At 38.9% G+C, this 207,018-nt stretch overlaps 2 protein-coding genes across 3 annotated transcripts; one reads left to right on the top strand and one right to left on the bottom strand.

Moving 5' to 3' along the window:
- Window positions 1–3,775: 3,775 nt before the first annotated feature.
- LOC5564914 (transcription factor SPT20 homolog) lies at window positions 3,776–171,063 on the bottom strand. The gene is made up of 3 exons (XM_021839202.1): window positions 170,605–171,063; window positions 82,236–82,250; window positions 3,776–6,397 (listed from the first exon to the last, which is right to left on the bottom strand). Exons 1-3 carry the CDS (start codon window positions 170,611–170,613, stop codon window positions 4,424–4,426), a joined length of 1,998 nt encoding a protein of 665 aa, XP_021694894.1. The 5' UTR covers window positions 170,614–171,063; the 3' UTR covers window positions 3,776–4,423.
- LOC5564917 (caspase-7) lies at window positions 34,993–45,129 on the top strand. Of its 2 annotated transcripts, XR_002499221.1 has the most exons (5): window positions 34,993–35,486; window positions 35,560–35,892; window positions 35,956–36,257; window positions 42,673–42,675; window positions 45,120–45,129. XR_002499221.1 is itself a non-coding variant. In XM_021839203.1 (3 exons), exons 1-3 carry the CDS (start codon window positions 35,099–35,101, stop codon window positions 36,186–36,188), a joined length of 954 nt encoding a protein of 317 aa, XP_021694895.1. In that variant the 5' UTR covers window positions 34,993–35,098; the 3' UTR covers window positions 36,189–38,536. The 2 variants fall into 2 exon arrangements, 1 of the variants encoding a protein (XP_021694895.1); XM_021839203.1 differs by lacking the exons at window positions 42,673–42,675; window positions 45,120–45,129 and having other exon boundaries at window positions 35,956–38,536.
- Window positions 171,064–207,018: the final 35,955 nt, after the last annotated feature.

The raw sequence follows: 207,018 nt of genomic DNA, 5'->3' as shown, positions 1-207,018 counted from the left end.
CGCTTTTTCAACCAGCGTGCGGTTCATTCGCTCTGCTGCCCCGTTCTGCTCAGGCGTATAAGGACACGTTGTTTGATGCTTTATACCGTCTTGCTCCAACACCTTTCGGAAATCTGCATTCACGTACTCTTTTCCATTGTCTGTACGCAGGATTTTCAGCTTCTTACTCGTTTGCCTCTCCGCTTTTGCCTTGAACGACTTGAACGCTTCAAGGGCTTGACTCTTGTTCTTCAAGAAATACACCGTTACACGCTTGCTCGCATCGTCCAAAAACGTCATAAAATAGCGACTTCCACCTAGCGACGAAACCTCCACTGGTCCGCAGAGGTCGGAATGTACCAATTCCAACAGTTCTTCTGATCTGGACGCACTACTTGTGAACGGGTGCCTTGCTTGTTTGCCTTCGAGACAGGCAACACAACCAGCCAACGATCCATCTTGAAAATCGACTCCGTTTGCGATCCGCTTCAGCTTCTTCAGACCACCTTCGTGTAGATGACCAAGACGTCGATGCCAGAGCTCAATTCCGCCCGCCAAGAACGATTTCTCCGGACGGTTGACTCTGTACAAACCTCCTTCCTCGACTCCGCTGACGACCAGATCACAATTATGGTCCAGAACCTCACATTTATCTTTGGTGAAAATAACGGTTTTCCCTTTCTTACAGATAGCACTCACCGACAGCAAATTTGTGGCGAGATCCGGGATCTTCAGAACTCCGCTGACATCGATTCGACCATTGCTGCTATTCATTGCGACGGAACCCTTGGCAACGGCTTGCATGCTGGTATTGTTCGCCGTCCCAACGTTGTGACACACCTTCGCTTCATTGGTGAATTCTTGATCCGACCGTGCCATGTGACAAGTGGCACCCGAATCGAAATACCATTCACCAGCGTTCACGTCTCCCATGGCAAAAATGGAACAAAGACCGTTATGCTTGCTCATTTTCGACTGCTGTTGCTTCTCCGGGCACTTGGCAGCAAAATGACCAGGCTTCCTACAGTTGAAACAGGTTTTCTCGTCGCTCTTCGATTTTGCCGGCGTGGCCTTGCCTCTTCTGGAACCCTGCTTGCTATATAGAGCTCCTTCACTGCTGCAGCTGGTCGGCCCTCGCTCGATCTTGACATCTTGCAAAATCTTCGACTTGACTGCATCCGCCGTCAGCGCGATACCAGACGCCTCGAGGCCCATTATCATAGGCTCGTAATGCTCCGGTAATCCCATTAGTAACATGGCAGCCAACCAGGAATCGTCCACTTTGAAACCTACCGAGGCCAACTTGTGACAGGTACTCATCAGCTCATCCACGTAGGCTTCGACACTTGGACTGTTGACGAGACGTATCGAAGTAAACTTCCTTAGCAACCCAATTTTTCGATTCAGGCCGCTGTCTTGAAACGCAGATTCGAGCTTCCTCCAGGCCGCTCGCGCATCGGTCGCATCCAGAACCAAACTGTAATTATAGTTCTCCAGGCTCAAACAGATGGTTGCCAACGCCCTCTGCTTCTGATCCTCCGGCACTAACGCTTGAGCTTCGGCCGTTTCGGCACTCACGGCTTCCCAGCATCCTTCTCGGATGAGAATCATCCGCATCGTAAACGCCCACGTCGTGTAGTTCTCCCTACCGCGCAGCCTCTCGATGGCCGGTAACGCCACGGAACCTCCACCAACTCGAACGCTTCTTGCTTCGGCTACGGTCCTTCCGTTTTCTCCTCTTCCGTTATTGAGGTGATTCAGCGACATTTTGAATCCAAATTAAACTGCTTGAGGTTTCTTGAATTTAAATATCTTCCAGACTTCTTCCGGTTATGGTCCTCTTGCTGGGCCGATAACCTATTGCAGAGCAATCAAATAAAACGTCTAGCTTGACTGATTACTAGCAGTGGAATGAAAATTTTATTCTACCTTAGCAACTAATAACAAACACATAGCGACGCGTATTACTGTGCTACTACGATCGCAAAAATTTGGTATCATTTTTGTTTCATTTCCGTATTCAGCTGTATGTGTGTGTGTTCCCACTATCAAATTAAATAACCGTTCTCCTACACATATCAGTAACTCCAACCATAAGCAGTGCAGCCAGTACAGTGAAATCAAGTTCTAGTCACGTTTAACGACCCTGAAGATCCCAAAACCCTCATCCCTGAGCGAGCAGGTTATAATTGAGAGGTAACAACGGAAATAACAATAAAAGGGCACACTTTATTTTTATTGGAAATTGTCTTTCAATAAGTGGAAACAAGTATACGAGAAATACTGTAGAAACACAAATTAACTTTATTAACGAAATAACACGAGAAAGAATTCTGAACGATGTTATCATCTCAAAGGCTAAAGAGTCTAAATTATAAAGAGACGAAATCTGATCATATTCAAAATGAATCAGCTAGCAACTATACCATATCTATTACGCAGCACTGCCAATGTTGAATCCCACGCTAAAAGTGAGTCACAGGTTTTATGTGTTGAATTTTCACCGGTTTGGGAAACGAATGAAAAATTGACTGAATGTGTGGAAAACCAATGTAATGAGTAGAGCATTCCTTATGCAAAGCATAAAAATTGCAACCGACACTCATGTATTCAGAATAAATGCTACTCAGAAGAAGCAAAATTTTCGTGGGCGGTAACATTTTTGTGTGAGCCGTTTTCAGCTTGTGTGAAAAAGTGTTTGACAAGTCTCCTGCTCGATTGGAATTACATTGACAGTAAACTTGGAATTCCAATTGGAACATTTCGCTTCTTTGCTTATAGTTTCTTTTTTTTTATAAGGCACTCTGTGCTCGTGGCCACTACTGTGCCGGAATCAGTTGATCTGTATCTTTTTTACCGATACAGATCTATTTTTAACTTATCTATATTTACATCTTCTTTCACTCTCTCCTACTCTTTTACTCTCACACCGAGCAGGTAGGAGAGAGCTCCTGCTGTTAGTGAGGCTAGCGCCTGCGAAGAGGGTCAGTTTGTCTCAGTCACCATCTGATACTGACGAAGGATGGATGTGCTCCCCAAAGCACAGTCCTCCGTGAAGCGTCTTCTGGTGACTGGACGGATTTTTTTGTGGAGGGGCAGGGAATCGAATCCATGACCTTCCGCTTATGAAGCGAAAGCGTAACCTCAAGGCTACAGACCCCCCTTATAGTTTCTTTATCAAAGGCGCTTTCACTTTTGAAAGGAAACGGTGATGAATGGCGCGCTGGACACGTTCAAGAAGCTTTTCATCATCAGTAGGTAATCCTTTTGCGTGTTGCCTGATGTGCGTCACTTTAACCCGAAGGTCATTCGTTCCTTTTGATGTGCGTCACAGTTGACAGCACAGCCTTGTCGGTAAGAACATCTTGATCGTTGCTCCTTTCAATAATTTTCAGTTCAGTTGGTCAGCGCCCCTGTGGTAAAGCAATACTTACGTTCAACAATGCCAAGAGGAAGTTCTGCACCCAGTGACCTTCAGCATGCCTTTGACTGGCCACAGGGCTAAGGAAGATTGAAGTGTCCGTTGTTTCTCCTAAGTTGAACGTGTTTGTGGGTAGTTCTCAAGCTGGCTGCGTCGGATGTCGGAAAAGAAGTCCGTCTGGCAAATCCTGCAGAAATGTCGTTCATGGAAAAATCTACGGAAGAACATGGACGAAATCCTACCGTAAACTACAACAAGTTTATGTACCTTCAGGTCTGATGTTCAACATTACGAAAATGTAATGCAAAGACAAACTTGACGGCATCTCTGCACCATCCCCATTCCAGAACATTCGGATCATTCAAAACTCGCACCTTTACTAAAAAATGTGTCATTTATTTTCGATAAATTATTAGTAATCCTTACTTGTGGAAATTGTGCGTGACGCACTGCAGCCAATCCAAACGTGGCGTGTTACAACTCTTATCAATCAGCCTATCCGTAGTGGTTGTAGGTATGTGAGTTTGTGTTTGTGTTAGATTATCTGGATTACATTCGTGGCAATGGAGGGTTGAACTTATACTATCAGAAAATAGAACGCTGTGTCGTTTGCTTTGATGAACTTTTCGCCTCCGGTCGCGCTTCGTTAAACTTACTTATCCTGGCTCTAGAAAATAACTTACTTGGTGAACGAATATATGAGGGATAGTACACGTATAGAACAAATGAGCAATAATGGTTAGGAGGTACATTAAGGAAGATGAGGGGAATTGGAAAGCGACGACAGAAATGAAGGTGTGAGGTTGTGTGCTAAGAAACGCGCTCTCCACTCACTCACACAATAAATATGGCAGACTAGGTCACTGGCGACTCTCGCATTCACTCGTGTGCGCATTTCGCTCTCACTCACGGCGGTCACTCACATCGATCGGAACTCATTCTCATGCGTGTTGCAGGGGTGGCAGGGGTTAGAGGTTGTGGGAAACGGTTGAAGAAGAGAGTCAAAAGATGGGATGGTATGGCCTACTTTTTTCGGAACAGAAGCTGCTGCTGCTGTTCGGGACTGAGCTTGGCGAACATTTGCTGGGAGGAGGATTGGGGGATTCCGTGGTTCAGGGCCAGCACCTTGGTGATGATGTTGAAATCTTCGGCTGAGCGGGACGTGATGCCGGACTGGACCAGGAGGTTCTGGAGTTGGTTATCGTTGCGCAGGGGTTGGAATCCGCCGGTCTGCTGCACGAGCGGGATCGGTTGGGAAGGTCGGAACGGGATGTTGGCAGGTTGGTTGAAGCCGAAGTTGCCGGTTCCGGATTCATGGCGGAAAACGCGGGTGCGCTGGAGTAGAGGGAGCTGCTGATCGATCGGTAGCGGTGGTTGGATGTTGAGCGGAGCTGGTGCGGGGTTCACGTTGAAAGACTGGAACGGTTTGAGGGGGAGCAGTTGCTGTTTGGAGAGTTGCGGCGGCGATGGCGGGATGATGGGGAACTGCTGGAGGGGTTGGCTGAGGGATTTGATTTGTTCGATGTCGGGGTTTCGGGGAAGGATCGACTGGAAGTTGACGGCTTCCTTGAACGGAAGCTGTTGTTCCACGGAGATCGGGATGGGTTTGCTGGGTAGAGACACGCTGGGGATGAACTGGACGGCCGGGGTGTTGCGTGGGAGCTCTTGGAAGAATTGCTGCTGTTGAGGTTGCGGGAGAATGACGGGTTTGGGTTGCTGTTGTTGCTGTGGTTGCTGCTGTTGCTGAGGTTGTTGCAGCAGTTGCTGGAACTGTGGTGGTGGGAGGTTGTTGGGAAGTTGTTGGTTGGGGAAGGGTTTGAAAAGTTGTTGTTGCTGCTGTTGGAACTTGAGCTGTTGTTGTTGCTGCTGGAGTTGTTGCTGTTGCTGACGGAAGAGGCGTTGTTCCTCTTCGAACTTTTGCAGACGTTGGCGCGTTTCTTCCTCAAGGCGAGCACGTTGATGTTGGAGCTGCTGCTGTTGTTGGAGGATGATCTGCTGCTCTTGGAGGATCTTTGATCGGAGGAGCTGCTCTTGGATGCGCTGCTGGGTCTGGAGGGTTATGAGCTGTTGTTCCAGAAGACGAGTTTTTTCTTCGAGTGCCTTGGTGTTCAGAGGGATCGGAGCAACGGTGGCAGAGGGTTGTGTGGGGTTCGGTGCTACGGGGACTTGAGTAGGTGTAGGGGTGGTCGCGGCAGCTGGGGTTGATGGTCGGAAATCAACGGGAATGTTCTTGGGAAGGCTCTGTAGCAGAGGAATCACATTGTGGGGGATGCCCCGTTGGTCTTGCTGTACGGTGAAAGCGGCCACTAGTGGAGCCTGGTAGATCTTGACGTCTCCGCTTTTGACTCGTTCGATGTTTTCTCCATCGGCGTTGTGAGTCGGAAGCTTGACTGTCGTTGTCGGAGCAGCGGTCGTGGTGGTCGTGGCAGGTGGCGTCGCCTGAGAAGTCGTACTGCTGCTGGGAATGGCCGTCACGATAGAGACCTTCTCATCTTCCTGGAGTTGGTTACTCGATCCGGACGAAACGCTGCGAACCACTTGGTTTGTGTTAAGGTCGTTGTCCAGGTCCTTGATAGGATCCGGAATGGTCAGAGGATCTTCCTTAGGCGGCGACAGAGTCGTCTTGGGCTTGGTTATGATGATCGTTTTGATGATTTCGTTTTCACCATTGGAACTGTTGTCCGGATCGGCCGTAAAAGTGTGATACTTGATGTTGCGATCGCGAGTTGTGCTCTCCTCGAGCAGCTCGTCCAGAATGGTGGTTGCGAAGTTTTCTTCAGTAGTGTTGGAGTCGTACTGTTGTTCACTCTCGCTCTCGCTTTCACTCTCCTCCTGGCGTTCCTTGAGGTGTCGCAGGGCACGTAGTAGTGCCTTCCGCAAGGCCGGATCTATCCGTATTCGTTTGACATCCGCTTCGACGTCTTTGGATTCGTCGCTAACAGGGGAGCTAGCCGAAACCAGCGCCAATAAAAGCGCAAAAATGCAAACGAGTTTCATCTGGGGAAAGAGAAAGAGAAATGGCGCTCGTTAGTGAGTCCGTTTGTCTGTGGTTTGTGCTGGTTCTGGGCATGCTTTCTTGTGGGAAGTGTGTCTTCAATTAGCATATGGATTTTCGCACGATAAACGAACCTGTGGTTCAGCTCTGCTAAAGTGCCGGTGTAATTAATGTTTTGTTTATTTAAATTCAGACAAAGTTTGATCGTAGTTTCCGAGAAGGGCGCCCCAGAGCATGAGCGATTTTGATTGCACTCGCCGAGTGGTAGCCATGAGGAAACGAGATCGCGACGAACCAGAAAGCGCACAGTAGGCGTGGTTCCGTGGAGAAAATGACTTATGAAGCTAATGTAGGCATAACTAACATCTAGCAGGCCTGTGTAAAGATGTCTATGCCTGAATTGACTCGTTTGACCTGCTAATGATCAATCTCTCGAATGGACCATCGACGGCACCTTTGTATGAGAAGTCCGCAGCAGCAGCAGCAGCTTGCTGCGATTGCAGATCGTTCCAGGCGCTCTTATGCAATGCATACTGAGTAAACTGAACATTTCTTCTGCCATTTGAATACAATCGAAGTTGGCTGGGGAGCGCCTTCTCGTGGTGGCACGAGATATGGCATGTCAATAATGATGCTCCTCCAGCAGAAACCATGACGACGTCGGCGGCGGTGAAAACAATGGCCACAGGGCAGCTGCCAAACAGAGTTGGGCGCTTCATCGGCTTACTGAGGGAGCAGCCCCTGGATGGGATTTTCACTAGCGCGGTGATGAATATGTAGGGATGCTTTGAAGAGTGGTTTATTGGGGTCTACTTGACGCTATGCTTCGCGCCCGTGGATTGATGGATGGTTGGATGGTCAACCTGTTGATCTCGGAGGAGAGAAGATGCGACCAGCGTGAGATTAACGTACGGCCATTTCGGACTGGTTTACTAATTTGAAGTGAGTTATGATTAAACACACATAAACCAGTTTTTGGTGCAGCGTTTGGCATATAATACTGCGTATGCGTAGCTGTTGGAAATTTCATTGTGTAACTGATTACTCAACTCAAATGAGATCAATTTGATTCTTCTCGAATCACAACTAATATCTCAACTCTAATATCAACATGATTCGGAACTCATATCAACTTCAATATAGGAAAATCTCATATTCAATCGATACGAATCTCAACACATGTCGCAGCGAATTTCGACGTCAACTGTAACTAATGTCAGCTCGAATCCGAACATTATTCTCAAATCGAATCTAAACTCAAGTCTTTACTCGAATCTGAATTACCAACTAGAATCTTAAATCACACTACGAATATCGAGTAGAGTCTCGAACCGAAACTCATTTTCAATCAAACAAGCTCCACTCGAACGCATCTCCAATCGAAAGGAATTTGAACTCAAATCTGCATTTGGTCCTGAACTTGAAACTTTACTCGACATCATCTTCAATATCAAATCAAATCTGTACACGAATCTTAGTATTGGGGGACTATTTTGTGAATCGAGCAGATTCATCTGATTCGTCTGTAGTCGCTGACGACGGAGGGGGCATGTATATTTCAGGTGTCACGTAATCACAGAGAGTGACAACTGTTGAAAAATTCGACTTGAATCGAACAGGGTGACCAGCGAACCGGGAATTCGGGAAAACCGAGAAATATTCGAGAATCTCATATCACAGGAAGAGAACCGTGAAATATATGATAATTTCAATTAATACCGGGAAACTACCTCATTTTGGGTGCTAGCAGCAGCATTGGTCTTTAGATTCGAACTGAATATGGCTTTTTTAAATCAGTCAGGTACGATGGATTATTTCATACACTATTTTTGTGCCATTTAGCAGGATTTTTGCAAAAGCCAGTTTTTCAATAACAGGGCTGGTAGCAAAAGTGGTATCGAAAAAAGTTATTTTAGTGACCAGATTTGAGAAATAAGTGACCAAAAAGTGACTTTCGATTCTCAAAAAAGTGACTAAAAGTGACTTGAAAATCTAACCGTAATCAATTTTATTTAAATTATATTATATTACACTGTTTTACGATCAATATCCAATATGATCTACAGCATGTATTAAGTCAAGTTGAGTACCATATTTGGAAATTTGTATTGTACTTCAACATTATTTTTTTTATCAGAAAAATGAATTATAATTAACAAATATAAAAATTAATCACAATTTTTTCAATCAGAAATATTAACATTTACTTAAATGTTTTTTTAGCAGTTATTCAGTCTTTTCAAAATTGTGTGTCTTTTATATCAACCAAGTATTTTATTTTTGAAATTTTAATGAGAATTTGGAACATTTGTGAAATTAAAACTAGATCAAGATTACGGAAAATGTAATACTTAGACATTAATCAATATTTCATATTAAAAATGATGTTAGAAGATCGAATATCATGAAATACTGCTCAAAACCATTGTATCATAGACGCGTCCTTCAAACGACGACTTATAGAGAACAGATAGTTGACAGATGGGTGACATTGAAATTTTCCATCAGTTAGGTTACTGGAAGGTACGTTTGGCCGAATAGATATTTAGTATAAAGACAATAGTTTAATAGGCTGTTCTTCTGAGTTATGACGTTAGAGTAGCACTAAGCCTCTAATATTTCAATAAAAATTACTTGGACATTTTCATTATTCACTTGACATTGGAGGTTATAGTCGGCAGAACTGTAATAAACTATGCAATAAAAATACTTTAATACCGCGTTTAGTGTTAAATACCTTTATCATAGATTTTGAAAAAAAATAAAGCGCTAATGTGCTTTATACTAGGATGGTTTGTATAATGAAGTGAATTTCGAAGAAAAGTGAATAATTATAATGCATATTTTAAAACGTAGTGTTCGACAATAGAAGATAAACATCTAATTATCCACCACAAGGTATAAAAAAATATTGAAAGAGAATGCACAAGATATTTAAAAAGATAATAAACATTTAAACCTTTAGTTTTATAACAATGGACTTACACCATACTAATAATAACTTAGATCAGTGGTTCTCAACCTTTTTGAAGCTACGGCCCTTTCAGAAGTTTACCTAACATTCTGCAACCCCTAAAAACAAATAATTTCATAACGAAAATATATACAAAATTTCCAAATATATCGTAAACAAACAAGTAATATCCTTGACAGACACACCAAAAAGTTTCGTCTATTATCCATCAAAGAATTATTTTAAAACCATCTGAAGTTCACCAAGTCCACTAAGAATCTTATCAGATGTCTATCAAACAGCTTTTCAAAAGTTCGTAAGGTAACTTTAAACTGGCCAAAATCAAATAGTTGAGAAGGATACATAAAAAACTGCCGTTATAAGTATATCAAAAATATGTCAATGAAGATTTATTCGAGAACCATTCTTATATTGTTGTTTATTTGGTCTACATCTTCAGTTAAGAACTGTACAGACTGATACTTATTATTCTAAAAGATTTTCACGAGATTTGAAAGATATCATAAGATAAACTCAAGAGTTTCACCAGAATTTGCGAAGCTTAAAGATCTCTAGTAACACTTGTAGCTGAATAATAGCATATTCAGCTGCTTAATGCTCTATCCAGCTGAAAAACGAGTTGTTCAACCCTTATTCTGAATACATGTTCGTTGTGATACCAAGCGTCACCTCTGCAAACTTTTTAATGGGCTTTTGAGAAGCCAGTTAACGGTCGTTGGAAGAATTCATAACAAAAATTGCCAGGAACTCTTCAAAAGTATTAAAAGATATCCGTCAAGAGGTTCTGATATTGCAAAAAAAAATCATAGATGGCTGTCAAAACTCTCATCAAAAATCCTGCTGATTGATTCGAAAAGATTTACAAAATGAACAACAGTGAAGAATTACAAATTTTTCTAATCCCGTCCAGCCGTGGAAGTTCATAAAAAAATCGTGGAAGCTGGCAAAAACTTCTAAGGATTATGCCTAAAATATCATAATAATTCCCCTTTGTAACCGCAACAAACAATAATTATTTTGTTTTCAAATTTGGGAAGATAAAATTAGGCTTGTGATATCCAATTGGCAGAATAGCATTACAAGTATTTTATTAGTAATTGTGTCAAAGTCATTCGATTATATATTTGGAATATCTAACATCTGTATCCCATTAACAATGATCCCTTGCAAAACAAACGAGGTGAAGGCAGTGGCGTAGCTACGGTTTTTGTGGCCCGGTGCGGAGATCGATTTAGGGGCCCTCAAAATTTAGGTGAACGCCGTTTGAATGGAAGGCGCTAATGTGAAAGCGATGGAACTATGGTTGATATGTTGTTGAAATAGTTTGACGGCATAAATGTCAATTAATGAGCCTAAAATTCTTATTTCCTAAATTCTTGTTCAGAAATACATTAGTTTACTGAAAATCAGTGAGAGGGCTTCCAGTGAATTACCATGGAAGTAGAAATGTACCGTTTTGATTCATATTACGGACACTTAAGGCCTCAGTGAAGTATAACCCAGCTTGGACCATACAAAATTAATCATTTTGTATGATTTTTTAACGTTATCGAGCGTCGGAAGCCCTTCACTTTTGGATGGTGGGTAAAGAATACGCGTCCGCAACTTGAATAATTTTAAATAAATCAAAACGTGTGGCCTTTTCATGATTCTTATTCCGGACGCTCCCTCACTTTTGCCTCATATTCCGGACGCTTTGATTCGAATTACGGACAGCTCATGATAATCATTGATGTAACAGTCAAATCATCAATTGAAATCGTTTAACCACTTAAGAGACGTCTAAGGTAGTTGGGCATTATAAATTTGCAGAGATATTTATGGAAAAAACCTGATAAAACGAGCCTCGAAAATGAGAACTTTTGGACGGCGAAAATTGAAACATTTCGTGTGAAATGTTTCCCATACAAACGAGAGTGTCCGGAATTTGAAGCTGTCCGTAATATGAATCAAAACGGTACATTGGCGCAGTAGCTCTGGAAATCAATGATTCGTGTACAGCTTTAAATGAATAGGTATTCTAGGAAAATTTGGACATTTCCTAAGCTTTGTGTTTTTGAGTCGGGATTGACTTTGAAATTCTTGACGAAAGAAATGCCTTAAAATGAATTAATTTGCCCAAAGTTTGCTTGAAATAATTTTCAAACAAAATGAGCTCCAAAGAATTTTTTAGAAGTAATTTTCACGAACTTCCTAAGGACTCTGTTCGAAAATTAAACGTAGAATTTTTCTGAGGATAGCCATAGACGTTACCTCATGAATTCTCCATCATGAATTCTTTCAAAGATTGTTTCAGATTTTTTTCTAGAAAATCATAAGTACTCCAAGATTGTACTCAATGATTTATTTTTTTTAATATTTGTATCAAGGTCTCGTATACAGTATCTTCAAGATTTCAACAAGTATTTTCTCCATGGCTTTTCTAGAACTTCCTTCAATATTCCTTCAGGAATTACTCCAGAGATTGTTCCTATAATTCCTTCAGGAATTATTCTTGAAATTCTTAGAGAAATTTTCCAAAGATGGCTTTAAGGAATTTCCCCAATCTCCACAAAAATATCAAGGATTCTTCTCAAGAATTAATGGTGAAATTATTCAAAAAATCAGAAGATTTTTCAATATTCAATTCTAAAGTAACTGTTGGGGCAGTTTCGCGATTTCCGAATTGGAATTGGAACGGTGGAGAAAAACGGCCACTTGCTGTAAAGTAGCCACTATGCTCGGCGGGAAACGGCACTACCGGCAAAAGCACTACAAAAGCTCACTGAGGTGCTGCTAACAGCCACTAGGCTTCTTCTTTCTCTTCACTTATCAAATTTCCAACACTTTTAACTAAATTTTATTGGGAAAATAAATTTTGAATAACATTTTTTCTGGACTTCTTACTTCTTTTTAAGCTCGATTTGGAATAAATTTATTTCTTGAAACTTATTCTCACGAAACTTAGCTAGCAACCACAACTAATAAATTAAATTATATGCTACTAATTTTATAACACTACTACCATCGCCTAGCACTCAAATGCAGTACTAGAGCAGATGGGTTCGGCGTGAATCTGTAGATAATATTTAGGAACTTGTTGAGAACAAACAATAACATTTGATGAAATTTAAATAACCCTTGACGAGCTCCCACAAAGTTCTCTGAAGGAACTCTAGGGCTCTTGAGGAAGTCTTGAAGGATTTCGAAGATAAATTGTTTAGATGATAGGAATTACTAGATTATTTACTGTAGTATTGGCTGGCGTGCAACCTGAGATGAATTTTTAAAGAAACCATGAAGATTTTACTTGAAACACGAGAAATTGTTTGAAAGAACTGCTAAGGTAATTTGGCATGAAATGTTAGAGAAAGCTTTAGAAAAATTTCAGAAGAAGCATCATGAAGAATCCCAGATCAAATTTAAAAAGGATTTCCTGAAATAGTACCAAACATATTTTTTGAATAATCCCTGTAGGAATTTTAGGAGCACTTTTTAGGGTAAATGTGAATAAATCCTTGAAGGAATCCAAATAAAATACCTGAAAGGATAACTGGAGAAACTGGCATAGAAATTCTCGTAGATCTTCCTGTAAAAATCCCCGAATGAATTTCTTTAAGAACTGCAGAATGATTTTTTTCTCAAAAGAACTCCTGTAAGAATCTTTGGAGAACTACTAAAGTTACGACTAGGGAAGTCAAAATAGCCAAAAAAGCGTTGTACTGTTCATGAATTTCCTGGATGAAATTACGAAAAAAATCCTTCAACCATCCCTTGAAGCAACGCTGGAAGATTTTTTGGGAAGCCTGGTGGTGGAATCAATATAGATATTTCTGAACAAGATCCCAGAAGTATACCTGAAGAGATCTTTGTAGCAATCACTAGAAGAATTCTTGAAGTTTTTTCTCGAGGAATCTGAAAATAAATTCCTGAAGAACCTGTGAAATAGTCTTTGAAGGTCTCCATTGGACCTCTTGAACCACGATCCACTTCAAACAAAATAAAGAAAAAAGTGACTTAAGAGACCATTTTGGTTAAAATAGACTTTTAAGATCTTAAAAATATTAAAAATATAAACTTGCATTAAAATATAACCCAAGCCTCTAAAAAGAGATCTGCTATCAGCCTTGAATGTGTACAAATCTTCGGTACAGATGGTAACTGGTTTATTGTTTCAATTATAATGGATCATTTAAGGTCACTCATTTGGCACTCACCGCATCAAACCAGCGGCACCACCGTATATGAAATTTAACATTGTGACAACATTGCTGTTCTGTCAAACACACAAGTCCACGGTGGCGCTATCTATGCATTTCATAGCGACAATTTTGGTTATTGAAATGGTCCATTGAAATGAAAATCGCCTTGTTTAAGAATATAGTCTGCAACATTTGGAGGTATGTTCCATATACGATTATGGGCTTCGCATATTAACGGAGATCCGCCTGAATTATAAAATTAAACCAATTTATCGAGAATGAATTTTGAATAAGTATTTAGGCTACTCTAATCACTATATCATTGATCATGGGGCCCCTACACATTGCCGATCAAGGTCACCTTCAAACTGATTTTTTATGTACTTATTAACGTGTTAGTTTTCTAGAAATCAAATTCATAACATTAAATTAAATTCTTTTCGCCATTTGGGGGCCCCTATGAACTCGGGGCCCGGTGCGGACCGCACCTACCGCACCCCCCTAGCTACGCTACTTGGTGAAGGATTCTTCACACTTATTCATCGCTTTTTTACAATTGCTTCGCGGACCCTCTTAGAAGTCGTCACGGCCCCGATGAGTCCACGGACCACCGGTTGGGAAACCATGCCTTAGATACTATTACAAATTACGTGGAACTCTATGAAAGATCAACATTTTTCCAATCTTTTTTCACAAAAAAACCATGAACCAATATTTTAGACTTGCATGAGGTTGTTTTGGTGATGATTCAACTTAAAATTAAGCCTAAATTAAAAAAAAAAAATCCGTCATTCGTCAAATGACTTTTTGACGAAATAAGTGACTTAAGTTGAAATGGCTTTAAAAAAGAGACTTTAAAGTGACTGGCTTAAAAAAGTGACCAAGTCACCAAAAAGTGACTCGCTACCAGCCTTGCAATAAGTATCACTCTTAAAATTAATAGGAGGATTATCGAATTAAATTGTATTCGCTTTCGCTACCACAACTAATACGGAATCAATACAATGTTTGATAAATGTTATTTAAAAAAAATCTTCTCTCATATCAAAATCCATTTATTTTCAATTTATTTACCAGGATTTGCATTGTAGATGTAAAAATAAAACATTTGAAAGATTACGACTTTGTACTTCTACTATTTTTAAGCCTATTGTCATCAAAGTTGGCCAAGAAGTTTTTTAGACGTATAGGCCTTTTCACGAGACGTTTCAAATTAACTTATCTCGAAGCACATTGACAGTTCTTCTGTGAAAATGACAGATCCGTGTTAGCACCGGTCCTCCACTGATGTAAATAAATGCATAAAAGGAACTGTCAAATGAAAAGGCTCATGGTCCGATGCACGATCTCACTAGTTTGAATTTGAGCGGTGCCAAATTCACTAGTTGTCATGGTCGCGTAAATAACACGGCACTGCTCAAACATCAAAGAATGAACTCGTGCATTGGTCCATAAAGTCGTAATTATCGAAATAAATGATTGTTCCTTTTTGAAACTGGTTTGCTACTGACAAGAAAGGGAATCGCCTATCTCTATGCGTGGAAAATTTCTTCCCAGAAATGGTCCAGAAAATCACATTTCTCTGATCGCAGCACGCAGTACCCATTCAGTGAATAAATTTCTTCACTTTTCTTGAGCGAAAAAGCTTTACAATGCAATTCCTAGAGATACATGCGAAAAGTACAGGCAGTAGATCCAATAGCATTTGCCAACTGCAGCATCACAAAAACTTCTTATTCCGTAGGTCAATATTGAGCGGTTCCATGCGAAATCGTCCATAAAATGCTGAAATCTGACATGTACCATTCCGATTTGGATGAAACTGCGCAGATGTATTAAGTATATGAGACGAAAATTATCTCATATAATTGGGGATCGTTTAGAATCGAGAGTAACTTCTGATAAGGGCGTATGTATTTTTGGCACCATCATTTTAAAAAAAATTGTACCTCGGAAAGCGTTTGTTATAGAGAAATAGTGTCTGAGGAGGGATGGTAGTCAATCAAATAGGCTTTGTAAAAAAAATATACACTGAAAAAAAAATCCTTTTATTTTCATGAAAAAATTGAAATTAAACCTTAAAACACAAATTGCAAAAAATAGGTATCTTCGATTTTTTTCAATTTTTTTCTGTAAAATTTCAATGTAAAACCAGATGTTTTAAGCACAGTTTCAACATGGTGCATTCTAAAATAAAAAAGTTTTTCTAAGAGCAACTTTTGGTGCATTTCTGAAAATTCAATTTCTGGCCGTAGAAAAGACGTTTTGCTGCTGTAATATGATTCTTCATCCAAAAACAATTCAAAATGCTCATAACAATAATCTTCCTAAAACTAGCCGTTTTCTAGATATTTGAGATTCAATTATATTAATATCATAAAACTTAAGAAAATACGCCCGTTTCATAAGTTACTCCAGATGCTCCACCATCAATGTTACGTTTATCTCTTTCCACATTAATATCCCATGTTTTAAGGGCAGTTTCAACATGGTGCAATTTAAAATAATTTTTTTTCTAAGGGCAACTTTTGGTGTATTTCTGAAAATTCAATTTCTGATTATAGAAAAGGCGTTTTGATGCTGCAATATGATTTTTTATCCAAAAACAATTTAAAATTCTAAGGGTTCATTCAAATATTACGTAACGCAAAATTTGCCATTTTCAGACCCCCTCCCTCCCCCACGTAACAGCTTGTGTATGGAAAGTTTCAAATTTTTGTATGGACCGTAACACTATGTAAGACCCCCTCCCTCCCCCTGTTGCGTTACGTAATATTTGAACAATCCCTAATATCAATGATCTTCCTATAAGTTACCGCTTCAAGATATTTGGGATTGAATTATATTAATATCATGAAACTTAAGAAAATACGCCCGTTTCTTACATTATTCCAGATGCTCCATCAACAATGTTACGTTAATCTCTTCCCACATTAATATCCCATCTACTTTTTCTTTGACATTTAGACGGTTGGATGAACTGTTCGAAAGATACAGGATGATTGTTGGAATATTGTTGAGAATTAATATAAGTATTACCACAGACAAACAGACGTAAAACTGGATAAATTTCCATCGTCCACAAATTTAACAACAAATTTTTCTTTAAAAGGACACATACAATTTAATGCTTCCAGTGGGCATTTTGCCCTTTGAAGGAAGCACCACACTAGACAACGCACTAGCATGCAACGCCCAGTGGCACAGTCGGAAAACATTCCTCACGAAAAGTTTTTCGGCCTGAAGCGGGAATCGAACCCACACTCCCTAGCACGATGCGGCTAAATGCCTGGTGACACTAACCGCACGGCTACGAAGCCCAGTTTAAAATACAACAGTTACAAATGAACTTCAACACTTCACTTTTTGCAAAAAAAAAAAAAATACTAAAATCACTAAGGTGAGTGCTCGACACTGAAGAAGTCTGTAAGTCGCAGACGAAATAGGCCTATCTGTCAAGATAAGCAACACATATTAGAGTTTAAAGGTATTTGCTCACCTTAGTGATTTTAGTATTTTATTTTTTTTTTTGCAAAAAGTGAAGTGTTAAAGTTCATTTGTAGTTTTTAAACATACTCTAATAATCCCTCCCAAAGTTTAATATAAAAAAGTGTAATACAACAGTTGTCAAGTTCACAACCAGAGGCGCGCGCGTCGCTTTCCTTCGTGTTTGACATTTCACTTTTTTTTCATTTTTTTATGAAAACTGACGGCGCAGTCCAGTGGTGAACGAAATACCCAATAATGTGGGAAGAGATTAATGTAACATTGTTGATGGAGCATTTGGAATAATGTAAGAAACGGGCGTATTTTCTTAAGTTTTATGATATTAATATAATTGAATCCTAAATATCTTAAAAACGGCTAGTTTTAGGAAGATCATTGTTATGAGCATTTTGAATTGTTTTTGGGTGAAGAATCATATTACAGCATCAAAACGCCTTTTCTACGGCCAGACAATGAATTTTCAGAAATGCACCAAAAGTTGCTCTTAGAAATTTTTTTTTAATTTTAGAATGCACCATGTTGAAACTGTGCTTAAAACATCTGGTTTTACATTGAAATTTTACAGAAAAAATTTGAAAAAAATCGAAGATACCTATTTTTTGCAATTTGTGATTTAAGGTTTAATTTCGATTTTTTCATGAAAATAAAAGGAATTTTTTTTTCAGTGTGTATATTTTTACAAAGCCTATTTGATTGTCTACCATCCCTCCTCAGACACTTTTTCTCTATAACAAACGGTTTCCGAGGTACATTTTTTTTTAAATGGTGATGCTAAAATACTTACGCCCTTATCAGAAGTTACTCTTGATTTTATATGGTCTCTCCACCAGTGAAAAAAACTTATTCTATTACATCGAAACTATGTGCAAAATTCCATTTGAATCCAAGGTAGTCGAGTTTCATCGTTTACCGATTTGGCGTGGAACCGCTCTATTAGGCCCACAGCACAATGTGAACGGCAACGCGGTACAACGGCAAAACGGCATGACCATTTTGATCTACACAATACTTATCAATCCCATGTTGACTAAATCCTTTTCAACATTGACTAAGTAGAGTGTAGGTCAAGATGGGCTTGCCGTTTTGCCGTTGTACCGCGCTGCCGCTCACATTGTGCTTGGGGCTTTACTAAAAATCGCTTATCCAGATTTTTACGCTGGGATGCCATACAATTTGAATCACCCCCTTTTGACATTTCTCGCCCACACTATAGTTTTGCTATGGCAGGATCAAAGTAAGCTCCGTGATATTCAGTACTTGTAATGCTGACATCACATTTGGATTGGTTGTCAGGATGAGTTGTTATGCATCATCATACAGTGGGTTTGAATGTAGCATGCTTCACCAACAGTTCGGCAGGCAATAGTGGTGCTCCTCGCGGGTAGAATAGATCAAATTTTCTAATTACTTAAGTAATCCAGGCTACTATGTTCCACAGCAAAAAAAAACAATGTTGCTCTGACAGTAACTAAATTATCACCTCAGCGTTATTTAGACTTAGTTATGAATAATAACAAATTACTCTTAGGTCCCATCAAAATGTGCTCTTCGGCAAAGTTGTAGCTGGACAGATTTCACATGAGAAGAGTTTTTTTTCACTTTTCCATAGATGATTATAACGAGCAGTTAGAGGACTGATCACAACGGATCTCCCTTTTCCATAGTATTTTCCATACAAACTTCAAATGGCGTGTGCACTACCATATTTCTTCCAAATCACTTCAAGTTTTGAGGGAAATATTTTCATATTAATTGACACCGTTTAAGCATGCATCTATCTAATGTGAATTTCCATTTGAATTTAAACAATTCGAATTTGACGGGAAGGAACTGAAATTACTTGCGACAACATTGGTGTAGGAATTTCCTTGGGTTTTTCCATTCGACCCTTAATCCGACGGAAGAAAAATTGCTTGCGAATAAAATATAAAAAGGTTATAAGTTTTATCTATTCTTTTTGTCAATAATTGAATTAAATATTCAAAAAATTCAAAATTTTATTTTCAAGACATTTTTCATGTTTTGTTGGAAACGTGTTTACTTTAGAGATAATATATAAGGGTAATACATTTTTTCCCTTATCTCATTTTTACTTATCATTGTTTATTTCGTGTGCTATAGCCGGAATCAATTTCTAGGTAATCCATATCAATATCATCGTATTGAATTTCCTTGGAATCATTATCAAGAGGTGGGACCATGCTGAGAATGTTTTGGTAGACAAAAATAGCTCGTCTCGCATAAGTATCGGAATGAAGTCCTCCATCGTCACGTTGGTGTTACAGTATGACGTTACTGCACCGACGTTACAGTAGTAAACAATTTGCAAAACTGCGTGCATTAGCTTCTGTTGACCACCTTTGTTCCCATGTTCTGAATTCGACGCAAGCAAGCCTTTTTTTCTCGACCAATGAATGACTCAGAAATTTCGATTCACCGATAAGTGTCGCTGGATCTGACTTTGAGCAGTTTTTTAGGTGTATTTAATCCGTGAGGACTTAGAATATAGAGGTTTTCAAATCATTTCCAGAGATTTTCAAAGGATTCTCAAAGGTTCCAAAGGAACCCACCACATAAGCCATGCTGAAGGTGTCTGGGTTCGATTCCTGGTCGGTCCAGGATCGGAAATTTTCCTGACTTCTCTGGGCATAGAGTATAATCATACCTGCCACACGATATACGAATGCGAAAAATGGCAACTTTGGCAAAGAAAGCTCTCAGTTAATAACTGTGGAAGCGCTCCTAGAACACTACGCTGAGTAGCCGGCTCTGCCCCAGTGGGGACGTTAATGCCAAGAAGAAGAATAAGAAGCAGAAGAAGAAGAAGGAGGAGTTTCTAAAGGTTCCTAAAGAGTTTGCTAGAGATTTCCAACCCAGATAAAAACATTCAGAGAATAGGATAAACCATTAATGGACAGCATAACGTGTTGGATTCAATACGTGTGATTGATTGTCGAAGCAACATTTTCATTGTGTTTAGATACAATATGTAACAGATTACTGTATTGTTTTTATAGCTTGAAATTATGGTCATTTTTTATAGTGTAAAACAACTGTTGATTTTTTTCTGTGTAGATTGACTGACAGAAGTAAACAAAAAAAGTTCAGAATGCATACAAAACATGGTGAATAATATTTAAAAAGTAGAAAACGTTATTTTGTAAAAATAAATGATTTAAGCTGTGATTTTTCAAAGGATGAATGCAACAATGTTAAAGATTTTTACTTCTAAAGGAGTTAAAACTCTTTTGCGACTGTTAAGAGCGAACCTACAGTGATAGATTTCTTTTCATGGTTTTCCTCTTTAGCTTATTACTTGTTCAAGTGAATGTTTTCGACTGTTGTTTTTGATTTAGTAGAAAGTATTCATCGTGTTTTGTCATCCTACATCGTGAAATGTTCCGAACATCGATTGAATCTCGTGCACTAATCCAAATAGAGAATCGATGAAGAGAAATCGATCACTGCAGATACGCCTGTATGATACTAAACGCGAGTAATATCCGATAAGTTACGGGACAATCCATACAAATTACAAGGGATTGTAAAGGGATTCCAAGGGAATATTGAAGCAGAGCCCAGTGCACTGGGGTATTCGAGGGATTCTCAAAGTTCGAAATGGGTTATATGGGCGATTCAGAAGGTTTCAGGGACAAAATATCGAATCTCAAATCGTCGTTCAAACTGAATTCAAGCTTTTCTCATGAGGCTCCAAGGTCTGCAGTTTCAGAGGCTTTCCAAGAGTTTACAAGTAGTTTTAGATACGATGAGAATTTATGGTAAACCACTAGAATCCACTGGAAACCTTTGGGAGCTTATTGAAACCTCCTATGGAATCCCTTGGAAGCCTCCAGAAACAATTTGGAATCCCCTGAAAGGTCCCTGAGAACTTCTAAAACATTTGGGAATTCCTGAAAATCTCTTGAATCCAATCTGAAACTTCTGAACCCCCATTGGGTATCCTTCAAAAACTTTTTGAAACCCCTTATGGTTTTGAAAAGGTTCCTTATGAGTTTACAAATTATGCTCAACATTTGCAATACGCTGTAAATCTCTTGGAAACGCAAGAAAAGCTCTGAGAAACCACCTGGGACTTACTGAGAAACTCTTCCGAATTCTTGGAAATCCTTTGGAATGAGCCTCTGAAAACCTTTTTCATGAGAATAATTTACAACAAACTCAAAGTATGCTAATCGTTCTCAAAAAGCCTACCAGATGTTCCTCAGAAGTTTTCAGTGATAGCCAGGATTAAGAGATGTGCCCAGAGTTTCCTAGAAATTTCCAGTGGTTTCTACGGAGTTTCCATGGGTTAATGACAGACTTTCTCGGAGGTTATCGAAGTGTTTCCAATAATTTTCAAGGGCCTTTGAGGAGATTCCTCGGAGTTATCAAGGGTTTTTCAGAGGTTCCCAAGGGGTTTCTAGAGTCTTTCAAAGGGTTTTCAAGGGTGTCCCAGGAGGGGGGGGGGCTGCAAAATGATTTCAGAGCTTCTCAAACAGCTACTAGTAGATCTCAAGACGTTACCAGGGATTTCCAGTAGTTTTGAAGTTCTTAAAGAATTTTAAGGTTTTCAGAGATTTTTGTGGTTGCCTATAATTTTCGTTTGGGTTATGAGGGTATTCCACGCTGTTTCTAGAGGTTTCTAAAGGTTTTCCAGGTATCCGGATATTAATTCGAAGCTTTCTATGTCATTTTACCATTTTTGATATCGAATGGCTAGCATGAAGATACTCTACGCTCCGTAAGTGAACTACTGGTGGTTGTTTGAGAACCTCTGAAATCATTTGGCCTGTATATTTGTTCAGCAAGTTGAATATTACTCCAGGTATTACATAGAAGATCCTATGGTGATTCCTGTGGAAATTTTTTCTGACAATTGTTAAGGATTCAAACAGAGATTATTTTATAAATTTGATCTTGGAACTCTCTCTGGAGATCAACCTGTGTATGAATAAAATATGATAACACATGCTTTCGTTCTGACAACAGTAAAATGTAGCGTTTATGTAATTGTTCATCAAACTTTGAATGGTTCTACACTCCAATTCCTTCCCCATAGTCCCACCTGAATGCAAGGAAGTGGCCGGTACCGTTATTGACCCTGTGTAAATGAATGGCACTGAATTATGCCCACTGAAGACGACCATGACCATTCTCAGCCGAACTTCTTGATGATTTTTATGGAATATGAGGCCTTGAATTCTTAAATAATCGATTTTTGCATGTTACAAAAATGTTCATCATAAATTAGTAACAAGATCGTTGGAAATAACTAAGTTTGGAAACACTGACAACTCTCCCTTAAGCTAAGTATGCTGTTTCGCTCAAGAAAAGTAAAGAAATTCCTTGACTGAAAGGGTCAAGAAATTTCCTACAGAGAGCCCCCTTTGAAGTGACATTTCTTCTCAACTGCGTACTGCGATCAGAAAAAAGTGATGTTCTTGACCATTTCTTGGGAGAAATTTTCCACGCATCGAGATAGGCGATTCCTTTTCTTGTCAGTAGCAAACCGGCCTTTACTCGTTTTTTTTGTATCTCGATATCGAGTAAATGTTGGTTTTCTTGGCTACCTCGATGGTCCGTTGGATCAGATTTGCGCTGGTTTTGTGTTCTATAGTGTGGGATATAGAATCCACTGTATTGAGAAGTTATAATTGGATTAATCACAGCAAGCTGTCTAGACGTTCAAATGTGATGCATACTGTCATGTTGTCAATGTTTGCATCCCTGAATAAGGCAATCTGACGTTCAATCACCTTTCTCTGTTGGTCCGGATGTCATTTTATGTAAACATTGCCCGCATTTAGAGCAGAAAAGAAAAAGAAAGTTGATGATAAAAGAAGACCGTGGATAAGTCCATATGGATTGGTCATCGTGAGAATGTAGCGCCACACTTAAAAACTGATTTCAAAAAGCGGCGATGTCGCGAACATACAGCCTGTTTGCCGTGGAGGAAGAAAAGCTCCGACAATTTCCGCTTCTGAAAAGATTGAATTGTTGATCCTGTTGTTTTTTATGCAAATGTCAGATCAGAAGCTAGAAACGTGTTGTTTGTAGTGGGGTAGAGGAATCCCGTCAATGTCCGCTGAAAAAATAAATGAGTTCGTCGTTCTCGTTGTTGTGAAAATACAGGTCCAGAAGCGTTTGTTTGCCATGGAAAGAGAACTGGCAATATTTGCTGACGAAAAGTGAACTTTGGCTATTCCACCCGCATGGAAAAATACAGTTTGCCTTGTTTTCCAAACAATAAGATTCTTCTAACTGGTAAGGTTAATATATCGGAAACAGTTGCTTCTTTGTTAAACAATATCAGTGGTAGAGCATTAAACCATTTCAAATTATTTGTGTAACGAACAACAAACAGTGACAATATTGGAAAGTGTCCAAAAATTGTAAAACTATACGGGAATGAAAAATTGTGGGAAACAGTAAAAATATAAAATTACCGTTTGTCGAACGGTTCGTGCTTCTACTTGCACAACACACTAATACATATGAGCATTTCACCATATGTTACCTCAGCCTAACAGTTCGGCAAACAGTTAAAACATTATATACACTCCTGAAAATTTCTTTCAACAGCTTTGCAAATCTTTGCAGCGATCAATTTTATATATTATTTTTTTATTTTTATTTTTTTCTGGTTACGCAACTTGACATAAAAAATAATATATATTTGAACGATTTGTGTGAAAACAGGGATCCAAAACATAAAATTATTTTTATATTTATGTGGACCCGAAAAAGTGGCTGTATGTTTTTTAAGCGTGTTTGTTTTTGCAATGTCCATCGAAAAAAAAAACAAAAGAATAAATTTCTTTGCTTGTTTTTCTTCAGTTTGAACAGAAAATCGTAAAAAATATCGAGTACTGTTGGTGAATTCCAGCGAGCAATTTCTACGAAGAGAAAAAATTTTCTTCCATTACTCACCAGCTAGAAAAATTTCTTTGTTTCGAAGAAAATACGTGCCGGAATTCGCCTACTGGTAAGTAATTAATCCAATCTAAGTATTACAAATGGATTAATTTATTTCATTTTCTTTAAAGATATAGGACAAGATGTAGATACCATCGATGTTGGACAGTGGATCCATTTCAACGGTCGTAGTTACGAGTATGGCCAGACGCGACAGCCGGCTCCTTGAATTTTCAGCTGCGCAACCGATCAATTATCAGCTATATAACCGGGACTAAGTTGACTAACAAAACCAGAACAGCCAAACCAGCAGGATTATTACCGGTGAGAACATTTTCGGAAGCTGATACTTCCGGAAGTTGCCGAACGTTACAACCTGGGAAAACATTCAATCAACGCCCACAGTGTTTAAGAAAAAATGTTAAATAGTTGGTAAGGAAAAGCAGTGAATAATAAAACTGAAAATTGAACCTTTTTTATGATGAGAAATAATGAGTCAAAATATGTGCAGTCTTAATTTACTTCAAATTCAAGTAATAACGACTTCTGTTTTATAAGTACAATTTTTTCGACTCGGCAAAGTGCTTGGAAATGTATCAATTGAAGTAAATTGTGTACTATTGTTTACTTGTTTCATTATTTCTTATTGGATGTCTTCATCATTTCCTAGTTTATTTTTTTTCTTTTACGGTATAATCACAAAAGAACAGTACAATATAGGGTGAAAATAAATATAAAACACCAAAAACTAACAATAACCCATACATTGTTCGTTTTTTCTCAAATTTATGGTTTTAATGTTTCTTAACTGTTTCACTTATAATGGATTTGGCAAAAAATGGATAGTGTATGTACCTTTTGGCAAATTGGCCACGAAAAATTTTGTTCAAGAAAATCTTCGTTTTGAAATGGTTACATAACTTAACCGCCTATTACCCACATTGTTATTTGTCCATTCACCGTTCCCCAAACTGTCAATATCGTTCGCCGTAAGGTTGGTTTATTGTTATTTTGCATATTACGACAAATTATTCAGATGCGGTTGCAAATGGTTGCAGACACTACGGGAAACAGTACTCGTACGGTTCTAATTTATGCGGGCATTGTTTTGCTTTATTCTAAATTCAGATGGGAACATTACAGCGCATTTTTTTTATTGTGTGGTAAGTGACCCCACACGATTCTTTTAGAGAAAAGGGAAATAGGAATATTTTTGTGCGAAACGTCGTACATACATTTTGAGCGTGTTGTTGCCATGGACTTATTTGCGGTCTTCTTCTATTGTCGACTTTCTTTTTATTTTCCACTCTAAATGCGGGCCGTGTTTACATAAAATGACATCCGGTCCGGACCAACATCCAGTGAAGGAAAGTTCACCAGGATGAACATTGAATGGATGAATGTGTAACAAAAATCGTTCATTTTTTGTAAACACGGTTCGCAAAAAAGGTTTTCTTCCCGCTGGGCAGCGTGACGTCATCGTCATTAAGTAGATGAAAACCCCGAATTTAGTACTAGACTATTTAAGGTGAAACATCTTGGAATCCAAAGATGGCCGTCACAATGGCCGACTTGTGCCCCTACTCACGTTTTCAAAGGCACAAAACTGGAGAAATATTTGTCAAACATTTCTGATCTTCCTATTTTAAACTTTCTGCTAGTGCATAAAGCCAAAATAAAAAGTTCACTGTTGTTGGATACTTTCTTCGCGAGATTTGTGCCTTTGAAGTTTCCGTGCAATCTTATAAGTCGATTCCAAACTGTTTCACCTTAATTCCACTAGAGTTTGTATCCTTTGACAGATACGTGTATTTTGACCTCAACTGTAAGGCCGTCTTCAGTGTCGTGTACTAGACTCGACTTCTAGTACACGACACTGAAGACGGCCTTGCAGTTGAGGTCGAAATACGCGTATCTGTCAAAGGATACAAACTCTAGTGGAAATAAATGGTATAGTACTAAATTCGGGGTTTTCATCTACTTAATTTGGATCTTGAGAGCAATCAATTCTACTAAAAAAATGTTATTCTACAAACTGTTTCATCAAATTAGATAATTTTGCAGAAAAGCGAATTACTCTACATTAGGGCGATTCAAATTTTAAAAATGTTTGAAATTCCAATATCTCATATGCTCCTTACCATCCTTACTATAAAAATAGTGTTTTGTGAAATTTTCAGCTTTCTAGGTGGCGATTTAAAGGTGGCCCAAAGACAATGTAGGTTTATATGGAAATTACTATGGAGAAATTTTGAGAAATGTTTCAAACACGCTAGTACTGTAATGTAAGTAGAAACTTATTATCCTGTATTGAAAACTCATTCTTCAAACCTTAATGAAGAATGTTGCTGAAGAAACAAATCCCATTTGAGCTAATTTTGTTTGGGATTTTTGTTGATGTTTGCAGGGCTATAATCCCATATTAAGCTAAATAATAGCAGACAAACTCATGAATAACTCTTCTGCTATCCGTCGGATTGAGTTCTCTCTTCAGCAAAATTCTTCATTATGGTATGCAGAATGAATTTTACTATGGGATAATAAGTTTGTACTTACATAACAGTATTATTTAGCGTGTTTGGAAAATATCTCAAAATTTCTCCATAGTAAATTCCATATAAACCTACATTGCCTTTGGGCCACCTTTAAATCACAACCTAGAAAGCTGAAAATTTCACAGAACACTATTTTTATGGTAAGAATGGTAAGGAACATATGAGAGATTGGATTCTCAAACATTTTTAAATTTTGAACCGCCCTACTCTACATATTTCCATTAAAAAAAACTAATTTAGATTGTCATCTTTTATTTTTAATTTGTGATTTGCCTTTACTTGAAAGTTTTTTTTTTATGAAAAAATGCGAATTTACAAATATGAAATATTACAACTGTGCCTCAATGTTTTACACATATACCATAAATCGTTGCGTAAATGACGTAATTTAACTTAAATATGTGAATCTCACATACAAGTAATAGGAAAACATATTTCAAAATTCCAAACAACATAGGTATCATAAATATGATTTTTGTAAGGAAAAATGTGCAAACCCAGTGTGGCTTGAAATTCATACAAATTGACAACGTTCAATGTAATTTTTAAAACCTTATATCATATTCAAGCCTGTATGATCATAAAATGCAATGAAATTTCACACTTCCATTACATATCTACAGCTTTACGTTAATTTTAAACGAATTTTGTAAAATCCCGGGATTTTAAAAATTAAAATCCCGAATCCCGGAATTTTTTAAAGTCCGGGAAACAAGACCCTCTACACTGGGGGTTGTTCCTATCTGACATTTCGGGAGGGATACGGAAAACAAAATACACCTAAAATTTGAGTTTAAGGTGAAACATCTCGGAATCCAAAGATGGCCGGCACAATGGCCGACTTCTCCCCCTACTCACGTTTTCAAAGGCACAAAACTGGAGATATAGTTGGCAAACGATCCTGATCTTCTTATTTTAAGCTTTCTGCTAGTGCACAAAGCCAAAATAAAAAGTGCACTGTTGTGGGATGCTTTCTTCGCAAGATTTGTGCCTTCGAAGTTTTAGTGCAATCTTAGAAGTTGATTCCAAACTGTTTCACCTTAAACCAAGGGGTGTGCTGAGAGAAAAGTTTTTCTCCTTCAATTTGGTTCATGACAATGGATCATTAAAATAACCAAAACGGCCGCTATGGAGAGCATAGATAGCGCCACTGTAGCCTTGTGATTTTTACAGAACAGCAATGCTTTCACAATGTTAAATCCCATATACAGTGGCGCCTTTGTTTTGATGCGGTGAGCACTGACAAAAACTACCTTCAATGATCCATTGTCAAAGAAAACATCAGCATTTGTTTTCAAAAAAGGCATGTAAAGTCCACTGACGGGACAACTTGTATTATTCGAGAATTCTGTTCGAAATTTCAGTAATGAATTCTGACTGCTTGACGCGCAACGCCTACTGGTGCATTAACGGTAACTCTGAAAATGTTGCTCATGTAGTTTTGCAAATTGAAAGAGCTGATATTATAAAAATGTAAATTTTGCCGCCACCAAATATTTCATCAGCGATTTGGCCCGTGGATGAAAAAGGCCTGCACTAGAATATATACTGCTTCGCGTTAAAAAATGGGTTAACCAAGGTGCGAAGTTTGATTTTTGACCAACTTTGCCGCGTCGCAACTCGATTCTCAATAGAGCGCATGATGCACACGGTGGAGGACATAGATGCGCACCAGGTCCGTCGCACTCGGGCTCAGATTTGGTACCACTTCTAGTACTACATTTGGTCCCTCGGTAGTGCAAAATGTACCCAAGTTTGACATATCATAGTACACTTTTCACGACATTCTAGATTACCTTATGAGCCATAAAATTTTGGGCAACTGCAACGGACATGGAAGTCTTTAATTTGTCTTTGTGCGCACTATAGCGAAGTGACTCAAAAATCTAACTTCGCAAGTTGGTCCATCCATTTTTAGTCGCGAAGCAGTATATGTAGTTCTTCAGATCTACAAGAGTGATCGAACGTCCTTTGAAGCACTAGGCATTTCGTACATACTTAGGGGGAGATCCCCCAGTACCGGACACTTAAGCCACTAAATTCATAATTCGAAAAATATTGATTTCATGGGCTCGTGTTACCCATTTATGATACATATTATCATTTTTATAGTGTACAAAAATAAATTTGAAAATATAAATATGAATTTTGACATTGAGTTTTGATAATGTATTTTAGTACCAAATTGATCGATCTTGAAAGGTGGCACCCAATACCGGACACGGTCTGGAAATTCCTCGAATTCCGTAAATTTGAACATCATTGAATGTGTACACTATAGAAATAGTTTAAAATTACCAATTCAATGCAATTGCAACATTTACAAAAATAATTTGAGTTTTTCTTAGTTTGCAAGATGCCTATCAAAAACCTCTTTCATATATGATGAAAAATAGCACATTTTACGATGCTGTTATGAATGTTCATTCTTCTTAATTTTATTGCATGTTTGATACCATGGTCGACGGAACCCATGAAAAATGAAAGTATTTTGAGACACTGATGCAATAACTACAAAGATATCATATAACAAATCAAGCTGTCCGAAACTGAGGGACAGGAGGTACTTAACCAAAATTGTAAGTTGTCCATATTTACTTCAATTGTGGTACAAAATACATTCATACTATCAAATAAGGATTGTGTTCGATCATGCTTGCGGGATCCAAAGTATTTTTTCGTGTTCAAAATAATTACTAAATAGGCTCAAAATTAAGAAGATACGTCAATTTTTTAAAGATTTTCAAACTTTTCTACTTTTTTAAAAAGGGATGCATATTACAAGGATGTGTTATTCTACGCAAACATTAGTCTACATAACAGCTTTCTTTTCTACTAATACACCATCTTGATTGGACCATGATTTCTCAATGTTTCGACTTTGTCCGGTATTGGGTGCTGTCCGGCACTGGGGGATCTCCCCCTATACTGGCAATCGGTAATGAACCTTCCCCATTAAACATTTGACAGTTCAACAGCCGACTAAATTGATTGAAAAATCGGTCGATTGTTGCACCGACGCTTATGGAAGTTTAACACAGCGATCAACTGACTAATCGCCATATTAAATCGGGTTGTCGACGAAATCTGGTGTTTAGTAGGTCAACTTGCTTGGATTTTACTTAAAATACCGATTTATCCACCTATTTAGTAGGATTACGTCGGCCCACCCTATTAAATCGGGTGATATTCGGTTGATCCCTGTGTTAACCTTCCATAAGCGTCGGTGCAACAATCGACAGATTTTTCAACAAATTTAGTCGGCTGTTGAACTGTCAAATGTTTAATGGAGATTATGAACAAATTATGTCATGCTCCAAGGGAGAAGGGAGCCAGGCATAGCGTGACAATTCTTACTAGGAAAGGGACGGTGACTGAAGAAGTCCCAATGGATTATTGAAGGTAGTTTTTGTCAGTGCTCGCCGCATCAAAACAAAGGCGCCACTGTAGGGGTGATCGAGGCAATATGGGCCGCTTAAGGAAAACGTCATAAAATGCATAGCAAAACAGCAAAATCTATCGTTTAAATGCAAGTGACTTGTACTACAACATGTGTTCTTCCATGTTACGTCGATAATTAATGTTAAAATTGACTAGAAATTTTTTTTAGGAACGTTTTTAGAAACCTTGTTCACCAACCATATGGGGCAATATGAACCACCCAACGGGGCAGTATGAGCTACCTCATTCAATTGTATGATTTTCATTTAAAACAATATAGAGAACAACTGATCCTAAACTGTATTAGAAATAAAATTTTATTAAATTTGCTTGAAATTATTAAATCTAGCGTCTTTCTTTTGATAGATACATAACACATAGTAGACAGACCATGTAATTCTAGTAATAAATTGTGACACTTAGTTCAACTTATTTTCTAACGAATTGCCTATTTGTAATGGTGCACCAAGATGACTATGCAGTAAAAAAAATATCTAGTAAATTTTGGCAATGTATGTTTAAGTTTAAAACACCGTTATTATGGCTTAAATCTGGATGGCTTATTTTGCCCCGCTCCTTCACTTTTTAAATAATATTCAGTTTTATACAAGTTTTGTTAAATAGAAAATCTAATAGAATACAATAGAAATCTAATTTCGCGTACAAATTATTCAGTATTATCAGAAGTTTCAATGGATTGGTAAAATTTACCAGAATAATAGATATAATTGTCTTAAAGCCTTAATAAAAAACTGCCAAAATTATAAATTATTCTTTGTACATTTTTGTGAATAATTCGAGTGTTGAAACGAATATTCTTACGGTTTTTATTGTGGTGACTATTTGATGCATCCTGTAGCAAATCATAATGACACTAGATATTAAAACATTGTTTTCGAGATCAAACTCAGGGTGGCTCATATTGCCCTGTATATTCATTAGAGTGGTTCAAAAAATCGTTTTTGCTCCACACCACTCATTCGATTCTAGATCAAATTCTGAATGTCCTCCCAAAATTTGAGCTAATTTGGATGAAAACTGAAACTGCACAAGCCCTTTAAAGTGTATATGGGAATTACTATGAGAAAAGCAACCAATTCATTCAATCGGTCATAGTGTTTGCCCATGTACTCTTGTGGATTAGAGCTACGTTGATGCTGTGAGATACATTCATCAGCTACAAATTTGCCGAAGACCGTTTTCAAATCGGACACCTCAGTAATTAGTTATTGATTTATATCCAGTCACAAATTCTTCAGCAGTGCTCATTTAACTTCTGAACAGGCAACATTGCTGCACCTGGCGCGAAAGATAGCACGCACAAATCATGGCTACTATGTTTTACTGCATATATCCAGTGATGCCTGCAGAACAGTCTAATAATTATAGCCAAAGTTTTACAACTCATTCAAAAATCAATAACTAATTACTGAGGCATCCGATTTGAAAACGGTCTTCGGCAAAGTTGTAGCTGATGAATGTATCTCACAGTATCAACGTAGCTCTAATCCCCAAGAGCACATCGGCAAACGCTATGACCGATTGAATGATTTGCTTGATTTTTCCATAGTAATTCTCATATAAACTTTGAAAAGTTTGTGCAGTCTCAATTTTCATCCAAATGAGCTCAAATTTTGGGAGGACACTCAGAATTTGATCTAGAATCGAATGAGCGGTGTGTTAGCGTTAGCGTAGTTACGGTATACTTCGTAGATTGGATACCAACAATATTCATGTTCGTTTTTAATTATCTCATCCAGACTGCTTTCAGAAACAAGGTTGGGGAGTAAACCTTGATTCAATCTTAAACAAGACAACTAAAAGCATGAATATCGCTATTCCCGGCCACGCCCATCTTTACCGTAACTTGGAATTGGGGGAGGAAATGTTGATGTAGCACTTACTTAGCGAGAGGCCACCGACTCAGCGACACCCTCATAAGTGCTACGGAGGTGGAGGTAGGGAGGGGTAAAAGGTCATAGGATTCGCCTGAAAAGCTAGCGATCGACACAAGGCATTGTTGTTTAAGGTTTTGAAATTTAATCTTCTGAATGCCGGCAATCAAAAGATGGAATATTTTTTATTTATTTTTATGTTTAAAATTGTTTTGCAAAACTTTCAATTACAACCCAATCACCGATAAAATGATTTATGCAAGATCATCCGCTCATTATCAAACAAAGAGCGAAACCGATCCCTCCAGGGTCATCGGATCAAAAAAAAAAAAAAAATGTATAAAAAACGAGGAATAAAAAAAATGTTTTAAACACGACCGAGGTAAAGGTTTTGTATGTTTCTTATTTTCAAAGCAAAAACTATCTTTTTTTTCATCATTGCATAAATTAAAAAAAAAAAAATTCGTTCTAACTACGAGCAAAGAGATATCCTAAACAAAATTGAAAAACAAAAATTAATCTTTTTCGTGCTAATGCTACTACCGTATATTGTCGCGTGGAACGAACGCGCCGATTGAAAAAGGGTGCAAAAAAACACCAAAAAATACTTTATCCAAAAGTGAACAATCGGAACAAACTCACCAAATCTTCCAATCCGATTTCGGGCACTGTCTGCTTCCAGCACGCTTTTTGTGAGACGTGAGACCATTCCAGATACAGAACGGTTTTAAAATCTCCAAGAACACTTTCCAACTTGCACTCCAAAGAAATTACATACTTTGATGTCGAAACTTCACCATAAACTTAAAAGATTTCATCAAAATCACAATAAAACACCGAAATTTTAAAATAACTAGCACCGCACTTTTTTCTTAACACCCGGTGGCAACCGTCTGAGTACCCTCTCGGTACATAAGTGAATCCTAGAATCGAATGAGCGGTGTGGAGCAAAAACAATTTTTTGAACCACTCTAATATTCATATTGCCCCCATTGCCCCTATATGGGATTTAACATTGTGAATCTACGGTGGCGCTATCTATGCTTTCCATAGCGACCGTTTTGGTTATTTTATTGATCCATTCAGGGTGACAGAATTTGTTTATCGTCCCAAGAATGCTTTTCGTAGAAATTCAAAAAAGAGAAATGCTGATGAGCAGCTTGATAATCTGTTAAAATTTATCTCAGCATTCTGTGACAATCTCACACTCCTGCAGGTTTCTGAGTGAGTTACGCTTTGTCAGAATATAAATCATTAAATCTTTGAGAAATCCTTGCTGTGAGAACCTTGCTCAAATTTCTGTCTGACCTCTGCAAAGGGTTGTGTCAGAATCTTATCAAGTATAACATGAAATTTTTCCAGGATTACCGTAAAATGGGGTGAAGTTGATCACTTCGAGCGATTCTGTTCTGTAACCCTATTAGAATGCATGTATAATTATCCATATATTTTTGAAACATGTACTGGTTGGATATCTATCGAATTATAGAAAATGTATTTCGACGAAATGTTTATTTAACAACAAAAATTTATTTTTTAAATCAAAAAGTGGAGTTTTTGATTCCGGGTGAAGTTGATCAATTATTGCGATAAGTTTCCTAAAATAAAGAGATATGCTATCCACTAAATTTGGAGTAACAGAATCTGAATCAATTCTCAAAAATCTTACAACTTAATGATAAATCGGTCAATTTTATATTTGAATGTTGTAAATTTATTAATTTATTATAGAACACACCACATTAAAAGCCTAGAGGTATGCAATTTTCTTTGAAATTAGCAACACGCGCACAAAAAATACATTTTTTACTCAGAAAATGAATGTTTATCCACAGTGCAAACTCAAAACTGGATTCACAGAACATATCTGGAATGTATGAAACAGTTTATTTAAGTGGTGTCTTTATATAGCCTTGTCAATAGTCGATTGTTTGGAGAAGAACCCGTCAACAGTTCACATAAATTTTGCTAATCGAAATCGAATCATAGCTCGTGACAGTTTATACATGTGGGTACGTGAATGATCAACTACACCCCGAATTGCGGTACGTGAGATTACTGCTCAAAAATAGTTAATATTCCTCTCCAACATAAGGTTATGTCTTTTGAAAAATTCTATAAGATTTGAGCTTAGGATTCCACTGAAAATATCTTAAGAGTTATCCGTGATAATTGTGAGATCTTTATCCAGAATTCGAATGAATCTTTCCTAAAATTCTGTTGGAAATTCGGATTGTGTGTGTTGCTGTGAATTCTCCAGTAATAACTCGTTTCCAACATTCGTGAAAATTTTGTTCAAGATTCTTTGAGAATGCTTCCTACTTATTTTTCGAGTTGATCATAGTTTCGCCCTCGAAATTGTGTAAATTTTATGCAGAGGATTATTTGAAATTTTGATGATTCAAAGAGATTGTGTTTTATCAAATCGACCTTTTCTCTTCAAGCTTGGTAAAATTTCAGATTAGTCATCCACAGAAAGTAAAAAAAAAGGAAAGTTAAAGAAGAAAGTATTTTTACTCTGAAATATTGTCTGTAAACATTGACGAAATAAAGTAAATTAGAAATAATCGAATAGTACCTAATGAAATTCATCATTTAGATGAAATATAAATTTGAAATTGAATCAAAAGTTGAAATAATATAAGCTGTGATATATTCCAACTCCATTTAGTAGAAGAGCCAACGGCCCTAATGTAAGAAACATCTTCGAGCTCTTCGTGGGCAGCCCAAAATGAGACGTACGTTGGGCAGCCCTCTTCTAGGGTGTTGTGGAGTTCAGTTAAGGTCTGCCAGACAGTTTCCTGTATTCTTTGATTTAAGAACTTCGTTGAAAGTTAAATAAATTGAGATTACGTCTACACAGATAACGTTATTCGAGGTACTATTGTATGAAGTGATGTAGGAGTTGCGACCTTTCGTCTTCTGTTGAGTTCCGAAAGTTCTTGCGTCTCTCGTTGGACATACTATTGTGTAAAACATAAAGTCAAACCCAGTATCGAAGGCCCTCCTCATTCCTGCGCACACGAAAGGTACCCACAACTTGCGTTCTTTGTTATCGCTTATCGGTTCGCGAACCGAAGATAGCGAATCCGATTGATAACTGGCCGTCGAACTGCCACCGCACTCGGAAGTTCAATGTTACACAGTCGATATCAGTCAAAAGGTGTTCTTCGAAGCTACCGGAGCGATCGGCGCAATCTGAACTCCAATCCAAGAGCGCTGATTATCAGACACCATGGACGTGGCCGGTAGCGTGGGATCTGGTAAGAAGTTCGATCGAGTGGACGCCAAAGGGACCTCGAATCAGTCCGACAGCGAGTCGGAGGATGCCAAACCCGTCAAGAAGACTACCGATGGAATCCCGAAGCGGAAGGGATCCATCTATCTGGACACTCCGAACGGTCCGAACACCAAAGTCTACTCGATGAACGGGGTGAAACGCGGGAAAGTGCTCATCTTCAACCAAGTCACCTTCGAAGATACAAGCTATGACAAACGTTCTGGAACGCACAAAGACGTTGAACGTTTGTTTCATGTTTTGCCCCGGCTGGGGTTCCTGAAGGAAGATATTCATGTGTATGAAGACTACAGCTACGGTGAGATCCAACGAGCCGCCATGAAGTGTGAGTAATCATCCGTTCGAAGCTGTTATTTCGCAATCGACGTGAAAATTTCGAATGATGGTTTATTTTTTAGTGGAGTTGGACGAGGAATTGCACCAAGCGGATTGCCTGATGGTGTTTATACTGACACACGGCGAAGCGAATGACAAGTTGATGGCCCAGAACGATTCGTACAATTTGTACGAATTTCTGGAGCACTTCACCCCAACAGCGTTGAAATCGATGGCCGGGAAGCCGAAGTTGTTCATAGTCCAAGCATGCCGCGGCCGGAAACTGGACCGAGGGGTACAGTTGCGTGCTAAGCTCATCCAAGCAGACTGCGCCAAAGATGTTGTCGATTCACAGTCGGTAGTTTACACCTACCCGGAGTTTGCCGATTTGCTGTTGGTGATGAGTTCCCACCACGGTAACGATCTGTAACGTTTGCAGTGGATTACTCATCGATTAGTGATTTAATTTAAAATTTCAGGCCACTACTCGTTCCGCAACGAGACCGGCAGCTGGTTGATTCAGGAGTTTTGCAATGTGATCGAAGAGTGCGACGAGCTGGCAACAACCTCCATCTATGATCTCCTGACGGAAACTAACAGGGCCGTATCGATGCGGATCAGCAGCGCCGATGGGGATAAGGATAAGAAGAAACAGATTCCCAGCTTCTACTCGACGCTGACCAAGAAACTGTACTTCAGTCCCAGGAAATGATGTGATGCGCTTTCGAGTTCCGCTTGCGCTCTCGGCGCAGTATACGCAAAGACGAAATAAAGACTTTCGGTAGTCCAACATTGTTTGGCACATGAGTTGATAGAGCAAAATCTAGAATGCTGTAGAAAGTGTATTGCGATCTATAAAACTTGGGCACTGATCGTAGTATACCAAGGAAGGTACCAGTTTTTATTTCGTCTTTGGTATAGGTTCGAACTCTATGGGGCTCTGCACTGTTTTGATATTGTATGGCAGTGGTCACCAAACTGCGGCCCGCGGGCCGCATGCGGCCCTTGAGAAGGTTTTGTGCGGCCCGCGAAAGGATTTTGATTATTAATGTGATGCGGCCCGCATGTAATAATTTTTATTCATGCTGATGTTTAATCCTTTGCTCTTGCAACTTTCCTCCTGGAAAGTCTGTCATTGAAATTATGTAAAATGTGTCTGCGTTCATCAATCTTCGTGGCATGGAGTAATGAATGAGAATTTGCTTTGACTCATTCAAAGGTTCAAAGTTTCTGAAAACCCTGATTTTTTAAAATGTTAATAAGAAGGCTAAGGGCCTGAAAAAATATTCAAATCTCTAAAAATCTTTCTGCTGAACATATTTCAGTTTAAAAAATTTAACCAGTATCTTCGTCTTGCAGAGGTGTCCCCAGAACGCTGATATTTTTCCAAAGATTTTTTTTTATTTTGACTTCAAAAAGGTCTCCTATTTCTGTAAAACTTTGAAGATTATGTTATTTGAAATATTTGAATATGGATTGCTTTTTGAATGGTTGAGGAGCCCAAATGCAAAGAGATGTACAATATTGGACAATACATTTGCAAATTTTTCGACCTTCCATAAAAAATGATCAACTTTTGTGGGATAAATCTCAGTTATTTATAGTCCGATATGAATAACATTTACACAGCATTTCGGAAATTGCTTAGGTGTGAACATTTTCAAAATATCAAAAATCAAGAGATTAAAAATAATATTAATCCGATTGAAGTGAATTCACGAAAATAATTTAAACGATTTATCTCAAAATATAAGAGACCTATGCAAGTATCTTCAACATAATTATTAATTTCAATTAAATGTACAACTTTGATTGATACAAATTTGATTGAATATACTATCAATATATTCCAATTTTTTTGGTTTGTGTAAATTTTGAAATTTGTCGAAAAATTTAACTCGTAAAAGTAAAAAATGTAACAAATACATAATAAAATTCAAGTTATGTTAAAATTTAATAAAAATCGATCCTTTAAAAATATTAGACTGTTTTGCATTATTAATCGAAAAAGTTGAAAATACATTGTCCACAATAGTGTAAGTGAAATTTTGATCGAATTTTAGTAAAGTGTACTAATAAAGCTATGTTCCTAGCTTTTACAAAGTATTTCAAGGAGAGATTTTTCGTCATGAATTATTTTATATTAGCTATCATAATTCATCGAAAACTTGGCATTGTTTCTCGATAACTTATACCTTTGCTTTCAAACCCCTACTGCTTCGATCATAAAGTTCCCAGAAATGTATTATCCGTTTGTATAGACATAGGGATTGCAATCCCATTGAAAGCTGCTAAAATTAATCCTCATAAATCTTACGGCCCGCGACTTATTTTGAAAGCGTTGAGATGGCCCGTGTTATCGGTTAGGCTGAGGACCACTGTTGTATGGGATTTTGACGTTTACTGGCCTTGTTGTTCACTAATTTCATGGAAGAGTGAAAGAGAGGGATTGATTTTTGTGCAGAGCCCCACTGTTTAGGACAAACCACTATGAATATTATAACAGATTAGTAGGCTGTGGATAGGTAAGGGTCATCGACATCAGCAAAATGATTGCCAAGAATCCAACAGAAGAGAAAAACATCATTCATATTGAATTTTGGTATATATTTACCCCAACAAGGGAACATACTCTGCATGTTTCCAAAATTTCTATTCCTATTCTTACCCTTCTGAATATCGGTAGTTTCTACCGAAGTTTAAGTAAAATATATACTGAAATTACGAAAAAAAAATCATTAACTTTTGGCTGTGGACACTGGAAGTGGATTCAATAACTAATATTCAGCACAAAAGATTGGCGTTAAGTTGAATAGTGACATTTTATGTATTTAAGTATGCGAATTAAGGTAATTTAAGGAGATTGAGCATTTTATATGCGCGACAAAAGAACGATCTGGTCTCTATATCTACACAACAATCATACATCAGCTCAATACTGCATGCTATTATTCCCCAAATGTTATTCCACAAATATATGATTATTCCCCAGATATATGACATTTGGGGCGCTCCCGAACTTTTAGTTGAACTTTAAATAAATGCATATTAATTCTTCAATTCTTGCGTCGTTTTCTTGCTAAAAAAGAAACCAATTTGCGTCATTTTGATCCCTTAGAGGTTTACGAAAAAAAAATGAACATCTTGCTAGCGCCCAACAACTTTTGTAGCGAAAAATGCATGTAACCTACCATAGAAAACTAATTAGCATTAGAAATTGTACAATGAGCGCCGCCATTAAGCAGTAGCATTGATCACCGTACAATTCGTAGTTGCTACTCCGTTATTGGGTTGAATAATCGAAGTTGCACAAGGAACCAAGAGATGTTGCTTGGGAGTAGCTTTCCATCTTCAATATACACTTTCGAGATCTCTAAATATTATTCCAAGCCAATAACGGCGCCGGCCACGTCCTTGCGCTCATCGGGGACGAGAAGGAATTTCAGTGTGACGTCAATAGAGGTAATAAACTATAGAGGAAGAATGTCGCTGGCGTCGCTGCAGGAACATCTAATCGCTAGGCGGCACTAGTGAGCATGAAACTTTTGTTTGCAGATATCTCAGGAACCTGACCACTTAGAAAGATAGTGTCTTCGGCAAAGTAGTTCAGTGGCTCAAGGGCTATCATTTTTTGAACCAAAAAATAGGATATTTTGCCACCAGGCGGCGCTAGTGAGCATGAAGTTTTTGTTTTACGGATACTGCAGGATCTTGACTTTTTAGACAGGCACCTTCGGCAAAGTTGTTCAGAAGCTCAAGGATTATCATTATTTTACAAAATCTCGAACTTTAAGGGTTAAACAAAGAAAGAATTTGAGCTACTGAACAACTCTGCCGAAGACGCCATCTTTCTAAGTGATCAGGCTCCTGAGATATATGCGAAACAAATAGTTAATGCTCACTAGCGCTGCCTGGTGGCGAAGGACCCTGGCAGCACTGGCTGAGGGAAGGTTGTGCATTTTTAACGTGGTACTCAAATAGTGAAAAAATGTGGAAATATCAAAGTAAAATCGACGAAAAATACATATCCGATCGTAGAAAAGAGCAATGTCGCGAGTGCAAGTTAAATTTCAGTTGGAAAATGGATTAAAAGTTAATAATTTAGAATTTAAAAAAGTGGTATTGATGTGAAAAATAAAATGATTGGCGACAGCATGCGCGGGAGAAGCGATTAGTGTATGAGTGAACGCGGTCTCAGTAGTAGTGGTAGTGAAAGGTATGACGGGTGGATGTGGTGTGGTGAGAGAGGTGAACGTGTGGAGAATTTTTGCTTGCGAGTCTTACCCACACCAACTGATTAAAGTGATCTTTCGGAAGCGGGAAAGAGAAGCGGGTATGAGCAAGATGACGGTACGATTAGAAATCTGGGCATGTACAGTGGTGTTCAATTGGAGTGTTGCAAATTTAATACAGTTGCCAAAAACTCTACCGTTCGATCTTCAGAAGCCCAGCAAGCGGGTACAGTTTTCGCATTGCAGAAGTGTTTTATTTTGGCTTTCGGTTCGTCGGAATGGAAGTTTTTTTTTCGGTTTTCGGGCAGTGCAGTTTGAGAAGCCCAACAAGTGGATTTGATTTTCGTATCGCTTTATCGGAGGAGTGGAAGTTTTGCATAAATGATACTTTATAGCTAACGGTGAAATAGTTCGATGACATCGTTGCGACGACCAGCTTCAAAATACTACAAGGATAAAAAAACCGGTGAGATCTTTTCATGATTACTTGTGTTATTTGATTATATTTCCAATGTTATATGCATTTTGGGTTGGGTGGGACCATCAGGGCACCCGATTGAAGCGAGATGGATAGGAAGAGTGAAACTGTCAACTTCCTATCGCTAACATTTCGTGGAAAAAGGGCGGGCTCTTCTTCCCATCTATTGGGTCTTTCTGACAAGCAAGGGCTTGATTGTACGACTGTTCGTGTGAACTTACTTTTGGAAGGAGATTCTTTTTCCTTGCGGGTTTCGCGTAAGTGTTTCTGCTTACGGGTCCGCCATTCGTTTTTGGCCCTTCAGACAGGAGTATGATTGAATACGAATAGTCATACAATCTTGAACAAATTGTTTTGTTAGAATAGGCCATTGCTACCGGTGGATACCTTGCTACAATAGATGGCAGCCTATATCATCATCATCATAATCACTAGCGCTGCCTGGTGGCGAAATTTTGAATCAATTAGCTCAAACAATGATAGTCCTTGAGTTACCGAACAACTTTGCCGAAGACGCCATCTTTCTAAGTGGTCAGGATCCTGAGATCTGCGAAACAAAAGTTTCATGCTCACTAGCGCCGCCTAGCGGCAAAATCCCGAATTTCATGGCTCAAATAATGATAGCCCTTGAGCTACTGAACAATTTTGCCGAAGACGTCATCTTTCTAAGTGTTCATACTCCTGGGATATTCGCAAAACCAAGGGTGTTGTACAAGGTACAACGCGCGACTACTCGCGTTACAAAAATTCGCGCGACGACCGAAAGGTTAAAAAAATCACACCCTCAGTTTATTCCGAACGAGTGAAATCAAACGGGGACAATCTTACCAACAGTTTCATTTAGAGGGAAAATGTAAAATCATTAGAAATGACGTAGCTAAAATCATTAGTGCACACTCCATTGCTGTTCGGACTTTTGTCCTTGGGATGGAACATAGGTTTTTCTTCCGTATCCAGTTTTTTACGATCGCTAATGGCTGCCACAAATATTCTAGCTTTCTGGTAGGGATTAAATGATTTGACGTTTAGCTGGGGTCCGTTCAATAGAAAACGATCCAAGCCAAACGTCAAATCGACATGTCCCTACTAGAAAGCGAGCCTGTTTGCGGCAGCCATTAGCGCTTTTGAAAACCTGGATATCCTGGCTGTAAAGCCTTTGAAATTGAATAAATAAATTGAAAAAAAAAATACAATGTTGAACGGAAAAGAATAAATTGAATCTAATAAATAATCCGGTGATTTGAAGCAAAATTTTTAGAAAAAAAGGTAGAAGCATTTCTGATGTATTTTAGAAATATATCTGAAGGACTTTTAAAGAGCTTCGCGAAAAGATTTGCATTTTTTTTGGAGAACTATTTGAAGGACTTCACAGAGGAATTTGTAATGGAACTTTCAACGAAATATCTCAGCATAAGATTAGACAGAATCAGTGATTTTTTTTGTTGAGAAATTGCGAGGAAAAGCTTTGAACTTTTGAAGATTAGGGGGGAACCTTTTCCGGAATTAAAAGTAGACTTAGAAAAAATGGTTGTCCTCCATGAAGAATTCACTTTGAGGTTTCCAAAATTTGGTTGCAAATCTGTTGCGATATTAACCAAATAATTTTTGAAATTTCTCAAGAACTTCAAACATAATAAGTTTTGATTTGAAAAATGTAGTATAGAATTTAGGCAATGAGTTTATTAAAGTTACTTTACAAATTGAAGCAAACTCGAAGAATTGCTGGAATAAAAAACTATGGTCGATTGTTGTACAAAATAACAGCATATAACTATTGAAGTGTTTTTTTTTTTGTCAATTTGTCAATAGTCAAGTGAAATGATTCAGAAGATTTTTCTTCATCACGGCATACAAAATTAACAAGGGAGGCTCTATAATAGTGTAAACATCGACTTTGATTTAAACTTGTGATGTGATTCCTATCGTAGCATATACCATCCGGACCACTAGATCATTTTTTCACAAATTTGTTCGAGGTGGATAGGATTGACGTCGTTTAAAAACTGTCAATTTTCGGAATATATCACCTTCTCAATATTGTATATCGTGTTTCTACACGTTGGAATTATATGAATTGGTTTTTTATTTTTATATTTACTATCATCCAAAATTCTGAAAGGGCCTGGGTGATTCTGGAGGAGCCTGGCCCCTTGCCCTTTCCCTGGTCTTACACCAATGTGGACCCGAATTGGAGTTAAAGCACAGACAAACAGACGTCACACTCACAACGTTGTCCATCGATCACCTTTTTAACGGTCGATTCAAATATATTGCACACACTTAATTCAGAATGCCGAATCTCATTTTAACCGAGAACCGCACAGCCGAGTATTCGGCAAACAAATTTTCTGGGATCTCAGCAAATAAAAGCCGAGTATCAGTAAATCGTGCTTCGTTGCTAAGCAATCGGACAATCTGTTAGCTGAGTCTCAGTTAAAATCGGGAAACCGAGATTCGCACAGCCGAGCTCGTGAAAAAAATCTAAGTGTGTAGGTGGTCAATCCACCACCGGCAGCGCTCGTATCGTGTTTGTGTTTGACGTTTACACACTACCGCCATCTGTTTGTCCACCGGCCAAATACACCGATTTTAGCATTGGGCGTACATGCTCTCTCGACTATGATTTTGATGCTATCTGTTTGTCTGTGGTTAAAGGTTAAACACAACTGTTCCCTTTAGGATAAAGTAACAAATCATTCTCTTCTTCTTCTTAGTACAACGTCCCAGTCTAGGGCAGAATCTGCTTATCCTTGGCCTCAGGCCCTTATCTCCCCAGAACCGCCTTACGGTATTCCTTCGGGGAGGGACCAGTGCATGTAGCACAACACGATTGCGCTACTTTTCCCCGAATGTCGGTTCCCCGAATGCCATTTCCCCGAATGATCCGTTTCCCGAAAAGTGGTGCAGTTTAAATAGATGCTCTAATACTCTTCAGTAACGGAATGGTGAACTAGAAAGAACGATAAGCAATCAGTCAGCAGCAATGGTCATTCTCGGCTATATACAAATTGCCAACAATTCTGACGACGGTAAAATTCGAAAGAACCGCCAATCAAATAAGGAAGGGTGCATATTACATGACAGGGTATGTTCACTTCCCTAAAATGTAATAAGTTATGACAATATTGTGTGTAAACTTTTCGGGGAAGTGGGCTATTCGGGGAACTGGCATTCGGGGAACTGGCGTTCAAGGGAAAGTAGCACAACCGCACAACACATGTAGCAAAAGTAGCCTAGGCAAACTGCTTCTCCTAGCCGACTTAAACAATGTTACAAGCAGGGTTGGGAAAAAATCTGAAATTCATTCTACAGTAGCCAAACAAAGCCAATCGCAGTCAGCGAAGCCAGTGAAACTCACGCCTATCGCTGCTGTAGGCAAAAAGCCTTGAAAATCGCAAATCAGCCGTTGCTAAGGGCAACCCAAAATGACTGTAGAAAAATGCTCTATTTCCCGCTGCATTTCCCGCATTTAGAGTCTTCAATGACACTAATGATTTGCGAAATTCATGCTCCCAACATAGGCTACTTGATGAGATTCACGTTTTTGAACTACTGTACTGGGAAAGCCACGTGATTTTCGTGAAATTCAAGCCTACTACTATTACCATTCCCAGCACTGGTTACAAGGGCATATCCTCTGCACCCAACTCTTGGTCGGCGCATTATACAATATGCCCTAGGATTTCAAGAACATTTCCATTACGGGAGAATCCTGTACCAAGTCTTGGATCGACTGGGAATTGAACTCATACACTATCAGCATGTCTTTGCGCTGTTGTCACAAACACTAACCACTAAGCCTCCTGTCCAGGAATGCTGTAACCGACAATACAATGAAATGCAACCGGTTGTCCATTCTTGTGCGACGAATTATAAAACTTATCCAGCTTTTTACGCTCGCCATGCTATAAAAAAATTGACAGAAGCTTACAACCGCCACTGAACTGAAACTCGAAAATAAATCCTTAGTAACCCATCACTCATTGAAATAATTTTTATTGCTTCTCTGTCACTCAAACTAAAATTTAATTTCGATTTTCATAAATACTGCTGTAATAATCATTCCCTTCCTTGTTTTAGGTTTTATTTCAAGCAAGTCCGCAATACCTGCAGCTTGGCCATATCATTGAAACAATATAGTGCTGTACAACACTTCCGTAAATCGAATGAAAATCATTCAAAGAAGTGATGGAATGGAACATGGAATGAAATTTACCTTGAAAATGGGGATCTCTGCTACTGTGCAATTTACACAATATTTTGTGAGAACATCTCCCAGGATTTTGTGATAATATTACCCAGAGTTAAAATCGTGCTAACTATTACGCCAGACTCTTGTTCTAAAAACACTTTTGTCATGAAATCTGTGAGGATGATGTCCAGGATTTTCATATTACAGTGACCCCACGCAGTTGAATCACCCACAATTTATGAATCAGCTGATTTCAAAAGACAAAATTATTATCAAACTTGTCACAAAACATCACAGAATTATTTTTACACATAGTTTCTTATTAGTAAAAATTCACCTGCGTGGGGTGACTGTATCCTCTTCAGTATTCTGTAAGAAATCTACAAAACATTGCGTGAGAATCTTACCTCATATTATTGCAATTGTAGAGATAACTTTCCGTTCTACGGTTGAACAGAAAGCTACCGCAGCTGTCACATTACTGATTTTCACAATGCATCATCGACCGGCAGCGATGATACCTTGGAAACCACGCAAATGACTATGGACCAATGCACGGATTCACTCGTTGACGTTTTAGCAGTGCCGTGTTATCTATGTTACTATAGCAACGAGTGAATATGGCACCGCTCAAACGTCAAATTCATGAACTCGTGCATTGGTCCATTGTTTTTACAACTTTAGATTCTACTAGCACACTTTGATTAGATGGTTTCGTTCAATGATTCAATGATTTTCAAGCCTGCGGTAGAACTTGGCGGCTACCGTAGAACGGAAAATTTTCAATGGAACCGTAATATAAGGATTTCGCCAAATACCTTGTTAAAATATAGTTCCGAACTTTGTAAAAATACTGTTAAGGATCTTTTTCAAAATTAAGTAACAATTAGGAAGCTTTACTGGTTAACTGAGAATCGTTTGCTGTAATAAACGTGCTAGGCGTTTCCTCAGAACCTTATTCAAATTTCCAAACTATAATCCTGTCATGATGCCTAATGATGTGTTTTAGGTTTTTATCACAATCCCACCCAGAAATATGTGAAAACCATGCCTTGAACTTTGTAAGAATTACGGCCCGACGACATGCTGCGTAAATTGTTTCCAGGATTATGTAAATCTGACAAACTTATAAAACGATTCTGTGAGACTTCATCGTATGATTTAGTTAGGATATATTTGATCTATTTGACTGTTTTTGGCAAATTTGTAAGCCTTGGTCTTGCGCAATTGAAAATGCTAAACCGGGTCTTTTAAATATTTCTCCTTCTGGTTGTTGTGAGGCATGGTCGACTAACTTGTTTAAGCCTAAAATAAAATAAATAGTTTTTCATTATTAAATGTAACCATTATGACTATTTCCGCAAATCAAAACAAAATTTTCATTTGATTGACAAAAAGAAAACAATAAAAAAAAAAATGACTGTTCGTCAAGGCATGCTGAGGACATACCGTTTTGACTCATATTCCGAACGCTTAAGGCCAACAGTAACTTCAAATACATCTGATTGGCATAAATTGGCTAATATTTGTGTAAATTTTAAATTCTTCGCAAAGTCTAACTGTTAGCTATTGGGTGTACCGATAATAATGTTGATTTAATTAGTTTTAGTATTGCTTTCACGTTAAAGTATGAAACAACATTTTGATTCAAATGCCGAACACTGTGTTCATTCTGTCTCATCTTCCGAACATCGTGATTCAAATTCCGAACAGCACGAATAAATAGTATTCAAATGAATAATTTAGCACACAAATTTATCTGAGCTTGCTCTACTGGTCTCAAACTAGAGAATTATCACTACTCCCGCGGTATAAATTATATTGGAGACGTTCAAATTGAATTGCAATTGACTACCATTTCCCTGTCATTTGGTGACATATTTCAGCGAAACATTTCAACCAAATCGCCATACAAAAACTGAGTGTTCGGAATATGAGTCTGTTCGGAATTTGAGACAAAACGGTAATTCGAAGTTTCTGTTCAGTGGTGATAGTCAGCTTCCGTCAAATATTTTATAGCATATTGTTTTTATGGCAAGCGTAAAAAGCTGGATACGAGCTCCAAAACTGAAAACTGCCAAATAAATGGGTGCCTAATAGCATCTTCATCATCATCCATCTGCTCCATTGTCATTTAACTGCGTCGAGGACGTTATTCCATTGCCGTTGGTGTAGGTCGTTGAAGCGTCATCGGAGATGCGCGATTGTGTAAGCATGTACGAGATTCAATTGCCGCCTCCACGGTTAGTAAAGCAGCGCTAACAAAGTGATGCTTCCGCTGCGGCTAAATCCGGGTAACGACATTTTCATTAGAGGCGGAATGGCCTACTAAGATGCTTGCTCGGCACTCCGAAATTCCGAATAGTATCCATACCATAATGTTCCGAACATTGATCAATCAAACGGTAGAGAATAATCGATTATCGTAATATCTTTTAAATTAGTCCAAATTATAGGGCCCGCTGCGTGAAAGGGCCACTTAGGAGAGGGCGTGTCGTAGTCCTCAGCGAATGGATTTCGGGGTTCAATCAATTTGCAGGTTCGTCAATTTCTATATCACAGCAAGCAAACGTCACGTTGTAAGATGTCTATACGTGAAAGGTCTGGTGGTGGTGTCAAGCAGATTCACGACTTTTCCGCAGGCTTTGAGGAATTTCCATGGGGGCGGGTTGCCACGCTCACGACGGCGGAACTCAAAATATACGCTACGCAACGATCGCAGAAAGAATATGTCAGTCAACTCGGAACGTTTGGAGACTTCATGACTTTAAATTGGCCCTTTTGGCGACCGTTCCTTTGCCGAAAAAGATTCCCAATCTGTATTGGAAGGCTGTGCCGAAAAGCGCCCATCCAGCACATCTAGTAGGCGGGCTTTCCCACATCAAAACAAGATTTATACAATTTAGCGATAACGAACACATTTCAAACGGAGGGGGTCGAGAACCTGTCACAATGCAGATTGCGTTACCGAGTGCGGCTTGTCTACTACTGTATTATGACGCGTGCGCTCGCGAGAAAGTTTGATCGATCCACAAATAGGGTAGAAGCATCGGTTTTGGACATCCGGATGGAATGACTAATGATATCATGAATCTTGTGTGTTTTTATCTCATGATAATACACCATGACTTGGAATCATGATAGAGTGAACTCTCCATAACTTGGTATTGAAGGGACTATTTTCACATACCTTCAACATCTTCTCTAAGGTTGGCCAAAACTGGTGCCTCTACCCTACGACGACGACTGGCGGCAATTCGCGTGTCTGCGCGCTTGATTGATGACATCATCATCATATGGCTTCTTCGCGTACCGAAACAAATTCAGTAAGCCGCCGTTAGTGGCGAATTAGGGCGACCTTGACTTGGCGTGATGGATGGATGGCTCGTCACGTGACGGGTGTGAAGGTGGGAAGTGGGGAAACTTGGGGAGCTTTGTTATTGAAATTGTAGTCCGCGATGCAAAGTTCAGCAAAATTACTGTTGAATATTCCAGTTTTATGATGGGAAAGAATAGGTTCGGAATAATATTAACAAAGTTATTCCACAACATCTCATTATTCACAAATGTTTAAAATATATTGGATATTTGTGGATGACTGAATCGTCCTGGTATCCTGGTCCTAATGATCAACTGTGACTACTATGGTCTATACTCAGGGCCGCATTTACAAATGTGGGGGCCTAGAAAAAAAAACATTTTGATACTTTAGAACTAACTAGATATGTTTAATATTATTTATAAGGTTTTTATTATCAGAATTCAAACTATTTTAAATCTTTTAAAAAATGTTTAAAATAGCATAAGCATAGATGATCGTACAATTCGTAGTTGCTACTCCGTGATTGACCAGAACAATCGAAGTTGCACAGGGAATTAATGAATGGGGCTTGGGATTAGCTTACCATTCTTCAATGTGCACAAATCGAGAGCTCAAATTTAAAAGTCAATAACGGCGCCGGCCACGTCCTTACGGTCATCGGGGAAGGGAAGGAATGTTAGTGAGACTACCGTTGTTACTAGAGACCGAGATCACCTCTGCATCTCCACGGTTGTCATGGAAAGGATATTGAGTTGGAGGGATAGGGTAGAGATCTGGGAGACACCAATGTTTGGTGATGCGATCCATGATATAATCACGCCTAACTGGATTTGCGAAATAATTCGATAAACGTATTGTACGCCGAACAAGTGCTCATCACTCGCCCCATCACGAGCAAACGACGCGATCAATAGATCAAACACTACTAACGATCCTCGGCGCTTTTTCATTTCTCTGAGCGAACGACGCGCGACAAATTTGATCCTACCCTCATCGCCCGCCCCCGCAGGAGCAAGCTTCAAGGTCGAAAGATCAAACACTACTCCTTTTAAAAAATGTTTAAAATACCTCATAAACGTAAACCAATTTTAGATTTATGTCAATGTTATTAATGTTTTCTTAAATATTATATATACACACTTGGAAAAAATCTACCGACTTAGGTAATTCATTTTTCGACATCTCAATAGCTGAACGGTCGGTAATAGTTCGGTAAACAAATAAATTATCGATCAACCAGTAATTTCGATCAGAAGAACCAACTGTCAAAATTGCTGATCCATCGGTAAATTTAACCGAAGCAAACAAGCCTGCAATGTAATTCGATTTACCGTAAATCTGTAATTTTTAAACCAATATTAATCCTTGGAATTACCGAAAAACTATATTTTTTTCTAGCCACCGTTAGTTTTGTGATCTTTAAGGCATATATTGGATAAAAAAAAAATAGTACTCTTTAGATAGTCGAATGTATATTTGGCATTTTAAGATACGTTTTAATGATTTCAATTTGCACTTTGCCATGGCACTGATTGTACTCGTTCAATGCAATCAAATCAAAAATTTTGCACCAGGGGATTTTTTTTATTACCGTACGGGTTTGGGCCGAAGGGTCTCAGATTTTCATGAAACATTTTTCACAGGCAGGGCTCATGGATATATGAATGAAAAAAAATTGAGAAAAATTCAGGGTCGCCTATTTTTCCGGAAAACTCAGGTGGAAATTTTTTGTTTTCCCTTGACACTACTTACTTTGAAAAATCATAACTCAAGAACGAAGCATCGTAGAAACAAAGTTTTTATATGAAAATTTAAGCAAATTTTCTCAAAAATCAAAAAAAAAAAATGAACTGGAAAAAGTTTCCCACAAAATTTTCCACCGTTGGGAAAATTTGTAAAGAAAAGCCGGAAAAACTATGCCCGAACTCGTGGAAAATTTAAAAAAAAATATTTTCGAGAAGGTATTTTTATAAGCTTTAATCACTGAAATTTTTGGAATGCACTTTTTTTTCGTTTTTGAGTTATGGCCTATTTTGTGAAAAATGTCCAGATGTGCCATATAAGACTTTTCTTTGAAAAATCATAACTCAAGAACGAAACATTGTAGAAACAAAGTTTTTATATGAAAATTGAAGCAAATTTTCTCAGAAATCCAAAAAAATATATGAACTGGAAAAAGTTTTCCTCAAAATTTTCCACCGTTGGGGAAATTCATAAAGAAAAGCTGGAAAATCTATGCCCGAACTCGCGGAAATTTTTGAATAAAATATTTTTAAGAAAGAAACTTTATAAACTTCAATTCTGGTAACTTTTAGGATGTACTTTTCTTTAGTTCCTGATCTATGGTCAATTTTGTAAAAAATGCAAAGATTTGCCATACATGCCTTTTCGTTTAAAAATCATGACTCAAGACTCATCATGACTTGTCGAACCGGATTAAAATAATCTCAAAAATATGAAATTTTTGAAATGGAATCAGTTTCCCAGGACATTTTTCACTGTTTATGAAAACAAATAATGAAAACCCGATTAGCTATTCCAGCTTTCAAACAAAGTATATTTGAAAAGAGCGATCAATAAGATCCAATCATACAATATTTTTCAATACGCTCATTTTTCGTTCCTAGAACATGATCAAATATTGCTAGGATGAGCTGTTTAAACCATATATTTACAAATTTATAAGTTCATAAACAAAATTTCTTAAGAACGAAACTACATAGAAACAAAGTTTTCTCCAATCAGAATGTAGGCAATTTTTCCTGTTAGGTAACTAAAAAATTGACAGTTAAATAAATGGGTAGACAATATGACAAATAGGTATTTACCAATTCAAGTTTAAATCGTTGAAATGGCTTGAGAATCATAAGTTTTCCAAAAACTAACAAAGAGCAGTGAGAAAGTGCAAGTGTTGTCTATCAGCTGTATATTCCTCGTTATCAATTTTTGGAAAGTGAAAAAAGTTTTCCCGAAGCTGTTGAAATGGACAAAGTTCAATATTACGAATACAATTCTTTATGCTGTAACCCCTTCGGACTGGACGGCCACAAATCAGTAAGGACAAATCTACGATCGATCAGCCAAGGCCTCATCAGTAGGCTTCATTCGAATGGAGTTCGGTGGATTACGGAAAAGATGAAAATTTGCGTGAAGTGCTCCATTACCGGTTCGACAAGTCATGATGAGTCTTGAGTCATGATTTTTAAACGAAAAGGCATGTATGGCAAATCTTTGTATTTTTTACAAAATTGACCATAATTCAGGAACAAAAAAAAGTACAACCTAAAAGTTACTAGAACTGAAGTTTATAAAGTTTCCTTCTCGAAAATATTTTTTTGAAAATTTTCCACGAGTTTGGGCATAGTTTTTCCGGATTTTCTTTACGAATTTTCCCAACGGTGGAAAATTTTGTGGAAAACTTTTTCCAGTTCATATATTTTTTTGGATTTTTGAGAAAATTTGCTTAAATTTTCACATAAAAACTTTGTTTCTACGATGCTTCGTTCTTGAGTTATAATTTTTCAAAGTAAGTAGTGTCAAGGGAAAACAAAAAATTTCCACCTGAGTTTTCCGGAAAAATAGGCGACCCTGAACTTTTCTCAATTTATTTTTATTTATATATCCATGAGCCCTGCCTATGGAAAAAGTTTCATGAAAATCTGAGACCCTTCGGCCCAATTTGTACGTGTGTAATAAAAAAATATCCCCACCAGTCGTTGTCAATGTGTTAGTGTTTGTTATAGCTCCACCGACATACAAAACGAAATTTTTGTCTGAGGGGTTTGGCGACACATTGAAAACGTGGAAGCACTGAACGAATATGCCAAATGCACTTTTTAAGTCGCCTCCGACAGGAATATCTACCGGATTCTAGCATACCACACATAAGGTACCGTGGGGTAAGTGGATACAGAAAAATCAATGGTCAACTTCATTGTTAAATACAGCTAACGTGAATAATGTAATTCAAACTTTTTTCTGTGGATAACAAATGAGGGACTAATATACTTCAAATCGTCATTTATTTCAATTTTTCTGATTGTTATGTATTGAGTATGAGGGACTTAAACATTTGCGCTAAATGATCCACTTGCCCAACTGTAGAGGTCAGGAATTACAACTGCTCTGTTTAAGGTGGTTTTACAGAATGATCAATTATTAACTTTACTGACTGTCATTGCCTACTCTAAGTCATTGTCTGTGCCTACCTTGATCAAATACATTAATATCATTCACTACACCCACCTTGGTGGGTTAAGTGGATCACCAATAAAAAAAAATCTGTTCTCAAAACAAATGTGGTGTAATTATGTATAGTAAGAATATTGCTCTCGTTCTTGTTATTAGTGCTAGTAATGTTACATTTTAATACTTTTAAATTAAAAAGTATCTCTATTTATACTAAATATAATTAAATATATGTATACATTAGTTCCCACTAATTCGAACATAGAAAGAAACATTGTTACTAGAATAATTTGGAGAAAATTCATTCATTTATACACAAAAGTTATACAAAAGTAATGTAGGATTATTCCAAACGATATTTTCGAAATACACATTCGTAGTTTAAAAATATAAGTTACATTTACTTTTGAATGACAAACTGAAATCCTTTTATTCTATTTATGAATATATTTGTATCATCTGTCTAGAACAATTTATATGGTCAAATAAGGTACGACTAAGTGCATTCAATTGGAAAATTAGTATATTTTGCTCATTGCAAACAGCTTAGATAAACTACGAAAAGTTTCGTGTGAATTTTGAAATTATTATTTTTTATATGTTTTTATATCTGAAAGGTTAAAAAAGCTTTAGGTGGATTAATTCAAATTTTTTATGGTCAATTTGGCTGGGAATGAATAGAGTTACAAGAAAACAGCATTTGCGGATATTTAAATTTATTAAAAATCTCGTAATCAGTCTGCCAATAAATAGTAATAATACTTGATCCACTTACCCCATCCCATTAAAAAGTAGGGGTAAGTGTACCATGCACAATATGTCTATATTTATTTATAAAAATCACATGTTTTACATTGTGGTTCATTCAATTAGAACTGAAATGCTCACCATGTGTCGAATAAACTAATAGTATTCGATTTTAGACAGAGATACAATGGATGTTTGAATGAAGAAAAACAATTTTCAAATTAATTAATTTTTGCAGCTAAAAAGTTTGCTTGTGTTAGTGTACGAGTAGTGCCAGCTTTGCAATAGTATCAGTGTGGGTGTAAAAATATAAACTAAAACGAAGTGATGGTGCGAAAACATTTAACATATTCATGTAATTATGCTTAATATTGGCGAATGATCCACTTACTTCACTGATACACTTGCCCCACTGTACCTTACATCGGGTCACATCCGGAAAATATACACGAACACACTATGGGCGATAAGGTGACCAATAATTAAAAAAAATGACTTGTTCTGATTCATTTTCCTTGTACGAACACTTTTATTAGGATATTTCTGGAATATCAGGGCAAGATCTTTAATAGTTTTATTGGTACAGTACCCCTCTAGATACCTTGGTTATACCTGTACCCATCTCACGAAGCCATCCAAGGGATTATTCAGAGCAGCATCTTCATTCCTGGACAGGGATTGAATCCTGAGAAAATTGAGAGAGTCTCTCACGTATCGCTTTCTGTAACTATCATAACATACTGCACATTATGAGAGACTGTTTATCGTATACTGCTACAACTTTGATCAGATTGGGGGGATAGTAGTGCATGATAAAATCCCTCTAAACATGCTCCAAGCTTGGGGGACACTATTGCTATTGGAGGTTCGTGGATTGTTTATCGTGCCAGCAAAGAAAAACCCCTATCCCCAACGGTAAACAAGCGAGAAAAATAGATTTTATCATCGCTCTCTCTTTGGGGCTCTCGCTCGCTGCTTCCATTTATCAGACTTGTTACACCTTGCGATACAATGACGATCGTGGACCGCAACAGATGGGATGTTTTTCTTTGCTTGCTTTGATCGTGCTTCATACTCAAATGAGAGCGAATTCTGCAATGCCTGTTCCTGGACCGTTTGAAACCACGCGAAGGATTTTTGAAACTAACAATGGCGATTTCCCCAGGACAGGATTCATAGCCTCGGATTTGACAGTTCGTGCTGCTACCAAGTTCGGTGATGCAGGGCTTTGTTTACCGAATAGACAGCTTTATATTTTACCGACATTGGTGGTTCGAATTATTTACCGATCTGTCAGTGAAAATATTTAGAGTAAGATGGGGCAAAAGTTCGACCATAGTGGTATCATCAAAGTTTCCAGACAAACAATAGCAGTTGGAACAAAATAAATACCATACAGTGAACCATCAACATATTGGCTATAATTTTGCCGAACAAACTTGTGTCAAACTATTTACCCACTTTTGGTTATAACAGTTTCAAAATTGATTGTTTTAAACGAACTTAGTGTGGGGCAAAATATTGATACTTTCATGACAGGTATACTTTTTACCAGCCGTAAACTTATGTTTGTCGAAAAATACACACTAAATTATCATCAAAAAATTGCACAAAACAGGGTTATTTGTAATAACTCAAAAATAGCAGTTTTTCGCAAAACTAAGTGAAAATGTAAAATTTTGGTGACATTTTTCGCACGATCAGGTAAATTTCGCTAAAGTTGAAGTGAATCTTAGACAATTTGAAAATTTTTCCGTGAGTTTATAAATGGGTCGAACTTTTGCCCCACTATGAACCAAAAATTGTTTCGAAGCATTTATGCAAAAACTAATACACAACAAAGCATCCTTATGATAGGCCTAGAAACGCCCTTACATACAATATAAAAAAACGAACCACCATAACATTTTTAAGTTTTGTTTTGAATTGAGTAAGAATTTTTTTTTAAATTATTAATTTTTTAATTATTTAATTAATTAATTTAATTATTTTTTTGGGGCCCAGATAGCCGTAGCGCTAAACACGCAGCTATTCAGCAAGACCAAGCTTAGGGTCGTGGGTTCGAATCCCACCGGTCGAGGATCTTTTCGGGTTGGAAATTTTCTCGACTTCCCAGGGCATAGAGTATCTTCGTACCTGCCACACGATATACACATGCAAATTGGCATTGGCATAGTAAGCTCTCAGTTAATAACTGTGGAAGTGCTCATAAGAACACTAAGCTGAGAAGCCGGCTCTGTCCCAGTAGGGACGTAACGCCAGAAAGAAGAAGAAGATGAGTAAGAAATTTCGAAAAGATACTCTTGCCTCACTCGAACTTTTACCCCACTTTACTCTACCGTTTTCGTTAAATCTTGATAGAACCACTGACTGTCAGCAATTTATCTTTACAGTTTTCGTTGAATATGCTGTTATTTACCGATACATCTGTATATTATTTCTTCATCAATTCAATTCATTTGAAAAAGTTACCGAACTCAGAAGGTCTGTTTTAGTGTGTATCTTTGTGGATCTTATATGATTGCAGTTAAAATTTATTGTTTTTGGGGCTTATTCGTCTACAACAATATTCATTTAATGATTCCTTTCTGATTGGTACTTTAATTCAAATTATGCTTATACTTTTAATGTTCAAATCGTTGAATATACAAATTTGTTGGTGTATGGTTGGTAGCAAGCCTTATTCTAGAAACTTCGCATCTATTTTAATGCGTCTCTAAAAAGTATGTATTTTCAATGGAATGTCTCTATTTCAATCAAAATAGTCTCTTTTTTCCTTACGCTGATTGCAGTGAATCCTGATTCAGAATCCTACAGCCACCGGAGACAAATTCAAAAACTTTAACGCGACCATTCAGCAAGTTCTTCGAGAACTTCATCGCACATGTCTCGAAAAAGAAATCTTCTACTGATTTGTCCAGAGATTTAATCTGGAATATTTTCGGGGACTCATACAAGGATCTCCATGGAAATTCTTCTTGTTATGCCCTCCACCAATTCTCACAGAAGTTCTTCCAGTGATTTTTCAAAGGATACTTAAAGGATTTTCTCCAGAATAATCCTCAAGGATTACCTCGATTTTTTTTCCAAAGACTAAACTAGGTGTTTCTCCAGGTACTTTTTCAGTAGTCCTTCAACCGAATTCTCCAGTTGTTACAAACATTTTTTTTGAAGATGTTCTTGACGTAAATCTAGGAAGATTTACTAAGAAAATCGATAGAAGAATCACCGGATAAAATCATGGAGGACTTAGGATTTCTTTGAAAAATATCTGAAAAAATCCGTGGAGAATTTTCTGATGGAATCTTTTAGGTAATTTCTATGGTTATCATTGGAAAAATCCAGGTTATGTTCTTGAGATATTTGATACAAAAAAAGTAATTTACGGGAAATAATCACTTGATGAACTCCTGAAGAAATCTATGAATCTTTGGAAAATTTCTAGAGAAAATCATCAATAATATGAGCAGTATCACAGTCGTAATGTCACGAGAAATTTAAAATAAAATGACTTGTTTGACTTGATTATATGATAAAGAAATAAACATTAATCTTCTGGTTCCTATCGGGTTGCGTTTTGTTTTTCTGTTTCCTGCTGGGTCCACTTTTCAAACAAGACGTCTTCAAAGTTCCTATGTTCAAGGTACTTGAACACTACCAGTCCTGCAGTGTGATCGGCAGAGTCATTTTCAAAACTAAAATTGAAATAATTAGGCCCTATTACTTGATCTGTTGATTATAGGTTTGTTGATATACAGTACTGGACAGAATAAATTACGCATTGGCCGTTTTTCCATACAAAATGATCAAGTTTGGAGTCTTATATCTCGGTTTCTAGTTGTCCGATTGACCTAAAATTTTCACCGCAGCTTGAAAGTAACTTCAAATTTTCTAGGCTAGAAATTCATAGTTTTCCATTAACGAACTTTTAAGTTATCGCAAATCTCAAATTTTGATAAAAATGACAAAATTTTAAAGTGAAAATAATTTTTAAATTAAAATATTTAGAGCAATATGTCATTCTGCAAAAATGTACAATTTGATAATACACACAAATTTGCAGAACATCATTTTTCGGTAAAACTGATTGTTTTCAAAATATTTTCAAAATTAAATTTTGCATTTTTTTGCAAATCGAGAGGTTTTCAATAATTTAAAAGATTGTGTTTCAAATGCAGTGATATTTTAATTGAGTAAAATCTATGTTATATCTAGGCTGTGTTGAAAATTTCAGATCAATCGGAACACTAAAAGCTGAGATTCAGATCTCCAAACTTGACCATTTTGTATGGGAAAACGGCCAATGCGTACTTTATTCTGTCCAGTACTGTATAATCCTAATCTAACCTAGTCTTAAACTTCGTTGAGAAAGCTTTCGTTCCAGTTGGAATAGTTAAAGTGGTTAGAGTCCGCGGTTACAAAGCAAAGCCATGCTGAAGGTGTCTGGGTTCGATTCACGGTCGGATCTTTTCGTAATGGAAATTTCCTAGATTTTCTTGGGCATAGAGTATCATCGTACCTGCGACACGATATACGAATGCGAAAATAGAAAGCTCTCACCTAATAACTGTGGAAGTGCTCGTAGAACGCTACGCTGAGTAGTCGGCTTTGTCCCAGTGTGGACGTTAATGCCAAGAAGAAGAAAATGGCACTCTACTTGCTTCTCCAAATCGTTTTCAAATCTCTTTTAATCTTCTGGTGTTTCATGAAGTCAACAAAATCCCAGTCTAAATGTTCTAATATTTAATTTGTATTCCTATATTTAATTTTTATTTGCATAAATTTCGCCCATCAAATCATATGATGCGATTTCAAAAAGTATGTACCTAATGCCTCTACATTGATTTTATTATTCGATAAAAAAAACTAACAATATATTTGACGAGATTTGTGGGGGCCCGGGAGCCATGGCCCCCTCTGCTCCCCTTAAATGCGGCCCTGTCTATACTAATTGAATTGATGTAAAATATTCTCATTCTAAGGTAGATAGAAACATGGGTTTAGCCAGGATTTTTGTCAGAGGAGGGCAAGCGATAATGAAAGTTCGTCCACGAATTTTGTGCAAAAGGATACAATATCTGCATCTGTTTCGGCTAGGACGTCTTCCCTACGTTGTGTCTTACTTTACTTCAAACGGACGACAAATGGAACGAACGACTCACTTGAACTGATTTATTGCGAGGCAGTGTGCCTACTCGGTGGGAAAAACGAAGCAAACTAAAATTCTTCTTCGCCTTATATAGCAAGCACGCTGCTCTAAATAGTTTGGCGCGCTGTAAGCAGGCTTCCCGAAATCTCACGACCGCACCGATGAGACCGTGAGCAATGCGATCGGCTGTCGCATTTCTCTTTGTATTATGGAGAGCGAAACAAACAGAGCATACACAACTAAACTGTTATGAGTGCGACAAATCGCATGCTCTCAATATTCCGATGTGTCGCACGAAGTAAAATCTCATCGCAACATTGTCGCAATGTGTACACGAGCTTGACTGCACATGTGCTGTTTCATGCGCTATCCGATATGTGACATGTCTCATGCGCTGTTCATGCGATAGGTACTGGTTTCAAAGCTCCAAAAACTTAGCGCGTTATTTTTGTTTAACAACGGTTTGAACTGCATGGGGCTCTGCACTGTTTTGATTTTGTATGGCATTTTGACTTTTACTGGCCTTGTTGTTTACTAATTTCATGAAGGAGCGAAGGAGAGCGAATAATTCTTGTGCAGAGCCCCATTGTACGAGACGTTCCACAGTGCGTTGAATGCAAGGAGATGCGAGACAAAAATCAAATCTGTAAAATCAAGCCATTTTAACACCTCGGTATGGAAGGGAAAGTTGTTCTTAACTAAAAGAGCTGTAATTTACATAAATGACATATTATATAAATATAATCGCAAAACTGTCTCAAGCACCAATTTAATTGTTTTCCATGAACAACCCTGTAAAATGTACTTAAATTGCTCATAAAGACGCAAGCAATTATTTGCAAACATGTCACTTTTACTTTTACGCCTTTATGCTAAAAAATCGTATATTTTCCGGTTTTCAATATAAAAATTGAATAAAATGTGTGTATATGTATATGTATATGTTGTATCATTTTTGATACAAATTTGCTCTGGTTTAGAGTCTGGTAGCCGATACAACATAGGATTAGAAGATTTTATGTTTTTTTGTATTGCATAAAACCCATGTTTATACTTGTGCTGGTTAAGGACTGTGCTGCAAATATTCAAAAATCTTTAAAAGTTGCAGTTAGTTGCAACTGTATCTTTCAGACCTCTTAAAGAACACACTTAGAAGCAAGTCCCGAACAAAGCTTGAGATCATTGTGAAAGCTTATTTTCATGTTGTAATGTCGCGGATTTTGATAACTTAGTTGGTTGTCATTTTGGTCGTTTTAACGGTTAAAATATCAAAACGGAGAGCAGAAATATGTTCCCATGAAATCAAATTGAAAACTATTTTTGCTATCAGTAACAGCAAATTGAAAACAGTTCTGCTATCATTGAGGACAAATTGAGAACTTACTGAGATATTAATATTTTTGTTTGATACCAAAACAAAAGAAGAATGCAGTATATTAAAGATGAAACAGTAATAATATATAATTATATTAAACTGTTACATAAAAAAATTAAAAGATAACAAAACGAAAACAAAATATGATACCGAATATAATAATGTTAAATTGATATCAAATTTTGACATCAACTCGATGCTGAAAACAGGATATGTTTTCGGCTTGCTTTCTTTTTGATGTTGGACTTTGTTCCGGGTCTGTGCATGATTTAGCGTGAATAATGTGAACAATTTTTTGAATCGATAATTCAATTACACGTTAGTTTTTCATAACAAAATCAACGTGTTGATTCTTCAGATTCAAATACAAATTATGGTGTTCTTGTCTCATATAATATATTTACTAACCTTCAGCCATGTTTACTTAAGATTTTAGTTGAATAGATTAGGACAACAACAATTGAAGTACGTTCCGTCTTTCACGATTGTTCCGTTTTTTGTTCTTCATTTGTCCCGTTTTTATCCGATTTGTTTATGATCAGCCTAGCCACAGTTTCTTTACTCGATAAGTTTGATGTTAGATGCTTTTCTCCATACAAAATAAAATTAATTTACTTTTGCTGATCAACTGTGGACATGAAAGAAAAATGCAATCCATTGATGAAATCTCATAAGACAAATTGCGGGCCAAATCGCAGAAACAATTATGTGTAGCGAGCTACTTTTTTAAGTGCACAAATGTTCGCATGAATTCTGATAAAAGTTAATAAATCAAATTCTTGAACAAAATCTATTTTTTTATTCAGCCATTCCATGAAAAACCGATCTAGTGGGTCACCGAACTCCGTGAAAATTTGATATTTTGTTCCTTATCCGAAATAAGGATACACGTGTTTTTGGATTTTTTTGATTAGGGTGACCTTTTCCGAAATAGGGTGACCAGGAAAATCGCGATTTTGCAAAATTTTTATTTTAAATAAAATTATAACTTTTGAACCGTTCGACCGATTTTCAAACTTTTGGGACGAAATGAAAGCTAAAGAACTTGACTTTTCATGAAAAATATAAGATTTCACAAAAAAAATGTTTTTTTACATGAAAAAAAATCAATAATTTCCGTTATTTCGTGTTTTGAAGGCCTCGGGACCAAAGGGGCTATTGCTGTTCTCATTTTTTCTTGAAAGTTCAGAAAATTTTACGTTTACTGTCAAATTTTCAACGATGTATGTTTCTTAGTTTTTGAAATATATTTTTTTTTTGAAAATAAAACAAAAACAGTCATTTTTCATCGGCACACACTGTAGGCCTCAGCGCATTAGATTTTTTATTTTTAAAAATATCATAACTTTTGAACAGCTCAATTGATTTCCAATCTTTTTTTATGAAATTAAAGCTTAAGATTTCAACTTTTTAGACAAAATTGAAAAATCTAAAAAAAAAAAAAAATATTATATTATATGAAAATATATAAAAATTCAATTTTTTTTCTAGAAATTTCCTTTTATTTTAATGTAAAAAAATATATATTTTAAGTTTTATATTTTATTCTGAAAAGTTGAAATCTAAGCTTTATTTCCATGAAAAAAGATTGGAAATCGGTTGAGCTGTTCGAAAGTTATATTTTTTTAAAAAATAAAAAATCTAATACTACACTTTTTTATATTAAATTTAGGGGAGGGATTATTAGAGTATGTTTAAAACTACAAATTGAACTTTAACACTTCACTTTTTGCAAAAAAATAAAATACTAAAATCACTGTAAGGCGAGCAACTACCTTTAAACTCTAATATGTGTTGCTTATTTTGACAGATAGGCCTATTTCGTCTGCGACTTAGACTTCTTCAGTGTCGAGTGCTCGACTTCTAATGCGCTGAGACCTACAGTGTGTGCCGTTGAAAAATGACTTTTTTTTATTTTCAAAATAATATATCTCTAAAACTAAAAAACATACATCGCTGAAAATTTGACAGTAAACGTAAAATTTTCTGATCTTTCAAGAAAAAAATAGAACAGCAATAGCCCCGTCCCGAGGCCTTCAAAACACAAAAAAAACGGAAATTATTGATTTTTTTATGTAAAAAAACAATTTTTGTAAAAAAAATATATTTTTCCTTAAAAGTCAAAATCTTCAGCTTTCATTTCATCCAAAAAGATTGAAAATCTGACAAACGGTTCGAAAGTTATAATTTTTTTAGAAATAAAAATTTTGCCAAATTGCAATTTTTTTGGTCACCCTAATTCGGAAATGATTACCTTAATAAAAAAATCCAAAAACACGTGTATCCTGATTTCGGATGAAGATGACCCACTAGATCGGTTTTTCATGGAATGGCTGTTTTATTAGGAAAAAAATTGCTGCTAAATATTCTGACGCTGGATATTTCAAAAGTCCCTTTCGAAATTATATAACAATCTCACCAAGAATATTTTGAAGGATCTATCGTAATTTTTTTGTGGACAGTGAGAATGATTCCTAAGATAAAAAAAACATATTCAAAATCCGACTTAGTATTATTCAAAATCCAGCTTAAGATGTTGTGAGAGCATGACTCAAAATTTATGAAAATTGTCATCAATCTTTTGCGAGTATCCTACTTTGAAAATATTAAAGAAGGCTTTTCAGTGTGTATTTTAAAATAAAACTGCTAAAAAATCTATCATTTAAGATTCTATCAAAATATTGAATAAGATTACAATCTTGCACAGGATTATAAAAAAAACCGTTCGAATCCCACCTAAACACGTGGATTTTTTTTCATGATTTCACTCATAATTTATCCATAAAAATCCACGCGTAATGAGCTTCTTCTTCTTCTTGGCATTAACGTCCTCACTGGGACAGAGCGTGCTTCTCAGTATAGTGTTCTTATGAGCACTTTCACAGTTATTAACTGCTTTCTTTGGAAAATTTATGCCATTTTTCGCATTCGTACATATATCGTGTGACAGGTACGATGATACTCTGTGCCCACCCCCCCCCCTCTTTACGAAAATATTCTGGACCGACCGGATGTTCCGGTAAACCCCCAAGTGGCCATAGCTGATCATAAAGCGTTCGAAATATTAGTTTCGTCTTTTAATGTAGAAAACTAGTGAAATTAAAAAACAACGAGAATTTCCAAGACATCTTCCATGATAAGGCCAGTTTCAAGGACGTTCCGGATCGTTCGGGGGACCATATAGTAGGCAACTAGAGTCACATGGTGGCCTAAATACCGATACTGTTTATGGCAAGTGAAAACAATGAATTTTCAAAAATTCCGGATCTTCCGGTGAGCACCCAATGGCCATATATGGTTTTATGCACTCAAAGCATTGGCTATGTCTATGTATGTTGAAAACTAATGAGATTGAAAAAACCGCGGCTTTCCAAGTTATTTTTAACGATTTGACCACTTTTACGGATGTTCCGGATCTTCCGGAAGGCATATTTCAGTTTTTAAAACAAGCTTCCCTGAAAGTGACTCCTTAAATAACTTGAATATCTTTCATGTTGCACGATTGCCTGTTCCTACAAAACATGAGTTGTTAAATGACAGTTTAGTATTATAAAACTGCTCGGGAAAGGAAGTTGATCAATTTTTTACCCGACTCGACCCAGGAGGACACCGGAATAACTCCGGCCACAGGCAAAATTTTGGACCACTTTCCCCAGCATAAGAAAAAAGAAGAGTTTGGATTTCATATAGTGAAAAAAGTATGCAAATTGAAAAAAAATAGCTTCACGAGAATTTTTTGATTTTTTTTTTCATAACCCGGTCGGATACGGGTTAAAATCATTAATATTTGATTCGAAAAAAAAGTGTAAAACTAAACTTAAAACTAAAACAGATTGGAAGAATAGTGAACGGGTCAAACATAAGAAATGTGTTCGAGACCTTCGCGGCCGCACGTAATTAAGTCGTGGGTTAGACGCGGCCCGCAAGCCGAACATTGGGCAGTAGCGTGGGACAAAATTCAGATTATCGCTTCAGTTCACTTTTTGGATTGCATTTGGGTCCCATAATAACTGTGCAAAATTTCAGCTCGACCAGTGAAACTATAATTTAACGCCGTTCAAAGTTTATATGGGATTTATTTTGGGAAAACTAACGTTTACTAAGAAAAATCGTCATCTATAAAAATTCTAGAAATAGCCCTCGATAGGTACTTTTACGATAAAAAACATTGCCAAAGACCGCGAAACAATCCGACACTTGTGAAAAAAGTTATTCCGAAAATGCTCCTAGAATACCGATCGGCAGTCGCTCTCCGTATACTACACTTTTACGCAGCTGCCTCGTACATATGGAAGCCTCATGAGCTAAGTCTCATGAGACGATACATGCGCTACGGTGACATGCGGTTCACAAATTGCTAAATGCGACAAACGATGCAGTCGCACAGCGCTCGGGTTTCCTATGTACGTGCGATGCGACAAACAGTAAAAGAGAGAGACGAGAGAAGTCTCATTTCAAGCGCACGTCAAAACGATGATCGTGTGCTTCTTTTCGGTGAGTCTCACAAACAAAGTCTCACGCACTTGAAGCCTGGCTGTAAGATTGGCGCCAACTAGACATACGCTGCACGCTAGATGAGAGTGGAATATTCCCCCCAGCGATGAATGGAACAATAGCAAATTGAGCGGAAACGAGTGATGACGCGTCTGTGATGAGTTTTGATTGAGTTCAAAATCCTTCTCGATTCATTTTTTTCTGAGTAGCCGGATTGGAAAATTCCATATTGTAAAAAGTTCAAAAATTTGATTAGTCGAGTTTTTCGTCGGTACGTCGCGCATGGAGGTTCCGGAAAAGTTCCGGAAGAGAAAAGTGGACATATTCGCGAAGAAGTACCTGTTGTGGCAGGTGATCTGCGAGTGCGGACGGTACAGCAAGCCTTTCGTTACAATCGGCACCATATACGGGCAGATTTATCGAAAGGAATGCTTGCAGAAGCGCTAGCTGCCCTTCCTTCGCTCTCACCGTGGTCCCACGCTGCCATTACGCCAAGTCTTTTTTTTTTTTTTTTTTTTTTTTTTTTTTTTTTTTTTTTTTTTTTTTTATTTCTTTATTAGTATCATTCCAAACATTACATTCATTATTTCTTATATCTAGGTGTTCTGTGTTATTAGACAACACTATCATCCTAATTTGGTAAAACAAATCTAAGATTTTATTAACATTTTGTTAACAACATATTACATTTCATTTGCCGTAGCAGTTCAGATTTTTTACAGGTGAGTTGATTTCACCTGCTTATAAGAGAAAAAAAAAGTTTTTAATATACTTAACCTAACTTAACCTAAACATATAACGCATTAATCGTGGCAATAGAAGATTGTAACGATTTTTGCCTGAAATTATTGATTATTTTATTTGACATTTGTTCCAATGTTTCAACATTGGATATCCTATGTAACTCATTGGTACTATACCAGGGAGGAAGCCTCAGAATCATTTTCAAAATTTTATTTTGAATTCTCTGCAGAGCTTTCTTCCTGGTATTACAACAGCTAGTCCATATTGGTACAGCATACAACATGGCTGGCCTGAAAATTTGTTTGAATATCAAAAGCTTGTTCTTACGACAAAGTTTTGATTTTCTATTAATAAGGGGATAGAGACATTTTACATATTTGTTACATTTGGCTTGAATGCCTTCAATGTGATTTTTGAAAGTTAAATTCTTATCTAGCATGAGTCCTAGATACTTAACTTCATCTGACCAATTTATTGGAACCCCTCTCATCGTGACAACATGTCTACTTGAAGGTTTCAAATAAAGAGCTTTTGGTTTATGTGGGAATATTATTAGTTGAGTTTTGGAAGCATTAGGAGAAATCTTCCATTTTTGCAAGTATGAAGAAAAAATATCCAAACTTTTTTGCAATCGACTACAGATGACACGCAGGCTTCGTCCTTTGGCGGAGAGGCCTGTGTCATCCGCAAACAAAGATTTTTGACATCCCTGAGGTAACTCAGGTAAGTCAGATGTGAAAATATTGTATAATATTGGTCCCAAAATGCTGCCTTGGGGAACACCAGCTCTTACAGGAAGTCTTTCAGATCTGGAGTTCTGATAATTAACCTGAAGTGTACGATTTGACAGATAACTTTGAATTATTCTAACAATGTATGTTGGAAAATTAAAATTTTTCAATTTTACAATCAAACCTTCATGCCAAACACTGTCGAATGCTTTTTCTATGTCTAGAATAGCAAGACCAGTAGAATAGCCTTCAGATTTGTTGGAACGGATCAAATTTGTTACACGTAAAAGTTGATGAGTGGTCGAATGTCCATGGCGGAATCCGAACTGTTCATTGGCAAAAATTGAATTTTCGTTGATGTGGGCCATCATTCTGTTCAAAATAACCTTTTCAAAAAGTTTACTGATGGAGGAAAGCAAACTGATTGGACGATAGCTAGAAACTTCTGCAGGATTTTTGTCTGGTTTTAAAATTGCAACAACCTTAGCATTTTTCCATTTGTCAGGAAAATATGCTAATTGAAAACATTTGTTAAATATATCAACTAGAAATGATAAGCTACTTTCTGGAAGTTTCTTGATGAGGATGTAGAAAATTCCATCATCGCCAGGAGCTTTCATATTTTTGAATTTTTTAATAATAGTTCTCACTTCTTCCAAATCAGTCTCCCAGGCATTTTCGAAAACGTTCTCTTGATTGAGAATATTTTCGAACTCCTGAGTAACTTCATTTTCAATTGGACTAGTAAGTCCTAAATTAAAATTGTGCGCACTTTCAAACTGCATAGCAAGTTTTTGAGCTTTTTCGCAATTAGTTAGTAATAATTTGTTTTCCTCTTTCAATGCCGGTATAGGCTTCTGAGGTTTTTTCAAGATTTTAGATAATTTCCAAAAGGGCTTAGAGCCGGGGTCCAATTGAGAAATTTTATTTTCAAAATTTTTGTTTCTTAAATCTGCAAAACGTTTCTTGATTTCTTTCTGCAAATCCTGCCATATAATTTTCATAGCAGGATCACGAGTGCGTTGAAATTGCCTTCTCCTCACGTTTTTAAGACGGATCAAGAGTTTAAGATCATCGTCTATAATCACGGATTCAAATTTTACTTCACATTTTGGAATTGCAATGTTCCTGGCTTCAACAATGGAATTTGTTAAAGTTTCAAGAGCATTGTCAATATCAATTTTAGTTTCTAAAGAAATGTTAACATCAAGATTAGAGTCAACATACGTTTCATATATATTCCAGTCGGCTCGTAAATAATTGAAAGTGGAGCTGGTAGGATTGAGAATCGCTTCATGCGATATTTGAAATGTAACAGGGACATGATCAGAGTCAAAATCAGCATGAGTAACTAATTGGCTACAAAGATGACTAGAGTCGGTTAAGACCAAGTCAATCGTAGATGGATTTCTAGAAGAGGAAAAACATGTAGGGCTATCAGGGTATTGAATTGAGAAATATCCTGAAGAGCACTCATCAAATAAAATTCTGCCGTTGGAATTACTTTGAGAATTATTCCATGACCGATGTTTGGCATTAAAGTCACCAATGACAAAAAATTTTGACTTATTGCGAGTCAATTTTCGCAAGTCAGTTTGAAGCCAATTAACTTGCTGTCCAGAGCATTGAAAAGGCAAATAGGCAGCTATGAAAGTATATTTACCAAACTGTGTTTCAACAGAAACACCTAAAGTTTCAAAAACTTTAGTTTCAAATGACGAAAACAGTTGATGTTTTATACGCCTATGAATGATGATTGCAACTCCCCCACATGCCCCATCAAGTCGATCATTACGATAAACAAAAAAGTTAGGATCTTTTTTAAGTTTGGATCCAGGTTTTAAATAAGTTTCGGTAATAACTGCTATATGCACGTTATTAGCTGTAAGAAAATTAAACAGCTCGTCCTCTTTACCATTCAGAGAACGAGCATTCCAATTTAAAATATTTAAATTATTATTTGGATCCATTAGAAAAACGTAATCCAATAACAATTTGATTTGTAAATTTTACACCTACTTGGACTGCTTCAGTCATAGTGGTGGCTTTGAACATTGCATCAATCATTAGATTCAATTGTTCAGTTAGAAAATTAAAATCAGAGGCAGACATATCATCTGATGATTTCCCATTGGAATTTTCGGTAGACGAAGAAGCGGGGTAGGAGTTACCTGTGGCGGTAGGGTTTTTTCCATTTGATTTGAAACAAGTAGAATGGGTACTCATGGAACGAACAGGGGAAGAGTTCAAATTACCTGCTACGATATCGGCAAAGGATTTACCGTGGGTAGATACATTCGAAATAGAAAGATTCGAACGGCTACCCGACGGATTAAAATTTGTTTGTGAATGAGCATGATTATGATCTTCCTGGTGGGTATGATTCCTAATCAAGCGATCGTTAACTGAAAAATGAGCATTGTTCGATACTCTACCAGGCAATTTCCGGAAACGACCGTTATCGTAACGGATATTATCCTTCATCTGCTTGGCACGAGCCTCAACGACTCTTTTGCGTGAAATGCATTCCCAAGAGTTAGCTTTGTGAGGGCCCTTGCAATTGGCGCATTGAAATTTTCTGGTATCTTCTTTCACAGGACAGTCGTCCTTAGCGTGAGAAGAACCTCCGCAAATCATGCATTTAGCATCCATGCGACAATTTTTTGTACCATGACCCCACTTTTGGCACCGACGGCACTGAGTGGGGTTCTGGTAATTTCCTCCAGGTTTCTGGAAATGTTCCCACGTCACACGGACATCGAACATAAGTTTAGCTTTTTCTAAAGCTTTAATATTATTTAGTTCTTTTTTGTTAAAGTGAACTAAATAATATTCTTGAGAAAGCCCTTTCTGAACAATGCCAGATTGGGTTCTCTTTTTCATAATGATTACTTGGACTGGGGAAAATCCAAGTAAATCATTTATTCCATTTTTGATCTCTTCAGGTGACTTATAGTCACTTGAGAGACCTTTCAAGACGACTTTGAACAAACGTTCAGTTTTGTCGTCATAAGTAAAAAATTTGTGCTTCTTCTCTTCAAGATATCTGAGAAGAAGTTCGCGATCTTTAAGAGTTTCCGGCAAAACGCGACAGTCTCCTTTCTTTGCGATTTGGAAGGAAACCTTGATTCCCCTAATGGAGTTCAAGATCTCCTGCCTAAATCCCGCAAATTCGGAACAACTGACCACGATAGGCGGCACTCTTTGCTTCCTCACTTGAATCAAAGAGCCTGGGCTAGAGGCTGCTTCGATTTGGTGTTCGGAAAATTTGTCTAGAGCATCGAACTGATTGCTCATTTCAATACAATTATTCATTTCATCCTTGGAAGAAAGTTCGCATTCCGGGGAAACGTCCTTTCTTCCATTCTTGCCACGTGTAGTGACAGTTTTAAAACCCACTTTTTTGGAAGGAAGTAGTGAATTCAGAGATTCACCCTTCCTTTTGTTTGTTGTTGATACCATGTTTAGTTAATAAACGAAAGAAGACGTGACCTTCGAGAGGTTTTTTCCCAAGACGGTGTCCAAGAAGGATTACCACCGCTAGCTTTCGCCAACGGGTCCAACGAAAAATCGAAGGCACGGGTCCAAACAAGGATCGTAAAGGGATCAATAGTAGAAAAAATAGTACTGAAAAGTACTGTTTAAGTAGCACTGAAAAGTACCGTTTTTAATTTTAGCACTGAAAAGTACTGTTTGTGTAGCACTGAAAAGTACTGTTTTATTGCTTTAGGTAGTTTTTAAGAAAACTTCCAAGAGCAGAGAGAATTCGTGTACGCACAGCACGAAGGTACGATGCGCACTGATTACGCCAAGTCTGATGGTACGAAGCGAAGGGCGTTTATGTGGTTCCGAAGGAGGCGAACCGCCAAACACACCGGAACTTCGTGCGATCGAAAAGTTTTGGGCGATAATGAATAAGAAGTTGAAGAAAAGCGAAATCCGATGAAGCTTTGAAGAAAACCTGGGAGTAAGAAAGATGGGCAAAGCCTCGCTTAAGATCTCATGGGCAGTTTGAAGAGAAATGTACGAGCATTCAGCTTGGGGAGGAAATTCAATTTATGGAATATTTGATTTTTCTATAGATTTTTGTTTGAAAAGATTGAGAGTGCGCCGAGATTGCCCGAGAAGTCGTCAGTTTTTTTTTTTGTCGGGTTGCGCTTTCTTTGGAGTGCATGGAGAAAGCCCGAGTAATTTTAGTTTGTTTTTCCTCGGGTCGCGCGCCCTTTTTTTTTGAGTGCTTCGTTTTTGCAAACGAGTGAAGCTGAAAGTGAATTGTGGCTGCTCAATCAAGGATGAAGGATCAATTGCTGAGCTCGTTTCATGCTTTTTTTTCACATTTAATCGTTACATGAATATGATTTTTCAACAAACTATGAATGGTTCGTCACTGTAAGTGTCGGCATAAACTCTTATTCATAACTTTTTTGTTTTATATTTTTATATAAAAACCCTTACCTATATTTTTATAAATAAAAAAAAGCTTTGAAAGGTTCGGTCTGTTTGTATGTGCTAGAAGTGTGGACTTGCAAAACTTTCATTTTATTCAAAAGACTTTGAATGGTTCGCCACTGTAAGTGTCGGCATAAGAATATTAAGTGATGGTCAAGCCAATAGATTTTTTTTTTCAATTTGAGTAAAATATCCTAAGAGCTGTAGGAATGTTGCTTTTAGCTATTTGTTCAACAAACTTTGAATGGTTCGTCACTTCAAGTAACGAAATTATTTCCTCATATATGAAAATTTTTCATGTCAATTGAAAATATTATATTCCTAAGTATGTTTATATCTCACGAAAAAACGTTTATCATGGTCTAATCCAGGGTTTCCCAACCGGTGGTCCGCGGACCCCTAGGGGGCCGTGAAGACTTCTCAGGGGGTCCTCGAAGTCGTTTTTTAATAAACGTTATTAGGCGGCATCCGCAAATTACGTAACGCTCTAGGGGGAGGGGGGGAGTAGGCTCAAGCGTTACGGCTCATACAAAAATTTGAAATTTTTCATACAAAAAGCGTTACGGAGGGGGGGAGGGGGTCGAAAATGTTCAATTTCAGCGTTACGTAATTAATGGACTCTGCCTTAGTGTATTGATAAATAAATTAGAGGAATATCTTACCTCGCTTGTTTTGCAAGAGTTCATAGTTAGTGGAGTTTTATTTTCAATATTAGAAAAACGACTTTTTCATTCACACAATTACTGGAGGAAATAAAGACAATGTAATTCTGTCCATCTGAGGTTGCAAGCCTAACTTTCAGTGCCAACCAGAAAAAAATTACATCTTTCCTAGCGATATACGTAGAAAAGGCATTCTTTAGGGCTAAACCTTGAATATTTCGCCGATTTCTTGGTGAGATCCTCGAAAAGATTCTGAGAATTTCCTTAGCGATCTATCCACGGGATTGTTTACGAAGCAATCTTTCAAATCTAGTATAAAAAAACTACGATGTTTCTCGGATAAATCTTCTTTCTAAGCAACCCTGACCTTTTATTCAATTCAGGAAGTAGTTTTTGTTGAAATTTTCTTAACTAACTGATTTTTTGAAAGATTTTGTAAGATTCATCAGCATTTTTTTACGGATTTTTGGAAAGTTGTTTGATAGACTCCTGGCAAGATTTTTAGTGGACCCTGAATTATCTTGGAAGAATTCTTTCATCATCTATGATGGATTATAGATAAAATTATCGGGTGTGTCTGTCATTCTTGATTCATGAATAATATTTGAAAACTATTCATGAACTATTGTTTAGAAATCATCAACTACTTTGGGGGTCCGCGGAAACTTTGTAAAAAAATTAAAGGGGGTTGCAGCTTCTAAAAGGTTGAGAATCACTGGTCTAATCGCTTATCAAAATGAATCCTGTCACCCAACGATCCTTTGTGGAGGTGCAGAGGAAAACACGGTCTCCAAATAGCAAAGGTTACACACTAACATTCCTCCCCTCAATCTCACCTGACTGCAAGGACGTGGCCGGCGCCGTTATTAACCATGTATAAATAGAGGCACTGAATTATGCACACTGAAGAAGATTATGGCCAATCCCAGCCGAACTTCTAGTTGATTCTTGTGTGTAGTCAGTCAAAGCTAAGCTAAGATTTTTGTTTGAAAAGATTGAAAAAAAACAAACACAAAAAATGGAGTATTTTTACCAAGCTTGCTTTGATTGTCGTTGAAAAACTGGAGTTAGGGTATTTTATGTATCTTGGACAGAGCCACGGTATACTATATTAAGAAGATGATATATTTCGAAAACTTACAGCTACTTGACGACGTCATTCTTATCCACCTCGTACAAATTTGCGAAAAAAAATGATCTTTTTGTCCGGAAGATATATGATACGATACTTGATATTTACATCAGTAAAGAGCCTGCCTTGTTAATTTTTATGCCGATCGCTCTTTCGACACTCACCGCATCAAAATAGTGACGCCACTATATGGGGCTCTGCACAAAAACAAGTCCCTCTCTTTCATTCTTGCATGAAATTAGTAAACATCAAGGCCAGTAAACGTCAAAATCTCATGCAAAATCAAAACATTGCAGAGCCCTATATGGGATCTAACAATGTGACATCATTGCTGTTCTGTCAAACGCACAAGTCTACGCTGGTGCTATCTATGCTCTTGATAGAGACCGTTTTGACTATTTTAATCATCTATTTTGCCGCTTACATTTGATTTTGCCTTGAATTGCCAAATTAAGACAAATTCGTAAGGCTATTATTGTTAGTTTTATTTATAATTTGCATTGGTTTGTCCAATTTGATAACATTTTCTTTCAATATTTACTCTTCCACTTTGTTCATACACACAAAGCTTGTTTGGTCAATCTATTGACTCGTGCCATCAAACATCCGTATCATCACAACTCGCAATTGCCAGTTCCGATTCGCAATGTTTGTTTTGGCACATTTCTCCACTTAAGTAATGCTCAACCATCCGCCAATCCTTCTAGTGGCTCTTTACTTAATTGGCCATCGTCACGACCGAAGAGACCATCATGACGCGACCGTTAATCCTCGTTCATAGTGAGCACTCTGCGCGTAGGTGAACGGAAGGCTACCCGAATAGGAATTTACAATTGGTTCTGAGCGAAAAATGCCATGAATTGTATTGCTTTGGTCTGAATTCAGTGTGTAAATGATTTAAAAACTCTATTGTAAAGATACATAACGACTCCAGTTTTCGATTCTAAAAATGCTATTCGCAAATAATTCAATGGTATACACTTTTTAAATAATAGATTGAAAGTGAATCGTAAAAACTACGTTTTGTTTTATGGTGAACCTGTTAAAAATTTAATATTGTAACTATAAGGGCTATATTGCATTTCAATCATATTTTTTACTAGGGTAACTAACCTGCAGCCAGCCAGCCGGTCAGTCAGCCAGTCAGAAGCGTTTAACCTCCGGCGACCACCCACCCGCACATCCTCCTTCATTATTGTTGGTTATTTTTCTTGGTTCGGATTTGCTGCGGTTATGTAAATACCTCAACCTCCCAAGCGTAGTAGGCTGCTTTTGCCTGTCTGATCATGGAAACGTCATTTCTGGTCTCATCCAAGTAAACCCCATCGGTAAACTCAAAACAACAAACACCGATCGTGCCAAATTGCGCGATAATAATAATATTTATTATTTGCAATGATGCGAATTGGAGAAATTTATACGCTTTCGCAGTGACATCAGTATGCAGGAGGTTTATTTGACTGGGGGATTAATCGTGGAAATAACATTTAACGTGTACGCAAGCCGAAAGGCAACCGCACCCTCTGTCATCATCTGTCAAAAAGACTGATTCAAACGAGGGGTCACTGGAAGGATTCCCCTTTTGGGCCGTATGACATCAACGCTTGCTGCGTAATGTATGGAAGAAAGTGCAAGCTTTACGGACAAAGTTTACGCAACGACAATTGAGATTTTTACGATCCCTGGCGGGAGGTCATAACTTTAAATCGTGACAGCAATTTTTTTTACGAAATAAAAAAGGTTATCTGATCGCTTTTGAAAGTCAAATTTTGCATCTGATCAAATTGCGGCTGGCCGTAAACGCTCCCCGTGAAAAAGTTCACATGTTCATTTATCATTGAGGCCGCGGTAACCGTTTGATTGATGCTAACAAAAACACCCAAAACGGCCGAAGGCAGCTTATTCGTTCGCAATCAGAAATTGGCCCTAGGCTTGTTGGTTCAGTGCAGTAGTGTTACATCGGACCGAAGCGTAACGCATTGATTTCACGCTCACCAAAGTGCGAAATCGCAAACCACTCAGAGCCATTACGGGCATTTGGCTTTTGTTCGTATTGCCCATCTTCAGAGGCTACTACGATGCACGGCATCGCACAGTAGGCAAAACTGAACACAAGTTGCATTGAATTCTATATTTCGTGTCAGTTAAAAATTAACAGCTTTAAACGTGATCAATTTCCAGGATTTGGTTGAAATCCTTCCCAGGATTTGGTTCAAATCAATCCCAGGATTTGCCTCAAATCCTTCTCAGGAATTGGCTCAAAACTTTCCCAGGATTTGATTCAAATCTTTCCCATGATTAAGCACAAATCCTTCCCTGAATTTGGCTAAATACTATCCCATGATTTGGTTCCAGAGATTGCCAGGATTTTGCTCAAATCCTTCCCAGGATTTGTCCGAAATCCATCACAGCATTTGACTCAAATCCCTTCCAGGATTTAGCTCAAATTCTTCCCAGAATTTGGCTCAAATCCTTCCAATGATTTAGCTCAAATACATTCAATGATTTGGGTCAAATCCTTCCAAAGATTTAGCTTAAATTCTTCCCAGGATAGGGTAACCAATATATTTTGGACCTCTATATATTTTGGACCTCCTGGGCCATTTTCCTGCAAATTTTCCAGTTTAAATCGAAAGACCAATACAATCCGCATGCCATTTGGAAAGATAGGACTATTCCGCACTTGCATCAAGCGTTTGTGCATGGAAAATGTGTTAATTTTATCTGAAATTAATTTAATTAAATCGGTTCATCCATGCAACCGTTATAACACGTTACAGACAGAAATTGAAGACGTCAGAAATTTTTCAAATGTAAACAAAAACTTTTTTCTAATTTCTGAACTAAAAGCGTAGAATTTCTTCGCTTTTCCATTGTCAATCGATTGATTAGACTATGGGCAAGCATATTATACAACCAGTGCCGTGGACTTTGTCGCCAAACGATAAAAATATGCCGGGGGTCCAAAATATATACTTTGAGGGTCCAAAATGTATTGGTGTGTCCAAAATAATGAAAAACAGTGCATCAAAATTCAATTTTTTTCGACGTCTTTTGGATCCTACATGACCGTATGGGCATTTTTAACTCGTAGAGGAAGTTTTTCTCTACATTTTGGTATGTTCTTTGACTTGGTTACGCTGTGCAATTAATTAATTGGGACAAAAATGTAAAATCACTTCCTTAGGGGGTCCAAAATACGACTGTTACCCTATGGCTCGAATTCATCAAGGATTTGGCTCAAATCTTTCCCAGGTTTTGGCTCTAATCCTTCTGTAGCAGAGCAGTAGGCTTTGCTAACCTTATGTCATTATGTTAAATTCTGTTCTTTGATTATTATCAGTTAGACCTCCAAAGAAGAAGCACACAAATATACTTTGTTCCTTACAAATACCTCGTCTTCCTTCAATTCGGAGTCTACAATATTTTGGCGACGAGAAGTACGAACCGAAGTCAACCTCAAGACTCTCGACGGAACATCTATCGAAGTACCGTAAGAAGAAATGTCCGACAACGATCTCAAGGACGCTATTCTACGTCTGACGGAGCTAATCGTGCAACAGCAGGACCGGATTACTGCACTGGAACGACCCGATCCAACCGACGGAAGTGAGAAAATTATAGAATCGCTCGCCTACGGGATTCAAGAGTTCCAGTTCGATCCTGACGACGGCCTTTTCTTTGATGCATGGTATTCTCGATACGAAGATGTTTTTAAAGAGGACGGAAAACGCCTGGACGATGCTGCCAAGGTGAGGTTGCTTCTCCGAAAACTCAGTACGACGGTTCATGAGCGATACGTGGACAGCATCCTTCCGAAGCACCCAAGGGAATTCAGCCTAGATGAAACCGTTGGCAAACTGAAGAAGCTGTTCGGACGTCGGAAGTCAATTTTCCATGCGAGGTACCAGTGTTTGCAGTACTTCAAGAGTGAAGCAGACGATTTTACCTCGTATGCGGTGAAGATTAACAAACACTGCGAAGCGTTCCAGTTGTCAAAGCTATCTAACGACCAGTTCAAGGCTCTCCAGTTCATTTGCGGCCTGCAATCACCACGCGATGCCGATATTCGTGCCAGGCTGATCTCCAAGCTAGAAGCTGAAGAATCAGCCCCGGCGCGGCCAGATGGTCCAAGTACTATCACTTTGGAAAATCTGGTGGAGGAGTGTCATGGTATTGTTAACCTGAAGCACGATACTCAAATGGTCGAGAACAAGGATAGCAAGACCATCAACGCCATCACTCGGAACTATAAAGATTCAAACCCGAAGAACGCCAAGACCCCCAAGTCGCCTTGCTGGAAATGCGGTGAAATGTACTACACTCGCTTTTGCCCGTTCTCCAGTCACACCTGCACCAAGTGCAAGCAGAAAGGCCACAAAGAAGGGTACTGCTCAAACGACAAAACCAAACCAAAGCCATTCCACTTCAAGTCAAAGGAAAATCTGAAGACAAAAGGAATTTTCTCAATCCGGAACGTGGAAAGCAAGCACAAATTCGTAACAGTGGAACTCAACGGAGTACCGGTCAAGCTTCAACATGATTCGGCATCGGACATCACAGTCATTTCGGAAGAAAACTGGATCAAAATAGGACAACCAGCGACTCGGAGACCTGCCGGAACAGCAATCACCGCCTCTGGAGATAATCTCAAGCTTCTAGCAGAATTTCACACCGACATCACCATCGGCAACGTGAGCAAGTCAGGGCGCCTTTTTAATTTCAAAAAATCCTGAATTGAACGTGCTGGGAATTGAAACCATGGACCTGTTCGATCTTTGGTCCATTCCAATCAACAGTCTTGTCAATGCAATCCAGCAGCGTCCTGAAGATTTTACAAAGCAGCTCAAGCAGAAGTTTCTAGAAGTGTTCAAGAGTACGCTGGGCCGATGCACGAAAGCGAAAATTAAGCTGTACCCGAAGCAAGACGCTCGTCCGGTGTACTGTCCAAAGCGACCGGTGGCCTACGCGGCACTTCCGAAGGTGGAAGCAGAACTCCAGCAGCTCCAGGACAAAGGTTTAATTTCTCCAGTGCAATTTTCAGATTGGGCGGCACCGATAGTCGTCGTACGGAAGGCAGATAATGTGTCTGTCCGTGTATGCGGTGACTATTCCACTGGCTTGAACGACGCTCTCGAATCTGACCGGCACCCTCTTCCGCATCCTGATGATCTGTTCGCTGAACTATCCGGAGCACGGGTTTTCACCCACCTGGACTTGTCAGATGCCTATCTACAAGTAGAAGTTGAGGAATCATCAAGAAAGCTGCTTACGGTTAACACACATCGAGGCTTGTTCCAGTATAACCGCCTGCCACCAGGAGTCAAATCAGCCCCAGGAGCTTTTCAACACATCATTGATAGCATGGTTGCCGGAATACCTGGAGTGAAACCTTATCTGGACGATATTCTCATCGCTGGCAAGACCAAGGAAGAACACGACCGTAGCCTGTATGCTGTCCTTGAGCGAATTCGAGAATATGGCTTTCACCTCAACATTGAAAAATGCAAGTTCGCCGTTTCCCAACTCAAGTTTCTCGGGCACATAGTCGACAAAGACGGTATTCGCCCAGATCCATCGAAGACGTTAGCGATTTCCCAGATGCCACCACCGAAGGACGTTCAACAGCTTCGTTCTTACCTGGGAGCTATCAACTATTATGGACGATTTGTGAAGCAGATGAAACAGTTAAGAGCATCTCTCGACAATCTGCTCAAGAAAGTCGCCCACTGGAATTGGACATCCGAGTGTCAACAATCATTCGACAAATTCAAGGTAATTCTTTGTTCGAATCTGCTCCTGACCCATTTTGATCCAGCCAAGGAAATCATTGTCGTGGCGGACGCATCCAAGTATGGACTTGGGGCCGTAATCATGCACCGTTTTCCAACCGGCGAAATCAAGGCTATCGCACATGCATCAAGATCTTTGACGTCAGCAGAAGCCAACTATGGACAGATAGAGAAAGAAGCACTCGCCCTAGTTTTTGGAGTTACTCGTTTTCATAAAATGCTGTACGGACGTAGATTCATCCTCCAGACGGATCATCAGCCGCCGATCAAGATTTTTGGATCCAAGAAGGGTATACTGGTGTATACTGCCAACAGACTGCAACGTTGGGCCCTCACTTTGCTCCTGTACGATTTTGAGATCCAGCACATTTCGACTGACAAGTTCGGTTGCGCAGATGTCCTGTCAAGACTGATGTCCACTCAAACCCGACCTGATGAAGATTACGTTCTCGCTGCAGTACACTTGGAAAATGAAGTCAAAGCTGTTGTCACAGACACGGTGAGCAAACTCCCCATGACATTCAAGATGATTGTTGCTGAAACCCAGAAAGATCAAGTTCTGCAGCATGTTATGCAATTCCTGAAAGAAGAAAAGTTTCGCAAGCAAGTACTTCATCAGCTCCACAAGGGACACCCTGGCATGGACCGAATGAAATCACTGGCAAGAAGCTACATTTACTGGCCAAACGTTGACGAGGACGATCCTGTGCTCAAGCAGCGAAGGCTCCGACGAAGACTACTCTGGAATCCTGGCCCGTGTGCACCCAACCATGGCAACGTGTACACATAGATTACGCAGGTTCAATCGGCGGATACTATTACTTGGTTATAGTGGACGCATATTCCAAGTGGCCAGAAATTTTTCGAACTCGTAACATAACCGCAACTGCAACGTTGGATATACTACGTGAAACCTTCGCGCGCTACGGGAATCCGGAAACCCTAGTCTCGGATAACGGAACCCAATTCACTAGCGAAAAATTCCAGCAGTTCGTCCAAGAGAACGGAATCAATCACATACGTACTGCTCCATACCATCCCCAATCGAATGGTCAAGCAGAGCGTTTTGTCGATTCTCTCAATCGCGGACTCAAGAAGTTAAGTGAAGGGGAATCTACGCCAACACTACAGCATCTTCAAACCTTCCTGTTTGTATACCGCAATACACCGAATAAGTGCAGTCCGCAGACGAAGACTCCAGCAGAACTGTTTCTTGGTAGACCAGCCCGGACGACTTTGGACCTCTTGAAGAAGCCCGTTCGAACACCTACGAGCAGTAATGATCAACAGAATCTGCAGTTCAACAGAAGACACGGTGCTATCAAACGTGAGTTTCAACCTGGAGATCTGGTGTACGCCGAGTACCATAGCAACAACAAGAAATCCTGGATTCCTGGACGAATTGTAGAGCGGAAAGTTTCAGTCAACTACAACGTGTTCCTGCACCTCGGATCCCGTGAGAAGCTTATACGGTCACACACTAATCAGCTACGTGAACGATATGAAGCTAAAGAACCATCCGTTGCTCAACCAGTTAATCTTCCATGGCAAATCCTCCTACAAGAACATCAAGATTACACCCATATCGAAACAGATGACCTAGAAGAAGAAACCTTCCCTCCTGGACCCGATGTCGTACCAGTTCCTCAAGTTTCAGCAACCTCTTCAGCAAATGATGACCGCTTACGATGTAATACACCTGAACTGGTCCACCCTAAAGCGATAGCTGTTGCCGAACCTGATGAGATCCAACCAGATGAAGCGACTGGACAAGAGCCATCCGTTGATACCGATGTTGAACCAGAGCAGTAGGCAGTAGGCTTTGCTAACCTTATGTCATTATGTTAAATTCTGTTCTTTGATTATTATCAGTTAGACCTCCAAAGAAGAAGCACACAAATATACTTTGTTCCTTACAAATACCTCGTCTTCCTTCAATTCGGAGTCTACAATACCTTCCATGGATTTGGCTCAAACTTTTCCAAGGATTTGGCTCAAATCCTTCCAAGAAATTGACTCAAATCCTTCCAAGGATTTGGCTCAAACCCTTTCAAAGATTTGGCTCAAATTCTTCCAAAGATTTGGCTCAAATCCTTCCCAGGATTTGGCTCAAATCCTTCCAAGGATTTGGTTCAAATCCTTTCAAGGATTTGGTTAAACTACTTCCAAAGATTTGGCTCAAATCCTTCCAATGATTTGGCTCAAATATTTTCAAGGATTTGGCTCAAATCTTTCAAATAATTTGACTCAAATCCATTCAAAGATTTTGCTCAAATCTTTCCAAGGATTTGGCTCAAATCCTTCCAAGGATTTGGTTCAAATCCTTTCAAGGATTTGGTTAAAATACTTTCAAAGATTTGGCTCAAATCCTTTTAATGATTTGGCTCAAATATTTTCAAGGATTTGGCTCAAATCTTTCAAATAATTTGACTCAAATCCATTCAAAGATTTTGCTCAAATCTTTCCAAGGATTTGGCTCAAATCCTTCCAAGGATTTAGCTTAAATCATCAGCAGGATTTGGCTCAAATCCTCCCCAGGATTTTGATCAAATTCTTCCAAGGATTTTGACTAAATTCTTCTAAGGATTTGGCTCAAATCTTTCCGAGGATTTTACTCAAATCCTTCCCCAGATTTGGCTCAAATTCTTCCCAGGATTTGGCTCAAATCTTTCCAAGGATTTGGCTCAAATCCTTCCAAGGTTTTGGCTCAAATCCTTCCAAGGATTTGGCTCAAATCCATCCCAGGATTTGGCTCAAATTCTTCCAAGGATTCGGCTCAAACCCTTCCAAGAATTTGGCTCAAATCCTTCCAATGATTTGGCTCAAATTCTTCTAAGGATTTGGCTCAAATATATCCAAGGATTTGGTCAAAATCCTTCCAAGGATTTGGCTCAAATCCTTCCAATAATTTGGCTCTAATCTTTATAAGGATTTGGCTCAATTTCTACCCAGGATTTGGCTCAAATCTTTTTAAAAATTTTGGTTCAAATCCTTCCAAGGATTTGGCTCAAATCCTATCATTGATATGGCTCAAATCCTTCCAAAGAATTGTGTCAAATGCTTCCAAGGATATGAGTCAAAACCTTCCAAGGATTAGGCTCAAATCCTTCCAAGGATTTGGCTCAAATCCCTCCCAGGATTTGGCTCAAATCCTCCTCAGGATTTGGCTCAAATCCTCCTCAGGATTTGGCCTAAATTCTTCCCAGGATTTGGCTCAAATTCATCCCAGGATTTGGCTCAAATCTTCCCAAGGATTTGGTCAAAATACTTCCAGTGATTTGGCTCAAATACTTCCAAAGATTTGGCTCAAATCCTTCCAGAGTTTGGATCAAATCCTTCCAAAAATTTGGATCAAATCCTTCCAAGGATTTGGCTCAAATCCTTCCAATGGCTTGGCTCAAACTCTTCCAAGGATTTGGCTCAAATATTTCCAAGGATTTGGTAAAAATCCTTCCAAGGATTTGGCTCAAATCCTTCCAAAAATTTGGCTCTAATCCTTACAAGGATTTGGCTCAATTTCTACCCAGGATTTGGCTCAAATCTTTCCAAAGATTTGGTTCAAATCCTTCCAAGGATTTGGCTCAAATCCTTCCCAGGATTTTGCTCAAATCTTTCCCAGGATTTGGTTCAAATCCTTCCAAGGTTTTGGTTCTAATCCTTCCAAGGTTTTGGCTCAAATCCTTCCAAGGATTTGGCTCAAATCCATTCCAGGATTTGGCTCAAATCCTTCCACGGATTCGGCTCAAACCCTTCCAAGAATTTGGCTCAAATCCTTCCAATGATTTGGCTCAAATTCTTCCAAGGATTTGGCTCAAATATATCCAAGGATTTGGTCAAAATCCTTCCAAGGATTTGGCTCAAATCCTTCCAAAAATTTGGCTCTATTCTTTATAAGGATTTGGCTCAATTTCTACCCAGGATTTGGCTCAAATCTTTTTAAAAATTTTGGTTCAAATCCTTCCAAGGATTTGGCTCAAATCCTTTCAATGATATGGCTCAAATCCTTCCAAAGAATTGTGTCAAATCCTTCCAAGGATATGAGTCATATCCTTCCAAGGATTAGGCTCAAATCCTTCCAAGGATTTGGCTCAAATCCCTCCCAGGATTTGGCTCAAATCCTTCCCAGGATATGGCTCAAATCCTTCCCAGGATTTGGCTCAAATCCTTCCCAAGATTTTGTTAAAATCCTTCCGAGGATATGGCTCAAATCCTTCCCAGGATTTTGCTCAAATCATTCTCAGGATTTGGCTCAAATCTTTCCCAGGATTTGGCTCAAATATTTCCTAGGATTTGGCTCAAATCCTTCCCAGGATTTGGCTCAAATCCTTCCCAGGGTTTTGCTTAAATTTTTTCCAGGATTTGGCTCAAATCCTTCGCAGGTTTTGGTTTAAATCCTTCCAAGGATTTTGCTCAAATCTTTTCCAGGATTTGGCTCAAATCCTTCTCAGGATTTGGCTAAAATCCCTCCCAGAATTTGGCTAAAATCCTTTCCAGGATTTGGCTCAAATTCTTCTAAGGATCTAGTTCCAATCCTTCACTTGATTTGGCTCAAAACCTTACTAGGATTTGGTTCCAAAGCTTCCCATGAATTGGCTCAAATCCTTCCCTGGATTTGCAATCGGGTTCTGCTCTTAGTTAGTTTTTTTCATACTGTGCACAGATGGTGACCTCTGCTTCTCGTTCATTGTCCGTCCTAACAGTGGACAGTGATCGGGGCGAGGGGTTTACCAAATTGGACTATTTAGCTCTCGGGCCCAAAATCACGACGACTGTTTTGATAATTCAATAACCGTGGTTGACCTGATCATGACAGACGCGAAACGAAAAAAAAAAAAACAAACCATTTACCATTGCAACAGTGTGGGAAAATATTTGTTGGACGAGTTTCGGTCGCAATTTGCGACGTATACCCCTGCACTGTTTGTCGTTTCTAATTTGCAATTAAAATCCCACGCCGCGGAGGTCTCGCGTTTCGGATCCCCAAATGGACCGCACTTACCCACAGCACACCAATTGAAGACATATCGCACAGATTGCCTGGACCAGACTGAACCTTCGAGACCAGTATTTACCTTTCCGTGAGCCATCTGCAAAGAGAGAATGATAAATGATCGTTTAGTTCAGTGTAGTTTAGTGGAAGACCACGTTTAGAGACCGTAAAACCATCATTCAAATCAAAACAAATTTAATTAACCCCGGGGTTCGATTTTGAACCTTTAGTGGTGCACGGCCTACTACTGCCGATGACCTCAAATCGAAGTTAGCCCGCGCCGCACACTGCGATCGATGGCGGCGGCGGGGCGAAGGAAAGATCGCGTGGGAATCGTTTGATTTATGTCCCCATACAAATCGAGTGTCGTACCCCTCGAAGTCCCACTGAGCTAGACCAAGATGCGTACAAGAAGGTGTATTGCAGTGTATTGTTGGTGTTGCGAATTCCATAAATGTAGTGGTTGGCAACATTGTTGGTACCGTTTTGTTGGTAGGAATGATTCCCACTGCAGTCGAAGATAACGAATTGACACAGAATGACATTCAGCGACAATTGAACAGCGCGTTGACTCCAAGTCACGATCAACAACCGAACACGGAAAAGCCATTCTCAGTTATTGTTATTGCTTATGAACGGATTATGCTGCATTGATAGTTTTCTGTTTAGGGCACTGTTTTGGAGAAGTAAAAGTTCGGATGAATTCGTGCATAATTTTTGCTAATTCATAAATTTTACTAATTTGAACCATGATGTTGATGCTGAAACTTATTTGAAACCTGGGTCCAAACTTATTTGTTTATCGTAATGATCGACTTGATGGAGAATGTGGTGGAGCTGCTATCATAATTCATAGGCGTATAAAACATCAACTTTTTCGTCATTTTAAACCAAAGTTTTTGAAACTGAGTGCTTCTGTTGAAACACAGCTTGGTATATATACTTTCATGTTTCCCTTTTTGCCTTTTCAATGCTCTGGGCAGCCAGTTAATTTGCTCCAAACTGACTTGCCAAAATTGACTCACAATAAGTCAAAATGTTTTGTTATTGGTGACTTTAATGCCAAACATCGGTCACGGAATAATCCGCAAAGTAATTCCAACGGCAGAATTTCTTTTGATAAGTGCTCTTAAGGAAATTTCTCAATTCAATACCCTGATGTTTGATATGATTGATGTTAAAATTTCTAAGCCTAAGCGACACGCATTATTGAGACGTAACCAAGGGGTGGATCACTTTTTCGGTGCACATCAAATGTACATCAATTTGCATCAGATGCATTTTTTGGACATCCATATCAACTTAGCCCTGACCTAAACCATCTATAGCAACGCTTTATTATTTGTTGTGGAAGTTTCAAAACTGTTTGCAGAAATAATTTTCATTTGATATTCTGCAAGTACCTAATCACAAAATTTATTTATTTCAGGTTATCAAGCTGTTATTAATTACTCGAAATATATTGCATTTGAATTAGAAACCTAACTGATGCCCACAATTTTAAGAGCATTTTTGATTTATTCATGGAAGGTCATATACGCAGTGGACATTACGGGAAGAGGAAATTTTCCAGAAAAAATCGTCCTACGTCCCCGTAGAAACAGTTTGATTTTGGATCAGGATTGACCAGAACCTTCTGCCCGAGAAACCCATGGTATATGCTCTACTGAAGAAGGATAAAAATCCGCATCGAAATTTCACATCCAAATGAAGGTGGAAATATTTGAACTTTAATTTCGGTTTAGAACAGAATCGATAAACATTTGAAGTATTTGTCCTGAGCTTTACACAACCTTTCTCTGAGAGAACGAAGCGCCGTATTTTTTCCACGCTCTATTCGATTCTTATGCGAGAAAAACATTACGGTATTTCCTCAAGTGCAACGCGTGGTTCCTTCAGAAGAAAAGCACGTGACATTTTGGAAAGCCCCGACCAACTGTTCTACCTCTTTCAATGAATAGTGATGATCTCAAGTATGGTTTAATAAAGTTCATCAGTAGAGTCTTCTACAATATTGAGTATAATTTATTTTATGTCATTACCATCTACCTTTTATGAACCACAAATCTGTTAAACCCCGTAATTCAGTTTTCCTATCGAATCTACTCCTATCTTAACAGACACAGGAGCACCACTTAAATATGCTGCCTAGGGATTAGCAATTTTGACAAACAACAAAACTTTTAAATATTGTGGACAGATTTACTTCTTCGTTGAGCTGTGTGACTGTTTTCAAGCTCCTCCGTTCATGTCGTTAGTCTTACTGTCCACGAAGAGATGAATTTGGAGATTTTTGAAATAGTGTCATTCCCTAATGCCGACATCCGAGACTTCGTACGTCCATGGTACCACACGTGCTGAAAGAAATGTTTTTAGTTCCTCTCAGAGCCATTTTTATGGGTAAGTGGAAAAAAGGCCGCTCTTCTTGAGTTAGTGGAATAACAAGTTTGACACTTCTAAAAGGACAACAATCGATCGTTGGAGCAAGCCATGGATTGAAAATTTTGCTGAGTATGCATTTAAATGCATTCGAATGCATAGAACTTCAACAGATGCATCAAGAGTGATCTACCCCTTGGACGTAACGGTTCCCATATGGGTGCATAAGACTTCTACACAGAACTTTTCGACCAGAATATTCGAACAAACCCAGCAATAATTAACATCAATTAGAATTCCTCAACAGATCAACCAGTTCGAAGAGTTCAACAAAAGAAACAAAGTTCAACGAACCGACCACTCATCGCCAGAACTTTTCCCAATCATTTCCGACCCGCTTTCCTAGCATACCGCAGCAGGCGGCGATTATCTGTCATAGTTTATGAAGTGTCTAAAGCAGATTAACTCTCCCGGAATGGTGATGCTTCCGTGAGGCGAGAAGAACGGCCAAAGTGAAAGCACCGCTTTAGCTGCTGTCGAAGTCACCGCCGCCTGTCAGGCAGCAAACGCCCTCCAATGGGAACCCGTCCTTCGAAAAGAACGGCCCATTATTGGTAGAGCAAGGTTGTCTAATCGAATCGCCGCCGCCGCCGCAAGCAGCGCAGGTGAAAATTCTCGTCCATCAATTTCGGCTTCTACTGCGCTCTGCTTGTTCGATCCTATTAATCTCCAAGGCATCTTTGACCGCGCCGCGCCGCTGCGCAGCCTTCCAACCGACGATTCATCTCGAAGGTCACTCGATTTTGTTTTGCTTTCCTCGTTCTCTGTTCTTCGTCATATCGCAGTGTGCCATGCCCAGACGATTCAAAGCCGAGGTCAACGTTCTTGGCGTCTTTCACTTTCGATGGCGATCGAATGGCATTATGGGAGCAAAGAGGAAAGTCACGCTTTCTGGCGATCGGACGACTATAGAGTCGTGTTTGTGTGATTTGACTAAAAGTGTATAATCTAGGTAAAAGCAAAATTGTTGATGAATAGCTAGCAATTATAAAGTTAGAATTTGATTGAAGTGTTTATTTTAGATCATGACTTGGGCATAATGAAAGAAAAGGTTCAGTGAACGAGTAAATTATGAAGGTTTCAGTGACATTTTGATGTTAGACGAAAAAGAAGTGATCGTTTTTAATTTTTAATCTGCGTGTTACAATTTACTTGTTTTGCTGTTGACTCTACGATGCTTGGAAACTTGACCAACGTTTTTCCAAGTTTCATTGAAGAGTGTGAAACGAAGAATATTTATAACTTTATTCAACAAGTGCCCGTCGGATAAAACATTTCAAGACGTTTCAATTCGGAACCTTGTCATGGTGGAAAGTATTCGAAGCAAAGACTTTGGGCTGCTAACATGGACGGAAGTGACAAGCTTCTTCTACTAGTCATTGCAAAAAGAAGGAAACCTCGATGCTTCAAGAATATTAAGTCTCTGCCTGTTCAATATAAAGCAATGGATGTTGAAGTTGGATCAGCGAATTAGCGTTGAGAATCGATAAATCCCTTGATAAAACCTGATATTTGTGGACAACAGTACGAAAATCCTCCAGGAAAAACTTAATTCAATCAAACTTGTATCAAACCTTTAAACGTAACTTCTGTTTTACAATCTCTGGATTTGAAAATCATCAAATCTTTAAAATTTTTTTACAGATATGACTTAGTTTTTCATAATGGATGATTGGCCTAGAAGGCGATAATGACATTCCATTAGCAGGACTTGTTTTCTGTTGATCCTGTGGTATCGTTTTCTGACTAAGGCCCGTTTTTATCCGTGTGTAACTTTTTTGTCCGTGAGTGAAAAATGATGAAAATCTGGGTATAGGGTAAATGTTCCAATAGTGGAGATACTACCCAAGTAACCAGTAAGCACGACAATGCGGCACGGTAACAGCATTATATGCGCATATAGGGTAATCATTTGATGCATGTCAGTTTTATATACGCATATAATGCTGTTATAATGCCAGAAAAGGCGAAATAGCGTGCCACTATAATTCCAAGATATAATCGTGCTTCTCTCCACCACTAATGCTGATATAAGACCACGTGAGAAACGTCAGTTGTTTTCGCCAGGTTTTTAGGGCGAATATTTTGTGCTTTCGCGTACGCAGCCAGAGAGCTTTCGCGTATGCGGTCAAGCAACTGGTACACGAGGTAAATAAATGAATGAATGAAAACGGAAACCTCTAATATTATGCAAAAAATGTAATAAAATGATACAAGATAGTACTTAGAAACTCTCCGGATCCGAGGAAAACAGCAGAAACCTGTCAGGGAGGTGTTGGCGGGCCTTGATTTAGAATATATGAATTTGATCTATCTGTTTTTGAAGCGTATCAATGTCCGAGTTTGATTGTCGTTCGTTCCCTGACTTCCTTTTTCCCCTTCAAATTGTCCTCTTCTCGTCGTGTCACCCATAAATCGTTTTTGTTTAGATTCGTTACAGATCTGGACATCCTGTCCTTCATGCTTCATCAGCAAAGTAGTCTAAGTAGCTGAAGATATCCCGAAAAATCCTTTCCTTTCCTGATGTACAAATGTATCCCCTAACCTTAAAACTTCCTCAAACTAACATAGTTTTTAAAATAAATACAAATTTCAAAATGTATATAATGTAAACAAAAAGAAAAGATTTCGGCTCTGTTCTGCCATACGGCGCCCGAGCCTACCAAATAAACGAGATAAAAAAAAGATAGTACTTCTCCGTATCAGACATATTGGTTTTGGTAGTTTTCATCCTTTTGAGGACTTGCAATTGCCACTTTTTGATCCTCGTTTTATGATGAAATTCCTCATTTTGCGTCTCAAACCTGCGACACCCGTATTGTTGTGTTGTTGTCCTGCTCCTTTGCTCCTACGGCCACATAAGATGAATAGTGTTGGAAAGAAAAGTGACCAATTTAAACCATCACTTTTCCCCGTCATAAAACCTGCAATTGTAGTAGTGAGAAGATTTATGTTCCTCTTTCCACTATATGCAAACGTAAAGCACGTGGTATATCTGTCAAAACACTGGATGGCATTTAAAGCTGCCCTGTATTCGAATATAAAGCCAATAAATCGCTTATTTAATGCCTGTATGCATCAGGCTTAGAAGCATTAATGATGCTGTAATAGGGTTTCTATGCAGCGGAAGTGCTGTTATAAGGTTTGTAAGCATTTGTGGTGCTATTATAATGCATGTACGCATCTGTGATGCTGATAAAGGGCTTATTATTATTGCTTATGGTTACTTGGGTAAGCCCGGTTCAACTTCATATAGCCCCTCAAAATTCAAGTAGAGCAATAAATGTACATATTATTGTTGTAATGGGAAGTAACGACCATTTACTTAATGAGAAAATTGATTTCATCGCAGTAACCATCGGCATGTCAGTGAAAAATAATACCTCCACTGAAAATTAATGTACCGATACATTGTTCCTTTAGTTGAGGTAAATTTTTAATTTGGACTAATGGACCACTTACCCTAACCAGATTGAAGTGTATTGTTTACATGTGCAAAATTTCATAACAATCGGTTCAGTGATTATTGAGATGGCATCGAAACAAGTCGGAGAAAGAAAATCGTTGGAGAATTTTGCGCGCCGTTATGGAAAATACGACTGCGAGCATGAGATGGATCGGAAGACAACTGGGAATCTCTACAACTGTCTCTCGGGTGATAAAATCTTTTAAGGAGTCCCAAACGACCGAGCGGCGGGCTGAAAGTGAAAGAAAATCGAAGACAACTGACCCTGTGAATGCCCGGAAGGTGTTGGATTATTTCAAGCGTAATCCGAGCCTTTCGATAGGCGACGCGGCTCTAAAGGCCAAGTGTTCCGCATGGTTCGTTTAGCAAACCATGAAACGAGTTGGGCTTCGTGTTTTCGAGGTCCGGAAGGCACCGAACCGGCGTGATCAACAAAACACGGCGGCCAAATCCCGCGCAAGGAAGCTATATCGAGAGTGATTAACGAAACCGGAATGTGTGGTTATGGATGACGAAACCTACATCAAGGCAGACGCAAGGCAGATACGGGGACTGGAGTTCTACGTTGCCAATTCACGGTTTGATGTACCGGAAGACATAAGGAAGAAAACATGAACAAACTCGCCAAAAAATACTTGCTCTGGCAGGCCATATGCCAATGTGGTAAACTGAGTAAACCGCGCATTACAACCTAGGACAGGACGTGACAGCTCAACAAGGACTGCCCCGTTGTTTTTCAATCGATAACCTTGACGATACAAAAGCCAGTGCTACCAGTATCCTTTTTAAGCAAATCAGTTGAACAAATTCAAGTATCAAGGCTCACAATTTGGTTGTTTCTTGCATGCTTCATTCATTTAGCTCAATAGTGAATGCTAGCTTCTTTTTTAAAGTAGGTTAGATTTAAAACCGGCGTTATTTTTAGAGAAAATTGATACAATTTCTATAATACTGCACTCAATTAAGTATTTTTGATTTATTTTAGTATTGTAGGAGCACATGCGGTAAACCAAACATCGTATATAGATTGATTTGTAGCAAAAAGATTTCATGGAACATTTTCAAACTTTCAATAAAAACTCTAACTAATGAACTAGCAACACGGCCGGGCTAGCAACAAAGTGCCCTGTTGCAATCCAACTCAACGATGTGAAAGTAGGCCTTTGCTAAAACGACCAATCAGAAGTGGTCTTTTTTGACAGGCAAATGGTTTCAAATTTGCACTAGTGCCTGACAAGTCCTGTCCTAGGTCTGTTGCCCTTCCTGCGGTCTCATGGAGGCGAGACATTATTTTGGCGCGATCGACGTTGGATTGGTAGAGACAATAACGTTGTTTTTGTACCAAAATCCGCCAACCCCCCAAACTCATCAGAAATTCGTCCGGAGGAAAGGTTTTTTGGCTATAATGAAGGCCAAAGTTCGACAATCGTCCAAGGTGTTTGAAAACGAGTTGGTATTGAAGAAAGCATGGATAAAAGTGACCAAAAAGGTTGCACAAAATGTTATGGGGGGTCTTAAGGGAAAGGTGCGGGCTTTCAGCGAAGGACATGACATTGAATAAAGTAATGGATCATTGAAGGTAGTTTTTGCCAGTGCTCACCGCATCAAAACAAAGGCGCCACTGTATATGGGATTTAACATTGTGACAGCATTGCTGTTCTGTCAAACACACAAGGCTACGGTGGCGCTATCTATGCTTTCCATAGCGGCCGTTTTGGTTATTTTTAATGATCCATTATGCTGAAACATAATCCATATGCATTAGTTCATTCCCTGAAAGTTTCAAGAAAATGGCAAACACTAATAAACTTTATGGTTTCGCGTTTTACACAGTGTACTCTGTGCTTTTCGCCTTTAGTGACTTGCAAGAGATACCGATCTGATTTTTGCGCTCCTGGTCTGTTTCTTGCTGGAATTGTGAAAAGCTTAATCCTGCCTAGTTTGGGTAGTGGCTACGGTTGGGATAGCTCAGATCCATCTCCAGCATAAAATAACAACAACGATCCATCTTTGCAGACTCATGGAAAATGGTACAGCCCAAGTGACGCTAGTTCAAGAATCTTACTTTCGTAAGGGAATTTTGTATCTAGGAAACCTTGTGGGCCCAGTTTTTGCTGCTTTCAGTAAAAATGAAATAGCGAACTTGCGTGCAATGCCTCGTGCATGCGTGCTGGTTAAAGCCTGATTCGCTGCTGACAAGTAATTTCTTAGCCTGTCTTGATGCATAGGAAATTCCTGCAAGGAAACGATCATGGAAGTGCTTTTTTCCGATCGCAGTACGCAGTTGAAAAGAAATGTCAGTTCAAACGGGAGCCGCTGTTGAAAATATCTGCAAGGAATCGGCGAGAAATTTCTCTAACGATTCCTCTTTAGCAGCAAATCAGGCTTAACAAAGCAATCGTTGCTACACGCATTTCTGAGCTAACACCCAGAGATGCATGTGCTGTCTCAATTGATGTTTCTGTTGATGACCTCAACAGAAAACAAGTCTATTGTTCGATGTATTTACTTGAGGGGTGCTGTCTCCAACATTTTGATCATTCAATTTGAACACAAATTTTTCTTCCAGCGCTAACTGTTGTTTGTCTGCTTATCTCACAGGAAACCATTCTCAAGCACACTTAAAATACATCACCCAAAGCTTCTACAGTTTGATGCAGGCAATAAGTTCAAAAATCAGCTAAATTAGATAGTTTCTGATCGTATGTTAGTTAAATATATATTTCACAAAAGTTCTGAAAAACGTATGCATCAATAAAACCAAGCAAACGTGTTTCAAAAGTTGATAGTATTTGTGTCACCTAAAATGTATAGCAGTATTTAGCGTGACGAACTTATGACCGCCCACTCTTAGGCATACTCGGATCATTTTGATTAAATTTTTTGCTGCTTGTTGATATCCAGTTCGCACCCCCCAGGTATTTACCACATGATGAACCATCCCAACGGCAGAGGTGCCAAGTCAATTTTCATAAATCTGGAAGATTTTGAAAATTGGTCTGGAACAGTCTTGATCTTTTATGTCTCATATGGAGAACCTTACAAATTGATTACAAACCCTTACAAATTCATTACTTATTTTATCTGGATCTTCCAGATTTTTGTAAAATGGGGCCTCAACAATCTGGAATATTCCAGGCAAATGTGGAAGATCGGCAACGCTGCCCAACGGATGATTTCAAACGAGTTGTCGTACACTGCCTAACGAAAGGCCTTCTGCTGTAATGGTATCGAGTAGTACATTTTTTGGATTACGTATTATAAGCAATCACCCAACCTTCATGGTACACGGAAAAAATCCGTAGCCGGATCCATGAACAAAAAGTCATGAAATCATAAATTTTTATGTTTCATGACCACAAGTCATGAAAGCATGAGTATTTTTCAAGAATTAGTGTTCTCTGGGCGTTACACAAATCTAACTGTCACATTTTTGCATCTTAGTCAAAACGTCTTTCGCGTTCGGTAGTGTTTTAAGTGAAATTGTCGGTTGTGTGTGAAAAAGGATTAACAGCTGACCCTTCTCTTCGAAACTTTGTCAATATTTCGATGGAATTCTTGACGGCATTAACAAGCGTTTTCAAATTGTTACACGAATCATTTAATCTACCGATACTGTTGGATGTTCCAAAATGTACATACAAGCTTTCATCGTTAAGCAAAAATTTAGCGAGCTCGTCGGCGATTTTAAATGTTCTTATGTGATATGTTCCCCCACATTTTACTATATTGGATCACATAAGCAGGATGTTCCACTTCCATTTTCTTCGTCCGCAGAGTGAAAAACTGTCTCATCACCGCCAAACAATCGATTAGCATATTGTGAGCCCAGGAACGATTTTCCATTTCAATGGATCATTAAAATAACCACAACGGCCGCTATGGAAAGCATAGATAGCGCCACCGTAGCCTTGTGTGTTTGACAGAACAGCAATGCTGTCACAATGTTAAATCCCATATACAGTGGCGCCTTTGTTTTGATGCGGTGAGCACTTGCAAAAACTACATTTAATGATCCATTGATGTTTAAAATACCATTTTGCGTACAAACCTTAGCACTGGATGTTCGTGCTCCTGCCAGAGATGTGGCATTTTTGGTGGCACTCGTTACGGTTGACATTTTTGGAATGGTTTTCACGTTTTATTCTTCTTCTTGTTTCTGTCGCGGTTGACAATCTGTCTGCCCTGGGGAAAGGGCTAATGACCCAAAGAATAATCCGACACGGTATATCCCGAACCTTCCGACACAAAATCCGGAATGATTACTATCTTCATGTTATCTTTTTACTTATTATAAAACTGGAATCTTCATTGACGTATAATGTTTGTTTTTGTGAAATGAGTTCATGATTTCATGATCCTGTTTCATGATTTCATGACTCAACTTGCCACTTTTCAGCAACAAAATCGGAATCATAATTGACAGGTATCTAAAATCATAAATAGTGCTTATGTTTTCATGAACTGTATTCATGATGCTAGATTCTGCTTCATGATTTCATAACCGAAATTGCCTGGTTTCATATCATAAATAAGAATTAGGTAACTTAATCCATGAATTGTGCTTATGTTTTCATGCATTTTATTCATGGTTCCAGCATACATACAGTTTTGGACAAAACATTTGCAACTTTTTCGATTTTCCATACAAAATGAACAACTTTGGTAAGCAAGATCTCAGTTATTTATGGACCGATTCGAATGAAACTTTCACAGATTATCAGATATTACTTGAATTTTCACATATATTTTTGAATATTTTTTCCAATCACGAGTTTATAAGCAAAAACGGTTTGACTAAAGAGTAATTTTCTACGAAAAATTCAAAACTTTTTATCTCAAAATCTGATAGCCCTACACAAAAACTGTTTTCAGCAAACTTATTCATCTCGTCAAAATCTACAACTTATTTCTCCAATATGTTTAGTTATGTAAATTATAAAAAATCGTCAAAAAAATCACTTTAGTCAAACCGTTACTGCTTTTCAACTTGTGATTGGAAAAATCAATCAAAAATATATGTTAAAATTCAAGTTATGTCTGATATTGTGTGAAAATTTCATTCAAATCGGTCCATAAATAACTGAGATATAGTTTATCAAAGTTGGTCATTTTGTATGGAAAATCGAAAAAGTTGCACATGTTTTGTCCAATAGTGTACTTCAAATTGATTTTTTTCGTGAAAAAAATTAAAACGTTACGTACAGCTGGCGTTACGGTGCAATGAGTCATGATATCATGACTTTAAGTCATGGTGTATTTTCATAACATAAAAATTCACGATCCTCCCGAAACCATTACTCTTTTTCCTTGTTTGAAGTGCCGCATTTTTACCCGTGTACCGTAATCAGGGGTAACATTGATCAGTTTTTTCAGATATTTGCTAAATATTTCGTTTGAAAACACAAATGTTGCAAATTTTGCATTTTCAAAACAGGTACTGCCACCAATAGCTCGTGACTATATACTGTATTTTGTTTATTGAAAGATTTGAGCATGTTTAAAAAAATGTTTTAGGTGATTTTTCTATTTAGCTGATATGGAGTAACATTGACCACCTATGTAAACAACGTTCGGTAAGATTGAAAATGTCGTTACTTACTTAAATGATGGCTACTGAAGCCAAATATGAAAGCAAAACGCTTACATGTCATTTACTGTTTCAATTATTTTAAAATTAGAACATCTCGAATCCGCCTAAATGTAGGCAATTTCAAATCAGCTGATCGGGATGCTCTTTGACAGTTCTTCTATGGAAATGACAGCCTCGTGTTAGCACCGGTCCTCCACCGATATAAACAGATGCATAGACGGACATGTCATATGAAAAGGCCTATATCGCGTGTAGAATTTGTGAGAGACATGAATCTTCGGTAGTGTCATCCTTAATAATTTAAATCGTTATTTCGAATATTTGACAAATTTACGCACGAAGTAAACGCAATTTCCGCAAAAATCCTTATTTTCATTAGCTCTTGAATATAATAAGGAGAAACGCAATTCATGCTTCGCAAATGTATCATCAATATATGATGATACGAACATCTTACGAGATGAGTGATTACGATCAATGTTACCCCGTTGATCAATGATACCCCGGATTACGGTATCTGCTATTTAGACATAACGTTCTGCTGGAACAGAATCAATCACTAGTTGACAAAATGGCATGTATCAGATTATGAATCATTATCTGACCATCGCTACATCTTTCTTGAACATTTAAAAGTAAATTCGCAAACTTTAAATTGTTTAAGCTCCGCAAACTGAGAATTAGTTGTGACCAAATATCATGGACCTCTCCGTCCATTGGAAATCCTAGTGATTTGAATGTTTCCACTTTTGGTGAATTGGGATATGTTATAAAACAATCTAGAATCTAGGGTGATTCGGCCAGATGGGCCTTGTCACCGGAGTACCCCTGACTTCTGGTCACGGCCACGGAAGTCGTCTGGGGCGGGTAACAACCACCTCTTTTCCCAGGGCCGGCTCTTCACTTTTTCACTGATCCGGGAACAAAGTAACACAATGACACCAAAGACAAATTAAAGACCTCCATGTCCCTTGCAGTTGCCCAAAATTTTATGGCTCATAAGGTAATCTAGAATGCCGTGAAAAGTGTACTGCGATCTGTCAAACTTGGGTACCTTTTGTACTACCGAGGGACGAAATGCAGTACTAGAAGTGGTACCCAATAGAGATGGTCGGGTTTCACATTTTTCAAACCCGAACCCGACCCGTACCCGACTTATTTTATTTCTTCAAACCCGGACCCGACCCGAACCCGAGACAATAATTGAAAAGCAAACCCGGACCCGACCCGAACCCGAAAAATTTTCGCTGTGTAAACCCGAACCCGACCCGAAACCCGAAAAAGAATTGTAAGAAAAGCCCGAATAAAACCCGAGTTTTAAAAGATGATAAATTTATCGTTTCTGATGCATAGGGAAGCTTTTAGGTTGTTATTCTGTTTACCATTCTCACCAAACCCGACCTAAACCCGAATCAAACCCGACTTTTAGTAAGCCCGAACCCGACCCGTACCCGATAATTTTGTAGCCTTCAAACCCGACCCGAACCCGAACCCGAAAAATTTCAAATTTTCAAACCCGAACCCGACCCGAACCCGTCGGGTTCGGGTTCGGGTCGGGTTTCGGGTTTGAAAACCCGAGACCCGACCATCTCTAGTACCCAATCTGAGCCCGAGTGTGACGGACCTGATGACACTGTTAACTTGTATACAGATTTATTACCTTCTTTTCGTGTGTCGTGTGAGAGGTGTAGTGTATGCTGGTCAGCTATGACAGGATCTTCGGGGCGATACGGATTGGCGGGCGGTTCAGCGTGGGATGATGCTGTCGCGTGGTCTCCAGACCAAGATGGCGTGTTGGGCGGCTATGCCTATTGTCTAACCGGCGGCTGTGCCGATCTACTTTGTGGCTTTGGGTTGTAGAACTTTAAGCCGGGAATTAATGGGTCCTAATGGGGCATGGAGGAGGAATATCTGAGGATTAGGTCTTTCTACTAAAGGTAGTTCGGAGGTCATACCTGACTCAACTTTTCTTAATGCACAAGATTCACTACTTCTCACTTGGCTTAGTGGCAGTTGACTTAAGGCTAAGTAGCCCGTCATTCGTTTTAGCAGCCATAATGACTTTGCTGCTTGCAACTTCAAAGTGATAAAGCTCAGTCTTGATAGTTTATATTGGCTTGAAAAAGAATCCCTGTACGCGCTAACATGCATTAAGTATGCTGATACTTATTCAGCTGTGTCAGTGCAAAACCAACTGATTTTCTTTGATTCGAAATCATGAGATGCATTAGCTACTATCATCAACGATGCATACAAATTTCAATGACGGCCTACTTCGCCTTAACTTGTTTCTTTACGATGTGATCACTTTGGAAGTTCAAGATGAAAAGACCGATCTTGTGCTCTGAACATATTAGCTGACCTCCACAGATCTTCATCCTCTTCTCCGAGCCCCCACTGTTCCACAAACCCTTTTCCCATATCCTTTTCTCAATTCCAACGCCCACCTAATCCTTATGTCATCCCGCTGTTAGTGTTGTCATGTAAAGTGTTGAATATATGGGGTGTACTAATAATAATTACCTAGTGTCTGATTTGGCGGTTGACTTACTGGGATATATTTCGATTTTATAACTGTTATACATATGTATCCTATATCTGATTCATTGCGAATTATAGTAAAGCAACACAAATATTTTCTCTCCTACTGTTTCTCTAGCTCAGGATTGATGTTATAGGGTAAACGTACCAGAATGGTAACAGATACAATTGTCCTTGCTGCCCCTGAGAGTACAAAAGCTCAATATTTATTTTCGAACCGACACCTTTTTGCATCGTAAAACTTTTATTTTAATCTACACATAACTCAGCAAACACGTTTTTAACGAAGTTATACAAAATTGAGTACCGTAATCCGGGGTATCATTTATCAGCGGGGTAACATTGATCGGAATGACTCTTGTAAAAAGTTCGTATCATCATTGGTGGAACATTTCCAAATCATGAATGGTGCCTCGCTTCCTCATATTGATAAGCTAATAAAAGTTAAGATTTTTACAAAAAATTGCGTTTACCAATTTGTCAACTTTTTGAAACAATGATTTTAACACTACTGATCCATGTCTCACGGCGCGGTAAATGGCTGGGCATGGCGTACCATTGGTACCTCGCGTACCTGCAGGAATAAAATAGACCCCTTTGTGCGGTCCTTAGCCTCTTGCCCAGCAACTCCTATCCCTACCTCCTCGTGGTACTGGCCGGGGTACGAGTAACCTTGGGGAAGATCGGGTAACCAACCCCCGGTGGGAACTTTGGTCGTATGCTGACAGGGAAGGGGGGGTTTGCTTTTGCAAACCTGGAGCGTCTGTACTCCACGTTAGGAGCGGCTCACAACAGCGTCTGTTCCCCATGTCAGGGGCGGCTGATCATCGTCCGAGTGCCAGAGAAGGACTCTAAGCTAAACTGCGCACTATGGCCCTCCGAACATTTATGGGGAATGGTCCTCCGGAAATCTAGGGGGTTGGTGTCAGGCCCTGCAAGCCAGCCGTAAAAACACATCAGCACAGGAACGTCAACGAGAGAATACGGACCGGAACAATCGGCAAAGACCACAGCGACGAAAATGGACTAGCGATTGGAAACTCGGTACGTGGAACTGCAAATCTCTCAACTTCATTGGAAGTACTCGCATACTCTCCGATGTACTGAAGACCCGCGGTTTCGACATCGTAGCGCTGCAGGAGGTGTGCTGGACAGGAGCATTGGTGCGAACGTTTAGAGGTAATCATACCATCTACCAGAGCTGCGGCAACACACGCGAGCTGGGAACAGCTTTTATAGTGATGGGTGATATGCAAAGGCGCGTGATCGGGTGGTGGCCGATCAATGAACGAATGTGCAAGTTAAGAATCAAAGGCCGATTCTTTAACTTCAGCATAATCAACGTGCATAGCCCACACTCCGGAAGCACTGATGATGACAAGGACGCATTTTACGCGCAGCTCGAACGCGAGTACGACCGCTGCCCAAGCCACGACGTCAAGATCATCATAGAAGATTTGAACGCTCAGGTTGGCCAGGAGGAGGAGTTCAGACCGACGATTGGAAAGTTCAGCGCCCACCGGCTGACGAACGAGAACGGCCTACGACTGATAGATTTTGCCGCCTCCAAGAACATGGCCATTCGTAGCACCTATTTCCAGCACAGCCTCCCGTATCGGTACACCTGGAGATCACCCCAGCAGACAGAATCGCAAATCGACCACGTTTTGATCGATGGACGGCACTTCTCCGACATAACCGACGTCAGAACCTATCGTGGCGCCAACATTGACTCCGACCACTACCTGGTGATGGTGAAACTGCGCCTAAAACTATCCGTCATCAACAATGTACGGAGCATCTTGACGGACGGACGCGAGGTGATCGAAAGGTGGAAGCAGCACTACGATGAACACCTGAATGGCGCAGAGAACACAGGCACAGAAGGTCAGGACAGCGAAGGCGATGGCTACGTCAGCACAGCGGACAGCGGAAATCAACCAGCTCCCACGATGGGGGAAGTTAAGGATGCCATTCAGCAGCTCAAGAACAACAAAGCCGCTGGCAAGGATGGTATCGGAGCCGAACTCATCAAGATGGGCCCGGACAGGTTGGCCGCTTGTCTGCATCGGCTGATAGTCAGAATCTGGGAAACGGAACAGCTACCGGAGGAGTGGAAGCAAGGCGTTATATGCCCTATCTACAAAAAGGGCGACCAACTGGAGTGTGAAAATTATCGTGCAATCACCATCCTAAACGCCGTCTATAAAGTGCTATCCCAGATTCTCTTCCGTCGTCTATCACCTATAGCAAACGAGTTCGTGGGAAGTTATCAAGCAGGTTTCATCAACGGCCGCTCGACAACGGACCAGATCTTTTCCGTGCGGCAAATCCTCCAGAAATGCCGTGAGTACTAGGTCCCTACGCACCATTTGTTCATCGATTTCAAGGCGGCATACGATAGTATCGACCGCGTAGAGCTATGGAAAATCATGGACGAGAACAGCTTTCCCGGGAAGCTCACAAGATTGATCAGAGCAACGATGGACGGTGTGCAAAACTGCGTGAAGATCTCGGGCGAACACTCCAGTTCGTTCGAGTCTCGGCGGGGACTACGACAGGGCGACGGACTTTCGTGCCTGTTATTCAATATTGCGCTTGAAGGTGTCATGCGGAGAGCCGGACTTAACAGTCGAGGCACGATTTTCACGAGATCCGGACAATTTGTTTGCTTCGCGGACGACATGGATATTATTGGGAGAAAATTTGAAACGGTGGCAGATTTGTTCACCCGCCTGAAACGCGAAGCAACAAGAGTCGGGCTAATGGTGAATGCGTCGAAAACAAAGTACATGCTGGTTGGCGGAACTGAGCGCGACAGGACCCGCCTAGGAAGCAGTGTTACGATAGACGGAGATACCTTCGAGGTGGTGGACGAGTTCGTCTACCTCGGATCCTTGTTGACGGCTGACAACAATGTTAGTCGGGAAATACGAAGGCGCATCATCAGCGGAAGTCGTGCCTACTATGGGCTCCAGAAGAAACTGCGGTCAAGAAAGATTCACCCCCGCACCAAATGCACGATGTACAAAACGCTCATGAGACCGGTAGTCCTCTATGAGCATGAGGCGTGGACTATGCTCGAGGAGGACTTGCAAGCTCTTGGGGTTTTCGAACGCCGAGTGCTAAGGACGATCTTCGGCGGCGTGCAGGAGAACGGCGTGTGGCGGCGAAGGATGAACCACGAGCTCGCTCAACTCTACGGCGAACCCAGTATCGTGAAGATTGCACATTTTTGGCAACACTGTTGTTGTTATTTAGCTGTAATTTTTGTCACTCCTAAATTACTGTTTTTATCCGTGTATCCGTGACAATTATTCGTTGTATTAATTGTTATCTGTGTATTGACACTCGTATTGCTCAGTGCAACTGAAATTCAATAACATTAGACTCTACAACTTGTTCAATTCGTGCATTTATTTCTTGTTGAGTTGTGATAAAATTTGTTTCGTCGCATCATCAACCGCATTTGCGTACAAGAACCAGTCCAGCACAACAATATCTTCCCTGCAAGTTTTGGACCTCGACGCTGCATACCTGCAGGCGCTTCATCTTTCCTGGATCACATCGTGTTGATACTTCGTCACAAGCAAAATGCCTATGGTCTGCACTAGTTGCTCCGATGAAATCAAAGCTGATCATATTAAGATCACTTGCCAAGGATTTTGTAAGGCAGCGTTCCATGGAAACTGTAGTGGTCTATCTGTACATGCTATTGATGAAGCTGCCAAACACAGCCAACTATTCTATCTCTGCAACCCTTGTACCAAATTGATGAGTGATTTGCATCTTCGTAGCACGATTCGCAGTGCGTACGAGGCCGGCCAAGAAAAGGTGTTAAGTGCGCATAATGAGATCGTCGAAAATTTGAAGCAGGAAATTATGACTGAACTCAAAAAGGAAATACGTACTAGTTTTGCGACTCTAGCTAATTCTTCATCTCGTACACCAATATCATCGAAAAGGATTGCCTCAAACGCAATTCCTAGTCGCCGTCTATTTAGCAAATCTCAAACGCATGTATTTCAGAAACAACCTATGGATTGCGGAACCGCTGAATCAATATCCCCTTCACTTGGAATAGGTGTTGTATCTATGCCCGCGAGTCAACCGAAATTCTGGCTTTACCTCTCACGTATCTCTCGTGAAGTAACGACTGAACAAGTGTGCGAAATGGCAAAAAAACGTCTTGGGTCTGAGGACATCACAACTATTCGGCTAGTTGCCACTGGTCGTGACATCAACACGCTATCATTCATCTCGTTCAAAATTGGTATCGACTGCAACTTGAAGGCCAAGGCTCTCTGCTCTTCAACATGGCCAAAAGGCATTCTTTTTCGTGAGTTCAAGGACAACAAATCAAACGCAAATTTTTGGAAACCCCAGCAAACACCGAACGTCTCACCTACGGCGACAACGTCCAGCTCAACATCCTCATCTGTGGAGGCGATGGCAGAATAGATGCAGTATCACCACGACGCACCGCACTAAGCAGTTTGGAGACCTCTTCACAATTTGACACAGTCCCGCCTTTTGCTGCCAGCGCTCATCTTAGTCGTCGTGGTCCTGATGTCAAATCTGTCGAAGAGGTTCTCCAGCCTGCCATTTCAGGCAAGTATTTTCATCAATTAGAACTCTCAGCTTCTGATATTACTCCCGCTTTCTGTCAGAAACCATCTGGATCTGTATGCCTCACCGATTTTGTTTCATCGAGTAGCAGAGACCAAACTTCGCCGAAGCTGGGATGCACGTTATATGGTACTATGGAAGCCCCTAAGCCCCCTAGTTCAGTCGAGCCCGTAGAAAAATTCAACCTCCATCAGCATTCCTGCCTTCAAAGTCATCCCGGTCCTGAATCTAGGGTCGGCAACGGGGTCTTCCAAACCGCTCTCATCGGCAAGTACCCGACGCTGAACAATTGTGCCTCTCCTCATGACATTTTCATTCGCAGCCCTATACCGACGATTTTGGAACCCGCTAATTCGGACGTATTGATGTATTATCAAAATGTCGGTGGCATGAATAGCACTCTGGTTGACTACAAACTAGCGTGTTCCGATCAATGCTACGACATTTACGCTTTTACGGAGACCTGGCTAAACGAAAATACGCCCTCCAACCTATTGTTCGACGACACTTATAGCGTGTACCGGCAAGATCGTTCTCCGTCCAACAGCAATAAACGATCCGGCGGCGGAGTTCTGCTAGCCATCCGTTCCTGCTTCAAGTCACGCCAGATGTTCATTCCGGAAATTAATGTCATCGAGCAGCTATGGGTCTCAGTGTCACTCTCCGAAGCAAAAACTTTCATTTGCGTCGTCTATTTTCCACCCGATCGTGTCAACGACGTTAACCTCATAGAAAAACATGTCGAATCGATTAATTGGATCATTGGTCAGATGTCCCCAAATGACAACATTATCATTGTCGGTGATTTCAATCTTCGTTTTGTTAACTGGAATTGGAATGCCCAAGGATTTTATTATCCCGATGTCGCCCATTCTAGTGGAACGGTTTCGTCTGGATGCCTGCTGGATGGCTACAGTACTGCTTGTCTCAGACAACTGAATGGTGTTAAAAACGACAACGGACGCACGTTGGATTTATGCTTCGTTAGCGATGAAATGTGCGCTCATTGCAATATCACACGAGCTCCATCTATGTTGGTTAAGGTGTGTAGGCATCACCCTCCTCTACAACTTTCGATAAAGACCAATACTAAATTTGCCTTCGAGGATGCGGAAGTTAGTACTTTATTCTATGATTTCGGTAGTGCCGATTTTGATAGTATGAACTCGTTTCTAATGAATGTTCATTGGGCTGAAGTACTTCGCGATTGTGATGCCGATCGGTCTGCTTCAATACTTAGCAATATTTTGCTCTACGCCATTGACCAGTATGTACCAAAAAAGCTTAACCGAGTAATATCTCACCCTGCCTGGTCGAACTCGCACCTTAAACGTCTTAAAAGGGAAAAACGGAAAGCTTTGAGAAAATTCAGCAAACATAAAACTCCATCATCCAGGGCACGGTATTTACGAGCAAATCAACATTATAAGCGATTGAATGGGAAACTATTTCTTGATCACCAAGAACGCTTACAGAGACGCTTGAAATCAAACCCTAAAAGTTTCTGGCGGTATGTTAGCGATCAACGCAAGGAGACTGGACTCCCCCGTTCAATGACCAACGGAATGTTGGAAGCCTCTTCCACTGAAGAAATTGCCGAACTCTTCCTTGTGCAATTCAGCAACGTTTTTTCCAATCCATCGACTAGTAGCCGAGACATAATGGATGCAGCTGCTAGCGTACCAGCTTATTCGGCTGTAGGACCTCTTCACTTGATAACTGATGAGATGGTTTTGTCTGCTGCGAAGCGCTTAAAAAAATCAACCGGCTGTGGCCCCGACGGTATTCCATCTGTCGTCCTCAAACAATGTATTAATGCAATATCTTCTCCTTTGACGTTGATTTTCAACTCATCGCTGGAAACTGGATTGTTCCCCAGCTGTTGGAAAGAATCATTCGTTTTTCCAGTTCATAAAAAAGGTTGTAAGCGCAATGTGTCAAACTATCGTGGAATTGCCTCCTTATGTGCTACTTCTAAACTATTCGAACTGATAGTCTTGGACTTCTTATCATCAAAATGCTCGCATTACATTTCATCAGATCAGCACGGGTTTGTGGCTAAACGCTCGACAAATACTAATCTTGTCACTTACACATCTTTCATCACACGGCAAATGGAAAACGGCTTACAAGTTGATGCAATTTACACGGATCTGTCAGCAGCTTTCGACAAAATGGACCACGAAATCGCCTTAGCCAAATTTGATAGACTGGGAATAAGTGGTAGTCTGCTCACCTGGTTGCGATCGTATCTAACAGGACGCACTATGTGCGTAAGGATTGGAGATCATCGTTCCGCATCGTTTCGTGTTACATCCGGAGTACCGCAAGGCAGTCATCTTGGGCCGTTTCTCTTCCTGCTCTATATGAACGACATTAATTTCATTTTAAAGTGTCAAAAAAAATCTTACGCAGATGACCTCAAACTGTACTGCGTAATTACAAAACCAATTGACGCCCTATTTCTGCAACAGCAACTAGAAGTGTTTGCAAACTGGTGCGAAAAAAACAGAATGGTTCTCAATGCTTCCAAATGCTCTGTTATTTCGTTTGGCCGTAAACGTTCAATGTATCTCCACGAATATACTTTGGCCGGTGCAGCTGTAAAGCGTGAAAATGCTGTGAAGGATCTCGGAGTAATCTTGGACTCCAAGCTGACGTATAAAGAGCATGTATCCTACATCGTATCGAAGGCGTCATCTCAACTAGGCTTTCTATTTCGTTTCGGCAAACACTTCCAGGACATTTATTGTTTGAAAGCCTTGTATTGTGCCTTGGTGCGTTCTACGTTGGAGTACTCGGCCGTAGTGTGGGCACCGTTCTACCAAAACGGTATGCGCAGAATAGAGGGTGTGCAGCGGAAATTTGTACGTTACGCGCTTCGTAATTTACCGTGGAACGATCGTAATAATCTACCCAGCTACGTTGACCGCTGTAAATTGATACACCTTGACCTCTTGAGTGTTAGACGTGACGTAGCTAAAGCCTGCTTCGTCAGTGACCTCCTCAATTCGAACGTCGATTGTCCGGAGCTTCTGAGTCAACTGAACGTGAATATTAGAAGACGAGCACTACGTTCGAATGATTTTTTGCAAATCGACAGATCGAGGACAAACTACGGCATGAATGATCCCGTGAAAAGTATGTGTCGTGTTTTCGTTGCCTGTTTCGAGGGCTTTGAATTTGGTTTAAGTAGAAATAGATTAAGACAAAATTTTTTGAGTGTGCTTTCTGTGTAATGTTAGATTTTTGTGTTTTATAATCTAAGTTTTGTCATTTGGGAGTTTAAAACCTGTTGACGTACAAAAATATAAATAAATAAATTGCTAAAGCTGGAAGGATACGCTGGGCAGGGCATGTTGCAAGAATGCCGGACAACAACCCTGTAAAGATGGTGTTCGCCACGAATCCGGTCGGAACAAGAAGGCGTGGGGCGCAGCGAGCTAGGTGGATTGACCAGGTACACCAGGACCTGGAGAGCGTGGGTCACAGTCGAGGATGGAGAGAAGCGGCCATGAACCGAGGGAATTGGCGAAATATTGTTGGCGAGGCTTTATCAAGATAATTGATGTAAAGCCAAATAAGTAAGTAAGTATCCATGTCTCACATAAGTTCTACAAACGATTTGAACAAGAAAAATGCGATTTTCACTAAATACGGCATCGCCAAAAACGATTCCGTTGTCAAAGCTTTCATAAGTATGCTCAATTGGGCAAAATTAACGAATTATTGTTAAGAATATAGAATACTCCTAGGAAATTGCCTACATTTAGGCGTATTCCGTGGTTGGAGGTGTTTTTGATTTTAACGACATTTTCAATATTACCCGAACGTTGTTTACATAGGTGATCAATGTTACCGTAAAACGGGGTAACTTTGATAGTTTTTTCGAAGAAAACTTGAATATTTATGCATGCTGTTTCAAAGAATTTTAATTCATATTTTTAAAACAAGTACTGGTATCCTAACTATCGATTCCAGTTGATAGATTTCCAAAAGATTTATTCTTAATGGATATATAATTTTTCATATAATCGAAAGTCGGTTTTCTGTTTTGGGGTAACTTTGATAATGGAGCATCACTCGAACAAAATTGAATGAATTACAGAACATTTGTAGGGCGTTGCATATCTTTAGGCGTTTAACGCTATATGGAAATTTCTGACTTAGATTACAAAAATGGTCCCAGTTTGTAAAAATTGTATACGCTAAGAGTTTTGAGACCGAATTCGAGTTCTACTATAACTAGGCTATCAAGTATAAGTGACGAATTCATTATGACTTCATCAAATAGTGATCGTAGAACAGATTGTTTGAGAGCATTTCAAAATTGCTAAAATCTTAAAAATTTTCCATATATGCATATAAAACCTCAAATGTACTTGATTGCAACGGAAATAGCTTTAACATGAAGTGTCATACTAATACTCTTTACTTTTACATTTGTTTTGCTTAACAGATTAACAGGAACTTTGTAATTTCGTTTAGTACCGTACCGTAAAACGGGGTAACTTTGATAATGCGGGTAACTTTGATAATGCGAGACTCTCAACATTCTATCCCCTTAACCTCACGCTTGCAATCAAACATTACAAATTGCTTCCTGATATTGTTCGCCGCCATTCCGACTATATGAGCATTTCCTTAATTGGAAAACACCTCTTGTCGGTAAGTATCCACCAAACGATTACATAATCTTCATCATCAATTCCCCCCTTTGTCCCATCCAACATATCTCCCATCTCCAATATTATCATGTCACATGATTGGAGATTACCTCCCACTTCGCTCCGCCCCCCTCTGCATACAGGGTCCCTTGTCAATTATGTCGAGAGTTTAAACAAACCACCACCGGTCGGACGGCCTTTACGAAATCGAAATTTCAAAACTTGTAACACCACCGCCGCAAGCAGTCGATCGCCACCAACCATCATCTTCAACAGCATCCTCTTTATCCGCCAGGAGAGGTGAAGATTCGATGTGCACGGTGCTTCATAGGCCATTTTTATTAGTAAAAAAAATTCCATCAAATCTATGCTCACCAGACGATGTCCAAAGCAAAACTGCATTTCTTGGCTTTTTTGGAAATACATCGTAAGGCCCGTTTTATTCAAATTGATTTTCATTGATTGACTGACTATCTTCTATCTTCTATCTTCTATCTTCTATCTTCTATCTTCTATCTTCTATCTTCTATCTTCTATCTTTTATGTTTCACTTGTGGATTCAACATGAAATGTGACAAGTTTTTGAGTTAAAAAAATTGGTGAAAATTAACCGAGGAAAGGGTAAAACGGGAACAACTAAAGTGACATTTTATAACAGATTTCAACGTGTTCTACTTCACAGTCTGCTACATACTTGTTAAAACAACGTTTGCCGGGCTACCTAGTTGGAAATAAAAATGAACAAGTACACATCGAAATATCGAGTAGAGGAGGAATTTTGAACTTTTGCCATCAAAAGAGCTTAACCATAAATAGGGCCTATGATCCCTTTAAAATTTTTCCCGGACATGCAGTTTTGCTTCGACTGGTGAGCACAGATTTGATGTCGATTTTTTCTAATAACAACAATCTGGGGACCACCGTGGCATGTAACTTTCTCCAAATCCTCTTTCGGTTGGATCGCCTCGCTGACGATGCTCGTGACATCACATACTACAGGTATTACCCACATGTTCATCGCTTCATTGTGTTAAGAAACGAGGAGACAACGCTGATGATCACGACGAGGCTCCCCAGCTCCCTTATGTGATATCTGTCCTCGGCAATAAACATTATATTTTTACTCGGTTGATTTTATTCCGCTGTGAAAAAGACCGTCATTTGGATGCTAATTTGATTGTATGAAATGACTTCGAAAGCCGTTTCGTACGAAGATGAGCTCCCACCACACCTCGAACCCCGATTTCAAACGACGGCGACGACAACGACAAGTGTCAATTCAGAACAACTCCATGTCACGTTTTCCATGTTCGAGTCGTTGTCTTGATTGTCGATGATCTTGGTCAAGTAGGCTGCGCTGTTGACTGAGTGCCTACTTGATCGCTGATGAGAGCCATTCCGATTGCTCCATTTTGAAGGCATCTTCTTCGAATGGGCTAAACTGTCAAGAAATGAAGAAATTATGCAATTTTGAGTTGGGCAGAAAAAAAACACCCGAAAAGGTCTGCTACTGGCCAATTGCGGGGATCAGTTACCAAATCTGGCCATCAAGTACGCCTTCGTGAGCTAACGACCATCGCCTCTCTCATCCTCCCTCAACGAGTCGAATCGAGAGACTCTTTGAAGACCCCACAAACGCCCCGTACCGCCGTTGACACGGCTAATCATCTCCCGCAAGTGATGCTTCGGGACGGACTAAATATGTACACACTAATTCGGCAACATCTTGCAATAACTTTTGGGCCAACAACCAGCCGAGTGCCCTTGACGACGGCCTGCTGCCACCGTCTCTGATATAGTTTTGAACAGAGAAAAACATCGAAGCAGGCCAGCAAAAACGCCCCGTCTTCGAAAGTTCGCATCGTGAAGACGAACTCCGCAACGGCTGGAGTGGACCCCCAGATAAGGGGTCTACTTAGATGATAGGAGTGGTTGCAATCGTAATTTGTTAACTGCCGCCGTTTAGGGCAGTAAAAAGCAGGCCGCGCCAAGCTTAGAGGTAATTACACATCTGGTTTCGGGGCGGATAAAGTTGTTTTATATCTTTATGGAGCTGAAGTGCTGGTGTCTTTCGAGATGATTGTTTTAGTGGCATGAATTATCTTTCATGTTTAATTAATTTATATGTAACGAGTTCATCGATTTATGGGAAATGTGAGACGTACAACAAGAACTCTTTCATGGGTCTGTCATAGGCATATCTATATGGCCAATTCTGCCATAGCATGATTTTTTCAAAAATTTCACCAAGATATATGTCAGATATTTTTCACAAAATCTTCAAATGACACCTTCAGAGACTCCTCTAAGATTTCTTTTACAGATTCCTCGAGATATTGTTACGAGAGTTCTCAAAGTGACCACTCGAGGAATAAACCAGGGATTCCTCCTGCTGTTTTCCCACAAAAAGTCTCATTTTTTAGAAACTCCTTCAAGGTTTTCTTCAAAAACTCTCCAAGGATTTCAAATTTCACCTAGACATAGTGCAGACATTTTCCTGAAATTTCTCTTCCAGGGACTTCTCCGAGAACTCCACTAGGGATTCCTCCAAGAACTCCTTCTACAAAGAACTCCACTAGTGATTCCTCATGAGAGTCCTGTTGAGATTTTCAAACGAATTTGTCCATCAATTCCCTCAGGAATTTCTCCAGAATCTTATTCACGAATTTCTCAAGGTTCTCAAGGGACATATTGCCAGGAAATAATTCAAAGATATTTTTGAAAACTTCTTCAGCCATTCCGCTATTTCCTTGAAGTATTTCTTAAAAGATTTCGCCAAGAAATAATTCAGATATTTTCCACAGATACATGCAAGGATACATGCAGAAACTTCCCCAGAAATTTCTACACAGATTCGACAAGACATTTTTCCGATGATTCTTCTCATAGAGATTTCTTCAGGCTTCTACCAAGGATTCCTCAAGAATTTCTTTCTGAAAATTTTCAAGGAATTCCCCTAGAACATCTTTCAGGGCTTCCCAAGGAATTTCTCGAGGGAAATTTCTCCGCCAAATAATTCAGAGATCTTCCAAAAACTCCTCCAAGAAGTTCAGTAATTCTTTCAAAAACTTTACCTTGACATATTCCAGGTATTTCAGTAATTCCTTCATAGGATATATATAGTCATAGTTCTGATACATATTTTTCCAAAATATATCCAAGAATTCTTTCGAGGATTTCCCTTGGAATTCCTAGAATTTCACCAGGGATTCCTCAAGAGATTCTTCCAAGATTTACTCCTTTAATTTGTCTATGGATTCATAAAAAGGATCTTCCAGGCATTTCTCCTGGAACAGATTATTCAATGATTTTTACGAAAACTCGTCCAGAGAATACTGTAAATCCTTCAGAAAATTTCTCCATGAAATATTTTCGAAAAGGGTACACCTGAGTCTTTTCCAGGAATTCGTCCGAGAAATCCCAGAGGGACTCTCCAGGGTCCCAGCATGTTGTTCAGGGATTCCTCCACAGAATTCCTTTAACTTCTTCAGGAATTTGTCAAAGAATACCTCTAGCCAAATTTCACCGCTTAATAATTCAGAGATTAAGCGATTTTTATTCAAAAACTCCTCCAGGGATTACTCCTTCAATTTGTCCAGGGATTCATGGAAAGGGTGTTCCCGGAATTTCTTCTGGAACAGGAAATAATGCAATGATTTTTTTTTTCGAAAATACGTCCAGAGAATGCAGTAAATCCTCCAGAGAATTTCTTAAAAAATTCTCCATGAAATTTCTCTGATATTTTCGAAAAGGGTACACCTAAGTCTTTTCCAGGAAGTCTTCCGAGAAATCCCAAAGGGACTTCCCAGGGTCCCAGCTTTTTTTCAGATATTCCTTCCTAGAATTCCCTCCCCTGGTCTTTTGTAAAACCCACCAGTGATAACTTCAGGAATTCTTATTGGTGGAACTCAACAAAAAAATTTCCAGTAATTTCATCATGGTACTCGACGGAGTATCAAAAACGCGATCGTCACATCACATGGTTCGTAACTCTCTTCCTTAAAACGTCATCGTCCGACCCACACAACATCGTATCCTGCCACCGTGCTCGACTGTTATGTTGTTTATGCTCAGTGTCGGTTTTTGTACAACGAGAGGAGAACGAGAACTAATTTTATTGCACTCACCGAAACGATCAAAACTATATTACGCATTTCTTTCACCACTGGACTATCGCAGAAATTTTTACAAGTGCGGAAACGCTAATAAAAGTGCGCAATTGCATCAAATCTGGTAGAGATGTCTTCGGGGGACTTATTTTTTGTAAATCGAAGAATAAATGCTCTGAAGATATCAACAGGATTGAATGCAATCCCGCACTTTTATTTACACTTTCGCACTTCACAGTCTAGTAGTGAAAGAAATACACAATATTTTCTTCAATACATTTTTAATACACTACCTACACATTTTAAATAAAACTAATAACGAAAATGAACAAATTAAAATATTTACAAAACACGGTGGTGGATTATGTTGCCAACCAATTCTAATATTCCAAACCAAAACAACATAACGTACGGTGACATAAAACACACAACTTTAAAACAACTCAAATGTGGGTTAATTAGAAACGGAAAATAAAGTGGGTGTAGAATACACTCCACACAAAAATTACACAAAATGAGATAATTGTAACCACAGGCTACAGGAGTTCTGCCAGTAATTTCGCCAAAAAATCCACGAGAAAAACCGCATGTAATTTCTTCAGGAATTCTTCCAGGCAAACTGCCAGAGATTTCTCCAGGAATCCCGCAACGTGTTATTCCAGGAAGTCACTCAAGGATTCCTACAGCTATAGGGTCCTAAAATTTTTGATAAAATCTTTTTTTTTGTTGAATAATAGGATAGAACGCGCTCTTGCTACTACCTTGGCAATTTTTCCCGCTCAAATAACGGCTATATCACATTTAAAATTTAAATTAAAAAATGGGTCCAAATATGAACCCTGACACTTTTGATCATGTTTGACGTTTGATTCGACAAAAAACGCCACGAGGGTTACACTGGGGTTCCTATCTGACAGTTCGGAGGGGACACGGAAAACAGAATACACCCAAAATTGGAGTTAAAACCAAAGGGTGTGATAAATTCCCAAAAAAAAAAAAAAGAAACCATATTTTTGGAAATAAATCAATGAAAAGCATTTTAAAATTTCACCAAAAATGCTTCCAAGGGTTTCTACAAAATTTTTCTGTTTAGATTTTTACAGTAATTTACCCCCTCCATATACCGCTCCTGGATAAGTTGTATGTTTTTCTGAAATTTATCTTTGAATTTTTCAGAATTCTATCAGGATTTACTCCAAACATTCCTACAGAAATTGTAGATCCTTCAGAAAATATTTCACGTGTTCTTCCAAGGACTTCTCCAGTATTTCCTCTAGATATTTCTCCTGGGATTTTTGTTCAGAAATCCATCCAGTTTCCTCCAGGCAATCCATCAGGATTTCTTTATAAGGTTCTTAAACCACGGACCACATACCCGAGCAGACGCCCGTTTTATTGTATAACTTTTTACCATTTCACAGTCTCGGCTTTAATTTAAGAATAATAAATTACCGTTTAGAGTCCGATTCTTTATCAGAAGTTACACTGAAAAGATTCTGCCATGATATCTTCAAGCTGTTACTTCTTTAATCCTTCAATAAATTTTTTGAGTTCCTGAGATTCTTTCAAAGTTTCCTACAAGAACTACTTTTGAAATTCCTACATCAATTCCTTTAGACAATTCCTCCAGGATATCCTATGTCGTTTTTTCTGTTATTCTTTTAGCCATTACCATATAATTTCCTTCGAAAGCCCCCCAAATATTCGGTCCAGAAATTATTCTAAGGATTATTCTTGGAAATCATCCCCTAGGAATTCCCACAACATTGATTCTGAAATCAATACCAGAATCACATCTTCAACACAAACGACGCCAAACAGAGCAAACTCCAATTTGCAAACTTCAAGCCACCATCCTAGCTTGAGTCTTGCTCGGCATGCGGTTCCACTAAACAGTACTGTCAATTTTCATTATCAATCTGTATTCAACATACCAACGTATGAAGGGCCAAAATGGGGTGTGGCGGACCCGTAAGCAGAGACACTTACGCGAAACCCGCGGGGAAAAAAAATTATTCCAACAATCCAACGAATAGAATAAAGAGAATTGCAATACTTGTCAAGCTTTCCACGAGATTATAAACATTATTTGATTTCATGGATATGATGAAATCAATCTCATAAAGTACACTCCGAAAAAAAGATCAAATAAATTTTTAAGAGAATGATGAAGAATGACATGCTGAAAACAGAAGAGCAGTGATTTAGCTAGTATCTCAGATATGTAGACTCCATGATACTCCTGGAAGCAACTGACACAGGGTATTAGTCAAACATATATAAGCTATTTACTTGCCTAGAATATAACAAATGAATTAAATGGACAATACAGCTGCCTGGAGTATGATGTTATTGAAAATAAACGGTGTGAAACATATTACTGCTTTGTTAGTGGATTCACATTTATTGCCATAAATAAATAAATATAATAAACTTTAGACGAGGAATGACGTCGCTTTCGGAACATCATTTGCTGGCGATGCCAAAAGTGTTAACGTAAAATTTGACATGTATGTATGTACCCAACATATATTTGAACAAAGGAGATGTCAGTGAGAACAAAGGCAAAGCCAGCGGAAATTCGAAGATTCTAGAGTTTTTCATATATATTCCAAAAATAGTCGTGAAACTGTTTGAAATTTATTAATCGTTTGGACAATAAGCCAAACGGCGAAGAACAACGTTTATACTGTAAATATAAATGTTTCATAAATAGAAAAGAGCTTGCTTGAGGTTGATTGGCCGCCCGTGGATGCTACTCCAGTATCGCCAGATCAACTGCACTTACACAAGGAACCAACCAGATGACTGCTTGAGACTAACAGACAACCTCAGTGTATAAGTGCTGGTGATCTTCTATTTTAGGCAACAATGGCGCCTGCCACGTCAGAATGCAGACCAATGTAGGGAAGGGGAAGGAATCGATGTTGCACTTATACTGGCCCACTGTAGACCGTGGAGTCCGACTGCATCTACGCCAGTTCATGCGGGATTGTATGGATTAGGGGAAAGGCATGGCAGAGAGGTTTGATTTTGTGGTTAGCAGACTGCCTATGTATCAGGCGTAAGGAAAGACATGCTACACTGGTCCCACAGTTATGAAACATTTAAGGCTCTGCTTAAATTTGATAAATTATAGAGAGCAAAATATACAAGATATTTTGATGAAATCAATGCTGAATGGTGAAGTGGGGTATAAACCTGCAGTTCATACTCAATGTTGTCAATAAAATTTTTGAAAACATTTGAAATTTTCACTTATTTGAGCATTGCCTAAAAACAAAATTTATGAATCGACAAAAAAGTTGTCCACAAATATGAATCAATGTGAACACGATTTTGAATCAGTTGTTTACTTTTAATTATTTTGCAACTAAATGCTATATAGTTCATATGTTTATAAGAACACTGCCTCGGACAACGTTAAGAATATTCTGGGGAGGAACCGAAACCAAGTATTTCAAGAACCTGCATGGCACTGCTTGATTTTTAATTTTGCTACTGAGTGTGAACACGGTGGATGCCGCGAGTACGGTCATCTTGCTAAATTCTACAAGGAATCTGACAGGGGGTATTTATGCACAAGGCGCAAGCCTGCCGAAAGCCTCCAAAGTGTATGATCTGCGCTAACGGAGAGAGTAACAACCACGCTACAGGAGGCCCGCGATGCCCGGCCTTCATGAAGGCGACTGCTGTGCGATTTCAACGCGTGGGCCATTCAATGGTGCAGTCGCTTCACCAACTCAAGAAGGAGCAGTTTACTGTAAACCTTAGCAAAACTAAACGTAGATGTTGCTAACGATGGTACCACCAGCACATACCGTCGGGATGGCCGAGAGTCAATTATTGACGTAACTTTCTGTAGCCCTGGGCTGTCAGGAAGTTTGAACTGGCGAGTGAGTAAGGAGTATACGAACAGTGACCACCAAGCGCTTCGGCACAATATTGGTAGCGGACGGCAGTTGGAAGCGCGGGCGACTCTATCAAAGGAGCTGAGGTGGAAAACGTCGCAGTTTGACAATTAGGTGTTCGTTGAGGCATTGAAGTTGGAGCGCAAGGCTCAGCACTTTACTGCGAATGAGCTGACAGCGGCATTAGCACGAGCGTGCGATGCAACAAAGCCGAGGGAGTGGTAACCTAGACATGATCGTCGCCCAGCCTACTGGTGGAACTCGACGATTGCCGATCTGCGTGTAAGCTGCTTTCGAGCTAGGAGAAGGATGCAGAGAGCCCGCAACGACGCGACAAGAGCAGATCGAAGACCAGCGTACAAGGCGGCAAAAACCGCCCTCAACAGGGAAAACAGATTCAGCAAGAAACCCTGTCTGGAGGAGCTCTGTCGCAACGCCAATTCAAACCCGTGGGGTTACACCTACAGAGTTACAAAGGCGAAGTTGCGGGGCCCAGCTGTACCACCCGATAGGTGTCCGGAGAAGATGAAGACCATCATCAAACAACCCCGGCACGAACCGACGAGCTGGCCGTTAACACCTTACGGAGCTCAGGAAGACGACGCAGAAGACGACGCAGAAGAAGCCCAGGTAACGAACGATGAGCTGATCGCGGTGGCGAAAACCTTAAAAACCAGGAAGGCTCCGGGACCAGATGGTATCCCCAACGTAGCTCTGAAAGCAGCAATCCAAGAAAACCCGGATATGTTCAGGATTGTGGTGCAAAAATGTATTGATGAGAGTAACTTCTCCGACATTTGGAAGCGATAAAAGCTGTTGCTGCTGCCGAGATCAGACAAGCCTTCTGGAGATCCTTCAGTATATAGACCGATATGTCTGCTGGACACAGTTGGCAAAGTGCTGGAACGAGTAATCCTAAACGAAGAGATAAAACGGCTTGTGCGACATGCAGTTCGGCGTTTGGAAAGGTAGATCCACCGTTGATGCCATCCAGAAGGTCGTGGAAGCTATGGAGACGGCGCGGAAGCAAAAGAGGAGAGGTACTCGGTACTGTGGAGTAGTCACTCTGGACGCAAAAAAACTCCTTCAACAGTGCCAGTTGGGCAGCGATCGCCGAATCGCTGCGCAGATTGGAGGTCCCCGAGTTGAGGAGCTACTTTCAAAATCGCACACAGACGCTGGGAAAAGGTGCACAACAATCACGGCGGGCGTCCCACAGGGTTCTATTCTTGGCCCGACCCCTCTGGAACGCTATGTATGACATAGTGTTGAAGCTGAGCTTCCCCCGGGGTGTGGAAATCGTCGGCTTCGCGGATGACGTGGTGCTCGTAGTCATCGGCAAATCACTAGAGGAGGTAGATATACTTGATACTGGGGCAGTAGACGCCGAGGGTAGAAGCTTGTGTTAGCCCATCAAAAAACCGAGTTGTGATGATAGGCAACCGAAAGGCAGTGCATCATGCGAGAATCTCGGTTGGACAGTGTACCATCGACTCAATGTGGGAGGTCAGACACCTAGGAGTGATGATCGGCCGATGATCGGCTGAGCTTCAACAGCCATGTCGATTATGCATGTGAGAGGGCCGTGATTATATCAGCTTTATCCTGGATCATGCCCAACAACTCAGCGATCAGCAGCAGCAAAAAGTGACTAATGGCGAACGTGTCGACGTCGATACTCAGATACGCTGGCTCCGTGTGGGTGACAGCACTGCAGACGAAGAGGAACCCCTCCCGGATGAACAGTACGTGTGTCGCCATGCGTGTGGCGAGCGCGTATCGTACGATATCATCGGAGGCAGTCTGTTGGATTGCAGGATTGATCCCTATAAGCCTTCAACTCGAAGAGAACAGCGAGTGCTACAGGAACCGAAGCACGCGGGGAATTTGGAAAAGAGCCAGGGTTGAGACTATGAGGAAATGGCAACAGCAGTGGGATAGCGCTGAGAACGGTAGATGGACCCACCGACTAATTCCGTGCCTGTCCATGTGGGTAAATAGAAAACACGGAGAACTGAATTTCCGCAGTTTTTGTCTGGTCATGGCTGCTTCAAGAAATACCTGAATGAGTTTGGACACGCAAGGTCGCCGTTAAGCACCGGGTGCGGCGATGTTGACGAAACCCCTGAGCACGTAGTCTTCGAATGTCCGCGCTTCGAGCATGAGCGAGCCGAGATGAGATTCGTCGTCGGCAGTGACGTTAATGTGCACAATATCGCCCAAAAAATGTGTGCTGACGAAGAAAAATAGGACGCAATAAACGAAAATGGCGAGAGGAGCAGCTGCACTTAGCGCAGCGGACAGCACATGGCTCTGTGTCGTTAGGGCAGCCGGGATTGTCGGACCGACCTCGGCACTCGACTAGTCAGTCTGTTGAAGCGAGCATACGAAGCAGACCTACGGGCGTGACCGGAGTAGGCTAGATCGTTCGAACCGAAGAACTCGACCGAGTAGAGAGGGCGTAGTTTCGGAAATAAGTCGTCGAGGCACCTGCAAACCGGAAGTCATCCTCCAACCGGAAGTGCAGGACCGACCCCGGCACTTGACCGACCAACATCGCGTCGGAGTAGGCTATGTCCTTCCGCCGGAGACTAGCTGAGTAAATCGCGAAACAGCACCGGCGAATGGTCGTCGGGGCGCCTGTGAACCGGAAGTTTCCCTCCACCGGAATCGCAGAACCGACCTCGGCATCAGCCCGGGAGATCTTCCGCCGTCGGGGAAATCTTTATCGGAGTAGGATAGATCCACCGTCGGGGACTATCCTGAGTAGTCCGTAGCGAGTCACCAGGTCGTCGGGGCACCAGTGAACCAGAAGCCATCCTCCAACCGGAATCGCTGGAGCGACCTCAGCATCCAACTGGTCCAACCTGGAGAACTCGAGAATCGGCGGATTAGCAGCAGGCGCAAAAGTTGCGCAGGGCTCTGGCGATCTCGCCAGCCCCAAACACGTCGCAGCAGAGCAACGAAGCGTAGCAATAACAGAAGCGGCAGTAGAAACATGGCCCTGGCGCGATGCCAGCAGTACGAAGAGAGCAAGGGAAGAACAGGAGCGTAAGATGCACGTGAGTCACACGCAGAAAGCGAAGCAAGAAGCAGTGCAGCGGTTAGTACAATAGCCTCCCCCATGAAGTAATGCCAAGAGGCAGTTCATGGGCGAAATGGCTCGTGGGGCAAGGTGGATTTAGTCGGTATGGATTCAAGTCCGACACTCTGGCGCACACGATGGACGAATTCGATATGACTAGCCTCCATATCGAACGTGAAACGCTGGGTTAGTTTGTAAATGTAATTTACCACCTTGTAAAACTAAAAAAACACACACACACACGGACATGTGCTCAGTTCATCGAGCTCTATCGATTGATTTAATAATTATGAGACTTGGCCCTTCGGGCCTCAGATCAAAAGTCAGTTTTTCAAGCGATCTTCATACCCTTCTTATGATTGTAAGAAGGATAAAAACAGGCAGATTAAAATAAATCAATCTTTCTACCCTTCTTACAACCATAAGTAGGGTATAAAGATCGCTTAAAAATCTCAGCCGTTTGTCAAATGAAAGCTACTACATTCCTATAGAACACTATTAAATTTCATTGCAATCGGACTTTTCGTTACAGAGTTATGATTCAAACAGTATTGTGATGTACTAGAGAAAATTAGATTCTAATATTTTCAACTGTCTGCATTTTGATCAATATTTCTGCTATTTTTGAAACGATTCACTTTCTTTTATCGGCTAATGAAAGCTCTGACATTCATTCATAAGCCAATTCAATTTTCATTGAAATACAGAGATATCAATGGAATTTTGATCAATTTCTCAGCTATTTTTAAACCGTTTAAGCTCTTATTCCCGTAGATTGAAGGCTTTGACATCATTCAGGGGATCTTCCTTAGCCGAGTGGTTAGAGTCTGCGGCTACAAAGCACAGCTATGCTGAAGGTGTCTGGGTTCGATTCCCGGTCGGTCCAGGATCTTTTCGTAATGGTAATTTCCTTGACTTCCCTGGGCATAAAGTATCATCGTACCTGCCACACGGTATACGAATGCAAATGAATGAAAATAGAACACCTTATTTTCAAGTCCTGGATGTTCTGAAAGAACGAAGGATATGAACTCCAAGACAATTTGGAGAACCAACAATATCTTGATTACTGCTTATGTTTTTGAAATATACTACTACTGTATTTCAATGGAGCTTCTCGGGTATAGTTGGGAAGTTGATGGGTAATCATTTATATACATCCTAACATTAATATTCTAGAACATTTTGGATGACCTAGATGGATTTCTTCATAAATTTTTCTTCTTAATAACTGTTTTGATCTGAACCTACAAATTTAAATCTATAAGTAGAATGTGTAGAAAAAAAAATCGTCCTTAGTGTAGGTACTGAACTTAACTGTTTTCTTTGGTTATAAAACTAAACGTTTGGCAGCGATCGAGATCGTGGGACCGTCCGTGAGCTTGCAGATTATACCAAACGCATCAACGCATCTCAACAGTCAGTCATATAAACGTTTAACCTAGTAGCCCATTGATGGATCAAGGGCCTCTCTCAGCAAACAATCGCCGCGATCGGATCGCACTACCCCACATTTAGCTAACATAAATACCACCCCAGGGCATACATTTAGGTATGCTGCTGATAAGTTACCACCCATACATGGGGTTCCCACCGAGAGAGCGCGATCATTCGCCACTGCGCGCGTGCGATTTGCGCATCGAAGCTCAGCCGACCAACGGACCCGCCGACCGCAATCGCGCCCATCCACTATTAATTATCCAATTAAGTCATCTATTGTTGTTGATCTCTCCACAATGGCCATCGGCCGCTCCCAGTTCAACAACGCCACCGCCGGCCGCCACGATCGCCCTAACAGTAGGCTGACAGTGCAGCAACACCGACGAAGATGATGATCGGCGTCGTCGCGTTGTCAGGGTGATGTGGTGTTCAACACTTTTTTCGCACCTTCTTTGTCCGCGCGATCTCAGCCGAGCCGCGCGTCGCCAACTGCGATCGTTTCGTCGGTCGGTCGGTTTTGTTCGGTTGGTAGCTAATTTCTCGATTATTTTCTTCATACCGCGCGTGCCATTTCTTGTGGCGGTTGGAAGATTCGTTTCGGCTCAGCAACACCAGTAACAAATCTCAACCACAAAAGCAAAAGCAACGGCTTATTATTAGTTGTTATTGCTTTGCTGAACAGAGATCACTGCGAGAGCGCAACGGAGCGACGACTCCAACCGATTCAAATGGCAATAGACCGATTACACTTCATTGAATTTTGCCAATTGTGGGACCAACCCAGGGCTCAACACGTGAGGCGAACGCGCGTGCTTGTCTTGCCCTATACGTGCCGCCTTACCCTACTTATGGCTTGTAGATACGTTTTGCCCTCATGCTGGGCGTGTTGTTGTTCGTTGCCTCGATGTTACATGATTTGCTGCTATTTCTTCAGCAGCAGAGCGATTCGGCATCGGTTAGCTATCAGAGGGCAGTGGATCGTGAGAAAGTGGATGTTTTGGATTTTTCGATGAAAACGCAAGCGATTTGTTTTGATGGGGAATGACGATGAAGAGGCAATGATATTTTCATGGACAAATGAATCATACGAATCGTTTCATACAAAAAGGACGGCGCTTTGTTGGATAATCAGGCTTGCATGATAGATCTCTTGCATGCCAATGCATGAAGGACATATGAAGAAGAAGAGTTTTATCTCGAAGGAAATCTTGTAAATAACATTCACTATCTTGCATGAACTTTGCGAACATTGGAAAAAGCTCATGGAAACATCACTGACCAAATCATTGAAGAAAGTAGAGAAGGAACCTTCACTAATTCTAGAACTGAGCGAGATGCAAACAAAATTCTAAAAGGAATTTTTAGATGAGCTATTGAATTCAGGGGGGTGGCATGAGCCAATATTTACCAACCAAACATCAATTCAACATGGCGTCCAGTGTTCTTGTTTTGATTATTTTGGGAGAGACGAAACATATATTTTATGGGTAGGATACATCAATAAAACCTTGCTAATGCGTAGAACATTAAACAAAATGATGAGCTAATGAAAAGCGTCATCATACACGACGATTCAATGCGATATGTTTAATTGCCAGAATCTAGCACTAGCAGCGTATGAGCCGTATGCTCGAAAATCAGGAGCAAGGTTAGGGCAAACCGACCAGAAAGTGGGTACCAAAACGCGAAGTACCAAAACGATGTGAGGAACAATCGAAATGTATGCAGGATGACAGCGGTGTCAGTCCCCTGATTGAATTAGATTCCATTAGAAATGTATCAGGTATCGTCAAATGGAATAACTTTTTAATTTCCTTTATTAGTATATGTAGCAAAGTGAAAACATATATTCCGTCTTCAGAGTGATGAATTACAATATTTTCTTCTGAACCTTCCTGTCACAATGCTCAAGCATAGCCTACTCTAATCTAATCCAATAGCACAATACTACATCTCTCCTTTTTCCATAAAAGTGAATCAATAGTTTATTCTAGCTTAAAAACTACTGAACAGTCAAGACTGATTTTCTTTCAATAATGTATGAATGGTCTTTAGGAATGTTGATCTCTGCCGGAAAGCATACAGCACGACATCCTCGAGATGAGTTTAAAACTGTGCGTATCTCGTCACACCACCAATGGTCCCTAAACGCAAATGGAATTAATTATTAAACATATAGCATCAATAAGTCAAAACTGAAAGTATACTTAGCTGCATTTAGTTACTTCTTTCTTTTCTTTTATTGTTAAATTATTTATTTTACATTACCGTTTCAATTTCTGCAATTATGCAAAGCATGCTTGATCTTGTCCATTATCCGTTCTTGATTGTTGTAAAAGAGGTTCGCTTAAAATGCTTTAAACAATCCGTGCCGCACTACACTTTTGAAAATACGAAAAATGTTAACAAAAATAGGTAAATGAACACATTTCATATGAATTAGTAATGCTAGATATACAATATAAATAAACTTCATTTGTCTAGTACCAAACTGTCTATCATTTTCATTGCATGTCCTATGATAAACTTCATTACATGATCCTATGATGTACTGAAAAAAATATTTCCTACATCACATAATAGACCGGACTGCCAAAAGGACTGAGATGGATCTCCTACATCTGGTCTACTCAATTGCAGGCTGAAATCTTTCGTTTATTTGGTGTTTAACATACTTTTATATTATTTTAATCGTTTCCTTTATAAAGAAAAGGGCCGGATGATACGTTTCATTTTTACTGTTCTCTTTCGAACAGGGCCCAATTTTCACAACCTCCCTGCGTTCTTTTTACAGAAATGGACCAGGATTTTCATAGGAGGATAGTATTCCTTCAACAGTGACTAGAAATCTGGTGGAATCGATGCCTCGACGCTTGCAAGCAGTGCTGGATGCCAAAGGTGGCCATACAAAATACTAAGATTGCCTTATTTTGTACTTCAGAGTTCATAGTAAATCATTTAATATGGAAAATGTGAACTGTACGCTCAATTTTGCATAGATGTGATTTGAGTTTTTTTTTTTATTTTTTTGTTGATTTGATACGTTTTTTTTCGATTTGTTTTAGTATATGTTCGATGAAATAAATGAAAAGAGATTTGGTTTCATACTGTAAAATAAACGAATTTTTGATTTGATTCCCAACCCGAAAACAGCGGTATTACTTAATCAATCCGATGTGTACGCTCAATTTTGCGATTGACTGTATGCACAAATACGAATCGAGAGTGAAAGAGTCATTCTTTGAAATGGTGAAGACCAAATGAGAATTGATTCACACAGCAAATATTTCTGAAGGGACAAAGTGGGACCAGCACAATTGTGCTGGTGCCGGCACTTACCCGGTCGATGTTCGTTGTAGACTACCAATTTTCATTTTCAGTATTTTGATCGAATTAAGTGGCCGAATCTGGTTCTAATGTCCACAATAGTGCATAATATTGCATTAAAACATGAATGAGTGATTTCATACGAATCATAAGGATGATGTACCGTTCGAAAACTATGTAACAGAAACTCATAGCTTTGGTTTAAAAACTTTTTTTTTATACGTCCATATTTGAAATAGATTGGGAATCACATTTAATGTTTTAAATCTCCTTTAGCAAAGTTTAAGACAAAGTAAAAGTTTAGAGGAACGTTCAAAAATTACGTCATTCATTTAGGGGAGTGGAGGTGTATGAAAGTGCGACAGTGCATGTGGGCAAAAGCGTGATAGTGGACATGGGGAGGATTTAGATTGACTTAAAAACAATGGACGTAATTTTTGAATTTCCCCTTGCTTTGATAATCGATCAATACCATGTTGACGCGATAATCCATTTTGGTGTTCCACAATGTATGCCGGATCAATATCTGCCATAATATTTATGAAATTTGAAAACTGAAGCTGAAAAGCTTTACTTACTATTTGCTTCCAAACTACAGAGTCCTTTGAATGGCATACTATTGATGTATGCATCCCATGCTAGTCTTCTTCTTCTTGGCATTACAACCTCACTGGGACAGAGCCTGCTTCTCAGCGTAGTGTTCAATGAGCACTTCCATAGTTATTACCTGAGAGCTTCCATTGCCAAAGTTGCCATTTTCACATTCGTATATTATGTGGCAAGTACGATGAAACTCTATGCCCAGGGACGTCAAAAAAATTTCCATTACAGAAAGATCCTGGACTGACCGGGAATCGAACCCAGACACCTTCAGCATGGATTTGCTTTTTAGTCGTGGACTCTAACCAGTCGGCTAAGGAAGGCCCCTGCTGGTATTACTCGCAAATATGTTGTTTATGATGTATGACATGCGTTTGAAATAGTCTACTTAACTATTAAACAATGTATGAAGTTATGGAGTCTAGATTATCCGCTTACATAAAAAATATCGTTTCATTCCTTTTACGTTTAAAAATATATTGTCTAAATCTGGAATTTTGAGACTTAGATAAGCTGATATATTAAAAATAAAAATCTGTACTTTATTGCCGTGCGTATAGTATTGCAAAGTAACTAGCAGTATCGATCAAAGAAGTTTAGGTTCAATTCCCGCTGCAGTATTTTTTTTCGTCAGATACGTATTACGATTGTGCCATTTGGCGTTGCATGTTAGTCCGTTGATTCGTGTGATGCTTCCTTTAAAGGCCATAATCGTACATAATGCTTTCCAGGAAACTTTCCACGGTAGGATTGACAGCTAAAAATGTACATGCAATCGAAACGAAAGGGAAAACAAAACTTACGAGTATGGTCGAGCTTTACATTTTCCTTAGTAATCTAACGGTCACACCGGTAGCGAAACTTTAAAAGCTCATGGAAAATCAAAAAGTCTACTGTTTGCAGCTGTCTAGCTGTAAGAAAAATGCTTAGATAATTCAACGGTTAGGTAGAACTAAGATTCAGATTGATGCCGGTTGTATTACAGGCCAGAGCAAAATTGCCGATCAAAGGGATCCTTTGGCGTGAAATTTGAGAATGAAATTGTGAGGGCCGCTTTTCTCCCCCTGATAAACAAAAAAAACCTGACTACGCCCATGTCCCTCGCCCCCTTTAAAAGCTATGTAGGTCGTAAAAGTAGTTCATAAGCAAATATTAACATGTTAAAATTTGAAAAAACAGAAACAAAATATATGTCCCGATTTTGTCAGGTTCCCCATTTTGTCAGCCTAAAATTCATCGGGGGGCTGACAAAATCGGGTCTTCACTGTATTACAATGACTTAAATTCCATTTTAAGCAAATAGACTCGATGTAAAAAATAAAATAAAGTAAATTTGATTTTGGGAGCCAGATAGCCATAACGGTATACACGCAGATACTAAGCAAGATCATGCTGGGGGTCGAAGGTTAGAGTCCAGCCGGTCGAGCATCTTTTCGTAAAGGTAATTTTCCTTCCTTGATCGTACCTATCACACGATATACACATGCAACATTGGTCGATTGACAAAGAGAGCTGTTAGTTAATATCTGTGGAAGTGCTCATGAGTTGAGAAGCAAGCTTTTTAGCGTCAGAAAGAAGAAGAAGAAATTTTATGGTAATTATTTGCACCTAAAAACGTCCAAGCTGTCGGGCACATATGACGTAAATTTACATGAATTTTTAGGAAAGCTGCTTACGCAGACTGAATATTTTGACGTTTCCATTTTTGCTCTAGGAATAAAATGAATGATTCCAGTCATTTAAAATAAATTAGTTCCATGTTACCAACCTTAACAAAAACATCGTTTAAGCATCATTTGAAGGAGAGCTATGTGATTTCAAAAGTGATAACATATACACGTTAAATAAAGTGAGTGAAAGAGGTTGGAGAGAGTCTCTAAAAAAATAATTTAATTTTCAAGTCTAGTACACGACTCTGACAACGGCCTTATAGTGGAGGTCGAATTATGCGTAACTGTCAAAGGATACAAACTGTAGTGGAATAAAATGATATAGTTCTCAATTCGGTTTTCATTTATTTATAGGTATTCCACTAAACAATTCGAAGGTTTATTATTTTTTTCAATTTTAATTTTTATTGCATAAATATTTTTGAGGAAAAATCCCACATAATTTAGGAGGATATAAACAAATATACCATAGCAAAGACGATTTGATTGAGCCAATTAGTTTTCAAGTTATTCACACATGTATGTTTACCCATTTTTATATGACGTAGACTAGTTCTTGAATAATCTCGATAAACGTCATCGTCACGTGATGCTTTGAATCTTAGAGAGAATATGAAGTATTTTTATCTCTCGTACATTGTTCTCGTTCGTTTATGAAAAAAATCATATTAATTAAAGTACATTATTTTTTTAAATTTCAATGTGCATTAAAAAAACATAATTATTTCTGAATTTTTGGGTCACCCTATCTCACGAAAGAGCACCCTAATGACGAAATAAAAAAATACGGGTCCAAAAATTTTTAAAAAGGCATGACTTGAACAACTTTCTAAAAAAATAAAAAAAAAAATATTTTTTTTTCGAACATCGACCGCCTTGGGGACAATTGTGCTGGTCTGAATTTGACCCTAAAAAGTTCATGGAGTGATAGAATAGCCAAAATAAAGAATGTTTTGTTCTACGAGATGATGAGTTTATAAGGGAAATTTTGAAATAATCACTCAAATATGGTCCGTCCCGAAAGGGATATAGGTGTTCTGTGTAAAACAATACTATCATTCTAATTTGGTAAAGCAAAATTAAGCTTTTATTAACAATTTTTTAACAATATATTACATTTAATTTGCCGTTGCAGTTCAGAATTTTTACACGTTTGTTCTTAAGACAAAGTTTTGATTTTCTATTAATAAGTGGATAAAGACATTTTACATATTTGTTACAGTTGGTTTGAATGCTCTCAATGTGATTTTTGAAAATAATATTTTCATCTAGCTTGAGCCCTAGATACTTAACTTCATCTGACCAATTTATTGGAACCCCTCGCATCTTAACAACATGTCTACTTGAAGGCTTTCAATAAAGAGTGAGAATATTACAATTTGAGTTTAAAAGCATTATGAGGAATTCTCCATTTTTGCATGTAGAAGGGAAAATATTCAAAGTTTCTTTGCAATCTACTACAGATGACACGCAGACTTCATCCTTTGGCGAACAGGCTTGTGTAAACCAAAAAAAAATTTTTTTAAATCCCTGAGGTAACTTATGTAAGTCAGATATGAAAATATTGTATAATATAAGACCCGAAATGCTGCCTTGAGGAACACCAGCTCTTACAGGATGCAAGACTGGGAGTTCTGACAATTAACCTGAAGTGTACGATTTGTGGGGGGCCAGATAGCCGTAGCGGTAAACGCGCAGCTATTCAGTATGACCATGCTGAGGGTCGTGGGTTCGAATCCCGCTTGTCGAGGATCTTTTCGTAAAGGAAATTTTCACGATTCCCAGGGCATAGAGTATCTTTGTACCTGCCATACAGATATACACATGCAAAAATGGTCAGCTTAGCTTAGCTTAGACTGACTACACATATCAATGGTTGCTATTCCGTGATTGACCGAAGTCAGTGAAAATGCACAAAGAATCAACTAGAAGTTCAGCTGGGATTGGCCATAATCTTCTTCAATGTGCATAATTCAGTGCCTCTATTTATACAAGGTCAATAACGGCGCCGGCCACGTCCTTGCAGTCAGGTGGGATTGAGGGAAGGAATGTTAGTGTGTAACCTTTGCTATTTGGAGACCGTGTTTGCCTCTGCATCTCCACAAAGGTTACTGGGAGGGATGTTTGTTAATGGGAAGGATCGTTGGGTCACAGGATTCACTTTGATAAGCGATTAGACCATAATAAATAATTATTTGTGAGATATAAACATGCTTATATGTAAATATAATATTTTCATTTGATATGAACAATATCTATGTAGAGGCCCCCGCAGGAGCAAGCGTCAAGGTCAAAGGATCAAACACAACTCGATATACACATGCAAAAATGGTCAATCGGCAAAGAAAGCTCTCAGTTAATAACTGTGGAAGTGCTCATGAGAACACTAATCTGAGAAGCAGGCTTTATCCCAGTTGGAACGTAACTCCAGAAAGAAGAAGAAGTACGATATGACAGATAACTGGGCTAAGGCCCCCGGGCCCCCACAAATCTCGACATAAAAAAATATAGTTAAACTTTCACGAATAAATAGTATCAATGCAAAAGAACATAGTTTTCGGAAACGCATCATATTTGATTTGGAATAATGGGCGATTTTTTTTGGAAATAAACTGTAATGTGTAAAATTAGTAAACCAAAATATTCAAACATTCAGAATAGGATTTTTTCGACTTTACGAGAAACAAGAAGATCAAGGAAGATTCAAAAATGATTTGGATACACAAGTGGAGTGCCAAGCTTTTGCTTAAATTCTTAACGATTTTCTAACAAGACTTTTCCAACTACAACGAAAGCACAGACAAACAGACGTAACACTTAGAACAAATCCCGATCAAAATCATAGTCACGATGACATGTACGCCCAATGCTAAAATCGGTGTGTTTGGCCGATAGGCCAACAGATGGCGGTAGTGTGTAAACGTCAAACGCGAACAAAAACGATGCGAGCGCTGCGGGTGGTGGATTGGCCACCTACCATATATTTGAATTGGCCGTTAAAAAGGTGGTCAATGGACATCGGTGAGAGTGTGACGTCTGTTTGTCTGTGACGAAAGCTTTCTCAACAAAGTTTAAGACTAGGTTCGAATGCAATTTTTATTTCTGCAGATCAAGTAGCAGGACTGAATTATTTAATTAGGGGAAGGGGTGGTAAAATGAACACCTTAAGGAAATCATCATGTTTCTGATAGAAAAACGAGGAATTTGTTTAGTTCTATCGCACAACATCAAAAATAGGGATGTAATCTATAGCAGCGACATGGATTCAGACTAAAATAGTTAAATTTTTACATGTTTTCATCGCTATCAAAAAGCGTTGCAAATGTTCATTTTACCTGCACTATGTGGGTAAAATGAACAGCAGTTGGTGGTAAAATGAACACCATGCAAAAAACGTGGACAAAACAAATATTTCTGAAAATTTTCATTGCCCCACCGAAAATACATCCATTAATGATTGTAACCCATTCAAAAAGAATTCCAAAGGTATCAGATTTGACATCATATCATAACGATATTAACCTCACTGAAAAACCTCAAGTCTTCCGAGCTAAAAGTTATGCCAGTTCTAATTTTCAAACATGGTTTTCTAAAATCTTAGATTTCGTTGATATTTTCACTTCAATTGACCTACGTATCAACTTGAACACTGAGGTTTATGCTCTAAATCGTCCGTGCGTGATAAAAGTTCATCGAAATTTGTTTTTTCTCGGTATAAGGCACGGTGTTCATTTTACCACCACTTCCCCTATTTATTTTGAAAACTACTCTACCGATCACATTGCATCACATTTTCAAGGAAGGCCTAAGTCCTCCATGATTGTATCAGGTGATTCTTCCATCGATTTCCTTAGTAACAACTGTAGAATTCGGTTGAAGGATTAGTGAAAAAAAATATCTGGAGGAACTTCTAGTAGCGGGAGATCCACCAGTACCGGACACTCAAGCCACTAAATTCATAGTTCGAAAAATATTGATTTTATGGGCTCGTGTTACCCATTTATGATAAATATTATCATTTTTATAGTGTACAAAAATAAATTTGAAAATATAAACATGAATTTTGACATTACATTTTGATGATGTATTTTAGTACCAAATTGTTCGATCTTGAAAGGTGGCACCCAATACCGGACACGATCTAGAAATGCCTCGAAATCTGAAAATTTGAACATCATTGAATGTGTACACTATAGGAATAGTTTATAATTACCAAGTCAATGCATTTGCATCATTTACAAGAATAATTTGAATTTTTCTTAGTTTGCAAGATGCCTATCAAAAACATCTATCCATATATGATGAAAAATAGCACATTTTACGATGTTGTTCTGAATGTTAATTCTTACTTATTTTATTGCATGTTTGATACCATGATAGACGGGACCCATGAAAAATGAAAGTATTTTGAGACACTGACGCAATAATTACAAAGATATCATATAACAAATCAAGCTGTCCGAAACTGAGGGACAGGAGGTGCTTAACGAAAATTGTAATTTGTCCATATTTAGTTCGATTATGGTACAAAATACATTCATACTATCAAATTAGGATTATGTTCGATCATGCAAAGTGATCCAAAGTATTTTTTCTTATTCAAAATAATTACTAAATAGGCTCAAAATTAAGGGGATACGTCAATTTTTCAAAGATTTTCAAACTTTTCTACTTTTTTAAAAAGGCATGCATATTTCAAGGATGTGTTATTGTACTCAAACATTAGTCTCCATAATAGCTTTCTTTTCTACTAATACACCTTCTTGATTGGACCATGATTTCTCAATGTTTCGACTTTGTCCGGTTTTGGGTGCTGTCCGGCACTGGGGGATCTCCCCCTATAGACATTGGAAAAAAAAAACTCGAGATAATCCCTGAGGAAATAACTGGAGGTGAATTGTTGGAGTGCTCAAGGTTTTCTTGGAGAAAGTCCTAAACATCCTTTGCAAAATCGCTGGAAAAATTTCTAGGAGTATTGATAGAGGAATCTATAGAAAAAAAATCTAGAGGGATCCCAGTATGAGTTCCTGGAAGTATTTCAGATGAAATTTCTGGAAAAATTACTGTAAGATTTCTTGCAGTTTTTCCATGAGACATGTGAGAGGAAATTCTTAAAGAACCTGCTGAAAGGCTGCTTTAAAGTCTTTGATATTTTTCTCGTAGAATGTTGCATCAGGATCCACTGCAATCCTAATGAGGGAAAATAGAGACTCTAGAGTTCATTTTGATTAAAATAGAGATCTTTCATTAAAAATAGAGATTATTCAGAGACTTTCATTAAAATAGAGACCTACTCAACAAATATTAGTAGCTGAAAAACAGTTTATTCAGCTGAAATATGTTTGAAAGTGATTGGTTCAACTCGTATTTCGTGAAAATGTTTGTTGGGGAGTCTCTAGAAAAAGACCTGCTACAAGCCCTATAGTAATTTCTTCAACTCAACTGTTAAATAAATCTGTTTGTTCAACAACTTTAATATTAAACATGAATTGAATTGATGTACTTATAAGAAGAGCCAACGAATTTTGTTGTAGACATTGACATTGATTGACATTGACAAAAAACATTGAATTTAACCTGTAAACATATAAAATTTACTAAGCTGTATTAAATATAAAACAAACATTACCTACATTAATTTAAATTTTAAATTGGTTAACGTTCATAGGGGATTTGAAGTATTTTGTAACGTTATAAAATAGTTTGACTCTGGTAATGAAAACCTTATAAAAACATTACAAATATCTAGTCTATGCTAAAGTGTCAAAACTTTTCCTTTCTGGGAAAAGGGACCCCACATGATAATGGGCCCCGGGCCCCCACATTTGTAAATCCGGCCCTGACTACACCAAATGGTGATCGTAGAACAGATTGTTTGTAAGCGATTCGAAAATGCCAAAATCGTATCAATTTTCAATATTCGCATATAAAGACTCAAATGTTCTCGATTCAAATGAAAACAGTTCTTACATTGATACTTCATACTAATATTGTTCAGTTTTGCATTCGTTTTGCTTAATCAATTAACAGAAATTATGATATTTCGTTTAGTATGTAGGGTAGAAGTACCAATTATGGCAATAGTGGGAACAAAAAGAGATTTTTCTTATTGTTTCACTAGATTATAATGGCTTATATTCACAAGAATGATTAAACTATTTGTTTTTGATGGTAACTAAGCCTTGAAAAGAACATTCGTGCAATAAGCTTCGAAAAATGAACATTTGAAAATTTTGCCTCACATATATGTCACCTTCTTAGCAGTTGGCTAAGGGACCTCCGTTACGAAATGTATGTTTTCATCCGGATAAACTGTTTCAACCGATGAATGTATGTTACCTAGTGATAACAAATGAATAAATTTAGCTGGTATGCAATCAATTCTACTGTTTTAAGTTGGAAATCGTGTTATTTCCACTATGTCGATAACTGGTACAAAGAGTGTATGAGAGCCCAATTATGGCAATACTCTGGAGGCGGTTTGTTTACATTTTTTGATCAGTAAAATAAAAGAAGTAAAGCTATTTTACGGGTGACTTCCACGACGGGACGGTTCGGTAAGGCATTATCTTCATGTTTTGTACTCAATAACTAAGATTTTTCAATCACACGTTCGAAAACGTTCGCGAGCGGAAGATGCTAATTTCATGATAGAGAGGGGTTTTCAGCGACACTCGATTTTTGAATTTTTCCTCTTTTTTCGTTAAAAATTGGCACTGGAAAGGTAATGTGAGATCATTAATGCTGTTTTGTATCATAATTTGCATTTACACTACATTTTGACTTCTTTTTCGAAAATTAATTTTCTCCCATGAACCCATTGCAAAAAATTGATTTAACATCTATTTAACCCAAAATTTTTGGCAAATTTTATGAGCGATATCTTCATTACATATTAGCGTTGCATTCGCTCTTTATGGCGTTTGAGTTCATTTCGTGCAAATATTCGATAGTCCATAATTGGTACACTTTTATGTCGAATGCTAGGAACGCTATTGCCATAATTGGTACAAAGACAACGCTTTTCAAAATCCATTTTTAAAGCTTAAAGTCAATTTAGTACTAAAACTGTTTAACCCTCTACTACCCAACCCCGCCTTTAGACGGGGTACACTTTGGAATTTTGTGTATTTTTTCGTAGCTCGGAAATCAAAATGATTTTATTTTTGGCTTATACCTCGACTCATAACACGCATATAAGAAAAGTTTTTTATGACTTTTGAAACTTTTTTTGTATTTTTAGAAATTGTTTGAAAAATTGCATTCTTATATAACCTACAAATGCCTGGGCATCATTTAACGTGTAATATAAAAAATCGTACCTTTTATATTTTTCTACGATTAACCTATCACAGAAGAAGAGCCTGGTGGTATTAAAATCATTTCAAACCTGTTTTTCCGTTAGTTACACGGAAAATAAAATACGCTTCGAAAAAAAATTAAAAATTTAATATTTTTAAAAATACCGTAACAATTTAATTTTTTATTATTGGCAAAAATCAACAACTAGAAAAGGCTTCAAGAAAAAATGAAAAAAGTTAGGGATGTTCAAAAATAAAAATTATAAAAATCAAAAACCAAAATTTAAAAATTTGCGAATAAAAATAAATAAATGCCCAAAACGTGTTTAGAACGATTTAAGATAGCGAAAAATAATACTTAAATCGAAAATAAAAATTTGGGTATTAGAGGGTTAAATCAACAGATTCGCAAGGCTTTAAACTAGTAATTGACACCAACAAGTCATGCTTGCGTTTTAGAAACGCGGTTACAACTTGATTTTTATTACTACTGTTGACATATTGCATCCATAATTGGTACACCTACCCTAATGGGTATCGCACTATCAAAGAGCGGTTCCACAGAAAATGACGACTTTTTCCCAAACTCCTTTTTTATATTTTTTGATTTGGATGAAATTTTGCACATGCTTTCTTTATGCCCAAAAATGCCTTTTTGCATCATCAGCTCGCCATTTTAACTCTAGCCTTACTTTTGAGAAGGGCCTAAGAAAAAAATTCTTAATAATTTTCAAAAATATATAACTTAGAAACGGTTTGTCCGATCAGTTTGGTGCCTTCCGCAAAGTTTTAGGTTATTGTTGGGACTATCTGGAAAAAAATATACACTGTAAAAAAAATGTTGTAATTTTTTATATATCGAAAATAAAGCTTAAAAACCAATTTTCTCAAAAATCGTATTTTTGTTTTTTTTTTTTTAATTTTTTTATATGTTAAAGAAGACAAAAAAGGAAGTCTTTTGCACAGTGGGTCAAGATGGAGAAATCATGGACAAAAAAGTTATGATTTTTTAAAAAAAGGTTGATTTTTCAATATGGTCTAAATAAACTTTTTGAATGCTTTTCGACCCGATTTTATGAAAGTACGCAAAATTTTCAACAAAAAAGGTATATGAGAAAATTTTGCTAATTGCTACCGAAACAAATCGACAAATGTTTAACACCCTGAGAGTTTCAAAATATTCTCTCAGGGAGAATTAGATTTTTTCAACTTTAAGGATTGTTATTTATGGTGTTTGTATGTCACGAGTTGGCTTGAGAACGGATTATCGGATTTTAGTGAGGCTTTTTGAGTGAAATTTCATGCCAGAAAACGTAGCAGACATTAGAAATAACAAGCCTTTATCTGCATCTTTGGAAAAACTGCTCCGCTGAACGAGGATTTTGATAACAGTTTATTTTGAATACAACACTTTCAACTTTTTCAGCCATGAAAACGACGGGCTGCATTTGACGTTTCGTGACAGCGGAATCTGGGCTGCATATGACGTTAATATTTTTCCTCTTCGCGAGTCTCTCTCAGGTTAATAGCTAGGAGATGCGAAATGGATATCAACAAGCAGCCAGGCTGCTGTCAAACTCAAATTTTCATCAAAATGATCCGAGTATGCCCCAGGGCTTCCCCAAATCTACGCGACTTTTTACGGCGACAGCGACAAAAAATCGTCGCGATTTCGTTGTTGTGTCGCTGCAAGCACTCTTCTAAGGAATCGTCTTGACTGACACGACGCGAATCGCTGCGAAATCGCGTCGCTATGGCTTTGACGCGCTCATCAAACAGTGCTTGCAGCGAAACATAAGCGAAAATGCGGCGATTGTTTGTCGCTGTCGCCGTAAAAAGTCGCCTAGATCTGGAGGAGCCTTAAAAGTAAGCGATCATTATTTCGTCACGCTAATAAATGTTAGGTATACATTTTATGTGACACAGAAACAATTAACTGTCGAAGAAACGTTTTACATGGTCTTATTAATGCGTAATATTTTAAGAACCTTTATGAAATATTTTTATACTAACATACGGTCAGAAACTATCTGTTTCAGCTGATTCATTGGACTTATTGCCCTCATCAAATTGCAGAAGCTTAGTGTGAAGCAGTTTAAGTGTGCACCTTGAGAATGGTTTCCTGCGATACAAGAAAACAAACAACGGCTAGCACTGGTGGAAAAAAATGCGTTCAAATTGAATGACCAAAATGTTCGAGACCGCACCCCTCAGGTTCATGATAAATTCAAGAATACCCAATTTCGCTAAAACTTTCCCACACAAAATGAACGGAGAAAATTTACGTCCAAATGCTAAACGTATTCTTAAAAATATCCGAACATGCATCCAAGGTACATTAAAGTTAGACAATAATCGGGATTTTGAAATCGTATGTTTAAAACTATGGTGTGGTTTGCTATTATTAAAAGCGTATTTAATTTAGGGCAAAAAGATGAGATATTTCAAAGCATTGATACAAAGTTAAGCAACTATCTTGGAGCACGAACTGAAAACCACTGGTATAGTAGGTATGATCTAAAGCTCATGGACAGTCCCACGATCTCAATCGCTGTCAAACGTTTAGTTTTGTATCCGAAGCAGTGCTGGGAATGGTAATAGTAATAGGCTTGAATTTCGCGAAAATCACTGGCTTTCCCTGTACAGTAGCTCAAAAACGTGAATCTCATCAAGTAGCCTATGTTGGATGCATGAATTTTCTAAATCGAGTGTGTCATGGGGCTCTGCACTGTTTTGATTTTGTTTAGGATTTTGACGTTTGCTGGCCTTGTTGTTTACTAATTTCATGGCAGAGTGAAAGAGAGAGGATGATTTTTGTGCAGAGCCCCATTGAAGGCTCTAAATACGGGAAATGCAGCGGGAAATAGAACATTTTTCTACAGTAATTTTGGGTTGCCCTTAGCAACGGGTGTTTTGCAATTTTCAAGACTCTTTGCCTACAGCAGCGATAGGCGTGAGTTTCACTGGCTTCGCTGACTACGATTGGCTTTGATTGGCTACTGTAGAATGAATTTCAGATTTTTTCCCAACCCTGATCCGAAGTAAACCGTTAACCAGTGGCATCTAGCTACCGAACATTAAAGGGACAGATCTTCGGATCCAATCCGAGGACAATACTGGTTAGAGATCCTCCACTGCACCTTTGAAAATAATTGGATGCGATCCCAGAGAACCTTCAGCGATGCTGTCATCACCATCATCATCAACATCACTGAGCACCACCTGAGCGATGCACATGCATCATGACACAGAGATCCCCGGTTGCATCTTCCCGTCGATCAGCTGCCTTGGAATTCGGCCTCCGCTCCTTGCACAGTGCGACTGGACTGGACGTGGATCGTAATTCGATACTGTGTATCGATGGCTGATGTCAGCGGTGGCCGTACCAGGGGTTGGACACGATCCTACAGTTGCCTACTTACCTACCCTGTGCCTAGTTGGCCGCCGCCGGGCTCATCCGTCTGCTGGTCTGGCACGTCGACCAAATGAAGCGCTTCTTTATGGCTTAGTTGCAGAATCGCTGTCCACCGCCTTAACCATAAGTAGGGTAGAGGTACCGATTCTGATCATAGCACCAATAGGGTTCTAAAACCCTGTCCCAATTTGACCAAACCAAACGCTTAAGTTTAGACATAAAACACATATTTTCTAAAATTTTAAATGTTTTTGTTGATTCAAGTCCGAAAAAGCAAAGCTCAAATTTAGGGTGGCTTCTATTTTCCATATCACATCCAAAATGACAGATAGAAACAACTCCAGTGTTGAAAAGTAAGAGCCCTGTTTTGTCGACTAATAAAACGTTAAACAGTAATATATGGCTTCCCATACATTTTTGTAAACATTTTCTCTTAGACTGCCCAAACCCGGTGCCTCTACCCTGAGCAAGCGCAAATAAAAACTTGCAATATCAGATGTACCCCCTCTGGAGAGGAAAAGAAAGAGCCCCAGGGCGGCCTCGGACCGGATTAACTCGGTGGGATGCACGGCGCAGTAAAAATGCACTTTACTTACGTTTTGGGCTATACACGGCTGCAAAGTTCAACGGTCGGCGAAGAAAGTTTATTACGTTATGTAATGATGAGCGGGGTCCGGCTGCCTTTTGGCGGATCGGTGATCTCAACCGCAGGGATAACGTAATAGAAGAATGAAAATGTCAAGGATGTTGGATGGAGTTTCACTAGAAAAACTTTGTCACCCTCAAGGCTGTGCAATTGCTCCAAAAAATGTAAGGAAAAATAATTATAGATAATTAGATTAGCCCACAGTCAGAAAAGGTGGTGAACCCCTTACGAGTGCCTCTAAGATATCTGCAGATCACGCTCTACGGCTAGAAGAACAGTTATTGAAAGTGTCAAAGTGTCAGCTTATTTAGCAAGAGCTAACCGTAGCATTACCGTGAACCGAGGGTTACTCACTGTTTCACAGGTTTTTGTTGTTTATTGTTTTTGTCTTTGGTTCCGAACTTTAAAAATTTTGAGGGTATCGTTGAGGGCAAGTCTCTGCTAAGTGAGTTATTCACAATTTAAAGTTTTTCAATTCACTCATCTCGGATGACCTAACGGTCATGGTTCTTACTGGCTAGATCGTAGTTTTTTGCTTTTCTTTTGTACATTATTCAAATCAGTTCGATCGATTGCTAGACAATTTTCAGCTGCGCTGAAAAGAGAGTTTTCAGAGCCAATGTAAAAATAAAAAAAAAATGGAGAGAGAGTTCTCCAAGGACGGAAAGAGAGTTTTCCGAGCCGGATTCTGGAAAGAGAGTTTTCCAAAATAAATCCCAATTGCCGGGACGAGAGTTTTCCGAGCAATATGAAATATATGAAATATGAGAGAGAGAGAGAGAGAGAGAGAGAGAGAGAGAGAGAGAGAGAGAGAGAGAGAGAGAGAGAGAGAGAGAGAGAGAGAGAGAGAGAGAGAGAGAGAGAGAGAGAGAGAGAGAGAGAGAGAGAGAGAGAGAGAGAGAGAGAGAGAGAGAGAGAGAGAGAGAGAGCACCAAGGCCGGAAAAAGAGTTTTTCGAACCGGATTCTGGATTTAAATTGTCAATTGAATTTTGTTTTTTTTGAATTTTGATTACATTTAAATTGAAATTAGGAATTAATTTTAATTTGATTAGTCTCTTATTTTGGTTAAAAAAGGATTGGTTTTGGATTTGATGTAAGAAACCAATTTATCAAGTTTAACTACATTATAATCATAAGTGTAGAGAAGAGGGCGAATATGGCGAATAGAGTTGTTATAGATTTGGCGAATAGAGTTGTTATAGATTGAAATATAAAAAAAATAAGGTACATTGTTTTCGATTCTACTTGTATTATGCTAAGCGTTTACAGGAGATGTCAAAGAACGAGCGAAAATGAACGAAAAGCAGGAGGCGAAACGAGAACTGTGCGGGAAAGAAGCCAGTTTTGGAAACAACTCGATCCAGTTTGGTGACAACTTTTGTAGCGAACGGACGGTGTTTGCTATAGTGTGTTTATTTGTTGGTTCGGTTCAAGTTTGGCCGATCTGTTAGGTTTCGGTTACTACAGCAATCTCATAATTATTTTCCAGAGCTTTGCAATGAATTTTCAATTGAAGAAACGGATTTGGCTTTATTAAACTTTACCTCTAGAAGGTAAATTACATTTAATTTCTTTATATAACTCATTCATATCCCAGAATATTTTTCCTACTAAATAGCGCTTCATTAAAGTAGTTAGTGTAATTAAACCTGGTAAAAATCCTTCATTAGTTGATATACAATATAAACATAATATGTTTAAGTTGTCTTCGTGCTTTGAATTCTATCAATTTTCATTTCAAAACACATTATATTAATGTTAAAAGAAATTTAAATTTTTTATGTAATTCATACATTTCAAGGGATTTTTAATTAAATTGGGTCCTAAAATTTTTAATGAAAGCTTGTTTTTATTTAATAACACGAAAGAGCAGTAACATGCAACTAGTTTAGCAATTTTCCCCGCTCAAAAAACGACTACAGTCATCTCTCCCTTACTCGATATTTCATATCTCGATATCGAGTTAGAGAACCATAGTAAAAGTTGGTTTTCATGGCTACCTCGATGGTCCCTTGGATCGCAATTGCATTGATTTTGTGTTCTGTAACTCGATACCTCCCTAACTCGATGGTCCCTTCAATATCGAGTAAGGGAGAGATGACTGTATATCACGATTAAATTTTAATTTAAAAATTGGGTCCATGAATGAACCTTGACACGTTTGATCATGTGTGACGTTCGCTTTGTCGACAAAAACACCACAGGGGTTTTAGTTTCAACACTGGGGTAGTTCCTATCTGACATTTCGGAAGGGACACGGAAAACAGAATATACCCAAAAATTTGAGTTTAAGCCAAGGGGTGTGACAAAATCTAAAGAAACATAAAAAAAATGTTTTTCGGACTTAAACTAACGGAGAACATTAAAAAATTGAGTATACATGTGTTTTTGGCCTAAACTTAAGCGTGTAGCAACTAAAATTGGGACAGGGCTTTAGGACCCTATTGATTTGGGTTCCAGCTCATTGCAATATATATGGCAATGAACAAGCTGATTGTTTGGCAAAATTATGTTTTTTTCGTGGTACAGCAAACCCACTTTATGATTATGAATAGCAATTTATCCTGACGTCCAATCAAAATGTAGTCTTCGGCAAAGTTGTAGCTGGGAAGGTGGTAGGTCATTTGGCATAAAGTCGTTTGGCATAATGGTCGTTTGGCATAATGAGTCTGAAACCAAGAATTTCTCAATTTTCATTTTTACGTTTCTATTGAATCTTTCTGATGACACCAAGCTTGTTTTGGAGTCAATTGATACAAAATGGCACTCTATTCAACAATCATTCACTCTTGAATAAATTTAAGCATATTAGGATAGATATTATGGCCAATAGTATTTTATTACCCAAGTAACAGTTTCACAGCAATTTGGCATTCGTGTGGATTTATTAATATTTTATGACAGTTACGTGAATGCTATGATAGCTAGAGGCGACATTTAAAGTTGCTAGAAGATGACATTTTGTATGTCAGCTCTTAGTTGTTTTCAAAACCTTTTAGAGGCAAACTATAAAGTTAAAATTTTGTGGCTACAAAACCAGCTTTATTGAAGCATAAAATACCTCATTTAAACTGCATATGGTGGCTGATACTTATTTGTGACGGCTATGATGAAAGATTGATGTAATACACCTTGTTGTCACAAAAGCTGCTTGTAAACTGATTGACTTCCACTTCAATCTTGATAACTTACCTTATTTATCCTTATTAATTAGTATTTGTGCTCTTCAGATGCATTGCGAACACTTATTCCTGACGAAAAAAACGACAAAGTAATGTTAATTTTCATTGTTCCTGCGTAGGTATATTCTTCATGATAGCATACCCAACTGCAAACTTTGTGGAATGCTGCTTGGTTACCATGAAAAGCGAAGAAAAGCTGCATCATCTTCATTCAGCATTTGTCATGGCAATTTTATGTCCACAAATGCCGAATCATAACAATGTGCCCTTATTAGTGTATTTATGATGACAAAACAGCATTTGGCGATGACAACCTATCAATTATAGTTCCGCCATATTAATTTCACTCCGGTTGCACTTTTGCACTTTTTCACTTTTTCAAATTATATTACCTCCATGAATTGGCGCATTTCATGCTATGGCGGGATGATTAAACTGAATGAAGATAATTTAAAACAAAATTACTGCCCAATCCAACCAAGAATTGTTGAATTCTTCACCAGGCGGATTATTTTAGCAAATGCTAAATAACTAAAAATATGCCACTTTCAGAGGGGGCACAGGCAAATTATCTTCTTTCTCATCACATTCCACAGTAAATCTCAGTCGGCACTAAATTTTTGAGCACTAGCACAATTAAATTACTTCAAATAAAAAGCACGACGAAATAATTTATCACAGACGTGTTTTTATTCATATATTGTTTTGTTTACGTTGGAATGAATCCAGCAAGATCGACGTTATGATAAAATCATTTTCAAGATGAATAGACATTCATCTAGAACAGGTGGCCTCAGAATAGCTATCATAAATGCTATTTTGCTTTATTCGTGTGACATAATTATACACTTCATAGCTTCTTTTAGAGTGGGCCAACTAGTCACATTGTAGTCTACAAAAGGTTTTGAAGTATGCGATGAAGGCAATAGTGCTTTAACCGTGGTTTTATGGGCGTTTATTTATAGCACCCTGGAAGTAATTCGTAAAACTAAAATTGTTACTTGGGATTTATCCAAAAATTACCCTTCTTTCAAATATTTTTTCTTCTTTTGAGTTTCGCTATTGGAACAAATTTTTGCACTGAAGATTTTTATATATTTAGCACAAATTTACCCTTCTTTTAATTGTTATTTTTTTCCCCTAAATATGGTCGGGGTTCTGCTAAACCGCACCAAGTGCCAAAAGCATTATTTTGAGATATTTAACTTTAAAGTACACTCATCTGCGAGTAAATCGCAAATGACTCTTTTGGAAATTTCACCGTTCACAAATGACTAACAGGGTCCAAGAAGTAACTCAAGATAGAATATTCAAAAAAATCATCAAATATTTTCCATTTAATTAGGTTTGATTTCAAATCAAAATGTACTCAGTTCACTCTGGCTGAACAAAAATTGAAGAAAATAGTTTTCAGTTCGGTATGGCTGAATGTGTTTCATGATTTCCAGGAACACGGGAAAAAGAAAGAAATAAAGAGGGTTCATATCATCGCCATGCATGTTGGAATGCTTGTCACAAATGTTTATGCACTGTGAACGGGAAGGATTTGTAATTTTCGATAGAACTGGCCTTAATGTTGTGGTATGAATTGGTACAAGCCAATTCGTATTCTAACGTATTCTACCGACTTTCTCTTGATGGACAAGAAAAGAGTTATTGAATCAAGTCCCTCACGCATTCAAAGATTCGAAAAAGACAATAATGATGTAGTTAAAGAATGTGCCGATCGAAAAAAAAACCATGAATTTTTTCTGCCAGAGCGCACCAAGTTACTCGTATTTAATACACTTTGGCTGAACAAGATCACGATTATTAAATTTTATGTGAAGTGGATACCAAGAATGGCATGAGTTTCATCATTCCCGTTGTAAATGAAACTGCTTGTGCTTTATTGTTCAAAAATAGTCATAAGAGCTGAAAGTTGATTGATTTTATATGACTCCCTGTTAGGGACAACGAAAAAAAATACTAATCGGGATTCGAACTCGTGTCCTTCGAGTGGTGATAAGGCGTGCTACCTCTCGGCCATTTAGAACTGTTGAATTGAGAGCGAATAACTCGAAACAAGCTGTGCGCAATCTGATCTAGGAGGCTTGATGATGAAAACAGGTGAAAACGTCATTTTCTGAATAGCTAAAGCGCAACAAGTGCTTCCAAATTATTCAGACAACATCAAATTTAAATGTCTTGTTATTTCATTATGGCTTCTGCATGGACCCATCGACATATTATATATAAAGCGAAGGTAAGCGTCATGCAAATGTTGATATCTAGGGTAACGGTCGTATTTTGGACCCCCTAAGGAAGTGATTTTAGTTTTTTGTCGCAATTAATTATTTGCACAGCGTAACCAAGTCAAAGGACATGTCAAAATGTAGAGAAAAAACTTCCTCTACGAGATAAAAACGCCCATACGGTCATGTAGGATCCAAAAAACTTCGAAAATAATTGAATTGTGCAGCACTATTTTTCATTATTTTGGACACACCAATACATTTTGGACCCTCAAAGTATATATTTTGGACCCCCGACATTTTTTTTATCGTTTGGCGACAAAGTCCATGACACTGGATGTATAAAATGCTTGCCCATAGTCTAATCAATCGATCGACAATGGAAAACCGAACAAATTCTACGCTTTTTGTTCAGAAATTTGAAAAACGTTTTTGTTTACATTTGAAAAATTTCTGACGGCTTCAATTTATGTGTGTAACGTGTTGTAACGGTTGCATGGATGCACCGATTAAATTAAATTAATTTCAGATAAAATAAACACATTTTCTTTGTACAGACGGTTGATGCAAGTGCGGAATAGTCCTATCTTTCCAAATGGCATGCAAATTGAGTTGGTCTTTAGATTTAAACTGGGAAATTTGCAGGAAAATGGCCAAGGGGGTCCAAAATATATAGGGGTCCAAAATATATTGATTACCCTATTCTTCATACAAAAACACGATTTTTATATAAATGGTACTTGGTGCGGTGTGGCTGAACAAAATTACAATGATATTAGATCAGCACCACGGAAACAATACTGTATTTTACAAAGCCGTTAACTTACATGACATACTAAAATCCTTCGGTGTTGTTACTGTATGTTGTCCGGAATGGCCACTTAGCAATATTTAAGGAAAAATTAAAGAAAAAAATGCCGTCTTTAATTAGAATACTAAATAACCTCCAATGACAAGCTAAGGTTTATGGTTCGCTCTGGTTGGATACAATTTTACATATCCTGCTAGAGAAAAATTTTGAATTTACTCAACGAGGGATGGTTCAAATTATTCGATATCTTAAATATAGATAGGTCATGATAATCTGAATCCTCTAGTGTAAATAACTCATTTTTGAAAAAATTGGCGTTTAGTGCGGTTTAGCAGAACCCCGACCATATGATGTTACCATAATTATAGGTATGAAAACTGTTGATTTAAAATTTCAAAAAATTTCTCCCTCTTTTATGCATAGGCTGTTCTTTGGAGCTATATTTTTTAAATATTTTTGTTTCCAACTGACAAAGGTCGGCAATCGATAACATTGATCTGCTCAAACTATCAGCGAAAGGAGACATCGATTACTGCAGTTACTTTTATGGGTTGTGCTACTTTTCCCCGAATGTCGTTTCCCCGAACGCCAGTTCCTCGAATATCCCGTTTTCTCGACTAGCCCACTCCCCCGGAATATTTTTAGCACCCATAATTGTCGTAACTATATACATTTCAGGGGGGTGAACTAACTGACCATCTAATATGCACCCTTCTTTATTTAATTGGCGGTTCTTTCGAGTTTAACCGTCTTCAGCATTTTTGCCAACATGTGTATAGCCGAGAATGACATAATACTTCCTTCTTTTGACTGTTACTCGTTCTTTCTCGTCACCACTTTTCGGGGGAACCAGTCATTACCGCAATAATTTTTGGCGTCCATTCTTCTATTGGTTTAATTGTAAATTTTGCCTTCTCTTAAAAATAGGATGTTCTTTATATTTATACTGTTTTAAATTTTATCATTTAGTAAAGCTAATTGTTAACCATTTTTATATATTGCTGTTTTATCAATTCTTGCCAGATGTGTTCTTAGAATGATAAATATTTTAGAACCTGCCAATATTCAACATATACTTTTTTAGGGCAAAATATTATTTCAATCACAAATTTTCCCTTCTCTCAATAATACACGGCGTTTTTGATGTACATTTCCAAAATTAAAATTTATATTGAACCGTTGGAAAGTTTTGTCACCAATATTTTCTTTTAAAGATGTGTTGTTCATTTGAGCTATGCTGTGAAAAGATTTTTTTGCGTTAGAATCTGAAACATTTTAAACGAAAAATAATCTGCTCTCGTATTAAGGCTATTTTTGCATTAAGGTGCATTGATAGATCTTTGGATTAAAGCTTTTGATATTTTGCAAATAAAATTCATTCTTTTATCAAGTAATTTTCATCGAGTGTTACGTCCAAACTGGAACAGAGCTTGATCTGCAACGAAATATTCTATGAGCGTTCCCTTGATGAATAAATGCAAACTTTCCTTGCCAATTTACTGTTTTCAAATATGTATATTGCAACAAGCTCAAGGATACTCTATGTTCTGAGATGTAGAGATCCGTCACGAGTTTTATTTAGTAATGCTCTATAATGTCACAACAATTTTTGAAATTCTTAGCTTGGGTAATCTTTGAACGAACACCACTTGTTTAGAACCTACCTTTTTTTTGCTATGGACTCGGTGGTGTTGATTTCGGTAAAAGCTTAAAAATGCCGATATTTATTTTAAGTCAATCATTATGCCAAACGGCCATTATGCCAAACGACCTTATGCCAAACGACTTTATGCCAAACGGGGTACAATTAGCTGGGAAGATTTCACATGAGAAGAGTATGTTCACTTTTTCATAGTTTATTATGACGAGCCGTTAGAGGACTGAACACAAAAGGTTCGCCTTTTCCATAGTAATTTCCATATAAGCTTCGAATGGCGTATGCACAACCAAATTTCTTCCAAATCACTTCAAATTTCGAGAGATTGATTTTTATCATAATTAACGTCGTTTAAGCATACACAGCAAAAAAATCTTAAATTTGCATGTCACGAAAACTTTCATGATAGTCATGTGAATCGAATTATCATTTGACATTAAACGATAAATAATGTAAACTGCCTCATTGCATTCAGGAATGCTTGCAAACTTGAGTGAAACTGAAACATTTCATGATCTTGCATCGAAAATTCGCCAATGTTGCATGATTTCTTGCATCTTGAAAGTGAAATTGAAAACAAGATCGCTCAGTTTACATGATTCCACGTTGAATATTCTGCCAAATATAATGCACATGGATGGATCGACGGCGTGTCATTCCATGTGCATTATTTATGATTGAATTTTCAGCGGGAAAATCATGTAAATCGAGCCGTTTTGCAAGCAACATTCTTTGAGAGAAGGCGTTTCGCGTTCAATATTAAGGAATTTGGTAACAATGTTGTATATACACACAAAAAAAAATCTTAGATTTACACGTAAGGTAATATTAGCCTCAATCATGCAAAGCCATTTCTCATGTATTATTCAATGATAAAACCTATAAACACATCTATTATATACAACATTGTTACCAAAATCCTTAATATTGAATGCGAAACGTCTTCTCTTGAAGAATGTTGCATGCAAAACGGCACGGTTTACATGATTTTCACGCTGAAAATTCAATCATAAATAATGCACATGGAATGAAAAGCCGTCGATCCATCCATGTGCATTATTTTTGACACAATATTCAGCGTAGAATCATGTAAAACCGAGAATTCTCGTTTGCAATTTCACTTTCAAGATGCAAGAAAGCATGCAACATTGGCGAATGTTGGATGGAAGATCATGAAATGTTTCAGTTTCACTCAAGTTTGCAAGCATTCTTGAATGCAATGAGGCAGTTTACATTATTTATCGTTTAATGTTCAGTTGCTACTCGTTTTACATGATTATCATAAAAAATTACGTGCCATGTAAATTTGAGAATTTTTTGCTGTGTAATAGATGTGTTTATAGGTTTTATCATTGAATAATACATGAGAGATGGCTTTACATGATTGAAACTAAAATAACGTTACGTGTAAATCTAAGATTTTTTTGGTGTGTAGGGGAGCAAAACTTCAAAATTTGCATCAGTCTAATATTAATTATTTTTTTTGCTGTGTACGTTACTTGTTAATCTTGGAGAATTTTTTTTATGGAAAATCTAAAAAGTTGTAAATGTTTTGTCCAATACTGTACGTGCAGTTTGGTCTTCATTTCGGCAAATCTTTCTTAACGGGTGCATTCTACCCAACGACCGAGTGACTTCACTATGTTATTTTTCCCCGTCTCTCGTTGTTGGGAACGATTTCAATACGACGTGCGATGGGTTGTTCCAGTGACTGCAACGATCATTCAAGCGACGAACCTCCATTAATGAACCTACCAACTAATATAGTGCTCTTTGAAAAATTGGAACTGAGTGCATAAATTAGGGCGCGAAAATGTCTCCATTGGTCGGCAGACAAGTTTATGATTGTAAAGTGAGAGAAAACTTACTCGACATCTCTGTCGGATTGACTCTACGGACTCTGTCTGACGGTTGGAGGAAATGGTACTACTGGTGGTGGCGGTGATGGTGCTGCATTCAATCGTTATAATTAATCCAAATTGGAAATGCAAAATCGAAATTCAGCGAATTGTGAGTTTCCCATCGGAGCCCAGCAGCTGCAATGGTACCCATCTTTGGCAGCAGGTTACGTCGAAGTACTGGTAGCACAGCTGAATGCAAATACCGTTGGAAGCAGTTCCCTCCAATAAGGGCAAAGATCGAATCGATCGTTATGCACATTGGGGGGCTGAGATGGTGCACACCGAACAAACGATGCACTGCGCCATCCAAATGGTAACGGTAACGAACGCCAGCCAGTGGTGGATGCAAAATTTGATTGATTTTTGAATTTGCCCAGATTTGGAGTGAGACCGAAACCGCAAAGGCAAAGGGTTGCAGCGGATTTTATGTTTTTTTTTCTCTGCAGCGAAATTGGTGCATTCAATTGCAGCAAAGTGATGGGTTGAACAATTGTCGACCGAGGCGAGAAGAGGAGGTTGACTTTTGTTGCGAGATTATTACTGTTGGGTAAGTTGCCAAGGTTTGTGAATTTAGGAAAGGTGGGAGTTATTGATGGAGGGCATTTTTGTGTAACTATGTCCTCTGTAACAATAATGGTAATTGTTGGTATAAAAATAAACTTCTTTCCCGAAAGTGACTCCTCTGTAGTGAAATACAAATGATTTAAAAAGTCTACCCGAAAACCACTAAGAAATGTTAGTCTTTTGAAAATATTTCATACTCAGCAATAGCAATGCATCCATTTCAGAATTTTGCGTTTGTAAATCGCATGGTAAGCGTGATGATACTCTATGCCATGGAAAAGCGTTTACCGTTTAGACTATTTGGGCCAAAAATTCTGAATATAAATTATAAGATGCATTTGCGACACGTAACCATAACTCGATGGAAAACTCAGCGAATGCAGTGTTTCTACACAGCAAAAGATTCTCAAATTTATAAGGCACCAAAACTTTTATGATCGGAGGCGCGTCCACGTTCAAAGCCTTTTGGCAAATATTTTATACTTGTTTTTAATTATGAATCGTGGTTTACGGCCAACCAGCCGAGTGGAAGTTTAACAACTACCGAAAAGCTAAACATTTCATATAATTTGCAATTGGATTAGATTGACAAATTGATGTAACGATTTGCGAAAAAGTTACACGTCTTCTCAGTGAGAATCGAATCGGGGAGTAGTGAGTTCGATTCTCACTGAGAAGACGTGTAACTTTTTCGCAAATCGTTACATCAATTTGTCCATCTAATCCAATTGCAAATTATATGTAATGTTTAGCTTTTCGGTAGTTGTTAAATATTTTATGCACAATGAAGCTAAGAAATTTTTAATCCTGTGGAATCGTAGACTGGAAATTGAAAGTTAATATTTTTAAGGGAGTGATTCGCGAAGAAGTGTAAGTGACATTTTAGTCGGTTTTGCGTTAAGTTGAAGAAGTTCTACTGTTTCCATGCGTTCTAACGACATTTTCAGGTGATTTTTCCGCACATCAAAAAATATATAATTCTCAGCAGACTAGCTTGTTTTTGGACTCCCAAGGAAAACGACAGAAATAAAATTTCTTCAAAGAATATTTCAGAAATTGTCTGAATTCTTTCAGAAAAATTTCAAGAAAGTTTTAACTCCTCCAAAATGTTGTCCAGCGATTTAACTATCGATTTCCCTGGGACATCCTTCAAGATTCCCGGTCAAAAAGTCTTCATAAATACAATCAATAACTTTTCTACAAATTTCTTGGGATTGTCTATAAATTGTCTCTAAATTGTCTCTCAGGATTCATATAAGATTTCTACTAGACATTTCTCTAAACATAAATTCAGCAATTGCTCCAGAGATTCCTTTTAATATTTCTACAGGAATTCCTCCAGAAATTATTTGAGATTTTCTAATGTAATTTTTTGTTTTGTAGGAATTCGTCCAGGGATGTCTCCAGGGAAAGGCCAGGGAAATGTATCTGAAGAATAAATCCGAGAGGTATCTCTAAAGAAAATCCTTAAGTAACCTCTGATAAAAATTGTGTAAGTTTTGAAGTTTGCCCTAATAAATTGTCTGAGAAACTTTTTAAGAAATTTTGAAAAAAAAAAATTGGGGTGGGTAATGTCTATTACATTACCGCGGGGTTGACGTAGAACTACGATGACTAATAATTTGATTTGTCATGTGTATGAATTTGTAAGTGTACTAGTTTTGTGTTGTTATTGATCGGATGAAGTTTTCAGAAGTTAACTCTTTTTGGACTCATTTTGGTGTTCCAGGAATAATGCCAGATGATTGAATTTGTTTGTTTGGTCGTTGCTTCCTTGTGTTGCTTCGTTGGGTGATCGGTTTCTGGCTCCAGCTGTAGTTCGCCAAACTCCCCCAGTAGATTAGATGTTTGATAGCTAGGGTGCTTCGATCGTGAGAATCGATAGAATCGGTCCAGTGCTTTGGTCTGTAGCAATATCCATTGCATGAGCATTTAGGCTCTGTACATTGATACTCATCAATATGCAGGCTGGGCCAATATGATCCAGTATTTCACGTCTCAAAGCGTCACTAATCGATGATTGCCTAAGCGCTGCAGCTCATTCCTCAAGTCAACTCTTGGAATTTCTGCCTTTGGCGTGATGGAACTGGGAAGAATTGGTAGAGTTTGTCAAAAATAGTCCTTGCAGTGAAGTAACCCGCGACAAACCAACATATACCAATTGCTGATCCTGGCTTTTGTCATAGTCGTACACGACCTCGGGGAAAGTTCCACCTTGCGACTTATGAACAGTTAAAGCACAGGCACTAACCATCGGGAACTGAATGCGTTTGCATTTGATTATGCCGCACAGTTTGAAAGTAAAATAAAAATTCTCTATACAGGAGTGAAATAGACCATTTCCGTCAGACTTTACCCCCTATTTTTATATTTTTCTTCGAAAGACGATTATTTTTAATGATTATTGACGCTTTCAGATCTAATTTATATGCACTCCTGATTTTATTGTAAATTTTTGAAAATTCGAGAATTTACCACATTTTGAGTAGTGCGGCACAGTTGTTTCAACCCTGTGGGTAAACAAAGTGGAGATTTTCCCACAACTTTCAAAACCCCTGCGCTGAGTGTTTGTAGATATGACGAAATGTCAATGTCAAATCAAGCACACGAGACGACACGACAAAATGGAGAAATCTGAGAGAAATCTGAGGTCCGATGGGCAAGCTTCGTTGTAAATGAAGCCCATCCTTTACTATTGTACTTATAACAAAAACTTTTACCGGAAGACGACTGCTAATAGACCGTTTAAAGCTTAGCAAGTGATGGAATTCTCCTTGGAAGCATTTCTGCAACGCTGCGGAACGTTTTCTACAAGAGGGGCATATTGGCCGGTTTGTTTTGAAATGTCAAGAATTGGACCGTTTGCAGATTTTTCGGGGAGACCTACGAGAGTGGTAAAATGGGGAAGTATGTATAATCCATTGGTCATATGGTTCCGGAACAGCTTGACGACATAAGCAGCAGATATCAAACGGTAGGGTAAACAGGTATAGGCCCCCCTAAGGAAAAACTGCTCTATCGCAGTGGCAAATCCATTACTTATACAGTTTTTGGTGTCAAAGTGTTATTTACTTAGTTAATCATGCTTTGCATGCAACTTTCTCTTGCCAGGTAGCTTCTAAAGCGAGTACAAGACGTTATCTGCAAACGGTCCAATTCTTGACGTTTCAAAACAAACCGGCCAATATGCCCCTCTTGTAGAAAACGTTCTGCAGCGTTGCAGAAATGCTTCCAAGGAGAATTCCATCACTTGCTAAGCTTAAAACGGTCTATTAGCAGTCGTCTTCCGGTAAAAGTTTTTGTTATAAGTACAATAGTAAAGGACGGGCTTCATTTACAACGAGGCTTGCCCATCGGACCTCAGATTTCTCCATTTTGTCGTGTCGTCTGGTGTGCTTGATTTGACATTGACATTTCGTCATATCTACAAACACTCAGCGCAGGGGTTTTGAAAGTTGTGGGAAAATCTCCACTTTGTTTACCCACAGGGTTGAAACAACTGTGCCGCACTACTCAAAATGTGGTAAATTCTCGAATTTTCAAAAATTTACAATAAAATCAGGAGTGCATATAAATTAGATCTGAAAGCGTCAATAATCATTAAAAATAATCGTCTTACTAAGAAAAATATAAAAATAGGGGGTAAGGTCTGACGGAAATGGTCTATTGGAATTTCAAAACCAAGAGCCTTACGTTGGCATGAAATATTTTGAACTCTTATAACTGTTTGCTGGTTTAACGAAATTCCTTGAATGGCACATCAATTGAAAGACAAGACATCAAAGGGTCATGTCGTTTACTTACTGAATCCCACATAACTGTCCAAATAGTTTAATAACTGTTTTAAAAGAGAACGTTGATTTCAAGCAAATTTATAAATAGGGGTGCTAGAGAAAATTTGACGTCATTTGCTTTTAATTCTCCGCTTCGAAAGCATCTCAGCAGGCAACAGATCGTCTTGCTCTGACCGGGAGTGCTTCTCAGGCACAGGCATCGATAGCGAGGGACCTCCCCGTTTGTCTTGCTTCGCTCAAATCAAACTGTCGAGCGAGCGAGAGAAGATGCCGTCCGAAGCCAAAGTTATCACCGCTGCCGCCGCCAAGAAGAAGAAGAAGAAGAAGAAGCAGTCCACAGGAAAATTTGCGGTCGAACTGTGAACACGGTCGGGCAAGTCATTCTCGCTTTGTGGTTCACCGGGTTCACCGCTTGTTTGCGTTCACCCAGCCATCGTCATCGCCGCCATCATCAGATTTTGACTTAAGCCCGGTGATCCACTACCTGTTACTGTTGTGCGCCATCCACGTCACGAAACTTTCGGTTCGTCGTATAAGCAAATAACTTGCTCAAATTTATACATTTGAGTTGAGGATTCCCCGTTTGACCATGGCAATCAACTGATAACATCCCGCAGTGTTATTTATCTGTAAGAGCATCAAAGCTAACAAAGCTATCGGCCCTTTTCAGGGTCATCAAATTAGTAGAAAAGAGTTAAAAGAGAAATATTTCCGACTTTATATATGACTTCTTATATTCCTAAATCAATTTCACAGCTTCATACAAAATTTCATTTGTCATGAATAATTTATGACTCAACAATTTGAGACTGTAATCGCGGACGCTGCTGCAGTGCCATCGGGGTGAGTGCTCAACATTCCACAACAATTGTAAAATTGAGTTGGCTTTTCCAACAGCGTCTTTGATGTTCCATATTTTGTGGGAACACTTTGATTAGCAAAATTATCACATGTAACAAAATTGCGACATATTAAGAATGCTTTTGAAAAGACATTCTCATTGAACAATTATAATAATTTTGGCACCCATGGATCAGAAATTTACCGTCATAATAAAGAAAACTATTAATTATCATTATCTCGTATTGAATATTTAGTTAATGTCAACCCTTCCAGCAATTCATGTTCGACCAATTTCTCACGCATTAGCATTCTCCGCAATTTTCAAGTAATTCTAAGCCCAACACATTATTGGCACATACCCATTTCCCAGATTGGTCGATCAGAAAGCGAAGAGCACAAAAGGGAGGAGCATCATCTGCTATTCTGAGGTTATAAAACATGCTTCCTTCGTCGGATTCAGTTTCATTCTAATTCCGCTTTCGAGCTGGTAAGAGCTCCTCCGAACTTACTCAGCGAGAAATACCTTGCTGCTAGAAATCTGCTGAGCTATCATTCTTCAAGCTGCCAATCCAGCATCTGGTCTGTGAAATCGCTCAAGATTTCTAGGTTGACCGATCCGCGCTTCTAGATTTTGCCTCGTAGTAAACTCGTGGTCACAGCATCCAAGCTCAATCGGCTCTTTTCTGGGCCAACATACGTTCACAAAAGGGTTTATTGGATGATATTTACTGATTTATCTATAATGATCTAAATATCGCGGTATACTATAATTTGGTTCACATAATTTACCCCACATAATTATATGAATTTGAGAATTTACCACTGCAGCGCCGTCGGACCGTAATAACATCATGCTACTCAGCATTGTATGGTATTGTTGTGTGCATTTGAAATGCAAATACCAAATGCGGGAACACCAAATGCAGTAAGATTTTCAACAAGGAAGGCGAAGTCAAAATTTGATTTTCTTTGCTAGGTTGGCGGTGATATGCATCATGGTTGCTAAGAATCCTTTGGTTACTTGGTGTTACCGCATTTGAAGTTCAGTCACGGTGTACTATATTTAAGAAGGTGATATATTCCGAAAACTGACAGCTACTTGACGACGTCATTCCTATCTACCTCGAACAAATTTACGAAAAAAATGATCTAGTGGTCCGGAAGGTATATGGTACGATAGGAGTGACGTCAGATGTTTACAATCAAACTTGATATTTACATCAGTGAAGAGCCTGCCTTGTTAATTTTTATGTCGTGAAGTTCAGTTAGACTGGATTTGCACGTCAAACGCAAACAGCAATATTTCTAACAGCATCGTTGATTTATCATATAATGGGGGAACACTTCCTAAATTCTCGAGTATTAAATTGGAAAATGTATTAAAATTGCGACAGATTTTAAATACTGTTCAATAAACTGTTTCCTGACCAATTGTAATAAGCAACTATTGATCTGAAATTTTTCTACATGTTAGTCTATTGCGTTAATATGAGAAATAGGCTATATGAAATTGATGTCTTGGCAAGGGATGTACAAGATGAGCATAATGTATTAATTTTCCAATTTCCGTATTCGAGAATTTTAGAAGCGGGGGCCGTGATGCTCGGGATGGATTGTCCTCCATGACTGGTCCTGGCTGGAAATATTCGTGGGGAGAAACTCGACCCTTTGCTGCTGGAATTTCATTAACAACTCTTTGGTAAAGCAGAAATTTCTGATAAAAGTGAACTTTTTCAAAACAACTCTTATTGATTGAAATATTTATCAACAACTCTTTGTTAAGTAAAATCATCCTTAATAACTCTTTGCTCCATCGCCAAACCAAACCATTTCATTGAATTCATCAAGTACAAGAATATGAATGGTAAGGAGAGGCAGATGGTGTATATTTTGCTGGCGTTACTTTCCAACAGGTCGCCGGTTGGCGCTGACTACTAATCCGTCCACTGAATGTTTTTCAGTTGTTGCTTTCGCTTCGTTGCTCTCTGGTTCCGTTCGCTACTCGCACACTGCTGTGGCTTTCACGCGCTCTTCTTTGCTGCTCCGCTGCTTGATCCGTTCGTTATGCCGTTCGATTTGTGAATGAGCTGGGAACAGAACAACCAGTGGTTTTATTTGCTCGAGCTCCGTTCACCGATGGCGAGTGGTGGGGCTCTCGCTTGGTTGTTTCGTCACTTCGTTCGCTACTCGCACGCGATTGGTTATTGCTTTCGCGCTATTTTCGTTGATGGTGTGATTCTTCGCTGAGAAATAAAAACTCTTTTGATTTTTCATGCAAAATGATCAACTTTGATAAACTATATCTCAGTTATTTATGGACTGATTTGAATGAAATTTTAACAGAATATCAGACATAACTTTAATTTTACCATATGTTTTTGAGTGATTTTTCCAATCACACGTTGAAAAGCAATAACGGTTTGACTAAAAAGAATTTTTTGAAGATTTTTTATGATTGACATAACTAAACATATTGAAGGAATAGCTTCATGGAATCTTCAGAAAAGTTGTAGATTTTGACGAGATGAATAAGTTTGTTGAAGACAGTTTTTGTGTAAGGCTATCAGATTTTAAGATAAAAAATTTTGAATTTTTCGTCGAAAATTACAGTTTAGTCAAACCGTTATTACTTATAAACTTGTGATTGGAAAAATTTTCAAATATATATGTTAAAATTCAAGTTACATCTGATGTTCTGTGAATGTTTCATTCGAAAATATTTCCATAAATAACTGAGATCTAACTTTCCAAAGTTGGTCATTTTGTATGGAATATCGAAAAAGTTGCAAATGCATGCGAATAAGTTGGGGCCTTCCTTAGCCGAGTGGTTAGAGTCCGCGGCTACAAAGCAAAGCCATGCTGAAGGTGTCTGGGTTCGATTCCGGGTCGGTCCAGGATCTTTTCGTAGTGGAAATTTTCTTGACTTCCCTGGGCATAGAGTATAATCGTACCTGCCACACGATATACGAATGCAAAAATGGAAACTTTGGCAAAGAAAGCTCTCAGTTAATAACTGTGGAAGTGTCATAAGAACACTAAGCTGAGAAGCAGGCTCTGTCCCAGTGAGGACGTTAATGCCAAGAAGAAGAAAAAGAAGAAGATGTGAATAAGTTCTCTGTTTATTCGACAAACAAGCTTAATATTTCATGGGTACACAACAGCAACAGAGTAGCGTACACAGGGATTTAGTTGAAATCTGGAAACGTAGCTCAATCTTGAAATCTTGAGCGATTTCACAAACCAGGTTCTGGATTAACAGCTCAGCAGGCTTCTAGCAGCGAGGTACTTCTCGCTAAGCAAGAGCTCTTACCAGCTCGAAAGCGTAAAAGGAATGAAACTGAATCCAACGAAGGCAGCATGTTTTATAACCTTGGAATAGCAGATGATGCTCCTCCCTTTTGTGCTCTTCGCTTTCTGATCGACCAATCTGGGAAATGGGTATGTGCCAATAATGTGTTTTGCTTGGAATTATTTGAAAATTGCGGAGAATACTAATACGTGAGAAATTGGTCGAACATGAATTGTTGGAATGATTGGCATTCCCTAAATATTCAATACGAGCTATTGATAATTAATAGTTTTCTTTATTATGACGGTAAATTTCTGATCCATGGGTGCCAAAATTATTACAATTGTTCAATGAGAATGTCTTTTCAAAAGCATTCTAAATATGTCGCAATTTTGTCACATGGGATAATTTTCCTAATCAAAGTGTTCCCATAAAATATGGAACATAAAAGGCGCTGTTGGAAAAGCCAACTCAATTTTGCAATCGTTGTGAAATGTTGAGCACTCACCCCGGCGGCACTGCAGCAGCGTCCGCGAGTACAATCTCAAATGGTTGAGTCATAAATTATTCACGACAAATGAAATTTTGTATGAGGCCGTGATCAATTTCACTTTTTTAGGAATACTAGAAATTATAAATAAAGTCGGAAATATTTCTCTTTTAACTCTTTTCCACAAATTTGATGGCTCTGAAAAGAACCGATGACTTTGTTAGCTTCGATGTTGTTACGGATAAATAACACTGCTCAGACCAGCAAAACTCAAGGGGCTTCTGGTATTTGCTCCTAACGGGATTGCTTCTTGACCACCAATGCTGATTTTATCACGAGTCGAAATCTTGAAGCGTGGGTCAACAGCTCCTCGGCCGATGAAATTTGCGGCGGCGATGACGATGGCTGGGTGAACGCAAACAAGCGGTGAACCACAAAGCGAGAATGACTCGCCCGACCGTGTTCACAGTTCGACCGCAATTTCTCCTGTGGACTGCTTCCTCTTCTTCTTCTTGGCGGCGGCAGCGGTGATGGCTTTATCTTCGGACGGCATCTTCTCTCGCTCGCTCGACAGTTTGATTTGAGCGAAGCAAGACAAACGGGGGCGTCCTTCGCTATCGATGTCTGTGCCTGAGAAGCACGCCCGGTCAGAGCAAGCCGATCTGTCGCCTGCTGTGATGCGAGCCAATCGGAGAGTGAAAAGCAAATGACGTCAAATTTTCTCTAGCCACCCCTATTTATAGATTTGCTTGAAATCAACGTTCTATTTTAAAACAGTTATTAAACTATTTGGACAGGTATGTGGGATTCAGTAAGTAAACGACATGAAGCTTTGATGTCTTGGCTTTCGATTGAGATGCTAAGCAAGAAATTTCGTTAAGCCAGCGAAAAGTTATAAACGTTTAAAATATTTCATGCCAACGTAACGCTCTTGGTTTTGAAATTCCAATTTCACTCCTGTATAGAGAAGAGAGACGTACTTCTACGTCAAAAAATTGCAGTAGTAATACTTGGATGGAATCCTAGATAAAAATATATTTGTTCGAAGAACCCTTCAAGCAATTTTGGATTTTTGGAAGGAAACGTTGATGAATTATTGAGTGAATCCACATATACAGATGGAGGAATTCTTACAGGGTTTCTTGAAAAAATCCTTAAGCTATTTTTTCAAAAACTCTGTAATAAACATTTGTGGATATCCTCGAAGAAAAAACTCTGTAGAAATATTTGGAAGATCTCCTGGCGGAAGTAAAAATATGGTGTCCGGCCATTTGGCCAAACGCTGTTTGGCGAATGCCGTTTTGCCGAATGCCATTTGGCTGAACGGGTCGTTTGGCCGAATGCCGTTTGGCCGAATTACGAAAAAATCAAACTGCTACAACGCTGATGTGTAAGATTCATAAATGTGGCCCAATAACTAATTTAATTGTTGATTTGTATGATGTGGCGGGACGATAATGATAAAATTGCACCGTATAATCAGGACGAAATTGTGGACTCCACACATCGTGCAAGACTCCAAGCTGATGGTTATTCGTTTCTGAGTTTTTGATGTTTGTATTGATTGCACTCGCCATATACGTCAAAATCGTATAACATGATTTAGAAAATCGTTCATATCATAGTGTAAATACCTTTGCTCACCTACTTTTTGTAGCCTATCTTACGCAATTTTTCCTCAGCTTTCTGATGGTGATCTCAGAATTCAAAACTAGCGGTGTGCTAATTTTGAAAAATCGATTTTTCTAACAAAATTCAAGATTTTGAATTTGGCCGCCAAAATTTTTTCAAGTTTAAATGAAAGCTATATCCTTTCTCTATACGATGCCACTAAGTTTGCTATGTGTTCCAAGCGAAATATGAGACATATCCCGTGAAGAAATACCCAAGATTTATAAAAAAATGGGCTTTTTCGCAAACTGTTCAGCTAGCTGGCGTACGAGGGGTCCACCAATTTGAGAAAACAGAAAGGACCACCCTTAAGTTTTTTCGAAAACTAGCGATCAGTGACATAAAATTGGAATTCTAACGATGGGTGCCGATGGCGGCCTGGTTTCAGCGAGAATTGCTCATTGCGAAAAGATCGTGGACCGATCGGGAATCGAACCCAGTCACCTTCCGCATGGCTTTGTTTTGTAGCCGTGGACTCTAACCACTCGGCTAAGGAAGGTCCCTTCTAGGAATAGTTCCGGCAATTTTTCCCAGAACAGATACAGAATTGGCCTTAGATATTTATAAGAAACCATCCATTGGTTAATTCAGAAATGCCATAGAGCTTTGCTCCATTTGTTTTTGTAACGGTAAAACAAGTTTCTAGTAGCAATTATTACGGTTAGTTTCCCAGGATTTTTACTATAGATATGCTCAATCGTTCGTCTCACGAGCCAGAACTTTTGGGGGTTATGCACAAACCACGTCACGCTTTACTGTGCATGAGAATACCATGGAAATTCTTTTAGTGTCTTCCATATGAATAAGTACGTTGATCGAATTTGCATGTATATGCATTTGATGATAAATAGTTTAATTTGTTTTTCAAGCTTTCTGCTGGTCTTTTTTGAATCGTTGGTAGGACAATCCTTTGACTATCCTACCCAGGTATTTTTTGTGCGTAGTACATGTCTTACCTGTCCTACCCACCTCCCACGCCATTGTTTATGAAAATAATGTAAAACGCGATATAACTGAATATTCAACGATAAATAATGTAAACTGTCTGAAACCGAAACATTTCATGATACTGCATTCAACATTTGTCAATATTGTATGCATTCTTGCATCTTGAACGTAAAATTGCAAACAAGAACGCTCAGTTTACACGATTATACGCTGGAAATTCTGTAAAAAATAATGCACGTAGATGGATCGACGGCTTGGTCATTCCATGTGCATTATTTATAATTGATCTTTAAGCGTAAAATCATGCAAAGCGAGTGGGTTCGCTTGCAACATTCTTTGTTCGGTTTGCGTTCAATATTTAGGGTTTTGTTTGCAACCCAGTAAACAATTTGGTCCGTATATATAACGATATGCGAATCTATATGCAGCATATCAGAATCGTATACAATGCATGAAAAGCCCTTATGCACACCAAATTGGAGGCGATATGCGTATGTTATGAAAAAATTGGCAGTAACATTGATTGAATTTCACAGTATATATGATTTAAAGTGATGTTCTACAATACATGAATTACGATGCTTTGCGTTGATGGTTTTGCAAGCACAATGGTTCTGCGTGTCATCTCTGCGGTATCATATACGAGGTACATGATTAAGCAGAAATAAAAATTAAAAGTAAATACTTTTAGCGTACAAAGTGATTTATGATTCTATTCAGAAGGATTGATTACATAGATGATAATTTGTAGTGCAGAAGGTTTTTGTTTTTTTTTTACAGTTGAAACCTGGATTTGAAACCTCACAACTCCGAACTAAGAGATAGTTTCATCTGGAATTTAACTCTAAGTATAGAAACAACAGCGCAGCAGCACTACTGGTTCTAAAAATAGACCATAACAACACCTTTACGATTTCAAACGCACTTAATATAGTCCAACATTCAACACACTCACAATGCAATCGTTACTAAGTATACAGCAACCAACTTTCAAATCGTTTTTCTAAACGAAATACTCGTTTAGCATTAAAGCGATTAGTCTCGGGCATCCCTACGACAAAATGAGATTCCATATAAACAGTGTAATGACATATGTGTTGCGTTGAAAACAGTGTTGCTGATTTGTAAGAACTTATGCAATAATGTTTTTCATGTATTCGATAATTTATTGAATTTTTTGCCAGATAAAGGCCGACAGTAAAGTTCACATACTTATCAATTAATTATTTTCATTTAATATCTAAAAGATCAAAAAATAAATGAATTGGCAAAACTTTTCAAAACTTTTATGATTTATATCAACATATTATACTGGCCGCACTGCTGTGATGAGCGATGGAAATAAACAAACGAAGTTGATTCTGTACAGTTCTCATGGTTTTGTTGTGCGAGTTTTGGAAATTTGTTAAAGTTATCGCAAAATGGTAAGCATTAATATTGAATCTTCCTAAACACCAAATTGATCCCTTTCATTTCATTTTAGATGTATTCAGTTGTCCAACTAATCGAAAAGAACAAATTCAAAGTGATCGCTGTTCCGTCAACATGGGTCAGGAAGAATTCCTTGTTATGGCCTAAGCTCTCGAACAGTAAGATCGAAGCCTTGCGTGTCACTGGCCAGGATTATGATGGCCCTACAAGGAAAATTCCCGTGATTGTTTTTAAAAAGTTTAAAAATCTTCAAATGGCAGAAGATGCGGCAGAAGAGCTCTCAAAACGGGAAGTGTCTGATGTTGACAACAAGCGAAAACGTCTCAAACCGGCCAAAGCACCAATGGCCAGCTCTAAAGACTACAATTCAATGGTTCAAGGTAAGTTTGCTACTACGGACAAGTTAGCAGTCGTTATAAACTAAAAACGGATCTTAATTCCAGAATGCGTCCGAACCAAAAGAAAGATTCTTTCGGAGACAAATGCAAAGCCAGCGGCAGAGCATCATGAATCCAACCCGAAGCCTGTAACGCTTGGTCCGATCGACAACTTTTATGACGAGAATGTCCATCCTACCCATCCCACTGAACTGTTGCGAACATCTCCGGTACACACAAAAGCTTCGCGTACCCTGAAACATCAAACCGATTCATTGCGATTGAATCCCACTGTGCTCGTGCAACCGGATGCTACTTTTTCGAGATCAAATGCACCTTGTACATCGACAGCTGCAGCTGAATTTATGCATGTGGGCTCTGAACAATTGGTACATTCTGGTGTGACCACGCAACTTACGCCACCGATTCACGATCAACATTCTGAAGCTGATGTTGTATTGTCAAGCCTCGAATGTCCTTCGGTATCATACAACCTAGCTCCAACGGACCAAATAGCTACAAGCACCAAAATGTTGACAGGTAATTTTCTCGAAATATTCAACGATTTGAAAATTTATTGTAAACAATTTCTATTTAGTGGGAATGTCTCCAACACAATCGATTCAAATTGATTCCTAGCAGGTTTATGTGAATCAAGATGAAATAATGTATTTCACACCAACTATTGACACCGATCCAATGGCCAGTCTTCAAATTGTAGGTATGTTATGCCGATTTTGTGATGCTCAATTTGAAATATGTGTGGCGCTGTACGTTAACCCGTATAGGCCTGAGTGAAAGAAAAAATACTAAAACTCTCACCGCTCAGCGAATACTTAACGGATTTAAATTATTTTTTGTCAGTATACTGGCACACATATCTAGTTTCTAAAAGAGGCCAAAGGATTTGGGGAATGTTCATGTGTCTGGATTTATTCAGATGGGTTACTGGGTCAGGTCGGCTGAAAAGGGTGCTGTACTTCTGTGCCCCTGAAAGTAGGCAAATTTCAAGTTACAGATAATTTCCTGAATCGGCTATAATGTGGCCACTATATCAAAGAATTTTAAGAAAAACGCATCAGCGTTAACTTTTTGAGATACGATTGAATTGGGTAACCTTGTGCCCTGCATTTGTTTGACCCTTGAAATAACCATTTTGGGTCTCCAGGATGCCTCAAATTTACGACAAAGTTGCCAATTTGTATCTAAACATGAAAGTCAAGCTCGTGGGAACGTATTTCAGTAAATTATTATGTATAATCTCTACTGTAAGAGAATTGAAACGGTTTAGTATCCAACAAATCTATAGCCGGTTCTTTTAGGCATTAAGCCCTAATGGCCACATCCAGTACATTCTAAACGGTGCTTACCTCTTCATTTATAATGTTGAATATCAGATCTTAATGATTTATGCAAATTAAAAAGCCTGCTATTGCAAATAAATAAAGACAAGTCCCAGAAAATAACCCTTTTTTACCCGACTTGACCCAGTGACCCACCAAAATATCTACGACCACAGGAACATTCCCGAGATCCCTTGGCCACTTTTAGGATCTAGATATGTGGGCCAGTATACGGACAAAAAATTATTTGAATCCGTTAAGTATTCGCTGAGTGGTGAGGGTTTTAATATTTTTGCTTTCACTCAGGCCTATACGGGTTAATTACGTAAAACAATTTTCAATCACATCTCCCCCACGATAAGATGCGGGAGTAGCGTATGTATGAAAATGTATAATACATTACTTAGTCATGCTCTACACATCCAGAAAGTTTCATTCAAATCTGAGAGGGTGCTGCCTCATCTGCGTCATACTTACATTTGATTTCACCAAAAATACAGGCGCGATGAGCTACGAACAAATGAAGGCAGACTTGAAGGAGTTCATCGAAGCGACAGTTGAAAAAGTGGTTGAAAAATGTGCCCGCTTTGCTGCCTTGTCAGAGATTCAGAGGAGGGAGGATTCCGTTGAACTTCCAGCTCGTGACTCAGTGGAAAGACATGCCCGTATAAATACTGAAGAAGAGCTGAAAAATTGGAATATTGAGCTGAACAGTAAAGAACTGTGTCAAAAATATGTAAGTTATTTTCTCTGTACGAGGTTAATAAATAATTAAAAACATATTAAATGTTTTCTTTTAGCGGGAATATTTTTTCAAGATTATCATTCCCAACGCGTACAACGATAAAGGAGACAACGCTTGCTACACCATAGTCGACTGCCTTTTTACTCGGGACTTCTGGACAAAAATGACTTGGAGTGGTATAAGCCGGGGCAATAAAGCCAAACAAGGATTCCGCGAGTTTGGTAACGTAACACAGCTACTTTGCAGCATAGTACAAATTGGTGATCCATCGTATACTGCAAATAAGCTTGAGATGTTCTGTCGAAACCGTCTCTTCAGATACAGCAAATCTCGATCCACAAATCGTAAGCTTCGAAGGTCGGCATGCAGGAAGTGACGAGGCACCAAAGCAGTAATCAACGAAGAATCGATTCCAGCCGAACAACCCGATGAAACTACTCATCGCAAACAACCCGATGAAACGACAGAAACAGATCAGTCAGAGAGCATGGAAGATTACAGTTCAGATGAAGACAGTGGAGGGGATGATGACGAATCAAATGAAGGAGGCCTTGAGAACGAAAGTTGTAGTGGCGACGAATGATTTGATTTCTTTTTAATATTAGTGCTAGTATAAGATCAGAGATCAGAGACCAGCAATAAGGATTAGTGGCTCAACGATGTCTGTCTGTGACTGTTTCAGGTCATAGAAGTAAATGTTTTTACATCATTTTCGCAATATTTTTTTATTTTTCTCTCGATTTATAATACTTTTGATTAGTATTTCTTCACGACATCTATTTTTTTTAAATCGTATAAGTAAAATAGAACATAAGAGGCGTATCATACGGTTAGATTAATAGTTTTTTCAGTAATGGCTGCGGTTGAAATGAGCATTTGAAAGAAAGTGAATAAAAAACAGTAAATTAAAAAAAGAACTGCGTTAATAATTAATTACAAACGGAATCATAAATTTATGTTATTGAATTGTATGGATAAGAGGTATGAAAACCACCCCGTCTTCCCTGATTTGTGGTACCAGTTTACAAAATAGATTGTCGCTTTAAATAAAACTTCGCTTCTTCGAAATATTTTCTGGGCTAAGCTTAGAAATATAGATATGAAGAAGCGATGATCTAAATGGCTTTGGAAAGTAGTCTTTCTTGGTTATCACTCTATGGCCTTCTATAAACAATCCTATTTCTTTCTGAACAGCTCCAGTAACACCTACAATTTCAAATTCCTTGGTTAGAAACCACTTGTCACTGAAATCAGTGCTGAGCGTGAAATTAGAGAATACAATTATAATTCTGTTACCCTTTCTTTGGATCGATGTGTTGGATTGATGCTGCGAACGTGAATATTTCGAATTATGCGAGTTATTAGGTATTTCTGCTTCTGTTATACGAGCTGCAATCTGAGCTAGTGGATTATGCCCTGTTTGAATCAGCTTTTTCAAGGAATGCATATGATTTTCAAAAGGATACGCTGAGAAGCTATTGAGTGGCCCAAACTGTTCAACTTCGTCGGCTATGTGACAAAGGTTATGGATATTGCTGGTTATGTAATCTATGGCATATAAACACTTAAAATCCTCTATAAAATCTAATAATAATGATCTAGCTACTGGTATGAGGTGTTGGTATTTCACAGAAGAACAAATTCTTACTGCACAGAAAAGAAGAAGAAAATGATCGTAGTATTTTTTGGGAAGGAAATCTTTAAGCAAAGCAATGCTGACATAATTCAGAAAATTACGATACTCCAGTCCTTTCCACAGAGCTACGTAATCTAAAGATCTCATCTGACGATGGATTTCGATAGGAAATTTTATAGCAATTAATATTTTTGATATATCTCTTTTCTGAGCACAACTCCACTTAGCCTTCATGGACATCGAACCCGTACGCCAGGACGTCAATAGTCTTTTCATCACTCCTAACTCTAATAAGTGTAGAGAATCTCCTACAATTATATCGCTAATCAAATCGATTGGTAATTTTATCAATCCGCATGCCATTTGGAAAGATAGGACTATTCAGCACTTGCACCATGGAAAATGTGTTTATTTTATCTGAAATTAATTTAATTAAATCGGTTCATCCATGCAACCGTTACAACACGTTACAGACAGAAATTGAAGACGTCAGAAATTTTTCAAATGTAAACAAAAACTTTTTTCTAATTTCTGAACTAAAAGCGTAGAATTTCTTCGCTTTTCCATTGTCCATCGATTGATTAGACTATGGGCAAGCATATTATACAACCAGTGCCGTGGACTTTGTCGCCAAACGATAAAAAAATGCCGGGGGTCCAAAATATATACTTCGAGGGTCCAAAATGTATTGGTGTGTCCAAAATAATGAAAAACAGTGTATCACAATTCAATTATTTTCGACGTCTTTTGAATCTTACATGACCGTATGGGCATTTTTATCTCGTAGAGGAAGTTTTTCTCTACATTTTGATATGTTTTTTGACTTGGTTACGCTGTGCAATTAATTAATTGGGACAAAAATGTAAAATCACTTCCTTAGGGGGTCCAAAATACGACCGTTACCCTATAATCGAAAGTGTGTGTCCATTAATAACAATTCCTGATTTTAACAATGGGAGAAGTTCATCGATAAACGGACTCATAAATTCATTCACATCGTTTGGTTTTCCATTACCGTAGTAAATTCCGACAACGAACGGTTGGATGTAAGGGTACTCGTGGATATTACATAAGATTGGCCAGAAATTCTTCGTTGTGCTCTTGTAGATGGGTAAACCATCGATGTTTACGTTGATGGACACACATAGGGGAATTCGGGGTAAAACCGACACCCTAAGCTTATTGATAAAATTTATGTACTTTAGCTTGTTAAACGAACCCAAAATTGTTGTAGAATCACATATTGGTTATAAATCTATCAATCCTTGCAATCGCTGGATGATATATTAAGGTGATATAGTGATTTAAATCAAATTGATATTGCATCATTTTTAGGTGAGACAATTGAGAGTGCGGGTAAGATCGACACCCTGTTGGGGTAAAACCGACACATGCACTTTGAGTAAAATTTATACGTTGTAAACATCACCATCACATTTCATATTCGAAAGAATGCTTTAAACATGACTTTCGACATATATGAACCCTTCCTCTAAAGGATCATACACATATTACGTAAATTATTGAGGAGAGGCCAAAGATCCACTAAATAAATGTGAAATTTTCAAATGTTCCATGCTAAGATTATAATGTTAGGGTGAGTACACATGGATATTATTTATGTGTTCATGTAATGTTTACGTAGATAAAGTTCTAGCGAATGATTGGTTGTGAAAATAAATACTGTTTTATTTTTACAAAACAGAAAAGTGTAATTATTTTAAGATAATAAAAACTGTCGAACCCAGTGGCGCAACCAAGGGGGGGTTTTGGGGGTCAAACCCCCCCCCAGAGCAGATTTTTTTTATAATAAATTTTAAATATATTTTTGAAACTCAATACCAAAGTCCACAAACACTGGACCAGTAAGTTGTATTGACAATTATGTTGTTTTGAGTTGTGGATCTCTAATTTGAAGACTTTTGGAGGAGTTAAAAACGTAGTTTACTAGCTTTTTCTGATAAATTAGCCACAGATTTTCGAAGAGAAGTTTGTATCAAACAAACATGCAAATATGTTTGTATATCTATACCGTTCAAAAAGTTGTTTGATGCAAAATTCGATGCTTTGAAAAATCTTTTAGTTAGCTCAGCATTTGGCAAATTTCAAGATCTCCAGATAGCACGTGAATTTCCGGAGAAGCAATTCTTTAGTTTTAAGTATATGATTACAAATAAAAACCCTAGGAAAGATTATGGAAGATGGTGATTCCATTGCTAAGCTGAAAATTCGTCTACAATATGGAAATGCTTCAATATCTACAATGCTGATTTGCCCTCGACAAACTGCTAATGACAGTCGCAATGCTTATTACTGCGACTTGTACTTGAAAGATTCTGATAGTTGAAAAGTGTGTATAAAATGGGATTTCGGATGGACGGAGAAACTCGATTAAAAATCCAAATATTACTTCGGGAGATAACATAATCTTGTAATTCGCGGTTGGTAATAAAAGAACAAAGTAAACACATTTGACATTAGCAAAATACAGCCAAGTCGTTATAAAAGTATGCATACAGTATTGGGTATTCATACAGGCCTGGTTGCCAGAGGTTGATCCTTTACAGTGTATGTGTGCGCATCCATATGTAGCTTGGATAAACTTTCGAACAAACTACGCGATATGTAATACGCATTTTGGAAAACTTCACCAGGTACAAAAGATTTCCTTTGAATACACAGCTAAAAACATGTTGTAAAATTAAGTTTATTTTCATGCACATATTTGGAGCATCAAAATAAACCTAAATATAAACGACCAATCCATTATATTTCAATCGAATTCACTCTAAATTTACACGATCATGTAATATTCAACCATTTTTAGCTGAAAATTGAATGTATATTCATTTAAATTTACATGATGCTGTAACAACACACGAATTTGATTTATTTTTACAGTAAACTTCAGTTTACATCACATTGAAAATTAAATATTTTTTTCTGTGTAGAGTTGTAAATTTATATAAAAATGTATGCCCAGAATGGAAGAGAAAAGCTTAAGTTTGCATTTGGTGTTATTTTTTTCTTATGGTAATCTCGCAATAAGGCTGATACAAATATTAATTTTCTTTTATGTCCGAGACCACTTGAAAGGTACGAGGGGGGGGGGGATAAAAATAAATAAGGAACAAAAAAATAAAAATAGAAAAAAAGTTATTTTTTTGAGTTTTTATTTTGAACGATAGTTGTTCAACTTTTTTCAATCGTCCTCTGGACCTTTATTTTACCTGTGTTTTACTTCTAAAATTAAAAAAATCCCAACTGATGCCAAAAAATTGATGAATCTTTTTTTTTCTCCCCTTCAAAATTTTCGGATTTTTGAAGGGGGGGGGGGTGACATAAAAGAAAATTAATATTTGTATCAGCCTAATTTTAAATTATTCAGCCCGAAAGTTTTTACACCCGTTTTATTTTACCAAAACCACATAATCTTCAGCTTCACAAAACCCCCCCTAGAGCCAAATCCTGGTTGCGCTACTGGTCGAACCTCATGGTTTGTAAATAAATAATAAGATTAATTTATGTGAAAATGTTTCAAATTCTGTTAATCCTTCAATTTTAAATGAGAAATTTTTCTTCAAGCTTCATCAAGTAAGTTGAAACGTGATAACATAAAAATGTTTTTTTAATACTTAATGATAGCTTGTAACAAGTTACATAGTGTCATATTTTACATGTTAACAAGTTCGCCGTCCATGAACTTCACTGGAATTCAAAAATAAAGACTCACATAAACTACAGAGATAGTCCTCCGATTAGAAAGATTCCCTGAAATTAGGTTATGAAGCAAAGAAAGGTGTCGATTTTACCCCAAATGTAAGTGTCGATCTTACCCCGAGTGGACATTTATTTTTCAATAGCGTTTTCAGCTGTCGTAAAACCAAAAAATAATTTCTCCTTCATGTTATATCAACGTAATAATAGTAAATGATGATGTAGACGCAGAACAAATAATGACATTTAAAAAATTTCACATGCGAAATAGTTAAAGAATAACAGCCAAATATTGCAACTGCTGTTGCTTCTATGTTATTCAATATGATTTTGTTGTTTATTTTGGCAGTTTATTGGTAGCGTAAGTTGTAATGTCATTCGAAACACAACATTTCACAAGTTAAGATAGAGCGTGATGGAAACTGTATGAAAATCTGCTCAAAACATGAAAAATCAAAGGGTGTCGATCTTACCCACAGTGTCGGTTTTACCCTGATTTCCCCTACTGAATTGTTGATATCACAGAATATTCTTCTTAAGCTGTTCTCAAACCCATGGTGCCAGTATTGTCCGTTTTCACCCATTGGACATATAATCAAATTTCTTGGAGTTGCCATGATGGTACGAGGGTCCTTTGGAAGTTCTAACGCCGAGAAGATTTAACAGTGATTTCAACGCTAGTTGTGAAATATGATATTCACATGACCACTTCCGGATATCTGAAACGATATTTCGTTCATCTGCTATGGGCGTTAATATGACTATAAGAATAATAAGCAGTAGGTTACCTTTTACGTTATACTCAATTGGAATAACATTTTGTTGCAAATCATCATCAGCAGTATAATTTGGTACGGCTCCGAGTCCATTTTTTGCATCATTGTTTTCGTTTGCAAAACTATTGTTTTGCTAATAGAGCTTATAACGATCTCGGTGCTTTTTAAGTAAGCGACTGTAAGTACCACTTTTCTTTAGTTTCTTTAGCTAATTTTTTGAAATTATATTGAGCATATTGACTAATAGAGTAAGGTGGGGCAAAAGTTCGACCTTAGTGGTATAATCAAAGTTTCCAGGAAAACAATAGCAGTTAAAACAAAACAAATACCATACAGTGAACCTTCAACATATTGGCTATAATTTTGCTGAACAAACATGTGTCAACATATTTACCCATTTTTAGTTATAATAGTTTCAAAATTGATTGTCTTAAACGAACTTTTGCCCCACCGGTGGGGCAAGAGTTCGAATCTAGTGTGGGGCAAAAGTTCGCTGGCTAAAACACAAAATGTCGATCCTTTTATGACAGGCATACTTTACACCAGCCGTAAACTTAAGTTTGACGAAAAATACACACTAAATTTTCATCATAAAATTGCCCAACACCGGGTTGATTGTAATATACTCAAAAATAGCAGTTTTTCGCAAAACTAAGTGGAAATGTAAAATTTTGGTGACAGTTTTCACACGATCAGACAAATTTAACGAAATTTGAAGATAATGTGTGGATTTTAGGCAATTCGCTAATTTTTCCATGATTTTATACATGAGTCGAACTTTTGCCCCGCTGATTCGAACTTTTACCCCACTAAGGGCCAAAAATTGTTTTCAAGCATTTATTCAAAAACTAATACACCTCAAAGCAACCTTATGATAGGCCTAGAAACGCCCTTGCATAAAATATTGAAAAAGATTTTATCTTCAATTGGTTCCATGCAACGAAAGTTTGACCAAAAATTACAATATTCATGTCAAAAAACAACAAATAGCCATAACTTTTCCAAATCTCAATCGATTTTTATGATATTTGGATTGAAAGTCTCTTACTTGAATAGCATTTGGACTACCATGACATTTATAAGATTTGTTTTGAATTGAGCTAGAAATCTTTAAAAGAAACTCTTACCCCACTCGAACTTTTGCCCCACTTAACTCTATTTAAAACGAATTCAACAACTGTTTCATGTTTCTGTCACTCCGGATGAGCTAAATTTTTCATACTTCGAGCAGAACGTAATGCGATGTTGTATCAATCATATTAAGAATGTTTTTTTCATCCTAATACGATCTTCAGTTTTTAAAAATGCTAATTATGTTTAGACTATTATACGATCAATTTATGACTCCATGCGAACATTCTGAGATTTTTAATCCACTCCAACGTATTCAATCGTTATACAATCGTATGTTTTCATTAGTTTGAGTTTAAATATCGTTAGATCAACTTTAGGTGATTGGATATACAATTTTGACTTAATTTTCATTTTAATGCGATGCAAAATATATATGGATATACGATATCTGGTTATCTGGGAATGCTGTTTTAATAGCTTGTTTGTATGATTTGTTATTGAATAATATATTACAATGTAGAGTCACATTATTGGAGATAATAATATGTGACGTGTGAATCTATTTTATTTTTGTGTTTAAAACTACGTTACGTGTAAATTTAATATTATTTTGGTGTGTACACTAAGTTCAAAAAGGCCATTTCATTCTATTGAACGTTATCAAAATCAATTTGAGACAACCAATTGAGGACAAAATAGCCATGGTAAATACCCTACTGATATAACACCATTTTTATACTTTTGGTTTTATTAAATAACTCGATAGAACATATTCTAGTTACTAATTTGACATATTTTTCCGCTTATATAACGGCTGTATCATATTTAAGCCTTAATTTTAGAAATTAGTCCAAGTTTTAACCGGTTTGTTCTGATTTAATGTAATTAAAAAAATAGCAATACAGAAACATCGACTGGAAGCATTTAGTTTCAAGTGAAGATAGCTAAGACACGGTTTACGGCTGCTCACATAGCAATTCGGTTAGATACTTAAATACTAGCACAAATCCAGCAAAGCCATTGTGATATGGTTTTGGTGTAACGAGTGGCATAGTTTACAGATCGTTTCAAAATTGTTGAAGGCCTTCGCAAAATGCATTGAATATCATATAGCTAATACAGAGCTGTAATAAAATTGCATAGAACCAGAATAACGGAATGCTATCGACTGTCCAGAATGTCGTGAAATGCTACAAAAGATAGTAACAAAATACTGTTCACACGGGGGAAAATGGTATACTCTAAACAAGGAAAAAGAGTCATGATTTCGGGAGGAACATGTATTTTTATTTTATGAAAATACATTCCGACCAAAAGTTATGCAATCATGAATCATTTTACCGTAACGCCATCTGTACGTTACGTTTTCATTTTCTGACGAAGGAAAGTGGCAATTTAAATCATGAAGTATGTATGCTGGAACCATGAATGAAATTCATGAAAGTATAGACAAGATTCCAGTTTGTATTTGTCATAGGTAAACAAATAGCATGAAGCTCGAAATCGTTCCTGTTTTTGTACCGGTAGTTTTGAAATAAAACATGAACGAACATTGTGAGATGTGGGGGGACGTTTCACAAGCGCACAGTCAAAATCGCCGACGAGTTTATCAAGCAAAATCTTTGCTTAACGTCAATCATTGCCGGGACTGCATAGTCAGGATGAAAGCTTGGAAGTATATTATGGAACATCTAACAGCTCTGGTAGATTAATACTGCCAAGAATGCCATAGTTCCGAAGAGCGTGGTCTCCAGTTTTACCTTTTTCAGAAACAATTTTTTTTTTAATTTCACTCGAAAACACCACCGATTTAAAAATACGCTTAGATTACGATGAAAAAATTGACAGTAACGCCCTCAGCACACAAATACTTGATTAGAAGACATGGTTTCATGATAAGTAGTCATGACGTCATGAAACATAAAACTTTATGAATTCATGACTTTTTGTGCATGCATCCGGCAACGGTTTTTTTTTTCTGTGTATCCATTCAAAATACTCTTGCTCCATATCTCAACTTCTGGCGGTCTGAATCGGCTGCAATTTTAATGACAAACTAAAAACAACCTGAAATGTTGTCTGCAGCACATTCATTTTATTGCTGTCATTTTTCGAAAAGTTTCAAAGAATTGTTCAAAAACAAAAGTAAGTTATCAAGAGATTTTTTTAAAATTAAATTTCAAAACAATAGGTTCTGGGTTGTTGGTGTGTTCGGCAAACTCGAGTAATTGCTAAAAGTGAATTTTTTTTACAGAACCGAACATTCATAATCTACTGTTTTGAAGTTATGTCAAAAACTTTTGGTAACCTCCTATCATTTACGAAAAATCATCTTAAACTTCTTGAAAAATGACAGCAATGAAATGAATACGCTGCAGATTAAATTCCAGGTTTACTGTAGTTGGTCCTTAACATTACACACAATGCAGACCACCAGAAGTGGAGATACAGACCACCAACCATGGGAATTTTGTATGGAAAAACGGATTTGGTTACTGGTTACTGATATTTGTCACTAACTGTAGGTCAAACAGGTTATAATTGCTTGAACAACATCAGTGCTGTTTTCGCCACCAATGAACTCCGCAGAACACGACGTTATTTTTCGATGAAAAAACTTGCTCGTCATGTTCCAGTTTGCTGACTGCATTCTCCATATACGAACAACGTTTCCCGAGGTCATGCTTTTCCTTTGTTATTACATCGTAATTGAGTTGAAGATCGCGTATTACTCCAATTGCAGAATCGATTTGTTTGGCCAGAATGCATCCTTTATCAGCATCGTACAATTTTTTGCTGGATGGACAAACCGTGACCCGCCGAAATATTTCACAGCACTTTGATGAGCCTAACCAGGCAGAGTCGGATCGTCTCAGTCTTCTCATGCACAATCATATAAATTTTCCCTCCGGTCAATTGAGGTATTTCCGCGCCTTGATGTATACACTCAGTTCCAGTTTTCCAAGGAGCACTATGTTAATTGGGTCCCTTAATAAAAGTTCGTCGCTTGAATGATCGTTTCAGTCACTTAAACAACCCATCGCTCGTCTTATTGAAATTGTTCCCAACAACGAGATACGGGTAAAAATATATTTCGCTATAATCAACCATATAATAAAATCACTCACCCACAGCATCACGAGACACTTTTCCCAGCCAGGTAATTACACCGTGTCGGAACGAAACCCGGATCGTGCTCTTCCAAATTGTTCACTTTTGTTTTCAATTAGCTTCTTGCTGTACCCTTCAAGAGCACTGCAGTTAACACGGTCACACTCTAGTCACAAGGCTTCCAAACCGTACGTAGTTGGGTCCCAACGAAACTTCCAGTGCCGGATTCCAAACACCACTTAAAAACCACTGAATACGAAAGGTCTTCTCACAAGGGGTACCACCAGAAAAATTCAACCAAAGGGCTTTTAAGCGCTTATTCAAGCTCGAATCGTCACTTAACACTCCCGGGATAGTTTGTCGCGTCCACTCGCGTCGGATGTCGTTACCAGACTGATCTGCAGCGGATCGTGGCCTCCAAGAAGCGCTGCGAGAAAATCGTTTCGTTTTTCGGTGTCTCCAATCCTCGCTTTTCGTCCACCAGCTAATCCAGTCAGCCGTGCAGCAACGGCTTCTTCTGAGCTTCACGTGGTCTGCCGTGAAGATGCTGCTGATGCACATCCCAAAACAAACGCCACCTTGGATGGTGTCGGTCGCGCCTCACACGAGAGAGGAATACCTAGCGATGATTTTTGTTCAAAGAGAGCGCGCGCGCGAAAGGGCATGCGATGTTTTCGCTCTCCAGCTCCGCTCACTCTCGCGCAGCATCTTCACATCGAGAAGAATGCGCGACATCGAAAATTTTCCGTCTGCTGATGCGCGTCACGTTTCGTGGGTGCAGCAATAACATCAGCAACATTGAGAATGCAATTTAATGAACGAAAAACAAAATGTGGTGCAATTGGGTGACTTTTTCTAGCCATAGGATGGTAGGCATTTAGACCGAACCAAAGAGCCGGCTGACGGTGAGGAAAATATCCGACAAACAAACCGGCCGCGTGTAGAACATCCTCGTCGTCGTGAGCGCAAATTGACGATCGGTAAAGTTCAGCGCACTTCAATCTGCATCCTTGAGCGGCGGACAAGACGATGTGATGAGACGTTTCAAATCAGACTGTTAATAGTTTTCTTTAAAAAAAAATTGCTGCAGTTCTGAGTTTATCAGATATTCTATATATCATATCAGATTCTGATAGAGACGTCTAGTCAAGTTAGAGGGCAACTAAGTAATGAGGTTTATTATTCAAATTTATATTGTCGCTTACTATGATCTAACATCCCCCCTTAAGCGGCAATTTAATGAATACTTAACATTTTTCTATCTTCAAACAGCTTTGTGTTTGGTATCGGTTTGGTAAAAATATCTGCTGCCTGAAGATTCGATGATACATGGTTCAAGTAAATGGCCCTAGATGCTAGTTGTTCCCGTACATAATGGTGTCTTATATCTATGTGCTTGCTCCTTGAAGAGTAGCCCACGTCCTTCTCCGCCAGGTTGATGGCGCTCTTGTTATCGCATTTGATCGGCACTGGCATTTCCGCACCATGGAGTTCTTGACGGAATCCTCTCCACCATGCCGCTTCCTGGGTGGCCGAAGAAAGTGCCATGTATTCAGCTTCGGTAGTGGACAGTGCAACGGTGGACTGCCTCTTCGAGCTCCACGAAACTGCACCGACATCATTCGCCCAATCCGCATCGCTGTAGCCTTGGAAATCCTGTCCTGGGTCAGCACGGTACACTAGCTTGTGATCCTTCGTCCCCTTCAAATATCGAAGAATTCGCTTTGCTGCCGTCCAGTGTGCTGATCCCGGGTCGCTACTAAAGCTGCTGACAACACTCACCGCGTAGCTGATATCCGGCCGAGAGCATTGGGCAACGAATTGCAAACCATTAACTAGCTCCTTGAACGGAATACTGCTCATCTTTTCTCTTTCTTCCGCCGATGCCGGCTTCATCGCTTTGGTCAGCTTCTGATTGACGTCCACCAGATTCGGAGCACAGCTGCTGTTTCACCTCGTCCACCAGCGCTTGATTGTTGGAAAACAGCAGGAAATCGTCAACGTAAACCGTTATGATGATCGCCTTCCCATCTTCGAATCGGTAATAAACGCACGAGTCATACTGCGATCTCTGGAATCCAATCGCCTTGAGTTTTTGATCGAGCTTCTGATTCCAGACGCGACTGGCCTGCTTCAAGCCATACAATGCCTTCTTGAGACGGCATACCTTCTTCGGAGCTCGTGCGTCCCGGAATCCCTCCGGCTGCTCCATATAAATCTCCACTTCCTGCAGCTCGCCCTGCAGGAATGCAGTCACCGCATCCATTTGATACACCAGGAGATCGTACTTGGCTGCCATCGCCAAGAGGTACCGCACGGTCGCATACCGTACGACGGGAGAGTAGGTCGCATCGTAGTCCACGCCTTTGACTTGTGAGTATCCCTTTATCACGAGTCGAGCCTTATGCCGCTGGATGGAGCCATCCGCACTGGTCTTCAGTTTGTACACCCACTTGCTCTTGAGTGCTTTCCGACCTGCCGGTAGATCGACGAGGGACCACGTGTCGTTGTCGCACAACGATCGATGCTCGGACTGCATAGCTTCGATTCAGCAGCTACGGTCTGGTCGGTCCAACGCCTGTTGGAAGGTGTCCGGCTCTCCAGAAATCTGTGGAAGATGACGACGAAAGCATACCACTGCAGATCGAATTATTATTCCACTTGCCTCCGACTGGGCGCACCCAGTCACTGTGCCCAGAATCGTGTTGCGGCCCAACATCTTCTTCCTTTTCGTGTGACGGGAGCGCAGTGATGGACGACCACGCTAGGTCTGGACGATTCTCTGAAAGTGCGTCACCTTGAATTCAGAATATTTGCCTGGTACCTTGCGCTCCCTCGCGCTACGCCTCGTGGTAGGTTGTGAAACGTTCCGAGTTAATTGCGGAGGGAGCGCAGTGGGTTGCTGCACTACAACTGGAACGGGAACTTCTTCATTCTCTTCGAAGATGGCCACCGGGGATGGCACTGTTGTCGGATCCAGATCATCAATCATTTCGTCATCTTCACGCTCCACATCTTCACTCAGGATAACCACGTCGCGGTTGACGAACACTTGTTTGGTCGCCGGGTCGTATAATCTGTAGCCTTTGGAACAGTCGGCGTAGCCAACTAGAATACACGGCCTGGATTTCGGATCCCATTTCTTCCGATTCACTTTCGGGACATAGGCCATCGCACTCGATCCGAACACCCGCAGGTTTGAAACATCTGGCTTCCGTCCGGTGAATTCTTCAATCGGTGTGACTTGTTTGCCTTATGTCAGCGATCGGTTGATCAAATACACAGCCGTGGACGCCGCTTCAGCCCAAAATCGCTTGTCTAGACCAGAATCGAACAACATGCATCTGGCACGCTCTACAATCGTCCGATTCATCCGCTCTGCTAGCCCGTTCTACTGCGGATTGTAGGCCACAGATGTCTCATGACGGATGCCGCTTGCCTTCAGGAACTGTTCAAACTTATTACCGACATATTCGGTTCCGTTGTCGGTCTGGAAGCGTTTGATGGACCTATCAGTCTGCTTCTCGACGTACGTCTTGAACTCCACAAATGCGTCAAAAACTTCTCCTTTGGACTTGAGAAAATACACGTACGTCATACGGCTGGCATCGTCAATGAACGTGACGAAATATTTGCTTCCTCCTATCGATGGCTTCTCCATCGGTCCGCATAGGTCCGAATGAACCAGATACAGCAGCTCACTCGACCGGTTGCCCGTTGCCTTGAATGGAAGTTTGTGGTGCTTACCTTCAGCACACCAGCCACATGCGGGGATATCCTTCCCACGGACGTCGATACCAGTCAGCATTGACGGCAGACGCTTCACGCTGTCCAAGTTGAGATGTCCGTATCGTCTGTGCCACAGCTCAAGGTTCTCTCCAGGTTTTTCAACGCACGCCTTTGGTCGGTCGTATTGCTTCAGCTTGTACAAACCGTCCTCCACTGTACCAGTTGCGATGGTTTCATCGGTGGATTCGCTGCTAACCTCGCAAGAGTCCTTCGAAAAGCTTACACGGAACCCTTTGTTGCATATACGGCTCACCGAAAGCAAGTTGACCGCCAGGTCTGGAACATACAGAACATCAGCAATATCTAAAGTGCTACACCTTCAGCATCAGCATCAAGTTTGACCCTGCCGACGGCCGGAACGGGAACTTCGGTGGCATTCGCTACAAAAATGCTCTCCGTGACTTCTCTCTTGTCAATCAGCGCCCGCTCAGTCGAACACATGTGCCGACCTGCTCCAGAGTCCAGAATCCAGTCTTCCCCTTCGAGCTTCGGTTTCTTGCACGCCAACAACGCCGTTTGCTTTCCGTGGAATCCTTTTTCGGGCTTCGACTTCGGCTTCGCTTGACATTCGGACGCGTAGTGCCCGAGCTTGTCGCACCTGAAGCATTTCACGCTGGACTTATCCTTCTTCTTCTGGATCTTCTTCGGACGAGTGGCCAGCGCACCGACAGCACCACTTGACTTGCAATCGGTATCCATGGAAACGTCCCACAGTGGGACGAAACTGAAAATTGACGGTCAAAACCTCTTAGAGGCGTTTTAGCCCATAAAAACCTTCGGGACATTGTTTTGAATTAGCATCCCGAGTAATAATAAAAAATAATTTTTAAATTAGATTGAATAGGACACCCGAACAAAAAATATTTTTTTGAAAATTTTTTTTTGGGCGATCATTACTTCAGCAAAGTTTTAGTTCATTTTATTTTCAACAATTTTGCTGAACATACTTGATATTTTTGACTTCGTTTTCACGGTTAAATTTTTAAATTTAACCTATTTTACCAAAAATATTAGTTTTTTGACCATTTCTATGCCCAATGTGCAATTTACGAACATAACATGTTCTACAACATTTTTTATATTACAAAAATACACAAATTTGCCGAATATACCAAAGCTGTGAAATCATCACATTCAAAGATATAATGAAATTAGGTCAAAATTTATATAATTTTCGACCATTTTTCTAAGCAAGTTTCTTCTGAATCGGCACTTTTCGGCAGCCATATTTAGTATACTTTGATGCCTTATTATATCAGTTAAGGCCCCATGGCAACAGAATGATCGGGTCTCACAGGGCTTATTGATTTCAATAATTTTTTGTCGAGCTTGGAATTTTGATCCTAAATAGTTTTTTGACCTTTTGTATACTCACAGTGCAATACTCTGTATTAATTATATCATAAAATAACATATTAGAAATCACCTTTATCACACTAAAACTGCTCAATTTTACATCGTAGTTGTCCACGATAATTTGGCTTAGGTCACAATGCGTTAGAAATTTAAGAACAAATAATAATATTGTCGGTGTTCAAACAGACTGAACCAAGTGTTTTCTTTTAATGGTTCTAGGCATTCAAAATGACCAAGTGGTTTTTTATTGATTCAGGCATTCGAAATATCAAAATATTTGCATTATACGTCTGCATCAAAATACCATCAGAAAAATCAAAATCGATCATGTTACCAACATATCTCTATGACACCAAAATATCATCTGGTCCAGTCTGTCAGAATACCGATCATATGTATTTTATGATAAAAAAAACAAATAAAAATTGAGAGTTAAACATAATTTCGCCTGTTGAACACAATTCCTCTCATTTTGCAACCATTACCATTTTCAACCAATTTGTTGTACCGGCCGAAGTGAACTTGTGTCCGAAATTGCTGGTATATGAGAAACCTACCTAGCAAATTCTCAAAAATAGTATTTATTTTAATAAACGTTGTTTTTCGATAGCTTGTCAGTTTATACAGATGTCTTCGACATAGATGTTAAGATTTGTGATATAAAAAATAATAGAATATCCCAAGTTTATTGATTGCACTGGTATCAAAATAAAATTCCATGCTTGTCAAAAAAATGGTTGAAATCAATAAGCCCTGTGAGACCCGATCATTCTGTTGCCATGGGGCCTTAACTGATATGATAAGGCATCAAAGTATGGCTGCCGAAAAGTGCCGAATCAGAAGAAACTTGCTTAGGAAAATGGTCGAAAATTATATAAATTTAAACCTAATTTCATTATATCTTTAAATATGATGATTTCACAGCTTTGGTATATTCGGCAAATTTATGTATTTTTGTAATATAAAAAATGTTGTAGAACATGTTATGTTCGTAAATTGCACATTGAGCAAAGAAATGGTCAAAAAAACTGATATTTATGGTAAAATAGATTAAATTTAAAAATTTAACCGTGAAAACGAAGTCAAAAATATCAAGTATGTCCAGCAAAATTGTTGAAAATAAAAAGAACTAAAACTTTGCTGAAGTAATGATCGCCCAAAAAAAAATTTTTTCAATAAAATATTTTTTGTTCGGGTGTCCTATTCAATCTAATTTAAAAATTTTTTTTTATTATGACTCGGGATGCTAATTCAAAACAATGTCCCGAAGACACTTATGGGCTAAAACGCCTCTAAGAGGTTTTGACCGTCAATTTTCAGTTTCGTCCCACTGTGCGTCCTGCAAAATTTTTGATTTCACCATGTCCGCTGTGAGCGATCATTGGCTCGTACTGCTTCGGTAGTCAGGATCATGACTATGAGCAGGATCAAAGACAGCCATTCATCTTCCAACACGAAACCGATTTCTTCCAGCTTGTGGCTCGTCGACATGATCTCATCAACGTACTCCTCGACTGACGAGCAATCCTCCAACTCCAGCCTGGTCAATTTCCGCAGCAAACTTATCTTCCTGGACCGTCCACAATCTTGAAACGCTGTTTTCAAGCTGTTCCACGCTTCATTTGATGTCTTGGACCGCTGGACGAGGCTATAGTTATACGGCTCAATGCTGAGGCATATGGTTGCCAGCGCCTTGTCTGACAAATCCGGAACCACTTGATAACCCTCCGGGTGATCGACACGCCAGGTGCCCTCGCGGATCATCACCATACGCATCGTGACGTGACATAGTTCTCCCGTCCTTTTAGTTTAGGCACTGCCGGAAGCGAAATGCTGCTGCTTGCGATTTTCGGTTCACTCACCATCTGCACATGTTGATTCCCATCTTCGTATCCTGCAACCTGGTTTCCTAGAGGATCCATATTCTCCACGGAACGCCGGATCCGTGGCATCGCTTCTGTTCTTCAGTGGCTTCGAGAAAAAAAAATACTTTCGGCCGATAACAATTTCCGTTGCTATGGAAACATGGCCGGGCTCATAACCTGATAGAGACGTCTAGTCAAGTTAGAGGGCAACTAAGTAATGAGGTTTATTATTCAGATTTAAATCGTCGCTTACTATGATCTAACAGATTCTTAGCAGTGAAGTTTTGATGGGAATATTAACACCTGGGAGTTATTACGCGTTGCAAGAAAAATTTTGATTCCTGGAAAATTGAAACCCTCAGGCTGCTAAATTTTCCAGGATAAACATCCAAGTTAGCCTTGCTCGTCGTTGGGTGTGATTGTTTTGATTGGCGTGACAATCAGGAACAAATTTAAAGATCACCTCTACGACAGTGGTTAAATCACAAAATTTTGTATGACATGAAGTATGAACACATGAAGCATTATTACAAGTACCTACACGTCCAATCACCGAACAAAAATATATTAAATTAATCACGAACATCTAAGTTCTGAGAACTCCGCTGTGGGGTGCAATTCTGCTAGTTTAAATTTGTCTACGCTAGTCTTCAATGTTTTCAATTGGATACGCAATCGAACCACGCAGATAGAAATGAGATTTGAACATCGGGGTTCGATGAGTAAAAATGTGAGCCACAATTTGATTCCGTATTCCCTTATCAATCCTTTATACTGTCTTCGTCTTCGCGATTACAATTAGCATCCCCATGGAGGGATACGTGTCTAGGAGCATTGGAATCAATTAGAAAGGTCAATTTTCAAGTTTTCTCCTAGGACATGAAAAGTAAACCAACGATGTGAAAAGTAGTGATTGATTGATGTTTTTTATTTCAATCAGCTTTCAACGCACACTATGTGATTTTTGTTCTGTGCGGAGATAGCCCACTGCGCGTTATTTCCGCGAGCTTATCCAAATTTTTAAATTTCCCCTCAATAAGACATATAGTTTCGAACTATGTATCCATCTGTTTTAGCTAACTTGCCATAATTTTTGAATCACCCCTTTATTGACATTGCTTGCATACTCTACAGTAGCTGTTCGATTTGCCAACACGTCCGAAAATTTCATATTGCCAAAAACGAACGGAAACATTATTATTTTTAAAGTCAGATCAGTTAAAGCTCTGGTTGCAGAAAATTTGTTTTAATGACATGGCATATAGAATTAGTCACTGAAGTTATTGCAATTTTAAATAAAACATTATGTTTAACGCTTGATTTGCTGCTGAAAAGGAATCGCTAAAGAAATTTCTTGCCGATTCTTTACATCGACTCCCGTTTGAACTGACATTTCTTTTCAACTGTGTACTGCGATCTGGGACACGGTGATCAGAAAAAGCGATCGATTCCTTGCAGGAATTCCCCATGCATCAAGATAGGCCAAGAAATTACTTTTCAGCAGCAAATCAGGCTTTACGGCTGACCAAAAAGCTACCGTAGCTATCACATCACTGTTTTGTGTGGTTTGTCATCAGTAGGCTTGAATGATACCTTGGATACCAACAGTACGAGTATTGTTCATTGATGTCTTCCAAAGTATTATCCGCTACCACGGTGTACTATATTAAGAAGGTGATATATTCCGAAAACTGACAGCTACTTGACGACGTCATTCGTATCCACCTCGAACAAATTTGCCAAAAAAATGATCTAGTAGTAGTAGTGTTTACAATCAAACTTGATATTGACATCAGTAAAGAGCCTGCCTTGTTATTTTTTATGCCGTGATGCGCTACAAGCACGCTTTGATTGAGTTACTAGATTTAATGATAGAATGATTTCCAAGCCTGCGGTAAAACTTTGCGGCTATCGTAAACGGAAAAATTTCCTTAACAACCGCAATATAAAGACAACTTCACTAAATCACTGGTTTGGTCCAAATGTTTGGACCATGATAAAAATTTCACCGGTGATGCAAATGATGTTCCAATTTAATTTCATACCAGTGTTCTGGTCTATTTGTTGGAACAGGCCAACCGTCTCGTCCATTTTTGGTTTAACACATGTTTGTTTACCTGTTCGAGTTTTTCTCCCTAAAACAGCCAAGCTAGAATTCCTCCTGGATTTCCTCTGGGAATTTCTTTCAGACATTCGTCCGGGGATTTGCTGTAGGAATCCTTTCGTGTATGTATTATCTTCAGACATTTCTCCGTGGATTTCCTCCAGAAAATTCCTCTTAGAATTTCCTCCAGAAAATCATTTTAGGATTTCAACCAGGAATACCTCCGTGGAATTACTTCAGGAATTTCTCCGGGATTTCATGCATTGCATTCCCCCTTCAGCGATTTTTTTCAAAGAATTCATCCAGTGTTTTCCTCCGAGATTTTTTCTGTCGATTTGCAGCAGGAATTTCTCCGGGGATTTCGTTAAGGAATTCCTTCCATTATTAAATTCCTTCACACATTTTATCCAGAAATTCTTTCGGGTATTTATTTAGAGAATTCATCCGGGAGAATTAGAGAATTCCACCAGGAGTATCTTTGAGGATTTGCATCAGAAATTTATCCACAGAATGTCGTCCAGGAATTCCTCCGGAAATTTGCTCCAGGCCTTTCTCCGTGGATTTTCTCCAGAAATTCGTCCGGTGATTTCTTCCAAGAAATCGTCCTGAGATATCTCCCATGAGGAGATTTCCAATAGCGATTCCTTAGAGGATTTTGTCGAGCAATTACTCTGGAGATTTTGTCTAAAAATTAATTAAGAAATTCCTCCGAGGATTCTCTCCAGAAATTACTCCAGAGACTTTTTCAGAGAATTTATCTTGAGATTTCTTCCATTCGCATCAGAATCTGCGAAGATTTCTTTCAGAAGTTTCTCCAAGAATTCCTCCATGAATTTTTCCGGGCATTTTCTCCAGAAATTCCTCCAAGAATTTCCTCCGGGGATTCCTCCGGGGACATACCCCAAAAACTCATCGGATGATTTTCTCTATGAATTTCTCTCTAGGTAATTCTCTAGAAATAGAAATTCCTCCGGGGATTTCAATCAGGTATTTTTCCGGAGATTTCCTCCGGATACAACATTACAAGAAATCTCTGATGATTTCATCCTGGGAATTCCAGGAACCCAGGAATTTCACTCGTGATTTGCATCAGGAATTTCTGCAGGGACTTCGTCCAAGAATTCCTCCGGGGATTTCAATATGAAATTCCTCCAGGAATTTTCTCCAGAAACTCCTACGGGGATTTTTTCAAGAATTTATTCGGGGATTTCAACCAGAAATTTCTCCGGGGATTTTCTTCAGAAATTCTTCCGAACATATCTTCCAAAAATTCCTCTTGCGATTTCGTCCAGAAATTCTTCCAAGGCTTTACTTCAGGGAATTTCTCCAGGAATTCCACCTGATTTCGCTCCAGTACTTCTCCCAGAAATGTCTCTTAAGATTTCCACCAAAATTTTCCCCAGAAATTCCTCCGGGAAATTCCTCCAAAAATTTTACATAGGATTTCCACCAGAAATTACTTCGTGGATTTCCTCCAAAAATGTATGCGGGAATTTATAACAGCATTTCCTACGGGATTCCCTTTTGGATATTCTCTGGGGATTCTCTTAAGGTATCAACCAATAATTTCTCCTTAAATGCCTTCAAAAATTCCCTTCTGGATTTTTCATGGGATTTCCACCAGGAATTCGACGATTTCTTACAAAATATTTTCGGGATTCCCTCTTAGAATTTCACCGAATTCATCCGGAGATATCCTTCAGGGATTTCTCTAGAGATTTCCACCAGAAATTTCTCCGGGATTTTCCTCCAAGAATTTCTCATGGGATTTTCATCCGGATTTCCTCCACAAATTTCCTCCAGAAATTTCTGCAGGGGTTTCTTACAGTAATTTCTCCGGGATACCCTTCAGGAATTCTTACGGAGAATTGCTCCAGAAATTTCTCCAGGTTTTCCCCATAGAATTCCTCTGGGCATTTGCTCCAGCATCCGGAGATTCCCTCTAGAAATTTCACCGGTGATTATTTCCAAACAATCATCGGGAGATTTTCTCCAGAGTTCTTTCGGAAATCTCTCTATGAATTTCTTCAGAGTCTCTTCAGGAATTCATTTGGAGTTCCTCTAGAAATTCCTCCAGAGTTGCTTCACGAATTCTTTCAGAATTTTTACCAGGAATTCCTTCTGAGCTCACCGGGAATTTCCTTGGAGTTCCTCCGACAATTCTACCGACAATTCTCAAGAGTTTTTTGGCAATTTCTTCTAGACTTCCTCCGATAATTCTTCCAGAGTTCGTCGTGTAATTCCTCCGGAGTTCCTCCAGGATTTTTCTTAAAGAAATCCAGAAATTCTTCCTGATTTCCTCGGTAAATTCCTCTAGATGCCTCGGAACTGCTTCTAGATTGATACCAGGAATTCTTACAGAGGTCTTCCAGAAATTCCTCATGAGTTCCTCAAGTGGTTTTATCCAGTAATTCCTGGAAAGTTTGTCCGGAGTTCCATCGGGAATTCCTTCGAATATCCTTCGAATACTCTCCAAAGTTCCTCAAGCAATCTCCAAAATTCTTCCAGAAACGCCTCCGGAGCTCCTCCAAGAATTGCTCCAGAGATCTTCCAGGAATTCCTCAGGAGTTTCTCTAGGATTTTGTACAGAGTTCTTCCAGGAATTCCTTCAAAATTCCTCCGGGAACTCCTTCAGAGCTCCTCCTGGAATTCTTTCGGAGCTTCACCGGTAATTCCTCCTGAGTTGCTTCAGAAATTCCTCCAAAGTTCTTGCAGCAATACTTCTGGTTTTCATCCAGCATTTCCTCCTAAATTCCTCCAGAGCTCCAACGGTAATACCTATAAATTTCCTTAATAGTTGCTTTTGGAATTTTTCCGTTGTTCTTTGAGGAACTCCCCCAGAGTCCCACCATGATATTTCCCTGATTTTCTCCACGAATTCCTCCGCAATTCCTCCAGCAATTCTTCTGAAGTTTCTTCCGCATTTTTTCAGAAATTCATCCAGAGCTCCTCCAGGAATTCCTTCAGAGTTGCCTCGGGCATTCCTTCAAGAATATGTTCAGAGTACCTCCAGCAATTCCTTAGGAGTTCCTCCAGACTTCCTTTGGGAAATCCTCCAGAGCTCTGCCGGAATTCTTCCACAGTTCCTACAAGAATTCCTTCAGAGTATCTTCTGGCTTTCCTCCAAGAATATCTTTGGAACCCTCCAAGATTTGCTTCAGAGTTTCTGCAGGAATTCCTTCGGAGTTTTTCCAATTCTTTAGGAAGCTGAGCCGCTTCTCTCAGGAAGCTTCTTTCAGGAAGCTTGGAAGCTTCTCTCAGGAAGCTTATAAGCTTCTCTCAATAAACTTGGGAGCTTCTCTCAGCTGATAAGCTTCTCACAGGAAGCTTGGAAGCTTCTCTCAGGAAGCTTGGAAGCTTCTCTCAGGAAGCTTGGAAGCTTCTCTCAGGAAGCTTGGAAGCTTCTCTCAGGAAGCTTGGAAGCTTCTCTCAGGAAGCTTGGAAGCTTCTCTCAGGAAGCTAGGAAGCTTCTCTCAGGAAGCTTGGAAGCTTCTCTCAGGAAGCTTGGAAGCTTCTCTCAGGAAACTTGAAAGCATCTCTCAAGAAACTTGGAATTTTCTCTCAAGAAACTTAGAAGCTTCTCTCAGCTTAGAAGCTTCTCTCAGGAAGCTTGGAAGCTTCTCTCAGAAAGATTGGAAGCTTCTCTCAAGTAGCTTATAAACTTTTTTCAGGAAGATTGAAAGCTTCTCTCAGGAAGCTTGGAAGCTTCTCTCAGGAAGCTTGGAAGCTTCTCTCAGGAAGCTTGGAAGCTTCTCTCAGGAAGCTTGGAAGCTTCTCTCTGGAAGCTTGGAAGCTTCTCTCTGGAAGCTTGGAAGCTTCTCTCAGGAAGCTTGGAAGCTTCTCTCAGAAAGATTGGAAGCTTCTCTCAAGTAGCTTATAAACTTTTTTCAGGAAGATTGAAAGCTTCTCTCAGGAAGCTTGGAAGCTTCTCTCAGGAAGCTTGGAAGCTTCTCTCAGGAAGCTTGGAAGCTTCTCTCAGGAAGCTTGGAAGCTTCTCTCTGGAAGCTTGGAAGCTTCTCTCTGGAAGCTTGGAAGCTTCTCTCAGGAAGCTTGGAAGCTTCTCTCAGGAAGCTTGGAAGCTTCCCTCAGGAAGCTTGGACGCTTCTCTCAGGAAGCTTGGAAGCTTCTCTCAGGAAGCATGGAAGTTTCTCTCTGGAAGCTTGGAAGCTTCTCTCAAGTAGCTTATAAACTTTTTTCAGGAAGATTGAAAGCTTCTCTCAGGAAGCTTGGAAGCTTCTCTCAGGAAGCTTGGAAGCTTCTCTCAGGAAGCTTGGACGCTTCTCTCAGGATGCTTGGAAGCTTCTCTCAGGAAGTTTGGACGCTTCTCTCAGGATGCTTGGAAGCTTCTCTCAGGAAGCATGGAAGTTTCTTTTAGGAAGCATGGAAGCTGTCAGGAAGCTTGGAAGCTTCTCTCAGTTACTTCCTCAGAATTTTCTGTCAGGAAGCTTGGAAGCTTCTCTCAGGAAGCTTGGAAGCTTCTCTCAGGAAGTTTGGACGCTTCTCTTAGGATGCTTGGAAGCTTCTCTCAGGAAGTATGGAAGTTTCTTTCAGGAAGCATGGAAGCTGTCAGGAAGCTTGGAAGTTTCTCTATGTTACTTCCTCGGAAACTTCTGTCAGGAAGCTTGGAAGCATCTCTCAGGAAGCTTGGAAGCTTCTCTTAGGAAGCTTGGAAGCTTGTCTCAGGAAGCTTGGAAGCTTGTCTCAGCAAGCTTGGAAGCTTCTCTCAGGAAGCTTGGAAGCTTCTCTCAGGAAGCTTGGAAGCTTCTCTCAGGAAGCTAGGAAGCTTCTCTCAGGAAGCTTGGAAGCTTCTCTCAGGAAGCTTGGAAGCTTCTCTCAGGAAACTTGAAAGCATCTCTCAAGAAACTTGGAATTTTCTCTCAAGAAACTTAGAAGCTTCTCTCAGCTTAGAAGCTTCTCTCAGGAAGCTTGGAAGCTTCTCTCAGAAAGATTGGAAGCTTCTCTCAAGTAGCTTATAAACTTTTTTCAGGAAGATTGAAAGCTTCTCTCAGGAAGCTTGGAAGCTTCTCTCAGGAAGCTTGGAAGCTTCTCTCAGGAAGCTTGGAAGCTTCTCTCAGGAAGCTTGGAAGCTTCTCTCTGGAAGCTTGGAAGCTTCTCTCTGGAAGCTTGGAAGCTTCTCTCAGGAAGCTTGGAAGCTTCTCTCAGGAAGCTTGGAAGCTTCCCTCAGGAAGCTTGGACGCTTCTCTCAGGAAGCTTGGAAGCTTCTCTCAGGAAGCATGGAAGTTTCTCTCTGGAAGCTTGGAAGCTTCTCTCAAGTAGCTTATAAACTTTTTTCAGGAAGATTGAAAGCTTCTCTCAGGAAGTTTGGACGCTTCTCTCAGGAAGCTTGGAAGCTTCTCTCAGGAAGCTTGGAAGCTTCTCTCAGGAAGCTTGGAAGCTTCTCTCAGGAAGCTTGGAAGCTTCTCTCAGGAAGTTTGGACGCTTCTCTCAGGATGCTTGGAAGCTTCTCTCAGGAAGCATGGAAGTTTCTTTTAGGAAGCATGGAAGCTGTCAGGAAGCTTGGAAGCTTCTCTCAGTTACTTCCTCAGAATTTTCTGTCAGGAAGCTTGGAAGCTTCTCTCAGGAAGCTTGGAAGCTTCTCTCAGGAAGTTTGGACGCTTCTCTTAGGATGCTTGGAAGCTTCTCTCAGGAAGTATGGAAGTTTCTTTCAGGAAGCATGGAAGCTGTCAGGAAGCTTGGAAGTTTCTCTATGTTACTTCCTCGGAAACTTCTGTCAGGAAGCTTGGAAGCATCTCTCAGGAAGCTTGGAAGCTTCTCTTAGGAAGCTTGGAAGCTTGTCTCAGGAAGCTTGGAAGCTTGTCTCAGCAAGCTTGGAAGCTTCTCTCAGGTAACTTGGAAGCTCCTTTCAGGAAGCTTGAAAGCTTCTCTCAAGAAACTTGGAAGCTTCTCTCACCTTAGAAGCTTCTCTCAGGAAGCTTGGAAGCTTCTCTTAGGAAACTTGGAAGCTTCTCTCAGGAAGTTTGGACGCTTCTCTCAGGATGCTTGGAAGCTTCTCTCAGGAAGCATGGAAGTTTCTTTTAGGAAGCATGGAAGCTGTCAGGAAGCTTGGAAGCATCTCTCAGTTACTTCCTCAGAATTTTCTGTCAGGAAGCTTGGAAGCTTCTCTCAGGTAACTTGGAAGCTCCTTTCAGGAAGCTTGAAAGCTTCTCTCAAGAAACTTGGAAGCTTCTCTCAGCTTAGAAGCTTCTCTCAGGAAGCTTGGAAGCTTCCCTCAGGAAGATTGAAAGCTTCTCTCAGGAAGCTTGGAAGCTTCTCTCAGGAAGCTTGGAAGCTTCTCTCAGGAAGCTTGGAAGCTTCTCTCAGGAAGCTTGGAAGCTTCTCTCTGGAAGCTTGGAAGCTTCTCTCTGGAAGCTTGGAAGCTTCTCTCAGGAAGCTTGGAAGCTTCTCTCAGGAAGCTTGGAAGCTTCCCTCAGGAAGCTTGGACGCTTCTCTCAGGAAGCTTGGAAGCTTCTCTCAGGAAGCATGGAAGTTTCTCTCTGGAAGCTTGGAAGCTTCTCTCAAGTAGCTTATAAACTTTTTTCAGGAAGATTGAAAGCTTCTCTCAGGAAGTTTGGACGCTTCTCTCAGGAAGCTTGGAAGCTTCTCTCAGGAAGCTTGGAAGCTTCTCTCAGGAAGCTTGGAAGCTTCTCTCAGGAAGCTTGGAAGCTTCTCTCAGGAAGTTTGGACGCTTCTCTCAGGATGCTTGGAAGCTTCTCTCAGGAAGCATGGAAGTTTCTTTTAGGAAGCATGGAAGCTGTCAGGAAGCTTGGAAGCTTCTCTCAGTTACTTCCTCAGAATTTTCTGTCAGGAAGCTTGGAAGCTTCTCTCAGGAAGCTTGGAAGCTTCTCTCAGGAAGTTTGGACGCTTCTCTTAGGATGCTTGGAAGCTTCTCTCAGGAAGTATGGAAGTTTCTTTCAGGAAGCATGGAAGCTGTCAGGAAGCTTGGAAGTTTCTCTATGTTACTTCCTCGGAAACTTCTGTCAGGAAGCTTGGAAGCATCTCTCAGGAAGCTTGGAAGCTTCTCTTAGGAAGCTTGGAAGCTTGTCTCAGGAAGCTTGGAAGCTTGTCTCAGCAAGCTTGGAAGCTTCTCTCAGGTAACTTGGAAGCTCCTTTCAGGAAGCTTGAAAGCTTCTCTCAAGAAACTTGGAAGCTTCTCTCACCTTAGAAGCTTCTCTCAGGAAGCTTGGAAGCTTCTCTTAGGAAACTTGGAAGCTTCTCTCAGGAAGTTTGGACGCTTCTCTCAGGATGCTTGGAAGCTTCTCTCAGGAAGCATGGAAGTTTCTTTTAGGAAGCATGGAAGCTGTCAGGAAGCTTGGAAGCATCTCTCAGTTACTTCCTCAGAATTTTCTGTCAGGAAGCTTGGAAGCTTCTCTCAGGTAACTTGGAAGCTCCTTTCAGGAAGCTTGAAAGCTTCTCTCAAGAAACTTGGAAGCTTCTCTCAGCTTAGAAGCTTCTCTCAGGAAGCTTGGAAGCTTCCCTCAGGAAGCTTGGAAGCTTCTCTCAGGAAGCTTGGAAGCTTCTCTCAGGAAGCTTGGAAACTTCTCTTAGGAAGCTTGGATGCTTTTCTCAGGAAGCTTGGAAGCTTCTCTCAGGAAGTTTGGACGCTTCTCTCAGGATGCTTGGAAGCTTCTCTCAGGATGCTTGGAAGCTTCTCTCAGGAAGCTTGGAAACTTCTCTCAGGAAGCTTGTAAGCTTCTCTCAGGAAGTTTGGAAGCTTCTCTCAGGAAGCTTGGAAGCTTCTCTCAGGAAGCATGGAAGTTTCTTTTAGGAAGCTTGGAAGCTTCTCTCAGGAAGCTTGGAAGCTTCTCTCAGGAAGTTTGGACGCTTCTCTCAGGATGCTTGGAAGCTTCTCTCAGGAAGCATGGAAGTTTGTTTTAGGAAGCATGGAAGCTGTCAGGAAGCTTGGAAGCTTCTCTCAGTTACTTCCTCAGAATTTTCTGTCAGGAAGCTTGGAAGCTTCTCTCAGGAAGTTTGGACGCTTCTCTCAGGATGCTTGGAAGCTTCTCTCAGCTAGGAAGCTTCTCTCAGGAAGCTTGGAAGCTTCTCTCAGGAAGTTTGGACGCTTCTCTCAGGATGCTTGGAAGCTTCTCTCAGGAAGCTTGAAAACTTCTCTTAGGAAACTTGGAAGCTTCTCTCAGGAAGCTTCTAAGCTTCTCTCAGGAAGCTTGGAAGCTTCTCTCAGGAAGCTTGTAAGCTTCTCTCAGGAAGCTTGGAAGCTTCTCTCAGGAAGCTTGGAAGCTTCTCTCAGGAAGCTTGGAAGCTTCTCTCAGGAAGCTTGGAAGCTTCTCTCAGGAAGCTTGTAAGCTTCTCTCAGGAAGCTTGGAAGCTTCTCTCAGGAAGCTTGGAAGCTTCTCTCAGGAAGCTTGGAAGCTTCTCTCAGGAAGTTTGGACGCTTCTCTCAGGATGCTTGGAAGCTTCTCTCAGGAAGCATGGAAATTTCTTTTAGGAAGCATGGAAGCTGTCAGGAAGCTTGGAAGCTTCTCTCAGTTACTTCCTCAGAATTTTCTGTCAGGAAGCTTGGAAGCTTCTCTCAAGAAGCTTGGAAGCTTCTCTCAGGAAGCTTGAAAGCTTCTCTCAAGAAACTTGGAAGCTTCTCTCACCTTAGAAGCTTCTCTCAGGAAGCTTGGAAGCTTCTCTTAGGAAACTTGGAAGCTTCTCTCAGGTAACTTGGAAGCTCCTTTCAGGAAGCTTGAAAGCTTCTCTCAAGAAACTTGGAAGCTTCTCTCAGCTTAGAAGCTTCTCTCAGGAAGCTTGGAAGCTTCCCTCAGGAAGCTTGGAAGCTTCTCTCAGGAAGCTTGGAAGCTTCTCTCAGGAAGCTTGGAAACTTCTCTTAGGAAGCTTGGATGCTTTTCTCAGGAAGCTTGGAAGCTTCTCTCAGGAAGTTTGGACGCTTCTCTCAGGATGCTTGGAAGCTTCTCTCAGGATGCTTGGAAGCTTCTCTCAGGAAGCTTGGAAACTTCTCTCAGGAAGCTTGTAAGCTTCTCTCAGGAAGTTTGGAAGCTTCTCTCAGGAAGCTTGGAAGCTTCTCTCAGGAAGCATGGAAGTTTCTTTTAGGAAGCTTGGAAGCTTCTCTCAGGAAGCTTGGAAGCTTCTCTCAGGAAGTTTGGACGCTTCTCTCAGGAAGCTTTGAAGCTTCTCTTAGGAAGCTTGGAAGCTTGTCTCAGGAAGCTTGGAAGCTTGTCTCAGCAAGCTTGGAAGCTTCTCTCCGGTAACTTGGAAGCTCCTTTCAGGAAGCTTGAAAGCTTCTCTCAAGAAACTTGGAAGCTTCTCTCAGAAAGCTTGGAAGCTTCTCTCAGGAAGCTTGGAAGCTTCTCTCAGGAAGCTTGGAAGCTTCTCTCAGGAAGTTTGGACGCTTCTCTCAGGATGCTTGGAAGCTTCTCTCAGGAAGCTTGGAAACTTCTCTTAGGAAACTTGGGAGCTTCTCTCAGGAAGCTTGGAAGCTTCTCTCAGGAAGCTTGGAAGCTTCTCTCAGGAAGTTTGGATGCTTGGAAGCTTCTCTCAGGAAGCTTGGAAGCTTCTCTCAGGAAGTTTGGACGCTTCTCTCAGGATGCTTGGAAGCTTCTCTCAGGAAGCATGGAAGTTTGTTTTAGGAAGCATGGAAGCTGTCAGGAAGCTTGGAAGCTTCTCTCAGTTACTTCCTCAGAATTTTCTGTCAGGAAGCTTGGAAGCTTCTCTCAGGAAGTTTGGACGCTTCTCTCAGGATGCTTGGAAGCTTCTCTCAGCTAGGAAGCTTCTCTCAGGAAGCTTGGAAGCTTCTCTCAGGAAGTTTGGACGCTTCTCTCAGGATGCTTGGAAGCTTCTCTCAGGAAGCTTGAAAACTTCTCTTAGGAAACTTGGAAGCTTCTCTCAGGAAGCTTCTAAGCTTCTCTCAGGAAGCTTGGAAGCTTCTCTCAGGAAGCTTGTAAGCTTCTCTCAGGAAGCTTGGAAGCTTCTCTCAGGAAGCTTGGAAGCTTCTCTCAGGAAGCTTGGAAGCTTCTCTCAGGAAGCTTGGAAGCTTCTCTCAGGAAGCTTGTAAGCTTCTCTCAGGAAGCTTGGAAGCTTCTCTCAGGAAGCTTGGAAGCTTCTCTCAGGAAGCTTGGAAGCTTCTCTCAGGAAGTTTGGACGCTTCTCTCAGGATGCTTGGAAGCTTCTCTCAGGAAGCATGGAAATTTCTTTTAGGAAGCATGGAAGCTGTCAGGAAGCTTGGAAGCTTCTCTCAGTTACTTCCTCAGAATTTTCTGTCAGGAAGCTTGGAAGCTTCTCTCAAGAAGCTTGGAAGCTTCTCTCAGGAAGCTTGAAAGCTTCTCTCAAGAAACTTGGAAGCTTCTCTCACCTTAGAAGCTTCTCTCAGGAAGCTTGGAAGCTTCTCTTAGGAAACTTGGAAGCTTCTCTCAGGTAACTTGGAAGCTCCTTTCAGGAAGCTTGAAAGCTTCTCTCAAGAAACTTGGAAGCTTCTCTCAGCTTAGAAGCTTCTCTCAGGAAGCTTGGAAGCTTCCCTCAGGAAGCTTGGAAGCTTCTCTCAGGAAGCTTGGAAGCTTCTCTCAGGAAGCTTGGAAACTTCTCTTAGGAAGCTTGGATGCTTTTCTCAGGAAGCTTGGAAGCTTCTCTCAGGAAGTTTGGACGCTTCTCTCAGGATGCTTGGAAGCTTCTCTCAGGATGCTTGGAAGCTTCTCTCAGGAAGCTTGGAAACTTCTCTCAGGAAGCTTGTAAGCTTCTCTCAGGAAGTTTGGAAGCTTCTCTCAGGAAGCTTGGAAGCTTCTCTCAGGAAGCATGGAAGTTTCTTTTAGGAAGCTTGGAAGCTTCTCTCAGGAAGCTTGGAAGCTTCTCTCAGGAAGTTTGGACGCTTCTCTCAGGAAGCTTTGAAGCTTCTCTTAGGAAGCTTGGAAGCTTGTCTCAGGAAGCTTGGAAGCTTGTCTCAGCAAGCTTGGAAGCTTCTCTCCGGTAACTTGGAAGCTCCTTTCAGGAAGCTTGAAAGCTTCTCTCAAGAAACTTGGAAGCTTCTCTCAGAAAGCTTGGAAGCTTCTCTCAGGAAGCTTGGAAGCTTCTCTCAGGAAGCTTGGAAGCTTCTCTCAGGAAGTTTGGACGCTTCTCTCAGGATGCTTGGAAGCTTCTCTCAGGAAGCTTGGAAACTTCTCTTAGGAAACTTGGGAGCTTCTCTCAGGAAGCTTGGAAGCTTCTCTCAGGAAGCTTGGAAACTTCTCTCAGGAAGCTTGGAAGCTTCTCTCAGGAAGTTTGGACGCTTCTCTCAGGAAGCTTTGAAGCTTCTCTTAGGAAGCTTGGAAGCTTGTCTCAGGAAGCTTGGAAGCTTGTCTCAGCAAGCTTGGAAGCTTCTCTCCGGTAACTTGGAAGCTCCTTTCAGGAAGCTTGAAAGCTTCTCTCAAGAAACTTGGAAGCTTCTCTCAGAAAGCTTGGAAGCTTCTCTCAGGAAGCTTGGAAGCTTCTCTCAGGAAGCTTGGAAGCTTCTCTCAGGAAGCTTGGAAGCTTCTCTCAGGAAGCTTGGAAGCTTCTCTCAGGAAGCTTGGAAGCTTCTCTCAGGAAGTTTGGATGCTTGGAAGCTTCTCTCAGGAAGTATGGAAGTTTCTTTCAGGAAGCATGGAAGTTTCTCTATGTTACTTCCTCGGAAACTTCTGTCAGGAAGCTTGGAAGCTTCTCTCAGGAAGCTTGGAAGCTTCTCTCAGGTAACTTGGAAGCTCCTTTCAGGAAGCTTAAAAGGTTCTCTCAGGAAGCTTGGAAGCTTCTCTCAGGTAACTTGGAAGCTCCTTTCAGGAAGCTTGAAAGCTTCTCTCAAGAAACTTGGAAGCTTCTCTCAAGAAACTTGGAAGCTTCTCTCAGGAAACTTGGAAGCTTCTCTTAGGAAACTTGGAAGCTTCTCTTAGGAAGCTTGGAAGCTTCTCTCAGGAAGCTTGGAAGCTTCTCTCAGGAAAAAACTACAAATGAACTTTAACACTTCACTTTTTTGCAAAAAAAAAATAAAATACTAAAATCACTAAGGTGAGCAAATACCTTTAAACTCTAATATGTGTTGCTTATCTTGACAGATAGGCCTATTTCGTCTGCGACTTACAGACTTCTTCAGTGTCGAGTGCTCGACTTGAAGAGAACATCGCATGGATCTATTATTTATACTAGAAAAAGTGTGTGGGTATGTTAGAACTAGATTCTACCTGTAATCGTATACAGGAGGTCATTTTTTAATTGTGTACCTAATCAAATGAAAGGATTGTCAAAATTACAAATTACTGCTTGTTTTGGCAGGTGGTCAATCAATGTGTTTATGTATTGTGTGTGTGAAGGTTAGGTATAAGTCTAAACAGCCAAGAGTACCCATTTCCTTGATCTTTGTTTAGTAATTTATTGTGGTTTTGTTTGAAAATTTCTATGCTTTCCGCTTCGTCAAGCTTCCAAGGATTTGAAATATGTCGTAAGAGTTTGATATTTTTTGTGTTAAGGAAATGTTGTTCATTGTAAATATGTTCTGCAACTTTTGATTTGAAATGGTGTACATGTCCTTTTTCTGTGTCTTTGTGTGCTTTAGTAACTTCTGCTACGTGTTCTTTAAAACGTGTATTGAGAGTCCGTTTTGTTTGTCCTATGTAAATTTTATTGCAGTGGTCGCATGTAATTTGGTAAACGCCTGATTTATATAAACTGTCAATTGGGTCTTTTGTTGAACCTAGGAGAGTTTGGAGTTGGTTGTTTCTACTGGTAAAAACTAACTCGAAACCAAACTTTCGTAGGATTGGGCGTAGTTTTTTTGTTTCATCGTTGTAATTGACGGCTATATGTTTGAGTGTTGGTTGTTCTTGTGTCAGAGTAGTAAGTGAACGTTTGTATTGTTCTCGTGTTCTTTTGTCGATGAGTTGTTGTATTGTTTGTCTTGTGTAACCATTTAATTGTCCTGTTTCAAAAATGTAGTTAAGTTCCTTTCTTCTACCAGTTTCACTGAGGGGGATTGTTAGCATTCGATGTATCATGTGATTGAAGGAAGACATTTTGTGTTGGTGTGAGTGATTTGATGTGTTTGGAATAATACGTTGAGTGTTAGTTGGTTTTCTATAGATTTCAAATGTAAGTGATGAGAGTTCCTTTACAATAAGTAAGTCCAAGAAAGGCAATTTGTTATCCTGTTCCACTTCGTAAGTAAATTCAATGTCAATTTTGCTGGTTCAATACTATTTGCTTGTTTTTGTTGATCACATTCGAAATGGAGCGAAAAAATACAACAACCAGAGCATGCGTGCGTGGTTTGGTCTATTTTTACAGATCTTTTTAATATTGACAGGTGCATTTTTGAAAAAAATTTGGACCAAAAAATGGACCACTGGTGAAGTTGCTCTTAGGATATAAAATGAAAATGTTTACTAGGTTTCTTCAGCTACCTCTAATCCTCCCACAAGTTGATGTTCCATGACTTAATCTAGAAATAAATACTTTTAAAAAAAAACTGTGCGTACTGCAAGCAAATGAACATTACAAAAAAATCATTACAAGCATTAAGCAAAACCGCCTCATATTTGCTCTGAACACCTTCGCCGCTATTTTTTTTATCTCAACACTAATTCTTATTTTTATTTCCCACTAACAGCCGAGTAAGCGTTACAGCTGATTATCATGCGGCTCTGTTTGCCCTATCTCAGGTCGAAGCCACGACGGGGTTAGAGAACAGCCAATCTAATATTGCACGATAAGATATTGTAATAATTACCCGCCTACTGCCACTAAGCTGTTCTCGCAATCCGAAGTGAGAGCAAAAAAGAGGCCCTTTCCAGTGCACTATGGGACAGGGACGCAATCTGGCGGGACAAAATTAATAACTCGGTAACGAAGCGTTTCCGGTATTTGGTGTCTTCGGCAAAGTTTTTTGTAACAACGAGGACCATCTACTGACATAAACGGATAGTTCGTAAATCGTCCGCATAGGTGGCCCTCAATCTAACTTTTTACTGTGACGTTCTAGAGACTTTTCATGTTCTGCAAAGTTGTTCATTTTGATAAAATAAACAACTCTCTCGAAGACGTCAAAATTCCACAGCCTACTGTTTTCGAGTTATTGGCGAAATTAGAGAAAATTAGTGAAAAAACGATTTTTTTTACCGAATTTGACATTTTTCCTAAAAACCATGTTATATAATATTTTTTGCTGATAAATATATAACAAATGTAAGCTATGGTGGAAAATTTTTAATAATACGACGCATAAAAATTAGGAAATTATGAAAAAACCTGAAAATAGAGCATTTTTTGAACCTTAATATCTTCAAAAGCGCAAAAAAATCGCAAGCTCAAATTTTCAGGCAACATAGAGCAATACTTGATGAAACGGATGTCAAAATTCCAGAGAGGTATATTTTGGTGTTTTTGAGATCTATCATTTTTTTAAAATGATTATATTTCTCCAATACAGTCAATTTCCATGAGGAATCTGAAGGGACGGTCGACTTCAAGAAATAACGAGTCGTGGAAGAAAAACTTTCAGAAAACTGTTTAAAAAAGCCATCATAGTAGCCATGAAATTCAGTTTAAGAGCAGTTCCTTGAGTTGATATCGAGTAATGTAGATGAAAGTGTAGATTAAAACTGGTTACATAATTGTTTTTCTTCAATAATACAAATGATATAGTATGCCATGAAAGACTTGATCATGTGTCAGTTAATTGTTGTCATCATGGTTCGAGATGAGCAATTTATTTTGTGAATGTGTTACTTTTAACACGGAAAATCAAATTTTAAAGCATATTCATGTCGATATCTCTAAATACTAAAATTTCAGAGCACACGATATCTTGTCCGGAGCTTGTAGATTTGTTTTAAAGTGGAAAGAGCGTTGATTCTTGGATGTTTCGAAACAGAGGATACAGATCAAAGGTATCAATTTGGAGATTCCTTCGATTTTGAGAACTGTTAGGTTGTTTAACCTTAAATATGTGTTTAATCACCGGATTTGCTTAAATTTTGAGCTTCCGGAAAACTGTGACAACGAATTCGAGAAGAAATCCAAAGCCAGCTTCTACTGTGAGCAGGTATAATAATTTCATGAAATAATAAAATATATTTTTCCGATAATTTAAACATACACTAAATGGAAAGAAAACCGTAAAAAATTAAAAAAATCTCAAAAACACCGAAATATACCTCTCTGGAAATTTGACATCCGTTCTATCAAGTATTGCTCTATGTTGCCTGAAAATTTGAGCTTGCGATTTTTTGCGCTTTTGGAGATATTAAGGTTTAAAAATTGCTCTATTTTTTCAAGTTTTTTCATAATTTCTTAGGTTTTATGCGTCGTATTATTATTTTTTTTCCACCAGAGCTTGCGTTCGTTGTATATTTATCAGCAAAAAATATTATATGACATGGTTCTTAGGAAAAATGTCAAATTCGGTGGAAAAAATCGTTTTTTCACTAATTTTCCCTTATTTCGCCAATAACTCGAAAACAGTAGGCTGTGGAATTTTGACCTCTTCGAGAGAGTTGTTTATTTTATCAAAATGAACAACTTTGCCGAACATGTCAAGTCTCTAGAACGTCAAAGTAAAAAGTTAGATTGTGGCGCCACCTATGCGGACGATTTACGAACTATCCGTTTATGTCAGTAGATGGTCCTCGTTGTTATAAAAAACTTTGCCGAAGACACCAAATACCGGAAACGCTTCGTTACCGAGTTATTAATTTTGTCCCGCCAGATTGCGTCCCTGGCCCATAGTGCAGTGCTTGCTGCGTTTGATTGTTGGAAAAATGCGCGGGAAATTGTTTGCAGCTCTTCGTCGCTCTCAAATGCGTACCTATACCTATGAGGGCCCATACCTTCGAAGCCCGGCTTAGGCAAGACAAGAAGTGGCGGCAGGTAGCCGATTAGGCAATTGGGTGGCAAACGGCAGCGCGTCGATCAATTACCCATTAGCGCAATGGTTCGCGATAATGACTCTCGCGAAATGAACACCCCCCTCGAGAGAGAAGTTTCGCGCGGCTTGACCCCTCGTTCCCAGCCGCTGTCGCACAGAGGAGTAATAACGGTATGTTTTTCGATATAGTTACTCACTGATATGTGGATACGTATCCTGCACTGATTTGAAACTATTCCTGATTAAGTTATAATATTTTTTATTTAATATAAGAAAAAACAAATTGACCACGATTGATCGAAAATACCCCTGTGTGCCGTCGTTTGAAACAATAGAGTTATAACCGTGTGGCCGTATTGAGAATGATGGCTAAGGGGGGAGACCACTGATTCTGCAGTTTTGTGGCAGTAGTTGCAAATTTATAGGTGCGATTATTCGTTTCCCAGCTTACCGATGTTTTCACTCAAGGGGCGGCTTAGCTGGATGGACAGACAGACGACCGACCAACCGGTGGCTATCTCTTCTCGAAGCGATTAAATTTTATGAGATTTTCCGCGGAGTGTGCGAGTTCGATAACAAGGTGAAAAACGGTTCGCTTGCGGCTTTATTGTTATGGGTGGGAGGTTCAAATGTCTTGCTGATATAGGATCCCCATAAAATTGGCACTTCTGGCTGCTTTGAGATGGTTTGTGATGCGGGGTTTCAAACTTTTTCGCGTTTTGTGAGAAAGAACGCACAAATAAATTGATGGATTGGTGTTTTGAACGATGGATTCTTCGGGTAACCAAAAGCGTGAGATTGCCAATTCGGAGACAATTATTTTATTTCACATCCGGTTTATGATCTGAAGAGATGGGATTTTTTTCAAGCAAAAAAGAAAAACTCGACATCATTTCAAAACAGCTCGACAGCTTAAGGCGGCTTAAAACGACTCAAAACGGCTTAAAATTGCGGCTTAGAACAGCTTAAAACGGCTTAAAACAGCTAAAAACGGCTTAAAACGGCTAAGAATGGCTTAAATGGCTTAAAATGGCTAAGAATGGCCTAAAATGACTTAAAACGGCTTAAAAAGGCTTAAAAAGGCTTAGAATGGCTTAAAATGACTTAAAACGGCTTAAAACGGCTTAAAAAGGCTTAAACGGCTTAAAACGTCTTAAAACAGCTTAAAACGGCTTAAAACGGCTTAGAATGGCTTAAAACGGCTTAAAAAGGCTTAAAACAGCTAAAAACGGCTTAGAACATCTTAAAACAGCTTGAAACGGCTTAAAACGGCTTAAAAAGGCTTAAAACGGCTTGAAAAGGCTTAAAAAGGCTTAAAACGGCTTAAAACGTCTTAAAACAGCTTAAAATGGCTTAAAACGGCTTAAAACGGCTTAAAACGGCTTAAAAAGGCTTAAAACGGCTTAAAAATGCTTAAAACGGCTTAAAACAGCTAAAAACGGCTTAAAACGGCTTAGAATGGCTTAAAACGGCTTAAAAAGGCTTAAAACGGCTTAGAATGGCTTAAAATGACTTAAAACGGCTTAAAAAGGCTTAAAACGGCTTAAAACGGCTTAAAATGGCTTGAAACGGCTTAGAATGGCTTAAAATGACTTAAAACGGCTTAAAAAGGCTTAAAACGGCTTTAAACGGCTTAAAATGACTTAAAACGGCTTAAAAAGGCTTAAAACGGCTTAAAACGGCTTAAAACGGCTTAAAACGGCTTGAAACGGCTTAAAAAGGCTTAAAACGGCTTGAAAAGGCTTAAAAAGGCTTAAAAAGGCTTAAAAAGGCTTAAAAAGGCTTAAAACGGCTTAAAACGGCTTAAAACGGCTTAAAACGGCTTCAAACGGCTTAAAAAGGCTTAAAACGGCTTAAAATTGCTTAAAATTGCTTAAAACGGCCTAAAAAGGCTTAAAACGGCTTAAAATTGCTTAATATTGCTTAAAACGGCTTAGAACGGCCTAAAACGGCTTAAAACAGCTTAAAACGGCATAAAACGGCTTCAAACGGCTTAAAAAGGCTTAAAACGGCTTAAAATTGCTTAAAATTGCTTAAAACGGCCTAAAAAGGCTTAAAACGGCTTAAAACAGCTTAAAACGGCTTAAAATGGCTTAAAACGGCTTAAAACGGCTTAAAACGGCCTAAAAAGGCTTAAAACGGTTTAAAACAGCTTAAAACGGCTTAAAACGGCTTAAAACGGCTTAAAACGGCTTAAAACGGCTCAAAACGGCTTAAAATGGCTTAAAACGGCTTAAAACGGCTTAAAACGGCTAAGAATGGCTTAAATGGCTTAAAATGGCTAAGAATGGCCTAAAATGACTTAAAACGGCTTAAAAAGGCTTAGAATGGCTTAAAATGACTTAAAACGGCTTAAAACGGCTTAAAAAGGCTTAAACGGCTTAAAACGTCTTAAAACAGCTTAAAACGGCTTAAAACGGCTTAGAATGGCTTAAAACGGCTTAAAAAGGCTTAAAACAGCTAAAAACGGCTTAGAACATCTTAAAACAGCTTGAAACGGCTTAAAACGGCTTAAAAAGGCTTAAAACGGCTTGAAAAGGCTTAAAAAGGCTTAAAACGGCTTAAAACGTCTTAAAACAGCTTAAAATGGCTTAAAACGGCTTAAAACGGCTTAAAACGGCTTAAAAAGGCTTAAAACGGCTTAAAAAGGCTTAAAACGGCTTAAAAATGCTTAAAACGGCTTAAAACAGCTAAAAACGGCTTAAAACGGCTTAGAATGGCCTAAGTATTCCTAGTAGGAGCGAAGTACTGACAAACAAAGCGTGATATTGACTTGATTGACATAAAAGATCTGAAGACAACATCAAAATTTTGTTTGGTTTTTGTATGTAGTTAATTTTAGATATCGTTTCCAAATCTTTTACAAATTATATCTCTCTGGTTATTATCACTTTCTGCTATCCATGTCGTAATTAGCTATTGCTAAGCTTTTTTCGCCTACTCGGGATGTTGTTCCGTACAAGAAAAGTGGACATTTCTTTGACAGAAATGAAAAATACAAATCAATAATATAATTAATAAATACAAATATAATTTATAAAATACATGAATTTCAATTTAAGTTAATGAATCATTAAAATTGAAGTTTTGAACAAACTAAAAAACATTATAAAATTAGATTAAGGTGAAGATGCATCGAAGCCAAACCTCAAATTTTCAAGAACATAAATCTAGAGAACTAAACATCCGTTCAAGCTGAAAACTAAATCGATTGGTCACCACCAGCGTGTGACTAATCGATTAGGTTTTCAGCTCGAACCGCTGCGCAGTCTGGTTCTCTACATTTGTGCTCTTGAAAATTTGAGGTTTGGCTTCGATGCATATTCACCTTAATCATTTCAGACTTATTTCACTTTGTGTAAATAAACATTATTTTTGACCATCATTGACATAAATTTTCTCACTGTGCGCTAAAAATAGCCGACTGAACTCAGCTTGGATCAGCACTTAACAGCAGCTGAATAATATGCTTGTTCAGTTGTTGATTAGCGTACCATGTGTTGATTAGACGATGTCGAATAGAAGCTCAAACAAGATCAATATTCAGCTATGAGTGGTTTATATTTTGCACTGGACGATTCATTCATCAATTCTAGGATGGCGCAGATGGCAAGGCATACCGCTGACGATTGGAAGGTCTCGAGTTCGAATCCAGTATCCAGGCGATTTTTAAATATGGTTGTCATATCATGATAATTGTAAACACACTACATTTCACTACATTGACGCGCCTGAAAAAATTGTTTTTGTTTTTAATTATTTTTGGACCAGTCGTATAAAAGCTGAACTAAATGCTTGTAAAACGTTTTAAAAGCTGAAAAATAAAGTTGGAATTCGACGACATGCTTTAAAGTTTCTCCAAATTTGTGTGAACAACGCCTGAACAAAGGTTGGCCATGAAAATTATTAAAATGTTATTAAACATGATGCTGAATAAAACTGCCATAATGGTGTTTCTTAAATGAGTGAATGTTAGTTGGGAACGGCTTAAAACGGCTTAAAACGGCTTAAAACGGCTTAAAACGGCTTAAAACGGCTTAAAACAGCTTAAAACAGCTTAAAACGGCTTAAAAACAGCTTAAAATGGCCTAAAACAGCTTAAAACGGCTTAAAACAGCTTAAAACGGCTTAAAACAGCTTAAAACGGCTTAAAACAGCTTAAAACGGCTTAAAACGGCTTAAAACGGCTTAAAACGGCCTAAAACGGCTTAAAACGGCTTAAAACGGCTTAAAACAGCTTAAAACGGCATAAAACGGCTTCAAACGGCTTAAAACGGCTTAAAACGGCTTAAAACGGCTTAAAACGGCTTAAAACGGCTTAAAACGGCTTAAAACGGCTTAAAACGGCTTAAAACAGCTCAAAACGGCATTAAACGGCTTAAAAAGGCTTAAAACGGCTTAAAATTGCTTAAAATTGCTTAAAACGGCCTAAAAAGGCTTAAAAACGGCTTAAAACAGCTTAAAACGGCTTAAAACGGCTTAGAATGGCTTTAAACGGCTTCAAACGGCTTAAAAAGGCTTAAAACGGCTTAAAATTGCTTAAAATTGCTTAAAACGGCTTCAAACGGCTTAAAAAGGCTTAAAACGGCTTAAAACGGCTTAAAACGGCTTAAAACGGCTTAAAACGGCTTAAAACGGCTTAAAACGGCTTAAAACGGCTTAAAACAGCTTAAAACGGCATTAAACGGCTTAAAAAGGCTTAAAACGGCTTAAAATTGCTTCAAATTGCTTAAAACGGCCTAAAAAGGCTTAAAACGGCTTAAAACGGCTTAAAACAGCTTAAAACGGCTTAAAACGGCTTAGAATGGCTTTAAACGGCTTCAAACGGCTTAAAAAGGCTTAAAACGGCTTAAAATTGCTTAAAATTGCTTAAAACGGCCTAAAAAGGCTTAAAACGGCTTAAAACAGCTTAAAACGGCTTAAAACGGCTTAGAATGGCTTTAAACGGCTTCAAACGGCTTAAAAAGGCTTAAAACGGCTTAAAATTGCTTAAAATTGCTTAAAACGGCCTAAAAAGGCTTAAAACGGCTTAAAACAGCTTAAAACGGCTTAAAACGGCTTAGAATGGCTTCAATCGGCCTAAAAAGGTATAAAACGGCTTAAAATTGCTTACAACGGCTTAAAACGGCTTAAAACGGCTTAAAACGGCTTAAAACGGTTTAAAACAGCTTAAAAAGGCTTAAAACAGCTTAAAACGGCTTAAAACGGCTTAAAACAGCTAAAAACGGCTTAAAACGGCTTAAAACGGTTTAAAAAGGTTCAAACGGCTTAAAACAGCTTAAAACGGCTTAAAACGGCTTAAAATTGCTTAAAATTGCTTAAAACAGCTTAAAACGGCTTAAAACGGCTTAGAATGGCTTCAATCGGCCTAAAAAGGTATAAAACGGCTTAAAATTGCTTACAACGGCTTAAAACTGCTTAAAACGGCCTAAAACGGCTTAAAACAGCTTAAAACGGCTTAAAACGGCTTCAAACGGCTTCAAACGGCTTAAAAAGGCTTAAAACGGCTTAAAATTGCTTAAAATTGCTTAAAACAGCTTAAAACGGCTTAGAATGGCTTCAATCGGCCTAAAAAGGTATAAAACGGCTTAAAACGGCCTAAAACGGCTTAAAAACAGCTTAAAACGGCTTAAAACGGCTTAGAATGGCTTTAAACGGCTTCAAACGGCTTAAAAAGGCTTAAAACGGCTTAAAATCGCTTAAAATTGCTTAAAACGGCCTAAAAAGGCTTAAAACGGCTTAAAACGGCTTAAAACGGCTTAAAACGGCTTAAAACAGCTAAAAACGGCTTAAAACGGCTTAAAACGGTTTAAAAAGGTTCAAACGGCTTAAAACAGCTTAAAACGGCTTAAAACGGCTTAAAATTGCTTAAAATTGCTTAAAACAGCTTAAAACGGCTTAAAACGGCTTAGAATGGCTTCAATCGGCCTAAAAAGGTATAAAACGGCTTAAAATTGCTTACAACGGCTTAAAACTGCTTAAAACGGCCTAAAACGGCTTAAAACAGCTTAAAACGGCTTAAAACGGCTTCAAACGGCTTCAAACGGCTTAAAAAGGCTTAAAACGGCTTAAAATTGCTTAAAATTGCTTAAAACAGCTTAAAACGGCTTAGAATGGCTTCAATCGGCCTAAAAAGGTATAAAACGGCTTAAAACGGCCTAAAACGGCTTAAAACAGCTTAAAACAGCTTAAAACGGCTTAAAACGGCTTTAAACGGCTTCAAACGGCTTAAAAAGGCTTAAAACGGCTTAAAACGGCTTAAAACGGCTTAAAACAGCTAAAAAACGGCTTAAAACGGCTTAAAACGGCTTAAAACGGTTTAAAAAGGTTCAAACGGCTTAAAACGGCTTAAAACGGCTTAAAACTGTTTAAAAAGGCTTAAAACGGTTTAAAACAGCTTAAAACGGCTTAAAAAGGCTTAAAACAGCTTAAAACGGCTTAAAACGGCTTAGAACTGCTTAAAACGGCTTAAAACAGCTTAAAACGGCTTAGAGCTTAAAAAGGCTTAAAAGGGCTTAGAAAGGCTTAAAACGGCTTAAAGCGGCTTAATACAGCTTAAAACAGCTTAAAACAGCTTAAAAAGGCTTAAAACGGCTTAAAACGGCTTAGAACGGCTTAACACGGCTTAAAACAGCTAAAAACGGCTTAAAACGGCTTAAAACGGTTTAAAAAGGTTCAAACGGCTTAAAACGGCTTAAAACGGCTTAAAACGGCTTAAAACTGTTTAAAAAGGCTTAAAACGGTTTAAAACAGCTTAAAACGGCTTAAAAAGGCTTAAAACAGCTTAAAACGGCTTAGAATGGCTTCAATCGGCCTAAAAAGGTATAAAACGGCTTAAAATTGCTTACAACGGCTTAAAACGGCTTAAAACGGCTTAAAACGGCTTAAAACGGTTTAAAACAGCTTAAAAAGGCTTAAAACAGCTTAAAACAGCTTAAAACGGCTTAAAAACAGCTTAAAATGGCCTAAAACAGCTTAAAACGGCTTAAAACACTTAAAACAGCTTAAAACGGCTTAAAACAGCTTAAAACGGCTTAAAACAGCTTAAAACGGCTTAAAACGGCTTAAAACGGCTTAAAACGGCCTAAAACGGCTTAAAACGGCTTAAAACAGCTTAAAACGGCTTAAAACGGCTTAGAACTGCTTAAAACGGCTTAAAACAGCTTAAAAAGGCGTACAACGGCTTAAAACGTCTTAAAACGGCTTAAAACAGCTTAAAACGGCTTAAAACGGCTTAGAACTGCTTAAAACGGCTTAAAACAGCTTAAAAAGGCGTACAACGGCTTAAAACGTCTTAAAACGGCTTAAAACAGCTTAAAACGGCTTAGAGCTTAAAAAGGCTTAAAAGGGCTTAGAAAGGCTTAAAACGGCTTAAAGCGGCTTAATACAGCTTAAAACAGCTTAAAACAGCTTAAAAAGGCTTAAAACGGCTTAAAACGGCTTAGAACGGCTTAACACGGCTTAAAACAGCTAAAAACGGCTTAAAAACGGCTTAAAACGGCTTAAAACTGTTTAAAAAGGCTTAAAACGGTTTAAAACAGCTTAAAACAGCTTAAAACAGCTTAAAACGGCTTAAAAACAGCTTAAAATGGCCTAAAACAGCTTAAAACGGCTTAAAACAGCTTAAAACGGCTTAAAACAGCTTAAAACGGCTTAAAACAGCTTAAAACGGCTTAAAACAGCTTAAAACGGCTTAAAACGGCTTAAAACGGCTTAAAACGGCTTAAAACGGCTTAAAACGGCTTAAAAACGGCTTAAAACGGCTTAAAACGGCTTAAAACGGCTTAAAACAGCTTAAAACGGCTTAAAACGGCCTAAAACGGCTTAAAACAGCTTAAAAACGGCATTAAACGGCTTAAAAAGGCTTAAAACGGCTTAAAATTGCTTAAAATTGCTTAAAACGGCCTAAAAAGGCTTAAAACGGCTTAAAACAGCTTAAAACGGCTTAAAACAGCTTAAAACGGCTTAAAACGGCTTAAAACGGCTTAAAACGGCCTAAAACGGCTTAAAACGGCTTAAAACGGCTTAAAACAGCTTAAAACGGCTTAAAACGGCTTAGAACTGCTTAAAACGGCTTAAAACAGCTTAAAAAGGCGTACAACGGCTTAAAACGTCTTAAAACGGCTTAAAACAGCTTAAAACGGCTTAAAACGGCTTAAAACGGCTTAGAACTGCTTAAAACGGCTTAAAACAGCTTAAAAAGGCGTACAACGGCTTAAAACGTCTTAAAACGGCTTAAAACAGCTTAAAACGGCTTAGAGCTTAAAAAGGCTTAAAAGGGCTTAGAAAGGCTTAACACGGCTTAAAGCGGCTTAATACAGCTTAAAACAGCTTAAAACAGCTTAAAAAGGCTTAAAAACGGCTTAAAACGGCTTAGAACGGCTTAACACGGCTTAAAACAGCTAAAAACGGCTTAAAACGGCTTAAAACGGTTTAAAAAGGTTCAAACGGCTTAAAACGGCTTAAAACGGCTTAACACGGCTTAAAACAGCTAAAAACGGCTTAAAACGGTTTAAAAAGGTTCAAACGGCTTAAAACGGCTTAAAACGGCTTAAAACGGCTTAAAACGGCTTAAAACGGCTTAAAACTGTTTAAAAAGGCTTAAAACGGTTTAAAACAGCTTAAAACAGCTTAAAACAGCTTAAAACGGCTTAAAAACAGCTTAAAATGGCCTAAAACAGCTTAAAACGGCTTAAAACAGCTTAAAACGGCTTAAAACAGCTTAAAACGGCTTAAAACAGCTTAAAACGGCTTAAAACAGCTTAAAACGGCTTAAAAACGGCTTAAAACGGCTTAAAACGGCTTAAAACGGCTTAAAACGGCTTAAAACGGCTTAAAACGGCTTAAAACGGCTTAAAACAGCTTAAAACAGCTTAAAACGGCTTAAAACAGCTTAAAACAGCTTAAAACGGCTTAAAAACAGCTTAAAATGGCCTAAAACAGCTTAAAACGGCTTAAAACAGCTTAAAACGGCTTAAAACAGCTTAAAACGGCTTAAAACGGCCTAAAACGGCTTAAAACAGCTTAAAACGGCATTAAACGGCTTAAAAAGGCTTAAAACGGCTTAAAATTGCTTAAAATTGCTTAAAACGGCCTAAAAAGGCTTAAAACGGCTTAAAACAGCTTAAAACGGCTTAAAACAGCTTAAAACGGCTTAAAACGGCTTAAAACGGCTTAAAACGGCTTAAAACGGCCTAAAACGGCTTAAAACGGCTTAAAACGGCTTAAAACAGCTTAAAACGGCTTAAAACGGCTTAGAACTGCTTAAAACGGCTTAAAACGGCTTAGAACTGCTTAAAACGGCTTAAAACAGCTTAAAAAGGCGTACAACGGCTTAAAACGTCTTAAAACGGCTTAAAACAGCTTAAAACGGCTTAAAACGGCTTAGAACTGCTTAAAACGGCTTAAAACAGCTTAAAAAGGCGTACAACGGCTTAAAACGTCTTAAAACGGCTTAAAACAGCTTAAAACGGCTTAGAGCTTAAAAAGGCTTAAAAGGGCTTAGAAAGGCTTAAAACGGCTTAAAGCGGCTTAATACAGCTTAAAACAGCTTAAAACAGCTTAAAAAGGCTTAAAAACGGCTTAAAACGGCTTAGAACGGCTTAACACGGCTTAAAACAGCTAAAAACGGCTTAAAACGGGCTTAAAACGGCTTAAAACGGCTTAAAACGGCTTAAAAACTGTTTAAAAAAGGCTTAAAACGGTTTAAAAACAGCTTAAAACAGCTTAAAACAGCTTAAAACGGCTTAAAAACAGCTTAAAAATGGCCTAAAACAGCTTAAAACGGCTTAAAACAGCTTAAAACGGCTTAAAACAGCTTAAAACGGCTTAAAACAGCTTAAAAACGGCTTAAACAGCTTAAAACGGCTTAAAACGGCTTAAAACGGCTTAAAACGGCTTAAAAACGGCTTAAAAACGGCTTAAAACGGCTTAAAACGGCTTAAAACAGCTTAAAACAGCTTAAAACGGCTTAAAAAACAGCTTAAAAATGGCCTAAAACAGCTTAAAACGGCTTAAAACAGGCTTAAAACGGCTTAAAACAGCTTTAAAAACGGCTTTAAACGGCTTTAAAACGGCTTAAAACGCTAAAGGCTTAAAACGGCTTAAAACGGCTTTAAAACAGCTTAAAAACGGCTTAAAACGGCTTAAAACGGCTCTAAAACGGCCTAAAACGGCTTAAAACGGCTTAAACAGCTTAAAAACGGCTTTAAAACGGCTTAGAAACTGCTTAAAACGGCTTAAAACAGCTTAAAAAGGCGTTTAACAACGGCTTTAAACGGTCCTTAAAACGGCTTAAAACAGCTTAAAACGGCTTTTAAAACGGCTTAGAACTGCTTAAAACGGCTTAAAACGGCTATTAAAACGGCTTAAAACTGTTTAAAAAGGCTTAAAACGGCTTAAAACGGCTTAAAACAGCTTAAAACAGCTTAAAAACGGCTTAAAACAGCTTAAAATGGCCTAAAAACAGCTTAAAACGGCTTAAAACAGCTTAAAACGGCTTAAAGAAACAGGCTTAAATAACGGCTTAAAACGGCTTAAAACGGCTTAAAACGGCTTAAAAAACGGCTTAAAACGGGCTTAAAACGGCCTTAAAAAGCTTTTAAAACGGCTTTAAAACGGCTTAAAACACGGCTTTAAACGGCTACGCTTAAACGGCTAAACGCTTAACGCTTAAAACGGCTTAAAACAGCTTAAAAAGGCGTAACAACGGCTTAAAACGTCTTTAAAACGGCTTAAAAAACAGCTTAAAACGGCTTAAAACGGCTTAGAACTGCTTAAAACGGCTTAAAACACTTAAAAAAGGCGTACAACGGCTTTAAAAAACTGTCTTAAAACGGCTTAAAACGTCCTTAAAACGGCTTAAAACAGCTTAAAACGGCTTAGAGCTAAAAAAGGCTTAAAAGGGCTTAGAAAGGCTTAAAAACGGCTTAAAGCGGCTTAATACAGCTTAAAACAGCTTAAAACAGCTTAAAAAGGCTTAAAACGGCTTAAAACGGCTTAGAAACGGCTTAACACGGCTTAAAACAGCTTAAAAACGGCTTTAAAAAACGGCTTTAAAACGGCTTAAAACTGTTTAAAAAGGCTTTAAAAACGGTTTTAAAAAAAACAGCTTAAAACGAAGCTTAAAACAGCTTAAAACGGCTTAAAACAGCAGCTTAAAAATAAGGCCTTAAAACAGCTTAAAAACGGCTTAAAAACAGTTAAAACGGCTTAAAACGAGCTTAAAACGGCTTAAAACAGCTTAAAAACGGCCTTAAAACAGCTTAAAAAACGGCTTTAAAACGGCTTAAAAAACGGCTTAAACGGCTTAAAACCGGCTTAAAGAAAAAACGGCTTAAAACGGCTTAAAACGGGCTTTAAAAAACGGCTTAAAACGGCTTAAAACGGCTTAAAACAGCTTAAAACGGCTTAAAACGGCTTAACTAAAAAAACGGCTAAAAAAACAGCTTTTAAACGGCTATTAAAACGGCTCTTAAAAGGCTTAAAACGGCTTAAAAAT

The sequence above is a fragment of the Aedes aegypti genome, chromosome 1 (assembly GCF_002204515.2).
Source record: "Aedes aegypti strain LVP_AGWG chromosome 1, AaegL5.0 Primary Assembly, whole genome shotgun sequence".
Classification (NCBI taxonomy): domain Eukaryota; kingdom Metazoa; phylum Arthropoda; class Insecta; order Diptera; family Culicidae; genus Aedes; species Aedes aegypti.
Note: the sequence above shows the minus strand (reverse complement) of the source record. Positions and strands in the feature narration are given on the sequence as shown.

Bases quoted from the DNA above. Each gene is read 5' to 3' on its own strand.
- LOC5564917 (XM_021839203.1), top strand. From the start codon at position 35,099: ATGGACGTGGCCGGTAGCGTGGGATCTGGTAAGAAGTTCGATCGAGTG. The intron at 35,487-35,559 runs GTGAGTAATCAT...TTTATTTTTTAG, and splicing joins CCAACGAGCCGCCATGAAGT to TGGAGTTGGACGAGGAATTG. The intron at 35,893-35,955 runs GTAACGATCTGT...TTAAAATTTCAG, and splicing joins GGTGATGAGTTCCCACCACG to GCCACTACTCGTTCCGCAAC.